General features: G+C 48.0%; 1 protein-coding gene, 1 long non-coding RNA gene and 1 other non-coding gene across 5 annotated transcripts; 2 read left to right on the top strand and 1 right to left on the bottom strand.

Moving 5' to 3' along the window:
* Positions 1–278: 278 nt before the first annotated feature.
* Positions 279–9,607, top strand: LOC129496668 (uncharacterized). The gene is made up of 4 exons (XR_008661825.1): positions 279–395; positions 2,951–3,064; positions 3,977–4,099; positions 9,477–9,607. It is a non-coding gene; the product is annotated as an uncharacterized LOC129496668 (long non-coding RNA).
* A 2,811-nt stretch (positions 9,608–12,418) lies between these two features.
* On the bottom strand, positions 12,419–128,999 carry FLI1 (Fli-1 proto-oncogene, ETS transcription factor). Of its 3 annotated transcripts, none has more exons than XM_055306872.1 (9): positions 128,830–128,999; positions 65,598–65,809; positions 55,711–55,865; positions 51,549–51,752; positions 43,022–43,087; positions 20,769–20,831; positions 18,840–18,899; positions 16,939–16,986; positions 12,420–15,686 (listed from the first exon to the last, which is right to left on the bottom strand). In XM_055306872.1, the coding sequence occupies exons 2-9, from the start codon at positions 65,726–65,728 to the stop codon at positions 15,157–15,159; spliced, it is 1,257 nt and encodes a 418-aa protein (XP_055162847.1). In that variant the 5' UTR covers positions 65,729–65,809; positions 128,830–128,999; the 3' UTR covers positions 12,420–15,156. The 3 variants fall into 3 exon arrangements, with proteins under 3 accessions (XP_055162849.1, XP_055162847.1, XP_055162846.1); XM_055306871.1 differs by lacking the exon at positions 128,830–128,999 and adding an exon at positions 127,309–127,616; XM_055306874.1 differs by lacking the exons at positions 65,598–65,809; positions 128,830–128,999 and adding an exon at positions 127,309–127,616 and having other exon boundaries at positions 12,419–15,686.
* Positions 56,845–56,917, top strand: TRNAK-CUU (transfer RNA lysine (anticodon CUU)). Its single transcript has one exon. It is a non-coding gene; the product is annotated as a tRNA-Lys (tRNA).
* Positions 129,000–227,586: the final 98,587 nt, after the last annotated feature.

Raw genomic sequence — 227,586 nt, 5'->3', positions numbered from 1 at the left:
GCAGGCAAAGTTTGCCTTCAGAAGTGACCTCTCAGGGGAAAGAGCACAGGGCGTAGCGAGGTGCCTACTGATGCCCTTCCGTGTCCTGGGTTCCCTCCGGGATTGGAAAGTCAGCCTAGCCCCTCAGAGGCTGGCCTGCGGCCTGTTGCTTGTGCCACGTTGGACTTAATGGCAGCTCTTGCTATGATCTGGGAAGGAGAGGGAATTGCTGCCAAAGAGAGACAGAGGCAGGGATGTTTTTAAGTGTCTCGAAATTCTACTTTACAACCCTTGGGACACTGCCAGCGAACAGACCACGGGCTCAGTAGCAGCCACCAGGAATGTCTTCTCGAAGCAAGAGGATCCTGGGTTGCGGAGGGGTTGGTAACCTCTGGCTCAGCCAGGAGGAGCACCAGGTCTGTAAGAGGAGGACTTCGGAGCTGGGGACTCACCTGCCTCTGTGAGCACAGCCCTAAGCCCTCTTAGGATCTGACCTTGACAGGAATGGTTTCCTGCATGTTCTCTCTCTGATTTCCTTCTTATCTCTCTTTCTTCCTGGCCCCAGCTTTTCTACCTGCCTTCCAGAATCTCCCTGGGGATGGCCCTTCCTGCTTCGCATGCCCCCTCATCTTTTTCAGCCTCCAGCCTCCATCCCTCCGCCCTTGGCATTGGGCAACTGCCTCTGGTGCCCTCCCTTCTCTCCTGGGCATCCCCAGTCACCCCTGGCTCCTGAGAAGCAGGTTCCAGACCTGGAAAGGCAAGAGGGGACCGCTCAGAGCCTGGGGATGGGAGTGAGAGCCCCCGGGTGCCCCCTGAGAGGCTGTCTGACCCCGATCCTGGGGGCAGGAGGCCAGGGCAGAGTCTGCACATAGAATGGGACAGAGGGACCTAGGGGGTGTCAAAGTTTCAGGCCACTCCTGAACTAACCCCAAATCTCACCCCTAATTAGGTCATCTTCTCCAGAGAGCGACTTGCCTCTGGCCAGGTCCTGTGGGCCTGGCTCTGGACAGGGGAGCCTGGCATGTGCCTCGCCTGCTCCCCGCAGCACCCCCTTGCCCACAGCTCCCCCCAATCTTCGCAGCACCCCCTTGCCCACAGCATCCTGTTGCCTGCAGCGCCCCTCTTGCTCCCCACAGCACCCCCTCGCCAGCAGCACCCTGTCGCCTGCGGTGCCCCCCTGCTCCCCACAGCACCCCCTCGCACGCAGCACCCTGTTGCCTGCGGTGCCCCCCCACTCCCCACAGCACCCCCTTGCTCGCAGCACCCCTTGCCCGCAGTGCCCCCTCTGCTCCCCGCAGCACTCCCTCGCCTGCAGCAACCCCTGGCCTACAAACCCTGTCTCCTGCGGCGCCCCCCCTGCTCCCCACAGCACCCCGTTGCATGCAGCACCCTGTCGCCTGCGGTGCCCCCCTGTTCCCCACAGCCCGTGCCCACAGTGCCCCCCACTCTCCACAGCACCCCCTCACCTGCTGAGCCCCTCCTACTCCCCGCAGCACCCCCTTGCACGCAGCACCCTGTCGCCTGCGGTGCCCCCCTGCTCCCCACAATACCCCATTGCCGGAGGCGCCCCCCCAGGTCCGCCCCCCCTCCCCCTCCCCCGCAGCACCGCCCCTCCCCCTCCCCCCTCCCCCCTCCTCCCTCCCCCCGCCCCCCTCCCCCTGCGCCTCCGGGTGCCGGCGGGCGGCCGAGGACCGGGCTGAGCCCGAGCCGGCTCCGGCTGTCTGCGCGCCGCGCTCCAAGGCAGCGGGGTGAATGGCCGGCATCCAGCCCCGCCGGCAACTTGAAAATAAAAATAAAGCAGAGAGAAAAGAAATAAATAATAAGGAGCGCGCCCGAAAGCCAAAGAAAATACAATCGCGGGGCGAGCGGGGGTGGGGGGGGCTGCAGCCGGGCCTGGCCCTGGACGCGGCGGGGTCTCTGTGCTCCCCCCAGGCCCCCCCCGGCCCCCCCAGGGCCACCCCCTGCGCGTCTCTGTCCTAATTGCAGAAACACAATCCGGGGCTGCCCCGCCGCGCCCGGGCGAGGCCAGGAGAGGCCGCGAGCACCCCCCCCGCCCCCAGCACCCTCCCCGCCCCCCAGCACCCCCCCAGCACGCCCCCCCCAGCACGCCCCCCGCCCCGCAACAGGGCCCGGCTTGTTCTTTGTGCGGCAAATATTTATTTTGGTTCAAGTGGACGCCTTTCCACAAAGACCACCTGGTTGTAATCAATAACACCTATTTTCAGATAATCTGCCGCTCTCTAGGCAGAGCCCACGGCGCTCACCCAAACAGAGACCTTTTCAAAGGGCACTTTAAATGGGCTGGATTCAGCCGGCTGGAGGAGGGACCCGGCTGGGGGGGGAGGGGGGGGCCCGGGGAGCCCCGCGGACCTGGGTGGTCAGGCCCTAGCGCCCGGGCGGGGCGCTGCCAGGTGGCCCTCTCCCCTGGGACCCTGATGGGGGCGGGGAGAGCTTCCAGGAATGTTTCTCCAAACAAATGAAAACCTTTCTTTGGTGGGCCAAATGTTGCTGCGGAGGTAGGCTTCTAGAAACTCTGACAGCAGCTTCCCCTGCCTTCCAAAAGAGCATCTCCTTGTCCAGTCGGGGTTTGGGCAGAGGCGCCTCACCCTGGCCAGCCTCAGAGGAGCGGCAGGGCTTCCCGCACCTTCCTCGCAAAGTGAGCATCAAGCCAAGACCATCTCCCAGGACAGCCGTTCATGCAGGAATGCGTGCTCATCACCTACCTGGGGCTGCCCGGTTCCAGGGCTCCAGGGCCAGATGCGGCCTGGAGCAGAATGGATAAAACCCTGCCCTCCTGCTGCTTAGGTTCCAGTGGGGAGAGACAGACAATAAAGGCCAAATACTCAAAGAGTGAAGTGTATTCCAGAAAAAAGAGAGTATATGGAGATTGCTTTGAAAACTGTAAAGTGCTTTGTGTTTCAGCCCTGAGGTGGAAACGGCTCTCTGGGCTGCTTTGTCTCCTCTGTGGCAGGTACCGAGGAGATGAGTGCACGCCGGTGGACAACGCCAAGAGTCAGAAGGTGCTGCGGGTTCCATCACATTTCCAGTGGAAACAGCAAGCCTGGGTTCAAGTCCACCTACTAAGGTAATTTCAGAGCCTTGGAATCCTCAACCACAAATCAGCTCAGTAACACCCACTTCACTGGGGTGCTGTAGGATTAGATGAAAACCCATAACCAACTTCACCCACTGATACTTCCTTCCTCCCCAAGAAGCCATATTTTAGTTTAGGTCCAGTGGTGATGTAGTATCCTGGTGTAAAATGGCATTTTTAGACTTTTCATAACATAATTTAAGATTCCAGGTGGAGCATGGAAACCAAATGTGTCCTGGAAGCTGAGGCCAGGGGTTGCTTTCATAGGAGACGCTGGGCTGGGTCATTCCGCACTTGGTGTCATCCTGACTCTGGCAGGAGGGATGGCCTAGGCCAGCCAGTCTGGGTGCCTGCCATGCCCACAGCCCCACTCAGGGAAGAGCCAGGGCTGCTCTGTAACATGTGACTCTCTGGGTCACCACCGTGGGGCCCTGACCCAAGGACAGCTAAGCCATGAGCTTCAAGTAATCCTTGAGGTGTTTTGAGTGAGGTGACAATAATTAGCTTAGCAAGTAAATAACTCGGCAGACCTTCTCTCAAACAATTTTTTAAAAGATTTATTTATTTATTTGAAGGGGTGGGGTAGGGGCAAAGGGAGAGGCAGAGAGAAACTTTAGCAGACTCCGTGTTGAGCGCAGAGCCCCGCAAGGGGCTCCATCCCACCACCCCAGGATCACCACCCAAGGTGAAACTGCTCAACCAACTGCACCACCCAGGCACCCCTCTCCATCATTTTAAGGGGCATATGGAGAGATGGAGGTGTGTGGTGGTGGAAGGACACAAAAGTGGATGTGAAGAAGGTATCTTGGTCATGGGAACTGAGAAGCATCTTCTCTTGACTTCCTTGGGCTCTAGTAGCTTCCTTGTTCCAGGCTCCCTGAGGCTGTCTGTCCATTTTTGCAGACACTCACCTCCCTCATCACCATGGGTGTTTTAGAGTGAGTTCCCAGTACCTCAGGGACTCTGAATGAGCGCCTGTCCCTTATGACGCAAAGATCTACCTTCTGTGAGATCTGTCTGTATAAGGTAAGCATGCTCCTTAACCATATATGGCCAGGGTGGGGGATAGGCAGATGATGGGCACAATGGCATTAAAACCTCTGTAGATAAAACCATTCAAAAGACTTGTCCTTTAATCAGTTACTAAGGGCTTCCAAGCTATCATCCCGAGAAATAACTTCTCATGTCCTAATGCTGTTTTCTCCATCCTTAGAGATAGCTGGGAATTGGTCCTGGCTGGGCCGGAATTTATGTCACTGCTCTTCATCAAGAACGTGGCTTTGTCCCTCTGATGAAATGTCCTCGGCACTGATGGTTAGCTCGGAGCTTGCTGAGAGATGAAACTTGGGCTCAGACAACCCAGTGGGGGTGGATGGCCCCGGAAAGATTATGATAAGGAAGGGGTGAAGGACAGGAAGAAGGGTGGTGTGCTGGAATTTAGGATAATTGAATTTGCTGTGCAGCCAGCAGTAATGACCTGGGTCATCCGTTGGATCTTTGGTCGTAAATCCACTAAGATCAGGAAATTCCAGGGTTAGGCCAATCTTTCCATTTTTTTTTTCCTCAGAGATGAAGATGGTTGAGGATTTAGAGAGGAATGGTTTTCACCTTCTCAAGATGCTATGACTCTGAGTAAACTCATATTTTTGCATTTAGCTGGTTAAACTTATGTCTTAGAAGCCAAATTATCTGTTCCTCTGGCTTTTTGTCATAGTTTCTCTCAGGAAAACCAGCAGGACTTCCTATATAAAGAACGTTTGTCCATCTGCTCTGTTACCCAAAGTGCTGGAGGTGAACTAGACTCCCTCCAGGGACCTACTGCTTGTGAATTATGAGACCTTGTTTTGACTCCAGTTTTCTCTCCATTGTCTTTTGGACATTTGCTAAGACAAAGCTGTGGAGCCATTTGTAATGAACTCTCAACAAATTGAGTAACTGATCTCCTGAAATCTAGATCTTTCTTGCAAAGTAAGACTTAACCTAAGTGCACATTCTATGCAAATGATTTTTGAGGCATCTCCAGAGTTTTCCAGAAACCTTGCAGAACAAATACTCAGAATATAGGATATTCTTCTAGGAGTGAGGTATAGGTAATGGGCTAGCATCTCCTAGCAGAATGCAGGTCTCCTAGGCATGAAGGGCAGCTTGGGGAAGACTCTGTCTTTGGCCACACAGCTTGCTGTGGGGATGAAAATCCTTGCTTTCTTCTGCTACTCTCTCTTCACTCCTATCTGACCAAAATATTCGAGGGTTAGCTTTGAACACGAGTGGCAAGTCTAGGATTTGGTTGCTGGATTGAAGCCACTTGAAAAATTAGATCCATTGGAGTATTGTGTCTTAGATTCTGATCAGGGAATCACCAAAGTTCCTTAAAGATTCAGTGTATAAAAAAGAAGACTGAGAATCCTCCGCGGTACGCTTTTGAAGGCGAATTTAAGCTACAATTTAGTTGACTTTGCTTTTCAGAATCAGTGGCAAGTTCATATTTCTTCCCTACAGGCTACATTCCTTCGGACAGAGAGTTGAAACTCTCCACATTTTAAATATCTCAAGGTGGATGTCTTATGAATAGTGGTTTCTGAGTAGTCATATGTTCTGTTATGATTTTTTTTAATGACAATACTTTGAGTTACTCAGAAAAACCCTAGGTAAGTAGAAGTTCCTCAAAAAGACAAAGAGCAAATGAAGGGAAAGTTGTCAGGAAAAGCTGAGGTATCTGGAAAGTATCGCTAGAGTATATGTGATGCCTGATTAAACATTTCTGGAAGTCAGAGCCTCAAGACAATATAAGAATCAGTGGGGAAGGAAATGCTACATCTTCTGGGGAAACCAATGAATGACAGACAATGACTTGGTAAAAAAAAAAAAAAAGAAAAGAAAATTTCCAGCAAATTATAGGAGTGCTCTGGTCTTATACTTTTACCATATCTCTCATGTTTTTATTTTCTCTTTATGTCTCCGGAGTTAACCAGAAAGTCATGGTGCAGACACCTCACCCTGCCTCTCAGACCTGCTGGGCAGCTGGGCTCCGATGCGTTCTGGTCGGCAGGTGCAGTCTGACAAACAACAGACCCATGTATCAGATCCTTCTATAAAGCCAGGCACTTGCTAGGTGCGAGGAATTAAAAAGAAAACATTAGGCTCAGCAGTTCCTATCCTTCCTGTCTTTATAGTCTAATGGAGGACACAGACCCTCAGATATAAAATAGATTCTGGGTCTTAGCCCAGCTCAATAGCCAAAAGTAATTAAAAAGTTGATTCCATTCTTCCTAAAAAACATTTATGGCATATCCCAGAGCATTGTTTTTTCACACTGAGTATCCATCTCTCCCCCCACCCCCGTTCCAGTCTCTCCCCTGGATACCTAGCACAAAATTATCTGCTTCATTTTATGCCCATCCCCAACTAGCTCCTTAGTCTCTCTCGCTAAATCCTCTACTCTTCTCTCCTTTCTCTTACTGTTCTCTAGAATCTGCGTGTCAGAGGTGTAGGCGCGCGCGCGCACGTGTATGTGTGTGTGTGTGTGTGTGTGTGTGTGTGTGTGAATGCAGAGACAGGCAGAGACCACACATTAGTGAGGTTTGGAGCCCCTTGTTCTCCCACCATGGCCAAAAGATACACACATGCAGTGAGCTATGTGTGGTTTGAAATGTATATTTACAGATCTTCTCTTTATCTGCTTCTCTTCCCTTTTCTCTTTCCCTCTCTCTTCCCATTCATTTCCTTTCTCTCCAGAAGTATTTATTCTTGAAGCCATTCGGGGGGAACAGAGCAGGCCAAGTATCAAAGTGCAGTGGTAGCAGGGCCTGCCCTGGGTGAGAAGGGCACCATGTGGAGGAAAGACAGTGGCCGTGGGGGACTGGGGTGTGACCTGTCGTGAGAGGCAGGGCTTGAGCAGAATGAGGATGGTGTCCTTGCAGAGGGGTGACCTGGCTTGGAGTGTCAGGGCTTGGACTGGGTGAAGAGGACATCTATACGGAAGCACAGCCTGGTGTAGGGTAAGGAGGGAGCACATGGTGAGGTGGCCAGAGTCGGAACTGGGAGCGGGGAGGGGGGGCAGCGGGGCAGCAGAGATGGACACGGTTACTTGCAGAATTGATAAGTGCATATATTCTGCTTAATGGAAACCATGTTTCTCATTGTCAAATAAGGGAATTACAATAAGGAAGGGGAAAAACTAGGTGAACCCTGTGGTGTTAGATCAGAAATGGCTGCATCTGCGTGAACTTCGGGTTTTCAATATGAATAGATAAAGAAATAAATACAGATACCAATGTCTAAGCATATGTGATGGTTATTTTTATGTGTCAATTTGACTGGGTGAAGTGTTGCCCGGATAGCTGGTAAAACATTATTTCTGGGTGTGTCTGTGAGGGTGTTTCTGGGAAAGATTAGCATTTGATACAGTAGACCAGAGGAAAGATCTTCCTCACCAGTGTGGGTGGGCACCATCCAGTCTGTTGAGGGACAATCTGCACAAAAAGGGGAAGAAAGGGTAAATCCTTTTCCTCTGCTTCATCTGAGACATCCACCTTCTTCCGTCCTCAGACACCAGCACTCCTGGTTCTCAGGTTTTCAGAATTGGCTTGGGACTTACATCATTGCCCCCCCTCCCACCCCATTCTCTGGCCTTTGGACTGACTGAGATTGAATTACATCACTGGCTTTCCAGGCTCATCAGCTTGTTTCTCTGGACAACCCTAACGGGATATGTGTGTATATAGATCTCTTTCTGTTGTGTCTATGTGATGTATGTATATGCAGGTACAAATGTTGCTTAGCTCTGTCCCCTGAAAAGGTCCAGGAGCAGTGATGCTACAATAGCAATGAGCACATCTAGCACCGAGATATTGGGTTCTAAATATCATTTCCCATTAAAAAGAACCTTTTCTCCAAGAGATCCTAAGAGGAAACAATAGATTTCATGGTTAGGACAAGGAGCCTAAAATATGTTGCTGGAAAAACAAGGAAGTGCTCAAAGATCTCTTGAGCAGATCAAAGGACATATCAAGGGAACATATCAAAGGACACACAAGCCAGCTTAAATAGCGTCTCACTGGAGCAAGTGCATCACCAAATCAAACAATGATAGGAACATATATCCAGCAGATAAAATAAGAAACCATGAGTCTCTAGCAAAATAAATGAATGAACATATTGAATTTTGAAGATGAATATTTACGTAATTTCAAAGTACCTACCCACAAAATACTTGTTAATTGCAAAGGGGAAAAGAGTAACTGTGCAGTGGACAAGACTGGAAGACACCGCAAAATGAACTTGATCAATAATGGGATAAATTGAAAGTGTGTGCCACCCATAGTGTGTGGAGAAGGCACTCATCACTGCCACCAGAGATTCCTAGCCTAAATCTGATAATGAAGAAATACCAGACATCTCCACATTGAAGGCCATTCTACAAAATAACTGGCCCAAAATACTCATAGTCGTCAAAGTCCTAAAAGTCACGGAATGACTCAGGAGTGTCGCAGACTAAACACATGGGACAACTAAATGCAATTGGACTTACGAACAGAATCCTTTTGCTACAAAAGGCAATAGTAGGACAATTAGTTAAGGGTACATGGTGCCTACGGGTTACGTGGGAGTGGTCTGCCCATCTTAATTTTCTGATTTTTCACGATCATATTGGATTATGTAGGAGAAATACACACTGTTTGTGTTTGTTTTTTTGTAGGAAATGCACACTGAAGGATTTGGTGTGATGGGGCATCAGGTCGGCAGCTTTGGAGTGGCTCGATAAAAAATGTCCTTCGTAAACGCAGCTCCTCCGTTAGTTTGTGACTGTTTCAAGCTTTTACAATTTTTAAAATTAGAATAGTATATTCATAATATGCATAAGAATTGAGGAGTGTGATTTGACTCTATTTTATGATATCAGAGAAGAACAGAGAGCTACTTACCAAGACGGTATCTTGGATTTCCACAGTTCTCTTCGACACGTGGAACATTTTATTTGTAGTATCTCACTTAGCTCTCGTGATAGCCTTGTACAGTTAGGACTATAATCTTCGCTTTGCAGAGGGGAAAATCAAGCGTCAGATACAGCATGTTATCATCATGAGGATAGTGGAAATGCTGGGCTTCACACCCAGGTCTCTCTGATTCCACCCCCCCGCCCCGCCCCTTTATCTGTTCTCTGAGCATGTAAACGACTGGCCCACTACTGCGTCCTGCTGCCACCACAGCAAACAAAACACCGTCTCTTCTCTCATGGAACTTACAGGCTGCTTGGGGTCTGCAAACAATCGGAGCCAAGCTTACCAAGCATAAAATCCCAGCTCCAAGCCCCTATTTCTTAGCTGATTTAAAAACCCAACCCAGCATTTCTGACAAAGGGCATTTTTAGCATTCTTTCATAACAATCTCATTTTATTTGCAGCATCCCGCAGCTTGGCAGCGTGCTTGACAGACCTCAGGTGTACACAGAGCCAGTGGAGGGCAGGAGCCCAAGCGGGGCACGACGAGGGCCAGCCGGGCATGGGGGACACACGATGAGTCTCTGGAAAATCCAATTTACTCCCACTTTTCACCCATTTGGAAAATGCCTTATTGCCCACAAAGCAAAATCTACCCTGCGCTCAACTCCCCGAACAAAGTGCTCACTGGTTACCGAGGATTTAATAAAAGTTCTTGGAAAAACCTAGCAAATACTAGCAGATAACAGTGATTGCGTATATACTTCCCGTACAGTAGTTAATAATAAAGGGTTTTCCACGTGTGTCATCCAGTACCTCACAGGAACTCTTACAGGAGACGTTACTCAGCTGCCCAGTTCGGGGAAGTGCAAACGAGGTGCCCAGTAGGCGGAAGGGTCAGAATTTGAACCCAGCACCTCTGGCATTGCATCCTTGCTCATTTATCTACCTACGTTGCCTCCCTCCTCCTGCTAAGAAAACACAGGAAGTAACGAACTCAGTTAAAATCCAGAAGGCTGGTGGAGCAGTTGTAGGTAAGTGAGTGGTCTCCCTGGAAACTTTTTCTGTTTCCCCTTAGAGCTTTTAAGCGAAGTGTAAATTGACTGTGTGCTTAGGAATTTACCAGCTCAGACAGACTGAAACAATTAGACAGGAGGCCAAGTCAGAGTGAGAGGGAGACAGACCCCAGGCACGTGAGCCGACATTCCTTTCAAAAGCTTCCCTCCGTATCCTTTTTCAATTGGCTGAAGCCCTGGAGGTTTGACTGGCTAAACCACTTCCTCTCAGAAGTGTCCATCCCCCCTCCCAGGGGAGCCTGGGATTTGTAGTCCTGGAATCAGCTGACCTTTCATAATCCTGGAGCTGGGCTCCCTGGCTGAAGGGGTAACGGAGGCAAATCCAGTAGCTTTCTATATGATGAGGTATCCAGGGTGCTTTTTGGCTTTGCAAAAAGCACGTCCTGGAGAAGAGTTGAAGTCTCTGTTTATTTACCAGAATCCAGTCCCCTGGTCCCCCTCACTCTAGTTCTTTATTCCCCTCTTCATGTCACCCATTGATACGGAGCACCATCCCACTGCCTCCTCCTGAGGGCTTGCTGGACACAAGCGCAGCCCTGCTGCTGATGGTGGAGGAGCCTCCAGGAGGCAGATCCCCAGTGAGGTGTTGGATCGGGGCTGGACGGCGGAAGAGCCATGCCTGAGGGTTGCTCCCCAAGGTGGTACCTTTTCAATAGTTCTTCAGATGACATGCGTGTGTTGTTGATTCAATAGGTACTTGAGGTGGAGCATGTAGGTCTATAGACCACCTACAGAAAACATTGCATTTTGTTTCATTTTTCTTTGCTTTCTAAGCCCTCACTAACCACTGCCTTGGCCTGGCCGCCCCTAGGGTTGGGAGGGACAGATCTTACTTTCTGCCCCGGTGTTCTGGAACCTTCTGATCTCATCTGGTCTAAACTAATCATACACCCATCAGAGGGCCCACACTTTAGCGTGACCCACACTTTAGTCCATGACTAAATAAACATATTCAATTGTAAGCAGATATTACTAGTTAAGTTTTTTAAATGGTCATTTTTGGTGTTATTTACTGTGGTCACTGAGCACTAGAAATGCTGTAAAACAATAGATATTGAATGTATATTTTCCTTTGTGTGGAAGTCAACAATACTTTTAGTCACTAAAAAAAGAAAGAAAGAAAGAAGAAAGAAAGAAGAAAGAAAGATAAATTAAAAAAAGAAGAAAGAAAGAAAAGAAAAACAAAAGAAAAAAAAAACCCAAACCAAACGACCTTCTGTTCCAAAGAGCTGTTGACTAGCATGCTAAACCTTGGGAAAAGATAATTTCCATTAGAACAGCTCACAGGAGACACCCGGGTGGCTCAGTGGTTGAGAATCTGCCTTCGGCTCAGGGTGTGACCCCAGGGGTCCTGGGATCGAGTCCCACATTGGGTTCCCCACAGGGAGCCTGCTTCTCCGTCTGCCTGTGTCTCTGCCTCTCTCTGTGTGTCTCTCATGAATAAATAAATAAAATCTTTTAAAGAAACAAAAGAACTGCTCACGGGCTTACTATGCTCCCCTCTGCTTGGCTTGCACCTTGCATTCGACTGAATGAACTTCATGGCACAGGTACAGATGGTTGAGTGGGGAAAATACTGAGCAAGCAGCCAGGATGGCAAGGATCCTGTTTGTCCTCTGCCACCAGTCAGCTGGATGCCTGTGAGTAAGCTAGTAAACCCTAAATCTGGGCATTATAGGGGACCGAATGCCAGCCTTATTCTACACAGATGGCTTAGAAGGAGGAAATGGTGTCTTGGTCCTGTTAGTGAGACACCAAATTCCTCAAGGTGGAAGCATCTTGGGGAGCAAATTCAAGGGCAAGGTTTGGTCAAAGTTCTAAGATTTTGGTAGAGGTGATGGACCTCAGCCAGTGTTTGGATAGGGCATATGAAGAAAACCTCTTAAAAAGGTGAACTCCTAATGGTAGGAGCATCCCTTCCTTCCCAGAGCAGCAAAAAATACGTGCCTCTATTTTCCCTAACGATTACTTTGCAAATTTCAAAACTGATGGAAAACTGCTTGGCTGTTGTGGAGATTTGCAAAAGGATCCAGCCACGCTATTCTTAAACATATCGAGCCTTTATGGTTTCTTTTTCTATACTTGGGCTACTAACACCGGCTTTTACCTTCTCCTTTCTTAGAAGTCACTAGAAAACCCTTACAGATGTACACATGCATACTCATTCCTCCTCAGATTACCTTTCTTGTTGAGTATTGGCAGTGAGAGATAAGTGATACGAAGAAAATAGGAAGAAAACATTTGAATTTCAGTTTCAGTTTATTTTTGAATTTATATCGCTCTTGAAAATGTTCTATTTTGTATCTGTTTTATAATATAGATAGTAATACTGTAACAGTTGGTGTATATGATTTATAAATCCATGTTCATGTATTGAGAATATTTGCTTAACACATGGTTTAATGGTAGGGTGCAATTTAAAAAAAATTGGAGACCAACATTCCGAGACACACCTCGTTTCCACGTAGGTAGACATGTTGTCTAGAAGGTACAAAGTGTTACCCAGGAAAGATTTCCACATATACCGATACTGTGAGTCTCATCTCTCATACCATCAAGGGCTTTCCAGGCCTCACTTGTTTTCATTATAAATTAAAGGAAATGGAAACCTAGCTACCTAACAGTGAAGCAATTTGAAGCAGGTTTCTTCCTTGGAAAGAGAAAAGAACCTAACGATCTCCATGGGCCATAAGATCCTGACATGAGACCAGAGGAAGCCAGACCATCTTATTCTCTGCTGGAATATCAAGAGGATGGTCACTTGGGTTGGAGGTGTGCAGTGGATGAATCTAATGGACAAGGAGTCCATCCTGGATGGAACTGGAACTGTGTGCTTTATTCTAGTTCTTGGACACGGATTATCGGTGGCCCTGACTGTCATCCTATAAAGCCCCTTTAGGCCGGAGGAAGAATTTAAAATGACATTTAAAAAAATCCCTGCAGATGTCATCAGTAATTTACGTACCCACTTGACTGGGCCACTGGGTGCCCGGGCTAAACATTATTTCTGAGTGTGTACGTGCAAGTGTTTCCAGATGAGATTAGCACTTGAATCTGTGGACTCCTGAAGTAGATTGCTTTCCCCAACTCCCAAGGACATTGCCCAATCCATGGAGGGTCTGAATAGAACAAAAAGGCACAGGAAGGAGGAATTCTCTTCTTTGTTTCCTGCCTGCCTGCTTGAGGTGGGACATTTTTTCCTCCCCTGGGACTGGGATTTCTCCCATCGGCGTCCCTGGTTCTTGGGCCTTCAGGCTCACACTAGAACACACATCACTGGCTTTCCTGTGTCCCCAGCTGGCAGATGCCAGGTCACGGGGCTTCTCCGCCTCCGAGGTCTTGTGAACCGGGTGTTCATTGTGAATCTCCACAAATACACATCTTACCGGTTCTGTTTCTCTGGAGAGAAACTGACTAATACAGACAACAATAAAAACCACACCGATTTTGTGCTTTCTGCTGCACAGCAGTATATGCACACATGAAAAAGTCTATCTGGTGCAAGAGTTTCAATCGGAAACTTCCCCTGGGAAAACCCTTTGACCTAATGAGGGGTAAATAAGAAGACGATGTCCTCAGTTCTGAGAGAAGAAGGCACAATTTATTTAGTCAAATTATTTTACAACATAGTCTTCATTGACAGTTGTCAGCTTAACACTTAATATAGTTTTAAAAAAAGTCAATGATTACTTGCAAAATTATATATATTTTAATATCTAAAAAATATATTGCATATATAGGGCAGGAAAATCCCTCGTATCCACAAGGGATGGTTTGCTTGTTCTTTCCAAAGTTGTGATTATTGCATTATGGTTATTTACAAACATTTCCAAAGCATTAAAGATTTGAATGGATTGCCTTTACCTGCCTGTGTACGCCCATTAAATACTGCGTGGTGCTTCTCTTTCTAGTAAAGTCAGTGACTCAAACGTCCTGTTTTCTTTTTAGCAATAGTCACATTATGCTTTTTAAAAACCAGCTATAAAAACGTACAAACAGCCCAAATGTACAGATTGACAAAAGATGTACAAATTACATTTAAAAAAATAACGACTGATTTGATAGTAAAATTGTCTTTGTGACCGAGGTCAACTCGTTTATTTATTCTTTTTATTTTTTTAATTATCTATTTTTAATACTGCGAGATATAGGAAAATAACTCTGCATAATTTATACAGTAAGTTGCCTTCTGATTGGTTGACCCTGGACTGGTGGTCTGACAAACGCACAGCGCTTGCGAATCTGTTTGTGTTCAGAAATCCCTAAGACTTTTCAAAGTTCTGGGACCCGCTGTCATTACTTTAAAAAAAAATTATTTAATTCTCTGTCTTTCAGGAATGTCTGCATTTGCATTAACATTTCTTAGTTCATATCTTGACTATTTCTAGAGAGGATGGTCAGCCTAGTGCATATTGCCCACTGGGAGGGATTTTGCAATGCCCACGGCTTCTTAAATACACACACACATGTTCTTTCTTTTAAATTCCAGTTGGGTGAAAACTTCACTGGCCTTATAAACCAATGTTCCAGTTGCCATCCACTGAATATATGTCCTCCTAAAATAAGATTATAAGCTTCCTGCCTCTATTTTCACTCAGTCTCAAACCAGAGCATTAACTGGTTATAAGTCCATGATTCTTTATCATACTGAACCCTACAGGGTCCATGATGAGACCCGTGTATTGATAAGAAACTGCTTTGGTCATGAAAACATAGAGAATGTTTACAGTTTCTTCCCTAGAACCATGATACAACCATTCCAGTAATCTAAAGATTCAGCTCAGAAGATGATAGCGGATTGAGAATCCAAACTGGTGTACTGGCCCAGAAAATCATCCATCTCTTGGTTCAAGGTAGAGGAAGCAAAAGTTACCAACGTTAAAAACAAAAACAAAAACAAAAAACAAAAATAAAGGATTGTTTTTAAAGAACAAAGGTTCTATCCAACGAGAAAGAACATCCAGTTTTGTTTTCTCTTCAAGGCCACGTATGTCCTTCAGAGGCCAAAGTATCCCAGGAAGTGTGAGGAATGGGGGCTTCAGGTAGAAGGCCACCGACGGTTAAGCTTCTAGTAGTAGCTGCCTAAGTGTGAGGGCACGTGGGTGTTAGGGTGGCGGGGCACGTTGGGGTTGGGGTAGATCCCCCCCGTGGGGGAGGTCCAGTATTGTGACGCCGCTCCAAACAAGCTGGAGGAAGTGACGGGCATGGAGGTCGGGTGGGGGGGGACAAAGTTCACTTTCTGTTGGTGGGCGTGGTAGGAAGGCATGTAGGGGATGTCGGAAGGGTACTTGTACATGGACGACTCGGTGGGGTGCGGCTGCAGGGCCTGCGCGATGCCGTGGAAGTCAAATTTGTAGGCATACCTTTTGCCGTGCACTTTGGTCATAATGTTTTTATCGTAGTAGTATCGGAGGGCCCGGCTCAGCTTGTCATAATTCATGTTGGGCTTGCTCTTCCGCTCCCCCCAGCGCCGGGCCACCTCGTCGGGGTCCGTCATTTTGAACTCCCCGTTGGTCCCCTCCCAGGTGATGCAGCTGGCGTTGGCACTGTCCGAGAGAAGCTCCAGGAGGAACTGCCACAGCTGGATCTGCCCGCTTCCTGCAAACGGGAGAAAACACAGTAGCTCGGCCCGGCGAAGTCAGCACCCAGGGCCCCCAAATGCAACGATCTTCTCGCCCCCTTTGGGGAAATCCTTTCTCTCCTTTGACGTTCAGCATCTCCCTAGGCCAGCAGCCCCTCCTTTTCCTTGTGGACTCGCTTTTCTGTTTGCCACCCAGCTTGCCAGAGCCAGCAAGGTGAGACCTTAAGATGATTGGCCCCGAGGCCCCGTGAAACGCCCCGTAGATAATGAGGTGCCCAGAACCAGCTGGAGGATTCCGGGGCAAGCTGCTTGCCACCTGTGTTGGCAAGATTGTTTTTTGAATCTCTTCTAGAAAGAGCTGCATCGCTGACTAGTCTCTGCCTACTGATGAAGTCCCTCCCTCTCACCCGGGAGTCCCCTGTTGGTGTCAAAGGGAGTCGGGGCCAGGAGACCACTGTCAGAGTTACAGGGAGAAGGTGTGGCCCGGGGGCCAGGCTGAAGGGATCTGGAATGTTCCTTTGCAGAACCCTAGTGCTTGGCTCTCAGCTCTAAGTCTGACAGAGAAGATCTTGGGTGGAGAGAAAAATAAGAGGAGCAGGAGCTGGGTGGCTTCTCCTGCCCCCTCTCCCCAGGACCCCCAAACAGCAATGGCCAGGCACTAAAGAACGGGCCTGCAGACACTGGCAGCGGTAGTTCCCTGGGAAGGGAAGGCGTGGGCTTTACCACTGCAAAGGGCCAGGTAGCTCACGTGCTTGGCGGTCTTGGTTTAGAACTTGTTTGAGAGCTATTTTTAATACTGACCCTTACATGGCATTGTCAGATTTATTTTATCTGCAACTTTTCAGGGACATGCCTCTTTCATGAGGCTAGATAACTGAAATACTCTCCAGACTCTAGAATAAAACGTCCTTGGGACATCTATTCACTTGTGACTTCCATGAGGGCCATCACTGAGAACTCACTGGAATTCCTTCCCTTGCTCCCCATCTTTCCCTGCAAAAATTTCTACCTGTGCCATTTATTACAAATCCAAGCCTCCGTGCAGATATGCAGCAGTGCTAATATGTTTGCTTTCCAGAAGCAGCCTCAGCCAATGGACATGACTACCACCTAATAACAAGCTCCAACCTCTCACTTGTATGCTAGAGAAGCAGATATTAACCATTCCAAGGGAAAGAGTACATGTTACTTCTTAGTCAGGTGTCTGTGACCTCACAAAGCTATGGAACATTCTGGAAAGAAAAACCTTGCAGGCCAAAGTAAACTCACCAGGGTTGGCTAGGCGACTGCTGGTCGGGCCCAGGATCTGATATGGATCTAAGGAAGCAAAAAAGGAAATTAACTTCACTGTTATTAAAAATATAAAAAAACCAACAGTATTAGTAATAAGAATACCCCCGGGGTTTATACTTTTATTTCAATATTATGGGGAAAAAACTGATTTCAGAAAACTGTACTGCTTTTATGTGCAGACCTCAAAGATCTGGAGCAGTTACGGGTGGTCATCCTCATCATTGCAGAAACACAGGGTACTAGCAGCATCATTGTTTTTCATATTCGGTGTCTAAAATTTGTAGATAATGCTGTCATTACCTAAAATGGAAACCATTTGGAAAGAAGCTGGCTAATATTCAATCTTCATGAATAAGGTGAAAGATGTTTTATCAAAATGGGTTTAAAGAAAGGTCTAACGAACTCCTGGTCCTTAACAGCTCTGTACCCATCTCTGGTTTTAAGATGGGGTGTAAAAAAACATGAGCCCCGAAATCAGACAGCCTGGGTCCCAGCCCCAGCTGTGTTATAAACTAAAGAACTCACTGGGCAATCTCCATCCCCGACTAGTACCAAATTCTGGCACCTTCCACTTTGAAATGACAATACTAGCCAGATTTTGTATTTGGGCTATAAAATGACTGTATTTTCTATCTCTGTCTCCGTGAAACTCACGTGATTATTTAATTATAAAAAGAATCTTTGCAATATTGGTTCCACGAGATTGGTCTTCTTCTTCTCAGACGAGGAAATCCTGATAATTCATAATTCATCCAGCTTGTTAAATGTTTGATACAATTTTACTATTTTTGCACTTGGTCATTTTTAAGAAATCCACATGATTTGGGGGTTTCTGCTTACCATTGTGAATTAACTTGAAAAGTCCCCAAAGCTGCTTAGTCAACCCTTTCCCATCCATATACACACTCAGTACGACAACTGAAATATTTTTGGCAGGTAATGTCTGATGCTGTTGTCACTAGGAATTCTTTACATCCGCTGTCAAGTCCTGTTTGGCTTGGGTGTTTCACTCAGCACGGGCTTTCCTAACCTTCTCGATGACATGTAGGTCAACTCTGTTGCTTTGCCTTCAGTAGAGATGGAAAATGCTGTTTCTCTGTCACAAAGCAAGTGGCTTTGTCCAGAACTTAGTCTCAACTGTGTCACACAGAGAAGACAGAGCTGGACTTGGGAGTGGACACGGCAGCTGTGTTCAGATATGGGAAGGACCTTCCCACAGAACCAGAGGAAGGCTTTCCAGAGGGCAAACTAGAAAGCCTACAAGGAGGCAGTTTCAAGGAGGGGGACTTTGGCCCCAATAGTGGAAATGAGCCTAAGGAGGTAGCGAACTCTTTGTTGCTACAAATACTCATGTAGAGGTGAGGTAATCATAGGACAGATGTCATAGAAGGATGTTACAGACCTAGTTTCACTCCAATACCAAGAGACCAATTCCATGGTTTTAGAAGACCCCCTGCTTAATCTGCTAAGCAGACCCATCACGGGACAGGGGTAGTTTTAGAAGAAAGGTTTTGCGGAGCCTTAAAGGTTTGGACAGCAGCTCGGGAGTCTGTGGGTTAGAGCTCTAGCTCTCTCATAAACCAGCTGTGTGGTTTTTGGCAAATTACTTTCCTTCCCTGGGCCTCAGTTTCTTTATTTTACAAAATGAGGCATGGGGACATTTAACCTTTACATTCTTTTTACCCCTGATATTTAACAAACCTTCCCCTGGTTCTAGTGCCTGCCATTTTTCATTCACAGAGCTCGTAGAGGGAGCTAAATAGCGACCCTCCATGAAAGAAAAATGCCACATATTGATTCAGTCCTCCTCAGGTGACCACATGGAATCAACGGCTATATAAGGAGCAAAGAAGGAATTACCCATCCCAGACAGGTACCTGGTTGGGGCCTTTGTTCAGTATTCTTACTCATTGCTTGTGCTCCTGCCAGTGGGGGACCTGTGGTGGGGAAAGACATAAGGTGAGTGGGGCCACCATCCATGAGGGAAGAGAAATGTCTTGTTAAAAGCCCTCCACAGTGTGCTTCCTCATGCATTCGCTCATCCACCCACTCTCTACTCACTATTTATTTTATTTTATTTATTTTATTTTATGAATTATTATCTAAAGAGATGTCTGGATGGCTCAGTCAGTTGAGCATCCAACCCTTGGTTTCAGCTCAGGTCATAATCTCAGGGTCATGAGATCAAGCCCTGGGTCGGGCTCCATGTTCAGTGGGGAATCCGCTTGAAAGATTCTCTCTCTCCTCCTGCTCCTCCCTCCATTCACTTGCTCTCTCTCTCTCTCTCTCTCTCTCTCTCTCAAATAAATAAATCTTATAAATATTTGTCTAGAATCTACTAGTCCTGGCAGTATTCTTGGTGCTGGAGATTCAGCAATGAACCAGCGGTTCCAGAAAAACTTAGGTTTTCACAGGGAGACGAGAAACTGCAACAAGCATACAGCACAGCATGCCTAGTGGTATTGCTGTTGTGAACTGCATTTTTAAGTAGGAAATTTAGAGGTTCTTAATGGGATGGTGACATGTGAGTGAACGTCACCTGCTTGTTGTGTCTCCATGTTTTGTGAGGTCCTCTCGTGGAAACTGCTCACATGCAACCTTTCTGCTCCCACATAGCTTCTCCATCCTAGACCTACAGAGCTTCTTGAATGGTTTGTGGCTGAGTCTGACTATATCCTCACTACACCCCTCTCTTCCCACTGGCCCATCATATGATATTTAGCCAGTTTCATTTCCCTAAACCATTTCACTCCACCATCCAAACACCTTTGTGAGTCCTCACTGACTAAAGAAGGAAGGTCCACCTTCACAGCATTCTTCATGCCCCTTCCTTGCCTTTCCAGACTGCTTTCCCTCTGTGCATCCTAAACTCTAGGAACCTGGAATGGTCCCTGACTGTCAGACATGTCAACCTTGACATCTTTCCCTGCCCGCCCCCTCCCAGCAGAGCCTGTCTTCCCCATCTCTGCAGGCCCAAACCCTGCCTCTCCTCTGGACACAACTCAAATGATGCCAGATTCACAGGCCTTCCTTGATACCACCCAGATGAAAAGAGCTGTGTGTGTGTGTAAACCCTCTCCCCAGCTTGACAGACTGGCCTGTGTTTAATTCATCTTTATGAACCCGAGAGTGCCAAGTCCTGGGCACAGAATAAACAAACAACAAAGACATAGTACTGAAAGGGGTCCTAGAAATTGCTTGGGCATTAACTTTGTAATCCCAACCTCTTCTTGGAAGAAGTCCCTTCACCACCCATGTGCTTCCTACAGATAGCAAGCTTCACACACTCTGGTTAGGAATGTATAGTCATTCTCTTTCCCTACTCCCTTAGTGGGAAATTTTGGGTTGGACTTGAACACAAATTGATGGGTCAGACCCCTATGACCGCCTCATAAGACTATCCTCCATTCCAGCCTTCAGGGATATCCATACCAGGGCAGGGATGCTGGTATGATCAAATTTTGGTGCTCAGAGGAGGAAAGTCATGGAGGATTGTCATCGTAACATGAATGGCAAGATCCAAATCCAGTGGCCTTCCATGCATATAGAAAACCCAGTCCTGAGAAGCCTTCTAGCTTCAAAAAGGTGAAAACCACATGTAGTGCAACACAACCGAAAGGCCTGCATGAAAACCCCTCACCATCTTTCAGGGAGCAGGTATCATGGATCGTCCTACCCTGGCAGTGAATTTTGATGTCCTCTCTGCAAGCAAGACAACGTGAGCTCACTCCTGCCCTGCTTTAGCTCATGACCCCGTTCTCCACCCGTGTTTGCAGAAAAAATGTTTGAGTATGACATTTACTTACTTTTGTTGAGGCCAGAATTCACGTTATTGCCCCATCCTCTCCGGACTGAGTCATAAGAAGGGTCTATTGAAAAACAACAAGCAGAGGTACATTAGCATCTCCAGCTTTCCAGAAGGGTGCCAGGAGGATTCTCTTTCCGCGATCAGGAGAAATTCGATTTAATCAGCCATGTCTTCTTAAGCATGACTGAATTCCAGAAGTGTCCTCTCCGATCAGGGTCGGGGTGGGATGAACATTAACAGTGATTGCAACCTGCCTGGGGTAATGGGAAGCAACCAGAATTTGAAATCAGAGGATTGTTTCAAGCTCTGCCTCTGCCACTATTTGTTCTGGGACTTTGGATGAATCATAACACTTCCCCAAGCTTCAATATTCTCTAATATGGACACGGAACTTGACCTGCAATGTCTCGAACTGAGGATTATGTGTCCTCTGCCCCCGCCAGCTCCTAAATTCACATGTGTTGCTGTTTCATCCCTGGTGTGGTGTGATGGTACAAGGAGGTGTGGGCTTTGGGAGGTAATTAGGTGGTGAGAGTCGAGCTTTCATCAATGGGATCTCATCAATGCCCTTCTAAGAGGAGGCCCTACAGTTAACTTGTCCTCTTTCTGTCACATGCATGTACAGTAAGAAGTCAGCAGTCTCTGACCCAGAAGAGAGCTCTCACCAGAACCCCACCATGCTGGCACCGGGATCTCAGCTAGCCTGGAGATGTATGGTAAAGAGCTATTGTTTCTAAGCCATTCCGTCTATGGTACCTTGTTATTGTAGTAGCCTAAGACAGGCTGTAATCAAAGGAGACAATGTATGTGAGGCATCTTCTAAAGTTTTCTACAAATATAAACTAATACAAGATTAGAAAGACAAAAAATTGTCTATAGTTGGGTAGCAAAGGCCTTTCAGCAGCTCTGATGAGATGGGCAATGTCCAGGTTAAAGACTACATGGGAAGAATGTCTCAAAGACCAGGCTCGTGATGTTCCTGGCGGCCAACCCTGGCCCCTTGCTTCAGTGCACTGATATCTCAGAAGCAGGAGCACATTCCAGACTCTCCATACTCTTCCAACCCAAGTGGAAGGCTTGGGCCTGACGACCACAGAGAAAGGAGGAAGGCCAGAGGTGTGGCTGGAAGCAGGGGGATTAGAAAGAAGGGTGTAGAGACGAGGCTTCCTGCCTGGGAAGGCCTCAAGGCTCACTCTCTAGTTGCCCTGCAGAACCTTCCACTGAACCTGTGCCTTTGTGATCCCAGCCTCTTTCCCGAGAGAGTCCACATGCCTCCATAACCACGTCCGTCCAGAAACTGCACAACTAACTGGCTGGAAAGCTTCCTCTTCTCCTTTCTCGGGGTGTGAGTCCCGTTGAGACACTGAGCAGGAACAGCAGAAGAGTTTAAGGATTCAGAATTATGACTTTCAAAGTCTTTCCACGAACAACAAAGAAACCATAAAAACCATCCGAACAAATGGGGCACAAACCTCATCAAACAACAGCCTGACGGGGTGGAATGCAAACCAGCCCCCTCCACCCCTTCTGAGCCTCCCCAGCAAATCAGAGTAAGAGCGGAGAGGATGGACTGGCTCAGCCCATGGCCTGTTCTCATCGGTTCTGGCTCAGAAGAACCAAAAGACAGGGATAGTTTTCTTGTGGAAAAATCCACGTGCGGATGCACATTCCTCTGGCTCTGGAAAAGCCAGTGCAGCTTTAAAATTACCGTCTGTAGCAACTGGCATGAAAAGCAAAACAGAAAGTGAGCGGAATGGGGATGGGAGGGGGAAGGGGAGAGTCAGGGGCAGAAGAGAGACAAAGCTCCGTGCCTTTAAGTGGTCGTTTTTATTTTTATTTGGTGTTATTTTTTCTTTCACAATTCTCCTGCACATAGATCCTTCCTCTTGGTTAAAAGCAAAACAAACACAAACAGAAATCCCAATTTTTTCATGGGGCCTGCGGTTGAGGTGAGGGCTCTTGCAAGCATTTGCTGGGATGCCTTGTGGGGGTCTGCAGAGGGTGTGCAATGCTGGTGTAAGCAAAACCAATGGCGAGATTCCTCAAGATTTCTCTTTGGGGGCAGGGGAAGGGAGCAGCTGCTGGTTAGGCCTCCACTAACTTAGAGTCGGCCCTTGAACAACTCTGCTTAATTGTACGGGTCCACTTACATGGAGATTGTATACGGTACTATATGCGTATTTTCACTTCCTTGTGATTTCCCTAATAACTTTGTCTTTTCTCTAGTTTACTTTATTGGAAGAACACAGCATATGATACATAAATCATACAAAATATGTGTTAGACGACTTTATGTTATTGGCAAGGCCTCTAGTCAATAGTAGTCCACAGTAGGCTATTAGTAGGTGAGTTTTGAACAGCCAAAAAGTTAAGACATTAATTTTCAACAGGGAAGAGTGTGAGTACCCCTAACCTCCATGTGGTTCAAGGGTTAACTGTAATTGGGAGTGACTCTAGTGTCGTATCTCATGCTTGGCCATATAGACTGGATGAGGATTAATATGGAAAAAGCTCCCCATCCTTGCATTTAAATATGAGAAGATGAGCAAGACAGTGGGGGAAATATGGGCCATGTGCCAAAGGAGTGGTGGTGATATCAAGGGGTCACTGGATGTTAAAGAGAGAGAGATGAGTGTAATTTGGGCCCATGACTGAGGTAGAGGGAAGGGAGAGGAGAGAGGGCTGGAAGTGAGGGCTGAGGTCATGTTCAAGGCCATGGAGCTGGCAGCTAGGCAAGCGCAGTGATCTTGGGTGCAGACAGTGGAAACCGAGAGAGATCATGGGCATGCAGCATTACCATCACCAAGCGTGTGGTGCAGAACGGAGCTCGTGGGGATAATGTAGGATGGATGATGCATCTGGAGAAAGAGGCGATTCTTACAGGGACAGAACAGAAAGTGGGATAAAAAGTGACCAGTTCATGCAAAAAAACAAACACACACACACACACACACCCACACATCATTAGTTCCAGGAACTGTTATGTGTCATCTGCAGTTCTGACTCGGTGTGTGATTTGCACTGATAGATAAAATCTCTGGCTCAAAGTTTACTTATTGTTTTTTCAGTCAATCATTATTCTACCGAAGCCTTCCATCCTATCTGAAAGCTACATTACATCCATTCTCAGGACCTAATTATGGCCATGCCCAGGGTTACCATCGACTTATCAACTTTTCCTTCTGTTCTTTTATGGCAGCTCCAGGATCAGACCGTGCTCATAAAGGCTATAGAATGTGTGGATGTATTCCCTCTAGCCGACAGGGTGGGCGATGGCTGGATTCTTCTCGAACTCTAGGTACCCAATCCTGGTTTGAAGCCAATGTCTTATCAGAGAAGTGTTTGGTAGCCCCATCTTTCCTCCCATGCCTGAAGGCCCAGGGAGGGCCTCTGGGGGATGTGATTCTCCCACTGGCCTACCTCGGGGGAAAGCCTGGCTGAGAAGACTTTCAAAGTCCTAACCAACCCCAAGTCCTCTAGTAGGTAAAAAACGAAGTGACAGAAACAGCGAGGCCACCAGCAATCAGCCTGAACTCTGTCCTCACTGTGCCTATAACAAAGCAATGAAGAGCAATGGGCCGTGCCATCCATAAGCTGGTGTCTTTAGCCAGCGGTCCCCAGGCAGTGTGTGAAATCGGAGCCACACAGACCACAAGGCCCCTGCCGGTTGCTTTTTCATTCCCATCTACCTGCACAGAAAATCCTGCCACTGGTACTTGGGTTCACAAAGGACATCCTGGGTCCGTTTACTGAGGAGGTTAACCAGTGTTCTCCGTGGGCCCTGGGGTTCACGGGGACAGCTGCTACACGCAACATTTCAATGAAGACCAGCGTTTCGGAAGTAAGTCCTGTTACAAAGACAAAGCATGATGCTGGAGAAGACCAAGGCCAAGAACCAAGGTCTGGCGCTTGGCCTTAGAGACCTGAAGAACCAGGGTAGCCCTGTGGATTAAATGAGAGAGCCAAACAAATGCCTGGCACAGTGAGAGCATGGAGTCAGCCTTGGTACGTGTTGGCCAGTAATACTATTATTGGCGTCATTATTAGACACCTAAATAAAACGATTAGCCCCAGAGACACGTTCGCCGGCCCTACCAAATACACGTTCACTTCCCCTCCCCTCCCCTCACCCGCTTCATCTGCTTTACTAATTTGTCTATTTATCACCTAATTTAACTTAAATGTGCTGCTTATGGTCTGCATCTCCTACCTGAATGCCAGGGTCACAAGGGCAGCAATCTTTCTTTTGTTCCCCGATATAACCAAGCACCTAGAACAGTGCCCCGCACAGAACAGGTGCACAATAATTATTTGTTGAATGAATGACTAGACAGGGCCATTCTTTTGTTCTTGCTAAGTATACACACTTCCTCTTACTGTTCACTATTTCACTAGTTGAAGAGAATTCCAGGCCCCTATCCTGACTTCTCCCCACTGAGGTCTCTTAGGTGATTTAAGTCTGGGTGATGAGGTGTGTAGGCCGTATTAGCCCTGGGTGCCCTTGGGACACAGTGGACAACAACGCACATGTTACATCGGCTAAAACCCTGTCCCCACAGGGAAGGCAAGGAGTGGACACCACGAATCTATGTGCCTCATTTCATTTTATATACTCTTAATAACGTTGTTCAAATGACGGTTTGTTTTCTCCTACTTAAAAGTCGCGCCAGTGAAAACTCAGCAGTGTGGCAGCTCCAGTTCCAGACACACAAACAGAAATATGTCTATAACCAACATGGAAAAGCCTGGACCAGGGAGTTAACCCAGCGGCTCCCATTTCTACGCCAACACCAGCCCTCCCTGGGCCTGATGCCCGGCTGTGTCAGAGCCCCTGATCCCCGCTGCTGCTCAGCGCAGCAAGAGCTTCCTGGTGGCATGTGATGGGTCCATGCAGCAGCAGCCTGAGTGTACCCCAAGCTCCACCCCCAACCTGCCCCCAAATACGGCGCGTGCTATCTGCTTTCTGAGAACTGTCTTCTGAAAAGATAAGCTTAAGGTAGCAGCAGAGAGCACAATGTTCAAAAAAAAGTGGCTGCGAGGGACCAGCAGACTGGTGGACGATCTATGTGGTGGCAGATGGCCTTATCAGCGGAAAACTCGCTCAGACTCTCGGGAACTGTCTTTTGATTTTGGTAAAGGCTGACACTCCCTGGCTTTGTAGACTACTAAGATGACAAATCTCCCTGCGATTCCTTTTCAGAGAAGTCACCAAAAGGACTCCGGCTGGAGTTCGTGGTTTCGGGCAGCCCCGAGATCAATTTTTGCCAAAGCAAAGAGAGACCGGAGGCTTGTTCTGGAGAATCTGGGCACTGCTGGGCATTGTAGATAATTCAGCCTCATGTATATAATGGCCTGAACAGTATCTCCATTATGTGATACTCAGTGTGGCTGAATCTGACACTAAATGGCCTCTCAGATTCAGGAGAGCCTCCCGGAGCAGAGAAATATGAGCATGGAGATTTTTTTTTTTTTTTTCTGAAAAGTCCCTGTTGGAAAAGGGAAAGCTTTTTCTGGACATGACCTTCTCAAAGACATCCCAGTGTTAACTCAGTTTCTATGTGAAGCTTTTAAACGGGTTCTAGAAATCTGGCCAACTGACTCAGGAAAGAAAGTTTCTTTCTGCCCTGATGCCCACGGTTGGCCGTCTGAAGGCCTAATGTCCCAGGGAACACGCAGCTCTCCACTTCGTCATGACCTCACCTGGAGGCCAAAGATGCAGTGACACCAGCACACAAGGGCCTCTCTCTCTTGATCCCTTACAACACAAGGCCGCGCTCTCAATTACTTGATGGAAAAAGACGAATTTTCCCTGAAACTTCTCATCGCATTTCTGGTTGCTGCTGACAGAGTTGGCAGCACCGGACCCTGTTTATCCTTGGAAAGCCAACTTCTGAATGTAGACCTTTCAGCTGAAGAATGGACAAGGCTGCTCACCCTCAGAGCAGAGGCTTTTCTCAGCCAGATCCAGACTTCCTGTCTTGAGACAGTGAGGATGCCGAAGGAGACCCAGAGCCCCCAACTTCCCAAGAAAAGGCCCAGCCCGCCCAATATATGTAGGAAGATACATCCCCTAGACGCACGTAGGGGAGCGACCTTGTCTCTTGTAGAAGGTCGGGCCAGATGATCCTCCAGGGATCCCTCTGAGGTCCTGGGTTTGTGACAGGCCCCGTCTCTGAGGAGCTGGCCCTACTGGCCAACAACCCAACCCAGACTGCATTCCTCTGTGTTCCTCTTCATGTTGCTTTGACGTTGGACTCAACCTGTGAAAGGCTGCTCTGCTTCCTAAACCTTCTAGACCCCCAACTCAGGACCAGCTTCTTGGTCTGCCACTGTCTCCACTATGATGCCTGCCAGCAACCATGCCAAGATGCCTGACCTTCCAGCCTGGCCTCTCACTTCAAAAACTGTGCACAGGCAACTAGGCCCTGAGTGGTGACGCTGTATGCCGGCACAGGATGCCCCCGTGAAGGCATCCGTCCTCTGTGGGAGGCCCTGGGGTTCCTCCAGCAGCCACGGCATGGCACCGAGAGTCAGTTCACCCTGGGTTCAGATCCCAGCTCTATCATTGGCTCTGCTGAGCCATCTTGGTCAAAAGGCTCCTCTGATTTTTGGAATCTCAGGTACTGCTTCTCTAAAAGAGCTGAACAACAAATGCATCAGAAGATGGTCTTGAGGATTCAGTGAACATCGGATGAACGGCAACTTCAAAAGATACACTGTAGACCTGGAGTTTATTCTAACTTCCTTGCACCTCTAAAATGGTTCTCTTGGTGAGTTGGGGTTAAAAAGTTCATCTTCCTTGAAAAGGAAGAGAAGCCATAGAGAGAAATGGTTCACGGCCCTAGAGGATGGTGCGGGGCTGCCTGCTGGTAGAGTAGGCTTAGGCAGTACAAGCCCAGTGTCCACCCTCCTGCCGGCTGCCCCGGGTCCCTGCCCAGCCCGTCCTGGTGCCCAGAGCTGTGTCGCCTCACCTCATTTCAACCCGTTCTATAGGGGCAGCCCAGCCTTCACCTCAGTGGCATCTTATGTTCCAAAGAGCAACAGAGGATCTTGGCTTCCACTGAGACCTCAGGAGGAGGGAAGTATCTAGGGAAGGCTTTCCTCAAACTTGGAACTCACAGGAAAAAAACATCCTGGATCAGATTTCCTTTGCTCAAGGATCTCGTCCTGGAATCCAAACAGCTCCTCAGTCTCACAACCAGTCCCGCTGCGTGGAGTATAATGGAGGTACTGTTTAAGATATTATATGTGCGAAGGGGGAAAAAAAGGACCTAGAAGAAAAATGCTTGGAAAAAAAAATGGATGGCTTTTAAATATGGAAAGTTTGGAAAAGCAAGTGGCACATTCACCAGGCACAACCCGGCCAGAGTCACGCGAGGCTCCCGCAGAGCCTGGTCCCTTCCTTCACCCGGTGTCTCCCATGGGCTCTGGTTCTGAGAGACACAGAAGTCCAAATGACCTATTTATTTTGATAAGGCCTCAAAGTGGGATTTTTGGGCCTGCCTTATGTGGAAAAGCAATTCACCCCAACTAGATTAATTGAGTGTTTGCCCAAATTCCCCTCCACATTGGGCCATGTAGACACAACTAAAGTGCAGGCTTTTTGGTCAAATCCGCCTCAGGTTTAAAAGGATTCCAAGTAGGAAAAAGAAACCCTAACAGTTCCCTTAGGTAACAGGGCTTGAGGAGAAATGAGAGGCAGTCTGTGTTTGACTCCCTTCGCTCTGCTGAAGACCCTGATGGGAACGGCCAGCGCTGACGTTTTCACAGTGAAGCTGTCCTCACTCGCTCTGGCCATCAGGGATACAAGCCTGTGTCTGCTCCGCAAATCAGCTTTTGCATCCTTTTCTTTTCAAGCTCTGCGGGTCAAGGCTCCTTGGTGAGAGTCAGATGGTTATTGCTCTACCCTCTTCGTTTTCTTGTGTAATTCTTTGTGCACATATCTCCCTTTGCTTGGTGATGATCTTTTGGGAGACAGGGACTGTCTTAAATCATCTTTGTTTCCCTCGCCCACCCGAGATTCTTCCCTTCTCCACTACTAGCTTATTGGACTGAATCAGTATCTCCTATTCCACATTAATTCATTCAACCAATTTTTATCGAATGTCTACTATCACACCAGACACTGCTCTATGTGCTGAGAACACAACAATGGCTAGACACACGTGCCCGCTCTGTGGGACTTACATTCAAAACAAACAGTAAACTACATTGTATGTGAGAAGCTGGTGAGAGCTAGGAAAAAAGAGAAAAAATACTGAAAGCACAGCAGGCAGTCCTAGGACGGGGAGGGCCTCACTGAAAATACACGATTGGAGCAAAGACTTGACCTGTCTACTGTTGCGACAAGAGAGCTCTCCCTTGTGCCATACTTTTCTCATGAAGAGTGACCAGCTTGCCTTACATTGATCGGAAAGCCTGATGCCCTTTCATTAGCTCTTGATTTAATGAGAATTGCTTTATGTTGGAAGACAACAAAATCAGTGAAAAAATTTGACAGCATCTTTTCTGTGTTTGTTGTTTGGGTGAGGACAGTAAAAGGAGTAATGAATCTAGTCTAGTAAGAGATTTCACCAGTTTCTGCAAATTTATTTATTTATTATTATTTTTTAAAGATTTATTTATTTATGATAGACATAGAGAGAGAGAGAGAGAGAGAGAGAGAGAGAGAGGCAGAGACACAGGAGGAGGGAGAAGCAGGCTCCATGCAGGAGCCTGATGTGGGACTCGATCCCAAGTCTCCAGGATCACGCCCTGGGCTGCAGGCAGCACTAAACCGCTGCACCACTGGGGCTGCCCAGTTTCTGCAAATTTAGAATCAGGGCAATTGGCAACTCTGAGGTCTTCCCCTCCCACTGACTTAGGATTGTCATTCAGGTCAAGAAACTTAAAAATCCCAACACAGCCTATGATTTGTCTTCTGACCTGCATTTGAAATAGTTTGCAGGAAAGGGCGATTCTCTACGGGGTCAGCGTAGGAAAAGTGGACAGGTCAGTTTATTGTGAAGGAATACTCCATCTCTGTGGCCTTGTAGGTAAGCGTGGAATACTTTCATCCGTGAGTCCTCCATCCACACAACAAAAACACAGTAGTTAAAGAAAAAGAACCACCAATTCTTGGTAGGTGGAATGTGATCTCACTTATATAACAGAATCAGAGGCTTCTTTTCAGACTGGAAGAGACCTCAGACATTATCTAAACCAGACATGCAAATTAGCACAGGCCTGGAGGCCCAAAGCCTGAGAGAAAGCATATGTGGCCATATAAGAATTTTAATAGAAATTGAAAGTATGACTCATAGCATAAAAACTGCCATTCTCTAAACTCCTCTAGGATATTGGGCAGGACCTGATAATTATTTTACAGGCAGGCCAAAGACTTTTTAAGCTCAAAGATTTTTCAAAATTATACCAAGAATGATTTTCCTCTCTTTGGAAGAGTGGTACCTAAATCTTAGTGAGCATAAGGCTGTTTGTGGTGTTAGCAAGGGTGCCTAAAGATTTTCACTAGAAGGAATTCTGTAATTTCTCTTTAATCTACTCCAAGCAGGGAAACAGCTCATTGCAATGGGAAGAACTCTGGATTGGGGTTCAGAACTCCTTGCTTCCCATCTCTGCTGGTTACCAGCTGCGTGAATTAAGGCAAGTGACTTAATCCCTCTGAATCTCAGTTAACCCATCTGTAAAAGGTAGGTACTTGAGTGGGGCAGGTGGGGGTGGGGGGATTCTTCTAAATTCAAGAGTTTGGAAAACCAAATGGTTCCTTTAATCCCCCCCCCCCCCAGGTTCTACTGAGGAGAAATGAGATCATGTGTGTGTGAGAATGCTTTATAGTTTAATTCATCAGAGATAGGAAGTTATTCTTTCTTGTGTCAACCAAAGCTAATTTCTTTTGGTTCTTTCTTTAGTGAAGCAGAAGGATTGAGTAAATATTTAATTATTTAAATTGTCAAAGACTAGATTTCTCTTCCCTGGTGAATCTATCAACTGTTAATGTTTATTTACTGGATATCTATAGGGCTGGAAAAAAGGTTGCAGGACCAAACTCGCAATTAAAGACTACGAGGAAATCTTGTAATTAAGTAACTAGGTTCATAGATAGCTTGTGAGTGTGGTAGTGAGATTGTAGTCTCTAGGAGTAAGGGAAAAATATCTTGAAGAAAGTGGGACTTCATTTGGGCTTTGAAAGGTGTATTGAATTTTGTTAGACATTTTCCTTTCAGAGTATACTTGACACGAGAATTTGAACTTTATCAAAGAGGCATGTTTAAACTTTTTCTTGATCCTCCCAGGTGGGAGCTTAAAGATCCCTGAGATGAGAGAGGAAAAGCCCACACAGGTCCTGGTTAGTGTTTCTAGCTGTAGTATCTCTTCCTCAAAGAACTAATCTCGAAAAGGATAATTCATGAGAAATAAGTTCTTCATTTTCTTTGATAGGGGCTTCTTTAAAGAGAGTAAGTTATTAACATTTATTTATAAAAAACAACTTGGGAAAGGTTTTTATATTAAAATAACAGATGACACTATTGATGGCTTGGGTTCTCACTAGAAGATGCCCCAAACCTCTACACCTCTGTCTGGCAGGAAAGAAGCTTCTCTCTCTCTCTCTCTCTCTCTCTCTCTCTCTCTCTCTCTCTTTCTACAGATAGAGAGATAGATAGATTGATAAGGGAGATAGGTAGGTAGATAGAGGGATAGATAGATGATAGAATTTGGTTTATGGCATGAGACAAAGCAAGCTTCCTTCAAATACTTTCCAATGACTACCACCCCCAAACAACCTCCCTGAATAATTACTATATCAGTAAATTTTGCAAAACAAATGCATTTGGAATATTGTATGTTGAGGCAGCCACCAGCAGGTCCTCTGGAGCCCTTGACCTAGTATTTTCTTTCTCAAGTGCTTTGGGACCTCACTACTCAAAACAGCCAACAGGGGGCACTTCTAGCTTCTATTACAAACCAAGACCACATGGTAATAGACATGGAGTTACATCAACCTAGGCCAATTTCACTTTGAGTCTTAGCTCTGCTATCTGGAATGGGATGAAATGTCTGAGTCAAAGTGAAACTTGGTAGAGATGAGAGGCCTAAAATAGTAATAATCAAGAGTCTGGAGATGAATTGGAAATTCAAAACTCAAATGGCCCACTTAGTAAGTGTGAAGTGCTACTGAGAAACTGGCATTAACAGTGGTAGGAGCCACACCCCCCGCCCCAGCACTGTCATGGGAGGCCCCTCCCTGGTGGGGGTGGGGTGGAGGTGTCTGGCTGAGCGATTGGAAGGGTGCTCTTGAGGTCAAGTGGCCTCCAAATACCTTTCCACAGCCTTGCCCTGTCTCTTCCCACTCCCCCCACCCCCATGTTTACTTAAAGCCATTTTCTCTTATTAAAATGCAGCATTTTAATGGGCTCATCCATTTCTTGTCATCATCATTAATGTTGCAGGGCAAGTTGGTACCTCTCTGGTCTTGGTTGCTCCAGGAGCATTTATGAACAGCTTCAAGACATAAAGACAAGACATGCCCGGGGAGGGCAGGAAGGCCAAAGTTGTGGGAACTCATAAGCAGCCAGGACATGACCGGGGCCTGACTGCCTTCTGGGCACAGGGACAGGGAAAGGCCCAAACTGTGGTTGCAGAAAGGATGCCTATGCAGAGCAAGCGAGGCACATTTCTTCTCCCTGCAGTCTTCAAACAAAGCTCTGCCTTGGTGGAGGTGGCGTCAGGGGACAAGATTCCAGAAGTCACTTATTCAGAGAACTTAAATCTGGGCTCTGACTTGCTCCTGGGCTCCTTCATCCAGCACAGGCGCACAAGAATCCAGGAGGGTGTGTGTGGGGTGGGGTGGCTGGAGCTTCCTGGCATGTGTCTTTCAAATGCCCCCAGGCCATCCTGGGATCTTCTTCCTCTTGGAGCACCATGTGTCATTGAAGATAAAGGTAAGGGATTGCTTGCCTTTGCAATTTGGGGGACATTTCACAACTAGGTTTACTAGCCTCATGTCTATCCACCCTTGATGTAAAAATTAAGTTTATTACAGTCCTCATTGACGGACTCTTACTCAATCTATCATAGAACACAAAAGAATGTGTAATGTTATGTAAATTATAGAGCACGATAATGAAAAGCACGTCTGTGAAACCACCTCACATGTTTCTCGAAATGCAAACACTGAGCACACTGAGTCAGGTTTCTGATTTTTTGGTCCTTAGCAGGAATTGATTAATCTCATCACATCTTCTTAGCAGCTAGATGACAGCAGCTGCCTGGAAGACACGGGTCTTTCCAAGGGGTGGCTTGGAAGGAAGACTGTGGAGCCTTGTCACCACCTGGTGGAAACTGCTGTGCCTCATACCAGCTTTGGGATTTGGGGTTAACCTATCTGTGCCCCAGTTTTCTCATGTGGGACATGAGAAATAATAATAGTGCCAACTAAATAAGGTTGCTGTGAAGTGAAGCGAACTGCAAGTTCTTGGCATGCGAAAGCCCTCCGAGAGTGCTAGCTGTTATGGTCAGCGGGGAAGGCAGTGAGAAAAGAAAGGAAGGTTCAAGTGAGCAGCAGGTGATACTACCTTTCCTTGGCTTGGTGGGTTGGTGACTTGGTGCTCCTCTGCCTTTTCTTTGCAGGGGAACACATGACCAGAGGACTCAGATCTGCAGGGCCCCCAAGGGGAGTTTAAGCTGATCAAAAATGCTCCAAAAGGGTGAAGTGGAGCTATCGTCTTGTGACCGGAGTCTGTTCCCCAGAAGCTCTTCCTTCTTGGAGGAACCACCTTGGGGTCAAGTGAAGAGGAAATGGGACACATGGTAGGAAGAAAAGGCAAGGTCCACAGCCCCCCTGCGGCAGATGAAGCCAAAATATCGCTCTCATCTTGGGCTTGGGAAACACTACGAAGGGTTAGCTGTACGCTAAGCTCTTGGGGAATGCTTCGAGGCACTTAGCCTATAATTTTCATCCATCTACCCAGTGGCCTCGTCTAAGACACAGTGGCCACCTCCAAGATGCTTGAGGTCTTGCAAGGCAAAGACTATTATGATAGAATCTGTTGGATGCTAAATTGGGAAGACAGTGGGTCCAAGCAAAGCTCGGTGGGAATGGGAGGATGACCATATGGAGGAGATGGCATCTGAGCCGGGCGGTAAGGGGTGAGGCACGTTTCTTCTCCATTAAATATTCAAATACAGCACTGGTTCTCCACGGTGGGCGTGGTGTCGGGGGGAGATTTCAGAATGTGGCTTCCGAGGACATAGGTTGGGCTGGGGGTGAGACAGGGGAGAAAGGGTATGTGCCACTGGACAAGGCTGTCACATCCCTACACCCCGAAGGGACCTAGATTGTTCTGGAACTGACTTGTGCCTGTGGACCCTGCCTGGTGAAGCTGGGCAGCTTTCAACTACACACACTCGGAGAGGCTGGCTTTGGCCCCACAATCCCACTGAGCTGTGGCAGCAAAGTCAACTGATCTGAGTATCTAGAGGAGACAAGACTGAGAAGAGCCCGCCTGGAACTCTCGACCGTCACTCTAGTTGTGCGTGTCTGCCCCGTACAACCTGGGGGGCTCCTGGTTGACACGCAAGCACCTCCGAATTCTCTCCTGCAGTGTGACGATGGCGGTCTAGGTCTTTAAAATAACCCATCCATCGATCAAACACAGACACCAAGGAGAATGATCCTGGGAAGATACCTTTGCTTGAATACATTTTTTTTAAATCCTCAAAGGAATAAAACGTATACAATTTGGATTATTCCTGTGACAGATGAGCTCCTTCAAATAAGGGAATTCAGTCCCTAATTGGAACTAAAGGAAGAAAAGATATGTCCCAATGACATTTCTCTGTACCTTCCTCCAACCAGGCAATGGACCAATACGGAAAGTCGTTTGCCTCATTATTCTGGAACAAATTTACACTTGTCTTAGGAAACAGGCTAAGTGTTTCCAATAATTTAGAGAAAGCACGTCCTAGTCGCTGTGTGTAACCCACACATGTGCGATAACAGTGCACACAGCACACCCACGGAAAAAAATAACAGTGCTTTTACTTAAGAGAAAGGAAGGATAATGGTTACTTAGAAAGTGTCCCAGACAAGCTGTCAAATTGAATTCAGAGAGCTGGAGTCTGACTCCGGGACAGGGCTGGCTGGCTAAATTCCCTTGGGATTGGGGTTTCCTGCCTGCTACAGTTTGGAGACAACCATTCTTTGTTTCCAGCTCACTCGCTCGCTCTCTCTTTCAATCTCTCTCTGGTGAACACACACACACACACACACACACACACACACACACACGTACGTACGCACACAAAAACATGTAGCTCTCCAAAGAGGGTCAGATCGAAAGCAGACAAAACATTAACTCTGGAATTTCAAAGAAAAACAGTTTTAAAAAAATAAAATGGAGAGAGCAAGCTACTGTCTATTCTAGAATCATAAATCTTGCCTTTGGACCACAGAAACAGCACACGCTCTCGCTCTCTCTCTCACACACACACTCAGCAATCACCCCTGCTTTGCTAAAAATGGATTAGGGGTATTTCATCATAAAGGAAAAACATATAATGACAAAGTTCTTAACAGGCCCTCCTGTGAGGCCTTAATACCCTCAAATTTTAAGTGCATGTTGGTTGACACAGACAGAGCCTGTGGAACCATATAACCTGCGACATAAGAGATGTTATTTACTCCCTAAAAATAACAGGAGATTACCTCAGAGTATTACAGGCCTTTTCCTACGGGGACACGTGTTCCAGACCAACCCCCATGTGCCACCCTATCCAGGGCATGCCCGTGCCCGGCACCATGCTCACCCTCCCCTCCCGCAGAGACACTGCACCCAGGAGGCCGCCCGAAGCCCACCGTCCCCCAAGTGCTGTACTCGAAGACACGTCACCCTCATTCGCTACGCGATACACGCCGTGCGTAGCTTTGGGAATAAATATTCTGGACTCCTCTCTGTTTCTTTTTTTCCCCATCAAAACAAAACTTCTCAAGGCAGCTTTTCAAGTTAGGGGAAAATTCAGAGATATAGAAAAGCAGAGAGAAAAGTCTATGGAACCCCGGAGGAGATCCTTTATCCTGCTTTAACCAGCACGGCCTCACGGCCAATCTTATTTCAGCTCAACGCCCACCTACTCCCCTCCTCAGCTCCCATTATTTTGAAGCAAATCTCTCCTTGTGGAGCTTCCCTGTCTTCTACAGGGAGACACCCAACTGAATGTGGTCTTCCAGCTTCACGTAAGCCACCTGGAGTCCACTCAGGGCTCCCCTCCTCACGGCCCTGTCATACATGGAGGCCTTGGTGCTTCCCCAGGGCATGCTCACCCCTAGAGAGGCTCCCTGGGGCCCCTCTCCCTAAATGCAACCTGAACACATATGCCCCCCCCCACTCACTGCGGGCCCCTCCATATCCATATCTGACAGGCCCAGCCACACTGACTGGTGTCTTTGGGGTCTATCACCTTCCCCTCGTCTCCATATCCACCCCCGGGGACTACCAGGCTGCAGATTTCCAGAGGCCTCCCATCTTCCACTCTGACCTCCAAAATGCAACCATAAAGGACACCCCAGAGAGGATGTGAATGCAGGGGGAATGGCAACATTTGGTGATATATCCCCCAGACTCCAACACACAGTATTTAACTACTTACTGGCCTAGTCCGTAGTATTTCTGATTGTAAGCCCCTCGATGGTGGGTGCTGGGGGCACACCATATTTCTGGGGCTCAACCTAGTGTCCCAAACATGGTAGGTTCTCAATAAATGAAGATGTGATTGAAGAGGGCAGAGGATGGCATGAATCACAGACTTTTGGTTCATCCCTGACTAAGGTACTGAGTGACTTCAAGCTCTGTCCCTTGCCCTTCACTCCCTGTGTGGTCTTGGCTGGACCCACATCTTCTCTGGCCTCACATCTCTTCTGTCACATGAAAGCTTTGGGGGTGGGGGAGGATGCTCAATTTCAGTGTTTAATGATGTTTCTCTTCTCCGTTACTCTCAGAGAATTTCTTGGATATAAGCATGCATTTTTCCTAATTGGTTATATGCAATTTCATCTTACTCCTTAAGAGTTCCACGTGTATCTCCTTAATAAGATTTTAAGCCACGAGGATGTCTCATCTGGGGTATTGCCGAGCCATATGACATGGTAAGGTAACCTTCACAACCTTTGGCGTGGCTGTCAGCAAATGGTAAACCCTCAAAAATATTCTAATTATTTTGCAATAATAATACTATTATTCTAATTCATGCAGCTAACACATGGAGCATTTATTGCCGTGTCAGACACCACACAAAGTGATTTATGAGTAGTATTATCAGCCCTGAAGGGGTATTAAAATTGCCCGCATTTTATACCGGAGGAAACTAATGCAGCAAAAGTAAGTGACTTGTCCAGGGTCACACAGGTTGAGTCCAGAGCTTGAGTTTTTAATCAATACACTACAATGTTGAAGTAAGAGAGGAATACCTGCCTTAGGTAAATTCAGAACATTAATTGAATAATTTAATTAATTTAAATTTAAAATAATTTAATCAATTTAAATTTAGATGCTCGAATTAAGTATGTTGAGAGGTTGAGAACCAGCCTGGCAGGAGGAAAGAACCCAGAGACCTACGTTTGTGCCCGGCTCTCCCCTGAGACCTGGGGGACTTCCATGAACCCTATAATCTCTTCAGGCCTTGTTTTCATTATCTACAGAATGGGAATAATAATAATACCAGCCGGGCTGTCTCACGGTGATGGCGAGAGGTGCAAATGAGATAATGGATGTGTAAATGCCTGGCAAACAATAAAGGGCTGCAAAAAGAGGGGCTGTTGCTATGTACAGGGGTGGGGGGGCCCTGCCATCTGGAAATCTCCTTGAAAGAAGCTGGGCTCTTGTTAGCATGATCTTCAGCGCCAGTTCGGCATTTCTCTCCAAAGGGTGTGGAAAGGTAGTTGCTCCCCGCCCCCCCCCCCCCCCGCCCATACTTAGAGTGTAAGCACACAGATTTTTTATCCATTAGCCAAGGCAACTGCTAGAGACACTATTCCACAGGCAGACGCCCTACACAACCGAGTTCAGGTTTTGCATTCAGCAGCAGGTTCTGAGATTCCCTGGCTGGGGCAAGAAGCTCGGTGCTACGCGGGCCCTTGGCAGGTTTATGAGTTCCAGGAGTTAATAAACAAGGAGCTCAATATCCTCTGACTTTTGGAGAGTCAGACGTATTTAAACAGATCCAGCATGAGGAGCTAAGGAAATGAGGGTTTAGGCATGCAAAGCAGCTCTGAAGGAGAGATGGGCTGATTGCTGCATGCTCATCGGCCAGCCAGTGGAGAGCACTGGGAGGCCCTAGGGTTTGCCCCGAAGACAAGGTGGAGCTGAGACCTGCGCCCCCAAACACATGCCCACCTTGGGGTAGAGGGCAGAGAGAACAGGTTTGGAGAGTCTGTGGTCCTGGCTCCAGGACTCACATGGACTTGGAGAGGCCTCTTAGCTTTCAGAACCCCAGCGTCCTTATTATAAAATCAAGCTATATGGGCGCCAGGGGTGGCACAGTCGGTTGGGTGTCTGACTCCTGATTTCGGCTCAGGTCATGATCTCAGGGTGGTCGCTGGGCCTGGAGCCCACTGGGGATCCTCTCTCTCCCTCTCCCTCTGGTCCTCCCCAAAATAAAATCAAGGTTCCAATACCATGTCTGCTATTTAGATACATATAATGAGGGCGTGAAAGAGGAATTTCTGAGATGTGAAGAGAGGTACTAACGCAAACGTGTCAAAATCAGTGATAATTATAACATCATCAATGACATCGAAGAAAAGAACAAATGGCAATCATGTGGTCCCTTCACTCAACCTGAACCTATAGGACCCGCACTAAGCGCCAGGAAAGGTCAAGATCAACCACCCAGTATATCTTTAAGAAAGCCTGGGGGTGCTCTGAGCTGGGTCTCCTCGTCTCTCTAGTTTGTGTCCACACCATAGCACAGTACTTCTTGATTTTGGCTGCAGGTTATGAGAGAAACCTGGAGAGCTTCAAAACCATCCATCCCCGAAGTCCACATGTCACTCCCAGCTATTCTGAACTACCTGGTCATGTGTCGAGCCTGGGCATCAGGATTTTAGATTTTTTTTTAAATTTAAAGGTTTCATTTTTTTTTATTATTGTGATGATAAAACATCCCCAACAGAATTCACCATCGTTGACTATTTTTTGGTGTACATTTCAGTGGCATTAAGTACGTTCCTTGTGTAACTCTCACTCTCACCGTCGGAACTTCTTCATCTTTCCAAACTGAAACTCTGTACCCCGTCAATGACAGCTGCCCCACCCGTCCCTCCTCCCAGCCCCAGTAACCACCGGTCTGTGTTTCGTCTTAATGGATCTGCGTACTCGAGTCGCCTCCTAGGCATGGGGTCGTACAATATTGGTTTTAGGGTACTAGTATTTTCTAAAAGCTCTCCCAGTGATTCTCTGCGCAGTTCAGACCAGAAGGTAGTGCCAAGCAGGGCTTGCGTATGAAGTCATTTTTGGGAAAAGAGAACAGGATGGAGGTGTGGATGAAGATGATGGGAAAATTATGAATTGGGGCAAAATAATGGGAAAAATTTCAACTCTCTCCTGAAACAACATTTAGGCCAGATATTGTCTGCATGGAAATCCAGCGGGAAGCAATGAGCCGTATTTGTTAGGGAGACCATCTGAGGGAAGGAAATTTTGAATCCTGCAACCCGGCTTTGAGCCTTTGCTATGCTGTTGACTAGCTGTGTGCTCTTCAGTGAACCACTTAATATTGCTGAATTTCACTTTTTCTGTCTGCAAACTGGAGAGGATCTTAGCTACCTCTCAGGGATGTTGCAGGTCAAAAGCAGAGGCAAAGCATGTGAAAGTGTCTATGGCATTACAAAATCCTACCCAGACGGCAGTTGTGGCTGCTATTATAAACCGGGAACAATCACTTCCATCCTACCTTATTTTTTAAAAGTGCATTAACCTCAGCAAGTAAAGGTCTAGAGAGCACCACTGTTTTAACAGGGGCCAAGCCGTGACTATAGAATACTTAATTTAAAGGGGCTTAAAGACTGTTATAAATTAATTTTTAAAATCAAGTCTTACTTCCTGGGCACAAATAACCTTTACAGAGCACAGTCATTTTCAAGAGACAAGCTGGAAGGGTGATTATGCCATTTTAAAGCAAAGAAAGGCGTTCTAATTTGATAAGTGAATTGAAGAAGTAGTAATAAACGTCATCTCCTCAACTTCTTTCCTTTGTGCTTGATGCCAGCACCTTCTTTCTTTTGTGCTTGATGCCAGCACCTGCCCTTTGTGAAGTACAACACACACGCATGCACACACACACACACATAGAGCTCCGGGGCTCTTGAGGTTCTGGGGCTGTGTGGGGCTGTGTGGGGCTGTGTGTGTGTCTTTTCAAACAAGATGGAGCCAAGGTTGTATGGTGTCTTCTCTTTATTTTTCCATTTAATATTTCAAGTAATAAAGCTAGCTATTAGAGAAAAAGCATGCATGTGTGTGTGAGAGAGAGGGAGAGAGGGAGAGAAATGGGGAGGAGGGTGAAAAGGAAGGAGGGAGAAGCTTGATTAGCTTTGTCTTGCTAATGCACTTTGTTTTGTGGATGATGGGCCTTTCAGACAGATTCAGTCCACCTCACAAGGGGGGAGGCAACACAGAAGCAAGACAGCTCAAGTGGAAAGCTTTGCTGGGGACAAAAGATGCACCTGCAAAGCACAGACTTAATGGTCTCCGGAGGCCAGGACCGATGGTGGGAGACAAATGCCCCGGCACCACCTGAATGAGGTCCTGGCAGCGTGCGTTTGCCTGGATACTACAGTTAATTTATTTCAGAAAAGGGGTTGTTGCCCAGCAAGAGCAAGTTATTCCTGCAATAAGCCTGAATAAGCCCGGTGGCATTACAAATGCACGGCCGCCTGCACACAAAAGGGCCAAGGGAAGGGAATGCCGTATGGTAGGTAGAGGAGAGAGGCTGAAAGCTAAGACCCCTGGACGAGTAATGAGTTGCTTATCAATGCGGTTCAACTCAGACTTGCTTCTAAATGACGATCTGTATTTTAAGCCCAATATCAAATATTCTCTCATTGGCTCTGCTCTGGGGCAGAGCCTCACCGGTCTCCAGCAGGCTTTGGCCTGTAGAACTAAAGGAACTTGGAAGGATCACCTTGCGTCTCTTTTCCATCCCTTCCTCCTTCCTCTCCTCTTGCCCCCTTCCTTCCAAGAACCGGATCCCTTTCTGCGAATGAAATTCGTTCAATAAATAAACCAGATCAAAGCAGGGTGGCCCTGAGTGAAGTCAGAGCTTCGCCTGTGGCTCTAGGACATTCTCTCTAAAAGCCAAGAGCTCAAGAGTCAGGGCTTGACTCCTGCTGACGCAGTTCAGTCCTTTTTATTTGACAGGAAACAAAGATTCAGGGCATCAAGTGATTTTCCTAAACTAAGCCAAAGATGCCCCGACTTCCAGGGTATCTTCTAATGTTTGTCACTATAGTACATTTTCTCTACAATAGATGTCTGCAACATGGTGTCAAATAGGTCAGCAAGTAAAGCGTGGGTTGGACTGTAGGACAGGTCAATAGAACTTTAGTTTTCACGGCAAAATAAAAAAAAAATCTGATTTGGGAAGGAAAACGGTGGCCTAAGTAGGACCGACCCAGGGGGCAGGGGTGGGGGAGGGGGAGAGGAAGCAAACAAAACCACAAAAGTTTAAAAGCAGATTCATCATGTCGTATATTTCCTCTACTACATCTTCTGGTCATCGTCTGATTATAAATTGTTAACAGCAAACACAACATCCTACGTGCTCAAAGGTGTGACGGTGGCCAAGACACCCAGGAGTTTTAGGTCTGCCTTCTTCATAACCCGTGAGGATTCTTAATCAAATGGTCTCTAAGGCTCTTCCCTTGGAAGAGCTTTAAGTTTCTCTGAAATCTTAGGCCGTGCTACGCTACATGCCCCCTGTATGGAGAACTTCCGCCCTCATTCATCCTGTAGTAGAGCAGATATACGCTAAAGAAAAAGTAGTGAAGTAGAGAGCCAAGGAGGAGGGCTTCGATGCCATACTCCTATTCATTTTTTAAGCCTCCACTCAAAATTCCCCTCTTCCATGGACTTTCTTTTTTTTTTTTTTTTTTTTTTTTTTTTGCCTTGGGCAGATTTTTTTCACTTATTTATTTTTTTCTCCTTTAAACCAGGTACCATGAATTATTCACTTGTCTAAATCTAACACAGTATCTGGAGCAATAAATCCTCACGATGTTCCATAAATAAGACACTGAGAAATGCTATTACAATGAAATCCTCACTGGCAAAAAATCATTTGTTGAGGTTGTTTTCTGTCTCTCTCAACCAAACCAAACCAATGCGACCAAATCCCCAAATCACCACTTTAAAAATGAACTGGCATTGTTAAAATTCGTGAGGGGGGGAAAAAAACCCTTAAAATGTGGCATTGCAAGAATCCTTTAAAAATCCTTAAAAAATTTATTATCTTCAGCAGAGGAAAGCCCTGACTTCCAGTTTCGAAAGGCTCGGAGAGCAACCCCATTTATTCCATGATGTACCTACTTCAAGTCCCATCTTTGATATTATTACAAGATCTTTAAGGACCTTGCTCTATGTTTGCTGCTAGTGCAAGTGGGATAAGCTTTGGCTTCTTGCCTTGTGTGCTAGAAAAAAAAAACAAGAGATTTGGCCCTTGAAAATGGACAAAGGGAAACCTCAGTGAGTTAGGAGGCCAGAGAGGGAACCCAGAGGGCAGGCTAGTGTCTCTCAAGATGTCAGTTGCAGGAAGAACTGTCATTTACAGACTTCAACAGATGTGTCCGCTACCTACCACAGCAGAACAGTCTCCAACAGGAAAGAATCATCCATTACAGGCCCCAACAGGGAAGGACGTACACTGCCTCTTTTATAAGCGATCTGCTACCCCTGTGCCTCAGCCGATGAGGCAGTCATCACCCTGGCCTCTTAACTTTCTCTAATGGACTTCCATTCAACATGACTCCTCCCAACTTCCTCCAGCTTCTCCACAAAATAATGTCCCTCTCCTTTGTTTGCTGGCCTGACCTATGGTTTTGCCATCGCTTGTTTATCCTGCATTGTTATTCTCTGCTCTTCTCAAATAAACCCATTTTTGCTGGTAAAACAACCACGTTTTATTTTTAAGGTTCATGGTGCACAGATTTGCACGGAAGGGTGCCAAGCCTGGTACAGAAGAAAATGCATGAGAGAAGGAACTCACCTTCTTTGACGCTCAGTCGTGAGGATTGGTCTGTGTGGGAGGTTGTGTTATAGGCCAACAGTGAACCTGGAAGGCAAAGCAGAAGCAGGTTTTAATAAGGTGTTCCTCTAAGATCGAGAGTAGAAGATGGGATGAGACGGGAATGGGGAGGGAAGAGATGCGGGTAGAGCAGAGGGCCAGATGGCTCCTTGAGAGAAATGGAGAGTTAATGGCATCTGTCTTGGGGGGGAATGTATTTGATTCCTGGAGTTCCCATCAGAGCAGGTTAGGACAGAATGCTTGTGGGTGGGTGGGACATGTACAGCCCTCCCCAGCAGGCACGTTTATGACTCTGAAGTTCTTGGGTGTCCCCGCCGTGTCACGGCAGGAGCACAGGACTGGGAATGGCCCCGTGTGACCAGGGGTTAAGTCTAGGTTTGGGTTTCTTCAGCAGAAAAAGGAAGGAGTTAAACTACGGCAGGAGTTGGCAAGCTTTTCCTATAAAGATCAGATAGTAAATATTTTAGGCTTTGTGGGTTAAATACAGTCTCTGTTGCACATTCTTTTTTGTTTTTGTTTTGTTTTGCCCATGGGCCAGAGTTGGCCAGATTTGGGCCAGATTTGGCCTGCAGTCTGCAGTCTTGCCACACCCCGGAGGAAAAGCAGCACGACTCCTGCCTGCTAGGATATCCTGTGGGTTTATGGACCTGTCCTTTTGCTGGTGCTTAAGATGCTTGGATGTTCCTCATTGTCAGTGGAGGGGAGGGGTGGAGGTGACAGGAGTTCCAGTCGTGACTCTTGTCTTCCTTTGCAACTAAGAGCATACACCTGACCGTGAGGCATGGTACGTTGAATTTTCTGTCACCGCAGAGCGCTGCTAGACAATCTCTTAAAATTAAACCTGAATGTGTGACTTCTCATACCAGGCTCTAGTCTAGGAATTTTCAGGGATGATAGGGGTTTTTTTTTTTTTCTGTTGCATGTAAAAATTCCCCCTTTCCCCTCAAACGAAGCTTGTCCCTTAGTTTCAAAAGAATCCAGGAGTTTTATTTTGTAAAATGTAGGCAGCTTTGCAATTCTCCTTGAAAGTCTGGGATATGCTTTCACAGAGGACAGCATAAGCCCGCCCTGGGGGTTCAAGGCTAGGGAAGCCTTTGAAAAGTTTCCCTTCTCTGTGCAGACGGGTGGCGGACTTGGGTGCCAGGGCTGAGGACCGGGGACGGGCTGTCAGACACTCCTATTTTTAGCCTCCAGTCGTGGCAGGGATACCGGAGTGGAGCTGCTGCCTCACCCAGCTGTGGGCGTTTGGTTGTGTGCCTCGGAGAAAATGTGTGCCCTTCCAGGCCAGACGATGAGGGAGAGAATTTTATAAGAATCACCCAGCTGCCCAGCACCTATGACTTCAGGCCAGCTAGGCCTGAAACAGCTCCAAACAAAGAAGAGGAGGGGGGAAGGCGGTGTTGAGAGCCCAGCACACCAAAGCGTGGATGGGTGCACACGCCGTTTGAGAAATGAGACAGTCACATGCATGTCGCAGCCCGAGAACCAGATGCATCTGGTTGGTTAGTCTGCTCTCAACAGTATCAAGGACCAGGTGAGGCTGGGATAACCTCATTTCAATAGAGTTGTTTTGCAAACGAGAATTGGCAGTTAGACCGGCCTCTTCCCACTTACCAGCTTTGTGACTTTCCTCAGTTTACCTCGTCTCGCTAAGCCACAGGCTCCTTCTATATATAAAAAGAGGCTAATAATAACATCTACTTAACACGGGTGTTGCGAGGATTGAATAAAATACTACGCATCAAGTGCTCACAAAAGATCCCGGGTTGCTAGTGAGTGTTGAGCTGTTATCATTATTATTTTTACTCCCTTCTCCCACAGACACCACGATGACAGACTTTAAACCCTTTGTAAAAGAGCCTGCTGAGTGGCTCACCTTGTCCTCTGGACCTGGAGTTATGAATGGGTTCTGCTGCAATAAGAAATAATCCTCCATGACTGAAAGGAGGTTAAGAAATGGAACCAAACGTTCCAAGGGAATAGAAAAAAAAAAAAAGTCTCAGGAGTAAGACCAAGAATGTCTGCCTCTCTGTCCCCGACATTCCCTCCCTCAGGCTGAAACCTCACGGCTGGAGCAAATAAAGAAAAATGATGGTCTCAGAGGAGCAAACTGCTTGAGTCATTAGTGCAGATTTAGCTGAGAGCACGAAGCTTAGATAAACCACATTTATTAAATTTTCCCCTTGCTGAAAGTTCTTCTCTGGGCACATATGAATTCCACAGGAAACTCCCAGAAAGCCAAGAGAAAGGGTCGTTTGACCCCTGCAAAGCTTGCATGAAATACATATTTCATGGTAACCTAGGAAAAGGATTTTGCCCCGAAGACCGTTCTCGGTTCAAGTTTCAGTCCTGGAAGGAGGGGCTGGCTCGGGGGCATCTGGCCTCCCTCCCCAGGGACCGACATCCCCTTCTCCTGTCCCAACTTTCATGTGACAAGTTCTTCAGGCTGCAGAGGATGGCACCGCACACGCTCTTCTTACGGGAGTTTGTTCTGATACCAAGGAGGTCCTTCCTGGGGCCTGGCCTCCTGCTCTGGATTTTTTTTTCTCCCGCTTTCAGTCCCCTGTGTGGGGCTGATGTGAGCTCCTAATCTTCCTGGACCCCGTCCCGTCCCCGCAAGCAGGCTGTGACGGCAGGAGGGAAGCCCACACTCCACCTGCAGTAGGCCCCAGGCCCTTCACGTCTAGTCCCTCGCTCCATCCTCGCACGAGCCAGTATCCGTGCTTCTCCTTCGACAGATGAGAACATCAGGCTTCAGAGAAGTCAAGGAATTGGCTCAGGGTCACACAGCCAGAAAGCCCAGGAGGCTGGAGTCCCATCCTGTGTACGGAACCTGTGTTCAGGCCGGCAGACGCCGCAGCCTTTCGGGCTAAATCTGAGACACAGACAAAACTCATGTATGGTTTTGGGATTCGGGACGGTGGTTACCTTTGAGGAGGATGAAGGGGAGGCAACAGGGAAAGGGTTCAAGGGGGCTTCTGGTCTCCCCCTTGACCTTGAGCTGCAGGTGCTTATACAAGCGAGCCGATTCCCTTTGTAGATAATTCCTGGAGTCGTGCATTCATGGTTTTGCTCGATTCTGTATCCTTCCATTAAAATGTGTATTTACTTGCTTATTTACTGTGCTTAAGGCAGGTGTGCAGGCATATATGTACATCCGCCAGTTCGGGGCCCCCGAGAAGCACGCCGTGGCGCTGCTGAGAATGCAGTGCCCCCGCCCCCAAGTGAAAGCACGAGGGGAAAAAAAATCATTTTCCGTCTCTGAGCCCATCCGTCACAGGATATCGTACGAGGGATGTGAAAGAAGATGGAAATGAATAGAGTGAAGCTTTGCAGGTGTGAGGTAGGGCCCCAACAATGGGGCTTTCTTCGGCTCCGTGTCCCCCAACCCAACCTGCTCCTCATCTGAGACACCTGGAGTGGGGGAGACAAGGGTCTGGGGGCTGGTGCCAAGGCCTTTGTCTACTGCCTCGCAGCCTGCAGTTGTGGGTTCCCTTTCTCTGGGCTGAAGTGCCCGGCAGGTGGGAGGAGGGAGCAGGGAAGGAAGGCCCCGTGTCCTCCCAACAGGCTTGGCTGACTGCGGGGTCCAGGGGAAATCTGGCCTTTTGTTGTGTCTGAACCCTGTTCTCTCTTGCTGGTCAGACCCCGGCCTGGAAGGGATAATACTTCATCAGCTTAATTGCCGGGACCCATCACCTTTGCCCAGGCATCTGAGGCTGGGCGGTGGAGGGGGAGGTCACAGGACGCAGAATGTGTTTTCCATTAAGCTTAAATTAAAAATGGGAATCAAGATAGATACCTTTCCTGCAGTCTCCCTGTCACACGCTTTATTTCTTTGTCCTGTGCCACCGTGATGAAAAAACACGGTTTCACCGTCATTTCTCACGGGTCAGACTCAGAAACACACACAGGGCACGACAGACTTTTTGTCGAATGAAAAGGGACTCCTTTTCCTCCCCCTGCCTCTGGCCACCCCAAGCCCACGGCCTCCTGGGCTCCCAGAAACCCCAAACTCCCCCCAGCGGCTCCGAGTCTGTACTGCCAGCCCGGCGGCTGTCACTTCCTCTGAGGCTGGCGGGGAGGTCCCCACTGAGCCCAGGGGTGGCTCAATCTCATTTCCCTCAGCCCCTGCCAGGCGGGGTGTGCCTGGCGCAGATACTGGCGGGGCCGCGGGCGGCCGGGGTGTGGGGTGGCGCCGGGAAGAGAGGGGGACAGGGTGAGTGTGGCGATAGGTTTGGCTTTAATCTGCCTCGTTCCAGGAGGCCACGGGGAAGTTTCGGAAAGCATTTATCTCTTGGTGCAAAGGAAAACAGAAAATGCAGTGGGGAGAGGGGCCTGGCCCTCCGCACGGGAGCCCCAGGGGAGCGGGGCTCGTTCTGAAGGAGAGAGCATGGGCTGCGGATCGGGGCCTGGCAGGCCTGGGCCTCCGCTACCAGCCTCTCCCCTCCGCTGTCCGCCTCTGAACCCGTTCCCGAAGCCTCCAGACCTCAGTTGCTTTGGCTTTAAAATGGGCATTACACAGAGTGGCCCAGGTGACGTCCACAAGGGGGCGTCCTGTCCATATACAGCCAGTGGCACCTGGGGAGCTGCACCTCTGAGCCCTGGGGTCCCCGGGAGACTCCAGAATCATCCCACTTACCATCCCCCAAGGCCGCCCTCACCATCCTCCTCCCCTTGCCGGTGGGGGTGAAGTTACAGAGGCCGTGCCCTCCTCCCCGCCCGCCCGCTCCATCTGGGACAGTCAGCCAGGTATGGAGAGCACGTGCCTCCAGGCAGGCCAGAGAAACCCCAACATGTCAGGCCAGAGATACCCCAACATGTCAGGCCATCAGACAGGGCCTTGAGGCACTCAGGGCATCGCTACGTCTTCTCCACCCTGGGGAATAACACCTTAAGATGTAAGGCTGGTGTTCTAACATGTGAAGGTATAGCTCGCCTCCCAGACAACCAGGATCAGTACTCATGCACCTTTGTGAATGTGTGAATTTGACGCCCGAGCTTCCTGTCCTACAAAGGTTTTCTTTTTTTCTACCAAAGTCCAGAAAGATCAGATACTTTGGAGTGACCCGACTAACTGGAGATCTTCTGACTTCCAGCTAAATGATAGGGCCTCCGATGTCCTTCTGTTGACTTTGCAGCCCTACGGCCCTCCCTCCATCTGTGTCGGGGAGCTCAGCTCCCTTCCTCTCACCTCTTGCCCAAGTGGACAAGGCTGAACCCCAACCCCCTCGTCAACAAAAGGACAGATGCCAGAGCACAAGGAATTAGCTCCCCTTTCCTCTGCCTCAACTTAGCTGCCCCAGCCTCTGTCCCCAAAGCCCTGGCCTCCCTGCCTCAGCACAAAACATCTGCTGGAAGTAAGTCTGGAAAAACAATAAAGCATCTGAAGGCATGTTGGTCGGCACCAGGGAGTTCCCAGCCATCTTGAGAGCAGACAGTCACCGGGCACGTGACCCCCGGGCAGGGGTCTCAGCCAACCGACCGCCACCCAACACAGAGGGTCCCAGAGGCCACCGTCTGAAGCTAGACACCAGTTGAAAAGAAGCATGAACCATTTTTTTTTCCCATGAAGGGGGATCATTTTAAGTCTAGATTCCACAAAAGGCCCTTAGACGATTACAATACTATGTTGGGGCAAGTTTTTTTGAACCTTTGTATAGCATTTTAATTTTTGCTTCTGCAGGTAAGCATGGTTTTTATATCAATGCATCCAGTGCTTTATATTTAGTTGTTTCACTCGACATCCTAACAAATATGCAGTTTGTTCCGTCTCCTTTCCTTTCCTGGAAATTTGCTCTATTATGAAGCTCCTTTCTGGAAACTTCATATTCTTATTGCCCTGGGGGGCATCTTCCTTGATATCTACAAGTATCCTTTAAAAGAAAGAAGGGAGGGATCCCTGGACGGCTCAGCGGTTTAGCGCCTTCCTTGGGCCCAGGGTGTGATCCCAGGGTCCTGGGATCAAGTCCTGCATTGAGCTCCCTGTGGGAGCCGGCTTCTCCCTCTGCCTGGGTCTCTGCCTCTCTCTCTCTCTGTGTGTCTCTCATGAATGAATAAATAAACTCTTTTTAAAAATGAAAGAAAAAAGGGAGCCATGCACACTTTTTCTTGCCCTGCTACCTGTACTCCCAAAATACCAACACTCTGGCCTCCGTTGCCTCATGACCTGCTCAGTCCTTTGCTCCTTGGTTATCTGTGCTCATCCGTTGTGATTACCAGGACCCACCTTGTCAAATGACTAGGCCTTTGGGGCAGGTGACAGATAGTCTTGCTTCAGGGTCTGTGGCTTGGGTTCTTTAATGGCAGGAAATCCTAGTGGGACCTGGGTTGTTTATGGACCTGCCAAAAAGCAGGCCTGGGGAGTCACATAGCATGAATGGGCCACCCCCCCCCCCCGACATCAAGTCAGAATGTGCTTGACCATTTCCCCAACAAAGGCATCTGCCATGGAACCCTAAATTACTGGTCCCTTAAAGAGTTTGGACACGCTGTCCATGCTACTGCTGTGCCCCTCTTCCCCCACAAAGGAAGTAAAGGTGCCAATGACTTCTGGACCTCCACCATATGATGCCTAAAGAAGCAGAAAGGTAGGCTCCACTGGCATTCCTGCTAGGCCGGTCTCTGCTTCTCACTCCCACCCCCTGCCTTGCCTGGCAAGCATCGCTGGAGGACTCTGTGCAAAGAAACTTAAAAAAAAAAATCCATAAACCGTTAAACACTGAGAACTACAGATCATTAGAAAATGTTAATTCTCCGGAGCTCAGAAAAAATCGGGTAGAGAATCACCCCTTTTCTGAACTTGTTGTTTCTTGGGCTGACCTCATGTTGCAGCAAGACTCAGACATGAGGTAACTGCTCTGGTGTTAACATATACTGCATCATCCACACTCTCGCTGGTTACCAGACGCCTCGGAGAGATGACCAGAGAGCCCGGAGGCACCAGTGGAAACTTCCAAAAGGCATTTTGAAAATTTTTAAATGTTACAGCCAGTGAGTGTTGCTCCCAGGTCGTGCACTGTTGTAGAAGGAGATGGAAGGTTACACAGAGGGTGAGTTTGAAGACCCACTGGGCGATGGGGAGCAAATGAAGAACTCACCAACCCAGAGCCCAGGAGACCAGGAAAAGCAGCCCATAGGCAGCGTCCAAAGACCTCAACTTGGAAGGGGCTTTAAAATCATCAAGCTGGGATGCCCGGGTGGCTCAGCGGTTGAGCGTCTGCCTTTGGTTCAGGGCATGATCCTGGAGTCCTGGGATGAAGTCCCACATCGGGCTCCCTGCTTCTCCCTCTGCCTGTGTCTCTGCCTCTCTCTGTGTGTCTCTCATGAATGAATAAATAAAATATTTTTTAAAAATCATCAAGCTCCTTCATTCCAAAGCCTAACTCCTGTAAGACACCAGGCCACCAGGCAGCCTCCACTACGGACAGCAGACACTCCGCAGGTCGGGGTCGCTGGTCTCCCCCAGCTCAGGGCTGACTGCAGAAAACTCCCTTGTAGGAAGAGCCCACATCTGCTTCCCTGTTGCTTTGACTCCCCGATCACAGTACCATCTTTTCTGGCCACGGACAAATTCTTCAATACTTGAGGTCCCCGCAGGACCACCAGGCCTGGATTTCTGCTGAAGCATCAGGGCTGAGCTTCTTGCATGCCTGAACACGTTCTGTTCCTATCTCCGCGTATGTTTAGTATCAAATGAAATTCATATGAAATTGACGGGAGCTTGAGACCTGAGTGCTCTCATGTCGGCTACACATATGTTCGCTCATAAAATCTCCCTTCCCAAAGCTCTGTTCCTCGTCGTTGTGCCAGAAGACAGAGCCCAAGACGCCCTCGCACACCTGGAGCATCTGCTGCTCTCTGTGTTTGGCTCGCAAGGGTGTGCGGCTGGCAGCCGGCAAAGGTGGGGTTCGGGTGTGCCAGAGTGACCCCAAGGATAAGAGGAAGTGAATGTGTCAATTTTTACAACCTTATATCCTAAATCCATGGATCTAGAGTTTACTGGAGGAGCCTGAAATCATTGCACAGGAGAATACCGGCCAGGGTATCCAACTATTTATAATTACAGGGCAAGGCACTTTCTGGAAAGGGGTTCTCATGGAAACAGTGTGACTACTTTCTGGCAGACCCCACTGGGTCACCGCTCCTTGCTCACAGTGCTTCCTTTGACACTACGGGACTGGGTCAGCCCCCTTTCGGGGTCTGTCGGAGCCAAAGTGACCTTGGCAACCTCATGGGCCCTGACGTGGGGCTCTTGCAGCATCTACCCAGCCAACCTGACCGCGGGGGGGGGGGGGGGGGGGTGGGGGGGGGTGGAGGTGGGGTGGGGTAGAGGGTAGGGTCGGGGGGGTGGGGAGAACCAGGTTCCTCTTCCTGGATTGGCTCCTTGGGAAATCAGTCTTCATTTGGGGTGGCTTCGTAGAGTCTTCGCCCACCCCCGGGGGGTGGGGTAGGCGGGGCACCCTGGCCCAGACCCAGACAGGACACTTACTTTCCCTGAGATAACTGAGATGTGACAGCAGCACTTCGGTGTTGTAGAGGGAGGTGGCTCGGAGAAAGTCCTCCTTGTTCATTTTGCACAGTTCTTTGCCATCCATGTTTTGGAAAAAGGACGTGTCGATCTCCATCAGGCCGTACTCCTTGATGGCCCACTCCAGCCACTGCCGCACGTGCTCCTGAGTCCACAGCGTGGGGTCTGCAGGGGAGAGGACCTGTTAGCCTGGGTTCGGCTGGCCAGGGAGGGTCCCCCCCTTCAGGAGGGCCGGGGAGACCCTCTCTGTCCCCACCCCTCCTCCTGCCCCGCACCCCTCTCTGGCTCCCTCCCTCCCTCTGTCCCCAGGTGGGAAAGTGGGTTCCCTCCCAGATGGTCCTCCTAGAGCTCCCATCTGGCTCCTCCACATCTGGCCCTGCCGAAACCACTTAGCGCTCTGGGGAGGCTCTTAGATGTCTCCCTAGGCATCCTGACAGGATGTTCCCTTTAAAGTTTTTGGAGGGCAATTAAAACCTTTGCCTGAGAAAGGGTGGCATCAAAATGAAAGTATACACAGTGCCACGGGCCCGGGGACCAAAGTCTCTGGAAAGGGAAACCATCTGTATCTTCGGAACATGAAGGATTTCTTTCTTTCTTTTTTTTTTTTTTTTTTTTTAACATGAAGGATTTCACGGAGGAACGGGGCTCTCTAGGATGGCGACAGGAGACGACACATGTGCACGCTCTTCTGTCTGTGGCATTAGCCTCGGACATAAATCCAACCTGCGTTTTCTCCTTGTGGAGACAGCTGCTCTGAAATTTCTACCAGGTCATCCCCAAAACATTTTTATGATATTTAAGTCCCCAACGATGAAAAAGAAAAAAAAAACAGTATTGGAGGGAGAAAAACTTTCAGGCCTTTGAGTGAACATAAATAATGGAATGATTGAGGTCACCACCAGCCCGGACCCTCACAGCAACTTTTCAGCCGGGGAGGGGGGTTGTGGGGGGGAGAGGGTGTGTGTGTAATACTCTGAGTGCTGGTGATGAGTTCCAGCAAATTCCACAGCAGGTAGGGCACTTGTATCTCATCACGTATCACAGGCTGGAAGCCATCTCTCTCCTTGGCAACCAGTTATTAGCAAATCCAACGAACACCTTAGATATGGCCACCCTACAAGAAAACTATGGCTCTTGGCCACATGAAAGATCTACATGTGTGAAACATGTAGATGGGAAACCACAGGATTAAGCAACAGATTTTGTGGTGGTAGCTGAAGGAATCACGGGCAGAGGGAAATAGTGTGAACTTGGAGAGTCCTGGGAGGCTTCCCGGGAGAGGGGAGGAGACTTGACATTGTACGTCATTGTCCGTCAACCCCCGGCTTCTACTGGGCCTGCTTTATTAGCATGTTTCCTTGGTAGGAAAATCTGTGCTGCTTCTCAGCCTCCTCGCCCTTGCCTTCTAAGAGGTAACTGCTGCCGAAGGTCAGGCCAACAACCAGTACCCGGTCGCTCCTAATGGTCCAGATCTGGGGCGCCTACTATGTGCCAGCTACGTGTCCCATTTTTCACGTAGCTAGAAAACCCAGCGAAATGGCTTTTACCTTCACTTCATGACAGAAAACGGAGTTCTGAAAGGTTAAGTCCCTAGCTCAAACTTAAGTCTTCCTAGGACTTCACTTAGTTGAGGGGGTGGGTCCCCCTGACCTGAAGCCCCTCCTCTCACCCTTTCAGGATCCTGCCTTAACTCACCTGTGACTTGCTCTGCTATTACGCCCAACAGCAGAGCTCCTCCTAACGTCTATATGCATCTCTCTCTCTCTCTCTCTCTCTGATAAATTTCTTGGTTAGTTTTTTTTTTTCTTTTATTCTTCCAGAAACAACGAGGCATGGACCATTGGTAAATGGAAATAGTCTGCACCATTTTGGAATTCTAAAGAGAAATGGCATAGGTGGGGCCTGGGTTACAGAGTGTTTTATTTCGTCTGATCTCCTTTGCTTTTCCTAATTCCTCACTTTTAGTATGTGAGGCCTCGAATTCAATTTTACACCATATATTTAATTTGTTTTATTATTTCCTCTCTTGCTTTGGGCTCTATCACAATATTCTTTCTCTTCCTTTATAGCACAATGAATTGTAAATCTTCCACTCTGGATCATGCTAAACTCTTCCAAATGTATTTCCTGGATGATTTAGTCCTCGTTTCTTCCCATCTGAACCTGAAACTGGTGATTAACCAGGGCCCTCGTTTATACTTGTCTTAAAATCCCACCATAAATTCAATCAGTTGTTCGACAAATATTTTACTGCCTTGATTTGCGGACTCGCCCAAATGAGACTTCCCCTCACGTCCAAGGAGGCTGTCCTGGAGGAAGCCAAAATGTCCGAGGATAGTGTTTAAAGATCTCACCGCAGGTAGGAGAATGAAGTAAATCCATAGCTAGTGAACTCCTTATAAGAAATGCTTTAAAAACCCTTTGATATGAATCTACGCTATTATCGGGATTACTGCCATGGTTACCTTGGTCCACTGAGGACTGACAATTTGATATTCCTTTTGAAAGTATTTCAACACTGATTCAGGGTTGAAGGGTCAACCGAGCAGTCTGGCCATGTCTGCCCCCTCTCACCTCCCCAGAGTGACTACGGAAATTAGATGGTTATCGACATCTGGTTCAGAGAGAATCTCTGATCCCTTAAATCTTGAGTACTCATGACGGCCTCCCAAGCTGGCCACTGTTCGGCCAAGCAGGGCCATCTGGGGCCAGATGGGTGAAGGCCTGGTGAGCCTTGGCTTTGCTCAGGGGAGAACAAGGAGGTTCCCACCGTGTCAGCTTTACTACTGTTTCATCGTCTGCTTCTCTGACAAGAAGGAAGAAACACAGTTTTCTGGTTTTCTTGGACCCTAAAAATGCACCTGAGCTAAGGCTCCCTGCTGTCCTGAGGGAGGGAGGAGACCAAACGCTGAATGACATAAGTAATGTAACGTAGAGAGCGCACGTGGCGCCTGACATCCAGAGGGTGCGCGCAGGGATTGGGAGCTATTCTCCTTTTTCCTCTGTGAAGTCATGCGCTCCTGGAAGAAGGAAACTCAACATTCTTTTCAAGTCCTACAGGGCACGGAGAAGTTCCCAGGAGCCCAGCTTCCCCTCCTCACTGGCTCCACACCTGGCACCCCCACCGCCATCTTGAATTTGGCCCAGAACGCAGGGATGCGGCTGCAGCCCTCGGAGATGGCGAGACCCAGCCTCCGCTGGAACATAAATACACAAGGGCGTCGGAAGGAGAGCCTCACTGCAAAACCATGCCTTCTAGACCAACGAATAAATTCCTTTGCCTTGTCTAATCCTTTGCCCTCGGACACAACGGCATTTACACTTTTCCAAAGGGAAGGGGTTTTGTCTTTTTGGTCATGGTATTTTGGTAAGATTAGTTTTGATCCCTGCCCTGTAATTCACTTTCAGATTTGGACGTTCTCGGTCCTTCCACCAACTCTACACGTTGCAGTTTTCAAGCCCCCTTTCTGACCAGGCTGCTGAGCCTGCTGAGCTGAGGCGGAGCATCCAGCCAGTGGACTGAAGGCTCGAACACAATGATTTTATTTTCTGTAACCAACAGCACCAATACCTAGGAAAAATAGGCTATTTTTACATAATGACATAACTTGCTGCACACGTTAAGGCGCTCTATTTGTTAAATATAGTTCTTTCTATTTTGAAACTGAAAGAGCTGGCTGTAATTTTGGAAAGGTGGGACCCTGCAGATGCCAGGAAGTGCATGCCTGATGGACATGTCAGACCTCGGTAGCCACTCTTTTCCTTAAAGGCGAGGGCGGGCCCGTCAGGAGTTCCTGAGACTCATTTTGGATGGCCTTGCCTCTGCCCTCTTTGCAAGCCTCATCCTGTGGTCCCAGGCCCCTGGGGGAGAGTCTGTGCCATGACCTGTTTGAGGGTGGGCTTCTGATACCTGCACGTAAGGGTTCTGGTGACACTGGGGACGCTACCTTGCCTGACGGTTGGAAGGAAGGTGGGGGACATGGCTTTCCTAAGTAAGCACTCCCCTAGGGAAGGGGGTACCAGCTAAAGGTCTAGATGCCCCCTGGGACAAGCCTGCCTTCCGACTCCTAGCCCGGAAAAGTGAGGACACGGGTGCCAGGCGGCAGCCTGGATCCCCAAGTACCTGCAGGGACGATGACCCTCCTCTCGTTGGTGGTCATGTTGGGAGGAGGGGGGCCGTTCTTCTCGTCCATGTAGCTGTTGTAGTTCATGGCGTTGGACTCGCTTCCGCCAACTAGCTTGCTGCATTTGCTAACACTGCAGTCCACCGGAGACTCCCTGGAGCGAGAGGACACAAAGCCCAGAGGAAGTCATCACTGCAGCTGCCATCAGCCCAGCGTGGGCAGACGACCGAGGCGCCGGCTCCCAGCCCCACTCGGGGTAACGCCACCGCCGCCTTATTTCTCTCCTCCACGCCGTCACCAGAGTCTTCTTCAAATCCCAACCCAATCCTATAATTACGGCACTCAGAAACTTCTGGCAGTTCCTCAGTGGCCTCAGACTACAGTCTGGACTTCCCAGGATGGTGTCGCAGCCCTCCCAATCTGACTGCGGCTGACATTTTTAGCCTGGTCGCCAGGCAACAAGCACTCGGGGCCGCAGGGGCCCCGGGCCCCCAGGTAGGCCTCGCACCCCCTCGGCGCTCTGTGTCTGCCTTGGTTCCAGCACGGGTCGCATCGGGGGACTGTTGGGGTGGCGGGGGTTCTTCCCCTGGCTGGGTGGGGGGTTTCCTCTCTCCTTCAAACCTCCATGCACTATGTGGTGCCCGACAGAGGAGGTGAGTGATCAGGGTCCGCCGAGTGAACTGTGTCTGTTGCATGGATAGGCTTTTAATGCACGTCTCGGACACCATTCTATCTGAGCTGCCCAGCACCCCCTCCAAGGTAGCCGTGGCAAGGGTTACTATCTCCTCTTTCTGCTTAAGGAAACGGGGAGGGGAGTGACTGGCCCAGGGTCACACAGCTCGCGAAAGTGGAAGCAGGACTCAGGTCTTTGGTGTTAAGCTTTCCTAATCAAAACACGCGCACGCAGTGGGGATCCCTGGGTGGCGCAGCAGTTTAGCGCCTGCCTTTGGCCCAGGGCGTGATCCTGGAGACCCACGTTTGAGTCCCAAGTCAGGCTCCCTGCATAGAGCCTGCTTCTCCCTCTGCCTGTGTCTCTGCCTCTCTCTCTCTTTCTGTGTGTGTCTCTCATAAATAAATAAATAAAATCTTTTAAAAAAAAGAAAAAGAACACACACACACACACACGCAGGCACGCCCAGCTGGCTCAGTTGGTAGAGCATGTGACTCTTGATCTCAGAGTCCTGAGTTCAAGCCCCACGCTGGGCAGAGAGTCTACTTTAAACACACACACACACACACACACACACACACACACACATGCATGCAAACGAGCTGGCTGCTGCATGAAGAAGGAATAGAATTCAAGACCTTCAGGCTGCCAGCGCGGTTGTGGCTCTTGTGGCATGCTGCAGCCCTGGCCACCACGCTCACAGAAGAACCATAAGGAAGTGCAGAAGGGACAAATCATCCAACCCTGTCTTGATGTACGTAGCCCAGTTGGCACCTGGCACTGTGCAGCCCGGGTTCACAGAGGCCGCTCCCCGGCAGTGGGCCAGCCACGAGCAGCTATCTGGGGATCTAAGCTGACACCCCACTTGCGGCCACCAGGTTCACAAGAGCAGGCTGGGAAGATGCTCCCCATCCGCCCCAGCCTAGCATCATGGGCCCTCCCAGGGGCCCAGGGAAAGTGCCATCGCTCCCTGCCCCAGCTCCCAGTCAGCCACTGCAGCGGCGGCAGCAGCAGCGGGACCAAAGGGGACGACTGCAAGGCCCCGGAGAGGTTGCAGCCATGGTTACACAGTGCAGGAAGCATCAGACCTGGGAGACAGCCAGTTCTCTCAAGAGCTCCAAACCAGGCCTTCAGACCAAGGAGTTCAGATAAGGTTCAGATTACAGCGGCCCAACCTTGGGCCACAGGAAGACTGCAGGCTTCCCAAAGTCTTGGCCACTGCCCTCCCGGCTCTGCTCTGGGCAGGGATCAACCATCATGAGGACTTAAGGAGCCAGGGCGAGCCAGATAGGGCCTCGCCCATCCCGCGGCTGGTGGCGGCACCTCCAGAGGCAGGGAGGAGCAGCCCCGGGGGTGGAGGGGGGCGGCGGGGGCCCAGGCCGGGCAGGGGGGCCGGAGCCCATCCAATAAAGACAATTAAATGAATTTGTTTCTTAATCTGAAAGGAAAAAAATATTGAAGATCACTTATCATAGCCGGGAGATAAATGGTCCACTGAGATATTAGAAGTCAGACGGTAATTTTTTCCTGATGTCTTACAGAGGGGAACATGGGCTGAAAATGAAAATAAGATGTATAACTTACACATGTTAGAATTTAAGGTTTTACTATTCGCCTACTGTTTTTCCAGGCAGAGAACCAAGAACCAGCCGTCAGAGCCCCAGATTGTTGAAGGTTTAATGTCCCCATGGCAGTCTGAGGGGCGGCAGTAGCACATCAGGGCTTTTCACCAGTTGGGCCCTTTGGCTTCTGCTGTTGGGGGCCCTGGCCTGCCATGAGGCCGCCCGGCGAGCCCCGCTGCGGGGTCTGGGCCCGGCCCCCCGCCCCCGGCCGCCTTGCTGCTAACCGCAGGAGCACGCCTGAGCACACACGTGTGTACAAGTCCACCAGACATGCATGCATGCACACGTACACGCACATGCACACGCGCACACACGCCGCCCCGGCCTGGCAGTCCTTCCCAACATACTTGTCCATTGTGAAACAACCCAAGTGCAGCAGGAGTTTGGAGGATTAAGTTGGCCTTCAACCAAGGGAGCAGCGTTTTCATTGGCCGGGAACCCCGCGCGGCAGAGGGTGGGGTGGCCGGAGCACACACTTCCTCTGGCAGAGGCCGGGAGTGCAAGGGCCTTGGGGCAGGGGCGAGGAGACTCCCAGGGACCCGAGCCGCATCCACCTGGAGGTGGGCGTGATTTCGGAAAAGGGGGTGCTCCCCATTGGGAGCATCAGAGAGACGGGATTGGGAAAATGCTTTCCCCTGTCCGCTGGGCCTCTGGCGGGTTCTGAGCTGAAAGCTGACCCCTCGCCATGCAGAAGTGAAAGGTCAGAGCCTCGGGAGCGGCCAGAGAGGAGCAAGTCTCTGTCCCATAGGCACCTGCAGTGGGGTCGGGTTGAAAAGAGGAAACGTTAGGGAAAAGCCACCTGGTGGGTGACCCCGTGGAAAGAGGAGCCAGGAGCACCAAGGTGAGACAGGCACCTGACGGGAAGGGGGGTGCCCAGGTCACAGGATCGTCCAGCTCCTGGAGGGGGACACAGGGACCACAGTCAGGCCCAGGGCTCGCAGGGGGCCGTAGGGTAGCTGGCACCCCCGCGTGTGCCGTCCCACGGAGGTTCCCTGTCTCTGCCTCCTCCAGCCCCTGTGCAGGCGCCCGGGCCCCCCGCCGCCAAGGGCATGGGTCCGGCTGCCTGCTCTCGGGTGGCCCCCTATGGAATAAGGCCGAGTGGGGAGTCCCAGGCCCCTCCGCCAGCGGGGCCCTCGGGAAAGCCTGGCACCGCCATGCTGGCCCGGGCCGGCCCTCCTCTGACGCAAGGGAGAAAAGGAGGCCAAGCCATAACTTCCCGCAGGCCGGCCACACTGCCCTCAGTCCGCAAGCTCCCAGCCTGAGCCTCCTGGGCGCAGCAGACACCTGGCGTGCGGCCGTCGGGCCTGGCAGCACCTCTCCGCGGGCACAGGTGAAGGCCAGCCCCAGGGCTGCGCTTTAATGAGGCAGCTGCGCCGTAGAGAGGCCCAGAGACAAGGAGGGGGAGCGCAGATGGAGGGGAAGAGGCCTTGCCATTCAGCTTTGCCTGCGCGGCTGCTGGTTTGTCTTAAGACGGGCACTCGGAGTGTGGGGCCGGGCCCGCGGGCAGCTGAGAGCCCCGGGACAGGTGACAAGGGCCCGGGCGCGGCGGCCGCAGGGCGCGGGAGGAGGTGCCGGTTCCAAGAGTGTAGCTCAGGGCATCTCCCCGTCCGGGCGCAGGAAGCCACGGCAAGAGAGGCCACAGCAAGGGCACGTGGGCCTGGCACCGCTTTCCTCTATTCTCACCGTGGGGCGACGGAAGCTCTTTATTCCTCTGGTTCTATTTTTGGACGTTCGGGGAGCACTGCTTTAAACATACCGCCAGGGGTTTCCAAGAGTGCCTTGCAAAGTGTTCAGCAGTTTAAAACAAGGTGAGAAATCGTGGGTATTTGGGTGAGCGAAGATTACGAAGACCACTCCCAAGGGTGACCCCGATACGTTAGCCTCTAACAGGCGTCTCCCCCACCGCCTCACTCAGCCCCCAGGGATCAGGACACGCCACCCAGATCCACACGTGTGCAGCCCACGCTGGCGTCCAGTGGATTCCCTGTAATCACGCGGCTCACGCGAACGCACAAGGGCCACCCAGGACACGCGGCTGCAGTAGGACCTGTCACGTGTGTCTTCCGTGCAATGTACACACTTATCAGCTGAGCGAATCCGTGTTGTCTTTAAGATTTCTATAGGATCTGTGACTAGATGTGTGCCTATGACTTGTTGTTTTTAAAAAGGAATATGCGGGGTGGCCGGGTGGCTCAGTTGGTTAAGCGTCGGCCTCTGGCCAACGTCATGATCCCAGGGTCCCGGATCGAGCCCTGTGGGTGGGGTTCCCTGCTCAGCGGGGAGCCTGCTTCTCCCTCTCCCTCTGCCCCTCCCCTTACTCATGCCCCCCCCATACACTCTTTCTCTCTTTCTGAAATAAAATCTTTAAAAAAGAGGAATATGCAAGAAATTAAAGCAAATACCAAGGAAAGGAAAGAAAATCACCCATATTATAGCCATTTGCCCTAATCCCATAGGTATTTTTCATCTTCTTCCATACTAGGTGCTCACAGCTTCTCCAGAACCCCAAGGGTGGCTTCCCCCCAGGTGGTTCGGGACATGCTCTTTACTGCAAGGTCAGAACCGAAGGGCGCACCTGGGGAGCTGCTTTGCAATCACAGAGGCAGAAGTTCCAGGGTGTGTGGGGCTGATGGCCCTGTGAAGTCCCTACACGTCCCCTAGGAACATCCAGAGCCCGCTGCCCAGTGCTAGGGGGTCTGGGGTAGAGCCATGCTGACTCAGGTCCTGCATGCCAGGCACACAAGGCGAGCGGGTCCTTGCATTTCCCCCCCACAAAATAATACTCTTTCTTTCACGAGATGTTTTCCCCAGTCCCCGAGGGCGAGGTGGGATACACCTGAGTTATTTGCAGACCACAGCCTGGGGTCAAGTCGCTGAAGTCTCCATAGGTCACAGAGCCTTTGGGCCACGCTGTTCCAAGAACAACTCACCTAACACATTCAACCACGACGCGAAGAGCTGGAGAAAGGCAGCAAGCATCCCACAACATGGGCAAGCGGGGCTTTCTCTGAGCTCGCCAGACCTCAGTCTCCCCACGTGACCCCGTACCCCTGGTCCAAGTGACTTAATAGTGGGGTTAAAAAGCGAGAGGGGCATTGTAGCTTTTAGGCACAGAGAATACCTCCTCCAGAGACACAAATATCTACAGGGTCTCTAATAAGCATGAACCAACTCAGAAACCCAAGCTATCAGAGGACATGGAGAGATGCACCTGCACCGCGAAGCGTGGGACGGTCCAAAGCGTCCCGGCCCGGTGGCGTCCAGTTTGAAGCACAATGTGAGCCCACCTACGTAATTTTCAGTTTTCTAGCAGCCACATTTTTCAAACAACCCAGGTGAAATGAATTTTAAAATATATTAGAATATATTAGTATGTTAACTCACCACAGCCCAAAGAAAATTATCCAAAAGAAGTGATCACGCAGCCAAAAGAAACGATCGTTTCAACATCATCAATATGAAAATAACCAATGAGCTATTTTACTTTGTTTTCTACCCCCCACACTCTTCAAAGTCCGCTGTGCATCCTACATTTCGAGCACGTGTCGGTTTTGGATTAGCCACATTTCAAGTGCTCAGAAGCAACGTGTGCTGCACTGGATGCCACAAATCTAGTCCATGAGCCAGGAGACCCCAAATGAGAGAGATTCTCTGCTTTGGTTTTCCTGTCTGAAGTTAGGGATTCTTTCTACTCAAGGGGCCATTTCAATAATACTCAGGGGGTTAGGGGACGCACAGTGTCCACGATGAGAGATTTGAATTGTCTGGCATCTTCCTCATAGTGTCTTTTTTTTTTTTTTTTTTTTTGCATGGCCAAATGATAGACTCATCCTCAGCAAAGTCATTTTTCTGAGAACCCTTGCTCCCTGCTGCCCACCAGGCCGGTGGCCTACATGTGAGCTCTCGGAGAATATTTCTGAGAGCCCACTGAGTCTTCTTTGTTTCCCCAGGTGGGTGAGAACGCGCCGGTCTTTCTGAACCTGCCGTGTCACCTGCAGAGGCTCTGGGTCAGGACAGGCAAATCAAAAGCAGGGGCTGCTCTGTGCAACCAGAGCCACGTAACTGCCACATCTGCTCCCTGGGGGCGTTCACACAGCTCTCCTCCAGCTGCCTGCTGCTCTGACTGCAGCCAGGGACGGCTGGCAAGCGGGTTCTGAAAGCTGCTTTCCTTGGGGGCCCTCTTTGCCCAGGATTCGTACATGGGGAGTGCCCTCCTGGGGAGACAGTGGTCAGCTCCTAAGTGCAGCCTCCCCGGAGCGCAAACCCAGGCTCTTGCCGAGGCGATGCCCACACACTTTGGTGGACTATATACACCCATGACCTATGTGGCTTTGAACAGGCATCTTCACCTTTGAGGCTGGGTAGTCGTGCCTCCATCTGCTTATTCATTTCATGACTATTTATTGAGCACCTACCATGTGCCGGGCACTGCTCGGTAAACAAAACAGGGCCTTGCCTGCATAGAGAGGGATGTGGTTGACCAGGAAGGACTAAGAAAAATCTAAGCAAGGTCCAGAGTGATGGGTGCCGCGGTCAGGGAAGGCCTCTGGGAGGGTGACATTCAGGCAGAGACCTGGAACAAGCAGGAGAGAGAGTCACATGCCTAGACAGGGTAGGAATGTTCCAGAAAGGAGGACTGCAGGCAGGAGACTCTGAGGCAGGAGTGTGCTTGGGGCCCAGAGTCTTATGTGGCTGATGCAGAAGGAAGGAGTGAGACAGGAAGGATAAAAAGGGTTTCATAGGGATGGGGGGCGGGCATGGGGAGGACTTTAGATTTTGTCACAAGCTATTAAAGGATTTGGAGCAAGAGTTAAATATTCTGAAAGGCTGACTCTGGGGGCACCTGGGTGGCTCAGTTGGTTGAGCATCTGCCTTCGGCTAAGGTCACCATCCCGGAGTCCCGGGATCGAGTCCCACATCGGGCTCCCTGCTTAGTGAGGAGTCTGCTTCTCCCTCTCCCTCTGTGCGTGCTCTCTCTCTCTCTTTCTCTCCCTCTTTCTCTCTCTCATAAATAAATAATCTTACAAAAAAAAGAAAAAAGAAAACTTTATAAAAAAAATAAAAGGGTTGGTTTTAGCCACTGTTTGAAGAACAAACTTCAGGAAGGCAAACAGAAGTGGGGAGAACAGGGTGCTACTGAGGTGGCTCTAGAAGGGCAGGAGCTGCTGGTCTGGCTTGGGGTGGGCCTGCAGGGGATTCAGGCTCCGACAGACCAAACCCACTCCAAGCGTGGAATCTGGATTTTCGATAGGCATCAGAAAGGTCCGTCCTGGGGTCGGACCAGTTTGGGAGGCACTGCCAGGTTGGGTGGGGGCAGAAACTGGACCATGAGCCCCAAAGCACGATGTACAGGTGGGGAGGGAGGGGCCCGAGAGGCGGTGCCAGCAGTGCCTCCTCTAAATCCTTACGTGAGGCGTCTGCCAACCCCCTGCCCCCAAACCCCCTCTGCCTTTAAACATCAAAATGTAATTGCAACATTTATCTCCTAGGATCACGGTGGGGAGCAAATGATAAGATAATACGGAGAAAAACATTTAGCAAGCGATACCCTCCCTACACGGTGAGGACCTCATTATCTTTATTATATTTGTGGAGAGACGCTCATGTGAGAGGCTCCTGGCTTAGAACCTCCGGGCCTTCGTCAACTGCTAGACTCTGGGACGGTGGCTGCGATCCCAGTGGCTGGTTCTGGTTAGTGGGGCTGAGATGTGGTAGGGCTGGGTGTTCCCACAGGCAGGTCTGAGACCAAGAGTTGTCTGGGGGAGGTCTCCTTCCCAGCTGCACGCTCACCCCCTTCTGTTGGCTCCTCTAGACTTGGTTCCTCGGTGACCTCACCCACCCTTAGTGACAGCTCTTTAGAGATGATGCCCAAACCTAGGTTCCAGCCCCCAAATATTATCTCCGCTTCAGTTTCCAAGGCCCAGCAGACATTTTTATCTGGATGTCCTGCTGATTGCTCACAGGGATCTCAGAGGGAACATTGACATCTCTTCTCAAAGCATTTCCTTTCCTACCTCCCGTGGCTAACCGCACCATCCTTCCCAAAAACATGCAAGCTCAAGCCATTTTTTTTTTACTCTCTCCTCTCATATACCCTCTGTCCCCGCTCCCCCATAGACTTCAATATTTGTCCACCTGAGGCCTGCACATTATCCCTTTGCTGTGTCCTTCTTGTATCTATTCCTTCTGATTTCCCTGATCATTACCATCACTTGAATCAGAACTTGATAATTTCTTAGTGGGATATTTCACTAATGTCTTCTCTTTCTGACACTTCCTTCCTCACCCACCCTCTGTACACAACTCTGTAAACCAAGCTCTGAAGATGTTACGCATCAAGTTTATGCTTCAGGTCGGTATCTGCATGTGGAATAAATCCTCTATTTTCTAAGCATGCCATTCAGAGCCCTCTCTCTTTTATTTTTCTTTTAAATTTTTTTTAAAACTTTTATTTATTCATGAGAGACACACACAGAGAGAGAGAGAGAGAGAGAGAGAGAGAGAGAGAGAGAGAGGCAGAGACACAGGCAGAGGGAGAAGCAGGCTCATGCATGAAGCCCGATGCGGGATTCGATCCCGGGTCTCCCCGATCATACTCTGGGCCAAAGGTAAGCGCTCAACCGCTGAGCCACCCAGGGATCCCCCAGAGCCCTCTTTTAATTTCCATTTTTATCTCCTTGTGCTGTAGGCCCATTGGCTGGCCTGATAGTCCACGAATAAAACTCATATTTTCTCTCTTTTAAGCCTTGGCTCAGGACGATCGCGATCGCTATCAAGCACTTTCTGCGTCCTAGGCACTGCCCTGGGTCCTCCCTCTACCGCATCAGAGTCAACCAAACAGGCCTGTGAAGGAGCAAATCCTCCAGCCCCCGGTTCAGAAAGGAGGAAGCTGGAGCTCAGCTAAATAGCTCGTCCGAGGGCACAGCCGGGAGTGAAACGTGGGCTACCCACCCTCCAGGTGTGCCCTTCCTTGCTCCTGTGATGCTTCTTTGCTTGGGCTCTCCTCCCTGTTTCCATGAGGAAAGTCTTACTGCCCTGGGCACCACCAATTTCTAATACACCTCCCAAGTGTGATGCGTCCTCCCTGGCACAGGAAGCCTGTAGACGTGATCGTCTTTGTTCTCACTTCTCAACTTTTACTGCACGGATGGTTTGGTCATCTTTGAGACTGACCCAGAGAGGTCAAGTATCTTCAACAGGACAGGTAATGTATGTCGTCACTAAGTTACCCCCAAGAGGGACTCCACCCAGGCCTGACACAAAATAGGTGTTCCAGAGTGTCTGCATAGGGCCACGAGCCTGACTCTGACCTGGCCTTTGAGGGCTGTACCAAGGTGCAGAGAGCCAGATGGACTTTCCTGGCCCTGCTCAATCCCCAGCCTTTCATCTCAACTCTCTAGGGACTGACTCAGGCTCCCCAGCCCAGCACCGGAGCCCCCACCTGCTCTAGACACCCTGAGGGCCAGAGGCCACTTAGGTCAGATCTGCTTGATTCAGGTACCTGGGGAGCAAGCCTGCCTCGAGCCTCCGCAGCCCCGCACCTGGCAGCCGGCCGTGCCCACCCCTAGGAGCAGCGCAGGCCTGGTGGGCTTACCTGGATCCATTCATGTGGTCATACTCCCGCTTGACATTGACCCTCACCGGCTGATTAATCCACTCCTGCTGCGGTGGGAGGGGGTTGATTTTGTGGGGCTGGCCATAGTCAGGGCTCCCTGAGGCGGTCATGTCAGCCTTGGGGAGATGGGCCGCCGCTCCGTAGGCAGAGTCGAAGAGGGACTGGTCGTCGCTCACCACCGACAGAGCCTCCTGGAGGGTCAGAGAGGGAGACGGAAAGCCCAGTGTCAGTTCACCTCATGTCACTCTTGACCTAGTCTCCTTCTGAGCTGGCAAGGTGGCCCAGGGCTACCCCAGGCGGCCAGTCCGGCTTGCTGATTGACTCACACTCCTGGGGCAAGTTTACCAGTATGCAAACTCACTGGGTTCTCAGCAGGTTACCCTGGTGAGGAGGGGTTTGGGGCAGCGGAGTGGGGCTGGGGGAGCCGTGTTCACTGTTGGGTCTGTAGGAAGGAGGGCGGGGAGCAGGGGGCCAGGAGGAGTGGGTCCACGGTGTGCGTGTGTGCGGGGACCTGGTGGTGCTTGCTGGAGCAGTCGGGCTGGAGGGGGATATGAAAGTGAGCCTTGATTTTATAGGTGAGGCCAGCAAGACCCACTCAGAAAGGTTAAGCATCCAGCTTAAGGTCACTCTAGGGAAGGGTGGGGCCCAGGGCTGTGGCTGCTTCTAATTTCAGTTTCCTTATCTGTAAACAGGAGTAAGAATAGCTTTTTCAGAGCTGATAGGTGGGTTAAATGAGAAAAGGCTTGGTACAGGTGTCTAGCTTGAAAAACTGCCCCGCACTGTGCAGGGGGGTTCTCCAGGATGTGCGGTGCATCTTACACATCCGTGACTCAGTTGGGAGGCTGCCTGCCTCCTGGGGACAGTGCTCGGTCATGCTTTCTTGCCTGGCTCCTGGAGATGAGAGCTTCCTGTCTTAATTCTGATGATTCAGCTTGCCCAGGAACGAGGGCAGAAGCCCAGCTCTGTGGATGGGGGAATCCAGCAGAGACTCTCAATCTGCCCACGCCTCCTGTCCCATCACCTGGTGTAAGGCTGGCTTGCGGAGATCCGCACTGCGCAAGGGAGCCTGGCACTTTGCAGAGACCTCCTACCCACCAAAGCACCACGAGAAGATGCTCCCACTATTCCAGCTCACATCAGATCACAGAGGCCCCGGGCCACAGACTGGGGTGTGATGTTCACTAGATTGCATAATTAAACCAAAGTAAGTTGTCTGCCTTTCAGAAAAGAAGGGAACGATCTCTAACCCAGAATTAATTTATAATCTATATAATCGGTAATTATACAATCTGCAATTGTGAAAATGAGATGGAATGATATACAGAAAATGCTTAGAACAGTCTCTGGCACCCACTGCCACCCGACAGATGTCAGCTATGATGATTCCTAGCGTTCCAGTGAAGGTTTTCTTAGGCTATTTGCTACTTTTCCCTTAAATTCACATGTTAGAGCCCTAACTCCAATACCTCGGAATCTGGCTGTATTTGGAGAAAGGGGCTTTAAGGAGGTGATTCAGTTGAAATGAGGCTCTTCGAGTGGGCCCTGATCCAATCTGACTGGTGTCCTTATAGGAAGAGGATATCTGGACACCCAGAGCCCGCCATGAGGAGAGACAGCAAGCCATCTGCAAGCCAAGGAGAAGCGCCCTCAGAGCCCGCCAGCAACCTATCTTGCACTTCCAGCCTCCAGAACTGTGAGAGAATAATGTGTTGCTAAAGCCACCCAGTCTGTGGAATTTGGTGATGGCAGCCGTAACACAGCCCCTTTGCTTAAGCCCTCCTTATACCTTGTAAAATGACAGTCCGCTCTACCAGCCGACTGTCACTGTTTCTCCCAGGGTCGTTCTCCACCCCAGCAGGAGGACAGCCAGATTTCAAAGAAAAAGGCTCTTCTGCGGCTGTTTCCGGCTGGGATCGGGGAAGAATTACTGGAACCTGCTCCAGGAAGTCTGGTCCTGCACCAGAAGGCTTTGGATGGTGTAGATACGGTCAGAGATGGCAGTTTCAAAGCTGAGCTGCCTGAACAATATCGAAAGGCTCACGTCCCCCAACCACAGAGGTGTCCCTTGACTCAGACCTAAGAGATGCTGGGATCCTTCTTCATGTTTCACTTAAGTGCCCTTGAGTCATGCTCAGATAAAAGCTGGGCTTCCTAGAACCCCTGTCTTTCCATTATTGGACCCATCCTCTGCATCCTGTTAGGGAGCAGACCTGGCTCCAGGTCCCAAACCAGTTTTGAGTTGCCATCCAGGCCCTCCGTGTTATGGTTCCAGGTTGAAAAGCATGACATTATAATCTTCCAGAGAGTCGAGCCTGAGTCCCTGAAATTCCAGGGGGGTCCTACATGAGGAGCAGAGACACATTCCCACCTAGGACCCATCAGTGTGCTTCTGATGATAAAGGTGAACGCTCACCAACCCTGCTGCAAAGAGAGACCATGTAAGGAATTGGGTATCGTCTTCTACTGCAGAGAGTGGCTTTATGCTTGGCCAATCCTGCACAAATCTCAGAGTTTCCAATTAAAGAACATCTTACCTCCCTTCCTCGAGGTCAGGGGAAGCAATGATGGAATATTTGAAGGAAAAGAGGTGGGGCTGGGGATAGCGATGCCCTAAGGAAATAGGAAAGATCCCTCCCATCACTATCCCCAAAGAGAGCGGGCCAGGAAGCAAGAGAAGGAAGGGTTCCAAGTCCAAGGGTGCCAAGCAGGTGGCAAAACCAAGGTTCAAGTCAAAGATGGCAACAGAAACAGATAAGGTAAATTTGGGGGCTTGGATGGCAGACCATAGAGAGACTTCTGGGGGAAATGAGAACAAATAGCTGACGGGACAAAGTGACCGTGTGGTAAAGGGCAGAAAACTTGTTTGAACTCATTTTGGAATATAGTTCACAATCAAAAGAGACTCCAGCCAAGTGGTAACATCACAGGGGCAGAGAACCCTGGCTTCCTCCAGAACCTGTCTGGCCCCTCCTGCCTGACCGGTCTTCGTCCAGCAGGCCAGGCACGTGTGCGTCCCATTGCCTTTCTTTTTCAGGCTCTTTCCCTCACGACTACACGCTGGCCCGCTCCGCCCTCACTCAGCCCTCCTTGCACATTCTCCGGTCAGCTGCAGCTCCCTTGGAAGTTGGAAATACATCCTGCCACGGCGCAACTTCCAACCTCCGAGAGCTCGCTCCATGTGGACCTCAGCAGATCTCCTGCCAGCCGCTTGCTTTCCCACAACTCAGCCTTACCCACCCTCACGTTTCATGACTTCCCCCTCCTGCACCTCCTGCCCAATGCCCCCTGTTCCCACTCTCTCCCTCTGTTTGGGCTTGCATCACTTTGTCTGGCCTTGGGCTGTGGGCACCCTTTCTTTGTCCTTTCCACCTGCACGTGCATCTGATGCTCCCTATTTTCTAAGGTAAATGAGATCTTCCTCACCCCATGAAACCTTCCCTGATAATTCCCTCTAACTCATTTGAACTTTTAACAGCCCAGTAAGAATACTGCTTGGGTAGGCACAAGCCCTCTCTCTCTCTCTCTCTCACTCTCACTCTCTCTCCTACTTCCAGTCATTGCTAAGCAATTGCTAAGCAATGGGCTCCCCCCACCCTTGCCCCATAACAGTATGAAGAAAAGAATTTGTGGTTGGGGGAGGCTGGAAAGAGAGAGATGGAGGAGAACAGCTCCTAAGGGCAGGAGGCCGGAGATGAAGGCCACTTTGTGGGAATAATAGATTTGGGCAGACTGGACCCCAAACAGGCTGATTTAAGATCCTGGTGGACAATTAAATTGGGGATGAGAACATTCTCACCATCTCTGAAAGGAAACAGCACTCCTTTAGTCATTGGAGGCTGGGAGCTATGGGAGCATCCCAAGACCACACCCCTGGCAAGTATGCTTCTGTCTTTAAGATGGGGAGCCTTCTCCGAACTGCTTTGGTGGCAGTGGGCGCAGTGAAGGAGGACAGGCCAAGAGGGAGGGGCGGGCACAGAACATGGCCCCGGGTGTCTGTGGCCAGCAGACTTGTATGAGAGCATGATGTCACTGCTGGGGACTCATGGGGACCACCAGAGGGTAACAGGTGTGGGTGTAGGCACCAAGCTACTGCTTTTATCACGTGAGAAGCTATTCAGCTGGCAGACATTTCAATCACATACTTATAGGTTTTACACACGTGCAGCTCTTGCTGTTTTATGTATGTCTTATAAAGCTGTTTACTTTTACTTAAACTCTTAACACTTCTAGAAGTTTAAACATAAAAATCTTAACACCAAAAACTCCTTGCAGGAAGGACTTGTCAGTTTTCAAGAGCTTTTGGCTGATGACTTGATAAGAATTTAATTTTTGGATGAGAAACCGAGTTTAGAGAGACCTTCCACATGAAATTCACAAACTATTCTTAGGGCCACTAAGTTCCTTCAGTTCAGAACAGCTTCACTTTTTCTATTGACTTTGGGCATGACACAAAAGACAAGTTATTCTTTACAAGGTGGTTGAGTCCGGGTTGCTTTGAGCATGCTACATAAAAATTGGCTTCAAGGTGAAGAAGACAGAAGGTATAGGCACCCTAACCCTGTGTGGCCCCCGTTTCAGGGTTAATTCTTTGCCCTAATAGCTGTCACTGGGAAAGGAAGCCCTGGATTGGTGTCATCATTATATTCTGAGAAGCATCTTTCCTTTGCTCTGCTGATTGCTGGGACAACGAGGCTTGTAATTCAGGGTGCTCTGGTCCCTCAGCCACTGAGTCCTGGACCCAGAGGGAGGCACATGGTGCCTTGACTCCAAGCACATTAGCACCCCACTTGACCCATTTGCCAGAGAGCTCAGACAAGGTCAACTACCTGGAGTGGCAGCTGGAGTTGTGAGCTAAGTGGATGGCCATATTTGCCCACAGAAATGTTGACCAAACTGTGTCAACCTCCCTTCCCATGATCCCCTGCTGGTCCAGGGAACCAACAAAGGTATAGGGCGAATGGGGCACCTGTCTTGGTATGGGATGCTCCTTACCCAATTTGGATGAAGGGCCTTATAACATCGCTTCTAATATCTCCTGCAGTCTCATTATTGAAAAGTGGTCATATACTCAGCCATTAGAAAGACAAATACCCACCATTTGCTTCAACGTGGATGGAACTGGAGGGTATTATGCTGAGTGAAATGAGTCAATCAGAGAAGGACAAACATTATATGGTCTCATTCATTTGGGGAATATAAAAAATCGTGAAAGGGAATAAAGAGGAAAGGAGAAAAAATGAGTGGGAAATATCAGAAAGGGAGACAGAACATGAGAGACTCCTAACTCTGGGAAACGAACTAGGGGTGGTAGAAAGGGAGGTGGGTGGGGGGTGGGGGTGACTGGGTGATGGGCACTGAGCGGGGCACTGGATGGGATGAGCACTGGGTGTTATGCTATATGTTGGCAAATTGAACCCAAATAAAAAAATAAATTCATAAAACAAACAAATAAATAAGTTGAACTGATAAAAAAGAAAAAAGAAAAGAGGTCATAGCAGACAATTAGCGTAGCATTTGTTAGGTGTGAGGCCCTATTTATATGAGTAATCTAATTTAATCCTCTTAGCAATTCTATCAGGGATGCACTGTTATTACCTCTATTTTTTTCAGATGGGAACATGACAATTCAGAAAAGTGAAAGAACTCGCTCAGGTGACACAGCAAGTGAGTGTGATCTGGGGTTCAAATTCAGGTCGGCTGCCTAGTCCCCTCCCAGGGAGACCGTGAGTGCTCAAGGACAACTCCTGAGTTTATTGTAATTTAGAGCCCAATCTTTGGAGCTGGGGAGAGATGAATCCCAGTCTGAGCTCCATCAGTTGCTCATTAGTGTGTCACCTACTGCGATTTATTTATACTCTCCGAACTTCATTTCCTTATCCATAGAATGAGGGTAATGACAGTGCCTCACCTGGCAGATATTGAGTAAAGGTCAAATGAGATACTGCAAGTGAATTTCCCAGAGCAAGTGTCTAAAGTTCTTAGGATGTGGGAAATAGTCAAATCTAAAAGAATCTGGATGCCAGGAGTTGGCATTGGGACCTTTGCATGGGAGCCATGAGATGGAGCGGGGGGGGGGGGGTTGCAGATAAAGCCAGAGATACACCTTCTTCTCCCCTGGGTGAGTTACTTCAACGGAAGTTGCTTAAGGTTCAAAATTAGCAGGTTTAGAGATAATAGCAAGATTTTGAAATGCAAATTCCATGAGGGTTCTGAGAACAGAGTCTGCTTCGCTAATGTGTTTCCACTCCTATTTTTCAAACCATGCACGTTGTTTCATTGCAGCCCGAAAACCTTTCTGGCTTCTGAATTCAGGCTTCTAGATGGCACAGATAACATTCTGTTAAGTAGCCAGGCAAGTGACGGGAAGAGCCATTTAGTGCTGAGCTAATCAAAGTAGAGGTGGCTACCACCTACTGGGAGTGCCACGCGTACATCGTACATCGTATATGGGAGAAATATCAGAAAAATGCCATATGCGTCTGTGAATTCATTAATAAAAAAAAACTTCCCTATTTTGGAATTTGTCATCTATATATCTATATATATATATAGATATATAGATATATATAAGAAATATATATATCTTTCTTTCTCTTCCTTTTCTTTCTTTCTTTCTTTCTTTCTTTCTTTCTTTCTTTCTTTCTTTCTTTCTTTCTTTCTTTCTTCTTTTTTTTTTTAAATACTAGCAGATGTATCTTCCCAAATTTGTTTTCCTTAGATTAAGACAAATGTTACTCTTCGTGTGCACGTCAGTTGGGTGATAGGGAGATGTGGTCAGAGCATTGCCACATGATGGCCTGGCTGATATTAATGATGAGCAAACAATTGCATCTCTGAAAAAGCTTTGCTGAAACAGAGATGGAAAAAACCCCAGAGTAGCGGGAGGAAAAAAAAAAAAGTTTAAGACGATGCCTGGATCATCTCTGCATTCTATTTGGGAATACATGAAAGAAATTTCTGCCGTGGTCCTGTCCACAAAAGAATACACGTATAAGAGTCAGAGGAGGAAAAGCGCCAGACGCCACCATGGAGGGGAGACCCTGTCCTTTGCTCATTCTTACAGCTGGGTTGAGTTTTTATGCTAAGCACAGGGAATGATCCAAGACATGGGGCCCCAAGAAGCACTAATTCTACTTTGTGTCCTCCCCCTTACACTCCCTCTCCCCTGCCCGGAACCCTTAGAGGACCCGTCTCTGTGGCCGATGAGCTTGGCTGGGTGGGTGCAAGGGCCCTCAAAAGCAACCACCCCAAGTTCCCTGCTGCTGCCCTGCTCAGCGGGTCCGCTGGAGTCCCAGACCAGGCCTCTGGAAAGCTAATCTCTGGGTCACCGCAGGGAAGCACACCAGCTTTGGCTTTTTATTACATTCTTTGCATAATGACATGAAGTCCCTTTTCTTGTCAGCCAGAGAGCATATGAAATTCAGACAAGATTCTAGGTAGGAAGCAAAACGCTCTGACTTCTCTGTTTTCGAAAATCGGCAGGCTCTGCAGCAGTGGGACCATCCAGCTCAGGGTCGGGGCAGGGGAGGGGGGGGTCTCGTCACAGTCACATCTAAAGTACCGTGGTCGTATCTAAAGCTGTGAGTTAGGTCGAGCCTTTTGCTTCTCTGACTCTTCTCTCATTGCCAGCCATGCACCCACTCCTTGCTCATTATTTCGGCCCCACACAGGGCAGATGGACAGAAGGTAAAACTTCAAATGAAAAGAACGTAAACTTGGGATGCCTGGGTGGCTCAGCGATTGAGCATCTACCTTCGGCTCAGGTCATGATCCCAGGGTCCCGGGATCGAGTCCCGCATCGGGCTCCCCGCAGGGAGCCTGCTTCTCCCTCTGCCTGTGTCTCTGCCTCTCTCTCTGTGTCTCTCATGAATAAATAAATTTTAAAAAAATGAAAAGAAGGTACACTCTGTGACAGGTTGAATAAAGAAGAAGATGGAAAGCATGAGTCAGCCACCAAATATTAAGCGGAAACCCCTGGGTGCACGGTGTGGTGCTGGAGCTGCCTTGTGCTCGCTCATATTTGCTGGGCTGTCTTTTCCCAAAAGGGCCATGATGATATAGCCAAGCCCCGCCACTCGCCGTCAGCAGACAGGCTCTACTTCCCTGCCCCCTGGAGCCCAGCTGGGCCTTTATAACTGCCTCAACAAGCAGAAGGTCGCAGGAGTCACCTGGCGGGCCTTCCAAGGCCAGGTGATAAAAGGCAGCAGGACTTCCACCTGCTTCTCGTTCTGTCTCGGGGCTCTAGGCCTCAGAAAGCAGCCACCATGCCTCGAGGAAGCCCAAACCAGCCCACGCAGATGAACGACATGCCTGGAGAGGCCCACACGGAGAGGACCCCGAGGCCGCCAGCCACCGGCCAGCATCAGCCTCCAGACTCGGGGCAACGAGCCTTCAGATGAAGGTCATGGTCATGAGCATCACGGTTGTTTTCTGTGGCTAAGTTTCAGCAAACTTCTTACGGAGCCTCAGGGACCAGAACATTTCCTACCACTTTAATCGGCAACAAGAGAACCCAGATCCAAGGCTGCGGAGGATGATTGAACCTGTACCCTTTTCACTAGGTTTCTGACCCTGGCTGCGGGAATCAGCGCCGGGATGAACCAGATGGGGAAACTGAGCCTCTCTAGGTTCACTCGGTGAGGAAGAGTCCGTCTCGGCCTTCGGGCCTACCTCCCCTGATAACCGCCTAGTACGAGGACCCCTAAACAACAACGAGAAAACAAACAAATAAAAAGCAAACAAGGACCACTTTTTTTTTTAATTAAAAGAATAAACAGAACAGGGACTATTTGATACTCTGAAGCTCACAAGGAACTTGTACGATCGTTACCTCTTTTAAGCATTTTAAGAGGTTCATTAGGATCCTCATATTATTAAAAAGGAAATTGAGGCTTAAAGCGGTTCATACTATGCCTTAGGTCTCTCAGCTAGTGAACCGCCCGGCTGGCAGCCCGACTGCAAAACTCACGCTCGCCCCTCAAACTCCTTCCAGCCCCCTGACTATAGTCCTTGGCTGTGCCACAGAGCCAAACCCGCCACGGGAACTCAGAGCGCTTCGCCCATTTTCTCAAGTTATTTTATTGAACTCTCTGCCCCCCCCTTCCCTCTCCTCTCCCCCCTCCCCCCCTTAAATCTTCACTTACTGGGGAGGGGGCTTCTGCAGCGGGCGACCCAGGGAAAGGCAGCCAGCCAAGTTCCTAGAAAATGGAATTAGAATCCTTTGCAGATGAAAGTACTTTATTTAATGGAGTTTAATAAATTAAGGGAATGAGTCTAAATGAGTTCAGAGAAGAGGGTCTCTGTGTTCTATAAAGGCATGCCGTGTAACAGAATCCAGAGCTGTGGCCTTGTGTTAATCATGGTCCCCATTAGATGCTTCTCCATCTCTCCCGTGGTATCTACCTTTGCCTGTTGACTTTGAGTTTTCACAGTCACTGTTTTGACCATAACCACATTTAAAGGGCATCTCTAAACATCAAAGTTAAATCCTCCTCCCACAGAGAATGATTTTACTGCTGAAAAGAAAAAAAGTGCTGAATATGGAAACTAACAGGAAGGGGATAGAAGGTTAGTCTGAACCCCAAGACGGGAACACTTTATAGTATGCTTTACTTTCTGTTTCTTTACAATGGGTCTGACGGCTCTCCTGCCTGCGTTTTCTCGATGACAGTGGGGGTAGCAGAAGGCCCAGCAAAGACCTGTGGTGTAGGGTGGGTTGCCTTTGATCACCCAGGGGGTCAAACTCCACTCCTCTCCCATAGTAGGGGGTGACCTGGTCCCTGGGGTGGACCCCATGGTGTCGGAGGGGTAGCTGGGGACAGGGATGGGAAGCGGAGGGCTGCTTGGGTTAGGAAGCTTTGGATGTTCTCCTCTGCAAACCGGAGCCCACATTCTGCTGCCAGTTCCAAGGGGTGGAGAGGGGTAAACTGAGCCCCCGCTGGTCCGATAGGGTTATGGTGGCGACAGCTGTCAACCAGCAACACAGAAGCTCAGACGCCACGGGGGAGGAGCAGACAGGGGAGGATGGGGACGGAGACCCAGATGTACCAGCGGCCGCAGTTCCCTGTGTATTGATTTCACTCCTCAACTGCATCGGGACTTTATTGGGCCTCATTTCACAGGGCTGGCAGTTCCATGCGCCACAAACACCGGAACACTTCCACACCAGTGGCCCCTGTCCCTCCTCTGGCCTGAGGGACGACCAACAGCTCAATGATTGGCACTGCGGGTCCCCCGGGACCCTGCTCCAAAACCAGAGGTGGGTGCCCCAGGCCCGGGGCACACGTGTACCCACCCTGACCTGGAGGGTGGGGGTCTCTCATTACAGAGGTGGTGGTCAGTGAGGACCACTGACGTCCGGCCTGGCCTGGGAGCAGTCTCTCTCCCCGCGAGTGCCCTTGAGCGCACTTGCCCCCAAAGGGGTCAAAGGCGAAGGGGCAGAGGAAACGGGCCTCTTGGGCTCTCCCCTCCCCCCACAGGGAGCTGCTTCTAAATGGTTTCAATGAAAGGCCCCGGTCCCACGGGTCCCACACTGGGGCAACGCGGAGCCCTCCTGGCTGAGTGCATTTGGGCAAACTACCTAAGCGCTTGGCTCCTGGAAAATCGTAACTGTCTTCCACCAAATGTGTCATGATCTCTGACGACGATGGCCGGCCACACTGCCCTGCCCACAGACAGCTGAAAGCATGGAAGCAGTGTCCTCTGAGGGCAGCTGCTGCAGGGGTCCCCCCAAGTCTGCCTTTCACCCTGCGCGGGGTCTGCAGAACAGCCTGGGCGCTGGGGACAGCTCCTGCCCCGTCCCGTTGCTTGGCAGTGTCCTCGGGGCCTCCTTGTCTCTTGGGTCTGGCTCAGTAGCTGGACCGGGAGGATCTCAGCCTGGGCGGCGGCGACAAGAGGGGACTCTGCGTGAGGATGGGATGGGGGGCAGTGAGGCCGTTCAGACCTGAAAGGATGGGCTCCCCCAAGGGGCAGACAGTTGCCCAGCAGGGGTGGAAATGGCACTTTGTGCAAAGTTTGCAGGCTCTGGGGAGAGGAGGAAGTGAAGGTGGCAGGTGCCCTCTGGTGCTTCTTTGACGCCTGGGGTCACGAGAGCTTGCCCATCCTTTTTTGTTCCCAAACCAGGTCGGCTGCTGGAGACACCCTCCAGGGAGAGAAGCCCCCCCCCCCATCTTACCCTCGGTTTTCCCTCCTACTTGCTCGCTCAGCTCCTGACACCCAGTAGGTGCACAGTGATGACCTTTTCTGATGGATAAAAGCCCCAGAGCTGAGAGGAAGCGCAGCGACGCCCCCGCATGCCCTGCCAGCCCCTCCGCCACCGGCTGGGTTTCCTGTCCTGTGTCTGCCCCGGGGCGACTTCGATGAAGCCGGCGCCCCACGCTTGCCCGCTTTCCTTCACAGCCGCGCCCCACGTCCCTTCCTCGTTCCCGCTGACCGTTCCTTCTGACAGCCCCTCGAGGTCCTGTTCCTAGAAGCTATGATCTTATCTGACAATTTCCTCGTGTGACAGTTTCCGTGGCAACCGGTGTCCTCCCAATCACAGGAAGCCCACGAGGAAACGTGCGCCGGCGGGGGCCCCTCGCTGTCTCCCCTGCAGCTAGGCCCGCGGAGCACCCCGGCAGCAGGGGGAGGGCACCACCACCCCGGGGAGCGGGGCATCCAGCCTCCTACACCCGAGCTGGGCGGGGGGTGCCAGCCACGGCTGGCGCCACCAGGGACAACTCCGTGTCACCGCAATGGGCGGCCAGGCCTAGTGGGAGAGACTCCGTATCAGTTCATCTCCTCGCAGGGCGCTGGGCAACCAGGGGCCCCTGAGCCCATTTCGGCTCCAGTTGGCTTCTCTCCTTCCCATGACTCAGGCCTCAGGGGCCATGCTTGGTGACCTCACGCCCGGCGAGTCCTGGGCGCATGATTTCCAGCTCTCACATCTGGATGAACCATCCTCCCTCCAAGGTGCTTCGTTCTGTTGGGGCCCGGACGGCATGTGGTCACCGCACCGTTGCAGCGACGTGTGGCCGAGTCCCCGAGGGTGGGGGTCCACGGAGGGAGGGGTTCTGGGGGGTCCTCTTCTGGGCCGGCTCAGCAGCCCTGACCCTATCTCTGCCCAGCTCCCCAGCTTTAGTCCTCCCTCTGTTCCCCTCCTCTGGCACCCCCTGCCCCCTGCTCACATTTCCCTTCTGGCTTCTGCACTGCCCGCCTCCGGCTCCCATTCCTTCTCTCCCTCCTGCTCCTCTGCATGCTAATGTTCTGTTTAAAATAGATTCTCCTCTGGTTACATAAGACCCAGACCTTGAACCTTGGGACGCCTACTGCCCCCTGGGTGTCTGCAAATACCCGGGTGAAAACCCGCTTCCTCTGCCCTTGGCTCCCACCCCGGCACAGCACTGCCTCCGCAGCCCTCCTGCCCCATCAGATCTCAGTGACGCACCAAACTCTCATGGAGGGCCTGCTACGGGTCAGGCCTTGGGTGAGGCACAGAGATAAAGATTCCCCAAAACTGCACACTTGCCCTCAAGAAGTTCCAGTCTGGGCAGAAGACTGATCCAGACATCGATACTCGTGTGGAGGTGGGAAGACACAGCAGTGGGGAGGGGCTCGGGGCGGCCTCCTGGAGGAGGTGGTGCCTGAGATGGGTCAAGGGGACCTTCCAGAACACGTCAAGTGCCATGACCTCCAGGAGCTTCCCTCCCCCTCCAGCCCATCACAGTCACCTCCTACACTGCTGAATCCATACTACCTTCTATCTTGACCCCATTCAGCATTTTATTCCAGACTGCTTGGTCACTTGCTTTGCCTTCTCCTTCGCTCCTACCATCTGCAGTAGGTGTTCATCGGTTCACCTTCTGTGTCTCCAGTGAGACCGTACGTCCCTCAGGGACGAATCTTCTTTGCCATTTTCCCTAGACATTATTACCACTGATGGAGAGCCTTGACTCCCTTATCCCTACAGTGGGCACAGTGACAGCACCCGCTTGAGACGGGGCGAGTTAACACACGGAAAGGGCCCCGCACTGTCTTCTTCGAGATGTTGCCTATGGAACCAGACTGACAGGATCTGGGTTCTACATCTACCTCTTGGTAGTTCTGTGACCTGAGGCAAGGCTTTTTAAATCTCTCTGTGCCATAGTTTCTTTTTCAGTAAAATAGCGATGACAATGATTGTATTCTCACTCATGCCTGGCACATAGTAAGCAGTCTCGGAACTTCATCTTCTTTATATGATTCAGAGTCTAACTTATTAAGAAAAGCACCTCATTTCTCTGGGCCTGTTTCTTAAGTTACAGCATTAAAGGATCCAATTAGATGATACCCCAGATCCTCTCCAGGGCTCCAATCCTAAAATCAATTAGTGGATTGATCCTACACCCCCATTTGCCTGAGACAGTCCCAGTTTATGCCTATTGTTCCAGAAAATGCTAACTACCACCTCCCTTCACTCTCAGAATTGTTCCTGTTTGGGTGACACATTATATGTATGAGCAAGCTCAGATAGCTCAGTGTATCTTAGCTTCATGGGACCATTGGTTGTCATCCTTGCTCCCCCTTCCAGGGAGGAGGTAAGGGGAACCGAGGACAGCCTGGTCTCTACACAAAAAGCCAAGCATCCGTTCCTCTTGGAGCTCAGGCTCCATCTCCGGTACACAGCTGGTCTTTCGGTTGGCAGCCACCCTCAAAGCGGTCGCCCACTGGGTTGGCCTTCATCCTTGTTTGACTTGAGTGCCAAACCTAGGCAGTCTGGCACCGGGCCCCCTGTCTCTCGGCATCCATCTATAGGAAAAGCAGATATTTTGTGAACAAGTCCTGCCATGGCCTTCCAATGAAAACATCTCAGTGGGATTACATGGAGATATTTTCTTTGTCAATCTCAGTAACGCTTTAGAACAGAAAACCCAGCTGAAGCCCACTGACAGTTCCTGGGGACTTGGGGCTGATTTAGTTACTCTATAAAGGATACTTAGAGCTCTACTCTTGGAAGCTTCTGAAGGGATTGGCCGTGACCAGTAGGAGCCTGTCTGTCTCTCTCAGGGACACGTGTTATGGTGGCGGTAAGGCTTAATCCTTGACGGCTCCAAAACTTAGGGGAAATGGGACAGTAGCCCTCCAGGTGGGGATGCCCTGAGCAGATGTGCACAAACTTCATCAGCAACTTTTTCCTTCCCGTTCCCTTTACTCCGGGCTCCATCGTCAAAGGCTGTCGAGTTCTTATACTGCCAATTCCACTTAGTTTTCTGCACGGTTGAGATCTCCCACGTTCATTATGGCCCTGGTGATTTCCACGAGAGGGCCAAAATCAGTGATATCACCCTCCTCCCCCCACAACCCTGCACTTCTTGGGAAGCTATGGAAGCAAAACATCCCTGGGGGAACCTTGTGGTCACCTTGCTCCTTCTAATCCTGACTCAGTGAAGGTCTCAGGTCTAACAGCCTGAACGACTTCGAAAATGTGCAGGATTCTGGAAGAGAACATGAACATGCTCTTTGCCCTCAGTCTTACCATAAAATCAAAATTAAGAAACACAATGTTTATCCAAACATATTATTCTTTTACAGAGAAAGAAATTGAACTCCTGCATTGGTCGTCTAGACCAACACTGTCCAACAGAAATTTCTGTGATAGGAAATGTTCTAAAATCTGCACTGTGCAGTGGAGAAGCCACTAGCCATGCATGGCTACCGAGCATTTGAAATGTTGGCTAGCGTGACTGAGGAACTGAATTTTAAAATTTTATTGAATTATAGTTCATTTCAACGTAAATAGCCACTAGTGGTGACCACAGTGACCCGCATAGCTTCCAGACACTCAGGCGTAGTGGCCGGACTCGGTGCTACTCAGAACATGCGAAAGTCACTTTGGCTTATTTCCCCGACACAGCCTGTCTCATCATGGGATCATGAACATATCTGCCACCAAAAAAGCATTCATTCCTTGATGCATTCATTCATTTAACAAACATTTACTGGACCTGTGCTACGTACCAGGCGCTGTAATAAAATTCAGGAATATGTCAATGGAAAAAATAAGATCGCAGTGTTAAGAGCATTATTGTTTCTATAGAATTAGGAGATTTGTAGAAACCTCCCCCCCACACACACACACCGGTCCGACGCTATCTCTGCAGTCAACTAAATATTTAACAAGTACGCAGATGACTCTGTGATTAAGGGGGTCACCCCGGACAGGTCAGTAGCAGCTCCAAATCTGCTGTGTGCTCTCGGGGACGAAGGTGTGGCAAGAGAGGGAGAAGGCGGCGGCGGGGGAAGATCTTGAACTCGTGACCGCAGGAATTACGGTCTGTTGTGAGGATTAAATAAAAACAAGGCTCATGAAAAAACTCTGGCAAGTGTAAGGTGTCTGCATTGTTAATGTGCCGCAGCTCGTGAAACAGTGTGGGCCAGTGGCTCCCACAGGCGCCCCGTCCAGCGTCTCGGAGAGCAAGAGAGCAGCTGAGCCAGCGCCTGGTGAGAAGGCAACAGGTCGCGAAGCACAGAGAGTACAACCAACTGTCAAGGCAGGGGGATTTCAGAGGAGAGGAAAGCAGTGAACTGAGCAGGAGTGTGGCCAAGGGGCAGGGCATTAACACTTCATTGATGATCAGCAAACCTACTGCAGGGACTTTCCTGGTCATAAATAACCAGCTAGGACCTCAGGTAAACATTTCGTCGCATCCTCTGAAGAGCATACAGCAGGGAGAAGGAGGTGTAGACTCCTGGCCACCACCTACAAAGGCTATGCCCAAGGGCACTGTCCTCCACTGAGTGCAATGCCGAGGCTCTCCCCGAGGGTCCTAAAACAGCACCTAGGTCTCCAGGGCTCTGCAGGAGCAGGGGTAAGATCCTGCGGTAAGGTGGCCCTGCATCCCGACTGGCTGGAAGGCAAACTCTGCTTCTCGGGCCCAGAGCCCAGGCCTGAGTGGCCATTCAGCCAGAGCTCGCAGGCTGGGTGCCCCTCACATCCCTGGTGCCCTCAGGGCTTCAGCCCTTGGGAGAGCAGCAGGTGACTAGCACAGCCCGGCGCCTGGCGAGCCGACCACACCAATGCTGCCTGGTAGCCCTTCTCTTTTTTTCCTCTAGATGAACAACAATATTTGCATGAAAACAGGATCTTTGCTGCTACCCATTCTCTCCCTTCTCTCCTCCTCCCTTCCTTTCTGGTCACCCTATCCCCATCCCTCCCAGGCCATGGTCCAAACATCATCTAAGCAAGGACCTTCCCTCCCATCTCCAAGAAGGGGTCCTGCTTGACCATTAGGATGCTTCACATGACCTTACCCCTCTGAAGGGAGGGCTGTGTAACAGTAATTCCCTCCAGGTCCCAACTGTCAACCTTCGATGGCCTGGTCTCATTGAGACAGACTAGCTCTACAACCTTCACTGTTCTAACCCAAAGGGATCACCACACTGTAGTTTGAGAGGGGGTCCCCCTTCCCTCCTGGGAGATCAATCCTCCTAGTTATTTTAATATAGGCTTTTGTGGGGAAAAAATTGCAATCTCTAGGCACACAGAAAATTAACTAGGGCCAATAGGGAAGAGGAAGGGGTCAAAGTGTAGCGGAGCCATGTCAGGCCAGGGGAGGAGAGACTTGATGGACCATATATACCAGCTCTTGCTCTTTTACCACCCAATGCTATTCTAAGATTGCTCTGAGCTCATCCCAGCCTCTCAAGGAGCCAGTCCTATAAGCACCAGATGTAAACTCCACAGGGAAAAGTGAATAGATAGAAAACCGTTGCCTTTAAATACCATTATTTGTTGTGATAACAGATTTACTCTTTCAATAAATCATTTGCCCTCGGTGGGTCCCTCCAGAGCTTTATGGAGAGCACCCTTCAGTTTAGAGACAGTCCGATTGCTCTCCCTCTGTATGCACGTGAGCACCCATTCCCAAATATTTCTTTCAATATACAGCTTCTCTCCCAACCTCAGACCACTTTGAGTCGAGGGTTTCTTGGGAGATTGCTCTCTGTACTCATGGAGCGCAGACGTGCCTTGACGTTGATAGCAAGGAGGCGTCTGCCTCCTTCTAACATCGGGGCCAGTGAATCAGGGCCCATGTGTCCCTCACACGTGGGCACAAGAGGCCCAGCTGGAGGGTCTGGCCAGACCTGATGCAGCTCAGACGTGGCCCTTTGCTCCTGCAGCAAGAGGAAAATCCTGTCAAAATGGCTTAACGATCTTCTAATATTTCCATGCAATTAAGGCCACATCTGTCTCCCAGGCCCCCACACTCCTTTGCTAGTGCACAGACATGAACCAAACAGTCTGTCTTGTCGATCTGGAAGGTAACAAAGAGCTCCATTCATAACTGTAGGCACTTGCACTGCTTTTTTTTTTTTCAAAGTAAAATAGAGTTTTCTCTTTGAGAATAACCTGTGTGGCAAGCAAGCGAAGGATTTTTCCCCCCTAATAAATCAAATTCAACAGCCTAATAAAATGCTGGCTCCCCCATTCCCCCCCCCCCCACAGCCTCCCCGTCCCACTGTCCCACTCTCTGCCAACAATCCCTCTGAATGCAGACTCATGGGCGCACCCAAAGATGCTCGGGGAAGGTGAGCTGGGAGCATGAAGGGAATTCAAACACCTTTTAAAGGCAGGATGGGTTTGTGTGGCAGATGAAGTCCTGAGATGGGGAAGGGTGGGGGACCCTGGGTAGGTAGGTAGGCAGCCTGTCTTCCCCTCCCCCACTTTGCCTCCTTTCTCAGCCCTTCTGGTTTCAAAACACTCCCCCCTTTTTTTTCTGCTGCTCCCTTTACCCCACTGCCCATCCCCAGGCATTGAGTAAACCTTCTGCTTCCTTCTTTTGCATGGAGAGGAACAAGAGAACCATGTTCCTAGGGATGGAGCATGGGCTCTTGGACCACACCTGCTGCTGAGCCCTGCAGGAGCTTGCCTCTCCTCAGAAGCAGGCTCAGAGATCTCCCTGGTCTTTGAAGCCTCCAGAGAGTGAGTTTGCAGGAGATAAGTGCTGATAAACATCAAGTTTGGTGCTTATCTGCAGCAAACACAATCTTTTGAGGTTCTCTCTGCGCTCACAGGCCGTAGAGACTCTAATCAGAAAACAGAAGGGAAAATGCAAAACCCAGCAGTATTTGCTGCTGCTTTTTCTTCTTCTTTTTTGTTTTGTTTTGTTTTGACCTACACACTGGAAAGCCCAACGTAGATACTATAATACAGGGGACTCCAGAGTAGAAACACAGCCCTGCATCTTCACTTTGTTCAATTTTTTTTTGTTGTTGTTGTTGTTCCAACGTCAACAAAGGAGCTATTTTCAGTCCCAGACACAAGAGGATGAGCCAAGCGTTGACAACAAGGACAATTTGCCCCTAGCATTTTCTTTCCTATAATGTTTTCACCGCTGTTGTGTTATCTGGCCCTCATAACGATACCTTAAGGTAGGCCCAACGGTGCACACATACAGAAACTGAGCCTGAGCCAGGTTATGTGATTTGTCCAGTGTCACACAGCTTGAAGTGGGGGTTCCAGGAGTATGAGCCAGATTTTTCCATTCATTCTAGCCCACGCAGAGGCTCAGCAGGTAGACTAATACCCAGAAATCAAAATGGCCTTGAACTTGGTTACCCCTCCTAGAAGCATTTGGAAAGCTTGGGTGGCTGGGGATGAACCGAGATAGCGAGAGGCCCCAAGCTTTGAAGCACCTGAGTGAGGCAAAAAAGGCAGAGACTTGCCTGTCTTATATGTCAGAGTGTTGTTTATACCTGATTTCTTAGTAGGGGATATGAGCAAGAGGCTAATGCGAAGTGGTACAGGGTAGAAAGAGCAGGGCAACAGGAACAAGGGATCCTGAGCTCTGGTTTTTCGCTCTACCACTGACCAGCCATGGGCTCTTATGGAAGGATTACTTCTCTGATTTTCCATTTTCCTTTCCATAAAATGAAGGAGTGGGATAGATGGTATGTAGGGCAGAAGGGTGAGGGAAAGTGAGGGAAGCATGGAGAGTGTTTGCTCCCCCAGGAGCATGCTCTCTAAATATTACATGACCATAGTGACAGTTTAAGGGTAAACTGTTGGAGACTAGGATGGAAAGCTCAAGGGTAGAAACTGGCCACACTTATCTCTCCCACATCCAAAGTTCTACGGCTAATGGGGAGTCTTCAGCTCAGGGAACTATCGATGGCTCTTCATGTCCCTAAAGACAGCAGGCTATCTCCACACAAGTTTCTCCTGAGACACTCTGCTCCTTATTGCCAAGCCTTCCATACTACATATATAATATTGACCATCTGCCGTGGGATAGAAAGTAAACCCTCCCCAGTAACATTAGAGCAGAAGTGACTGGAATTCAGCATGAAAGATCATTTCCTGAGAGAAAAGGTGATACATAATCCACATGCTCTGTCCCAGGAACCTCAACAAACCCTCACTGGCCACATGTAGGATGGGGAGTAAGACTTGGGGTGGGGGGGGTGTATGGTGAAGCAAGGTGGCTCTTACTTTAATCTCTATTTGAATTTGTTAAAATAATGTATTCATGTGTTATTCATTTAGTTAAAAATCGATTTTAAAAGGCAGGTTTAAAAAAAGAACATCGTGTTCATGGTGGAGGTCATGGTTGAGAGGGCTCATTCGAGTTGTAGAATTCACTGATGTCGGAGAGACGCCGTATTGTGGATGGCCGGTGCCCAGGTGTGTGTGCTGGAGGCCATCTAGAGAGACGTGAAACATGTCCTCTTGGTGTCTCTCCTAGGAGTCTCATTCAGGAATACCTTACTTGGTGCTGTGTGTTCTGTTTTTTTTCAGCTCCCAGTTAGCATGGTCCTGAAGATAACACTCCGAGGTAGGTCAAAGTATAGTCTCATTTTACAGATGAGGGGCAAGAGCTATTAGCCTTCCAGGTCTCACTCTCTGTTTTTCTATCAAGAGGCCTTTCTCCTGCTCCCAGAGGGGGACCCCTCCCACACCATCATCGCTACAAAGCCAGCTGGATTTAACAAACTCAATTTGAAAGGGGTTTTCAGAAGTTCTTGTGCATTTAAGTGTTAAATCTCCTGGAGAACTATGCCCCTTGAGCTCAGGAAGATACCCATACTCCTTTATATACACTTACAGATCCTTCAGAAAATGCCTGCTTGATGCATGGAGAGGAAGGCTCAGTATCATCATCTGCTTAGTACCATCCTTTGTAACACAGACTGGGGCCTAGACTGGTTGGGGTGCTGAGTCAGGTTCTTCTCCCCATTGGGGAGACATCTTAGTCTTTTTCATGGTCCCGCACACACACCTGCATACGCACAAATACCCACAAATTACAATGCATCTTGAAAACTACTAAATATTGCACCATAAATATGTAACTTATGCAAATAGTAAGATAGCAGAAAGTATGCACATAGACAACAAGGTAGCTATTTGGCTCTTCCAGAATCAAAAAAATAACCATTCTTTCTAGTTTTCACAGTATTTGATAAACATTTGCTTTGGAGAGCCAGTGAACAACCTGGTTTATTGATAGACCATTAGCCATAAGCTCTGTTTTTAGATGTTTTAGCTACAGTGGAGATTTTTATCTGCACCTGGCATGTCTTGGGTGTGTCTGAAATGGGTGCATGTCACAAGAGCCCTCCAGGTTCCCACATTCTCTAAGTTGCTCAAGTGACAAAGGGGCTCCGGATATCAAGCCAACAATTAGAATTGCAAGCATGAGATGGCTACAGGTTCATATCTTAAGGATTTCAGAAGCCAGAGTGCTAATGTCACCATCAAAAGCTGCAACTTATCAACTCATCCCACTGCTTTGGTTGGAGGTCTCCTGAGTCTAGGATTCCTGAGTGTAAGAATTATTACCATGCCTTCTTTTTCTAACAATTTCTAACTGCCCAGCCTGCACATATTAAATGAATGTGTGCAGCTCATCATAATGGAAAGGAAGAACAATATACTCATGCTGGGCAGGAGTGGGGGTTGGGGACCTGAGGAGTGGTTGCATGTTAAGCTCAAGCAGCTTGCATTTCCTGTTTAGTGGGGCCGGGTGAAGGTTTCAAGTAGTAAGGTCTCAATGCTAAACCAAATAGATAGCCTCCTTGGTCGTGCCCGAGGAACTGAGATTTGGCCTCTGGATACCAGATGGAGGTATTAGCACTAAAGAACTTCAGGATCAACTGCTCCCCATTTCCAGCTGCTTGTTTCAATTGTCCTTTGTCCTATTCCTTCCAAGGTCCTCCCTCAAAGAGTCCTGTTAACCAGTTTCTCAGACCAGCACACGAGACCCTCAGAGGAGAATTTTAAAAACATCTCATTCTTAATACTATTATCTGCTTGCAGGAATCAGAGGAATTTCCAAGGGTAGGGATGGCTCAGAAAGACCTATGAAATTCAGAAGCACTTCACACTTTATTCCCCAAATACAGCCAAATTCTGGCCCCTGGGGCATTCAACTACGGAGCAAATCACCATCACACAGGTGTTAACACGTGACCTTTTATTTGCCTATCTTATCTAGAGGCCTAATAATACTGATGCCTACTATGATTATTTCTTAGCCATCAAACTGATCTGTCAAGGAATTGCACCGCCTACACATTCACAGAGTTCTCCTAAATCAGAGGTCATCTCCCGAAAAATGAAAACCAAATGGTATCTTAAGAAGTACTTCATTATCTTGGATTTCTCCAAATCTTCGAAATAAGTTTACCTTAAATCCTTCAATACAGGTGATAACCATTATTAATTACCTTTACATTATTATAGGAATTTAAGTATATAAACAAGGGACCAGAACAAAGTCCACTCAGCCTCTGTCTCTCTCTCTCTCTCTCTTTTTTTTTAAAGATTTATTTATTTATTTGAGAGAGAGAGAGAGAGAGAGGGCACATAAGCGGGAAGGGCAAAGGGAGAGGGAGAGAGAGGGAATCCGAAGTGGACACCGAGCTCAGAGTGGAGCCCAACACACAGCTTGATCTCATGACCCCTGAGATCATGGCCTGAGCCAAAACCAAGAACTGGATGGACCTTCAACCAACCACGTCACCCAGATGCCCCTCTTTTTTTTTTTTTTTTAATAATGGCAGAGGATGTATCTTCCAGACTTATTTCCCTCCATACTGTGATTATAGCAATAATAGTAACTGAGATTGTTGGACTGCTTTACAGTTACAGATTAATCTTAACAGGAGACTTCTCACACCTATAATCTTACTTAATCACCACAATTAATGGGGAAGTAGGTAGTATTATTCGCCTTCCCCATTTTGCTGGTGAAGAAAGGAGGTTCTGCAAGGGTAAGACCTCATTCCTGGTCACAAGGCTGCTAAGTAGAAGAATGCAAGCTCAGGCCCCTGGACTCCAGATACCCAGCCTCTTCCATGGAGCCACCCTTTCTCTAATGCAACTCAACTCTTTGCCCCGGAACGCAGAGGCAGTGAGTACAGTTTGTTTTTCATATTGATGCCATTTTTCTTTGCCTTTTGATCTTGCCCCCTTGGTTAGACTGTATGCAGTTCTAAGGCGAGATCTTTATCTGTTAGCTACCATTTTAACTTGTGGTGGGCTCATTAGGGGTCCAGAGACACTTGCTGATTGATGGCATGCCCTGGGCATGAGGCTGCTGGCTTTGACATTTTACAACTGCACACTTCCTTCAGTGACACAGCATGCCCAGGCAACAGGCCTCACTGCCATTTTCTCAAAACCAGGAAATGAAACTGGCCACTGAGAGCAAATGACCACCAGCCGAAGCATTAGTGCAAACCAAGCAAAACACACCAAGATGCAGACCTTGTGGCTAGCAGGACAAACGCATTCCATCTGCAGTTATCGCTGGAGAAATGTCACCCGTTTCTTCCTCTCATCCTGGTTTCAGTGACAGTCACCCTCAACTTTGAACAGGTTGAACTGTGCACCTATATATGCTTGCCCAACACTCGCCCCTCTGACCTGCCGTTTGCAAAAATCCCAGTCTCTGCACCTGGGCACAAGGACAGCCGTCTCTGTTTTGGCTGAAGAATGTTCCGAGAAGGGCAAGGCTGGGCTGCTTTAGCGTGCAGGAGAATGCTATTTTTTTTTTTCTCACATTCTCCTTGTTATATAGCCTCCTCACGTCCTGTCTGTCCTGTAACCCGGGCAGATCTCTGGCAGACTGGTATTTTGAATTCTTTTGGTGTGTGACTGCAAAGGTGTCTTCTGTCTGCAGAGGGGAGCATGGAGCTCTGGGTGGGGGGGCTGCTGGGGCATAGGTAAGAGTAATCTGAGCCCAGGCTGTTTCAACAGCCCGCTCCAATAGCAATCCTAGGCTTGCCCCCTATCACACTCTCCCCCCCCCCATGCTGACTGCAACCCCACATAGGAGGAGCTTGTGGGAGCCAACCCCTCTCTGTAAAGAGCCTGTTCCTCCAGGCTTTTTCATTCTGATGGGCCTCGAGGAGAGGGAGAGAAAATAAGACACAAACTTCTTTGCATATGAATGCACCAAGATGTGTCTTTCTGGGTACTTTTGTTCCATTTGAAAGGACGGGAGGCTGCCAAAGAGACAGGGCTAATTAGGCTAAAACAGATGGGCACGTCAGAAAACTTTCTGCTGGATCCTGCATTTGCATGGTGTCAGGGATTTTTGAGTTTCCACCATACATGATGTTCCTGCCAATGGGTCCCAAGGACAAGCATTGGTCTTTGTAGGTGGACGTGAGACACCGAACAGATTCTAGACGGATTTGTGGTCTGTGACTCATTTTGCTTATTATTTTTATTGTTGTTTTTGTGACCTTTTTTTTTTTTTGTCTTCTTCTAGATAAGCAATGAGTCTGCTCGCTCAGCACCAACCAGGTTAACAGGAATGAGGGGAAGACAGGAAAAGCTTGCCGTGGAAATGAGTAGAGCTGCTTGAGATGCTTCTCAGGTTCGCAGGTTCCCAGCCTGCTTCGTTTTTTCTTGAAGCATGGTTCCTGGACGGAGGGTATTCTAATTCAAAAAATAAAAGCTTCCCGAGACCATGCTAGACCTGGTGAATTAGGATCTCAGAGAAAGCCCAGGAACCAGTACTCTTTACATGCCCCAAGTGAGTTCTTAGCGTCAGAACCTATGTGAGGTGCTCGGTAAAAGAAACTTCCACCATCACATCTGTTTGGAAGATGCTGCAGAAGGATGTCGTTCCTCTTCTTCACTTGGGGGCTCAGGATATATGTTAGCTAGTAGCAGATGCGAGGTTCTGGTAAATCCTGAGGGTTTTTGTATGTTTCCATAACTCAGAGTTTCCCACACTGTTTTGAACCCAGTCCAGTTGCATAAAGCACCTCTGAACATCCCTCAGACATACTTTGGAAGCAATGAAATGCCCTAATTGTACCTTTACCACCTGTCATTCATCGGAGGACCTTACCTCCCCAGGGCTCACTCTTCTCTCTTCCTGCCACAGACCACTCAAACTATTGCAAGAGGGAAGTGAGCCCAAGGCAGCTCAAAAAAAAAAAAAAAAAAAAAAAAAAAGCTCAAGACTTTTTTTTTTTTTGGAACTAGTTGCTTCTTAGAATCATAACTTGCTTCAGTTATGCGTTGGAAGCAATGTTGCATACTCCTTCCTCCCATCTTCATCATTTATGTGGAAATATCACATCTTCACAGGTGCTTTCTGTGACTCGTTCCATCCAAATGATATCCGGCCTGGAGTTCTTTTTTTTTCAGGACACTCTACTTTTTCTTCTTTGTCCCTGCCACATTTCTGCTTACATATTCATTTGTGCAAAAGTGTCATGAAGGTCTCACCTTGCTAGACCCAACTGAGGGCAGGGTGTCTGCTCTCACCCGTTCAGCCTCGAAGCCAGGGCTTAGCACTGATGCCTGGCCTGCAGTAAGCACCCAATAAATATTTGTTGCCTGAGTGCATTACAGACTTTTAACTCTGCGAATCACATAGAACAGGTGGGCCCCGGTAATGGAGACTCCCAGTGGCTCCGTCTGCACATCAGAGTTTCCTGAAAAGCTTCTAAATGGTGCAAGGTTGCGGCTCCATCTCCCACAGGAGGAGGCTGTGGCAGGTTACCAGGCTGACCTCCGGCTGGGTGGGGAGAAAGGAGGGCCCCTGAGACCTTTATTCTGGTTTCTTATGACTTACTCTAGGTTTTGGGATAAGCCCCTGCACGTTTGGGGGCCTGGCTGCGCCGCTTGGTGAAGTGGGTGTCCCACCAGCTGCTCCAAGACTACACCATGAGCTGTCTCCGTGAGCAGCTTGAAATCCCGAAATGAGAGGTGATTCTGAAGTTCGAATCATGGTTACTATTTCTGACACTGTGGGTTTCTAGCACGTGGCCGTGACCCATGGGTTCTGCCAAAGTGACTTTAGTATGTTACTGACGCTGGCCCTTTAACAGAAAAAGGATGGCTCAGTTTGTTAACCACCCTTTCTGACTTGACCTGTTGTTTTGTGGTGCAAAAGTTACACAAGCAGACCGTTGGACACGCATGCTGGCTGGCTCGTTGGTGTTTTTCTCACGGGTGTCGGGCTGCAGCTCAGGGAACCTGTACCCAGAGGGTCTGAGAGCACCACGGCTCGGAGACATCCCCAGGCAGCTCTCGGGGGCTCCAACCCCCTGGGCAGCCCGGGCTGTCTGCTGCACAGGAAGCAGAGGGCATGGCTAATGTACATGTCACCGTGTGGCTTATGGTCACAGCCTCACCCTACCTTCGAGTCTGCACAAGCTACAAGAGCAACAGGAAACGGCCAAGGGTATATATATAGCCACATTGTGTTTATCCAAAGGTGCTGTTTTGCACAGATTATTATGAACTTTTTCAGCGGGAGAGGACATGGCATCTGCCTTTTCCGCAGGGCCTCCTGAGGTGCTTGTAAAATTAATCAGTCCACCTGAGAAGGAAGAGGGACATTAGGCCTTTTCAAGGTGAACAGACCAGTGCATTTTCTTTTCCAAAGGATTTCCGGATCCATTCAGCCAAGGCTCAGAAAGGATGGGAAACAGCAATGGAAAAATGCAGGATTTTCATGAGCCTCTGAATACAACCCATCTGGGAAAATCATTCATTCCGTAGATTGAGTTTCCCCTGAAACACATTAATTAGACTTTGCTCCCCCCACCTCCGCCTTCCATTCTCCAGGCAAATAAAGAAGTCCATCCCTTCCCAGTATGGCCCTCACATGGCCCTTGGTCCAGCTCCCCCGGATCCTGCCAGGGCAGAGTCAACAGAAAGGCTGTGGGTGCCTGGCTCGCAGGGCCCAGCACCGCAGACCACCTCTGTCCTCAAACAGAAGCCAGAAGGAAAGGGAAAAGCATCCTCATTCCAGCTCTTTCCTTCTTCACCGTTTTGGATGTGACTTCCTCCCAGCACCCAGTTTACTTCTGGAATTCTAGACTGAAATGCATGTTGTGGAGCCAGGGCCAGGCTTCAGCAGCTCTGACCGGCCCTGTACCCCCTGCTGAGGAAACAGCCTTAGGAGCAGCAGGTCATTGAAATGCTGGTCTCACAAAAGCCAAGCTGGGCCTCAGTGCTTTGATCTAATTTGTGCCTGCTTGGGTGACCTGGGGCAAGTTAGGAAAGGGCTCTGAGACTCCGGTTTGGGTTTGCATCTGTACAATGGGAATAGTGAGGTTGTGAGCAGGAGAGGAGAGAATCCAGGTAAAAGCGGTGAGCCTAGCACCCATGTGACGGAGTGCATGTTCCACTGGCAGTCGGAGCTGGGGTAGTAAGGATATGCACCCAGGGAAGGGCTGCAGAGCAGAATCCTGGGGAGCACGACCCCGATTTCAAGGCCCTTGCCTTGTGCTGACTCAGTTGGCACCTCATTCAACACCAACAGACTGTTACTCTGAGGCTGCAACTGCTCGGGGGCTTGGCTCACTCCCATCCCTCTGAGCAGCCTCTAAGCGAGTGCCACTTCATAAATGTGGTCTTGGCCCTTCCTATTCTGAAAAGACGTTACGGTCCTATGATGCATTGTGAAAAAATAGGCACAATCTGGAGAGCAGTTTCAACGTTTCCTCCTCCTCGCGGTCCACTCCCTCCCCCCCCCCCACTCCCCCAGGCCAAGGCCTGGGACGCTGGTTCACAAGGACCCAGCTCAAGAAGCAGAGCTGGATGCTGCTGTCATCTGATCTAAGGTGGGGGCAAGGGGGTAGGTATTGGAGTCTGTTTTGATGCTTTCCCCTTGGCACAAGGGGCCGGCACTCGTAGCCTGTCGCAGTGCCTCTCGTGGAGGCAGGTCGCCCCTGGAAGCCCCTCCACCTCCGGCCTGCTCCTTTCCTCTCCCACCTCCTTCGATGCCCCAGTCCCAAACCATTGTTCAGTCTCTTATTGAAAGCGGAGCACACAGTGGCAGAGGCCAAAGCCTGCGGCTATGTGTGCCTGAGATTAAGACTTTTATCTGATCTTCGGCAACTTGCAGAGGAAATCCTGTTCCAAAACTCAGGGCCCTGAGCGAAAGGTTGCCAGCAGCTCTTCCCTCCCACCTGTGAGATAAATCAGGACACCTGAAATGCTAGCACGGGCTCATTGTTTATAAATATAATGATCTCACCCTGTAACTCCATTAGTCTCCTCCTTCTACTTTTTTTTTTTTTTGATTGATTGATTTTTTTTTCATGAGAGACACCAAGAGAGGCAGAGACAGAGAGGGAGAAGCAGACTCACTACAGGGAGCCCAATGCAGGACTCGATCCCAGGACCCTGGGGTCACGACCTGAGCCAAAGGCAGACGCTCAGCCACTGAGCCCCCCAGGAGCCCCTACATTTTTCCTTTTAAACGCTACACAACAGATTCTCTTGGCAGAGCCTGGCCCGGGGACCCTAGCGTCCTCGTCTGTAGGGTCACAAGGCAGAGGTGCTCCCTGCAGATGAAACTCGACTACGATCCCGTCTTTAGGGTTAAGATTCACGCAGAGGCCGAGCAAGCTCTCCAGGAACCGAGGCCGGCGCAAGCCCCGCTGCGTCAGCGGCGTGAAGGCTCAACGTGGGTGTCACCTCCTTGAACCAGACTGCCCCCCGCAGAAGGGCACATTCTCTGGGGGCTGGAGTCGAGCTGGTGGAGAGCTGGGGGTTCCTGTCACTTCGCCCCCACCCCGAGCCAGGGGGCTAGCCCGATGAGGTTGGATTGCCATGCTTTCCGATCCCCTGGAACATGATGTGAGGAAGGTGGGGTGCCCTCCTCTTCCAGAAAAGTTGGTGATGCCCGTGCGTGTAAAACTGGGGGACGAAAAAGGACGTACCCCTGTAACTGAAGGAGGGAACGGATCCCCAAGATGGGATTTGGTGGAAGGCCCACCCTGACTCTTCCGCTCCTCTTCCCACCACTCCTGCCATCATTCCCTTCGCCGCAAACAGGAGCAGATCTGCGTTATCAGCTCGCCCCCCACGTCTGCCGGGTGCTGTGCGGGGCACCTGTGAGCAATTCTCCAGAAAGGAAAGGCACACGGCTGGCCTGAGGGACCTCACACTCACAGGGGCCACAGGAATTGTAGACATGATGATGTGAGAAACGTGTAAGAGCATCAGCTTTCAGGAGAACCGCCCAGAAGCAGCCAAGAAGGGGAAGTCCGGTTCTACATCTGACACAGCTTGGGGGGGGCTGTCCCCCAGGACCCTCCCCTGAGCAGCAAGGGGGCTCGCACACAATTCCTAAGACCTCTCTGGATCTGGCACCCATGAGTCTGTGACAGCCCCTGCCAGATAATCCAGCAAGGATGAAGCCAAAGCCTGCTTCCCCTTAATGGGAACCTGGAAGTGCCCTGCCTCGACGTTCCCCCTGTGCCCACAGGGGCGAACCGTTGCCCCTGCGGGTCTGGGGCGGCGCTAGCTCCCCCGATGCCTCTGCCTATTTCTCTTGCTGCTCGGCCGAAGGCCCACCCGACGGAGCCCCTGTTTTGTTCTGTTTCAGCTTGGGAGGCAAGCGACCTGGCTAGTCAGTATGGAACTGTCCCGAGGGGAAGTGGGTGCCGGGAGGGAACCTTTACTTCTGCCCGACGCAGGACGGAGAAGCAGACGGAATACTGCTCCTCCACCGCTTGGCCTTGGCACCCTTCCACTTGACCAACAAGCAGGGAGCCAACGGGGCCGTTGGGGGGCCATCCTGTACCACGATGGCCACGGCCAGCCCCTGGGATGCGGGCCCCCCACTGCACTGGTGTGCAGGTGCTTGCTGCACGCCTCTCCCCCGAGCTGTACGTCCAGTGACCCCACCTCGCCAGCTAGAGGCACACCCTGGTCAGTGTATCTACATCATGCAAACGGGGGAACGTCACACAAAGCCGGAGAGCTGGCTGTTGGACATTTCTCAGCACCCGGGGTTGGACGTACCTGCTTCTCAAGCAAACAAACAACCGCGGCCCTAGACCTAGCACCTAGCACCTAGCACCTAGCACGGCAATCTGTTGAGGTCTTGCTGGACTTATTGCACTGAAGGGCTGAAACAGGGCCTGGCTGCCGAGACGATCCCTTATTCTGTTGCCCTTGGAGGCTTGGAACAGTATCCTGTGGCTGCTTTTCTAATCTGCAAGCAATAGAATATAGCCTCCCAGACACTTTGGATCGAGCAGCTACTATTCGGCAGGTACAAAGCTGAGCACCTTGACTTTCCTCGTCCAGTTCCATCCCACCGTAGCCCTAAGAAGACATTTATTCCTGAGCTAGCCCAGGAAGGTGAAGCGTGGGAGGCTCCCCAGCTTACAGGGGGCAGAGCTGAGATCTGAACTCAGGTCTGTCTGATGCCAACCTGGGCCCCTTCCAAAGTCTTCCCACTACCCCACGTGACTACGGTTAGTAAATAATATTATTCTTCCTCCTTAAAAATGTATCCAAACGACACTGCCTGGAGGCAGGACCTCAAGCATGGCCCAGCTCCCAGGGCCACCATGCAATCAATATTACCCTTCCCAAAGACAAAGCACCCTCCCCCACAGGACACACTTCCTCTTCCCCCTCCTCTACCCCAGCCTGTTGTCCCTCCCCTCCTTCAACCTCTACTCAGAACTTAACTTCCTCCTTGAAGCTTTCTCTCATTAACCCCACCCAGTTTTGATCACTTCACCAACTTTGCTTCTCCTCACATACTTATACTCAAATTTACCTAGATTTCTTCTGCCTTCTTTTTACAACTGGAGCCCACCTGGGTCTTCTCCATTGAGCCCTACCTCGCCCCTCTCTTTTGTTCTCTTCCCATGGTACCTGGCAACGAGTGCTGTCCACAGGGCCTGTTGGGGTGGGCCCCCTTTGTCTGGGTCTGTGGGCCCGTGCACAGCCTGCCCTGTCCATCCACAGCAGCGTGCAAGGACACGCTCTCAACCGTCTGGCCAAACAACTCAAGCACCCTCTTTGTGCTGGCCAATGATTAGATGATGGCGAGGAGCTTGGGCAAGAAGAGACCCAGGACCAAGAGCTTTGGCCAGTTCCGTCACTCTGAGAATTCTCCTTTCCAGACCTAACACTCAATGAAACTTCAGAGGACTTTCTTTTCCAGTCTTGGGCCAGACAGGAACTTGATTCTCTCTCAAAGGGCCTTAGGATTTCTCCTCACATCCTTCCTACTCCCTACTCCCTTAGATGGACCTGTGGGTTGAAAGTAGCAATGGAGTAGGGGTTTGGGGCGGGGGCGGGGAGATATCTTTCTTTTTGATCAGTGGTGTCTGAAGGATGTGAGTACATATAGGTGAGTAGGAGTGGGTGTTAGCTGGGGACATTGGGGCTGATGCAGGAGCTAGGACCCAGACCCAGGGGTTACTCCATGCTTCAGAAGTTCCCCAGTGGACTTGGAGTAGAAGCTGGATCCTGGGCCTCCTGGGGGGAAGATACCAGTAATGTGGTAGTAACAGCTGGTCTGATTTGCATTTGGGAAGCCAGAGTGTTTCAGACAGCTCAGCTGATGTAAGGAGCCATTCCTCCGAGGGCTTTCCTGGCCTGTGAGGGCTCCTCCCTCCTCCCCGAACTCCTCTGTAGCCCTTCCCCTACACCCCTGCGCGCCCTGAAGGCGCTCTAATCCTCCACTCTAGACTCACACTCCCTGCTTCTGTCTTCCTGACACGTTCGCAGGCGCTCCTCCCGCACGGCCTACCGCTTTTAGACTGGCACACACAGTTTTCACAAGAAGGGTTTTGCGGTTTGGGTTTTTTTTCCTTCATAAGTTTGCAGCTGCTAGTTTTGAAACCACCAGCCCTGGGGCGAACTCAGTCAAATAGAGAGCAAGAGAGAAAGAAAAGGAGAGAGAATAAAAGGAAGGATGAAAGATGTCTGTAAATCATGTCTTGCATGCACAAAAGGCCCGTGTGGCAGCCTCGTCTTCGCTTTGCCTTCTCGCCCAGGCCTCTGTTAGTGAAAGGCTCTTGGACACCTTTAGGTGGCTGCCCTGGAGGGTGCTCCTTATCCCGGAGCCCCTGGTGGCCCGTGCTCACAGGTGAGACGTGAGGAGCTGACATTCCTGGTCACTATTTGGAGAGGACTTGCCAGCGGCCCATGTACTGCTTCTAGATGCCCACCCGCATGGACACACGACGTGCGCGTGCTGGGGACAGAGGGCAGGAGAGGGCGAGAGAGACCCCGGGAGACCCTGCCTGAGCTTCTGAGTATTCTGTAGGCATCCACTGCAGGCTCTCCTAGTGGGTTACTCTACACGTGAAAAATAAGTACAGTTGGCCCTCGAATAATGCGAATCACACAGACATTAGGGGCGTGGAACCCTGCGCCCAACCGAAAATCCAGCCCTAGCTTTCGGCTCTCCCCCTCTTGATCTTTCCAAGAACACAAAGAGCAGTTAGCATGTATTTTGTGTGTTATATGCAGTATACACTGTGTTCTTACCACGAAGCCAGCCGGGGAAGAGACCACGTTCCTGAGAAAATCACAAGGAAGAGCCAATACTTTTGCCCTGCTGGACTGCAAACGATCCCAGGCCAGGCGGGCCCGCGCAGTTCAAACACCTGCTGCTCAAGGGTCAGCTGTATTTAGCTGAACACGGACTTGAGGAAACCAGAGGCGCCAGGAATAAACGAATCCCCAAAAAACTTCACGCTCAGGTCTCCCCTGGCCCCTCCCACCGTCACTGCACTTGTGGCAGCTAATTATAGCTTTTATCTGAAGCAACGGGACACCTAGAGCTACAGCCTAGAGTCCCACCCCCACCCCGAGGCAGAGCACGGAGACCTGTGGGGACGGTGAGCTGTCAAGCTCGCTGTGGGTGGCTTTTGGGTATCTTCTCTATGCTGGCCTCTAGACTCGAACCCCACAGCTCTCTGTGGACCCTGATGAAGTTGGAGGGAGGATCGTGGTCATGTGACCAAGGAACGAGGGAGGGTTGGCCCTCCAGATCAGGCCTGCTTAGGGCCTGAGAGGGCCTAGGCAAATCTGGGCTGTGGAGACTCTCTGCCTCCATAACCCTTTGTTTGCACCTCTCCGAGAACAAGGAATCCAATCCAGTTTTATATCAGAATTGTTTGTGGTCATGTTTCTCCTCACCCTCTCTCTCCACTGGCTTCTCCCCAAATTTGCCGGTGAGGGGGTTCTCTTGGGGGCTTGGGATGCATCCTCTTTGCGTGCCCTATAGAGCTACCCAGCACGGCGAGTGCTTTGCCTTGGAGGAGGACCTCTACCAATGCTTATTCACTGGAATTGAATGGGATGTTGGTTGTCATCCTGTCTCACAAAAACATGTGCTAATAATGTTCCTGTCACCTGCAACATAAGATCTAATTCTCTACCGTCCGGTGTAAAAATTTTTGAACTATTTTCCAGCTTCCCTCCACAACCTGTGGCACACTCTTTCCCACATTCCCGTTCATGCCTCTTCCCTGTCCCTGGACTGTGGTGTTGGGTAAATGCCAGGTCATTGTAGAAATCAACCCTGTGGATACCTGCACCCTGGGAAGCCATCCCCAACTCCCTCAGCCCTTTCCAGCAGTTAGTTGTTCTTCAGTTGGTTTCCTGGGATGCTCTGCACATATCTCGAAAGCACTTTCTGGTCTGTAGTGTGTGAGCATCCATTTATGCCTGTTTCCTTCGGGGAACTCTGAGTTAATCCAAGGCACCGACTCTGTCCTCTGCACAACTGCATTCACAGGGCTACACCTGGCCCAGAGGTAGTAGGTGCTCAGTAAGCGTTTGATCACTAAATTACTGAGAGAAGGAATGGGCTCCATTCATCTATTCCTTGGAATCTCAAGCAGAGTCCTCCCACACCTGTGGTCCTCCTTTCCTTGTGCCCCACACGTGACCACCGCCCAACGCTCAGCCCACACATGGCGCTAGAAACGCAGTGCTGTTATTTCCATTTCAGAAATGTCTATATCCTCGTGCACGAGTTCCGTAACATTGACCGTAGCCATTGCCTCCCACCCTGCTCCACAGCCTTCACCATTTATAAAGATACCTATTCAGGCCTCTTATCACCCAAAGATGCAGACCCAGCAAAGACAAGCCTTCCTGAATCACAACGTACTTCCTCCACGAAGACTTCCCACCCTAGCCCAAACCCACAGCCCCTTTTCCTTTCCTTCTGAATTTTGTTTGTTTTGGTTTTCTTGCTTTAGCTGCCTAATCTCTCACTTGCTTCTCTGTCCTCTTCACTCCACTGTTGTTTTGGACTCATAGGCAGTTGTCATGGATATTATTTTTTTCTGCCGATATTATTTTTTTTCTCCCGAAAATCTGGAGACTCCCCAACGGTTCCCATTAGTTGATACATGACCAGTGTACAAAATGAATGACTGTGTTAGATGTTCCGACGTTGACTTTCTGCATCTCTCTCCAGACTCTGGGTTTTCCCAGGAGAACTTTACCTCGTTTGACTCGCTGCTGATGAAGTAACAATCATCAGCCACATCTCAGGGACTATACTCTCTGCGATGGAATAAATCGCCAATAATTTACACCCTTTTACTCACATCATTGCACTTTACTGTGGAAGCCATACCACTCATTTCTTGGTTCAAATATTGATTAAAAAAAAAAAACAAAACTATAGAATTCTTCCCAGGAGAGAGAGCTGTCTCCCCTGGAGCCTGAGCAGGCCTTTCCCTGCAGAGTTGGCTCACACCCCAGGACCATAGATAAGAAGGTGAAGGCTCCATGTGAAGGCCTACTGTAGCTAAGTAGGCCAGGTGGGTTTTTGATGTCTACCATCAGCAAACTGGTGTCTGCAGCCTGTTCTGCCTCTTGTCTGAACATCCTCCTCCTGCACGCCCACCGTGGTGCCTTCCCCTCTGTGGGTTGAGCCTCTCTAAAAAGCATCCCTTAATAAAGTCTCCTCCACTTCTCCCCTTGCCTCCCCACACCCTGTCAAAACTTGCCAGGCCTGCCACATTCACAGGACCTTGCTATGCTAAGCACATGTGGTAAATGGAGTCACTCAAGACATGTCAACGAGAGGCTTTTGCATTTTGACATGAGGTTCCTGGAGGCTCAAAGAAATGAGCTCAGTGTGACCATATCAGGCAGGTAGGATACTGGTGATGGAATTTTTTGGGGGCAAATCTTTCAGAGCCTCCCACTACAGCTACCTAGGACACCTACATCTAAGGCTAGCCATGGTCATGGGAAAGCTTCCTCCCACCCTCTCCCTGGTCTAGGATGACCCAGGGAGTCTCTGACTCTAAAGTTGGTTAGTGGGGTTTTAGGCTAGAAGGTTAGGAAAGAAGATCCACCAATAAATACCTGGCCTGAGTCACCTGGCTTGTAATTCAGGACCTGGAACGTCATTTAATTCCTTCCTTATTAAAGCTGACCTTCTTGAGAATTTGGAGCTGGCAAGTTTCAGATTCATTTGCGTCAACATGTTGTTTGGTTAATGCAGCTGAGCATCTAAGCCCATTTTCTTAGAAACAGGAAATCCCAGTGTGCCAAGAGTAAACAGATCCCAGCCCCCAAAAGTTCGAGTTCATTTAGGAATTCCCTGACCACAAGGGTCTCTGGGGCTGTGTGCTTGAGCCAGGCTCGCTCCCCTGCCCGTAACTGATCTTGAACAAAGAAATGGTCTCTCTTCAGCTCAGAGCCATGCCCGGATAGGCTGGAGATACGTTAAGGACAGGATCCCAATGCCAGACATCACACAGAAGAGCATCAAGGATCTCTTATAACTCAGCAGGTGTTTCCCCTGAGCCCCCCACCACACACTCTTCCACTCTAGTTGCTTCTTTTTTATTCTTCATATCTCTCAGGACAGCAGGGATCTTGTCTGTGTTTATTCCCCATCCTACTGCTACCACCAATACAATGCTTGCAATAGGAGGCACGAAGTTTGTATCGGTGAAATGAATGAATGGCAGCATGAGTCAAGGCATCAGTGAAGAGCTTGACCGTCCCAGCTGTGCAAGGCACCATGCGGGCGGGGGGAAGCCAATGCAGGGCTGGTCCTGAGGGGCTCACACAGAATGCTTGTTCACAAACTTGTCAGCACCCAGCTGATTCTACCAAAGTTGCCAGGAGGTGCCAACTTCTCAAGGTTGCTTGAGCGAGCTCAGGTTAGAGGGGCCTGGAGAAGAAGAAAATCATTGGCCGGGTGGCGGGGGAAGCACAGGGGGGTGGCCAGAGGGCCCCCTACCTGCAGAGGTCCCGCTCCCTCGCTGGACAAAGAGCCCTCAGAAAGCTGCCTTCCCAACCTCTGCCACACACGGAGCAGGGGAAAGAATCATACTGGCCTCTTGCTGTCGCTGAGCCTGCTGACCCTGCTGCTGGAGGGCCCGGGGAGTGGCAGGCAGCTGCACCAGCCCCGCATCGGCTGAGCAATACCTGGGAGTCTGACAACGGAAGAAAAGAGGCAACTCTTCTATTCTTAGTAGTTGCTTTCCACGTATGTGTAAGTCAAACAGCCTATGCAAAAAGAGGCCTCGTGGCAGCAGGAAATTCAGAGTTGTGGGTGTCTTTGTGCTATCAGATCAGGTCCTGGGTTTGCCTGTAATCTGGTCTCACGGGCTTCCATGGGGTGAGGCCAGGGAGGTGAGCTCAGGCTGGCCCCGCCTCTCTTGCCTCCGGTTTTATGACTCAAGGGGGACTCTGTGACTTTTTTAACATCCCTCTTTCAGTATTTCATGTGGGTTTCTTTTCTAAAGGCTGTAAAGAATATGTTATTGAAATAAAAAAGAAAAGAGTCCAGCCCTGTTACAAAATGCCATCCCAGGAACGCCTGGGTGGCTCAGTGGTTGAGCATCTGCCTTCCGCCCGGGGCGTGATCCTGGGGTCCTGGGATCGAGTCCCACGTCAGGCTCCCTGCAGGGAGCCTGCTTCTCCCTCTGCCTGTGTCTCTGCCTCTCTCTTTCTGTGGCTTTCATGAATAAATAAATAAAATATTTAAAAAAAATGCCATCCTAGGTCCAGAAACTGGGGGGAACCAAAGTGACATATACTTAAAGCCTGGCATTTAACACTCATTTAATGATTTAATGCACATCCGTTGGGAGGAGTGATGTAGAAGAATGTTTAACGATACAGGAAATATCCATAATTTAGTAATAAAAGAGAATAAAATGAGGTTGCAAAACAGTATGATTCTGGTTATATGAAAATAAAGCGTATATAGGGGCGCCTGGGTGGCTCCATCAGTTAAGTGTCTGCCTTCGGCTCGGGTTAGTATCCTGGGGTTCTGGGACAGAGCCCGACATCGGGCCTTTTGCTCAGTGGGGCGTCTGCTCCTCCCTCTCCTGCTCTCTCTCTCTCTCTCAAATAAACAAATAAAATCTTTCTTAAAAGAATAAGGCCTATATGTCTATATATTTGCATTAAAGAGACTGGAAGGAAACACAAGAACAGGTTGTTTCTGGGTTGTGCAATCTGGTCTTGGCGGGCTTCTGCAGGTGCTTTGGAATGTTTCTCTTGTGATTTTTCTGTATTTTCTCAATTCCATACAAAGCTGATGTACCCCTTTGGAAATCATTGTTTTAAAGAAAAATACGTTAAAAAACACCATGCTTTTTAGTGAGCAAAAGAAAATTTCAGGCCGCAACACAGAAACGGAAAGAAGTGGCGGCGTCAGAAGTGGCGGCGTCTGCAGTGGCGGCTCACCAAGGGAGCCAGTCCTCTCAGCGTTGGGTGGATTTTGATGGACCTTCCCTCCTGTCCCTGGCTCTCCATCTCTCCTCCTTTCTCATCCCTGCACACCTCTGCTGCTCCCAACCAGTGACCGTGCGGTGCTCCAACAGCACCTTGCTTCCCTGCGGCACCTGTTACCTGACATCACTTTTGGCTCATTTGAGGGAAGCAGGAGAAGCTCTGGAAGCGGAAGCGGCTGTGATGAGCGCAGCTCAGCTTCCAAGGTCCAGTGTGAGTCTCACTGGTCACCGGAGAGAGCCTGAGGTCTCTCCATAGAGCTCATGCTTCCTGCACCCAGAGACCTTGCTGATTTGTGTAAAGCACCATTTGACCCTTTAATCAGGAAGACGTTAGCGACTCCCAAGTGTGCACCTATCAGAAACGGGCTGCCTTGGACTCCTGGGGGGACTTTAGTCAGGTTGTAGGTAAGTAAGACATACACACATAGGTGCTTTGTATAGATGCACACAGAGATACACACACACACACACACACACACGGATGCACACGGCACACACGTATAGATGAGAAAAGGGGACAGATGGAGCACGCACACCCCCCATCTGGTCCTCAAGGCATTATGAAATGGTATATTTTCTTCATCTAACGGATGAAGAAACTTAGAGTCTAAGAGGGTAAGTTGCAGGGCCAGAAGAGGCCGAGCTAGAATCGGGCCCATCCTGCCTGTCTGTCTCCCAAGCTCCTTGCCAGGGCGCCTCTGTCCCTCCAGTGTCGCTGTCCCCGCAGGCTGCTGCGGTCGTGGTGTGTCCCAAAGCTCCGTAATTACTGGGTTCAACCTGGCCTCCAGAATAACCATGACAATATTTGTGGAAATGTTCACAACAGCCCTTGACTTCCAGGTTCTGAGATCAGAAGCGGAAATTTCAAAATACCGAAAGTTCGTTTGTGTCGAACACACTGCTTTGGCTAAAAGCAGGAAGTCCAAGAAAGCCTGATCTCATGAGATTTTTCAGCCCAATTTGGATCAACATCTGCACTTCTGGATTTTCCACTGAGGCCAACCCAGCTCAGCTGTGCCGCCGCTTCTCCCATTTCACGGACCCTCCACCTCCCGCGTGGGGTGCAGCAAAGCAGTGAAATCTGTTGCTAGCTCGAGGGTGCATGGCCCGTTGCAGGGCGGTGAGCTGGCTTGGTCAGGAGAGGGAGGAACAGTTGAAATTTGGAAAATATGCAAGCCCCCTTTTTGTAAAGTAAAAAATACATCCGAACGCACAAAAGCTCTAAACAATAAGTCGTCCAAATAATGGCCTCTGTTCTAGTCTCCAGGTGCCGGAAACAAGTGGACAGGACTCCTGCCACCTCCTCCTTCCCAGAGACCCAGCCTCCCCCATTGGTTAGACTCCAGCCGGGCGGGAAGTGGAAGGACAGGTGGTGCTCAGCTCCGGGCTTCGCATGGCCAGCCAGCTCCGGGGGAGCCCCAGCAGGCTGGGGTCGGGGGGTCGCCTCTGTATCCCAAAGCCTATGGGGAGTAAGTCCCTCGGGCTGCAGATAAGAACTCTGAGACCAGGAGAAGTGATTTGCTCGGGCCTCCTATCTAGCTGACGGCAGGGCTGGGATGAGAACTCCTGTCTTCCCCGGCAGCCTCCTCTTTCTCCAGTTCTGATAGCTGGCCCCCCTGCATTTCAGCAGTCAAATGACTTAGGGGAGGTCCTAGGGTTTTTAAGTGACAGGTTTAGAGTGAGCATGTTCTGGGGGGGCCATGATCTATGGGGCTTCCCTGTTCAGAGGCTCCTGGGAGCAATCGCCCTCCCATCCCACCCCACGGTCCCAGGCACCACCTTAGATACCCCTGTGGGAACATCGGGGGGCTTCTGGATAGCAAGACCCCTCCATGCATGGTGGTTTGGGCTCTCCATGCACAGACTGGGGTGCACTCTGGCTGCATGACTTTAACTCAACCGCACCCAACTGAAACAGTGCAGGAGAGGTAGCAGACGGCCTCCTGGGGCCACGTCCTCCTGAGTTTGGGGGGCGCAGGCACACGGGAGGGACTGTCTCGCCTTGTAGACCCATATAAATGGGGTGCAAAGGAGATGAGGCATGATGCCTCGAGCAGCTGTGTGGCCTCAAGTAAATGACTTACAGTCTCTGGGCCTCAATCTCCCCATCACGAGATGGGCAATTGCAATATACACCTCACAGGTTGGGGTGCGGAGGAAAGGGAGCGTGTGGCTCCAGGCTCTTCCCTCGCTCCCCGGCAGCCCACCACCTGCCCTTTAGGATTAAACCTTGGGGACCCTATGCCTCTAGGAGGGGGCCCCTCTGAGCCCCAGCAGAACTGCCAGAAGCTGGAAGAAGTCTTCCCACTTGCAGTATCCTTTCTTCTGGAGGCCTTCCTGATGCTGAGCAATCACTGAATCCACGCCACCTCCAGGCACAAGCTTAGGGAGTCTGCTTTTCTGGTGTGTGCGTGGCGGGGGGGGTGCCTCCTGGGAATCTCCTCTCTCCTGGCCCCCGCCCCGCCCCGCTTCCTGAGCCTCCTGAGCCTCGCCGCAGGTGCACCTTCGCCGCCGCCGGGTGCTCTGGGTCGGGGTGCACTTGGAGCAGGGGTGAGGAGGGTAATCTCTCCCCATCGCTCGAAGCTGCAGCAGGAGGAAACAGGGCCTTTCATGTGGCAGGTCGGGCATTCTCTCCAGAGCGGTACGTTCCCCGGAAGCCCAGCCGGTGGCAGAGGCCCAGGCTGCCGCGCGGCTTCCTCCGCACCTTGGAAAATTATACAGAGCGCCCTGTGCCCGCTGGCTGCCGGGCAGATGCCCTGCTGCTTTCTGAAACTATCCTGCCTCCTTAGAATGAAAAACAACAATGTGCCATGCCCACAGTGACGAGCTTGCCCTTTCCTCTTCCTCCTCCCTGCCCTGGAAAAAGTACAGGATCTGTAAACAAGTCATTAGATTCGAGATCCTGCCCAATTTAGACTCTTTGTCTCAGTTTTCTCCAGAGTAAACTCGTGGTCACACCCACCCAAACCAAGCAAAGCCCAGAAGGAATGCAGAGCCCTGTGGCCAGGCTAACCACAGCTGACCCCGCGGTGCCCAGGGCTCGGCGCGCTCCCCGGGCTGGGAGGGGCCTGCAGGGAGCCCAGAGGGCTTGGGTTCCAGCCGGACGGGACCAGAGCCCTGGGACGGGCCCAAGAGCGAAGGTCTCCGTCTCTGGGTTCAATTCCCCAAAGCGGTTTTAATTTTGCAAATGCCTCCCCGAACTATCAAAAATCCCAAATCCACCTCCTTTGAAGTCTGGCAAGAAAACCCCCAAGATCAGCTTCTCTTTTATTCCTGAACTTCCCGTACAGGCAGGCTTCTAGAAAACAGAGGTTGGAGAAAATGAAAGTCAATGCCAAATACTAAGCAGACAGAAGACTAACTGCTTTTCCCCATGGCCCCCCACCCCCAGCTCTGGCATTATGGGCTGGGGAACTGGGCCCCTCTCCCGCTGCTGAAGATCTGTTTATTTTGCACTCCATAAAGGGAAACCAGGCCCTTTTTCTGACATTTTGGCTTGGAGGGGGTGGGGAGGAAAAGAGGTCCAGAATTTAAACTCAAAACCAGATCAACTTCTCTAAATCTCTTGGCGCTTTTTCTGCGATTCTTCAGCGGGCCACATTGCACTATTCAGGCTTTTGAGTCTCCCAGCCCCGCGATGCCTGCCTCTCTAACCCCCCCGCGAACCCCATAAACTGCAGTGACCCTTCCTTGACTCCCAACCACGCCAGCGCGCCCCACTTGAAATTAGGGACAGACGGGCTCGCAAGCCGCTTGGCAGCTCCCCATCCCTGCCGCACTACACCAGCCCCACTCTGTGTCTCCAGCCCGCGGGCCGGGAAATCTGTGCCTCTGGGCCTGAACCCCTGTTCTCCCGAGCTGGACCGGTGACTTCCTCTGAACAATGAAACAGGGAATTTCCTTTGTCCTGGAAATGTTCCGCTTGTCATCCCAGTTATCCTTATCAGCAGGCCACAAAGCAGCGACAACGACCAGAGGCCCCGGTGTGCTCGGACCGGTGGGGTATCATTGCAAAATGTTTTCTTCGCTTTTTCCTCTGCCTTGAATTCAAAGCATGACCCCTACGAGTGGAATTCAATCAGGTCAGCTCCCAGATTCCCCAGTGGGGAAATAAAAGTAGCACAGGCGAGGTCTATTGTTTCCATCTCAAGAAGGTAGAAGTGTTGTTTTCTCTCTTTCACATCAAAGTAAATGAGGTGGGATGGGGGACAGGGGAGGTCATAGCAGGACCCTTGAACCCCGTTTAAGATCTCGGTAGTAAAACAGCGCCTGGATCCCACATTCCCACTGCGCCAACAGAAGGTTCTCCCCAAACGTGCTTGGCATCTGCACGTCAGTCTTTCTTTCGCTGTGGCGCTGGCTGGTGTGAATGCGATTCATTTTCTATTTGGACAAGTCTGAAACTGCATTTTTTTTTCCTTCCCCCTTTAAACAACAGGAGAGCGATACAGTTAGGAAAAGGGGTGGAGGCATGTGGAAACACCAGAAGGCCAGAGGAATTGCAAAAATAAACTTCTGCTAATGTTAACACTCTTGTATTCCAGGGCAGGCATAATTAATTGTATATGTTTAGTCACTTAGCAACCCCGAGCTCTTATTCTGAAGAGCTGAAAATATTTCACATATGTAGTGAGTAAAGTCTTTGGGATCACACAGACCCCACTAGCTGCATAACTCCGGGCAAGTCACTGGAGTTCTCTATGCCTCGGTTCCTTCTCATCGGTAAAGCGTGTCTAATAATAGATGTAGTCCACGAGCTGCGGTGGGAAAGAAGTGCTACAATGCATTTACATGCAATAAAGACAGTGCCTGGCTCATTGGTAACTACTCAATAAATATTATTACAGTTAATGTCATTATTATTATTGTTGACATTGCAGATACCTCCCACCAATGGTTGTAATGAGGGAGCGCCTGGGTGGCTCATAGGTTGAGCCTCTACCTTTGGCTCAGGGCGTGATCCCGGGGTCCTGGGATCAAGTCACGCATCGCGCTCCCTACCGGGAGCCTGCTTCTCCCTCTGCCTGTGTCTCTTCCCCTCTCTCTCTGTGTCTCTCCTGAATAAATAAAATCTTAGAAAAAAATAAAATAATAATGAGGTAAAGGCAATGGCGATTCCAGAAAAGATCTTGAAAGCCAACCCCTGCTCTTAATTACGGAGCTTTCTCTGACATTCTAGCAAACACCAGATATAGATAGCTTGCGTCCCCAGTAGGCATTTTGTTGTGTTTTTTTAACCTTGCAAATTGCGTTTGTGGCCATCTTTATTACAACATCACTTTGGGGTAAAGTTATCAGACACAGTATCTCCCCATCGTGCAGTTGAGGAAATAGCAGCATGGGGAGACCCAGGCCTGAACAGAGGGACAGACCACGAGTGTGGCTCCCAGAACTCTGGCTGCCAAAGAGCTGCCTCGCTTTGCAGGTGAGGAGTCAGACCCGTTGACCCCAAGCTGATTCCACCAACTGGAATTCTCAAAGGTGCAAAGGCAGCCTTCCAGAATCTTCTTGCCCTTGACATTTCTGGATACAGAAGTCTACCAGCCGGTACATATGTATTCTATGCACTCAGTAGAACACTGGTCTGCTAGTGGCTCCAGAGGCCATTGTCCTCTCACAAGATTCTTTATTACGCTCTAGTTGCCTTGACTGCAGAGGACCAGGACTAAGGAAACGGCTCCTGGATGCACAGAAAATGCTGGCGGGACCCTGGACAGAGAGACGAAGCTTGTGATGCTCATCTTAGTGCCATGGAGCTGTGGGGTAGGGAAGCAGCTCCTTGATTCATTTGCTCAACCTGTAAAGACTTACAGAGGGCCTGTTTTATGCTTGCTCCATCTTATCATTCAGGGTTCAGCCTGAATGTCACTTCCTTAGGGAAACCTTTGACCTCAGACCAGGCGAGGGCCCGGTATTATGCTCCCCTGAAGCACCCTCCACTTCCCTTTTCACTCTATTTGCACTTACAGCAAGTGGCCCTGTATCTGTTTTCCCTCCTTTGCTCTAATGTGACACAGCAGGAGCCTTGCCTGTCTTGATTTGCTACGGTAACCCAGACCGTAGCCTACAGAAGGTGCTCAATAAATGCATGAACACGTGCCACCATTGAGGTGCAAAGAAAAACTGGCAGAGAGTGTGTCTCTAAGGAGCTTAGGCAGGCATTAAAAACCCACACTTGGATGCTCATTAAAACAACGGAACAGGAGTAACTAAATTGCCAGGGTCACAGCATTGTGTTCTACGCACACTTCCTCGCCTCACTCCAGATAAAATCTGAAAAGAACAAAGGTGGACTTTTTCAAACTGAAGAGATGCTTTTCTGAAAATGCATGCACCACAGAAATTTTGGGCTCATGGTGGTCGCCATGTAGTCAGGATGAGACTCTAATTGGGCATCCCCTGGGGCCTGGGGATTGATGGGTATTTTAGCTTTTCTGTAGGGCAGGTGTGAGTGGAAGCTGACCACAGTTGGTCCAGCACTCCTGAAACTATCTGGTGGTGTAAAGCTTCAGGGAGCTCTGTCTTTTCTCTGTGGCATCCATCCATCTTAGTTTTAAAGAATTCAACTAAAAATGCATGCTACAGACTCAGGGATGGACACAGGCCACAGGCCTCCAGGTGATGCCAACCTGAAGACCTTCTAAGGGAACACCACCATCTATCTGCTCATTAGGTGCCCCTGGGAAAGGCCAGGGCATTTATTCCTCATGGTAATTCCAAAGCCACATCAGGTATAGCACGTCATTCCTACCATCCATGGGTGAGGGCCACAAAGGAAAGAGAGAACTTGCTTCAAGTGTCGGATGTATCAAGCATTTGGATCTTGGTAACTGAGAGTCCCCATGGAACAGTACAAACCTAGGAAATACTCAATGAAGGGAAATTGGGGTTCAAAGGTCACCACCCCAGCTAGTTATTTGTAAAATGAAGTCGGTTTGTTCATATTTATACTTAAGAAGAAATCTTCCAACAACGAATTATAGGGCTCTGGGAACTAGAAAAGCCAACCACCTGGTAAGAGGATGGAGTCCTACATAATAGAAAATCGTATATTCACAGCAGCACAAAGCACTACAACTGAAAACGATCTTCAAACTAATTTAGCACCATGCCAGTATTTTACAAACGAGGAAACCGAAATTACCATGTTGTACAGGATTCTCTTTGGTTAAAGTCATTTTTCAATGAAAAGGTGCATGGTAAGAGCCCATACCTCTCTTTGACAAGTCCAGTATACATTTAATCACAATTTGTGAATACCCCTGTGATACATTCCCAATGCCTCCACTCTTTTGAAAGGAAAAGAAAACATTATATTATTAAAGAGCAGCATAGGATTGGTGAAGACGCCAGGAGACTACAGGATAACCTTACTTCCGGCTCTGGGCCTACGTGGGTAGTACCTGGATAATGCAGGACATTTATTTTTCCTTTGGTTCAATGTTGGTAGTAAGAGAAAGGGGAAGTGCTAGTCTCCGTGTAAACAACACACTGTTAACTCAATAAGAATAATCCAGGTAAATATATCCTCTGACTGAATTCACATTTTCAGAGGCTTTCGATCTGAATTCTATAGATGTGTACTGTCTGATAAGGAGTCACTATCTGCATGTGGCTATTTAAATTTAGATTAACACAAGTCAAATGAAATACATTTAAAACTTTAGTCCCTCCTTGCATCAGCCACATCTCAGGTGCTCGGTAGCTACTTGAATAGCCAGGCTACTGGCTACCATATTGGACAGTGCAAAACAGCGCATTCCACCTTTGCAGGGAATACTACAGGACAAGTCTAATAAAGACAGGTCTCTAAATCTGCCACTCTCCTCTGCCTTTGAGATAAGACTAAGGAAGATGAGAACTGCTGATGACATTTCCCAAATCCCTTATCCTAAAAACTGCACAAGAGCCATATCTATCAAGAGGCTACCTACACATTAGGACTCCTGAGAGAGACATTTGCACCTTCCACAGCCCAAGAAAATATTGCTCCCTTCTACCCGGATCAAATTTAAGACCAGAAATTTAGAGTTACTTGGAAAAGATTAGACCCTAGCTCTTCTCAAATGTGTAAGTGTTTAGGCAAGACATAGGTTATAGTTAAGACAGCAGCATGATGAGTTTGTCCAGTACCTTTGCATGATCCAACCTCACAAAGGTAGACACCACTGTTAAACAAAACGAGTTTCATGCAAGGTGGCATTTATTTCCATTGTGTGAGATGTTCTTCATAATTTGAGATACATATTTGAGATGCTCTCTCATCTCTTTGCCTTCACTCTGTGGTTTTGGTCTAAAGAACATAGACTTCTCCTTGAGTACAACATCAAGGTCTTGGTGGTTATTTGTTTCCATGGGCAAAGAAACAGCAGGACTGGTCTTAGGCTAACTGTGGTTCCCAAAAAACGACAGATGACTATCTGAGCAGCACAATATCCAGCCCCAGGGATTTTGATATCCCAATTCTTTTGGCTTGGAATAAAACTCTAATACATAATTCAACACCTTCAGAAAAAAGGTTTACGGAGAGGCTCTGACTCTCAATCCTAAATGCCTGGATGGGTACTTTAAAATGAACTGTCAACTTCATTTTCCCTTCTTTATGTCATTATGTAGCTACTTCAGTGTGGGTAGAATATGGGCAAATGTGCTTCCTCTTCACTTCTGGTCACATAATCCTATTTGGCTGCATGGTATAACCTAGAAGACAGAGATACAACCTCTCCTAAAATGTTGATGATGCACGATGAGAATAAAGACTAAGCCTACTTGATCTAATTTCACGTGGGAAAAGAACCAGGATTGTTCCCGACTTCAACACCAACAGAGGGCCATCATCGTGGCAAATCACTTTCAACCTACTTATCCTTCACTCATGCTTAAATCAGTGAAGCCCATTTAGTGGCTCTGACACTTAAGACAGACCAACACAACCCAAACATATTCACAGCCCTTGATCAGTGGGGAGTTCAGAGTTCAGTTCTGTAGTTCCTGCCAGGTTGGAAAACTCTGCTTTCTGGAAGGGGATGGTGGAGCAGAGCGAATAGAAAAACCAAAATGTTAGCTATACTCTGAATAAACCGAGTTCAGGCCTGGCCCTTATCGCCTTGGAGACCACAAGGACACTGGGACAAGAAGAGTGGAGGGGGCACGGGAGAGCCAGTGGGAGCCTGGCTCACTGAGTGAGCATTTTGAAACTGTTCCCAAGGAAATGTTGTAAAAGATAATGTGTTTTATATTCCAAGAGGACTCTTGACTCTTGAAATGCAGGGACAACCCCCCCCCCTAAAAAAAAAGAAATCCCTGAGCATAGGTTGGACAGGAGAATTTTGTTTCTCTGGTATTTTCAGTTTGACACACTCTCTTTATCAGCAGCACAAGCCTGGAATTCCTGAGGCTGCACTCATATCCTGAATTCAGTTTTTACGTAAAACCTCCATTGATTGGGATGGGAGTTTCATGAGTATAACAATGGCCGGATATGAGGGAGGGAAAGGAGGAATATGTGATGTTTGGTCGGTACTGATGCATTCAGAGGCGAGAGTGTCTTTATAGGCAACAAGATATGAATAAGTAGCTGATTGGCAAAATTAACCAAATGCAAGTAAGTCTTGGGAATCCTTAAAGGCAGAAAGAAGCAACCTCATAGATTCGATTTAAGCAACCTTGATTATCTGTTATGTTCAAACACTGCTTGGGTGGGAATAATAGCTAAGGCAACAGTAACTAGCATTTACACAGAGCTTTGCAATTACAAGGTGCTTTGACTTCTGGACTTCTTTTGATTCTTATTATCAGGAAGGCAGCTGGAAAACTTAATATTACTTATTATTATTATTATTATTATTATATCATTAGTACTCCTATTTCACAGATAGAGAAGGAGGGATTGGAGAAGTTAATAGCTGGCCCAAGATCACACAACTCATAAGTGGGTTTAAGTCTACATTTTCACACTTCACATGGCACATGGCTTTCATGGGACCGTTCCGTCACTGTCATAGTGATTTACAAAACCCTCCAGCGTCTCACCGCCAGCCTTGACAAGATTTTTGTGTCCCCCTTCTTAAGCAAGAAGCACCACACAGCACACAGCATTCCCACATTACATTGTGTGAACACAAAGTTGTATTTTGTAACTCAGGCTGACTGAGTACTACGAACCAGCCCCTGACAATAAAGAGAAAAGGATGATCCCCTAGTAAAAAGTTCAAATAAGGCTCAGAAATGAAATTGTTCCGTGATTTACAATGGACAAGAACAACCATGTAATGAGCCACCCAATAGTCAAATTGTAGCAATTAATTAATGCCTTTCTTCAAGAAATTCAAAGCAACTCATCACTCCAGAATTTTTACCAAATCTGTGGGAGAAGAAGGTTCCTGCTAGTAGTTTTAATCCTTTTGGGCGGATGGAGAAGCTGAGGTTAAGAAAGGGAGAGTAACTTGCCCAATGTCATCCAGCCAGCCTAAGGCTAGACCAGGGCCAGAACTGAAATTAGCCAACCCTGGTTCCCACTTTGGCACTTTGGAGGGACTGATAGGTAGGTAGGCAAGGGAGCCTCTCGCCGGGGAGCAGAGATCCGCTTCATCAGACACATCTGCATTTAGGGCAGAGGTGGGTGTCCCCAGATAAGCTCATCATCAGAGCTCAGTAAAGTCTACAAGGAAGGGGTGGAGGCTTGCTGTTTCAAGAACGCTAACCTACTTCAATCAGAAGGGAGTTGAAAGCAACACTAGCATCTGGAAAATGCCACTCCACCTGTTCTACTTCCCATGAGACTGACCACTCAACCGACAGCTTGTCGATGCAAGCTGCATTAGGGAGGACTCCTGTGTTTCATGTAACACCCCCCTGACCCTTCCAGAAGACCTGAGCTCAGGGCCATCCCTTCCTCCCAGTGATGGGCACACCTAGGTGCCCACCCTCGGTGATACCCCTTACTTTCCCACAGGAATTCACCTTCACTGGAGCATCAATCTCTCTCTTTCTCCTCATAAATGTGCATGTTTTCTGCACACTAGCCAAACGTTCTCTCCTGTTTCCAATTATTTTTGACAATTAAGCATGCAAATGTCTGAGCAAAATTTGTTAAACTTCTGTGGGCTTTTAGGAGGGAGGAAAAAAAGATGAACGAACATGAATCTGAATCATCAAAGAGCTCTTACAAAACCAGCATTTTGAGCCTTTAATTGGAAGTGAATCAGAAACAGGCGTGTGAAATTTCCCATGAAATGCACACAGGGTTTAAAAATCAAGCGGTGTGTGTGTGTGTGTGTGTGTGTGTGTGTGTCTGTGTCTGTGTCTGTGTGTGTCTGTGTGTGTGTGCGCGCGCGCGGTCAGAGAAGAGTCTGGTCAGAGAAGAGTCTGGGTCATACCCACCCCAAAGTGATGGGAAGAAATGGTTAATTCTGATATGCTCTGAACCCAGTCTTACTGCCTGGACCAGGCTTGTCTATAACACTTTCCAGGGCAAACTCTAAGAAGGCAGTGAGGATGGCTGCGTTACTTGTTTACCACACTATGGGCCCAGAAAGGATATGGAGACCCACCAGTCTCCAGAAGGAAGGGCTCAGAGGCCGTGGTGTCCAGAGCAGTAAAGCCATACCTGGATGCTTTCACGGAGGCACCCTGGAAAACTCTCCACATGCCAGTTTTCCTGAAATGACATGTCCAGGAAAGTAGTCTGTTCTTTCTCCCTCCCCATTCTAGGAAAAGTGCAGAAAATACAGGTGCTCCTCAAGTTCTTGACCTCTGGGGAAGTTCTATGTTGCACAAAGACCCTATTTGAGCAAGGTTACCTGTGCTCTTTGGCCCAATATGCTCTTATTGAGGAGAATTCCAAGGTCAGTATAAGGTTCTCTATAGAGATAGATTATCAGGGCTGGGGGAACTGCATGAGAGAACTCACAGATCTGTGTTCCAGGATTCCTGACTGGTCAGAGACCTGGTACAGAGCTTATGGCCAAGTTCAGTGCCAGGAAAAGAGAGGTCTCCTTCTCACACATGTAAGTTCACTCACTCCTTTCCCTTTGACATTGCCAAAGTAGGTGATGTGAAGAGACTCCAATCATGCCCAAACCCACCCTCACACACTCCCCTTGTGCCATATAGTGTCTGAGTTGTTTTCCTTTATGAAATACCCTTTCAATCTATTTTCTTCTAGAGATGATTACATGGAGGACTGGGTTGGGAGAAATCAGTGTAAATTAACAATGGAGAACTAACCCTCTCAGAAATATGTTGCTTGCCTCGGGAGGTGCATTTCAGTTTCAATTTGATTTTCATTTCAAATCAGTGATCGTTGAAAAGAAAGAAAGGAAAGAAAGAAAGAAAGGAAGAAAGAAAAAAAGAAAGAAAAAAGAAAGAAAAGGAAGAAAGGAAAAAAAGTGACTTTAGTAATATTTGGGTGGCTGGATGATTGCTTAGATGCCTAGCTGGTGTCTCTGGAAAGTGCCATCTTTCCCAGAATATTCCCCAGGAGTATTATACAGTTGTAAGGAAATTAAATAAGCAAAGAAAGCAAGAATTCATGAAGTTTTGATAACTTTGCTCCTGGAAATACTATTTTTTGTAAATGTGTTGTTTGGGTATGTGAATACCCAATTTCATCTTGGAGTATGAACTGCCTGTTCTCATCTTTGGACATATCACATCCTGAAGCCTCAATGATCTCTTCTGTGCATTGACCTCTTATCTTCTAAGAGTACTGGGGCATACTATAAGTTGACAACTTGTGATTTTTGTCCCAGGTGATAACGACAGGGATGCAGATACCTCCCTTAGTCATGTTCCCTATTTCTCTGGATTATGCCTAACGGTCTTTCAGAAATAATGTGCACAGTAGGTGGTGAGGCCAAGTGATAAGGAGCAATTTGGCATACTCCAGACAAGAGAGAAAAGCAACACTTCATCCCAATTTCTGGAATTTCTTCTTCAACTGACATCAATGATCCTTTGGATGTACTTCAAAGCTTCTTTTCTTATATGCAGGTTTCTAGAGTCAGATACTTCAAACATAGCTGGAATGAAATCTCTAAAGAAGAGGGCTTTCTTGTTGGCCTGTTGGGTTGAATTAGGTTAATAATAGAGTACACCCTAAATACAGAGGCGCTCCATGTAACTCTTCAGGTATGCCTATGTGTATGGAGTTGGGGGGTGCTTGTGTAGTGTTAGTGAGGAGAATGGGCTCCATTTCCCCCTTTGAATGAAATCAAACTACAACTAGGATGAGTTCAAGTGGCTTGTTGACCCCTGATATTTGCATGTAGAGTCCATCATGCTGCTGTAGAGCACACCATGGAAAACTTACTGCCAAGGCAGGTCCTGGGCCCTTCGCACTGAGAATGAAACATTTTAAATAACAGCTTCTTCAGTGCTAAATTATGTTTGGTCCCAAGTATCCTTGGAGCTCTGGTTTTCTTTGTTCTGCCAAAGGAAAAAGGAAATAAATCAGGAAGCTGGGCCAGTCCACAGGAAGTCTCACTCAGGCTGATAAAGGAACCGATGTGAGGTAGCTGTGGATGCAGTTATAAGTCAATCAGCCTTGAAATAACAAGAAATACTATTCAGGAGAAACTGGAGCTCAAGTTAGCCCTTTTCGATGGTTTCCTTTTAACCTTGCAAAACATTCCCTTCTTTGTGTTTTCTATAAGCCCCCAATCTGTTTTTTTTAAACATATTATAGTTTGTGTATATGTGTGTATAAGTGAAAGAACATGAGAAGGAAAGTAAGAGTTAGAACAAGAGAGAAAAGGGAGAGGGTAAAGGAGGATGAGTTGTCAAGGCAAAGAATATGCTATTCTCTACTGAGCTACAAAACTCTCTTTTTTATCATCTTGTTAGCTTATTAAAGTCCAGTAAAACCTGTTGGTTTCATGCTTGCCTGCTGTCCAGTACACCTGCTAGCAAAGTTGGGCAGGGACTCCTTCCTGGGGAAAATACAGAGCTTAGAAACTTCTTGAGCAAAGAGTGGTAGAGAATTGAGATATGCCATGAATCTGACCATTGCAGGCTAAGGGTGGGGTCACTTAGACTAAAGGGCATGACAAACAACAACAAAGCCGACATGATAGATGGGTTCGATTTGAAGCCTAAACTTCATGGAAGTATGTGTCAATCTGGCAGTGTATCACTGTGGCTCTAAGAGCTTTGTAGGCAAACAGGATTAGGTTCAAATCATTGCTTTTTCACTTTGTACCTTTATGACCTCGGGTATGTTACTCCACCTCTCCAAAACGGAAGTGATACATACATCATAAAGTTGGTACAAGGATCAAAGTTCGGTATGTCTATAAGCTTCACACAGATATTGGCACATAGTAAGAGCTAAAGAAATAGCTTTTTTCCTTCTTATAATTCTGATTGCTCCTCCTTCCTCCTCATTGCTATCCCTCCTTAGATGGAAGATGAGTTACCCTTAAGAGGCTCTTGATCTTGGGATCCCTGGGTGGCGCAGCGGTTTGGCGCCTGCCTTTGGCCCAGGGTGCGATCCTGGAGACCTGGGATCGAGTCCCATGTCGGGCTCCCGGTGCGTGGAGCCTGCTTCTCCATCTGCCTGTGTCTCTGCCTCTCTCTCTCTCTCTGTGTGACTATCATAAATAAATAAAAAATTAAAAAAAAAAGGCTCTTGATCTTAAGAAGTAGAGAAAGACAGGCCTTAGGTAGAGCCATTGGGGTTCATGTAAAATAGTGGGTGATACAGTTTCAAACTGAATTGGGGCCTTTCGGGGTTGACTGTTTTTGCCCATAGCATAGCACCACTTCCTGTTTTAAGAAGAAGAAAAAAAAAAGCCTTCCAGAAAACTCATTAAGAGGCTCAAAATTCTTCTTGGAAATCAAATAAGTCCTCAGAATATCGTTTTTTTAAGAATTAAGTGTAAATGAATAAAAACCAGACAAATTCAATTTCCCTTCAATTAAACAGGATTTTTCAAAAGTCCAGGGGAAAGGCACTTGGGGCCAAATGTGTTTTGGGTTTTAAATGAGACCAAATTTCGGAAAAGAGTGTAAGACCCCATAGTAGAATGAGGCCCTATTCTTAGTTTTCATTAATGCAAAGGGATTAACACAGCTCCAGTGTCACTTGGTAATAAAAACAACCAGCTCACAGAAAGTCACAAAGCACCTCCTAAGAGCCCCAGGCTTCAACTGGCCTCAAAGATCACTCTAGAATTTAGCCCCAAGATTGTGGAGAAGAGCCATATGGGCCCAGATCGAACTTCTATGAGAGGCTCAGTCATCCATGCCCTCAAATAAGAAATGTTTTTAAAGACTGCCAGTGATCAGTTTTATGAGCATGATTAATGAAAGGAAAATTTGAAATTAAGCCCTCACTGTATACACAAGAAAACATTTAGCATGAGAAATTTTACATGAATTCTGAAGGACTGAAGTGACTTGCCTAAGACCCTATTGTTCATTTCCCGCAGAGCTGGGGCTCTGGATTAGGTCTCTGGATCTTAGGTTGGACAATTTTTCTCTATGTTTACTATAAAGTGGGACCCAAAAGTCTCTGAAATCAGCACATTTGGGTTAGAATGCCTTTTTTTATGTCCGCTTTAAAAAAAATTAGAAAAGAAATGTACTAGTGATTTAAAAAATCAAAGACTACCTAAGTTTATAGTGTAAAAAATAAAAGTCTATTTCTCCCTTCCCAGAGGCAACCACTGTCAATAGCCTCTTGTATATTCTTCTAGAAACTGTCTATACACAATCACACATATATGTGAGGGCTTTGGGTTTTTTCACTTTTTTTTTTTTACAAAAATGGGACCACACATTTTGTAACTTGCTTTTTTCCATGTGACAATATACCCTAGGGATATTTCTAAATCAGTGTGTATAGACAATTGATTTAATTCCATAGAAGAGTTGCATGGTATTATAAGCATCTTCCATAATGTATTTAACAGGTCCCCTGTTGAGGAATGTTTAGATTCTTTCCAATTTTTTGCCATTAGGATAGTACAATAAACATCATGCATATATCTTTCATATCTGACTGAACATATCTGGAACTTAAATTTTTAGAAATTGGACTTGTTATCTAATTTCTATAAATATTTAAGATCTCAGTTGATGTTTCCTGTCAGTGTGTGCTCCAGAATGACTGTACCAAGCTAGACTCCCTCCCATAAGGTAAGAGAGTGACATTTCCCCTTACTCTTTCTAACATGAGGCATTATTAAGCTGTTTTAGTCTTTGCTATACTGCACTCATAGGTGATAAATGTTGGGATTTCATGATTTTCATTTGAATATCGTTTGGCACATGCTTGAAATTATTTTCATATGTCTATTGGCCATTTGTACTTCTTTTTCTAGCATTGTCTATCATAGAATTTTTGCCTACTCTTCTGCTATCTGGTCTTTCTTTTTCTTATTAGCTTATAAGAAATCTAGTATTCTAGGATGTTTGCTTTTTCTTTTATGTCTGAGAAATATTCTTCCTCAGTTTCTCATTTATCTTTGCACTTGATTTGTGGTATTTTTGTCTGTGTTAAAATATACATAGAGGTACTACAGCTGAGAAAGAGAGAATAAGAAGAAGTCCTTTCTTTGGCCAAAGCCCTGGTTTTCCAAAAATGTCCATACAACAGACGAGTATCACCAAGAGTGAAGGGGCAGTGAAAATTATAAGCTGGATATTACCCTTGGGAAAATGTGCCTACATTTCTTTGTATTAAAAAGCCACAAATAAGGATTCTCCCATTGAGTGCTGCTGTTTTTGGAATCTCCAACAATCAGAGCCTAAAATCTGAAAGCAGAGAAAGCTCTATTCTCTAGAAGTTTGGAAGAAATATGATAAGCATCTTGTTCTTGTTCATTTACGTGGGATTCTGTTGAGAATTGTGCTTGCCTGTATTATTCAGTCTGGGATTGAACGAAGAAACGAATGAATATGAATTATGTGATGAATGCCTAAAAGGCAAAATGACCCTTCAGGCATAAGCATTTAGATCTAACTACATGCATTCATACGGACTGTAACAGCATTAACTTAAAGACAACTCACAAGCTGAGTAATTTTACAATAATAACTTTTCACATTTCTGCAACATGAACAATAGGGCAAAATCGTTCATTCTCAGATGCCTTCACACCTAAAATCAATGAACACCCATATATTCAGACCCAACAACTGCTACTGGAATGTTAAATTTCAGTAGACACGTGAAACCCACACATGTCTGGAAATGCAAGGTTAGAGCTCCCATGGCACCTGTAATTCTGGCCTCTTGCATGTATGCACTGAGATGTGACATAAGGTCTTTCATTACCTTGGACACATAGCACCGTCTGAGTAAATGGGCCCTGGTATTGTGAAAATATTTCAGTTTTCGAGTCTACATTCTCTAGGAGGCAACATGAAAAATTTACACACTCTGGGATTTTGATCATGAGCTACATGGCAGGTACACTGTTCCCCAAAGATGGGAACTATCTTAAAAATGTCAGCATTTTGGTTTATTTTTGTAGGTATAAGGGATTCGGAAGCTGCTGTATAGTGGAACTGAATGATCTGGAAATGCATCTGAATGCTTCATCTCTGATCCTGCTTGGAATGACAGTGATAACTGTCTCTGATGTACCTGGGTGAAATTTCAGCATGAGGTGATGGGCACAACCAAACTATTAAAGTATGTCAGACCTGTTTGACTTTCCATTGAAATTTGATTTGAGTCTCAGGGAAACAACCTTTCCTTTTGTCTCTTCTCAATTATGATCTGCTGACTCATTCTCAAAAGGAACTAAAGTTGTACCCTGGGATGGAGTGCACAATTGAAACGATGGCTGGTTTCTAGAACACTGAGACAGAAGACACATTTAAATGAGTGAAAGGAAAATCACACTTTTATGAGCTTTGGCAAAATGGAATTTCTTCTCCTTTCCCCGACTCCATATTTAATAAACAGACATCTTTAAAGACAGCTGAAAGCATGGTCTGGTTGCCTGAGCCTATCACAGGCTGTCTAATCCTGTTGAATATTCACTTCTTGAGTCCTCTGACAAGTGATGGAGCCATTCTCTTTTCCATTTCCTAAGGAGTTGGATGGGGATAGGAAGGATTCCATTCCTAAGAGATTTGTACAGCTGTGTTGGTCATCCCTCTATTCAAAATTCTATTTCTCCTTTCTATACCTTTTTGTTACGGTATTGAAGGTCCTCCAGAATCCAATTGTATCCAATCTTTCTACTCCTACCTTTTCCTTCATATGCATCACCCACCCACCACCTCACCAAAGTATTCTGATTTCTGAGAAAGCCCCTGAACCATATATTCTTGTGCAAGTCCTGCCCATCCTTTGTTGCCAGGCTCCAGGTCCACCTGTGATAAGAAGCCATGTGGCCGATGTGTATAGAAAAAGCAAGTATTCTGGAATCGGAAACTATGGGGTCTCAACCCGACTCTAGGCTTGAAATCCATCAGCTGTCATCTTAGATAATTTACCTAACCAACCTGAACTGTCATTTCTCCCATCCAAAATGGAGCCATGATGCCATTAACTCCCATAGGACTGTTGTGAGGATTAATTACGAGGGTTTACATAGACGTGCTTTGTAAATAAAAGGGGCTATATAAATAACCATTGACATTAGGTCTTTCTGTGTCTCTCCAGCTGAAATTGCTCTTTCCTTCCTGAGGCTAGCATAACACTTACTACATTCCGCTGTGCACACACATGGCTTATCCTCTTGCTCTGTCTTCAGAACAGCAGCCCTTTTGACACTAGTATTATATCTTGACCATACTTTGTTACCCTGCATTACAGTCATGCGAAAGACCTTACTGATTTGCATGGTTACTGACTTGTATTAATATGGCTGGCATCAGTTTATGATGCCAGTGAGGCTAAGGTTATAGATTCCCATACAGCCAGCTGGCTTCACACAGAAAAGGGTTATTCCATAGATTGTCTAATCCTGTCATACTTCCATGATATTGGCACTAAGGGTGACAATATGGGATAGAAAAATCCCATCCATTGCCTCTGGGAAACATCTCAAAGTACACAGGCTATTGATGATGGGTCTATGAGGTCAATAGAAGAATCAGAGTGACATCACTTAGTAATACCATCGCACCGATGAACTGAGACATGAATGGGATGAGCACTATAGATATAAATCATTAAAGCAACAGAAAAATGAAGCAGGATACAGTCTTCTGCAAGGAAAACACACCTGATAGATCTGAGGTTACTAAAAAAGCTATTATTCTGGTTGATGATTTTGTGAAATTGTGTGTGTGTGTGTGTGTGTGTGTGTGTGTACATGGTGACCAATGTCCTTTAGCCTTCTCAATTTGTCATGAAATAACAAGCCAAAGATAGAAAGACAGTTTTAACTACAGGCCAAAAAAAGAAAGTCATGTTATTCAAAACAAAACAAAAACATTATTCTAGACATACATAATGTAGCTAATTGTCTAAAATGAATGAAAATAGTAGATTTTCAATTCTTACTCTAGGTAGTCAGTCCCTAATCTGAAAACCTGTCTATCAAGCTTCAGAAAGAATAAGACTTCTTTCAGAGAACACTAGGATGGCCTGAGGATTGACTTACAATTTGAGGATATTTTTTGAAGTTTGAGGTAGGATAAAGGCCTCAGTCTATTAGAAATCCTGCCTGCTGATTCATCATCATAAAAATTTTCCCAACTTTTTTTTTTTTTTTTTTTTGCTGGGGCAACTCAGTACTAGCATTAGACTAATGTTACATTTCTAGAAAGCAGACTTGGTTTAAATCAATCACTTTTTAAAACCTGATGCCAAGCTAACTAGTTGACCCCAAATAGAAATAGACTTTGAAATCTGAAATCTCACTTAAGGTAGTTGTTATTTAAGACCTAGTTATCACACAGCCTGAAAGATGTGTCTGCAAGTTATATTGTAATGCATCTTGTAGATATTTTGCTGAAAGAGTCAAATATTCAATTATTAAAGGAATTGAAATAGGAATTCAGTCCACCTGCCCCCAGTCTGTAGACGGGCCTATTGGCTATTGAAGTAAAACTATGTATTTTTTGTTGTCTCCTGGTAACAGAGACCTTGTTTGTGTATAGGAAAAGAAAGATTTATTTTGGAAAAAAAGCTATGTAAAAATCCTATCTGAGGGATGCCTGGGTGGTTCAGTGGTCGAGCGTCTGCCTTGGCTCGGGTCGTGATCTGTGATCCTGGGGTCTCTAATGAATCAATAAATAAATAATCTTAAAAAATATTTTAAAAGTGCTATCTGAAAATTTGGAATTTTTTTAAAAAACACGGACATAATTCAGGATGGTAATAACACATTTTTCATTAAATAACAGAAATGTTTTGGTTCCCAGTGCCAGATTCTTCGTAGCTTTTCTTTTAAAAGCTTCTCTCTCTGTACTTCCCTGTCTGCCTCTATCTCTCATACACATTATCTCCAGGATTCTATAATTCATGATATTTAACAAAAGCAAGTGAAATCTTCACGGGGTGGTGGGAAGAACACTAGCCGGAGGGTTAGGATTCCTGAATCCTCCTCTTGACTCTGTCAGGAGTTAGTTGTGCCATCTTAGGTAGGTCATTAAATAACTCTGGGCCTCAGTTTCTCCACCCATAGAATGAGCATATGGAGCTCCATCATCCCTAAAGTTCTCAAGTTGCAAACCCGTAAACTTGAATGTGAATGGCAGCAGGAGCAGAAGATTGTCATAGGAATTCGCCAACAAAACGCGATTCACTATAAATAATCACCTGAGGGAGGTAGTTCTATGTGGTCCCGGGGACAGAGAAACTGTCTGACAAAGTGCTGCCTTGCCTGAAGTTCTCAAGAGTCCAGGCGGTAGGAAGGTGGAAAGGTGGTGTGCAAGGGAGGCAATTCACTCTTCAAAGTAAAGGCAGCATCCTATATTGAGGACAGGAGTAGAGTCTTTGCTCCCAGGGCTCCTCACTCTGCTGCCTTCTATTCGGATACCATCTCTGTTTCCCGACTGGATAAACGCTGTCCTGTGAGCCATCACCTACCTTCCTGGTCCTGTCTGCCACGCACACTCTCTGCTGGCTCTCAGGGCCCAAAGGTGACTTCAAACTCTCTTTCCCCCTTTGTTCTCGCATCATTTAGGGGACTGTCTAGTGCTGTATAGCTGCCTGAGGTAAAGGATGAAAACTCATAGTATCTCTACTCCATTGTGACTCCATGTGAAGCATCCTCCCTCACCATCCTGGCTGACACAGGCACATCACTTTCTATCCTCTCACCTGCTTCATGGATCTTTAGAAGGTGTGTCAGCTCCAGACACAGAATTATTTATTTACGTGTCTGTTACCTCTATAAGAGTATATATTCCAGGAGGGCTTTGATACCTGTTTCATTCTCAACACAGAAAGCAGAGCCTTGGACCATAGCAGACACATAATTAATATCGGTTGAATTAATAAAATACGGATTATGGCACATCCAGACCGTAAGTGATCTAATGCTCTAATAAGGTGATCCCCACAAGCCCCTATTCCCCAAGGAGAAAATTCAACCAATGCACATTCAACGAAGGTTCCAGAGTTCATTTAATCCTCACTGTGATTTCTGGCCCATTTGACAGGTGAGAAAACTGACATTCAAAGAGCTGAAGCGTCTTGCAGGAGGACGCACAGCAACTGAGTAGCAGGTGAGAATGAACTCAGGTCTTCTGACTTGAGTCCACCATGCACGTCTCTGTTTCATTCACCATGTCTGCTTCTGCGCTGATTGCTTCCCCGTCTTTAATGGCACCATGTGCACTGAATCAAGCTTTCATAGATGGGATGCTTAGACTCAATTGAACTGCCTAGAACTAAGATGCAGGTTTTGAAACCAGGTCATCGCTGGAGCAGCAACCAGTATCACGCGATTGTCAACACTGATAATATCACTGTGGGGAGCAGGGGTGGGGTAGGTGTTGTTTAATATCGCAGGTTAACTTGCCCGGGGCCAAAGAAGAGGGGAATGGCTCCTGAAAATTTTGATATTCCCAACGTGATGCTCAGAGACTTCCCAGGAGACATTCTTGGAAAGAAGAGAACATGACGCAGAAGGAACAAGGGCCGCAAGATTAGGATTTGGAAATCACACGGAGTTGTGCAAATTATGCACAAAATGAAAGGCTTCTGCAAAGAAATCCAGACCTCCCTGGCACCCTGGACTACATGCCTCCTGAGGGCTGAGACCCATAGGGATTTTGAAATATAGACATGCCTCAGATTTGAAGAAGAAACATGCAGGTGCATAAAAATCACATTCCAGAATCACTCAAAGATGAATTGTCAAGGTCACTCAAACTGGGAACACGTTCTAGATCTGTCTGCGGACCTCAATCTGTACAGAACTGGATTCCATGGACAGGCAGGTACGTGTCCTTAGAAGAGCATATATGCGTGGTATTTTAGGAACAGAGGACTGGAAAGATACCACTATGGAGGTAATTGAGTCCCACTTTCATTTGTACAAAGATTTTGAAGTTCAAACAGGTTTTATGGACTCTGCATGCTCACGGGAGAGTCTAGACATCCACTGGTCTCCCCTTGTCCACTGTCCCCTCCAAACACAGTGTTGGAACCATCACAGGAAAAGGGTCTAGGAACCTCCAGATCCAAAGGTCACACAGCGACAGGAAACTGTGGCTTTCACACAATTTAAATACCGAAGTGCACACTAACAACTCAATCCTTCAGCATTTGGGGGGACTGAAGTCCCTCAGGATTTGAAAAGCACTGCTCTGTGGGTGGGTCTGCCTACCGGGGCCACCTGGGTGAGAGACAGGGGAGCTCTGAGGAGGGTTTGGAGGGACCCATGGGTTCCCCCCACCCACATGAAAAGGAAGACCTTCACTTCCATCCTCACACGAAGCACGGGGGTCCTGGTCTAAGCCTGCCATGCCAATCCCTGTGTGTGTCTCTAAAGAGGTTAGCACATCCTGGGTACACAGACCACAGCTTCCTCCATTTGCTCAGGGCCTTAGAGGTCTGAGTATCATGGAGATATTGCTTCACTTCTCCTTAGGGTGTCCACATCGAGACCCTGGAGCCATCTTACCACCCTTCCGGATCAGAGGGAGTGCTTCTGGGTAAGCGGCAAGTATCCTAAGTGTGGGTGGGGGGCGGGTGTTTCTAGAGCGGAGCATCCTTTTACCAAACCAGGGATACACAAGACACCACCAGCGGGCACACACCAGCACCAAGAGAAACAGGCATGACCGGCCAGTGGCCACCTCCACCCTGGCCAGAGGCACGCTGGCCCCTCACCCCCGCACACTTGAAACTGGAGGAACCCAGACTCACGCAGGCTCCCCTTAACCCAGTACAATCAGTTATCTCATCTCCAGATTTTCAAGTTCCTTCTGTTGGTGCCTTTTACCTAAGTCAGCATGTTTCAGACTTTCCGAAAAAAACCTTAGAAAATAAAAACCACGACTCCACCCGAATGATAAAAATCTCTTAAATTCTCCAAGCACAACATCTTAGTCTCCTCTGAGCTCAGCCCCGAGCGAGCCAGCGAGCGAGCCGTTGATGCCTCTGGGTTCTGGGGAATGGCGGGCTGGGCCGGTCCCCACTCACCAGCCTAATAGTTTTTCCAGACTGAGCCCTGCTTGGTGTTGCGGGACAGCCTGGAAGCCGACTCCCGGTCCCATTCATTCCTCTCGGTCCTCGGAGGTCAGTCACCTTAGGAGGTGTCCCTCCTCTCTGCTCCTGGTCCCACTTCCCGCTTCCAGGAGGAGCCAGGCAAGCAACAGCCCTCAAGTCTGATGCGAAACCCAGACCCTCATCCATCCCTCTGGGCTGCATTTTGCACCTTAGAGCCGGGCGTGAGGTGTGGGGTGAGGATGCGGGGGTGGGGTGGGGGTGGATTTGCAGGGCCGGCGCGGGGGCCGCGGGACCCCCTCTGGGCAGCCCGCGGAGCGCTCCCGGGGGCGCAGAGCCAGCCCGGGGCGCGAGGCAGCGGCGCAGAGCCGGACCCAGAGCCGGACGCGGAGGGGTCCCCTGCCCGCGGCGGAGCGCCGGGGCGGGCCCGTCAGTCCCGGGGAGGCGCAGAGCCCGGCAGCACCAGTACCAAGAGGAAGGGAAACCAGCCCGCGCTGACATGTAAACAGGCACTTCCAAGTGGAGCAGCCCGCGCAGACGGACCCCCCAAGCACGCTCACTTGCACCCGGACCCGCCTGCAACCCAGCCGCTTGCCCGCCCAGGGCCCTCCCCGCGGGGCCCCGAGCTGCTGGCGGCTGCAGCTCCCGCCCCCGGCTCGCCGTCGGCCTCGGGCAGAAGGAAGCCGGCCGCCCGGCCAGTGCCCAGCGCCGGGGCCAAGGCGCCCAGCCCGCCCGGCGGGAGCGGCGGCCCGGAGGTCTGCGGCCCCCGGCTTGGATCCGCCCCCGAGGTCCCCGGTGCTAGCGCGACCCCCGCCCGCAGCCCGGCCCGCTGCGCGTAGAGGGGGGGCGGGCGCGGCTTCGGGGCAAGGGGTGCAGGGGGTGAAGGCTGGAGGGGGGGGTGGGTGCAGGGTGTGGGGGGATCGCTGTCTGCGGGGCGCCCGGAGGGTCGCCCCCGCGCGTGAGGCTCGCCCCCGGGGCGCGGGAGGAGCCGGCGCGAAGCCGGGGCGCGGGAGGGAGAGTGAGGGCCACGTCTTCCGGGACCCCGCGCCCCGCGCCCCGCTCCCCGCGCCGAGCCCGCCCGCCCGCCGCCCCGGCCGGCCCCGCCGCTCCCGCCGCCGCATCGCTTACCTTAATAGTCCCGTCCATTTGGCCAAGTCTGCAGCCGAGCCCCCCAATATTCCACACATTGACCCGGTTACAGCCTGACCTCGCAGCCCCTTCGGATTAGCCCGGCGCGGCCTCCCTGGCGCCCGGGGCCCTCCCTGCGTGCCCCCCGCGAGCGCCCTGCCCTCGCTCCCCTGTGCACGTTTGTTGTTGTAGCGGAGCGAAAAAGAGACAGTTAACCGGATGAAACTTTTTTTTAGCTAATTTTGGGAAGTGACTTCACTTTGCGAATCGGGGAGGAAGTCCTATCTCTCTCTCTCTCTCTCTCTCTCTCTCTCTCTGTCTCGCGCTCTCCTCTCCTCTCCCCTCTGCTCTCCCTCGTCTTCCCTCCCCCCACACCCCCTCTTCCTCCCCTCTGCTGGTCCTGCTTTTCGCATCACACACACACTATATAAATACACCCGGAGATGCCCAGATACATTCATGCGCGGCGCACACAGGATACTTGCTCCTGGGAGATAAGGGCGAGCTGGGAACAATGCCGGCGTCCACGCCCGGCGCCCGCGCCCTGATTCCCGCAGTCTGCACCCACCCGCCCCCAACACCTTCCCCCAAAGTCCAAAACCAAGCGCCTTTGGCCTCCTTCCTTTTCCCGGGGCCGTTGGCCGAAGGTGGCCCTCCTGACTCATTCACTTTCCGTTTCTTCCCACAGATACGTTCATTAATGCTTTTTCCAGCCGGAGGCAAACTTATTGGGGGTGGGGGGGATGTTGGGGCGGGGGGGGGGGGGAGAGTTTACTCGGGCTGGGGATAACCTGGAGCCTACAGCCCTGGAAGATCTCGACTCAGACCGAAGCAAACCAACCATTAAAAAAGAAAAAAAGAAAAAAAAAAGAAAAGCGTCCAATGGGAGTTTTTCCACCCTGGGCCCTCGGCTGCCGACGCGGACTCGGGGCGGTTTCGGAAGGACCGCGCCGTCGGGGGCGCGGACCCGGCTCCCCGCGCATTGTTAGCAGCAGGGCGCCCCCGGGGCAGCGCGTCCCGGCCCTTCGCTCCTGGAGAGCTCCCCGCGCCCGCCCAGGGCCGGGACCCGCGGCACCCTGGGCCACCTACCCGCGCTGACTAGGGGCAGACCCCAGGCGCTTTACCTGGACCAGACGGCCCGGTCCCGGCGCCCGGCCAGAGCCCCCCAGGCAGCGCTACTCAGCGCCCCAAGAAACCGCAGCACGTCGCCTCCACACTGGTCAGCAGGTCTCCAGGGCGCAGCACGCAAGATCGCCGCACAGACTCAGACGGCGCCCCCACCGTGAGCCCCCGGGGTCAGTGCTCGGGACCATCACCCCCAACCAGCCGGGAGGCCAGCCTGGCCGGCCCCCGCCACCCGGAGACCTCCCCGCCGTCCCCCTGCAGCGCCGCCGCCGATCGCCCTGGCTGGGGCAGCCTCCGGAGTCCGGGCTCAGCGAGGGGACACCCCCCACCACCACCACCACACCTCCGGGCGCTCTCGGCCTGACTCCCTTCTCCCCAACCTCCAAAACAGGTTACCTTGTCCACGCTCTCCAGACCACGCTTTGGACTTTTTCACTTTTATTTAAGAGTCCACCCGGGGAAGGAGGAAAAAAAAAAAATCCAGAAGAGATCCGAATCAATTGGAAAGGAAAAAAAAAATTCAAAAGGGTGTCCACAGCAGCGAAAAAAGGTGACTTATTAATTCTTTATTTCTTCTGGAGCAATTGAGCCAGAAAGCTAGCTCGCCTCCCTCCCGCCCGCCCCCCACCCCCCTCTCGAAATTAGTCTCATCAATTCAGCTCCAATTTTGGGTTCGAATACAGACGCGGGTCTGAACGTGACCAGACCTGGAGTGGCGGGTGTAGCCTGCCAGCAATTGAGACTCGGTGTGCTTATGGGGGAGTGGGGTGGGGGTGGGGTGGGGGGTGGGCTGGGGGCCGGGCCGACCCCCCCACCTCCTGTCTGCTTCTCAATCCAGGGGTCTGCTCCGGGGCTCCCCTGGGACCGCCACATCTGGTTACCGCTAGCGGGGTCAGTCCCCCCCTTTGCCTGGGGCCACCAGTTCTGGAGTTCAATTAAAAGAAATCAGGCTTAACCCTTTCCTCCCCGCGGCCGGCCGCCTGCCCTCTCACTCTTCCCTTCAGCTTTTCCACATGCTTTCCAGAGAGGAAAGAGGTTAAAGGGAAAGGAAGAATGAATTACATCCTTTCAAACCCCAAATTGTTTCCTTTTCAGCCCAGACTCTGCCGACCTTCAAACGACAACAGGGCTTTCAGGAGGGTGCGGGGAGACCGCTTCCCACCCGGACCTGGCCAGAAACCCGGCACCCCCAGCCACATTGCCCCTCTTTCAGGCAGAAGGGATTCCAACTTCACCACCGGGAGGCCCCCTTCCTGGTCCTGGGCAAACACTGAGGTTGTTAATGGCCACCCCACACCAGTGCTCTGCTCCCCCTTCCTTGCACGCTCCTCCTAGTGCTTGAGAAGGCACCTCTGCAGCAACAAACGTTGGCTAGGTTTCTCTTCCCAACTCCCATGAGGCCTGGCAAAGAGCGTATTATTATCTTCACTGCACTGGTCAGTATGGCCACCCCCACACCCCGAGCACCCCCAAACTCCTTTTAGCAGGCTCTGCCTCTCCCATTGAGAGTTGCTCAATGTGAAACTACATTAAAATGAGCACTTGCCGTCCTGTGTTAGCTGTGGGACTCAATAGCACTCTCTGTTTCTCCCTGGGAAACCAAAGCTATGACAGTTTCGTAACTTTGAAGATGGGGAGGGGGGAGAGGCTGGCATTGGCATGACTGTCACCCCTTCGTGACTCACTGGCACTGGCGCCATGCCTTTTGCTATCTACCAGCCCCACCATGAGGAGCTCCTGTCCACTCACATGGCCCTCCACCCAGAAAGAAGGACCCACCCCCTACCCCAACTGGGAACCACAGCTCTCAGAGGGATTCAAGACTCCCTCCACCCCATCCTGACCGGCTGGTGGGCAAGTTTGCCCCACTTATGTAACTTTGGGTTTGATGCTCAACTCCTGCTGCTGCTTCTATTTTAAATCCCGAAGGGGGAAAAAGCCCTAACCAAACACAACAGTAAACAAGTCTGCCCTGTTTCATGTGGTTACCACCAGACATCTGGAAAGATGGTTTGATCCTGGCAGCTCACATTGTTTTCACGAGCAGCCAAAGAGAATATTTTGAATGTTTGCATTGAGACAAATTGATAGAGAGCCTGTGGTAAGGCCCGCTGCAAATGAAAACTGTCTTTGAGTTGAGGAGGTGGAACCGCTCCCCTTCTCTCTCCCTCCCCTTTCTCTCTCCCCTCTCCCCCTCTTCCTTCTCCCTTCTCCTAGCTTAGCTGGGGACTGGTTACCCCAGCCCACACACTGGCACACACCCTCTTTCCTGGCTCACCAGAGACTGTCCGCCCGCCTTTCCCAGACTGGGCAGGGCTGGGGACCAGGGAGCCGGTGCCTGCGGCCACCGGTGCTGCTTCCACCAGCCAGGGACTGGCTCTCAAGTCAGGGAGCGCTGGCAGCCCGCGGGGGGCCGGGCCAGCATTTAAAACAAAAGTTACTAAGGGGGGTAGGGAGGGAACCCAATTGATGACCCATTTGTAGGGTCCCCTACAGACAGAAAGCACGTCCACGTCCAGACAGAAAGCGACTGTTTGGGAGACATTCGTCTGTTGAGCATCTTCGCTGGGACTTGGGTGGGACGACTGGCCTCGCACCGTCCGCACTTGACAGTATTTTCAAAGTCGCGGAAGTCCTGCTTCCCCCCGGGAGGGGAGCGGCTGGGTGAAACGTGTCTTGGCTCGCTCAATGTCAGCCCTTTTGACCCGGTCAAGACTTTCCAGGCGCGACTTCCTGGGCTGCTTTGGTCCCGGCCCAGGTTGGGGGTGGGAGGGCACGACACTCGGAGCCCAGGCCGCGGGGTGCCTCCTCGACCCCGGGACTCCGACACTGGGAACCCCGAAAGATGCCCGGCCTGGCGGAGCGTCCCAGACGGATACTTCCATCGCTCCCCCCCCCAACCCGGGTCCAGCGCGGGCAGTGCAGGCAGTGCAAGGAGGGGGGGAAGAGGGTAGAGGGGAGGGGCGCGGGGGGGGGGGCGGGGGAGGGACGGGCGAGGGAGCGCCAAAATCCCAGACTGCACAACTTCGGCTTCAAGTGTCTGGCCCCTCGCTCGAGGCCATAATTAATTTGAGATTTATTTTTATTGGAGAACTCGAGTCTCGTCTGACCTTAGCCAAACAAGGCTGCTCAGCCGCCCCTGGATGCGCTTGAATGCCGGGGAATATTTCTGCAGGAAGGCTCTGCAGGCGCGCCTGCTTTGAATTTGTTTCTCAGACTTCATCTACTCACAGATTGAAGGAAGATTTAGAGCCTCTGCTCGCTCTGCCCGCTCCCCACGCTCGCTCCCGCCTCTGCGCAGAGCCGGTTCAGGGCGCTACGTGGGAGGCCGCGGCGGCGGGAGGCCGGGGGCCGCGGGCCCGGCTGGGGGAGGGTCCGTGCGCCCCGAGGGTCCCCAGACCACGCGGCGTCGACGGGGAGATCCCGAGGGAGCCCGGAGCCGACCAGAGAGCGCAGGCGGACAAGAGGTGGAGACCAGCCAGGTGCCGGGACTCTCACCCAGGGCGGCGGCGCCTCGACCCGCGGCCTGGGGGTAGGGGTGGGGGCAGGCGGGGGAGGGAGAGTTTCAGCCTCTCCCCTCTCCGTCCGCCCGGCCTCCCGGCGCCCCAAACGGCATTTATTCCTAGTACAGACCTGCCTCCTTGAAGCGCCGCTGCAGGACCTGCCGGCCAGATGCTGCCCCTGGGCCGTGTCGCTGCGCACATTCTAGGGCCATAAGCCTCCTTTGGTCTGGTGTGTGGGGTGGAGGGGAGTCTCGCCCCCGGTTCAGCACGGGCTGAAGGCAGGCCAGGGGGTGAGGGAGCGAGGAGAGGTCTGGAAAGTGGAGGACCCCGCCGGGTGGGGTGGGGCCCGGGCGAGGCCTCCCGCCATGCGCCTTGCGCTCCTCGCTCTGGGGGCCAGGATGGCTCCGCGGGGTCTCCCGCGTCCTCCACCCCATATCTCCCAGCGGACCGTCCAGGTCGGAAGGCTCACTGAGAAAAGGACTCCTGGGGTTTGAATTCCTGCTCTGCACGTCCCAGCTCTGTGGCCTCAAACGAGTTCCCTGACCTCTCTGTGCCTCAGTGTCCTCATCCGTACCTTGGGGTTGTAATGGGGACCTAACCCTCCCAGGGCTGTCGCAAACCTGAGCACGAATCTGCCATTATTAATAGTATCGTGGCTCCGCCCCTTACCAGCTGCTAACCTGTCAAGGCCTCAGTTTCTCATCTGCAAAATGGATCACCTCCTAGGGTTGTTAGTAATATTAAGTCAGTCAGCACAAATGCGATACTCAGAACAGGGCCTGGCAGGGGCGAGGGCGACCTGAATTCAAGTTGCCACCACTATTCACCCGCTGCGCGTCCCTGTCTTGGAGTCACCCGGGTTCCCTCTGGCCCTTTCCCTTGCTCTTTCCAGCCTCGTCCCGCCCTCAGCGCCCTCCTGCGGGCACCTCCCCGAGGCCCCTGTGGGTTCTCAGAACCCAGGTCGCGGCCGCGTGCAGGCGGCTTGGCGGCTTGGGCCCCTCGGCTGGCTGCAGGCTCCGGGCCTGGGCGCCTGGGCCCGCAGGGTGTTCCTCTACAGCCTCGGAGCCGGGTTCCCGACGCGCCGCGGCAGGGGCTTGGCAACCGGGGACTGTTTGCACCCCTCTGGCAAATGGTCGATGTAGGGAGCCGGAGGAACAGACCCAAGATTGTCCCCGCTACGCAGACCTTTCGCCGCCATCAATGCACCCCTTTGTGCAACAATACAAACTTTGTGGCTGCTGAAAAATCCCTTTTTTCCCCCCTTGAAAAGAGCTCCTGCGGCGAGCGGCTCCTTTGGCTGCGGGCAGCTCCTAGACTGCTCGCTCCCCTCGCCCTCCTGCCCACTCTGGGCGCTCCGCTCTGCAGGGCCGCCCGCTCTGCCCCCGACCCTCGGCCTGGGTGGGTCTCCCGGGCTCCCACGTGCCCCTCTGGGGCTCGCCATCCCCGAGTTTGGGGTCCCCGGGTGGGTGCAGACCGCGGGGGGGCGGTGGGGGCCGCGGATGGGAGGGATACTGCAGCTCCCCGCGCGGGGCCACTTGCAGCCTCGGGGGCAGAGCTGGAAGCGAGAGCGCCCTTGGCTTCAGGTCCTGGGACTGGCGGGGGTGGGAGGGGCCCCGGCCTAACCTCCCGGGAAAACTGGGCTCCACGACCCCCAGCGCGCCTTCGTCCCCTGTCCCGGCCGCCGTCCGGCCGGCCGGCCGGCCTTCCACTGATTGTCGCCGATACACTGATTCACTTATTGTTCATTGATTCACTGCAGATGAAACCCTTCGTACTCGCCGGGGCTCCAGGACCCGGGCTCCCCAAAGTGGCTGTAAAACTCCTTCAGACCTCGGGAGGGGGTGGGGAGGGTGGGGGGGGTGACACCTTGTGTCAACAGATTTCCCTTTAGAGCAATGGGAGGAGGGCTGCACGCCAAAGCGGCGCTTCCGGATGGTCGCACCCCACGGAGGCGGCCACGTGCGGGCACACGGTCCCCCCCCACCGGGGCTGCGGTCGCGGACGCAGGGGGAGCTCCGCGCGGGCACCGGGGCGGGGTTTGGGGCGGGGTTTGGGGCGGGGGCGGGGCCGGGACCCCACCCGTAGGTTTGCAGCCGCTCGGCGCGCCCTTCCTCCTGCGGCTGCAGAGGCTCGAGGCCCGGAGCCGCCGCGCTCCCGGGGCTACCCGGAAGGAGGGAGGTCGCGCCGGGTCCCTACCCCGGGCACCCCCAGCCCCGCCCCCTGGGGTTGCTTTTCATTTGAACGTGTAACCCAGATGTCCCGGCCCCGGCTTGTTTACATTCCTGGGAACTGTTGTGAGTGAAGAACACGTCCGATCCGTCGGCAGAGATCGCGCTCTGCGCTTGGGAGGGGCGGGTGGGGCCAGGGAAGGTGGGCCTGAGGACGCACGGGGCGTGGAAGCGGTGGGAGAAGCGCGGGGCGTGCTCACACCCGCGCACACCCGCGCACACCCGCGCACAGGCCCCCACCCTGAGACCCGCCGTGCGCCAGAGGCGCGAGCGCAGGGCCCCTGGGGTCCCACCCTGGCGAGCGGTCCCGGGCCTGGCGTCTGGGCGCCCTTCCCACCTTCAGTCTCCCAAATGGTCCTCCTCAACCAAGGATGCCCGAGGGTCTGCGTGCCACCCTCCTACGACCCATTCCCATCGGGAGCGCCCCAGGCTCCGGACACGCCCGCGGACCCTCCACGTCCTTTCCCTTGGGGGAGGGACCGTAGGCCCCGATGGCAGAGGGGGCTGGGGGTCATTACCTGTTTAAAGGCGCTGTCATGTCTTACCTTGACGTAAGACGATGTGTCCGGGACTGTCTGAAACATCCTTGGTTGGTGATGAAGGTCGGGAAGGCCGCGAAACCAACCTGGGTAGGAGAAACCTCAGTGACCCGACGGTACCACCCCACACGGGTGAGCCGGTTGGGGGGTTGGGGTGGGGGTTGGTGATGAAGGAGAAATTCAAAGGGAGAAGACTCGGGGAGTTGCGAGGCTGGGCTCAGCCTGGGTCTGCAAGGAGGATCCGAATGGTTTAGGTGCTGGACACCCGCCCTGCGCCTCTGCCTCCAGACCGCAGGCTAGGAGATGGTGAAGGTTGAGAGCCAGCTCACGTCATTGGGTCTCCTTCCCACAGACCTGCAACCCTCCCCTCCCCACAGTGGGAGACACCCATTTCCCCCAGGCCGGGGTAGTTTCACACCTGCAGACACTGGGGTCCTCGCAGCCAGAAGAGAGAACGTGCCCCTGCCGGCTGCCCAGATAGAGGTAGGTCTCCCCTGGGAGGCAGCCCCAGGCCCCAGGCCCCAGGCCCTGGGCCCCAGGGAACAGATATTTTGCAGAAGCTCAGGCTCTCAGGACACAGATCTGCCTGGCTCTCCTGCTACTCCTGGACCCCACCACTGTCCAGCTGCCCCCCCTCTTCCCTGCTGGTGAACTGCCTGGGGAGGAAGACTGGCTGAAGGTTCTGGAGGTCTAGGGAGGCCCTTTCCCCCAGCCCCTGCTTCTGCAAGGAAATAGTTTTATGGCAGAAACAAAGACAATGAATGACGCAGTCTCATTTCGAGTGGCAGAGGAGATGGTGTCTGAAGTCTGAATATTTGGGCTGGCGGGTGCAAAAACCACCCTAGGACGCCAGGTGCCTCTGCGTGAGCCTCTCCCTGCCCTGCCAAGTCTGGTGGCTGTCTCTCCCCTCTTCCCCTCCTTCTTTTTAAACCATCTTTAACGTGGCAGCGTGCAGCTTCTCCGGCAGCCAATGTGTTTCTGATAAAGCACTTTTCTCCCCACTAACAAATTCCAGCTTTTTGGCTCCTGAAGCCACAACACACATCCACGAGTTCAGGGACCAGGTATGCTCCTTTGGGCTCCTAGATTCCTGTGCCCTGCCTCTATCCCCAGGTCCTTGCTGAGACTGTCCCCCATTTTCTTTGAAAGTTGGAGTGCACTTTGCCAGGAAAGTGAGAGAGAGAGGATAAAAGAAAAAAAAAAGGAGAGAAAATAAAGCTCCAGGGGGAGAATGAGAGAAAGAAAGAGCCCCAGAAAGCCTCCCATTTCCTGGCTGCAACTGGAACAGGCAGCCCGGCAGGGGAGAGAGAGGTGCCACCACCACCCTGCATTCCCCCAGAGGTCCCCCATGCTCGCTCGCGCTCACCTTAGACACCCTTTCCTGCTCAGCCAGCAGGAACTGGCTTCAGGATCTTGGAGCGCTGGGTGCTAATTCTCTGCGCCCGGAGCCCCCGATCTGATCCGTGAAGCCGAATTAAACCTGCTGGCTGCCCAGAGTCTGAGTGTGCCTTTCTTTGCAGCGCACATCCAGACAGCCAGCCTCAGTCCCTGCAGGAGCTGGGGGGGCTGTAGAAACCACTCGTTGGTCTGCGCGCCCTGCAGCTTTCCTCCGTGACGCCTCTCTTCATCCCACTCCCCCTTCCTCTCTCTTTTCCCGTCTTTTAATTTGATTTCCGTTTTCTTATCAATATTTCAACTGCCGTCTGATGAATTGTTCTAATAGACAGCCACCCATCTGCCCCTAGCTGCTTTTCCAGAAACCTCACGGTGTTGCTGGGAAATGTCAAGGGACTCAGGGAACCACACACATATCGCAAATGGGAAGCCAAGAGGAGACACTGAGACCCAGGCCTTCTTTTATTTGATGAGGTTTACATGAGGTTTGCATGATTGCCATGCAAATAATTATTTCTCAGACTTAAACACTGTGACGGAAGTCCTCTTTGATTTTGCAAGTCCTTAGGTTCATCTTACTTAAAGGTGACTTTTCCCCTTATTTGGACTTTCCTTGGCATACATCCTTTTCGGACCCATGTTTTCTAGGCAGCATCTCTAAGAGCAAGGGGATTTACAAAGGTCAGAGAAGCGGCCCTGTCATGGAATTTCAATTTTAAAACACATTTAACAACACCCTCATTCAGAGTCCTTTCTGGGTCCTCGAGTTTGTGTTTTGTTTTGTTTTGTTTTAAATTTTGGAATCCTGGCTCATTTCTTCAATGTAAGACCTAGTCTCTAATGGGGCTCAGATTTCTGTGAATGTGCCCACATTTGCTGTTTTAGTTGCCCAATCCTAGGGCTGTTCTGCACATAACAGCAGGGCCTTGCCTTGCCTTGCGGATGAGCTGCCTGTGTGCTCTCCCCCTGGCTGGCGGGTGGTTTTCACACCCTTGATTTCCCTGCTCCCAAGTCTCCCGTAACCAGGGCTATGCACCAGGCCCCTGCCCAGAGCCCTCGGGTGTGTTGGGCTGGGTTGGGGGGGAAGTGGGGGTGACAGGTAAGGGTAGAGAATGTGTCAGTTCATCAGAACAAAACCACAGCTGGTTACCTCTGAGAATTCATTGCCTCAATTTCTTTTTTTGAAAAGATCTTATTTATTTATTATTCATGAAAGACAGACAGAGAGAGAGAGAGGCAGAGACACAGGCAGAGGGAGAAGCAGGCTCCCTGTGGGGGGCCCGACGTGGGACTTGATCCCAGGTCTCCAGGATCACGCCCTGGGCCGAAGATAGGCGCTAAACCGCTGAGCCACCAGGGGATCCCCATTGCCTCAGTTTCTCATGCTTCCCCCTCCTGGTCCTTCCTTCTTGGGTACCCAGACCCCTGACTGCTTTGGTTCTGGACACTTAGAAAATTAATGTGGTACCTGTTCCCTCTTCTCCGCCTCCCCTACTCCCCACTCCTCAACGGCTCTGGAAATTTCTGAGCAAAAGCAATTGCTAGGATTCCATTTCTGGGGAAAGCACACTTATCACCCAGATCTCCCCACGTGGGGGGTATGAAGACTGGCGGCGGGGTTATTCATTATTTCCTTCTCAACAATATCCCGATTTTTCTCTCCGTCCCTCCCCCAAAGCTCAACATATTGAAACATTTTGCTGCTTAATAAGAGCAGCCGGGAGAGCTCGGAGGTGAAAGGCCAGCCTGGGACCGTGACTGGGGCTGCCTGGGCTCGGGGCTGCCGGCCAGGCGCCCCCGCCCAGCGCATTCCTGACCACTGCTTAGGAAAACAAGGCAGCTTGGGGAGGGGTGGGGTCTGAAGTACAGGAGCCAGTGCCCCCTTGGTTTTGTCCTGGGATTCGGGGAGAGATCATCTTCCCTCCCAAAGGGAACACACGCTATTCCAAACAACCACAAATAAAACAGACGGTGCCCCTCTGTCGGGCAATACATCATACCCCCATGTCATGCTTTTCAAAAGAGAGGTTCTGGGACACCTGGGTGGCTCAGTATTTGAGCGTCTGCCTTTGGCTCAGGGTGTGATCCCGGGGTCCTGGGATCGAGTTCTGCATCAGGCTCCCCGCAGGGAGCCTACTTCTCCCTCTGCCTCTCTCATGAATAAATAAATAAAATCTTTAAAAAAAAAAGAGGGGTTCTTTCCAGGATAGTTGGAGATTTGAAATTGTTTTCTTTTCACCCCCCTGTCTCTTTTCTTTCTTGAAGGGGACTTCTAGGAGATTCCTTGAGTACCTGCTTCTGATTTCAAACCCTTTCTTCTGTTTCAGAGTTATCACATCCTTATTTGCAGACCTATCTACCCAAGATTTGCCTCCCTTCATTAGATTGTCAGCTGCCTGAAGGCAGGTGTTGAGGTTGTTTTGCCCGCTGCTGGACACCCAGTGTCCACACTGAGATCGACACATAGTGGTGTGTGACAATTATTTAACTCCACCTCTTCTTTCTGAACAATGAGGAAGGAGGGGACTATGATACTAAACCAAGCCATCATGTTGTTACTAAGGGAAAACTGACAGGAACATTTCACCTGCAGGTACTAATTCATTTTCTGCTTTGCAGGGTTGGAGGAAATCAGTGCTCACCTATAGGTTTCCTTTTTACATAAATAGTTTAACTGGGGATCAAGAGATCATTCCCTTCCCCAAGCACCGTGGGTGTGGTCGGTTGATGGAGGGGTCCTCTGCTAGTTTTGTACCAAACTCTTCAGTGTCTGTGCACACATATGCAGGTATGCCTCATTATTTCCTCCTCTTCCTGTAATTTTAAGACCCAGAAGGGGTATTCGCGCCGAGAATCATGCACATAATAAAATCTTGGTGGTCCTGGAAAAAACAGAGGAGCTGAGAATGCAGTGAGGCCTGATCTGGACTCCCTTTCAGCTAGGGTCTCAGGGCTGGACGTGCTTGTGTGCACAAGAGGGCACTGGGAGGCTTGTGGATGCCCACCCGGGGAGTGCCTGCAGCCCTAACCACCCTGTCTGGGAGCAGGGGTGGGATGGGATTAGGACCCAGGCTCTCGCATCCTCTAGAAGGATATTAGCCAACTCCCTTTGTCACCTGGAGCCTTCAATTTGCCAGGAGAAAATTGCTGAAATTGGTAACAGCTGCCATAAGGAGGAGCCTAAGAGAGGAGAGAATGAAGGGGACGGGGCAGGAAGACTCATTAAAGCCAGCTTATCCTTCCAACTGCTTCCAAAGGAGAAGGGGAGGGGGATTTCTTACTCTAGGTATTGCCAGCCTGTACCAGGCTGCTCCCTCCGGGCCATAGATTTGCAATCCAGAGCCTGGTCATTAGCACCTGACTCAGGTGTTGAGTTGAGGAGAGCTGGAGATTGGAATCCAAGCAACGCTCCCAGTGGGGGAGACTGGGTCCTTATCTGGGTGGTGCCACCATGGGTTCTATGATCTCAAGCAAGATCATAGGGCCCAGCTTCCTTATCCGGCTAATGAGAGAGCTACAGTTAGATCATCCTGAGATGCCTTCTGAAGCGTATGCCATAATTCTGTGAGAGTATAGAACCTGGGAAAGGATGTGGATCAATGGCAAATTAATGTTCTAGAGTTAGGAACTCTGGGTTCCGGTTTTAGTTCTGCTCCTGGTGAATAGTGTTCTGAGCTGAATTGTGTCCCCCTGATGCTAAAGCCCTACCCACCAGTAATTCAGAACATTAATGCATCATGTGAAGAGGCCTTTAAAGAGGTAAATAAGGTGAAATGGGGGGGGGGGAGGCTTAATCCAGTAGGACTGGTGTCCTTATAAGAACAGGAGATTAGCATACAGGAGTGTGGGTGCCCAGAAGACAGACCACGTGTGGGCACAGTGAGGCTACCAACTGCAAGCCAAAGAGAGAGGCCTTGGGAGCGAGCACACCTGCTGGGACCTCGATCTTGGATTTCTCATTTCTAGAGCAGCAAGAAAATAAATTTCTGTTGTTTAAGCCACTAATACTTTGGTATTTATTTTGGCAGCCCTAGCAAACTAATACAACTGGGAAATAGTGTTTTGCTGTGATTTGGTTTCCTCAAGTGAGTAAAAGACTTGACAATGCTGAAACACTTGATTTAACTTTTCTGGAACCTCTGGGATGATCAAGATCTATTAATTGCACATCCACAATGTTTTTCGCCCTGTGTAGCCTTGTGTATAAAGCAGTCTTCTGGTCTTTGTGGCTCTTTCCACCCCAAGTAAAGACTTAAATCACATTGAGTTTCAACGTCCTCTACATTTCCTATCCCTTTTGCTTTTAATGACAGGAAGGAAGGAAGTTGCTTCCTGCTCTTCCAACAAGCAATTTCAGATTTTAAAGGGTAGCCAACAAGATGTCACGCTCCTTATCTCTCATTATTTGTGTCCTCTTGTAGCCCTTGACAGGCTGCAAACCTAGACTGAGCTCCTGGAAATTACAAGGAGAGAAGAAGTGGGAAATCTGCTCAGGGAGATAAGTCCAGGAAATGGAAGCAGTGAGTAGAACAGGGTCCATGAGAAGAGATGTCAGACTGGGGCACTTTGGGTTCTGACGTGTGTGAGCGGGCTGGTCCTTTGATTCCCATCACATACCAACACACACACCACACACACACACACACACACACACACTCATTCATGCATATTCTTGATGTAGCAGAGGCTCTTAGGATGCAGGAGCATGGGGTTCAAACTAAGGAGCATTCAGAGCAAGGATGGAGAACTGCTGGATGGAGAGATCTGTGATCTGAACAGGTGCAAGAGAAAGGGCCTCTCCTAAGCTAATAGATTCATTCCTCACCTCCACCTGCAGATCAAACATGTGTAAAGTTTCCTTGGACTGGGGCGCCTGGGTGGCTCAGTTGGCTAAGTGTCTGACTCTTGATTTCAGCTCTGGTCATGCTCTCAGGATCCTGGGATCAAGTCCTGTGCTTAGTATGGAGTCTGCTTGGGATTCTCTCCCTCCCTCTGCCCCTCTCCACTCCTCACCCCACTACCCCACTCAAGTGCTCTCTCTTTCTGAAGAAAAAAAAAATCCCAGGACTGTGGATGAAGAGGTAAGGTTACTGGAGAATGAATAAGACCAAGCATAAGGCAAATAGGAGCTCTTAAGACTAAAGATTTTTATATACATTATATTCTTTCCTTCAACTCCCTTAGCTAGTTTTTCTCTTCCTTAAGTTGTCTTAAGTTATCTTTTCATGAATATCAATTAATTAATTTTGTTAGATAATCCCTGAGCCCCATTCTGGCTTAAATTTTAGTAATTTTAAAGAGCATATTACTAGTCTCATCTACGGTTATATATTTTTTTAGGTTATTGGGAGACATTGTTCTTCCTTGCTCCTGTTTAAAAGTGAGAAGAAAAAAACCTAGACAGAAGTCAAAGTTGGCCAGTGCCAATCCTTCATAAATAATTCCAGTATGGTTCCAAGTTGGGTGATGCTTTTTCTGGTAGAATGGAATCATTCATTCATGTATCCATTCATTCATTCATTCATTTGCCGGGGGCAGGAGGGTGGGTCTTGGGAAGGACCTGAGTAACATCACTTTGCTATCTCTGAGAAGGCAAAGGTTTGCAAAGACTATGTTATCTATCACTTTCAAAGCTGCCTGTACAACCACCGCGGTGTTGGGGGCAATGAGTCAGGGATCTTAAAGGATTCAAAACATAATTGTGTTGAGTGGGATGACCAGTGTGTCTGCTTCAGCTTTGAGGTGGAGGATGATGGTATTTGTTGAAAACAAAATAACTCTTTGGGATGCTGTTGAGAAAAATGCCACAGAACTAAAAGTACGCTTACTCTGGCTACCAAGGACACCGCAGCGTGTTATCTAGAGTGTAGATGCTTTATTCATTGCCCCCTGCCTGCCTTCATAGCCTCAATTTTAAAAAGAAAAAAGGGAAAAAAAAACTGGACAAAAGTTGGGGCGGAGCCAATGCCAATTAGCTTCCACACAAAGGTCTTTGGGGTATATTTTTTAAATGGAGGTGGTAGTTGCAGGGTGAGGTGTGGGCCATGTTTGAATGAGGATGGATACCAGTAATATCCCTAAGGATAGTTTTTTTTTTTTTTTTGAGAATTTAGATGCTTTTGACCAAGTGCTTCCAGCCTCTAGATGGAAGAGATGCTGTGTCCATACTGGTCTGATGAGATACTGGTCTGAGGTGTCATTATTATTTTTATTTTGGTGACTCTCAACTTTGATAGGCGCAGTGGGGTCCTGAAGAGAGCTTGGTCTCTCACTATTACTTCAATGCACGTCATAGCTGAACACAAAACAATGTCCCCCACTTAACACAACAAACACTGGGGACTCACGGCCTTGTGAGTTCCTCTCAGGGAACCTGCTTTCCCTAGATAAGAGATCAAAAGTGGAGGGAGGGTGTGTTTTCATTTTCTCAGTACACGTTTTCACATCAGACTTTGTGAAGGAAGGTGTCTCCTAGGTTTTTGGCTGAGGGCAAGGGGAACATAGGTCTGTCCCGAATCTTCCTTTCTCTTTTTAAAAGATCAGCTCCGTGAGTGCCACGAGGGACGACAAGCTGAGGATTTGACTGTGAGGTTCTCAGTGCTTCAGCATGATTGGTAATGTGACAACAGGAAAAGGAATTATGTTCCCCACTCTGTGAGGCCTACTTGCTGCTTCTGGGGGTGATGGCTTTGGTTCTATTAAAAAAAAAAAGACTAGTAGGGGAGGGAGGGGTGGAATGATGTGGATCTTGAAGAAATAGTTAAGTGTGTAATGCCCCCTCCAATCCTTATCACTCTTCCCTCCAAATTCTGACCCCAGAAGGGGCCGGCCTGTGTGGCGACCGGAGCGTGCCTGACTTTCAGATGGAACCATCAGTCCCTTCTCTGACTCAGCTAGCCACTGAGCTAGCTTGCTGCCTTGTGCTTCTGAGATCTCTGTCCTTTTCATTCTGCTAGGCCTTGTATAGAAGTGGCACCAGCAGTGCAAAAGCAGTTCTTACTGGAAATTTCTTGGGTCAGCTGAGACCAGAGTCCAATGGGTACCACGTCTTCAGCTACTAGCTTGGGGAACCAGCTACCCCAATTTTTTTTTACTGCACCCCTAGATGATTCTCTTTATTTAGGCCTTCCTGGGGTGAGAACATCACTCACGGTCAAACTTGAGCAAACTGTCTGAAATGGTTTTCTCGCAAGGGCCGACAAGGGCAGATGGTCAGATGTTTCAGTTGGGGAGGCTTTTCGATTTGGAAGCAAACTGAATTTTGGCTTCCATCTCTAGAGAAGAAACTGGTCATGGCTGTGAGGCCCAGAACCCTGAGCGATGATAAGCATTTGCAATCTTGAGCGCTTATCTCCTGCTGTATCTGGCCTTCTTGCATTTATAAAGTAAATCGGGAAATCTCACCACAACAGGCTTTCCTGTGAGGAGGCTGGCATTTCCTGCCTGCCCCACTGGGGACAGGGATGGAGGGAACACACTGCTAATGTCAGGTTTCCTCATTTCAGCTTCGCAGCAGCTGCTGCTGCTGCTGCTGCTGCGGGGAGCGGGGGGCAGGGGGAAGATCAGCCTGGGTGTGGGTTAGGGCGAAGGAGGTCATTGGTTTTTTTTTTTTTTTGATACACTTTTCATACAGCTTTCTGACACCTAAACCTAGAGCAGAAACCACCCGTCGTTGCTTGTTTGAACACACGTACACAAGTACACCTGCATATGCGTGTTGCGTGGATGCTCAGCTGACTGCTGTGATGAAAGCAATACTCTCTGGACCAACTACCATTAAACCGGTTATATTAAAATTAAAGCTAGGTTCCATTTCGATGCAGCAGGGAAGCATTCCTGTAGGCTCCACAGTGTCACCTTTGAAACATTCCATAAATAAATAATGCTTTTGTAAAGAGGCGCCTCTCCCCGCCTCTTGCATTTATCGTTAGGGTGAATTTTATTCCATTTTTCATACATGTGCTGTTGAAAAGATTGCTTGTGCTAATGAAAAATTTCTCATATTGCTTCTGTCAAAGAAAGATAGGAATGTGTGTAGAAAGCTCCATCTCGTTCTGCTATTATAACATTTGTATAACATATTTCATGTGGTGCTTACAGTCACATGTGATTGGACAGACCCTAGGGAAATCCATGCTCAATTTCCAGATGAAGAAACAGAATCTGAAACAGAAATCATTTCTTTTTCATGGCAACATTTAAATGTGTTATTTCATCAAGCAACGTGATTACTGTTATCGCCATTGTTTCCATGGTGAAACTGAATCATGTATGAGAAACCTGAATCTGTCAAGAATCATCTCATGTATTATCTAAGTAACATGTTTTAGACATTATCTATGATTATATAAATAATCGGTCAAACTTTGCAGGGGGAGCCACGGGGCCTGGCTAGGACTCAAGTCTTTGCACTTCTAATCCTCTATTTCCCTGTTGAGTTTCTATCAATATGGCTACTGAAATTTCTATCTCCTTTCAGTGATGGTGGGGTTGCTCCACATCAGTACCAATTCCCTGATTTTTAATGACTCAGTTCTCTCTTCTTCTATGTTTATATATGTTTTAAAGACTTATTTCTTTGAGAGAGAATGAGAGAGAGAAAGAGCATGGGCAGTGGGGAGGGGAAGAGGGAGAGAAAGAGAGGTAGAAGCAGGCTCCCCAAAGAGCAGGGAGCCCAATGTGAGGCTTGATTCACGGCTCGATCCCATGATCCTGGGATCATGATGTGACTTGAAGGCAGGCATTTAACCTGCTGAGCCCCAGGTACCCCCTCCTTCCATGTTGGAAACACCTAGTGTTACTTTCTATTTCCCATTCTTTCATCCCAGGAGGAAGGCTTGCAAAGATAGGAGAGATAGTTCGTGCCTAAGCACCCCACTTTCCTAATGTTACCATATTACAGAACCATGGTACCATTATCAAAACCTAGCATTAGAGGACACCTGGGTGGCTCAGTGGTTGAGCATCTGCTTTCGGTTCAAGTCGTGATCCCAGAGGTATGGGATCGAGTACCCCACAGGGAGCCTGTTTCTCCCTCTGCCTGTGTCTCTGCCTTTCTCTCTGTGTCTCTCAAGAATAAGTAAATAAATAAAATCTTAAGAAAATTTTCTATAAAAAACGAGAAAACTTAGCATTAGTACAATACTCTTAACTAAACTTCAGAATATTCATACATCCTTGGTTTTCCTGCAATATCCTTATTCTGTTCCAGGGTCCAGTCCAGACCCTATGATGTGTTTTATTGTCAGGGGTCCCTAGCCTCTTCCCATCTGCAGTAGTTCTTTGGTCTTTACTTCCATTGCATGACTTTGACATTTTTGAAGAGCATTGGTAGGGCATGATGTAGGCTGCCTCTCAATTTGGGTTTATCTGAAGTCTTACCATGATTAAAGAGTTACGTGTTTTGGGGGATAATACCATTGAGGTGACATGCCTTCTACAGCGTGTTATCCTGGAGGGTCCATGACATTGATGCCTTATTACTGGCAATGTTGACCTTGAGCACTGCTCGAAGTGGTGTTGGCCCTGTTACGCCACTACAATGTTACCATTTTTTTCTTTTCACAGTTAACTAGAATTTGATGGTGGGGAAGATATTTGTCATTAGAAGTATATTCTTTGATGAATACTTTGAGATCATGCAAATATCTTATTTTTCCTTACCCTTTTGCTCATTAATTTAGGGTGGAATTCACCCTAAGCAATAATTACTGTGGTGTTCTAATGGTGATTGCACTCATCCCTTCTACATTTATTAATTGGAATTCTTTTTTTCAAAAAATAGTTGTTCCTTCTCCTTTCTCTCTCTCTTCCTCCCTCCCTCCCTCTCTTCTTCCTCCTTCCCTCTCTGTTCCTTTCTTTCTTTCTCCTTTCTTTAATTAGTATGAACTCACAGATATTTATTTTATTATTTGAATTGCCATCTATTACTATAATATATTTTGTAGCTCAAATTTCAACTGGTTTGAGCTGGGCCATTGGGAGCTCTTTCAAGTTGACTTCCATATCCTTTTTGCCATACCCACCTGGTCCAAATTTTTTCCTTTAGCATCTCCTTACTTTCAGGCACCACATAATGCTTCAGGATTATCTTGTTGTTTTCCCTGCCCCAGCCCTGGAATTATCTGCTTCCCCAAGGATCCCCAGTTCCTTGGATTGACAATGTATTTAGAAACCAAGATTATAGGATTAGTTGCTCTATTTGCTACTGGGGGCTACAGCTTCTAGTCCCTCTCAGCAGACAAAACAAGGGAATATACACACATATACATATTTCTTTCTCTATCTATCTGTGCCCTAGTCTGCTAGTGCTGTCATAATGGAATAGCACAGAAAGGGTGGCTTAACACAGAAATTTCTTACAGTTCTGGAAGCTGCAAGTACAGGATTAAGATGTTGACTGGGTTGGTTTCTTCTGAGGCTTCTCTCCCTGGGTGGCAGGTGTCCATGGCCTCACACAGCCATGGTCTCTCTTTCTCTCTCTTTTCCTATAAGAATACAGTCATCTTATATTAAGGCCCCATCCTTATGATTCATTTAACTTCAGTTACCTTCTTAAAGGCCCTTTCTCCAAATACAGTTACATTACGGGTTACAACTTCAACATATGAATTATATAGTCCATAACAATCTGTTTCTATATTTTACTCTGAGTTAATGCCATTACCTCCAATGCCAACCCAATGCCACAGGGTTCATCCCAGAATTTCCTCTTTGCTTATTTGTAATCTCTGTCTCCAACAATGAGAAATGTGGCACTTATTATCTACAGGATATTTATTGATTTGTTCAACCATAGTGTACCTACAAAGCCCTTCGGAATTCCTAATCCATACCCTTGGGAGAAACAGATTCACCCAACTAAAATGTAGTGGTTTGCTTCTCCTTATATATGGTTCTTTTTATTTTTAGCTTTACAGTATTTGGTCAACACACTGTTTCCCAAAGTTACTAGGTCCCCTTTCATACTCAGCCTTTTGGTATAGTTATATCAACCATTTTAATGCAGTTATGTTTAGTTGTCATGGTCTGAATTCCACCTGGGGTTCTCCTGAAACTGGGGTTGAGTTTTTAAATTTACATACTGTAAAATTCACTCTTTGTGGCATATAGTTCTATGATTCTGAGAGATGTATCACATCACCACCCCCAAATTCTCTTGTCCTGCCCTTCCTTATACCCCCAATCCCTGACAAGCACTGGGGTTTGCTTTCCATCCCTAGTCTTGCCTGTTTCATAATCTCATATAAATGGAATCACACAATATGTAACCTTTGGGTCTGGCTTCCTTCACTTGCCAAAGTGTATTTAAGATTTATTCATGTTGGTTGTATGACCTAGTAGTGTGTTCCTTTTTGTGGCTGAGTAGTATTCCATTGTTGGTAGTACTCATTGTATGGATGTGCCATATTTTAGTGATCCATTCACCTACTGAAGGACATCTAGGCCATTTCAATTTTTGGTGACTATGAATAAAGCTATAAACATTTGTGTACAAGGTTTTGGTTGTATGTAAGTTTTCAGTTTGCTTGGGTAAATATCTAGGAGTGGGATTTTTGGCCTTTATAGTAAATGAACATCTAGCTTATAAGAAACTGCCGAACTCTTCTCCCAAGTGGTTGTGCCATTTGCATTCTTATCAGTAAGTTAGAGAGCTCTACTTGCTTTTAATACTTCTGAGCACATGAGCACTTGGTGTAATGTGCACTTCCCTGACAACTAACCATTTTTGAATATCTTTCCATGTGTGTGCTCGCATATACATCTGCCTTGATGCAGTGTTTTTTCAAGCCTTTTGTCTAGGATTTTATTGTTTAGTTCTTACTAATTTTTGTTGTTGTTGTTTAAGGAGGCTCCACCCAGCATGGACCCAACGTGGGGCCCGTACCCACAGCCCTGAGACCAAGACCTGAAGTGAGACCAAGAGTTGGCCGCTTAACCAACTGTGCCATCCAGGTGCCCCTTATTCTTGTTGAGTTTGGGGAGTTCTTCATATATTCTGGAAACACATCTGTTGTCACATTTATCTTTGGAAATACTTTTTTCCATTTTGTGTCTTGTCTTCTGATTCTCTTAACCATGTCTTTCTCTGAACAAAAGTTTTAAATTTTGATAAAGTCCAGTTTATATTTTTTCTTTTATGAATCTTGCTTTGGCTCTCATATCTAAAAACTCTTTACCATACCTAAAGTCAAGCAGGTATTCACCTATGTTATCTTTTAGACCTTGGATAGCCTTGAACTTTACATTTCAGCCTCTGACGTATTTTGAAATAATTTTTGTATAAGATGTGCAATATTTGTAATGGTTCATTATTTAATTACTTAATATTTTACATACAGACATCTAACTGTTCCAGAGTTGTTTGTTGAAAAGACTATCTTTTCTTTATTGAATTTCCTTTGTACCTGTCTCAAAAATCAGTTGACTGTATTAGTGTGTTTATGAGTTCTCTATTTTGTTCTATTGATCTATATGTCAATACCATATTGCCTTGACTATGGTAGCTTTGTACTGAGTCTGGAAATCATAGTGTGTATGCGTAACGTGAGTCCTGTGACTTTGTTCTTTTGCAGGTTTGTTTTGGCGACTCTAGTACCTTTGTCTTTCCAGATAAATTTTAGAATCACCTTGTTGATCTCCATAAGACTACTGGGGTTGTGTTGGGAATTGTGATGAACCTATAGTAAAACAGAGGGAACTGACATTTTAACAATATCAAGAAACGTGAAATTTGCAAGCATTTTCTAAGAAATTTATATGACATTGGTGTTCATTGCTGCATCTGACCTGATTGTACTATTTTTGCTCAACTTTGTCACTAGTGGCTAAGATTAGCCACAAATATCAGTATTTAACATTACATAAATGCTTCAGTACTGAAACATATAAACATAAATATACTCTTGATTATTAAGGGATTAGGCTAATAATTCTCCAAAAAATCATGCAATGCTATACATACACAAAGACTTACTTGTGCCTATAGTTTTATTATATTTGCAATTAAAAAGAAACTTTCTTTTTTTAACTACTGGAAAACTCCTTGAAAAGACCAAATATGTAGAAATTTGAGTACCTATTAAGGGCTCAGAAATTTGATTGACTAACAGAGCTGTCAAGAATGATTTCACAATTACAATTAGATTTCCACCGCTAACCGTACTATGAAGCAATATAGCGTAGCGGGTAAGATTCCAGCTTTGGGTCAAATAGACCTAGGTTTGTGTAATGGCTCTTCATTAACAAAGAGTTCTAATATGTCAAAAAATCCTAATAAATAACCAACTTATTTTTTGTGTTAAAGTACTCAGCACAGTGTCTGGAACTTGATTCTCAATAAATACTAACTATACTAATAAATGGATTTTTATCTTAAATGTTTCAAATATTTTTTATTATCACTGATAATATTTGGTTACACCAAACTCTAAAGAATTCAGAAGCTACAGATTCTAAAGTGTACCTATTCTGGGAGCACCTGGCTGCCTCAGTCAGAAGGGCATGTGACTCTAGATCTTGGGGTCATGAATTCAAACCCCACAGGGGGTGTAGAGATTACTTAAATAAATAAAACTTTTTAAAAAAGTGTATTCTGAAATGTAGTAACATCTCCAGAAAAACTTCTAATAAAAAAAATACCTGAATTATTTCCATTGAAATCAGTCTACATACAAGGGATAAATTCATAAATTGTTTTTCAGGGCAGCCCGGGTGGCTCAGTGGTTTAGCGCCGCCTTCAACCCAGGGCCTGATCCTGGAGACCCGGGACTGAGTCCCACATCGGGTTCCCTGCATGGAGCCTGCTTCTCCCTCTGCCTCTCTCTGTGTCTCATGAATAAATAAATAAAATCTTTTAAAAAATTGTTTTTTAGAAAAATTGAAAGTATCAGTGACTGGTTTTTAAACAGAACCAGACAGCTGATAGTCTAGAATATTCTTTTTCCTTTTTAAAGATTTTATTTATTTATTTATGTGTGTGTGAGAGAGAGAGAGAGAGAGAGAGAGAGAGCACGCATAAGCAGCAGAGAGGGGCCAAGGGAGAAGCAGACTCCCCGCTGAACAGGGAGCCCAATGTGGGGCGCGATCCCAGGACCCTGAGATCATGACCTGAGCCGAAGGCAGACACTTCACCAAGTGAGCAAGTCAGGTGCACCAATCTATAGTATTCTTGAACTAATTTCAAGGTAAGAAGGCTCTCTTCAGTTTACAGGCACACACACCTACCTGCACCTTGTGGTGGGTTGAAAAGTGAGACACATTTGGCTTTAGGAATTCATCTGGTTCAGTTTATAAACAAATCTGTACAGTTACTTAAAAAAAAATCCTCTACTCTCTCACTGTTTCTGCATGACTGTAGGAGAAGCTGCCTCTATCATGCCCCTAATTTTCATCATTTAGGTAGATGAGCATGCAGACCCGGGTGATATTTGATCAGAAGCAGCACTGGCCACAGAAAAGACCCTATGCAAGGTGTTGGCAAAAGAGGTCCCCATCACCACCTCCAGAGGACCATGTCCTACTTTTAGATCCTACTTTTAGATCCATGATCGGTCACAGTTTCTGGAAACTGAGGACAAAGGGAAGCGGTTTCCAGTCCGATTTTTCCATTTGGTTCAGGAACAAGGATAGGGCCACCCCACCTGATTCTCAGCCCAGACAGTTGTGCACGACTTGACCGTATTGAGCCAGTTTTTCAGGAAGTTCAGGACAGCTCCTCAAAAGCCACAGAGCAACAGCCACCAGTGGGGACCGAGACACAGATTCACCAGGAGTTCAGGAAAGGCGATGGGCCATCGGAGCCCTAGAGGATTTGTCCAGGTGCTCCCGGGCTGGGGGCTCAGGGACCTGGAAGACGCATAGCACCCTGGGCTCTCCATGGTGGGTAACTTCAAGTCTTTCTTCTCCGATTCCATTTCCTGCCTCTAACGGCCACAGCTTGATCGTTGAGACTTAGCCACCCGTGACTGTGGAGGGAAATAGAGGGAAAATTGAGCTGCTGCCTGCATCTCCTCCTCTGGCACCAGGGGCAGGGCCCGAGGTAACTGAACCCCAGCCAGAGCTCGTCACTCACTGTCACCCTTTGTGTTAATACCATTCAGTGAGGATTTGGGACAGAGATTCTGAGAATCTTGCAGGAGAACTCCTTCTGTGCTTAATTTTTTTTCCTTTGAGCTTAGAGATGAGGAGCTGAGTCTGTAGTGGAGAGAGATGAAAGTCATGCATGATAAAAGGGCACTATTTAATCCTAGGGAGGGGGCCAGCGAGTGCACATCGAGAAATGGAGATCGAGGCATGATGGAAGGAGAGGTGTAGTTCCCAAGGGGTTGTCCCTTGTAGACATTCATCTGGGCCCCTCAGTCACCAGGAATCTTACCCTTCGGCCAGTCATCCTACCCTGCCCTGCGCCTCTGTTTTCCTAGTCTTTTAAGTGGGGACACTCTCTACCTAATGAGGCTAAAAATGAGGTGAGGATAGCCAGGGTAGCGGAGGTCCTAAAAATACACATCCCATATCCATGTGCAAAGAACCATGCCTTAAAACTTGATTCTAAAAATCCACTGATAGCTAAAAATACCCTGTTGACACAGGCCTGTCGGCACCCTCTGATTTTTCATTTTACGTGCACAAATTTATGTTTTTCCATTTTCGTTGGCCAGGGTTCTGTTATTTGAAGGTAAGGTGTGGGAAGTCCTTCAGAGGTTCAATGGGAGACAGGGAATCGGATATAGTTTTTCTCTCTGGAAGAAACTTTCATCGAGATTAAAAAAAAAAATGTTTAGGCTCCGCTTGCTACTGTAACCTCTAGTCTTCTGCCAAATGGCAATACAACAAAGAAAGCCTCCTTTTCAAGTTTCTGGTTAATAAAACAACACAACGCAAGACAAATAAACAGAAACAGAAGGCTGGAGTCGCATAAGTCAGGGAGCACATGTGTGGAGCGAGGAGGAGCGCTCTGCTCCGAAGGCCGGGCCATGTCTTGGGCAGATGGACCACCATACCTCAGCCCCAGCCCAAGATCCCAGACCCACTGTGCAGCCACCCCCCCCCAATCAACCCCAAAAAAGAGTTGACTTGGAAAAGAAATCTCACAAGCAAGTGTTCTTGGTTTTGTTCTTTTGAGGTCCTGTCCTCCCCTGCCCCACAACTTTGGTTTTGCTGCTCATGGAGCTTTGAGTTGGTGATGGGGTTTCTGGACATTGCAGCTCCAGATGTGCGGGTTAAATGGGTCTTAACCTGGTGCCCGAAAGTGTGGGTGTGCCTGCAGGTGGGGTGGTGGCCAGTCCTTTGGGAATGTTTGGGTAGAATTGAAGGGGACGCTGACTTATCAGAGCTTTGAGATCAGCCTTCTCAGGCTTCTGTGCTTGTCTGAGCGACGTGGCTTTCTTAGGACTCACCTGGGAGCGCGGGAGGGCTTGGGGATCTCGTGCTGGGATGAAGGCAAGGGTGGACGTTGCAGGGGAACTGGGTGCATGCAGGGCCAAGGTCTGGGCCTCGTGGTGGGACTGACAGGTTCCTGCTGTGCTTGTAGCCATCCCTTCCCACCCTGGCATGGGGTCTGGGCAGGGAGCTGGGCACCCCTCAGGAAGTCGTGCAAGAGCAGTATCCCCACCCATTCCGTGCATCTCCCTTCCTCTCTCTTCTCTGACCTATAGGAATGCTGGCTCACCTCTGGCTTCCGCTGGATGCCCTCCACCAGGACGCACAGAGCAGTGGTTGGCACCTCAGGATTGCGCAGGAGCCCCAAGCCCATAAGGAAAGCATATCCTGGTAGTCATGTTCTCCAGGCTTTCTCAGCTCTTCATCCCTGTCCTCCGGGGATGTCTTCAGGCCAGCACGAGGCAGTATCTATGAATCAGCTGCTGCTCAGATCTGGAAACACAGAGCGAACCCAACACTTGAACTGCTAGGGATTTATGATGTTTCAGAGGAGGAACTGTTCATAAAAAGCTGATGAGCCAACTTCTCTGCAATGTGTTAAATAACAAACCGAAGGTGTAGAGCTGCTTTTTGTTACTGGAGCAAATGAAATGTCAGGGAAGACCGTGAAGCAGTTGGTGGGATGTCTGAGGCTTTGGAATGAAACTACATGGGATTTTCATCTTTTTGAGGATTTCATGCCTTGAGCTTCTCTTCATTCAGACCTGCTGCTTCTCCTGTTTTAGATATAAATGCCTCTGAGAGGATTCCTGGTCTGTACGAGCCCCCTCTCCCCCTCTGCCCCATTCTCTCCAAGGCTCCTTAAGTCTCACTTCCTTGTTGAGGGCATTATTAGATTCATCTAGAACTCTTTTTTTTTGGATGATCATCACACACACAAAAAATGTGGAAGCTGGACAATGCCCTCATTAGGAGTTGTAAGTCCTAAACACCAGTGGGTTTGATGGCGGCTTACCTGCCTTCCCTTCCCTCTCGAGTGCATCTTGGCACAGTGCATGCCTCCTCAGGCCCTGCCCAGTTTCTCATGGATGCCTCAGCCACCCTCAGCTCCAGGGATGGGCTACGATTCGACAACATAAATCAGGGCAGTGCCATTCTCCTTGAGCACATTTAGTTCAAGAGTGGCCATGTGGCCTTATTCTGCTTGGGGCAAAGTGTGCAGAGACTTCTGGGAATGTTCTTTCTCACTTTTAAGAGGAGCAGTAAATAGGCACTTTCTCTCTCTCCATCTGAGTTTCCTCTGGTGGCCGTTTTATGGAAGGTGCCCTGAGAACAAAGTGGATACTCAGAGTGGGGGCAGCTCGAGAGCATCTCGGAAATGCAGCCAGAGTCCTGAGTGCGTGTTCTTGGAATCTGCCCAACCTCTGGATGTCCAGTTATATGATAAAATACATTTCCTTATTTGAAGGAATTTTAAGCCATCTGAGTCAGCTGAAATCATCCTGACCTAAGGCTTTTGACTCTCAGCATGGTGTAAGAGAACTCAGGTAAGGATGGGAGCATCTAGCCTAGAGTCTTAGGCTACCTTGTACTCGTGATGCGTCTGGAGGCAAGTCTGCGTGACCTGCGGCCCTTGATTTCTGTGTCAAAGGGGTGTAACGATCCCTGTGTCTGTGTCACAAGACTGAGTGAGGATCAGAGAAGTCAGAGCTTCAAAACATGGCAAACGTTGTTCTTAGCACCATTTGCCAGGTCCGTTTGTTATTCTGTTATGATGAAAATAATAGTGCCTAACTCTATGAAGACATTATTAAATACCTGGCCCTGTGCTGATGACTTTATTGACTGAGTTCATTTAATCCGTATTGCAAAAAAAAAAAAAAAAAAATTAAAAAAAAAAAAAAAAGGGATCCCTGGGTGGCGCAGCAGTTTAGCGCCTGCCTTTGGCCCAGGGCGCGATCCTGGAGACCCAGGATCGAATCCCACGTCGGGCTCCCGGTGCATGGAGCCTGCTTCTCCCTCTGCCTATGTATCTGCCTCTCTCTCTCTGTGTGTGACTATCATAAATAAATAAAAAAAAATTTAAAAAAAAATCCGTATTGCAATCCCATAGAGTATGTTATTATATGCTCTTTTGGCAGATGAATAAAAAGCATTAGAAAAATTAACGTCGTTTACCAATATTATACATCTAGTGATCTATATTTGAGTATAGTATCAATTACGTGAACAATGCCCAGTCCACAGCAATTACCACCAGCCCCAAGTTCTGTATTAGACTAGTTCCCATTTTTGATGTTTTACCACTCATGCTATCGTCATCTAGCTTCCTTTCAATTGCTCCCTAAGTCCTTAAGCTAATAAAAATTTCCCCTTCAGAATGAACTACTCAACTTAGTTATTGCCCTCGGAAAAGAAATCGTTTCCGTTGGGGTTGGTTTACACCAGACTTCTGAAAGTTTGTGTGTGTGTGTGTGTGTGTGTGTGTGGAGTTGTGAGAATAGTGTGTTGGGATATTAATAGTAGTGGTGAGTGCTTTAAATATTTTGAGACTATTAAAAGAAATGCACTTATTGGGGTAGCGTCTGAGATAGTGGTTCACCGGTCACAGATTGCAGCTCTAAGTGGATATCGCTGATGCAATACCTTGTACTGGAATATTGAAGGAGGGGACAGATTCACCGTAAGTCTTATGTCACGTATTTCTCCCTCCTGGCTACACTGGTAGTTCTCACATGGGGACAGGTTCACACCCCGCCCCCCTGCAGGTGGGTCTGGAGATGTTTTGGTTGTCACAACTAAGAAGTAGTGGTGTGCTGTTGGCACCTAGTGGCTGTCGTCCAGGGATGCTACTAAGTAAGTATCTTCCGCTATGCAGGACAGCCCTCACAACACAGGAGTAGCCAGCTCCAAATGAAAGTAGGGTCGAGGTTGAAAGATCTTGGTCCTGGGATGCCTGGGTGGCTCAGTGGTTGAGCATCTGCCTTCGACTTAGGTCGTGATCCTGGGGTCCTGGGATTGAGTTCTGCATCAGGGTCCCCACAGAGAGCCTGCTTCTCTCTCTGCCTATGTCTCTGTCTCTGTCTCTCTCTCTCCGTGTGTCTCATGAATAAATAAATAAAATCTTTTTAAAAAAAGAAAGAAAAGAAAGATCTTGATCCAAACTACCCAAGGTCTGGTGTTGAGCCTTCCTTTCTATATCTTTCTGTTTGGCTAGAAGTCAGGCAACCCATCTTGTTCTAAGGGGTCCGAGTGAGGGTCCTGGAATTTTCGCAGATTGACACCCACACTGAGACTCAGTGACATCTTGGAGCTTGGCTGGGATGTCCTTCTGTTGGAGAAGCTACAGGTTTCTTGCCAGAAACAGATGCCAGAAGACTCTTACCTGAAAGAACTGAGGTCAGCTGGTATACCTCTCGAACAATGTGCAAGGTTCTTCAGGCATCTCGCTTCTACCAGGCCCTCGTGCGGTGAGCTCATGGGCCTCGTGGCTGTCTCTGGGTGGACTCCTTTCTTTCCGATGAAGCTGCTCAAGTTTCCTTCTTTTGTCTCAGCCCCTGACATCTTGTAATCTTGACCTCAGCACGTTTGCCCCTCTACTGCCAGCCCTGGTCACCATGATCAGGTCTCTGTAGGCTGGAGGGTATGATCATTTTCCTCTCCTCCTTTACTCTGTCTTCTTTGCCCTCGCATACACATGATCTCCAGTTGCACTTATGACCTTCCCTTTGGGTTTACAAGAGCTTAGGTTAGAACTTGACAAAGAATAGAACGTTAGAATTTCTCTTCTTTCAATCCTCTTGCTATAGAAGTCCGACTTTTCCTTGAGGACACGTGGATGCCTCTGCATAACGGAGGAGAGAGTTAGGGCCATGCAACAAAGAAAGAAAAAAGTCACAATGATGAACATGTCAAGATCTTATTTCACTACATCAGAGATTTCATAAGGTTCTTACCCCACCCCCCCCTTTACCCTTTGGAGTTTAGGAAGGCAGTGGTGGTGGTAGAGGATAGTTTTATGGGTTTAGCCAGATGTTAGGGACATCTGGTGACTAGATGTTGGTTTTCTAAGTGTTTCTGAATGTTAGGCTCAGAAGATGGGAATCAGGAATAGAACGGTGGCTGCTCTGGCCACTCTAATAGGCAGCATTTGCTTTGAGCGTGGAGATTAGGGGCAGGAGAGGTGGGTTTGGCCTGGTGGAAGGTAGCTCTTCCCCCTCTCTGCCTCTATTTTTTTTTTTGAAGACAGGACTCTATCCATCCCTAGTATAATAACCATAATGATTGTAGCAATAATGTACAGAGTGCCTATTATACAACAGGCACTGTACTAGATGCTCTGCTTATGTTTTTTTTATTAATATTCAGTTTTCAGAAGCTAGAATCTGTGATGTCTGGTAGAAATGGCTCCCTAACTCTTCTAGACTTTTCAACATTCTTTGTCTCCATTTTTTTGAGGTGGACATCATTCTTTAGACTTCAATGTACAGTTCTCACATTTGGGAATTTTATGTTACCCAAGCCAGTAGAATATTTTTTGTTTGTTCATTGTCCATGTGGTGTCAATGGATTGTCTTAATGTATCCACATCCATTAGTCCAGTTCTGCTGGGTTAATGGTATTACCAGTGACTGTGAAAGTCTTTATGTGAAATGAACTTGCCCACCCCAAAGTCAAAACGTGGGACTTTTGCTTCATACACTCCAGACTCTGGCTAGGTGAATCAATTGATATTTTTGAAGAAAGGGCCAGATCTTTCAGAGGAAATATCTTTTGGACTCGAGTCTTTGTATTTGGTGTGTAAATTTATACTTCAGGAAAGGAAATGCTGCCATGAGAATGTACTGGGTGTGTGTATTTGAAGGCTGGTGGAAGGGGCACCTGGGTGGCTCAGTGGTTGAGCATCTACCTTTGGCTCAGGGCGTGATCCTGGAGTCTTGAGATCAAGCCCCATATCAGACTCCCCATGGGGAGCCTGCTTCTCCTTCTGCCTGTGTCTCTACCTCTCTCTGTGTGTCTCTCATGAATAAATAAATAAAATCTTTAAAAAAAAAGAAGGCCGGTGGAAGAAGATTGTGAACAGAATTCTATTTCTTCCCAAATACTGTGGGACAATTGTCACAGGAAACTATAGGAAGCTCCTGATGGGAGACTTTCTAGTGTTAGACTGACATTGTTAGTGGGAGTAGCGAGAAAGTTCTGAGGTCAATAGAAAAGAAGCAAAGTTGGATGACAAATGTCGAGGGAAACAAAAATCTAGAGTCTTTCAAAGGAAAGAGTAGGGGATTGAATATTAGGAGAAGGAAAAGTCTTAAGTTTCAGGAGATAGGAAAAAATCTTGACTCAGGGGCCAGAGGCCAGTGGTTTAGTGAGGGTCTGGAAAAATCTGGGAGATGCAGATCCAGAAAAAAAACCCTTGTCAGTGGTTCGGGTTCTGCTGGCCTTCCAGATACTACCGCCATCCCAATTGTTACAGTGGAGCAACTCTGGCACGATTCAGTGCAGAATCTGATTATGATCAGTGATAAAAGGCTGGGGAATTGGTGGTACAAAGGAGCCTGTGTCCTGGGGGCTCTCCTGACCTCTATGCTCTAAGAGGATATCTCCGTTATTTGAAGACTGGAGACTTATCACAGCTTAGAGGATTTGCAAGGGATTTGACGGCTGGATGGAGTGGGCAGGCTTACTGTGCTCAGATGGGCACCACTGGGCCGTGACATCTTTTCTTAAACTAAGGGGAAGGATTTGATTTGTCAGGAGGGTCCTCAGCTTCAGAGAATGGGAAGGGATATAGAGTGGAATGAATAAGAATAAGGCAAACGGTGGAAGCCTGGAAATTTCTCCGTACGATGTCGTGAACATACCTCTTCTGCTTTTGGGAAAAGAAACTTATCTTAAGGAAAAAAATTAGCATAAGGAGTTTTGAAAAAGTTTATGAAATGGGACACCTAGATGGCTCAGTCGGCTGAGCGCTGGGCTTGTGATTTTGACTCAGGTCATGATCTCATGGTTGTGGGATCGAGACCCACATCAGGCTCTGTGCTCGGTGGGGAAACTGCTTGGGATTCCCTCTCTCTCCCTCTCCCTTTGCTCCCCCTCTGCCCACCACTCCACTCTCTGTCTCTCAAATAAATAAATTTTAAAAAGAAAAAGTTGGGCAGCCCGGGTGGCTCAGCAGTTTAGCGCTGCCTTCAGCCCAGGGCATGATCCTGGAGACCCGGGATTGAGTCCCACGTCAGGCTCCCTGCATGGAGCCTGCTTCTTCCTCTGCCTGTGTCTCTGCCATTTTCTCTCTCTCTCTCTCTGTGTGTGTCTCATGAATAAATAAATAAAATCTTAAAAAAATAGAAAAAAGAAAAAGTTTATGAAGCAACTCTGAAGAGCAAAATTTCCATAAATAATTTGCATCTTATTTGTTTTTCCAAAATCCTTACTTTCAGTGTCTCAGCCAGAGATATCAAATATGGACTGTAAACCAGGACCCCTACTTTTGTCATCCTATAGAGGGAAAGGCTTTTTTTTTTTCAAATTTGGAAATCTTAAAAATAAACAGAATAATTTGCGAGTGAATCTTTACAATAAATAAAGAAAGCAGAATGATTACCTTTTGTGATATAAAATTTCATGTACAGTTTAAATATTCTTACTACTTAGAATCAACCAAATACTTTCAGCTCTGTAAAGTTTCCATTATTTCACTTAACCAGAGAAATCTGCCAGCTAATATTTTACTAAGCCTGAAAATATTTTAACTAGCCCTTTCCATATCTATCAAGTTCAAAGGGATGATATAATTCATGTATCAATATGCCATAAAGTCTAGTCCTAGAAATGTGGATTATATTTTCAATATTTATTAAAATTTTTTGTCTATGGGTTGACTTATTTTAAGCGCAGGGGCATGTGCTTTTATTGCATGGTAGGCTTAATTCATACGCTCAGTCTAGATGACTCTAGGATCTTGCCATTCATGAAGATCATTTAAGATGAAAGGCATTAAAATAAGGTAGACTTTAGATAGCTAAGCATCTGTTTAATTCAGTCCTTCTTCTCTATTACTTATTTCTGGTGCTGGGCATCAAAGAAAAAAATAAAAAGTCGGCACTGTTCTCTTAAAAATACGTCAAGGCCCCCAACTCTTTAACAACACAGGAAATGTCAAATATTATATGGATATAAATAACTCAGTAAAACACGGTTACAGGAACATCTGGCTTTGCACAGTTCCACGCACTCGGCTGGCGCAAAGATATTTCAGTAATACTATCCAGTCGTTGGGTTGTGTGACACTGTGGGGCACAGAAGGGAATTTGAGTGTCGAGTGAAAAATGTGCTTGTAAAAGGGTCTGAGTTGTTGTTTGTCTAATCCGTCCTAATCTGTTCAGTCATTTGCTCGGGGAGTGGGGGGGCTCTTCAGAGGGAATACTGACCCCCTCTGGAAGCCGGTCTCTTAGACAGATACCCCCAGCGCCCCAGGGTTAGGGATGGAGGGCAGAAGGTTAACGACCCTCAGGACACAGGCTGCCCTGATGATAACTGGAGAGATCATTTTTAAAAGGGACATCTTAATTTTCTGAGGAACATGCCGCTTTATTTCGGTTCTAACCTTGTGGAAACAATCCGAGGGGGAAAACGGTGACAACACCTCCTTTGTTCCTGCCAGCTTTGCCTTTTGCCCCGCTTGGCTCCACTGTTCGGTCTCCCTTCTCTCCTTACGGCATCACGTTCCCCACCGTGGGCTTTCCTTTTCTTTTTAAGATATGACTTCCTTGGGTGTTGGGCAAACTACCGTTTGGGGTAGGCGGTTTGTGCAATGCAGACTACTTGGTGTTCATTTCACTTACACAGCCTTAAAAGAGAAAGTAAAACCCCCAAATAGATACACACAAGAACTTCACACAAGGCACGAAGGGCCTATGGTTTTCCTCTACGTCTAAATTACGATGCTCTGCATCATCAAGAGTAAGAGAGAGCAACAGTATCCCCCTCCAAGGGAGGCAAAGCCAGATGTCAATAAGAGCTATATCTTGGATCCCTTTGGGCTCATTCTCAAGTAAATTTTTAATTTCTTTATTCTTCAAATATTGAGTAATGACCATGGGCCAAGCACGTGGTAGGTAAAAAGTCAAGGCCCTTCCTTGTCTTCAAGGAGCTTAGAGTCCACATGGAAATCAACAGTAGCCTAGATCAGACTATAGCATAATATATAAATATTATAAATATAATAAAAAATAAAGTGAACCACTGCAAAAAAAGAAATTCCAGGTAAAGATAACTTGCCTAAGTATCCTACGAAATTCTTGGATATCTAGATATATTGATGTCTTTTTATCCCTTCAGGAGACTTTCGGGAAATCACTTGATCGTTTGTGAAAATCAAGTCTCCATGGTGCAAGCATGGGTAGCTGAATGGCAGTGCTGCCCAGCACTAGAACAGGAAGTGGAGGTGAGGCTGATTTCTCTCTGAGGCAGCTGGGGCGATGGTATTGAGATGAAAGATATCCCCTTCACTTGGAGGATGGTGGGTAAGGGTAAAGGTGCGTGGTAATCTGGCTCCCAGAGACCCACAGTGTTACCCTCAAGGCATTTTGTGTGTGTGTGTGTGTGTTCTTTCTCTTATGACCTTATTTTATTCATTCATTAATTGGTTAATTCTACTACTGTCTGTTTAGAGAGCACCTTCTAGGAATGAAGATGTGAGGGGAGAAAACAATCCCTTGCTTTTGAGGAGCTCCGGCAGGTGGAGGAAATCCACGTAAATACACCAGGACAGCACAGTGGTGTTCAGGATCAGTGCTAGAGACTAGCAGGAGAGAACCATCAGGTTAGGACACAAAACCCCAAGGTGGGTGGGTGACCATCATCCAATAGGTCAGAGAAATTCTCACACTAATTATTCAAACAATAAATTGCATTCTCATTCAAAACTATCTTGATTGGCTGCATAATTTATTTACAATAATTGGAAAATTTCTCAATACCTCTTCACTACTTTCTTCTTCGTAGACTTGGCTTTAAAACGGTGATCAGTGAGTCAGCTGGATTACAGACCCCTCCTGGGCTATGTGCTTGGTCTTCTAGAACCTTGAGAGGGTGCTTTCTTGGGTTTATTCATTTGTGGGGTCCCAGCCCCCCCGACACCCAGCCTGGCCCTGGCCGAGCACTGTTGAGTGTCACTTACCAACCTGCTTTTCAGCCGCTTCTAACGCTCGCTTTCTCCTTTCCCTTCCCATTCTACTCCAGAAACTTGACAGAGCAAACTGCCTTCAGACACCATTGAGATCGTGACACAGGCCAGTACACTTCAGGAAATTCAAACTGACAGAAACCCTGGCCTTCTGCTATTGCAAAAGTGGCTTGGTGTAGCAAGACGCCAGCTCAGAGCCATGGGCTGCAACTAAAGGTTCTTGACCCTCTCTGCAGAGAAGGGAGTGCCTGGGGGGCTGAAAGCTTTGGCAGGGTTGAGATAAACAGTCAGGTTAAGGCATTTTTCATCTGTTTCACCAGATCTCATTATATTGTCAAACAAGACTGCAGGGCTCACAAGAAACAGCGACGGTATTCTTGTTGAGAGTTAGGGTAAGAAGTAAGAAATTTTTTTTTTCCACTAAGGTTAATTCCCCTGATTCTGGGATGCCAGGCGCAGTTGTCACTGGGATGAAGATGAGGGCCCAAGAGGGTGAGCTCTCGGAGCCTTTGAAGGAAAGCCTGATGGCACCTCACCTAGCCCTGCCCTGCCTGGTCTTAGAGACAAAAGAGGATTTAGCAATAGGCTTGCCTACATCCTATGCAGAGAGCTCCCTCCCTTAGGACCCCTACATGACATAAACAGAACATAAACTGTCCGTAATTGCATTTTCCCTCCCGGTGTCATTGTCTTACAGTTTCCTTTGTTGACTCCAGGAAAATGCCACCCTGCTTTTTTTTTTTTTTTTTTTATAACTTCTCTCACCTTTTCCAGGTTGAGTTAAATGTAGCAATCGCTTAGTCCTGATGATGGTCAAGTTAGCTGAATTACCACGCTACCCAGCCATGAGTCCAAATTGTCTAGAAGAGTGATAATCCATGTGAGAAGAGTTTAGTCCTCTGAAGAGGTCTTACCGAAATAGAACATCTGTATTTGAGAAAATCCAAAGCAAATGTCTGGTAAGTGACTTCTTTCATTAGCCACTAACTTCAATCATAATCTTGTTTTATATTTGAATAGCGCATTCATTCTCATAGCTCACTTTTGTTTTCATCACAGAACGCGGCTTTACAATTTTTAAAGCTGTTCTTTCTTCATTTAGAGATATTTGCTGAGTTACTAGCTTGTGAGGATGATCTTACTACGTTCCTCTCCCGCTTTTGCCGTAATGATTTTAAGCCTTGTCTGCCCCTCCTGCACGTCTAGTGACCCCACGTCACCTCCTGCTCTATAGGTGATCTATATCTCTTTCTACCAAGACAATGGAAGCCATCAAGCTGGGAACACCTTTCACTTCCTGCCACCAAATCTGCATCCTATATCTGCCTCCATGTCACCCCTCTTCCTTCTTATGATGAGTCTTTAAGTAGCTATTTTACAGGGCAGGAAACGTGCGGAATGACCTGGAGAACTGTCCAATATCTTATAGGAAGTAAAAGGTGGTGGTAGGATTTGAACTCACGTCACCTGATTTTTGGTCTCAATGCACTTCTCCCTCCTTTCATTTTTTAATAGACTTTATTTTTTTAAGAACAGTTTTAGATTTATAATAAATTGAGAGAAAGATACAATGATTTCCCATATGCCTCCTGCTCCCACAATTATTGGCATCACTTACCAAATGGTACTTTTTTTTTTTTAGGCAAAGATGAACCTTCATTGACACGTAATCACGCAGAGTTCATAATTTACCTAAGGGGTCATTCTTGATATTGTATATTCATTGTGTTGGGACTAACATATGATAACATGTATCTATTGTTATAATGTTCTATAGACTATTATCATTGCCCTGAAAATCCTCTGTGCTCTGCCTAATTCATCTCCACCTCCACTTTCCGGCAACCACTGATCTTTTATTGTCTCCATAGTTTTGCCTTTTTCAGATGTCATATAGTTGGAATCACGGTATGTGGCCTTCTCGGATTGGCTTCTTTCACCTAGAAATATGCATTTAAGATTCCTTTGTGTCTTTCCATTGCCTATAGTCATTTCTTTTTAGAGCTAAATGATGTTCCATTGTCTGGATATATCGCAGTTTATCCATCCATCTACTTGGTTGCTTCCAAGCTTAGTAATTATGAACAAAGCTACTACAAACATCTGGGCAGGTTGTTGTGTGGACACAGGTTTTCAACTTTTTTGGGTAAACACCAAAGAGCACAATTGCTGGACTGCATGGTAAGAGTACATTTGGTTTTGTTAGAAACTGCCCAAGTATCTTCCAAAGTTCTGTACTATTTTGCATACCCATTAGCAATTTTTTTCCCCATTAGCAATTAATGAGAGTTCCTATTTAGTCCACATCCTTGGCAGCATTAGGTTTTGTCAGTGTTCTTGATCTGGTCATTCTAACAGGTCTGTAGTTGTATCGTTCTTTTTTTTTTTTTTTTCATTTGCATTTCTCTGATGACTTATGAAGTGGAGCATCTCTTCATATGCATATTTGCCATCTGCATGTCTTCTTTGGTGAGGTGTCTGTTAGAGTCTTTGGCCCATTTTTAAAATCTGGCTGTTTGTTTTCTCCTTGTTGAGTTTTAAGGGTTATTTGTAGATATTAGATAATAGTCCTTTATCAGGTGTGTCTTTTGCCAATATTTTCTCCCAGTCTGGCACTTGTCTTCTCATTCTTTTGATACAGGCTTTCACAGAGCAGAAAGTTTTAATTTTAATGAAACCCAGCTTACCAATGATCTCTTTCATACATTATACCGTTGTGTTGTATCTAAAAAGGCATCACCATACCCAAGGTAGTTTAGGTTTCCTCCTGTGTTATTTTCTTTTTTTTTTCCTGTGTTATTTTCTACATGTTTATAGTTTTGCATTTAAGCCTATGATCCATTTTGAGTTAATTTTTGTGAAGGGTGGAAAGTCTGTGTCTAGATTTGCTGTTTGGCATGTGGATAACCACTTGTTCTAGCACCATTGTTGGCAAGACTGTTTTTGCCCCATTGTATTCCCTTTGTGCCTTTGTCGAAGTTTACATCATTATACTTCTATGGGTTTATTTTTGGGCTATTCTGTCCCATTGATGATTTGTCTATTCTTTTGCCATTACCACACTGTTTTGAGTACTGTAGCTTTAGAGTAAGTCTTAAAGGTGAGCAATGTCAGGCTTCTAAATTTGTTCTTTTCCTTCCATATTATGTTAGCTATTCTGGGTCTTTTGCCTCTCCCTGGGAATCAATCGATTGATATCTATAAAATAACCTTCTGAGATTTTGATTGGGATTGCCTTGAATCTAGAGGTCAAGTTAGAAAGGTTTGACATCTTGGCAATACTGAGTCTTCTTATTCACGGATATTTCTCCATTTATTTTGTTCTTTGGCTTTATTCATCAGAGTTTTGTAGTTTTCCTCATAGATATCTTATATATTTGTCAGATTTATACCAAAGTGTTTTAGTTTATTGGGTGCGAGTGTAAATGATTGGTGTTTCTAATTTAAATCCAACTTGTTTGTTGTTGGTATACAGGAAAACAATTGACTTTTGTATAATAACCGTGTATCCTACAATCTTGGTATCTAATCTCTTATTAGTTCCAGGAGTTTTCCCCTTGATTCTTTTGGATATTCTATATGGACAAGCATGTCATCTAGGAACAAAGATAGTTTTATGTCTTGCTTCCCAATCTTATACCTTTTCCTTTTTTATTGCATGAGTATTGTATCCAGTATGATGTTGCAAAGAAGTGGTGAAAAGGGAACATCCTTGTCTTGCCTCAATGCCCCTTTCCCTGCATTGTAGTGCCTTTTAATCTTTTAAATTAGATAAGCAAGTATTTTATTTTTAAATGTTTACAACAGACATGTCCATCAACTGTTCATTCCCTCTTTGTCCATTTCCAATGGCCCTAAATTTGTGATTGTCACTGCAGTCATTTCACCATCATGAGGGAAGTCAATCTGGGGAGGAAGCTAAACAGAGAAATAGACCAAACACAAAATGTTTGCAGGAAATGAAGCCAAGGCCTTCGTTAAACCATAATCAAACATTCTCAGGTATGTTACTCATAGATTCCTGTCATTTCTGAACCACTTTTAGGTTTTCTGTCACCTATAACACAGAGCATAATTGACTGACACAACTTTTGCTGATTAATATATTTTTCTTACAAATAATTCAGAAAATTCTGAAAAATATAAGGAAGAAAATAAAAATCACCCTAATTGCACAACCCAGAACAATTATTATTAACATTTTGGGGATTTCTTTTCAGTTTTTATTGAGAAGAAATTAGAAATTAAGATTATTTTTTTTAAATTTTTTTATTTTATTTATGATAGGCACACAGTGAGAGAGAGAGAGAGGCAGAGACACAGGCAGAGGGAGAAGCAGGCTCCATGCACCGGGAGCCCGACGTGGGATTCGATCCCGGGTCTCCAGGATCGCGCCCTGGGCCAAAGGCAGGCGCTAAACCGCTGCGCCACCCAGGGATCCCAGAAATTAAGATTATTATACAGAAAAGCTTTATTGCTTATTTTTTCCCAAACATTACATGATAATTTACACAATCCTATGTAATCATTACAATTTTTTTTAAATGGCATCATATTCCAACCATTGATATAATTTTTCAAAGTTGTTGAAATGGAACTTAGTTTTGCATACTCCTTTGTAATGTCTTCAATTTCACTTTTTATCACTTGTGTTATATAAGATAGATTTAGTTTTCATTACACAATCATTTATTGGACACTTACTACATGCCAGGGATAGGCTGTGGGGCTAATTCCTGCCCTCATGGGGCTCACAGTCGGGGTGGCGGGGAGGCAGGCATCTATCAGAAACTACAAAGATAAGTTCATTATTACACAGTGAGGCTTATGTTAAAGGAGAGGAAATGTGCATGATTTTAGAATGGTGTAGAATACAGGTAGGCCTGTGGATAGAGAGGAAGGAGGGGTGTGAGGTGAAGGGAAGTGCTCCAGGCAGAAATCAGGTTGAGTGGATTAGGCAAAGAAAGCTAGAATGAGGGAGGGGAATGGGATAGGGGAGACTCTTCTCCGCAGAGGAAAACACAGTGGGTAAAGGTCATGTGTCAGGAGGTAGGTAAGCACATTTGAGGAACAGGAAGGTCAAGATGGTTGAAATGTAGGGATGGGAGAGGAGGGTGAGGCTGAGAGAGAAGAATGAGGTAAGGCTGAGAAGGGAAAGTGGTGGTGAGGCTGATAAGGGAGGATGGGGGTGAGGCCGAGAGGAGGTATATGGGGAGGGTGAGGCTGAGAGGAAGAGTGGAAGAGAAGTTGATAGGAGGGCAGGGATCCAACCAGGAAGGACCTTCTCTTTTCTCTTAATTTTTTTTTTCTGGGGCACATGGATGGCTCAGTTGGTTAGGTGTCTGCCTTCAGCTCAGGTCATGATCCCAGGGGTCCTGGGATGGAGTCCCACATTGGGCTTCCTGCTCACTGAGGAGCCTGCTTCTCCCCCTCCCTCTGCTCCTTCCCTCACTTATGCTCTCTCCCACTCAGTCTCACTCTCTCTCTCTTAAGTAAATAAATAAAATCTTTCTTAAAAAATAAAAAAAAATATTTTGTTTTATACTGACTGAGACAAGCAGGAGTCTTCAAAGACTTTTGTGGGGAACTGATAGTATTGATATGGGGCTTGCAAAGCTTAATGATGACACAGTAGGTGGGAGGTTACTGGTGGTGAGCTCTACCACCTTTGAGAGAGATGTAGCTGCTGGTTTGGGCAAGTGGTGGAGGAGAAGTTGTGGGTAGATGTTGATTCTTATGGAGAGGGCCTGGTGACAGGTGGATGTGGTGCGTGGAAGAGACACCTTGTTTCTGGGTTCATGGGAATGGATGGAGGGGTGCACTAAGAGAGAGAGTCACAAGTATAGTGTGGACCAGGAGAGGCTGAGGCAATGGAGCTGTCATGGGCCGTGTGGCCTGCAGCTCTAGAAAGGTCTGGGCTGGAGAAACACATTGTAAATCATCAAAAACAAGATCGAAATTGCAATCACAGGCATGGAGGAGATTGTCTTTTATGAAGGAGAATGTAAGTGAGATTCCTAATCACAAAATGGTTTAAGGTAGGTCTTCAGTAGCACCAACTTTTTTTTTTATGATAGTCACAGAGAGAGAGAGGCAGAGACACAGGCAGAGGGAGAAGCAGGCTCCATGCACCGGGAGCCCGATGTGGGATTCGATCCCGGGTCTCCAGGATCGCGCCCTGGGCCAAAGGCAGGCGCCAAACCGCTGCGCCACCCAGGGATCCCCAACTTTTTTTTTTTAACTGAAGTATAGCTGACATACAATATTAGTTTCAGGTATACAACATAGTGATCCAACATTTATACACATTACAAAATTATCACCATGGTAAGTGTAGTTACCATCTGTCACCAAACAGTTATTATGATGTAACTGACTTGTCACTATATTACTTTTCATCCCAATGACTTACTGATTTTATAACTGGGAGTTTGTATCTCCTTCATCTGTTTCACCCATTCCCCTTCCCTGCTGCTCCCCCTGTGGCATCCACCAATTTGTTCTCTGTATTTACAAGTCTGTTTTCTGTTTCGGTTTGTTGGTTTTGTTTTTTGATTCTACATATAAACAAACTCATGGCATTGGTTTATCTTTGTCTGACTTAATTTACTTAGCAGAATATCCTCTAGCTTCATCCACATTGTCACAAGTGGTAAGATCTCAAGCTTTTTTATGGCTGAGTAATATTCCAGTGTGTGTGTGTGTGTGTGCGCGCGCGCGCACACACACACTCACGTATGCATTTTGTCCACTTATCTATCAGTGGACGCTTGGGTTGCTCAGGAGCATCAACTTTTGATCGCTGGATGGGGAGGATAAATCTCCAAGAAGCAGCAGAGAAGTCCAAGAATAAGCTGAACAGTGCGGAGTCTCGGTATTGAAAGGAAGAGAGTGTGTCAAGAGATGCAAGGTCCTAATAAACACCTAGAGCAGCAGAGAGGTCGGCATAGATGCGTACTGAAACATGCTGTTGGATGTTGTGGCATTTGGGTTTTTAGTGACTTTAGCAAGACCTATTTCAGGGACCTGATGAGGGCAGAAGCCTGGTTGTGATTTGAGAAAAGGTAAGGAGAAAAAGGAATGGAAGCACATTTCATGAAAAACTTCTTAGTAATTTTACTGAGAAGTGGAGCAGAGAGTTAGGGCTAATGTGCTTCTCAGCCTTGCCTGTATGCTAGAATTATGTGAAATGCTTTTAAAAACCCCAATGCCAAGGTCATTCTCCAGACCAACTAAATTGGAATCTCTGGGAGTTGGACCCAAGCACTGGGAGAGTTCATAAAGCTCCCAGGTGGCTCTAATGTGCAACCCAAATTGGCAATTACCAGGTTAAAAGGAGATGTGGGGTTGAAATGATATACAAATCTATTTTAAGGATTTGCAGGGACTCGAACATGCTTAATTGATAGGAGGGGTCCAGGTGGGAGGGAAGAGAAGGCACCGTTGTGTGTAATCCGGAGCTGCAGGGGAAAGAAACACGGCCACAGTGGAATGCGTTATGCTTTTAACTGCACCATTGGTTACCTTGACATTTAGAAAAATATTTTAATCTGCATTTCTTTAATTACCCAAAGTCAAGAGTAAAGTTGCTTTCTGAAGCACTTCCTATAGGAAGTAATGCAGCTAAGCATTTTCCATACACCTTTTCTTCCTTTTCCTGAGTTTTTAAGCCAAATAATGGTTGCAAAATCATTATTTTTTTTTTACATCCTGCACGTTCCTTTTTAAAAACCTCTTCCGACATTTGCATTTAGTTCTGCAACCGTGGTTTAAGGCAATTGTTTAGAGTTAACTCTATATGTAATTTGTTAAAATGCTGCATGCTGGTGTGATGCTTTTATGACATCCCCACTCCTGGGTTTTGAAATCCCTCCCTCATTTGGTATGTTTGTTCAAAAAAGGCCTACAGCATGGTATTTTCTGAACTCTTGAATAACTGAAAATATTTTCTTATTACCTTCACAAGTGAAAGACAACAGCAGTGAGCATGGAATTCTTGTATTTCAACATTCTCCACAAATACTCTGCCGATATTGTTTACTGTTCCACTCTAGGCAGCTTGGTTTTCTACCTATGTACCTACAGGGTGTTTTCCTGTTATCTTATGTTTATAATAAATTCCCAGGACATGCCTCTTTTTTGTAGATTTAGCTTGGGACATGGTGAACACTTTTGGTTTCAAGGACATTTGAACCTCCTAAAAAAAAAAGTGTTCTTTAGTCAAGATTCCAATTATTACTCTCATTCCAGCAGTTTGGGTTTATTCCTTGGGGGTCACTGTCAGCCTTAGACACAAACATCACCCTTTGTCATCTGCGTCTCTTATTTTTTCTCTGTTTTCAGTTGACCATTTTCCTTTGCAGGCTGAAAGAACTTTTCAAGTTCATTCTCCCGTTACTAATTCTTTTTCCTGCAATTTCCACTCTACATTTTCTTGCCTTCAATGTAATTCTGAAACTATATTTTTCATTAGTTTGCAATCTTCTGTATTCTGAATCATGTCCTCTTAATCTTTTTGTTTTCTTTCCAAAATCATTTGCTGTCTCTCCTTGGGTGCACTGTTACTCTGTCAAAGAGACTGTATCTTCTGGCATTCTGTTGAAGCCACCATGTTAGAGGTTTGCAATGTTTCAGAGCCTTTATGATGATGTACCTTTTCTCGTGCTCTGTAACTTTTTTCCCCCCACAAGACCCGTGGCTAACCAAACAAAATGTTTGCCAATATTCAGTATGCAGATTGCCTGTGTATGCCCTTTGTATCCTTAGGCATGTGTTCAATTCCCTGTTTATTTCAACAGGTATATGTGTCAGGCTGGTATAGACTCAATGTCTGCTAGTTCCTCAGCCAGCTTCCTTAACTGGCGTGAGAGAGCATCTTCTAGTGCCCATAGTTTTCTCTGCCAAGCTGAACACAGAGGCTGTGTGAACCCCTTTAAGGTCCAGCAGATGAGGCCATGGGGACTCGCTTTGCTTGTCTATGTTCCCTCACTGGGCTTTTCTTCTGAGGCTCAGGTCTCACAGAAGGCAATGGGCTGCTTCTAGTCCTCACACCCAGCTTGTCACTTTTTTTTTCAGATTTGCAACCTCTAAGTAGTTGTGTAAGCAAGTCCTCGAGTGTGTGTGTGTGGGGGGAGCTGGGGAAGTGACACACTTAGGGAGGAAAGTGCTGCATGACAGAGGGGGGCAGCTCACTGGCTTCCCTACTGATCCTGATCTTGTAACCCTGAAGCAAAGTGGAGAGATGAGCAGATGGATTTGCCTTGTTCCCCGCCCTGTGGACTGCTTTCATCAGCCGAGTTCTATAGGGTCTGTAGACAGTGGGTCTCCTCAGATTGATCAATAGTCTTAAATGTTGGTATCGTGAATTTTTGTCTTTTTCTCTCTTAATAAGAATGTTAAATGGGAGGCTGGCAAAGTTTTCATTGAGGGACTTAAATTGAGGCCAGATGTCATTTTGTACTTTTCTTTTACAATTTGAGTGGTGGTACCATAGAAATAAATCTTAATCAAGTAAGATGAAAGCTTTGGGCAAAGGTGAGGACATGTTGAGAGCCAGCCTGATGATATGCAGCAGGTGGCTTGTGGACTGTGCCCCTCAGCATGGGATCAACTTTTCTTTTTGCTGCACTCTGAAGGACATACAATTCCAGACTCTCTTGCGCCTCTTAGACTGTGTAGATCTCTCCTTTCTGGGGGATTCTGAGACCTCGTCCATCTCCTAAAACTATTCCATTCCTTCTAGTAGAATGCTGAGAAATGAGTGCTACAGCCCAGTGTTTATAGCAGCAAGTCCACAATAGCCACATTATGGAAGGAGCCCAGATGTCCATCGACATATGAATGCTGCAACCACTCTGGAAAATGGTATAGAGGTTCTCCAAAAAGTTGAAAGTAGAGCTAACATATGACCCAGTAATTGCACTGCTGGGTATTTACCCCAAAGATACAAATGTAGTGATATGAAGGGGCACCTGTACCCCAGTGTTTACAGCAGCAATGTCCATAAGAGCCAAGCTGTGGGAAGAGCCCAGATGTCCATCAACAGATGAATGGATAAAGAAGATATGATATATATATCAAAGAGAATGAAGTGTTACCATTTGCTACAATGTGGTTGGAGTAAAAGGGTATTATGCTAAGCAGAATGAGTCAGTCAAAGAAAGACAAATACCATATGATTTCACTCATGTGGAATTTAAGAAATAAAATGGATGAACACAGGGGCAGGGAGGGAAAAATAAAATAAGAGGAAATCAGAGAGGGAGACAAACTATAAAAGTCTCTTAACTCTAGGAAGCAAACTGAGAGTTCCTGGAGGGGAGGGGGTGGGGGAATGGGGGTCACTGGGTGATGGACATTAAGGAATGTGATGAGCATTGGGTATTGTATGCAACTGATGAATCAGTAAGCTCTACCTCTGAAACTAATAAAGAAAGAAAGAAAGAAAGAAAGAAAGAAAGAAAGAAAGAAAGAAAGGAGTGCAGCAGCATTTAATTGTGTGGGAAAAAGTTAGAAGAGAGGGTACTGGCAGACTGAGACCCTTGGGTGTGCCTGAATAAGACAAATGGGTGCCTACCAGACATTGCATAGACTTTGCTGGAGTTGCCTGGAGGTCTTGCCAGAGTATTTGCGAGAAACACCAAAAGTATTTAGAAGTCAGAGCCTATTCCGTTGATTTAATAGTAGCCAATATTACTACCTACCATGTATCAGGCACTGAAATAGGTATTGGGGATACAACAGTCAACATGATACATTCTCTGCCCTTAAGCAACCTGCAGTTTATTGGTGGGGAAAGACAAGTATTCAGGAAATGATGTGTTGAGATCTGAAATTGAGGTAAGTCTACGGTACTTTGAGTGAGCAAAGGAGGGGACTGTTGAATTAATCTCAGTAAATTGCTGAAAAAAGTGATGCATAAACTCTAGAAAGAGAAAAGCACACATAGGAGAGAGTTGATACTTTTAAAAGTTCTATTATTGAAGAATATATTCTTGAGTTGAAAGAAGACCTAAATCTGCAAAATCAAAGGAGGCACCCAGATCCGCCCATGTTAAATTTTTTAAACTATTTATTTATTTATTTATTTATTTATTTATTTATTTATTTATGAGAAAGAGAGCAAGCAGTGGGGAAGGGCAGAGGGAGAGGGAGAGAGAGAATCTCAAGCAGACTTCCCGCCAAGCACAGAGCCCGATATGGAGCTCGATCCCATGACCCTGAAATCATGACCTGAGCTGAAACCAAGAGTCAGACACTCAACCAACTGAGCCACCAGGTGCCTCCAAGTACCTTAAAAAAGGCACACATGTGTTCAGCAGCGCGCAGCCCAGGTTCTATAGCCAGATCGTTTATTTGCCTTTGAAGTCTGGCTCCACCATTTATGTGATGTTTGAATTTATGCCATCCACTTCATCACTGGGCCTCAATTTTCCCATCTGTAAAATGGAAATAACAATAACATTTACTTCAAAATGTTGTTGTAAGTATTAAATGATTTAATACATGAAAGCTGTTTAGATTAGTGCCCAGCATATAGTAGGTGCTCAATAAATATTAGGTGCTCAGCACCTAATTATAAAATTAGGTAAAATTAAAATTACAGAACTTCAAAGTAAAGGAGAAAATGTATTGATTTCCAAATGAAAAGAACATATTATACATTAAGTGAGAAGCAATCAGACTCGCATCTGACTTCTTATCTATACCAACGGACCTTAGGAGGTGGTCAAATAACCCAACAATAACAAATCTGAGCAGAACCCACCTGGATTAAAAGTCTTTTTGGTCATGTACAGCACATGCTAAATAATGATTCAGAAAAGAAAGAATAGATCATACTGATTGCAAGGTGCATTTTAACAACATCCTGAAACTAAATCTTAACAAAATGAGTTGGTAAAATGGGGAAGGAAAAACATCATAAAAATAACTTTTGGGGTAAAGAGGAGTAAGGGGAAGGAAAATGTTTCAAATATCCCATATGGGAACTTGGAGAGAAGTAGGGGAAAAGGCCATGTTGGCAAGAGAAATTGTTGGTGTTTTGACTGATATGATGACAAAGATGCCAGATGAGGGTGCTGGGAAAAGAAAAACACTAATTGACTTTCTCCTTTTAGCATTCACTTTAATTTAGGGTTTTGATAAGCTACATTCAAAATGTTTACGCTTTGAGTACAATTACCTTTTTTTTTTTTAAAGTAGGCTCCATGCTGGGTGTGGAGAGCCCAAAGTGAGGCTTGAACTCATGTCTCTGAGACCAAGACCTGAGCTGAAATCGAAAGTCAGGTGCTTACCAACTGAACCACCCAGGTGCCTTAGGTACAATTACCTTTTTTCTTTAGGTTAGCACTGTAGGTAGGACATAAATTATTTGAAAACATTATATGGTCTCATTCATTTGGGGAATATAAATAATAGTGAAAGGGAATAAAGGGGAAAGGAGAAAAAATAAGTGGGAAATACCAGAAAGGGAAACAGAACATGGAAGACTCTTAACTCTGGGAAATGAACTAGGGGTGGTGGAAAGGGAGGAGGGCAGGGGATAGGGGTGACTGGGAGGCAGGCACTTGATGGGATGACCACTGTGTGTTATTCTGTATGTTGTCAAATTGAACACCAATAAAAAATAAATTTATTATTAAAAAAATAAAAAATAAAAATAAAAAAAGAAAATTCTAATTATAACAATATAATTAATAATTTGACCAAAATGTATCTACGAGTAGCAAAGTTTATGGAGTAAATATAGAACAATTTATTATTTATATGTCTCGATTTTATTCTCACTCATTTATTATTTATATGTCTCGATTTTATTCTCACTCATTGTTGTTTCATTTCATCAATCAAGCCTTTGAAATAATAACTAAATTCAGACGTCTTTGATATTTTGCTGACTTTCAGTATTATAAAGACCATAGCTTGGGGCACCTGCGTGGCTCAGTTGGTTAGGTGTTTACCTTCCACCCAGGTCATGATCCCAGGGTCCTAGGATCAAGCCCCACATCACACTGGGCTCCCTGTTCAGTGGGTGGTCTGCTCCTCCCTCTCCCTCTGCCCACCCCCTGCTGGTGCTCCTTCTCTCTCTCTCTCTCTCTCTCTCTCTCTCTCTTACTCTTGCTCTCAAATAAATAAATGAATAAAATCTTTAAAAAAAAAGATCATAGCTTTACACATTTAAAAAAAAAACATGTTGTCACTGTAAAGTTTTATTTATCAAGCCAGGAGGATAGAACATATATATTTTACCAGTATATAAGCCTGAGTTAAACTTTTACTTATTTTTTTCAAAGATTTTATTTGTTTATTCATGAGACACACACACACACACAGAGGCAGAGACACAGGCAGAGGGAGAAGCAGGTTCCCTGCAGGGAGCCCAATGTGGGATTCGATCCCAGGACCCCTGGATCACGACCTGAGCCAAAGGCAGATGCTCAACCACTGGCTCAACCACTGAGCCACCCAGGCATCCCTTTAAATATTTAAACTTTTAAATATTTAGGCCTATGCTATGTTGGCTTCCACATTTGACCTGGACCCATTGCTCAGAGCTTAGCTGCCACTGTGCGTTTAGTGTTATGCCAGAGGGAACCTGCTTAAGTGAGCATTTTATAATTGAAAACCTATTAGTAATTCCCATGGTAAAGGATTATAATATATATCTGCATTCCTGACATGGTAGGAATCATTTTGCTCCTGTAACATGGAGATTATGTTTATACTATTCATTTCTTCCCATTGTGAAAAGAAAAGTTTCAGCACAAAGTTGGAAAAAGGAGAAACCCTCAAATAGTGGGGGAAAATCTGAATTAATGAGGAATCACCGTAGCCCTTTATGTCCACAGAGCCTTTTTGCTAGCACATTACTCAACATGCCCTTTCCAGTGTTTGAGAAGGTTCGCTGACGAATGATTTGGAGTAGCCCTGACCCTGCTTAACGTGAGATGTTCCTGTCCGTTCCTGACAGGCATCATGGTTTGCTCGTCTCTCTACCTCCAGGTGTGGAGTAGTTGATGTCAAGTAAGTGTTCATTGAATTGAAAGTTCCCCTAAGTGTGGCCAGAGGCAGTGTTGTGCAGTGGCAAGAGCAGGGGTTCTGGAGACAGACTGCCTTGGGTCCAGAGCCTTGTTGTGACATGGAGTTCCTGGGTGTCCCAGGGCAGAAACTCCATTTCCTTGGGTGTCAGTTCCCCGATCTGGAGAATACTAGCACGTACCTCAGAGGGGTATGACAAGTTAAGTGGGTTAATACGTTCAAAGTATACAGATCAGCAGGTGCTAGATAGACATGTGCTCCTCTTATTAAGGCGGGGCTACCATGAGATTCAATTCTACATTAAGTGAGGATCTGGCCTGTGCCCGGCCGGTGGAGGCCACATGTGGGTCGATCACGTGCCAGGCATTGTGCTTAACTGTGAATGTCAGAGTCAAGAGGACTGAGTCTCTGCCTTCTTTGGTTATTCGAGAAGGGGTTTGGGTAATCAATCAGGTGATCACAGAACAGCTTATTTTATAACATGGTTCTGGAAACTGGGGCCATGCAGGAGAGATCTCTGCCCCAGTGTTGGGCAGTCTGAAATTATTTCTTAAAAAAGTGGAGTCGAGACTGATAGAAACGCTTTATGCTCATAAAGGGAAGTGAGGAATCAAGATCCACTGAGGTTATGATGGCATTAGATGGTGTTTGCTTGAAATCCTAGGTATTTAAGGAAAGGCAATTGTGGGTGCGAGGGGGTCAGCATTCCTGACTGGTGGCAATAGCCATCCAGACCACAGCTTTGGGGTCCCCATTTGTGAGCTGCCAGGCTCTCTGTTTTAAGGATCGTTTGGTGTCCTGTTTGTCTTAGCTTGTGTCTGAACGACCACCATCACTGGGTTTACAGGGTATTGATTTATCTTTTGAAACATGTCTTCCTCTTCTAGATACTTCTTCACAAGTTTCCTGTTTCCATCAGAACCAACACATCCTGTGGAGACTTCCAGCTCATGGATGAAGCGGGTGCACCAGGAGAGTCAAATCGCATCGAATGCTTCCCAAAGAAGTTCTCTTTTCCCCTTTTTCACTGGCTTCCTTCTTTTCTCTTATCTCTGCTCCAGTCCCCTCTTGCTCCAAATCCTCAGACTTCCTCTGTAGATTCCAAAGGATGATTTCAGAGGCCGGGAGCTCGGGGGCCTGTGTTTGAGCAGGACCCTCATGGGCCTCCTTCGGCTCCGGGTAAAGCCCTGACGTTGGCCCAGTCACACAAGCAGTATAAAATCTGTAGGTAATTAAAGAGCTCTCAACTCTCCTTTCTGCCCTACAAATACATCCCCGGGAGAGCCATCGCCGTTTCATAACCCTCATGCACCGGGGTCAGGGCAATAAAGGCTGCTGGAACTCCAAAGTTTAGACAAGAGGAGGTAGCTATTCCTCGTTGGTACTGCAGTATGCATTAGCCTCTCTGCTCCCCCAGGTGTCCTACAGGCAGGAGCCCCCAGACATGCGACTTTTATAGGAGCTAAGAAACCTGGAGAGTGGGGGGTAGAGCCGTATGTGCCATGGTAGGGAGCTGACGTGGGCTTTCCGTATCTGAAAATGGAGTCAGCCCAATTCCCTCCCTCCCTTCCTTCCTCCCTGTCTCTTTCCTTCTTCCCTCTTTCCTTCCTTCCTTCCTTCCTTCCTTCCTTCCTTCCTTCCTTCCTTCCTCCCTCCATCCCTCCCTCTACCCTCCCTCCTCCCTCTGCTGAGCACCTGTCCTTCCAGCCTGTGGCTATGCGAACCTAGCAATCGCATAGATTGAAAACATGACAAATAGGGAACACGTAGTCAACTTGATCATTAAAACCCAGATCCAGTAACTCACACTTTATTTTTTTTTTCAAAGATTTTATTTATTCATGAGAGACAGAGAAAGAGAGGCAGAGACACAGGCAGAGGGAGAAGCAGGCTCCATGCAGGGAGCCTGATGTGGGACTCGATCCCGGGACTCCGAGATCACACCCTGGGCCAAAGGCAGACACTAAACCGCTGAGCCACCCAGGGATCCCCCTCACACTTTATTTCTCTTGGATTTTCCTGTTTGGCTTTGACAATGGTGGAATGAAATCATCACTTGCCAGAGCCTCCTTTCCCATCGACTGCCTGTAGCAGTCTTAGCCTCCTTAGGGAGCCGAGAGGTCCTTTCAGTGGCCAGAGCTGCAGAGGGTGCCGAGGCCCATCTGGGGGGCTCGTCCTTCCCTGTCCCATTTTCCTTAAGACACCATAGATTTTTTTTAATTTTTTTTTAATTTTTTTTAATTTTATTTTATTTATTATAGTCTCACAGAGAGAGAGAGAGAGAGAGAGAGAGAGAGAGAGAGAGAGACATAGGCAGAGGGAGAAGCAGGCTCCATGCACCAGGAGCCCGATGTGGGATTTGATCCCGGGTCTCCAGGATCGCACCCTGGGCCAAAGGCAGGCGCCAAACCGCTGCGCCACCCAGGGTTCCCATTTTTTTTTTTTTTAATAGAGAACCCGGAAGGTCTTCCATGGGCCACTTGAGGCGTGTGGGAGTGTGGCCCAGGCCTGTGGATCTCCGGAGCGGCCAGCAGGCCCTGCTTCCCGGGGGTCCCCTGCAAAGACCCCTGAAAGCTGGAGGTGATGGTAAAATCATCCAGCGGGAAAGGGAGGGGGAGAAGGCCACGTATTTGTGGTCGGCGGCTCCTGCTGCTTTCGGCCCCTCCAGAGTGAGATTCCAAGCTGCCCGGCGGCTCAGGTGGCCAGGAAGGCCAAGGGGCCGCGCAGTGGCTCTCTTGGGTTCTTTGGTCGTCCCTGCTAGGATCTGTAGTTTATCCACTTGTACAGGGCAGTGGAAGCAGGTGGGCAGAAGCAGAAAGGAAGGGGAGCAGCGTGGGAGGGGCGCCGCGGGCTCCCTGGGTGACAGCTCTGCGCGGTGCGGGCAAGCCGGCGGCCACCAGGCGGCGGGCTCCCGGGTGACAGGCCGAGGCCCAGGCTGCTGAGCTGCCCGGGCTCCACCCGCCCAACGGAAACCTTCCAGAAACCCCGGACCCTGGATGGATTATGCTGCCTGGCCCCCGGGGCGAGTTCGGCACCTGCATGTCAGTGGTGTTGGGAGCAGATTCTAGAATAGATCCTGACCCCCCCCCCCAGCTGAGGGTGGATGGATGCGAATGTCCTGGACTCATAAGGGATCTCCTGGCAAAACCAGGAGGTTTGCACCGTGCTGATTCTGTTTATTTATTTTTTTAAGAGTTTGTTCGGTTGTTGTTTTTGCCTTTTTCTTTCTTTCTTTCTTTCTTCTTCTTTTTTTTTTTTTTTTTTTTTTTTTTTTTTGCCTGTTTCTAAAATGTTCCCAAAGCTAGCCTGCAAGTTCGGGATTGGGCAGCGTGTATTTTTTTTATTCTTTTTGCACCGTGGTGCGCAGCCAAGCTGAGGGCGGTCATTTTTGCAGGGTAGTGGGCCGCATTGACCCACCTTGCTCACCACCCAGAGTGAGTACTCCTTGTCCTTTATGCCCTGGGCACCTGGCTTGCCCAGCCCCTGCCCTGGTCCCTCACTGTGGCTCCCACCAGGGAGCTAGCTCATCAGGGACAGATCCTAGGAGACAGAGCTTGTGCAAAATGGGAGGACGTTCCCGAGTGACTGACTCTTGCTTCCCCGGGGCCGGGCTGAATTTTGTCTTGGATCTGAGGTCAGTTTTGGCTCCAAACCAGTTTGGACCGAGGTTCAGGTATTTGAGATCAGCGACATCCAGCCATGCTGCCGACGCCCATGGCACTGCGTCATCGCAAGGGCAGCCCTCCCTGCCCCTCTGCCCATTTTCCCTCTTGTCCCATCACTTCCCTGCTCCCCCTACTCCCCTCCCGACACCCTGTGCAGCCCCAGGAGCTCTCCAGATGACTTTTCATCATCCTCTCCCATTTTTAAACCACATTTTATGTTTAAGTGTAATTTTACAAATAAACTTCGTGGTTTCCTACCTCAGCTAGAACTCAGACTTTCCTATCAGCTCTTACTTGCTTTTAATCACCTCCTTTCTATGGCCCCATAATTTGGGGTTCAAACCTCAGATCTCCCTCTCTCATCTCAGGCTTCCTTTAAATCTTTCACTCCTTGGTCCTCACAGAGGCTCTTACACCAATTTCTTTTTTTTTTTCTTACACCAATTTCATAGAATAAAAGGGGGACACCATGAGGAATTACCATTCCCATGTGTCCACTGGCTATTTACGTGTTTCTCTATATCTGTCTACACCTGTACCTCCCTCCTCCCACTCGGCGCTGAGCAGAGGGGCCAACCCACTCCCCCTCCCCTCCCCCTGTTGGCCTGCCGGTTCCTGAATCTCCGGAGTCACACTTCCTCTCCCTGGGTCTCAGCCTCTCTCTGTGACTTGCTCTCCTAAGCTTACAAAGGTGTGGCACTCCTTGCATCCTTAAACCTGCCTCTCTCCGCCACACTCCCACTCCCACCTTCCACCACATTTCTCTTTCTCTCTCCGGGCACACTTCCCCAGAGCAAGTTTTCATTTGCTGTCCCCATTGCCCCACCTGACATTTACTCCCTGGCCCTGCATCCCAAATGGATCTTGCCCCAACTGGTGCCACCCGGCCCAGGAGCCCCGAAGGGAAAATTATTTTACAGCTGTGAACCGAGTCTCAACAGAGTCATCCGTGAGGGAGCGGTGAAAGTGAAATTCGGACTTAGGTTTTATTTGTTCTAATATCAGGGCGCCCGGGTGGCTCAGTTGGCTAAGTGTCTGCCTTCGGCTCAGGTCAGGACCCCAGGGTCCTGGGATCGAGTCCTGCATTGCTCCCTGCTCAGCGGGGAGTCTGCTTCTCCCTCTGCCTCTGCCCTTCTCTGCTGTTCGTCCTCATTCTCTCTCTTCTCTCTCTCTAATAAATAAGTATCTTTAAAAAAATAAATATTTGTTCTAACATCTATACTTTCCCCACAGCTCAATGCCAGCAGGGAGGGGCTGACAGCAGATGCCTTCTAGAAAGGCAGGCTTTGGGGGGGGGGTGAGTGTCGGTTGTGAGAGCAGAAGACAGAGGCAGGGAGACCAGATGCAGAGGATTTCTGCTTGTTGTAACTCCCACTCATCCCCGCCTTCCGTCCTCACCCCGCACTGGCCTCACTGGGACACACGCTCACCCACACAGACCCACCAGTGTCCTGGTCACTGTTTGCCTCACCTGCCTAGTGGACCACACTGCAGGGACCCGAAAATTCTGTGCTGAGTGAATGCAAGACGAAGCTGGAAAAGACAACAAAGCCAACGTGATTTCCCAGGGCTGCAAATGGGGAGAAATGCCCTCCTGGCTGTCACCCCCTTGTCTGGGAAGGAGGCCATTCTTGGGGTGCTGTCTCAGGGCCTCGGGGGGCCGGAGACCCACAAGGAGAAGGTGTCTCTGAGGGGTAGCGACCTGCGCAGGCGCTGTGGGCCAGGCCTGGGGGGCACCCAGCGCTGCTGGTGCCCCCCCCCAATCTGGGAAATGGGACGATGACGGTGTCCAGCTCATGGGGTCACTGGACACGTAGGTGGAGAGGCCGGGAGCGCTACTGCGGCTGTTGTGCTGTCCTGTGGGTGACGGCAGTGATGATGGGGATGCGGGGGATGAAGGAGACTGAGTTCTGATGCCAACCAGGGCGCTTGGCAAACAATGATTGAGCACCTCTTGAATGCCTTCAAGTGTCCAGGGCAGGGTGGCTAGGGATCCACAAGGCGGGCCCCTGCCCTGGGCTTCTCTCACCCTGGGGGCCGCCGTGAAGCCGCCAGGCTCTGCGGTCGAAGGAGGGACACCTCCAGGATCTCAGGGAGCCCCACTTCTTGCTCCTTTCCCCAAGGACAACTGTCTGCCGCTCTTGAGTCTGTGCGCCCTGGGCAGCAGGGTTGTGAGAAAGCCCCAGGGTGGGCCCCAGAGGGGGATCATGTTCCCTGACTTGCCCCCCACCCCCGGGTTGGTAATAGGAGCTGGGGAGCCCATCACTGTGCTGTGGCCTTGGGGACAGGACGCTTGATGGGCTTTCGGGCCAAGCCCCAGGCTTTGGGATAGGCCCTGCGCCTGGGATCGGTTGAGAAGCCTCAAGAGCTCCAGGAGACTGGTGCTGCTCTCTGGATCCACAGTGCAATCCCTCCGTTTACTCCTTGTTGCCAAGTGGACTTCTCACCTCTCTGTACCCAGGACACCCCCCCCCCAACGGCTGGAGGTGGAGCCCAGAACCCAGGGCAGCCCCAGGTGTCTGACCCGGGAGCCACCTAGGGCCAGGCTCTCCTTGAACAGAAATTCAGGCTTCTGGCTTCTGGTCAGTTATTCTCCTTGGGCCTTGTAGGGATCATTGTCTTTAGGGGCATTTAAAAAAAATTTGCAGAGATGCTAGAGGTCTTGGGTCATTTGGGACACAAATTATTTCCTTACTAACCTCTCCCATCACCAGGGTCATCCAGTGACAAGATTTATCTTTCTTAAAAAACTCATGTACTCTAAAACTGAATTTAGTGATGACTTTCTTTCTTATATATTTCTTACAGATATTTTTTCATCTCTTTACCCTGGCTTTACTTTTTTTAAGACTTTATTTACTTATTTAAGACTTTATTTACTTTTTTAAGACTTTATTTACTTATTTATTTTATTTACCTTTTTTAAAGACTTATTTACTTATTTGAATGAGAGAGAGAGAGAACATGCAGGTGAAGGGCAGGCAGAGGGAGAGGGAGAATCAGGCTCCCCGCCAAGCAGAGAGCCTGACGCTGGGCTCGATCCCAGGACCCGGGGATCATGACCTGAGCCGAAGGCAGATGCCCAACCAGCTGAGCCGCCCAGGGGCCCCTTTACCCCTGCTTTATTGCAAACTTCCTCTAAGTTAGGATCTAGTTGCTCGGAAGGCCCATGGAGGGATAGGGGCTTTTTTTGTTGTTGTGATTATGTGCTTTAAATTAGGAATTGATGTGGGCCTCCGTAGCCAGCCCCTCTGGTCATCCATACATCGTACTGTCCTTAAGAAAGAGGTAATAATGACATTTAGGCTGAAAAACTGAGCTAAGTGAGGGAAGATGTCTCTGGCTCCTTGGGGGGCCACTGTCCTGTCACTTCGTCCCTGTGTCATTCCCAGCCCAGGCCAGGTGTGCATCCTGGAAGAGTCCCCGGTTTCCCTTCTAAACCTTCAGCATCCACTAACATCCTAAAAGGTCACGCATTGCTTATAGGACAAATCATAAACCCTCAGTGGGACACACAGGATCCTTCCCCATCCCCTCATCCTGCCTTTCCAGCATTGGCTTTCTCCTGCTGCACCCCCCCCCCCACCGCCCACTGCATGCCACAGCCCTGGGGAATAAAAAACAACCCCGGGGATCCCACAGTGCCAGGCCTCTGAGAAGGTTCTGTGTGTTCCTGCAAAAGGGTCACCGCTGCCCTGCTGCACCCACATTATAGTGCCAGCTCTCTCCTGAGGTAGTAAAGACCCTCCGCCCACATTAAAGACCCTCTGGTAAAGACCCTCCACCACATTCTAGTGTCAGCTCTCTCCTGCAGCGGGCTCAGAGCGCCTCACCTTTGTCCCTCCCAGCCTTCAGCGCAGGGCCTGGCCTCCGGCACGGGAGCGGGGAGAGCTGGCTGGATGACACGGGCCCTGGGTAGGGGGTGCTCGGCGAGGGGCAGGGGAGTGCTCTGACTGGGGGGTGCAGAGTGCAGGCGGGTTGGGGCAGCTCCTGCTCCCCTGCAGCTCCTGTGAGATCTCGCAGTCTTGCACCAGACTTGCACCAGCAGCCTTTGAGCAGAAGGGGTCTCTCTAGTCTCAGAGCCCAGGTCCCCCACGCTGCAGGCCATGGAAACGCCAAGAAGGGCATCTTCTAGGGACAGAAGCCAGACTCCCTTGAAATCCGGCTCACGCTTGTATTGGGAGAGACTCAGTCTTCGTTCTCCAAAGAAATGCCCCTAAGCTCGGGCCCCCTCTGGAAAGCATGTTTCAAAACCCCCTCCCTATAGGACACAGCTTCTCTCTTCCCCCCCTCTTACCTCTAGATTCACGTGTCCTTTTCCTTAGAAATGCAGACAAGGAGTTTCTTTGCATAGTAACACTGTGTGCGTGTGCATGTGCGTGTGCACGTGTGCTGTGCGTGTGTGTAACAGAAATAATTGGGAAGTCCTCCCTGAGCTCAATCTTTCTATTGTCACAAATCAATAACAATGTGAAGACTTAGAATTTAAAGTGAGAGTTAATTGGACGATTTGATAGGTACCTAATTGATTTTCTGACGTGGTGTGCCTACGTCCCCTGTGGTACTTACTGGTTTCTTTACCCACTAGTGTGACAACGCATTTCCCTGTTGTCCGCACAATGAGGTATCGCCTCACATCTGTCAGGATGGCTCTTATGAAAAAAGAAAGGCAGCATCATCGGCGAGGACCTGGAGAAACTGGGAACCCTTGCACACTGTTGGTGGGAACGCAAAACGGTGCGGCTGCCATGGAAAACAGTGCGGAGGCACCTCAAAAAATTAAAAATAGAATAATTACCCCTGGGGGCCAGCAACCCCACTTCTAAGCATTTATGCAAAAGAATTGATATCAGGACCTTCGAGAGATAGCTGCGCTCCCACGTTCACAGCAGCACTGGCCTCAGTAGCCAAGATCTGGAAACAACCTCCGTGTCCACTGACAGATGAATGGACAAAGAAAAGGAGGCTTATACAGATATAGGACGGAGAATCGTTCAGCCTCCAAAAAGAGGGAAATTCTGTGATATGTGACAACATGGATGAACCTGGAGGACATTACATGGGGTGAAATAAGGCAGAAACGCGAGATCTAATCGAGTTTTAAAATACAACAAGCATCCTCTTACTTGTCTCTTTTAACCAGTTCCCTGCACGGATGGTGATTTTTGCTGCTAGGTGCTAGACCCGTTTGGATTCTCTCCCACCTGACAGTGGGGAGTAGAGCTCAGCCCAGCGAATTAGAGCCCCATTGTACCCCACATGCATCCTTCCTTCTTGCGCTGTTTCTAATTGAGCGAGGTAGAGGTCATGCACGTTGTGTCACTGGGTGGACAATGAGCCCAAAGGGTGCGTCGCAACACCAGAGAGCCTTCGGTCCCCCTCTCTGCCCCCAAGCCTGTTTGTTTGCTGATCACACTGTAAAGACTCAGCCAGCCTTTCTGTCACAGAGCTGAGCGGGATCCCACGGGTCTTGGCTCTCATGCCTACAGTCCACAACATTCTCAGTCTCTCTCAATGGTTAGCAGGAATGGCTTCACAGTCTTTGAACCAGGATGGCGTCCAGTGACACCACTGGTGTTCTGAAGGATCACTGACCACTTCTATCCATGGACGAGGAAATGTCCTGAGGGGTGAAGTGACTGATTTATCTGGTAGATTCTCTGAGACTCATAGGTTAGCATAAAATATCTTCTCAACAGCACCTGGAGGACATGTCCACAGACCTATTACCCATATGGGAAAACTAAGGCACAGAGAAGTGACACTATTTTGCCTCCAGTCATGCATTTGGAAGTGGTTGACTGAGAAAGAGAATCTGATTAGAGCTACTGTTTGTTGAGCATTTATTTTGTGGCCATTCTCTTCTCCATCCTCCAGGGGCCCAGCGGGAGAGGTCCGGGAGGCCAGGCCATGCCTGATGAGTCCGGGCTCCTGATCACACCACGAGGTTGCAAACCTGGTTCTGCCCAAGTGCCAGCAGGGAGGGCTTGTAACCCCCTCTGTGCCTCAGTTTCCTCCTTTGCATAGCACGGATAACAGCACATAAGTCATGGGGTGTTTGTGAGCATTAAATGGGTTCCCACGGGCTAAGTAAGCGCTCAGAACAGGGCCTGCCACTCAGTCAGCAACCAAAAAATGTCGCTCTGTGTTCCATCCATATCATACGGAAAGGGAAACCAAGTCAGAGGGACACAAGAGCTCATCTTGGCTGGAATGCAACCCGAGGCCTGTTTTAGGCCGAAGCCCAGCCTCTGTGTTCCTCCGGGTGGGCACAGGTGTAAACAGCTTGTTGGTGTCAGAGCTGGACCGTCCAGGGCGGGGAGGGGACCGGCCTCCAGATCCCTGTCCGCATCCTCTTCCCCTGCATCCCTCCCCGTGGGCCTTCGGGGGGCGCCATTGAGCCGTATTCACCAAGTTCAGGCGGTTTGAAATTTCATACCAGGGAAAGAAAAAGAAAAACCCCAAAAGCTGAAATCCAAACTGCCAAAAACTTTTGTCCTTACGCAGAAACAGCTCTTAAAAAATCAAAAAAAAAAAAAAATTGCTGCCCAGCAGGAATGGGAGGACTTCTCAGAAGCCAAGGTGAGGGCAACGTGTGCTGTTTCTTTCTTTGCTCCCCTTACTTGAGAAAGGGACCCCCAAAGCTGCCTTGACCCGGGCACGCGCACCTGGAGGCCTTGGCACCGCCGACCCTACCCGGTGCGCCCTCCCCTCCCCTCCCCTCCCCTCCCCTCCCCTCCCCTCCCCACCTGGCCGCGTTGCAGCCGGGCTGCCCATGCACCCAGCAACACAGATGTCTGCGTCTGGATTAGGGGACCCGTGTTCCTTTTGCTTATGTGCCACATCTGAGGCTCCAAAGTGGGTGGCTTCCCCGAAAGCTCTCAGCAGGGAAGCGCAAGGGCCCGACGTCCGCTGCCCCGGGCCCTGCCCCGACGCCCCCTGGGGCCCCCTGCGCTCACTCGGGGCCGCGCCCCCGGGGCACCTGCGCCCCCGGACACCTGCGCCTGGTCCCGTCCACCTGCGCCTGGTCCGGTCCACCGCCCCCGTGCACGCTCAAGGATGCTCCTTCCCCGGGGCGAAGCGGGATGCGGGAGGGAGAAGGAGCCTCCAATTCCAGGGCTTCTGCAGCGCATTTGACAACGCGGCCCTAACTGGAGACATCTGCAAGGGGATCGGCCCCTTTCCCCACCAGCCCTCTCTGGGGATGCTCTGTGTCTTACAGGAGACTGAGCAGGAAAGTGGCCTCAATGTCACACGGCTACTTAGAGGGGCTTTGCGGAGGTCCCAGCTCTTTTGATGTCAGTCCCCCCGCCTTTCAACGACCAGATCCTCAGCTCTGATGATCAAATCCACCCCGCCCTGCTGGCCCTGTCCCCTCCCCGGCTGCAGTCTGCAGGGCTGCCCAGGGGAGTGCGATAAGATCACCTTTTGCTCTGTCTCCCCCTCTCCCACCCAGCCCCCAGGCCCTCAGTCTCTAAAGGTCATCTTTATCAAGAAAGGTCTTTACTTCTGGCCTGATCTCAGGGCCAATGTGGTGGCCTTGGAGATGTACTCAGAAGGCCTTGCCAGACACCCCCGTCCCACCCCGGCGCCCCCCATTCTGATCTTCCTGGCTCAGTGTTCACCATCCCCTCCGCCTCTCCACTCCAGAACCTTCTGCTGTGTAAAACACAAACACCTCTCTTAGGGATGCCTAATTTAGTCCCTAATGTCTGACTATGATCTAGTTTACAGCTCCTTTCTTTGGCTGAAAAAAAAGAAAGAAAAGAAAAAAAGAAAGAAAAGAAAAGAAAAGAAAAGAGAAAAAGATAAAGAAAAAAACCCCTAGGAGTGGGAGCAGAAGCAGGAGAGTTAGGGGAAAAAAAAAGAAGGGATGAGGTGCTGCTGCCTTGCAGGACCCCGCCCGGGCCTGAGTGCAGGGTTCTGACACCACCCTGGATAAAATGAGGTGCCAGGGTGTTGCTGCTGGTTTCAAAACACGGGTCCCACCCTCCACACCCACCCAAGTAAGCAGAGCTCCACAGAGGAAGGTGGAGACCTGAGACGGGTTTAGGCCCTCCCCACGCACCGATGGCCTGTGTGCGGTGGGTAGGCCGGGCGGTCCCTGCCATGCCGTGTGGCTGATCCCTGCACACCTCGGTGATGCTGGCAGGACCAGCCTCCCCTCCAGGAAACATCCAGTCCTGTTCCCAGAAGAGACTTGGAGTTTCCCTAAAAAAAGACTTTAAAGAAAAAAAAAATCTACCCCTTTACTTTTTTCATTTCATTTTATTTTTTATTTTATTTTATTTATTTTATTATTTTTTTACAAGCAAGCCCAGTCCATCTAACTTTTTTGAGATAAACCAAGATACAGTTCACAGTTTACAGACTTTGGCTGGGGGTTTTCCCTCTTCCATGTGTTCATGAAATGTTTCTGCTCTTCGCCTAGGAGAGCTTTCACACCTCCCTCCGGCTGCGTCATGACTCGGGATGCCCGGGCTGAAGGATCTCTCATCAAATGCAATCATTAGGACTTTAGTCCCGGAGAATCTTCCAGCAGCAGATTGCACTCCTCTGGCGACCCTGATTTGGAAAGCGTACCCCTCTGCGGGCCATGGAGGTGTGACCATGTGTGAGACATCTGAACAATGTCTAGGGTCACTGGGCAACCCCAAACACACACAGCCTGGCCAGAAGTGCCTGGTGTATTTTTCTCCCCAGGCAGAAGGCAGCTGGATTCTAACTTAGGACAAACAGGTCGCTTTCAGTGACTTGCAGCACAGATGAGGCATTACAATGTCAAGCACACTCTTTCCTCATCACTGTCCCTCGTTCTTCCTGAGTGCTCAGCCAGGGTGGTCCTGATAAGAGCTCGGTTGCCAACACAGAGCTCTTCCCTTACAGCCTGCGTGTCCAGTGGGGGCTGCAGGGGTGAGGGGCTGCAGGCGGAAGTGGGTAGGCTCCAGAACGTTCTGGGGCAGCCTCCCTCCCCAGTTCACACTTCTTTCTCCTTCCCCCCTCTTTCCTTCTCACTGCTCCCTTGTGGGTGGCTTTCCTTGCTAACCCCTCCCCCCAGAGGTGATAAAGCCCCCCCCCCAAGCTTTTTCAATCAGGATAAAGGAGGACAGGAGACTCCTGGGAGTCATTCCTTGCGGACACTAGTGAAGGCTGCTACTCAATTAGCAAGAAGGACCGAAATTTCTTTTGATTTCTGGGATGGGCCGGGTGCTAGGCAGGCTGGCCTTTGAGCCGTGGCCAGGCTCGCAGCCTCCACTGGGTCCCAGGGCATTTCCAGATCCCAGTAGGTCTCCCCGTGGCACACCAGCAGCACCAGCAGCCCCAGTTGGGCTGGGGAGGCGGGCTGAGGGGAGGTGGGGGCGGGGGATTGGCAAACCCAAGTGCCTTGTTCCTGGATTTTTTTCTGTCGCATCTGTTGGATTAGAGCCTTGGCAACCCACCCTGCCCGCCTAACAACAATTCATGGCATCTAATTGCTCTTTCCTTTTCATTTTATTTAGTAACTGGGTTCAGCCCAGGAAACTCTGGCTTCCAATCCTTGAGTGTTTTGACTCAGGGACCGTAAACTGTCTGATTTCTTGGACAAACACAATCTTGAGGAGTTTTTCTCTTTATACAATGGCAGGGCTATGTGAATGTCATGCTTCTCCATTCAGGCCTTGGCAGGTTTTTTTTGTTTTTTTTTTCCCCCTTCCTACAGACGTCAAACTCCTTAAAATAAATATTCCCTTTGGTTTTGGGGGCCCTTTCCTTTGGATTACTCACCTTTATCTCTGGGATGACGAAGCAGCTGGGAAGCAGAGATAGGGTTTATAGTGACTTTCACACAGAGCGGGAGAAACAGACCACGCTGAGCAACCCAAACTCACATTTTAGATTTTAGCGACTCTGGACTTCACCTTTGGCTTTGGAGGTTATAGTGCTTTGCCAGATGGGGCCATCTTTGGGGTGTATGCTTTCCTATTAGGGGCGCCTACTAATGGTCTCCCTGGTCCGGCTTCTCTTCATCTGTGACACCACCACCCCCAACACGCACACAGCCACCTGGGTCAACTTTCTGAAGCAAATCTGGACCCGTCTCCAGCACCACCTCCCACAGACATCTTGGGGGACTCAGATAAAGTTCCACTACTCAGTCGGGCAAACTGAGTCCTTCCCAGTCTGGCCTCGTCTGCCTCTTTGGTCTCATTTCTGGTTGCTTCCCCTGTGCACTCCGTGGCGTAGGCCTCCAGCGGGGCTGGCTTTCACCTGGGTGCTTTAGCACCTGTGATTCCTTCTGCCTGAAATGCCTTTCTGCCTCCCTGTTGGATCTTCTTGTCCATTTTGACTGTGTGGGGCCATCCTATATGAAGAGTCTCCCCCTGTCTCGAATGGGCCCCCTTCTGCCATCCAAATAGCTGCTGCTGGCTCACTATTACTGTCATTATTACTTCCACTCTTTGAGAGTGCTAACCACTCTTAATTCTTGCTGTCCCTCTTCCTGTCTTCCTTCTCTTCTCCCATCTCTTTCTCTGCTTTCTAAGTAGCTGGTAATATTATTTCTTTTTTTTTTTGACAATATTATTTCTGAAATCGCTGCTGGGCCTGTATGGTACCTGGAATTCTCCCCAAAATAAAAGGTTCGCTTGCTAATTTTGGGCTTATCACATTTATACCTGGACGCTGACCGGGTACCTTATGTCTGCTGTCTCACTTACGTAGCACACCACCCTGTGAGTTAAATGCGATGTTATCATCTTCACGTGACATAGACTGAGGCTCAATGAATTCCAGTTGTTTTTCTCAAGGTCACACTGCTAGTAAATGGTATTATTCGTGCTCCGGCTCCTCTGGCCCCGCAGCCTGGGCTCTTCTGTGCCACCCCTAAGCACCTGCACGGTGGCTGGGTGTATGCATGTAGGGCCAGAGGACCTGGGCCCAGAATTTGGTTTTCCCTGAAGCTCCCTGTGAGCGCCTGACTTTTCTCCACCTCCCTCATCTGTGTATGAGGTGGAAATAGAAGTGCTAAATGTCATCCTTGAGGTGGCTGCTAAGTGCAATAGGTTCATAGTAAATTGTCTGCAATTAGCAGGCATTCCAAATTAAAAAAAGGAAGGTAACAAAGAGTTTTACACCCTTCCCTGCTCTTATTTCCTATCCCATCCTGAATTTACTGTGCTTTCCTGGCCAGAGGAATTCATCCCTGGGGAAAGTCAGCTGTCATGATTCTGGGTTGCTAGGTAAGACCAGGGATTTTTTTTGTCTTTAAAACTGGAGTCAGGCAGAGATGGGTCTGGTTGGTTTGGGTATGGAGATGCTTAGAGACCCTGAGTGACCAGGTAACACTGAGTTGTAGGGTGGAAAGACTATGTAAACAGGGCGTTAGAGGACAATGGAAACTCACAGGGGAGGGGAGGGGGCATATCAGGGTGCAGAACGCGGAGGGCTGGAGCAAGAGGAGACCCAGGCAGGGGCTGCTGAGTGAGCACCCAAGACGTAGGCTCTGACGACATGTGCATTCTGGATGGTCCTCAGCAGAGCCCGTTTTCAGGCCTCCCACCCTCTAGCCTTCTGTCCTTTCTTCCAGAGATGGAATCCACTAGAACCGGTCAGTGTACGTTTATGGGAGCATCTGCTCTTCACGAGGCCCTACAGAGGTGCAAAACCGTAAGACACGGGCCCTGTTCCTAGGAAGCTCAGGCTGAGAAGGGATGCATGAGAGATCCCTCAGGTGCTCGCTCTTTTAAACACAACTTATCAACTGCTTCACTATGTTTCGAGGGTGAGATGGGGGAAGGCCAGGGAACAAAGGACATGTCAGGTGGTGATGGTTGCTGTTACCCCGAACAAGAGCTCGGGGTGGAGGGAACGATGCTGGAGCCAGCAAGCTGCCTCGTGCAGGGCCGGTCAGAGAAGGTCTCGGTGAGCAGGAGACATGCCCGATCCTAGGCCAGGTCCCTGGTTATGGTGACCCTGCTGCGCTGCTGCAGGAGGGCACGTGGCCTGACAGCTAGGTTCTACTTACCGACACCTTTGGATTGGCGACGTGAAACCGAGCCTCGCCCGGAAAATCCCGGGCGGGCTGTGGCCCTACTGACCTGCTGGTGCACTCGGGCCCCGTAGCACCTGCTCAGCTGCCTCCGCACCGTTAGGCTTTTCCCGGCGAGTAAACAAGGGATAGGGAGCGGGAAAGCCAGGCCCCAGCAGCAGCAGCAGCAGCTGGCACTTGTCTCTGGCTCTCTTGTCACTCTAGGGGCTGCTCGCTTTGTTTGGTGCAGAGACAAGGCAGCCTGCGAGCTCATTAGGTGCCGATGCCCGCCCCCCTCAGGCACCTGGAGCCTGGCCCCCAAGCTGGCATCTTCCCCTCTCCCAAGAACGGAGCCCGCCCGGCTGGTCTGGTGCAGGGAGTAACTCTATCTTGCCCTATCTGCCCCCGTAATGCTCAAGGCAGGAGAGGGCTATTTTGTCAAAGCTGCCTGGTGCCCAGGACATGTCTCTGAGCTCCTTCCCACCTCTTTTCTTCAAAAACAGGAAATCACCTCGGGCCAGTGTAAATCAGCCCCCACACCCAGGGGTTTGGATTTCATTAGTGCTCAGAAAGTCACTTCAAGACTTGGCAAGTTAGGCCTCTCCAGGGCCCAGCCACTGCCCTTTTGTCCTCTTCCAGTCTTCCAGATTTCTCCTACTGCCCTCCCTCCCCCTCAGCTTGGGGTTCAGACTCTTGCTTCTTGGGCGAGACTTTGAAGGAAGGACGGTGGTGGGTCTGCAGAGCCCTCCCATGGCCCGGACGAGCACGTGTGCTCTGCAGGTGGGCAGTTGTGCATGCGGGTTGGAATAAAGGATGAGGCCTTGGATTCTGGAATCCGCTGTGGTTTCCCTGTTATTGGGTTGATGCTATGGCCCTTATGGCCCAAGTGGTGCATTCATGTATGTCATCATCTAGAGTGAATATACCACAGAATAGCACTTTTGCTTTTTCGGAGGAACGCTTTGGGCTTCATCTTAAGCGACTAGCATCATTTTGGGGTAGATAAGACACAGAGGCAGGGACTCAGGTGGCTGGGGAGTGGGGCAGAAAGAAAGGAGTGTGGCTCGGGAATCATTCCTGCAGGGCATCTGGATGCGCTGACCACCCTACATCAGGCATGGGAGCCAGACCTGAGCTACCTCCCTGCGCACCCCAACATCCACCCGGGATACCTCCGCCCTCCTTGTCGGTCATCCAGCCACATCCCCTTCTCCTTCCTCTCGACTCCCAGTGTTTGCTTATTCTGATCTTGCTTCCTCTCCTAAGTCTGAATTCTTTCTGTGGACATGAGACACCCCCACCCCCTGCCCCAGCCTGAGAGATGGAGCGGGGAATGAATGAATGTGCTCTGTCACTGGTGAGAAATCTCCGCCACTGCTTTATTTGATCATCAGTGACAGAAAAAAAATGTAGTAACATTGAAAGGAATCCAGAAATGAAATTGGTTGCCGGGGAGGGGGGAGAGGAGCCTGAGCCAAGATGCAAACAAATCCAAGAATGGGATGTTGTGGGAGGATTCATGCTGGGTCGTCTTTGAGGGCTGCCACCAGCGTCTGGGCTTCCTGTGCTTCTCTGAGGTATCCCGGGGAGCGGACTTTCTTCTCCCAGCTCTTAGCGGCCACCTCGTCTGCCCCAAGACCATCTCTGGGACTCCCAGCCTGTGTCTTGTTGGAAACACATGTGGCAAGGACTCCGAAAAGCTCGGTGGCCAGGAGGGTGACCTTGTGGGTCTCAGAGCTCCCTCTGCGAGAGAAGTCAAGAAAGTTTACAGCTTTGTCTTGGGACATTTGCTAAGTCATGTTTTATAAGAAATCACATCCGATGCAACGTGAACCTACCGCCAAGCAGTGAGATGCATAGGTTCTCAGGCTCTGAGACCCTATGGGAGATCGCCTATAGGGCCCCACAGCCTGGGAAACTGGCCTAGAGGTTTTATAGAGTGACTAATATCCTACAGGGATCGTTTGGGTCCCAGGACTTGCAGCGGGGTCAGCAGCCCAGCCCCCCTTTGAGCAGCACCCCTGGGAATGTTCATGTCCATCTGGAAGAAACTTGCTTCTGAGTCTGGTTCAGGGCTTATTTCTCTTCCCACCTCTCACCCAGCCTGCGATTTACACATCATTTTACATTTTCTGTTGGGAAATCCCAAAGCGTCTAAAAGGCAAGCAGTGATACTCAAGCTGCAGCCAAAGGTATGTGTGTGTTGAGTTGGGAGGAGAGGAGGGTTGCAAGGAAAGGAGAGAGAGAGAATGAAAAAGGGAAAGACACACACACACACACAGATGGAGACAGAGACAGAGACAGAGACAGAAGAATGTGGAAGGAAAATGGCCAGGGAGAAGCCAGGTCTCCAAGTCTTACTATTGTAATATTATAATTAATAATTCTGCTGCGTTTGATACCGCGTGAACATTATAGATGTCTGGATTATAGAATTGTCCCTCTCCAACCCCCCCCCCACGCTTGTGCACTCTCTTTCTCTCACTCCCTCAAATAAATAAAAAAAATATTTTTCTTAAAAAAAGTCCTTTGAGATTCAGCTTCTCCCTATGGGCCAGAGTGACTCTGAGGATCTCATATACGGCACTGCATATGGTCATTGTTCGAAAGATAGAAACTCCTCCTCCTCCTCCTCCTTCTTCTTTTTATTTGTTTGCTTGAGAGAGAGAGAGAGACAGCAAGAGGGAGCATAGGCAGGGACAGAGGGGGAGGGAGAAGCTCCCACTGAGCAGGGAGCCCGACCCGGGGTTGGATCCCAGGATCCCAAGACCATGACCGAAGCCGAAGGCAGACGCCCAACAGACTGAGCCACCAGGCGCCCCGATAGAAGCCCTTCTTATGATCTAGTGTGATTCTCTAGTTTTGTTGGGAGAATTTAGAAAGCAGACTGACTCTTCTCAGGGAGATGGACTCTGTAAACGCTAGATGAGTAGACTTGCCAAGCTCTGCAGGGCCCTAACACTCACGTCTCTGGACTCAAATTCAGGGCTCTTTGGAGTTGATTTCACCTGCACCTTTTCTGAACAGGCTTCTTCTCTGCTTTCAATCACGCAGACAGCAGAGGCTGCAGCACGGTCCTTGCTCCCGAAATGAGCTTTGCAGAGGATGTGATGTGGATGTAGTGAGATGAGCTCAGGTTGCTTCTCTGAGACCAGCAGGAGCAGCTGCTTCTCTAAGACGCTGAGGTGGGGGGTTCCTTCCAGAAGAGGAACTGGCCGACTATGCTCTCTCCGCTGCAGGCCTGGCTAGAGGTTGATAAGTGATCTTGAGAGATGTCGAGGGAGCTGTTTCTGCTTCCTTGTAAAACCATGACTCAGGAATATTGTTCACATCCTCAGGATGGCACGGGGGCTAAAAATAAACCATGACCGAACAGACCCCTGTGAGGAGTGGTGGGGTGGGGGGTGATGAAGAACTTGCGAGAGCCGAGGGCAGGGAGACAGGAGACGGAAGGATGCCAGGGGAGCTGGAGGATGGAGAGCAGGGGTGGGGGGGAAGAGGAGAAAAGGGGGGAGGGGAATGGACGTTGGGCCAGAGACATGCCTTGATGCAGGACCGAAGAGACAGAGGAAGGAGAGTCCTGGAGAGGAGACGTCTCTATTGCACACATGAGCTACGAGCGGGAATTTAATATTTGAAATAGCAGAGACGGTCTGGAGGCTTGGTCCAAGGTCACCAGCTGCTCTCCCTGTCCCTACCCGAGGGTGACCCCCCTGCTCTCTCCTCCTGAGAGATGCCGTGCATGTCTCCACTTATCAGGTCTATACTGGGAACCCCAAACCTTCATCTCTGACTCTAATCTCTCACCCGAGTTTGGCCAGTATCTTCAACCTTCCGTAGCAGTGGGCTTCCCATCCAATCCTGAGGAGCCCCGAAGACCTGAGAGGCAGGCAGAGCCCCGAGGACCTGAGAGGCGGGCAGAGGGGTGCTGAGTGCCGAGCTCCCGGCAAGCTTACTTGTACACCAGAGCATCTCCCTTGCAGTCTACCATACGTATGAGGTTCCTCCTAAGATTTTGTTTGCTGCTTAAACTACACTGGGCAATCGTTGACTTTTAGGTTGAACCCATCTTTGCTAAAATTTAAAATGTCCCCAATTAGGGGCACTGCGGGGTGGGGGGCTGACCTGATTTCAGCTCAGGTCACGATCTCAGGGTCATGAGATTGAGCTCCACATCGGGCTCCGAGCTGGCGGCGGAGTCTGCTTGAGATCCTCTTTCTCCCTCTGCCCCTCCCCTCCTCCAAAAAAAAAAAAATCTTCAATTAAACGTGCCCCTCTCCCACCTGTTCTCCATCTTCCCCTTCTCTCCCTTCCTTTGTTATTACAACCCTGCTCCCCGTCATTCAGACTCCAGATCTCGGGGTACACCGAGGTGTGTCATTCCCACCTCCACATGAGAGCCAATCTGTTGCCTTGGAAATGCCTCTCATATTTGGCACTGTCTCGTCCTACCTGCTGGGGTGCCCTTGGTCCCATCGTCTTAGGGCACCTAACCAGCTTTCCTGTCCTCCCTTTCTATGCCCCACAGCCCTGTCTAACTAACCTTCTTTCTCCATCTTTGTTAGCTTGCTGCTCCCTTTCTAGAAGCCTCCAGTGCTCCCACGGCCTGTCCTGGAAATCCTCCACCCAGAATTCAGAAGGCGCTCCTGGCCTGGAGCTTGGCCCACGGGACCGACTCTCCCGTCAGGCTTTCCTCTCCCTTGTGAGGTGCACATGCCTCCTGCAGCTCAGCTCTTCTGCTCCCCACCCGGGAACGCTCCCCACTCTGTTCACTGTCCCAGTGTTACCCATCCTTCGGCTTTTCCCACCCCAACCTTTTCCACTTTCTTCTCTAGGACCTCCACATTATTTTAGCCCATTCCATCCATTTTTCTGAATCCATGCAATCTCTTCAGTCTGTAGTGCTTAGCTTAGTATTTGTTTATACTCAGGGTCAGCCAACTCCGGGCTCAGGGCTTGGCCCCATCCCCTCACTTGGCCCCATCCCCTCATTGCTGCCAATATCCTCCCCACCATACATGGGGGGCCCTCGGGCCTCTGAGTCTGTTGTGCCCAACTCCCTAAGGGCCTCTTAGGCAGACCCACCTTGTCCTTGAGCCACAAGTCTCTCAGGTGGATGCAGGCCTGGACTTTACAGATAGGCCAATCTATTGCTTTGTAAGACTGTCAGTATCTGGAGCCTTGACTCTACAAGCAAGAATGTAGTGTCCCCAAACTTCCTATTTTCCCATCCTCCGTGGAGTGACCTGGACATATTCTTCTCCACTGCACTGTGGCCATCCTGGCCTCTTTGTCCCTGAAACATGACAGGCTATTTCCAACCAGGGCTTCCATACTTGCTATCCCTTTCCACCATCTTTAACAGAATTGCTCCTACTCCTCCGTCACTTCCTAGGGGGACACTAAGTGTCACTTTGTAAGGGGACACTTTCTTGACTGAAATGGATTGGCCTTAATGGGCTTTCATGCTTTTCTTTCATGGTGCTTATTGCACCTGGAATCATATGGTTAGTGCCTTACTGACACACTTTCTGCAGTGGCCCAGGTGTCCCTCCCATTTGGAGAGGGATCTAGTATGTATTATTTTCTGCTTCGTTCCTGACACTGAGTATTACACAGTTGCTTGGCTCGCAGTGGGATATGTTTGTAGAAAGACAGACTTTGGATCTGACTTGGAGTTAGAAGCCAGTTGGTACAGAACCCAAGGAGTCTACCTCCCAAAGACCCTGTGGAAGTTGTTCATCTTTTCATTTTGTGTTAAGCCCATGGTCAGCCTGGAGAGGACATCCCTGCCCCACCGCATTTTCTTCCATTCCTTGCAATTAAAAAAAAAAAAAGCAGTCTCTGGCTTAAATTTCCCAGTCCTCCATGGGAACTCCTTGTCTAACCCCAGCCTGACTCTCCCACTCAATGACTTTTCTTTCTTTACTCAGCTTGACTCCACTCTCATTTTTTACATCCTTGTTTGCTTTCTGTGTTCTCTCCCTGCTGATCCTTGTCGATCTTTGGTTTCTGATTATTGTGAGCTTTGACAGTCTAAGAGTTTTCTTCTTCTTTTGCGCTTGGCTTTTTCCAGTGGAGACTCTGAAGGCTCAGGTTCTAGGTCATCCCCACAAACCACCAGATCTCACAGACTTGGACCTTAAAAGTAATTTTGCCCAGTCCTTTGGTCTTCTGGCTCTCTCTAGATCCATCTGTCTGTCTCATTGATTATGTCTATGTCTTTTCCCTTCATTCACCATTGCCCCTTCTTCTCTCCAGTTCTGCCCTCCTTCCTGGTGTTTTTATCCCATCAGTCTGGCAGGATGGCAAGTGATCAGAAGGTAGGAAGGAGAGCCTCTCTCTGAGGTCAGCTCATCTTTTTCCCCAACCACATAGAAAGATCTTGTTTCAATTACCGTCTTTTGATATGGGCCAAGTCGATTGGCCACAATTTTATGCCTGTCATCTCATTCTTCCCTGCTTTTGTCCTATGTTTCTTTGTTCTGTGAAACTAAGGGGAAAAGGAACTAGGCGATTTACTTTTCCTTTTCCGGAGAAGGGAGGACCCAGGAGTGTCGGGTACAGGGTACCTAGCTTTCATTAAATCCTCCCTCCTTCCCTTTCTTTCCTGATGTCAGATACCGTAAGAGTAGAAAAAGCGCATGTCGGATATGAGTGGTCTTTCACCTCTGATCGTCAGGGAAGCTGGGCTCAGTGGCCTGCTAAGTTCGCAAGCACATACCTACCATGGGAATTACACGGGGTGACTGTGAGCCACAGCATGACCATTTATTAGCTGTGCGATCTTGGGGAAGTCATTTGATCTTTCTGAGCCTCATTTTCTCCTTTGTCAAGTGGAGACAAAATAATAATTACTTCTTAGATCATGTGCGAGGATTGAATCTATTAAAATATCTAAAGCACCTGGCATGGTGCCAGATGCACACTTCTCATTTCCATTATCAAGCACAGGCCAAACACCTCATTTGCACAGAGCCTGGACCTTGCCTTTAGGGGGTGCAGGGAAGAAGCAGCAGCGGGGAGATCTGCTTACAGACCTGGTCCCCTCCCCTGCCTGGGGGGCCTGGGTCTGGGCTGGAGATCGAAGAGGCCAGCAGCCAGGCCCCTCTCCCCAGGAGCTGGGCGCACATGAAAGCCTGTCATACCTCAGGAACCGGCCGCTGTGCCGAGCATCTGGATGTTCTTAGATCTCTGTCTGGATTCCTTCTGCTTGTCTTGTAGAATCACTTATCAGCAGCAAGCAGACCAGGGCTTTGGCTTTCCTCTCTGTGGCCCAGCCCCGCTGCCTTCCTATCCATAAACACCGTGGAGCAGGGGATGGGAAGGTTGCTCCGGGACCTGCAGATGAGGCTGCCCTGGCGCTGTCCCTCGTCACCCTCACTGACCTCAGATGCTGCAGCAGGGCCACCCCTTGTGTCCAGCTGCCTCTAGCTGCCCATGCTTTCAGCGGAGAGGGGCTTAGGGATCGGGGGAAATTTCAAAAGTGTTCAGGGAGTGTGAATATTGAGAGTGGTCTGTAGTCTCCGTTCACCACATCATTCCTACCAGAAGAGCCCTCTGTCATTGGCCTTCTGTCAGGGTTCAGTGCCTAGACCCACCCGTCTGTTCCTCCCACTCAGGTATTTATGTGTCTGTGGGGTAGGCTGGTAGCTGCTTGGGGAACAGACCGTTCTGCTGTGGCGAGCCCCTGCCCCAGACTAGAGGATGCCTTGGCCTTTGTTGCTCTGTCCCCAGGGGGCATTCTAGGCCGGGGTCCAGGCTGGGGGCAGGAAGGGAAACTGTCTGGGGGAATGAGGCCTTGGACACTCCTTCAGGTCACTCAGAGGTAAGATTGTTAATCGTCTGTCCTTGGGTTAGTTTCCCTCTCAAGCAGCAGGGGACACAATCATCCCTCCCTCCTTGTGAGGCTTTCCGAGTCCAGCCTTCTGGAAGGCCCTCTTTTGGGCTTTGCCCCTACTCCCCGGTCTCCACGTGACCCCTTCTGTTGGCCCCTCGCTTTCCCACTACCTCAATCCTGGAGAGTCCTTGACTCTGGGTTCTGCGTTATTCTTTCCTCACTGGTGAACTCATCCAGTCTTGTGGCTTCAGGAGGCGGGGATGTAGGAGGTCAACCTTGTGCTTGCATCTCCAGCCCAAACTCCCTTCTGACTCCAGACACACACATGGGGCGCCCACAGAGCAGACACACTGGAATTCACATGGCCACAATGGGTCGCCTGATGCCAGCCTTGTCCCCGCCACTGTGCTTCCTCACTTCCAGTTTCTGAGGCCTAGATCCTTGGAGTGGAGCTTGACGCCTCTGTTTCTTACAACCGCATCCAGCCTGTCGAGAAATCCTGTTGGCTCTACTTTTAAACTATATCCAGTATCCAGCTGCTTCCTGTCCCCTGCATTGCCACCCACCCAGTTGGAGCCACGTCATGTCTCGCTGGAGCTCCGCAATGGCTTCCTCCCTGGTCCCCGCACCCTGTCCGTGCTGACCTATTGGCAGTTTGCCTCACGAGGAGCCAGAGTGCACACGCCACGGTTCTCTTCTTCCCCCACCTTCCTCAGGGCTAGCCGAACTTCCCTTCTGCCATCGATTCTGCTCTGAGCATTCTGTATGAACAACACCCCCTCTGCCCCACCCTATGGCCCGGTTTTGTTCGGCCCCATGGTGCTCATGTCATTATTTCTTAGGCTCTCTGTTTCCCAGCTGGCTTCCCTCACCAGGCTGTAAGCTCCACGAGGGCAGGGACCTTTGTCTTTGTGTCCCAAGAGCCTGGTGACACCTCACAGCTGCTCTGAAATGGACAGAGCATCAGCATGCTTGCAGGTTGGTTTCTTCTCACCCTTGGACTGTGGCCTCAACACCATCCCAGATAGAATGGGGGCCTCCACCCCTCCCCGTTGCTCTCTGTCAGGACCCTCCCAATTTGCAAATGCATATTTACTTGGGTCTTTGCTTGTTTGTGATCTGTCTCTCCCTGGACCGTAGCCACATCAACAGTGTGTTTGCTTTGTTTTCCATGGTGTTCCTCTTATCTGGCAGAGGCCTACAGAGTGTACATGCTTAATTATTACAATATCTGTCTATCTGTCTGTCTGTCTATCTATCTATCTTGCACGAAGCATTTGAGGCTCAGGGAGGTTGAATAATTGGCACATAGACACAAAGCTAGGAAGGGGAGCCGACCTTGAACCTAGGTCGTATGGGTGTATGTATGTGCATGTGTGTGTGCACAAGTGTGCCTGGATCCATGTTCTCTTTCCAGTATTGGCCTGTGCAGGCAGCTGCTCCCTCTGTATGGGCGGCTGTCCCCAGCTGCCATCTCTGTCACCTCGTCACATTAAATGCTGCCATAAGAGGCCCCTCTACTCTTGAGACTTCTTCATCCTCAAGAAACCTCCTCTGAGCCCCACGGCCCAGCACTGTGAGGTCCCCTGACTGCCTACCAAGTCCGTGGCTTCTCAGGGAACAAGGGACCCCAAAGTCCTGTCTCTGTGGGTGCAGAGCACATGGCCTTGGGAGATTCTGCACACTTCCGGGCAGCCCCTGGAACCTCCTCCGAGTGCAGGATCACAAGTGTCCAGATGACACCACCCGGCAGGAGCCACCTGCACCAGCCTGCTCAGTACCTCCTGCCCGCTGTGGGCACAGCTGAGGGGGCCCAGTGGTTCCCATGTCGCTCCCACCCCCAGCAGGTGTCCTGCTCACATCTGCATCCCATGAGGAATACGCTGGGTTTTCTGCAGGAAGGGAAGGGGAAAGAGGAAGCAAAACAAGGTGCTCTTTAAAAGCAGAAGGCGAGGGGATCCCTGGGTGGTCAGTGGTTTAGCGCCTGCCTTTGGCCCAGGGCATGATCCTGGAGTCCCGGGATCGAGTCCCACGTTGGGCTCCCTGCATGGAGCCTGCTTCTCCCTCTGTCTGGGTCTCTGCTTCTCTCTCTCTCTCTGTATCTCTCATGCATAAATAAATAAAATCTTTAAAAAAATAAATAAATAAAAGCAGAAGGCGAGAAATAGGGGCCACTCTTCTGAGCCCCTGGAGGGGACTGGAGTGTGCCCTGAGCTCGCTGACGGGGATGGGCAAGGGAGGGCCAGCTCCTCACCCGGTGCCCAAGTGTGACCCTGTTCTAGCCGCGTAGCCGCCAGCACCCCCAGAGCGGCTCAGGCCTGCAAGCCTTGGGTAGAGGCTCCAAGCAGGTCCCCTGTGAGGGACCATGTCTGTGATGCTGCACACACGGGCTCCAGGGGCCGGGCTGCGAGAGCACCCCTGGGGACCTGCAGGCCTCTACCCCACCGCGGGAGCCCTGCCCGGGTTACAGAAGCGGAGGGCTTATCGTTGGCCTCCCCGGGCAGGCAGGCTAAGACTAAGATGGAAAATAGAGTGGAATCATTAAAAAAAAATATCTATGATGCTTTTATCCACAGTTTATAGTATCAGACACAACCGTCATGACCCACTGGGGTTCGGCTACTTTCCTGTTTCTATTTGCGTGTGGTTTTGTTTCACTAGCAGGAGGCACACTTTGCTCACTGGCAACGGTACAGAGGGCCAAGCCCCAGGGCTGGGCTTCTAGGTGCGGTGGCTGGGAACCAGCGAGAGTGGCCTGGGGACTGGGGAGCCGTGAGCACAGCCTGAGCCATTCTTCAGTGCTTCCCAGCTTGGCGTGCACACACACACACACACACACACACACACACACACAATTTGCAACAGGCAAACCCTAAAGCAGCCCATTCGATGCTGTTGCTATTCCATCAAGTAGATACAGATCTATAAATAGACTTTTGCATTCTGCTTCAAAAAGTGACAAGTGTACAGAAATGATTTTATAAATGTGCTAAAAAGTTGGCTTGCTCTGCATCGTTTGCTTGGATGTTGTAGGTATCTCCTGGATTGTGGGCTTTCGGGCAGATTTGGGGGAGGGTTTCATAACTGTATTAGGATTGTTGCTTCATCTTAAATGGCTTTTGGTTTCATTGCTTTTCTTAAACTATGACTCTATATCTTTTATTATTATTATTATTAAATACTTCTTAGAGCACTACAAATACCACCTGGCATCTAGACAGAGAGAGGGAGGAAAAGAGAGAGGGGGAAGGAAGGAAGGAAGGAAGGAAGGAAGGAAGGAAGGAAGGAAGGAAGAGAGGGAGGGAGGGAAGGAGGGAGGAAAGGAGGAAGGGAGGGAGGAGGAAGGAGCCAGAAAGGCAGTGACCCCATGTCTCTCCCAGCATGACCATCCTGATTGTCTGTGTTCAGGGCAAGACAATGAACAACGGAGAGCACCCAACAGCTCTCACTTCTGGTTCCGCCCTCACGATCACAGATGGGATCCCCCAACTGTGCCCACAGATTAGATGGGCTAGCCTCTGTCGCCTTCTGATCCAATCACAGATTATCATGGACCCCATGGACATGGACCATGGAAACCGTTTCCACCAAAACCTGCCAGGGTCATTTTTACAAACAGAGAGACACCACAGAGCATCAGAGAGAGGGTTGCTCATTAGGTCCAGTCCTGTGTCAGCCTTGCACTATTGTTTACCCGTGTCCCCTGTTCACACCTATGGGTCCTGGGGCCCCCCTCTGCCTGATGATGGCACATAGTATGTTATGAATTTGGCTTCATCACCCTTTTTTTAAAATAAGATTTTATTTATTTATTCATGAGAGACACACAAAGAGAGGCAGAGACATAGGCAGAGGGAGAAGCAGGCTCCATGCAGGGAGCCCGACGTGGGACTCGATCCCAGGACCCCAGGATCATGCCCTGGGTGGAAGGCAGATGCTCAACCACTAAGCCACCCAGGCTGTCCCTTCGTCACCTCTTCTAAGATAACACTGTCTTGAGGCCTAAATCGCGTGTCATGTAGGGCCTTTGATACCAGCCGTGCATGAGTCCTTTGTGCCCTGTGATCTTAGTGTCATGTGTCACTCTCTCGTGCCTTGACTTTTTTTCACCTAACCTTCAAGTCAGCCACACAGACTGAAGGCAAGTCCTAGAGAAGCCCTGGGACGGCTTCTGGGGGACTGGACCCGGCTTTTGTGGGTGCCCAGTCCCTGACTGGGTCTTGTATGTGATGTCTCAGCTCCCAGCACTGCTGCTGACACTGGCTCTGCCCACATCGGCCCCTCGGCCACCGTTTAGCACTACACTGACCTCTCTGCTGCTGGGCAGCGCCAGGCCTGGCCCTGGGCTGCATCACCCCACGTCCTCCTGCTGCCATCCGCTTTGGTGGCGAGGCCCAGCAATTTGCGTGCAGAGTTCACTTGCAGCAGGACGACCTGCGGCTCGCGGGGGTCCCAGGAGCAGGGAAGGGCGACACCTCGCCAGCAACCCTCAGCTGGCTGGAAGCAGAGACTGCACAGCACCCACTCGGTCTCTAGACCTTGGGTCTGCGAGCTTTCCCCGTGGACCAGCAAACATAACGGGATCGTGTGTGCCCTGGCCAGGGGCGGGCGGCGATGCCATTGCAAGAGGCAGCTAATGAGGAGTTTGTTTTGCTAGAAAATCAGCCAGTCCCTCTGGTCACAAGCTTTCCCAGGGTTGAGCAAGGTCAGCATCATCGGTTGTGGCAGATGCTTTCTGGTGGGTGCAAACTGGTACCTCCCGAGCCATAGGTGCCCCCCGAGAACACAGGAGCAGCCCAGAACCCAGGGTGAGGACGGGGCACAGGCGTGGCCCGGCACCCGCAGCTCACACTCCCCCCACCGCGGCCCTGCAGGTGCGGATTTGCATGGGGGAGGCTGGCCTCTCCCGTGAGGTTTTGCCTATCCAAGTTTCTTTTCTGCTCTTGGGAGATGAACAGCCTCTTTAAAAAGAAAGAAAAACAAGACACTAGTAACCCCGCTTCTTGGCCCCGGGGGCCTCAAGGTGTTTCAAAGCCTCCCGTGGCTATTTCGGGCCCCATTGTCGTCGGGGTCTGAGAGGAAGGTCTGATGGCAATTCTTTGCTTTAAAGGCAGAAACAGAACATTGTTTCTCCGGGCTTTGATTTAATGGCCAAAAACAGTTATAGGAAACTGTTCAGCAGATGTTTTATGAAACTCAGAAAAGATTGGGTCTTTTAGAAGGGCTATTTTTAGACAAATGCTTCCTACCATTGGAGGTTTGGTGCTCACAAAAGGGACAAAAAGCAGGAGAGGGAGGAGGGTGGGAGGGAGAAGGAAGGAGGGAGAGAGACAGAGAGAGAGAGACTTGGAGGAAGCTCTGAACATTTCGATGATGGCACTTTGTTCTTCTTTCCATTTTCAGTGTGGATTAAATGTACCTGGGAATCTGAGGAGGACAGGATGTAGAGGTGGCTCCAGGGAGGAGGCCTTCGCTTTAGAATTTCCTTTCTAAAATGAAAGTTTGCTGGGTGCAAAGGAACATCTCTATTTTTCCTGATTCACCACCTCCTACTAAATGTTGCTGCAAAAGGGAAGTGCTTTGTCTCCTTGCCCACCTCCCTTTCTTGCCTCTCTGCCTGAATTAACCTGTGCCCCGCTCACCCCATCCCTGCTGGCCTTGCCTCCTGCCTCTTTTCCCTGAAGCCCTCTTGGCCACGGTTCACTTTCGGGCTCGGGCATCTCCTCCCCCATGAAGCCTTCCCTGAATTCTCGAGTGAATCGGTTCTCTTCTTTTGTAAATACACTGGCCATATTTCAAATGTTGCATTTGCTGCTTTGCCTCACAGTCTATTTCTGCCGCTGGCCCCTTCCTTAGGTCATAAACACGATGAGGTTGGGGACTCTGCGTTAAGGACCTTTTCGTTGTCCTTACTAGTGCTGTTTAGTACAGTTGATGGCACAGAATCAATGTGTGTTGAGTGAAAGGGTTGAGGAAAAATCAGTGGAACAGGCAGGTTAGGGATTTTTATCCAGCTAAATTTTACTTCACCTGCAAGAGCAGAAATGAATCTGTCTCTGTCTCTGCTGTTCGAATCTACCCCAAATCTGTTCTGCTAGAAGATAATAAAGCAATGATTATTTGAGTCAATACTTAAAAGTTGATGTGAGAATGGGACGCCTGGGTGCCTCAGTGGTTGAACATCTGCCTTTGGCTCAGGTGGTGATCCTTCCCAGGATCAAGTCCGTCCCCCCACCCCCCCATCAGGCTCCCGTCAGGGAGCCTGCTTCTCCCTCTGCCTGTGTCTCTGCCTCTCTCTCTGTGTCTCTCATGAATAAACAAATAAAATCTTAAGAAGTTGATGTGAGAGCATTCAGCTTCAGGTATTTTATTCCAAAACTTTTGTTTTCTTTAGTCTGCCAAGGAGAATAGTTTTCTCAGGGGCAGAAAGTTAAGGAAGCATTGGGTGTGCGGGCTGAAGTAAAAGCCCTGGTGAGGGAGAGGGCCCAGAAGGACGGAGGTGGGGAACCCTGGGAGCAAGCCTTTCAACCTTCACCACTTTTCTTGAGGCCACATCTTGGAACAGCAAGACAAGGGTGGTCACCCCCATTGAAGATGGACCATGGACCTTCCGTGTTCTTTCTTGTCCTGGGGCCTCTGGCCAGTGTCCCAAAGTAAGGTGAGGACAACAAAAGCCAATCACCTCCAACATTCTGAATATCCCTGCAACCCAGCCCAGGAAAAATGAAGTTCTCCCTTCATTCGATCGCTCACTCTCCATGGTCTCCTGGGCTTCTCAAGAACATACTTGAGCACTTTTCAGAGAGCACTTTTAACTGGCTGAGGTTTAGGCAAGTTCTGCTATCTGGAGAATGAATCATCATGGGGTGGGTGAGGGCCAATGGCTGCATCACTGAGCTCTGGGCAAGCACTTTAGAGTTTCCTGGAAGCTGAACCCAGGCAGAGTTCCCTTTTATGTTCCATTGCCCTTAGTAAATGCTTCCATATCCTTTTATTTTCTTAGAGTTATCTTTCTTTTTGGAGACTTATTATGTTGCAGTTACCGCACTAAGTGCCCGAGAAAACGATCTCACTTATCTTTAAGCTATTTTAGAAGCACATGATATAAAGAAGCTTCCTTATTATTAAGGAACATTAGCTTTTTATATCCTCAGTAACCCTAAGAACGGAGTTCTAGGCTTACCCTTGGCTTCCAGATGAGGAAACCGTAAAGGGCAGACAGATTAAGTGAACGTCTCAGAGGCAAAGATAGACATTTCCTGCTAAGGTGAAGTGGACTCAAAATGAAAGAAATGCCAAAAGATATGAACTGTCAATACTTTTCTAGAAACAAAAACAACAGCATATTAGAGAGAGCTAGCAGAATGGTTTCCAATGGAGGGGGGCTTTTCCCCAGGACATTGCCAACATGATTTATTTACCTCTTACTTATCTGCTACGGTGAAGCCAGTGGTACAGAGCTCAGCAAATATTTGCTGAGCACTTCTGGACCAGTCAGTCTGAACTCAGTTATGCTGTGGAGACAAACGCCAAACCTCAGTGGCTTGAAGCAACACTTCTTACTCATCAGCATCACGACGTGAACATCACAGGGTGATGGTGGTGGTGGTGGTGGTGAGGGGGTTAGGTTCAATAGCATCCAAGTGACTCTGGGCCCCAGGATGATAAGCAGCTGTCACCTGACACATGCCAGAGAGAAAAACAGAATGGTTGAAACTGTGCATGGGTTCTCCAAGCTTCTGCTAGAACTGCTCTAATTTCATCAGTGAAGGAAGTCCTAACACTACTCCCAATTTCAAGGGCACAGGGAAGTGAGATTCTATCACATGCCCAGACTGGGGAAGGAGAACAGATTTGATGTGCTTACTATTGGGTTAGGCACTGTGAAACAAACAAAATAAACAAGAGTCCTGATCCTACTCTCAAGGAGTTGTTTATGTAGATGGGGAATGAGGACTTGCCATACATTCAGTGGTGGAAGAACAGGGTGAGTTGCTATAAAATAATGTGTCCCGTTGAACCACAAAGAAAGGAATAGTAGGATTTCAAATACAGTGTTTCAAGCTGTGAGGAGGCAAGTGAGGAGAATCTGATCTGCAAAAAATGCCCTAGATAGTGTGATGTTCAAATAGAAAGAGTAATTACACAAATTTTGGAGATGAAAGGATCCTCAGAGATCATCAGATTTAGTTTCCCTAACTCTTCCCTCATCTAACACTTAAGAAGCCTCCACTAAAAATGTAGATCATCTCAGTTACTTGTTCCCTGATAAACTGTAAGCTCTAAGAACAGATATTGCTTTATCTTTTATTTTTAGCTCTTATCAAATATCTGGAACACAGAAGGGCTTATTACACGTTGTTTGGATGAGTTAATCCTGCTAAGCCCATTTTGTAACAGGTTTCTTAGAAGAAAGAGAGTTTGCAGACCACCCATGGAGAGTCACCAGCATCATGGACTGGGCTCAAAGCACTCCCCTCAGTGAAGGGTCTCAACACTTCTGTTCTCTCCCCCCCCCCCCCCCCGACAGACCAGCCCACTCTGGCTCAGCACGTGTTCTGTTTCTTGGATATCTCATCTGTACCTTTTTTGGCCTGGCCACTTCATAAAGGAAACATCCTGGTCTTCTACAATAGCAATGTTGAGAATGAATACACTTCCCCTGCTTAGATCAGGGTCAGCTCGGCCAAGAATCCTAAAAACATAGATTTTTGTTAATGCCAAGGCTCTATATGAATCCTTGATCCCATCATTGTTTTTATCTTTGCAGAAATTGAGTTTTGGAGAGCTTGGAAGACCCTCCCGAGGTCTTCATAGATTCATCTATGCTAGAATCCAGGTCTTTTGACTCATATTTCACTGCCCTTTATGCTCTGCAATGAGGAGCATATTTCCATTTAGACATGCTGATAAGCTTTGTACTGACACCTAAGACTTTATATTTTTCCCTTTATACCAAGACAATGTTTAAAGCAACATGGAAACAACTAAAGGAAATCAAATTAATGTGATTTATGTGCAAGGAGAAGAGTGATACAATGTCCAACATAAAGTGAGATCTCATAGAAAACCTTTGCTTACCAAAAAAAAACCTTACCTACATGAAGGACATCAGTGCTTCCTGGGTTGGACCTTGAAGTCCCAGATGGAGCAGATCATTTCTTAGGACGGCATGAACAGGCAGCCTTGGTTCTCATTAGAGAATAGTTTTCGGGCAAAGAGATGAAATTTGAAATTAGATTTGACACAACTGGATTTCTGAGCTTCAGTTTGGTTATCTGTAAAATAGGTTAATAATCCTGCCTGGCCCAATTCATATGTTGTCTTTTTTTTCCATATGTTGTCTTGTACATTAAATAAGACAATTGAGAGCTGAGGTGCTGGATGAACAAAAATTATTTGTTACTAGACCCTCAATCATGGAAGGTGGCACCCAAGAGATGGTTTCCTCTTCCGAGCTTGAGGCACAAATGGAAAGAAAGTGGAGTTAGCCAAGGTTATTGACCATGACTGAGCTTCCTAGTTTACCCATCATGTAAGGTTGTAATAGGACAGAGGCAAAAAGGAGAAAGTGGAAAAGTAGAGCAATGGGAGACATAGTGAGTATCAGTTGGGGACCAAGAAGGGTAGAAAATGTAAACAACCTCCTCTCAGAAATGGAGGAAGAGTTAAAATTATCTCATGAATAACAACAAAGGTATGGCCTCTCACTTCTCTTCTCTGAAAGCATGGGTTGTCCAAAAATAAACCAAGAGCAGAAAGGTAGTATGACACTGTGGTCACTAATATGGGCTTCTACAGTCAGATCGACTTGAACTTGAATTCAGATTTACTTGTATATGACTTCAGGCAAATGCTTTAACTTCTTGTGGCCTTATTTTCTTTTCTTTCAGCAAAATAAAAATAATAATACTGCCTCCCTTTAGGGTTGTTAACTGAGATAATGCATGTCACATGTTTAGTTCAGTGCTGGACAATAAGTATGCAGTAAGGGTTTATTCATTTTCTTGTTAACAATGTAGTGGTAAGCAGGGAAGATGATTCTTGGTTTTGAGCTATTATCCACCCAGGCTTCTCCCATACAAAGGAACCCAGGATCTTGTGCACTTTCTCTTTCTCCTCTTCTCTGATAAACCTGGGCTACTTTTCAATCAGTTTTAACCAACTAAAATTTTATTGAGCATTTCTTAAGTGTTGGCCACAATCAAAGGCAAAGGAGACATTTAATTTGCCCACAGGGAGCTCAGTAAATTAGGACCAATTTCAGAATTTCACAGACAGATACAATTTTCTTTATTTCTGATGCCCTCTGAAATGTAACAGTAGGAATATGCAATATTCCCAAGGTCCTATCAGAGTTATCACAGCTGCACACTCCAGCTCTCTGATAGTAGCCGACGTTGCAGCACAGCCTTGTATGGAAGTGCAAGTTTTGCTTCCAGAAAGCCTCCACTATGTTGTTATAACTGGTATCATAATTAACTAAGATGAGACTTTATTTCCTGTTTTTTGAAGCCATGTTTGCTGTAACCTAGGATAAATAAACCCTGAAGCAGTCATTAGACCAGGAAGCATTTTTAGGGCCTATATCCTGTGCTGGCAGGGAGATGGGATCAGATGAGCTAATGGGTCTTTCCATGGCTAACTTCTATGACAGCTGCCATGTTAATAATGGCAGGAGCATCAAAACAGCAAGCTGTCCAGTGAGAGAAAGGCTGAATTTTAATTTCCATCAGCACAGGAAAATGAGATATCAAGGCAGCCATGTTTATTCCATTCATGTAGAAATTAAAATTAGAATGGAAGATATAAGAACCCACCTATTCTAGGATGTGTAGCCGACTCATGACCAGAGAGGATAAGTAACAACAACATAAAAATAAACCCCTTGGAGTTATATCTTATATCTGGAGGGAAAACATGTGGGCCAACACCTCCATTTTTGTGGTAGTGGGGCTTCAACAAGATAGAAGATCTGAATGTCACTGAGGTGTCATTGAGTGTCTATAAAAAACGGAAGAAGAAAGAGAAAGAAAGAAAGAAAGAAAGAAAGAAAGAAAGAAAGAAAGGAAGAAAAAGAAATAAGAAGGTGTTGAGAGATCATATGAAATCTAGTCTTCCAGCTCTGTGTAGAGAAGGTCTCAAACCTCTCCAATTCTAGCAAAGTTCCCCTGAACCTTACCTTCCTACGAAGTGGCTAGAATTTCTATTGGCAAGCACGCATCTGCTGGTCAGATAATGACATCTACTGGTAATATGCTCTGGGAAAAAGACCATAAAACAACAAGGTCAAGGAAAAGAGTAGTCCTCTCTGTGCAGGATGGCTATGATCCAAATCAAGTCTGGGCTTCGATTTCAATATTTATTAAATGGGGAAAATCAATTTGCCCCACAAATTTATCTGGAGGACAAACGAGTTAAAAGTGCAAGCATTTTGAACTTCAAAAGGGATCTACACATGTATGAAATGATTTACCTTTCTCTGTTTCAACCCCCAGTCTTGTACATAGTCAAACTCTTTTGCTTGCCTGGGTTGTAGCATTTTCTGGCTGCCTTCTCAAGCAACATTTTGGCAGCAGGTTGACTGGGAAGGGCAGTTTTGGCATTCAGAGAAAGTTCTAGCCCATGGATGTGGGTGGCACATAACAGAGCCAGGAGAATTATTAGTCTTATTGGCTCCCTTTCTCTGTTCTTAGGTCCCTCCATGGGACCATTTTCTCATCTCCTTTCCAGATTTTTGAGGAGTACATAGGCACTGCATAGAGTTTGCCCCTTTCATAAGCCAGACCACAGGAGATCCAGCTGTGTGGCCACCCTCTCCTACTCCTTCTGGCCTGGTGGGAGGAGAATGGGCGTTGGGCACATTTTGAAGCCATTTCTATAATATTGATGCTGCAAGTCAATGAGAAGTCTGAACTCAGCTTTCCAGGCAGGGTTTGCCAAAGAACAAAGATCTGATTCATACTAACTCATTGACTGCCTTATTTGTAATTTCCCCCTTAATATTATAAATGCAGGCAACCAGGAATGCCGACTTCCCAGATGAGAATTTGCACAAATCATTTTTGTTTTCTATTTTCTGTAGATTTCCTGTCCACCCCCACCCCAACCCAATGTACCCCTTGGAAACACCACCACTCTGGAAAGAGTAACTGGAGAGCCCTTTGTTTAAGAGAAAGGAAAGCCATGCATGTGAGCAGGGAAGAGAGGAATTTTGCAGGGCACCTTCCACTGTCCTATCGGAGCCTGATGCAGTAGAATGGATGGTTATCCGGAGTCTGTTGAAAAATGTCAAAAATCCAGGTCTTTGAGATAGGAGGATGAGGCCGGCTGCAGGTCTCTGTGAAGAACATTCTCCATCTACCACCCCACTCCACCTGAGAGTTTTTGAGATGTGTTGTGAGCTGGGTGGGTGGCTGGCTGCAGAATGTTCAGTAAGTCAGCTCTCTTCATGTAGAAATTTGATTATGCCACAGGGAGCATGGAAGCTGTTGACTTAGAAATCATACGGAGTAATTTAAACAACATTTGGCACATTCATTTGCATGCTGAAAATTCGTAAAAACTGCCCTGCTCTTTTCCACAATTCGTGGTTCACATAGTCTGAAAACAACCACAAGCAGTGCTTCCTAGAGTTTAGGATTTGAACTTCTCATCTCCTTGGAACACTGAATAGAGGAGTAAAAAAACATCAGCAAGGACTCCATTGAAGGATGAGAAGATGAAGACATAGAAATTTATTAAGAGATGTGTCTAAGATTCCTGTTTTTTTAATACTAAATTCTATTGTCTTTCCAAAGACCCTCATAGCATTTGTAAACCAAATCAGAAGTAAAATAAAATATTTTTAGGATTTTCTTGGTCAGGCTTATCTCATGCTGACACAGCAAATGTCATAAGTGAAATGATTATAGGCCAGTATCTTCCAATACAAATGGTCTCTTTAAAAAAAATGGTCTCTTTTAAAAAGCAGAGTTTTTAAGTATATGACATATATTTATGAGATAATGAAAAGTCAAACAGAACAGACATTATGAAACGAGAAGAGAAAGTCGACATTCCCATTTCACAGTGAGTCACACTCCCAAAAGGTACCACTTGAGCTATTTCTATTTTTAATATTTTGGTAGTTAATTCCATATTTTTGCAATATAATTCTGTTATTTCTTGACTTAATCACTTTAATCCATGCTAATTAACCATCAATACAAAACATAAAATATGTAACTGGCTTATACTATACCCAACCCCATCAGCTTCCTAATCTTTAAGTGATTTTTCAGTTTTTAAGGTTTTTTTTAGTTATCATTGTAAATTTTTATTTCTTGATGCATCATATTTAGAAAACATCTCTGATGTCATGTCATTTGAAATGAGGAAATTAGAACTCCTGTTTCTCTCTCCCTTTCTATATACTTTCCACCTCCTCATATCATCAAAGTTATATTTGCATTCAATTTTGTAACCACAATTAAGTCAGTCATGCTTTGTCTGCAAATTGATTCTAAAAATTAAAATGTATTTGTATTAAGATGGTTCACTACAGAACCAAACTGTGTAATTAGACTTTATAGAATGAGGTATAATCCCATGTCATACACATGTGTGCCAATGCCACATGCCAAATTTTAGGATCAAATGAATTCTTTTTCTTAGATTCCATAAATCCGTTAAAATCAGATCACATTCTATTTTTCATCATGTGACTTTGTTACATAGCTTTTTGTTTTTCCTGCTGTTTCTGATTGCTTTTCTTCCCTCTTAATTAAAGCAGTTTATGTTTTCACCTCTCACCCAACTTTTTATTAATTGTATGTTCCAAAGGAATCTATCTTCTTTTAAAGACATTTTCCTGTTCTATGATTGCTTTGAAAATCTACTGTAAACCTGTCTCCTGGATAAGGTCCACTGTTTCTTGGATCTTATTTTCACCTCTTTCTGTGTTTCTATTTTTATTTTGCTAAAGTACATCTTATTTTTAATTTCAGAAAAGCTTTATGGAAGGTAACTTTTCAAATTCTTCGTATGCCTGAAACATTTTATTTTGTTATAATACTTGCTTGATAGTTTAGATATAGACTTTCAGTTTCAGAATAATTTTTCTTCAAAACCTTGAAGACATGACTTTATTATCCTTTAGCATCCTGTTGGTAATTTGAAGCTTGATGCCAATCTTACTCTCATTCTTTTGTAAATGACTTGCTATTTTCTTTCTAAAAGCTTTTTGACTCTTATCTTATCCTTGGATGGAACTTCAATTTTAAGATTGGTGACTTTCAGAGCACCTGGCTAGATCAGTCAGTTGAGCATGCGACTCTTGATCTCTTTGAGCTCCATGTTGGGTGTAGAGATTATTTAAAAAAAAATAAGTAAAAATTAAAATTAAAGAAAAAAGATTGTGACTTTCTTCAGCTCTCATAAATTCTCTTCTGATATATTCTATCCTTTATTTTCTCTCTTCTCTTTTGGGAAACCTCTTGAGGTGAATGATGGATATCCTGGATTGATCTTCCATGTCTCTAAACTTATATTATTCAAAATTTTGCATCTCTTTACATTTTGCTCTTTGTTCCAAGAGAGCTCTTGGACTTTTTTTCCAGGCATGTTGTTACATTTTTATTGGGAAATCATATATTTTTTAAAATTTTCAACAGCTCATTCATTCATTCATCATTCAGTTGTTTAGTAAACACATACTGAGCAAGCATTCTTCTATGGGATACAGCAATGAACAAAACCTACAAAGCATGTTTCCTTTTGATGAGAAAAGAGGGAAACAATTAACAAATGAATGAGTAGATACAGAATAAATAAGTGCTATGAAGAAAAAAAAGAGTAAGATGGATGATGAGTACTGAGGATGGGAATAGTTGGTTTTGTTTTATTATTTTATTTTATTTATTTTATTTTTAAAAGATTTATTTATTTATTCATGAGAGACGGAGAGAGAGAGAGAGAGAGAGAGAGAGAGAGAGAGAGATGGAGGCAGAGACACAGGCAGAGGGAGAAGCAGGCTCCACTCAGGAAGCCCGATGTGGGACTCAATCCTGGGACTCCAGGATCATGTCCTGAGCCAAAGGCAGGCACTCTATCACTGAGTCACCCAGGCATCCTAGTTGGTTTTATTTTATATAGGATAATCAAGCAAGACTTCACTGATAAGTTAATATTGCCATGTGACATGTATGAAGTCGCAGGAGCAGCTATGTAGAACTGTAGCAGAAAGAACGAGTGGAAAGGGTGCTGAGGTAGCAATTTTCTTGCTCTTTCCATAGTAGATCAAAAAGGCATTTTGGGAGATTCCTAACTATATCTAAAATTTTAAGATACTCATATTTTGTTGCTTTGGAGGCTGCCACAGGATCCATTTGCTACTAACCTCCTAGACTCTAATATAAATTAAAACCTGTGAATATTTTCAACCAATTAAGCTAATACTGAGAGGCTCCTGAGGGCCAAGCACTAGGTGAGATGCTGGAGACACAAAGATAGATAAGTCACCATCCTTGCCCTGGATGTAAACAAATAACTAATGTGTAAGGCAGCAAATACATTGGATTTATGTACAAAGAAATTGAAAATGTGAATTGAGAATGTGAATACCTGATCCCACAGTGCTGCTGTGGTGAGAAGGTAAAGTCGGGCAGGGAAATTCAGAGAGAAGAGTTGACAATCAAATGATTGTGTTATGGGGGCATTTTAAATGGTAGTAACCACACGAACACCTAACAACAAATAGAAAATTCCCATCAAGAGTTTTTACTTAGTTAAATCTAGTTTCTGGAGGTCTGAGAGTAGCACAAGCACATTAACTTAATTATTCCCTTGGAGTGAGAGAGATTCTAAGAGAGGAAGGGGTTATAAGGCAGCAGGACCATGAAAGGACTCTTAGCGAGTGGTCACCAACACATGGCTATCCTCTGATTTTTAAAATACGAGATTTCCAAGTATGTGTAGTTTTGGACTAGAGGAGGTGTAAGACAGGAACCCAGAGCTGGACTAAACATCAGGAGTTTGTGAGCCAGAACTGGGGGGTCAGACGACTTGTCTATAGTCACAGCTACTCAATTTTGAATCAATTAATTACCTACAAATGCTTGGATATTGTTTCTCTGTTGTGCCAAAGCTCAGCTTCTTTTAACTTCTATCAATCAGGCCTTAGCTTGATGTTCCTGAAGCAAAACACTCCCTCTTCTCTATGACAGCCTTTTACATATTTAAAAATAGCAGTAGAGATAGCCAATATCAAAATAGTGGCTTCATAGATTCTCTGAGCCGGATGGAACGTTAGCTGTCTGGTGCAATGCAAGAAACTTCTCTACAGCATCCCTGCTGGTTGGTTCTACAGCTCTATATCAACTTATCCAGTGCTTTTCCAGGCACTCATTTCTTTTTTGAATGGCTCCAAATGTTCAAAAGCTCTCTAAATGTTCAAAAGCACTTCATCATTTTGATCTGAAATATGCTTCCCTTAATGTTTATCTACTGATTCAAGTTCTATGACACTTGTCTATTATGGGGCAATTTCAGTTCTAACAATGAAATATTATAACAGACTGCTGCAATGAGACAAGGCAGGATTCATCAGAGTTATCATAAACAAAATCTCTAATCCCTTTCATATGCAAAGCATTTGACTTTCAAAGCATTTTCTGTCTCTATTATCTCATTTTATTTTTCAACATCTCAATGAGAAAAGACCTGCTAGGAGCCTAGGCAGCAGTAGGGAGTGGTGCCTAGTTCCATGAATATTATTGCTGTGTTTAGCAACACTGACAAGGTTGGGAGAGAAATAATCAAGAAGGAAATGTCTCTGAAGATGCTCAGTGATCTGATGCCGTCATCCTTTGGAATCCTACTTGCTGATATGTGGGAATATCGGCACCTCCTGAGATAATGAAATGTGCCAGGACTATCCCTCACTCCCCTCCTATTTCACACCAGAATCACAAGTCTCTGGGGTCAATGGAATTCATGATAAAAGCAAAACATCAGAGGCTTCTTCACATCTTCTCTATGGATATGCTACAGAAAACTCTCTGGTGAGATGTTGGCTCTTCTTGAGATACCCAAGTTGACAGACTCCAGAAATGCACAGAGATAAAATTCAAATCTGTACTTAATCTCTTGATCTTTGTCAGTCTTGGGCCAGTTACATGACCAGTTTGGTAAGACCCGAAGGGGCAGGGATGGGGGAGGAGGATACCCTTCCTTTCAGGCAATGGAAATGAAAAATACCTTGTGAACTCAGTTGTGTAGGATTGCATGCAGAAGTTTCAGGAAACCTGACAAATCTTTCTCTGAACTACTGTATCAGACCTCAGGAATTCCTTTAGATTCCAAATCATAGGCAAATTGAGTTCCCCATCCATTTTCATAAATTACAGTGGAAAAACATGGTCTCTTCCTAGATTCTCTTTGATGTGGAACACAAAATCCTACTGGCCCCTTTAAAAGCAGAAGAGATTAACATTTCTGTTCCTGGTCCAAAGAAAATGAATGTGCCTTTTATATTTTCTTATAGTCTGGCTGGAGACTTCAAGAAGGCAGAGACTTGCTTGAAGCTGTAGGACTTGATTTTCTGCACCAGGGGCATGGAGCTCAAATGAGCCTGGTGGCAGAAGCACTTACTTATGGAAGTACCTATCTGGTGCCTGGGGCTCGAAACAGACCTTACACTTCACAGCAGGAGAGTGGTGCCAAGTTTGCAGAAGCATAGAAGAATCCAGCCACCCATCTTCTGATGAGCAGATCAAAGGCATCATATTTCATTGTTTCAGGAGAACGGAAATGGAAAAATAAAAGGAAAACAAATCAAAGGATGAAGGAAAAGGGGAAATCCCTCTCATATGGAGTAGACATAGTAGACCAAGTGGAATAGTTAAGAAATTATGCATTATATGATTTATGTACCAGAAATGCTTCTCTTGGACTTTCTAGAAATGCACTAGATAATCTTTAACTTCATAGACAATAAAACCGTTGCCCAGAGACCTTGCCCCCAAACATACAGCCAGTTAGTAGAACTAGGGATTGAACCCAGGTCTTGTGATTCTTTCAGTACTGCAAGAAGATAAAATGAAGGCTCAGTCTTATGTTAACTTTCTAGACTTTTTAGGATACATATAAACACATTAGGAAGCATTAAAAATGCTGTCAAGGGTAATAATTTATTGACCTTAAAAAGAGGTAAAGATTTATAACTAAGAAAAAATAGGTTAAAATATCATGTAATGTGCTCTATTTTATTGTATATAAATTAAAACTACTTATCTATGTAGAAAAACTAGAAAAAGTTGCCCTCATGAAATGTTATCATTAGCTACCTCTGAATGGAGAATTGTAGATGAATTCAATCTTCTGTTTTCCTTTTTCAGATCTCCTAAATTTTAAACAGTAATCATGTAAAACTTTTGAATTTAGAAAGGCAATTAGGGCAGTCCGGGTGGCTCAGCGGTTTAGTGCCGTCTTCAGCCCAGGGCTGAAGATCCTGGAGACTAGGGATCAAGTCCCACATCGGGCTCCCTGCATGGAGCCTGCTTCTCCCTCTGCCTGTGTCTCTGCCCCTCTCTCTCCTTCTGTGTCTCTCATGAATAAATAAATAAAATGTTAAAAAAAATAAATAAAAAAGGCAATTATTGGGGTATCTGGGTGGCTCATTCAGTTAAGCATCTGACTCTTGGTTTCAACTCAGGTCATAATCTCAGTGTCATGAGATCGAGCCCCAAGCTGGTTTCCATGCTCAGTGTGAGTCTGCTTAAGATTCTCTCTACCTCTGCCTCTGCCTCGTCCTCTGCTCTCTCAAAAGAAAGAAAGAAAGAAAGAAAGAAAGAAAGAAAGAAAGAAAGAAAAAGAAAGAAAGAAGCTAATAAAATAATTATTTTGAAAAAAAAAAAGAAGACAGAATTGTTCTTGGATTGAAGATTGAGGTTCTTAGGAAGTGGGGCCCCGGGGTGGCTCAGTGCTGAGCATCTGCCTTTGGCTCAGGTTGTTAACCCCAGGGCCCTGAGATCAAGTCCTGCATCGGGATCCCCCACAGCGAGCCTGCTTCTCCTTCTGTCTGTGTCTCTGCCTCTCTCTCTGAGTCTCTCATGAATAAATAAAAATCTTAAAAAATATAAAGTCCTTGGGAAGTGATTTAAGAGAAAGAGCATGATTTTAATTAGATTTGTCTCTCGAAGCTTCTTTGAATTTTGGTCACCTTGAGAGCTGACCTCTACAATCTGGATAAGTACCAGCCCTTCTGTACCCCTGACCCATCAGAGCATTTGCTTTATACTAATCAAGGAACAATAATACTTTTTTCACTTTTACTCTTTTGGGGGGTTTTTGGCCCTCTTTAGATGTGTCTATTATCCATACACCCATCATTTCTAAAAACCCATGTTCAAAGTGCCACCAAAATAAATATAATAAGTGCTGGACTACATCATGCTGTGGTTTGGCCAGGGATAGGTTATGATGCAAGTTGCAAGAGGAAGCCTTAAATCAGAGTTTGGCTTATTGGATAATGAACCAGATTCTCTCTGGTCACAAGCTTTTCCCTGGGAGCAAGGTCACCATCATTGGCTATCTCAGATGTTTTCTGGTTGGTGCAAAGTTTGAGTTCTAGCTTACGCAATTTCCTTAGCTGCCTCTTTAAGAAAAGAAAGAAAGAAACTGGTGTTGTGGGCAACTGATTTATATGCTTATTGGGAAGTTAAAAACTGGGTTGTAGGGGATCCCTGGGTGGCTCGGCGGTTTAGCACCTGCCTTTGGTCCGGGGTGTGATCCTGGAGTCCCAGGATCGAGTCCCCGTTGGACTCCCAGCATGGAGCCTGCTTCTCCCTCCTCCTGTGTCTCTGCCTCTCTCTCTCTCTCTCTCATAGATAAATAAATAAATAAATCTTAAAAAAAAACTGGGTTGTACAAGCACAGTGTTTCTTTCCATACTCTTTGCTCGTCCTATTCTATCTAAATCAGTCCTTGGATCCCATTTCTATACACGTATATACTGTGAACAGTTTTCTGTGACCAACAGCCATTGATAAGTATGAGCAGCATATTTCAGAATTATTTTTTCAGACCTAAAACTCTTGGAAAACAAACTAGGAGAGAAACACAATTCAAAAGTCTAGATTCAGTCCAGTAATTCCAAGTCAGTTGCTTCTATTTTTCCTCATCCTTAAGGAAAAATAAGATGAGGGATGTACTGATACCACTACTCAAATAGTAAAGGAAAAACACTCCAGATGTAGACTGAATTACCCAGATAACAGACAAAAAGAAATCTGGTGTGAAGTGGTGACTCATTCTGCCTGTTTACACAGCCTAAATTTTCTGGTTAATTGTCAGTTCTTCACTTCAGTTTGTGCTATGTAAAAGATAAATTATTTTCCTGACAGGTTTATTTTTATGTTGATTGGGAAAAAGTTCATGCTGAAACAGTTGTGTGATGTGTTTTCTAGGGACAGAGTTGGGTGCCAGAGTTTGGTAAAATGTGTGACAATAGCAGGAACAATGGAAGGAGGATTAAAGATCAAAGAACCAAAATTAAGAAATTATAGGTAAATTAGATACAGTATAGCCAACATTCAAATATTCATTCATCCGTCCATCCATCCGTCCATCCATCCCTGCATCCATCCATCCACTCTTAAATCCACCATCAAATATTCATACAGCCTTTACGTTAGGTCTTAGGTATAACAGTTGCAGGAACAATTATAAACAAGATTGATCCATTTCCTCCCCATGATTTTACAATAAACAAAGGAAATGGGCATTACACAAGTAATCACAGTACCATTTTTGCTACAAAAGAGGGAATAGGGACACCTGGGCGGCTCAGTGTTTGAGCGTCTGCCTTTGGCTCAGGGCGTGATCCCCAGGGTCCTGGGATCGATTTCCGCATTGGGCTCCCTGCATGGAGCCTGCTTCTCCCTCTGCCTATGTCTCTATCTCTCTCTCTGTGTCTCTCAAGAATAAATACATAAAATCTTAAAAAAAAAAGAGGGAGCAGGATGCTATTAAAACATATAATGAGAGGACATTCTAGTGGAGAAGGGAGATGGAGATAGTCAGAGAAAGCCTCCACACAGAGGTGGAATTCAGGTTGAAACCAGGCATGTGTTCATGGCTAAGACGTACGGATCACCTTAGTTTGCCTTCCTGGTCCCTGAGTTCAGGAATCATCTTGGCTATGTTGAGGAAGAAAGGGAAGTATGGAGGATAAAGTTGTCAACAGCAAACCTGGCAGTTGATTGAAATGGTGTTCCAAAAAGCACAAAAACAAACCAATCTACTTCTAATCATTCATCAGCACCAGGCCAAAAAAAGAGAGCACATTAATAACTGATGAATGTGCCTTTCTATAAATCTCTCAACGCATTTATGGCTGTAGCTGACTGCGGCTATTAGACTTCTGTTCCTAAGCAGGCTTGGAAACAGCAAATCCGTGGTGATGTTTTGGTGATACATTGGACTGCTCTTTCCTCTCCCTGGTTTACTGGGGGAATGAGCTGTCTCCTGAATCCCCAGGCATCTCATCCAGAGATGGGAGAATTACTCCATCAACAGTTCATTAATATGAATTTTGCTCCCATAGTGTTAGCTACCTGAGCTTCAGACATAGACCTAGAGACTCACCCAAGATGCTCAATATGCAGCTGATGATGGTTCCTACAAATATGCTAACCATTTAGCTTTGAAGAGATGTCACAAATTTGTTTATTAGCTTTCTTAACTAAACAATTGATCTCCCTGTTCTGTTTACTTATTTGAAAGGTGATGAGATTTCAGAATCCCAAAAGATTCTTCCCAGCTCACAAATTCATGGCCACTGGGATCCGTTGTCATGATGGTGCTGTTCTGAGAATCAGATCTTGTCAGAGCAGGTGCTACTACTTCGGTCCAGGTGAGAGGCATGGATAGGGTGATGTCCAAGGCACAGAGAGAGGGTACAGGTGGAGCAGAGGCAGCCAATCTTAAGCACTTAGAGAAAACAGAGCTCAGACTGCCTCCCAGAAGCCTTGACAGCCTCCCATGAAGGAGAGGGAGTTTAGGACCACTTTATCCAGGATAAATCAGGAAATATATTAATGGTCTCAGTGTCCCTCCATTGAAAGTGGTTTGCCTTCTAAATGGGGACTAGAAAACCTTCTAGGGGAAATTTGAAAGTTTGGTCCTGCTGTCGTCTTGGGGAGGAGGGCCTGACCCCAACACTGGGCTCAATTTGTAATCAGTGGACTATTTCTAGAGGGAAAATTAATGCAGGCAATGTTGCTTGGTGTGAGCCACCAAGAAGCCACCCGTTGTCCTACAAACCCAGCAGGACCCCCTTTGTCAGCGAGCTTGTCCTGATTACATGATTGAGTGCTACATCAGGTTCTTGTGTCCTGAGCTGCAGACCAGCACCCCAGCCATGCGGGAGGAGCCGTCCCTGCATTCTCAAGATTCATGGAGCATGGTGGCAGGGAAACGGAAGCCTTGGGTCTAGCCCTGCACTGCCATTGGTAACAATGATTCATATTCATCAAGTGCAAACTTAAGGAATTAAATACTTAGCACTCAAAGGCTCTTTAATTCTCCCAAGAATCCCTGAGGTGTATGTATCCTTATTCTCATTTCACGTACAAGGAACAAAAGGTTGGAAACGTTAAGATGCCCAAGGTAACATAGTAAGAAGCAGGGCTAGGGGATCCCTGGGTGGCGCAGCGGTTTGGCGCCTGCCTTTGGCCCAGGGCGTGATCCTGGAGACCCGGGATCGAATCCCATGTCAGGCTCCCGGTGCATGGAGCCTGCTTCTCCCTCTGCCTGTGTCTCTGCCTCTCTCTCTCCCTGTGTGACTATCATAAATAAATAAAGAAAAAAATATTTAAAAAAAAAGAAGCGGGGCTAGGATTCAAGGTGGGATAATTCAATCTCAAGTCTACAACACTGTGCTAGAACTGTGGTCTTGATCAGGCAAATAGAATCAACACACTTGAAAATAAAATTTTGCTTTATTTCATAATACAGATGGAGCACAACTTTGCACAAAAAGCAGAGGACACAAACCTACAAGAATGAAACAAACGGATCTCCCCCGCCACCGCAAAAGACGCAGGTGATTAGTACTTTCAGATTTCAAACAAATGGTGTCATGCTGTAAGCATGATATTTTGACCTGTCAAGCTGTAACCTGTTAGGCTCCATGACATCCATATTCATGTGCAATGTGAAAGAGGATTAGGCTCGCTTGCTGGAGTGAATGGGGTAGCTCTGCTGAGCCACCCTGGAGAGACGACACCAGTAAACTCACTGCAAGTCACAGAACAATGCAGAGAACATAATCCCATGAGAAAGATACAGGAACAAGCAGGGGGCCTGGGGGGTGTGGTGCGTATCAATCTGTAAATAATAGTTACCTTTTTGGTGTGAGATTGGGTGGAAGGGGGGCAGGGTAGTGGTTTTTAGTTTTTATCCATACTCTTCTGTATTGCTTGAAAATACTACAGCCACATGTTGATTTTATAATTAGAAATTGAGATTTAGCGGCACCTGGGTGGCTCAGTGGTTGAGCGTCTGCCTTTGGCTCAGGTCATGATCCTGGGGTCCTGGGATCAAGTCCTGCACCAGGATCCCCACAGGAAGCCTGCTTCTCCCTCTGCCTGTGTCTCTCATGAATAATTAAATAAAAACTTTTTTAAAAATTGAGATTTAATACTAACCGTGTAGGAGTAGATTGACAGAAAAAGTAAAGGTATTTCAAGGGAGGAGGGAACAGGGGTCACAGTGACAGAAGCATAGAAAAAGGAATAGAGTCAACAGGAGGTGATTCAAGATGGGTTTCAGTGGGCCATAATGTACGCCACAATCATCCTCTCTGCTCTGTTGGAACTTTATGGAATTCAAAGGATGTTCAGAGAACCCAAGAGAACCAGGATGGAGAAGCATCTTCCACAAGCCTGATAGGATGTCCCTCTGGGGTCCTCTCCCCAGCCCATCTCACATCGAAGAGGGCAAGGAAATAGCAGAAAGCGGGTTCAAGCAACCATGAGGTCCTGGGAGGACTATGCCAAGAACTCTGGCTTCTCCATAGGCTCGCTGGCACAGAGAAGGACCAGCACCTGGGGGCCAGATGTGCACACACACGTATGTGTGCCACTGCCGATCCATCTGTGGCTCAAGACACAGGCTTGGCTTTTGATCATGGAAAGGAGATAGATTCATTACAAAGTACAGGATAAAAAGTTCCAGAGCTGGAGCGTGAATAGACAAAGGTTCTCTGTTCCTTGCTCTCCTTTCATCTTATCTTTTGGGGCCTCTCCGATATTTGGTGACAACGGCGCTTGTAACGGTATCTGGATTTTACCTCCACTCAGTTTTGATAATTTGTTTAGATGCTCCTTTCCTGTGTGTATGGAGTCTTCCGAAACATCAGAAGTTTTTTAAGTGAGATGGAAAGAGAAAAGAGATGGTATGTACGAAGCAATAAATGATGATTTTGCTTTGTTTTTCATTAAATTTAAGGCCATGGTTGAGTTCAAACTTGTTTTGTGTACAGACACAGTGGTTTAAAATATGGATATCTGGGGCACCTGGGTGGTGTAGTTGGTTAAGCCTTTGACTCTTGGTTCAGCTCAGGTCCTGAGCTCAGGGTCATGAGATCGAGCCCCATGTGGGGCTCGGTGCTCAGTGGGGAGTCTGCTTGTCTCTCTCCTCTCATTTTCCCTCTGCCCCTCACCATCCCCTTGCACTCTCTCTTTCTCTGAAATAAAGAAATGAATATTTAAAAATAAAAATAAAAAATAAAAAGAAATAAAATATGGATTGCTGTAAAGGGGATTCCTGTGTTTGGGGAGGTTGGGTGGGAGTGAGGGGAGGTTGATGGTGGAAGGGCTGAGCACCCTTGCAAGGCTAAGATTCTGAGAGAATTCATCTTCTCCATTTTTCCTCTTAGGAAATACTAACTTGCAGTGTTGTTTGTTATGCTGAGAAAAGGAAAAAGATTTCTTCTCAGTGAGAGCAACAAACAGCTTGGTGGTAATTATTCCAGAAATTCATTCAAGCTCTATTCCAAATGTGTCTAAACTATATTGAAACCACCATCCTTCAGGCTGGGCTATGGGGATATTCAGAGAAGCAACAAATTCTTTCAACTTAACTCTTTCACTTGGGAGCCCAAAGGTATCTATGTCCTCTAGGTAACTGGGTTTTAATTTTTTTCTTGAGCATCTTGAAATATATAGTCATCTTCCCTGAGGTCCTTCTCCATAGAATTTGATATCCTAGAGCGTGGAAAAGAACAACCCAGCTTTGCCTTTCTCAGTAAAATGTTTATACCCAATCATCCAATCATACAATAATCTCAACAACCTCATGAAATTGGGCTGATATATTATCCCTTCTTTGACAGATGACTTGACTGAGGGGCTCTCAGGAAGGTCCCATGCTTCTACGAGTGCCTACCCTCTCCCTTTGGAGGATCATTCTCCTTTTCCTCACACCATCTATGTGGATCAGAAAACATTCCTTCTGTGGATGGTTTACTTTACCCTGGTGCTCTATATTTTTTCTTCAGGTCAGTGCATTTGTTTTTTCACTTTAGTAAAATATACAGAATATAAAATTGACCATTTTAACCTCCTTTTTTTTAAAAAAAAATTTATTTTTGAGTAATCTCTACACCCAATGTGAGACTCGAGCTTACAACCCTGAAACCAAGAGTCGCATACTCTACCAATTGAACTAGCCAGGTACCCCATCATTTTAACCATCACAATTCAATGGCCTTAAGTAATCATCACCATCATGGATGTCCAGAGCTTCTCATCATCCTAAACTGAAACCTTTAGTCCCCATTAAACACTAATTCCTCATTTCTCCCTCCTCTCCGACCCTGCTAACCTCATTCTACTTTCTGTCTCTAAGGATTTGATTCTTTTAGGTACCTCATATAAGCAGAATCATACAATATCTGTCTTTTGGGGTCTGGCTTATTTTGTTTAACATACTATCTTGAAGGTTCTCTATGCTATAGTATTTGTCAGGATCTCATTTTTCTAAGGCTGCACAATATTCCATTGTTTGTATCTACACATTGTATTTATCCATTCAGGTCTCAACAGCCATTTGACTATTGTCGATAATGCTACAGTGTACATAGGTATACAAATATTTGCTTGAGTCCCTGCTTTCGATTCTTTTGGGGGTATATACCTACAAGTGAATTCTGAATTCTATGGTGATTCTATGTTGAATTTTAGGAGAAACCACCATACTGTTTTCCATAGCGGCTGTTCCAGTTTTACGTTCTCACCAGGATTTGTGGAAGGGTTCCAATGTCTCCACATCCTGACCAACACTTGTTTTCCAGTACTGTTTTCTTTCGTTTTTTTTTTTTAGATAATAGCCACCCTAACAGGTGTGAAATGGTGTCTTATTGTGATCTTGATTTACATTTCCCTGATGATGAGTGATGTTGAGCATCTCTTCACCTGTTTATTGGTCATTTGTATATCTTCGCTGAAATGTCTGCTCAAGTCCTTTACTCATTTTGTAATGGGGTTATTTGTTTACGAAACTCCATTTGGTAGTGGAGTTATTTTGTAATGAAGTTATTTGTTTTGTTCGGAGTTCTTCATATTCTGAATATTAATTCCTTATCAGGGATTTGCAAATATTTTCTTCTATTCTGTGGATTGACCTTTCACTTTCTTACTAGTGTCCTTTGATGCACAAAAGGTTTTATTTTGGTGAATTCCAACTTACCTATTTTTTGCTTTCATTTCCTGGGCTTTTGGTGTCCTATTCAATTAAATCATTGCCAAATCCAATGCCATGAAGTCTCCCCTATGCTTTCTTTTAAGAATTTTATAGTTTTAGCTCTTATGTTTAGGTCTCTGATCCATTTTGAGTTAATTTTTGCATATGGTGTAAAGATAAGGATTTAACTTTATGTATTCACTTATTGCATGTGGATACCAATCTAATGCTGCATTTTTGAAGATACTATTTTAAACAAAGCTTCCTGCTTTCTTGGATATTCTCCAGGCAATTTGCAACAGTGATAGCTTATTTGGCACTATTCAGATTTCTAGCTTATGCTCTTTCTCACCATGACAGTAGTGGTAGAGGATAGAGCTAAGGTCTTAAGTGTTGCTGTCTCTATGAACTTTACACAGACAACGTCCAACTCCAGAACTTCACATTATATACCCTTGGAGGACAAGAATCCAAGTATCCTCTGCATTTTTCTTTCTTTTCTTTTTTTTTTGCATTTTTTTTCAAGTCTCTTGCAAACATAGCGAGTACAATTATAATTAGTTGCGATCAGTTTTATTGACCATGAGCTTTTTAAAGAGCATGTATTGCACTGCATTGCGATGGTTGATTTATGCCTATCTTCCCATGACACTGTCAACTTGTTATTTTTCTAGCATCTAACACAGAGCCTGGCACAGACATTTATTAAACAAAACTATACCAGTAGCACTCTCTCTTCCTTTCTTCAAAGCCATATTAATGTGGATGGGCAAAAGACGAGAGTAAAATCTCCTTTTAATTATAACACCGTCTTAACTGCATTGCTAGCTTTACACAGGGAAGAATAATGATGATATTGCTCTGAGAGACATTTATTAGATTTTCATAGACTTTTCAAGTTGAGCATTTGTGGCTTCATGAGAAAGGGAAAGGAGTCAACCATGACAAACCTTAACTCCCATCTATTCCTTCAAGAAAATGGAATCTTTTAGGATAGAAGTCTCAAGCAGCCAAATAATGACTTTTTTTAAAAAAATTCTCTAACAAAATAACTGTATTCATAGAAATGATGTTACACGAATGTAACATTCTTATCGTGGTTCTGAATGTGTGAATATGAGATGCTGTATATTTTCACCTAAAGCAAATGCATGATTTTCGCATTGCTCACATTTTCGCGAAATGAGAAATATATGAACATCTCTGTCTTTTCACTGCTGTGCCAGAATCAGGGTTACTGAAACTACCTATTTTAGACATCACCTAAGACCAGACTAACACGAATAGGGCATTTCAACTTTATTTTTAAGAATTACCAACGCTCTATTTATTTGGTCAGTTCCGTCCCATATAATTATTTCCTTCTCCTTAGAAAATACCACATTTCACCTCAGGTTTACAGAGATAAATCAAAAGCCTGAGCAGGTGACTGGTTGGTAGATATCCTGCTTTCTGACTGCCTTTCGGGGACCTGATTCTACAGCGAGCTTTGCCTCTCCAGACCCCTTGCCTGGGTTAAATGGGGCTCCATTGAGAAAGTCAAGAAATGTAAATTCATGAATATTCACTTATTCAGTAGAAAGTAAATCTAATGCATCAGCGGAGGCTGAGACACCTTATCCCACTGAGCTAAGTCTCAGCT

This window comes from Nyctereutes procyonoides, unplaced genomic scaffold, assembly GCF_905146905.1.
Source record: "Nyctereutes procyonoides isolate TBG_1078 unplaced genomic scaffold, NYPRO_anot_genome, whole genome shotgun sequence".
In the NCBI taxonomy this organism is placed as follows: Eukaryota; Metazoa; Chordata; class Mammalia; order Carnivora; family Canidae; genus Nyctereutes; species Nyctereutes procyonoides.
This window is presented reverse-complemented; position numbering and strand designations above follow the sequence as displayed.

Coding starts and splice junctions, on each gene's coding strand:
- FLI1 (XM_055306871.1), bottom strand. Junction 43,088..51,548: donor TCTCAGTTATCTCAGGGAAA/GTAAGTGTCCTG, acceptor TTTGCCTTCCAG/GTTCACTGTTGGCCTATAAC. Junction 20,832..43,021: donor ACGACTGAGCGTCAAAGAAG/GTGAGTTCCTTC, acceptor GTTTTTCAATAG/ACCCTTCTTATGACTCAGTC.